Here is a 288,358-nt window from a genome sequence, read left to right on the forward strand (position 1 = left end):
AAAGGTCACTTAATGACTTATAATCACCAAATCCAATGATCTGTTTTAACATTTAGATCTATGTCCAAGAAGGAAGCAAAATACATAAGTGCTCGCACACACACGCACTTCTCTTTGCCCACACTCTAGCCAGGCTCCTCTGAACCCTTTTTCCACTAGGCCTTACCTTGGACAATAAAGAGTTGAATAAATGCAATATGTAATTCCTAATACATCCATCCCTAGGATGACCCCGGCCCCCTTAAAGTATCTGCCTGGGGAGCTCAAGGCTGCCGGAAGAAATGACCCCTTGTTCCACTCGGAGATGGACAGCATCCATGGCTCCCAGCCTCTGTGGAAGGATAGGAGCCTAACTGCAGTTCGCACCACTTAACAGGCCTGGATGGCTTTCACATGGACCAAGCCCTCCCGTTCTTTGTAATTTTTCACTTCCCTGACTCTACTCTGAGGCCCCATTCTACCCCCTTTCTATCCTCCCTTGTTTCTCTTAAATGCCAGCCATCTCTATACACATTCAAGTGGGATTTAGTTCACATTGGATTCTTTTCTTTACTGCCATACATGGTATATTACCCACTGAAAGCTGTCCTTACCACTTTAGTGTCCAGCTTTGTCTTTCAACAAACTTACATACTTATGTATACACACATACACATGCACATACATATGACAATTTAGACTGGGCTCGCGTGGCTCTTTGCTCCATTAGGGATCATCGGGGACAGCTCCAAGGCTGGGGACTTGAATTGTCAGAAGGCTCTCTCACCCCAAGTCTGGCATCTGAAGCTGGTTCTCAGCTAAGACCTCAGCAGAAGCTGGCAGCTTGAACATCTCCAAATGGCTTCTCTGTGTGGCCTAGGCTTCCCTACAGGTTCAAGCTGAAGTTGCAGCTATAGCAATGCCAGATCCTTAACCCACTGTGCTAGACTGGGGATCGAACCTGCATCCCAATGCTCTGGAGATGCCACGGCTGCTCCTGTGGTGCCACAGCAGTAATTCCAAGGTCTTGATTCTTAACCTGTGACTTCCTTCTTAATTTCTTTAAATAATAATAATTAAGAAATTCTTTTATTTCTTTAAACCGTATTTCTTCAATTTTGTAAAAGCAATACTTTATCTATTGTCAGTCAAGGAATTTTTTTAAATAATAAACTATCTAAGGTAATGTAATCAGAACCAAAAAAGGCTATGCTTTAGAATATTTTTGCTTATGGTATGTACATGGAAAACCTAGTAAAATGGAACAAAATTGTTCTTATAAAAAAGAAAATTTTATTTTACTAAGAATAATGTGTCATTTTAGGAGTCCCCATCATGGCTCAGAGCTTAACGAATCCGACTAGGAACGATGAGGTTGTGAGTTCGATCCCTAGCCTCCATCAGTGGGTTAATGATCTGGTGTTGCCGTGAGCTGTGGTGTAGGTTGCAGACGCAGCTCGGATCCCGCGTTGCTGTGGCTCTGGTGTAGGCTGGTGGCTACAGCTCCAATTAGACCCCTCGCCTGGAACCTCCATATGCCGCAGGTGCGGCCCTAGAAAAGACAAAAAAAAAGAATAATATGTCATTTTAAACAAAAGATTTTAAATGTTAATATATCTATTAACATGTATTTCTCTTCACTGACTACCCAATTTGAGCTCTAGTCTTCATTGAATATGAAATTTAGCATAAATTGATGTTAATATCACATCATCAATTTTTAAAATATTTTACTTTATTATAATATTTTTATCCCATACTTTATCATGGGAGTATCTGATGTGGAATTCTTCAAATGGTCCCTTTCTGCAAGGTAATTCAACATGCTGATCCACATTGCGGTGCTGATTGAGAGTAAGAAGGTTAAGATACCGAAGACACATCTGGAGATGTAAGAAGAAACCACAAACAGACTGCTGAGGTGTCCAGTTAGAAATTGGAGCGATCTAAACTAAGCTTAAAAAAAAAAAATCTGGGAATTCCCATCATGGCGCGGTGGAGATGAATCTGACTAGGAACCATGAGGTTGCGGGTTCAATCCCTGGCCTTGCTCAGTGGGTTAAAGATCCACCATTGCATGAGCTGTGGTGTAGGTTACAGACACAGCTTGGATCTGGCGTTGCTGTGGCTGTGCCAGCTGCTGTAGTTCCGATTAGACCCCTAGCCTGGGAACCTCTATATGCTATGGGTGCGGCCCTAAAAAGCAAAAAAAAAAGAAAAAGAAAATCTGGTTTTCCATCTCATTTTGTGCTTAGACTTGAAATTTTTTTAATTCAAGAAACCAAGAATTCTGAAAAACAATGACACTGTATTTTTATTTTTTTCCTAGTTCAACATACAATGTTGTTAACCATTCTTATTAAATTGACCTTTGTAATTAATCAGTACACTAATGTACACAATTAAGGTGTGAATCATGAATCTTCAGTAAACCTGGAGAGGGTGTTCCAGGATCCTGGCATCTTGCTCATTTCTGAGAAAAATAATGTCCTGGCACAAAAATTGTACATGGTAGTCTCTGCAGCACCAAGCAACGTAAAGCTACACCTGGTTGATGTTTAGTTATACCTCCAGTACTCAGCTTAATTTCAGAATAAGAGGGCGGGGGTGATCTCTAGAAATCCCCAAAGCACCTGATGTTGGGAAGTTCCCACTATCAAAGTTAAAGTGATTCTTAAGTACCACAAGTGAACATCACATGACAGCAGGGACTTTAAGGCAAGATGGGTGAACCAGAGGCTGACATCCTCATATCAGACCCCCAGAGACTTGATATTAAAAATATTAAGAACAATTTAGGGGAAAAAAAGATACCATGGCAAAGTAGGCCACAAATTGATTCCACTCCTAGACTTAATACTGTGCTAGGAGTTCCCTGGTGGCCTAGATGTTAAAGATCCAGCATCGTCTTTGGCTCAGGTCACTGCTGTGGCACAGGTTCGATCCTTGACTGCAGAACTGCTGCATGTTGCATCCCAGGCCAAAAAATAATAATACTGTGCTAAAGGATCAAACACCCAGAGATCTGTATTTAACAGGACCTATATTTCAGGATAATGGGTAAAACAGTGATCTTGAAGAATTCAAATCAGGAATAATGCAGTTTTACTACAGTGTTTGTCCAAAATTCCTCACAGTGGCTGGAAAGCAGCATCAATGATGACATAAAATGAAAATGTAGGTAGTCAAGGACTTTGACTAAAGAAGGAAAAAATTAGTGAAACGACGTGCATCGAGAAAATTGAGAGGAGGCACAGTGGGTTAATGATCCTGCACTGCGTCTGTGGCGGTGAAGAGTCAATCCCTGCCCAGTGAGGTGGGCTGGGGATCCAGCATTGCTGTAGCTGTGGCTCAGATTTTGATTCCACGGGTGGGTCGAAAAAAGAAAAAAACAAGAACATTGGGAGGGGGAAAAAAGATTAAGAAAATTTTAAAAGAAAAAAAAAATTTTTTGTCTTTTTTTTGCCATTTCTTGGGCTGCTCCCGTGGCATATGGGAGTTTCCCAGGCTAGGGGTCTAATTGGAGCTGTAGCTGCCAGCCTACGTCAGAGCCACAGCAACGCGGGATCCGAGCCGCATTTGCGACCTACACCACAGCTCACAGCAACGCCAGATCCTTAACCCTCTGAGCAAAGCCAGGGATTGAACCCGCAACCTCATGGTTCCTAGTCGGATTCATTAACCACTGCGACACGATGGGAACTCCCAAGAAAAAAAATTTTTTTAATGGTACTTCTGGTATATGGAAATTTCTAGGCCAGGGGTCAATCGGAGCTGCAGCTGAGGCCGACACCATAGCCATGGCAACAGAGATCCAAGCTGAATCTGCGACCTACACTTCAGCTTGCGGCAAAGACAGATCCTTAACCCACTGAGTGAGGCCAGGGATCGAACCCGCATCCTCATGGATATTCGTCAGGTTCTTAACCTACTGAACCACAATGGGAACTCCCCTAAAAATGTGAAAAAAAAAAAAAAGATCGAGAGGTAACATTGAAGTAATCCATAGGCAGCTATGAATTCAGGCTCAAGAACTTTTCCTGGGTACATTCAGTTAATGAGAAAGAGGAGCATCTGAAACAATCTGGCAAAGGACCCTGCTCCACAACTGGCTCAGATCTTAGGAAAGGAAAACACTCCTGTATGTTGGAGGATGAAAGTTACTTGTGGGATTCGTGTCTTGATGAAGAGTTCATTTAGCTGTTGTGTGTATTCTGGATTAAAGCTTTTGCTCATCAATCCCAGCATCTTAGAAAGATGGCATCTTTCCGTGGTACTCAACGGATGGAGGAGAGATTGGGGGGAGCAGCCTCCCTTTTTATGCCAGTTTTCTTCCAAGGAAGTGGCATCTCTTCAAAGCACACGGTCAGGTGAAGGTCTTGGCGAGGACTTCTTCTTGCTGCTGGAGGTGCACGGTGCCGATCCCCACCGCGGAGACCGGCAACGCAGGTCGGCTCACAAGTCGAAGCTGAAAAGGAATAAAATGTTTTGACTAGATCAGCACTCTGCTCGGCTCAGCAAAGGAGGTGCGTGAATTTCCCCGAAGTTGTTTAACCTTAAGTTACCTTTTGGGGAAATAATGAATCACACAAAATAGATTGCAGGGAGATACGCGTCACAATTAAAAACTAAATTGCAGGAGTTCCCGTCATGGCTCAGCGGTAACGAATCCGACTAGGAACCATGAGGGTTCAGGTTTGATCCCTGGCCTCGCTCAGTGGGTTAAGGATCTCTGGCGTTGCTGTGAGCTGTGGTGTAGATTTCAGATGAAGCTCGGATCTGGCATTGCTGTGGCTCTGGCGTAGGCCAGCAGCTACAGCTCCGATAGGACCCCTAGCCTGGGAACCTCCATATGCCGCAGGTGTGGCCCTAAAAAGACAAAAAAGACAAAAAAAAAAAAAACGCAGGAATTCCTGTTGTGGCTCAGCTGTAATGACCTGACTAGTATCCAAGAGGGTTGCAGGTTCAGTCCCTAGCCCCACTCAGTGGGTTAAGGATCCAGCACTGCCATGAGCTGTGGTGTAGGTTGCTGATCTGGCTTGTATCCCAAGTTGCTGTGGCTGTGGTGTAGGCCGGCAGCTGCAGCTGCAATTCAACCTCTAGCCTGGAAACTTCCAGCTTCCATATGCTGCAGATGTGTCCCTAAAAAGCAAACAAACAAACAGGACTTCCCATCGTGGCTCAGCAGTTAAAAAACCCAACTAGCATCCATGAGGACGTGGATTCTATCCCTGGAATCCGCTGGTTTAAGGATCCTGTGTTGCCCTGAGCTGTGGTGTAGGTCACAAACAGCTCAGATCCTGCGTTGCTGTGGCTGTGGTGTAGGCTGGTAGCTGTAGCTCCGACTGGACCCCTAGGCTGGGAACCTCCATATGCCGTGGGGTGGTCCTAAAAAAAAGACAAAAAAAAACACAACTAAATTCCAGGCATGATAAGGTGAGACATATTCTCCAATTTGTCCTTAAGTTAATGGAAATTGGTTTGACTACAGGGTTTCTTAAATTAGATCAATTTACAGGTGAAAATGACTGGTAGCACATGAGTTGAGTTCTAATCGAAGCAGAATTGAAAGATAACAGAAGCACAATTATTGTTCTCACTGCTGTTTTTTTGTTTTTGTTTTTGTCTTTTTGCCTTTTCTAGGTCCGCTCCCGAGACACATGGAGATTCCCAGGCTAGGGGTCTAACAAGAGCTGTAGCCATCAGCCTACACCACAGCCACAGCAACACGAGATCCAAGCTGCCTCTGCGACCTACACCACAGCTCACGGCAATGCCGGATCCTCAACCCACTGAGCGAGGCCAGGGATCAAACCTCCAACCTCATGGTTCCTAGTCAGATTTGTTAAACACTGCACCACGACAGGAACTCCAGTTCTGTTTTTCTCTTCTTAAAGCATAACCAAGAACTTGGCCTTTGATGTCTACCGGCTTTGTAGGTGGGCCTGGCATAGGTGTTTCTGTAAGACAAGCCTGCTCAGTGCTTTCCTCCCAGGGGACTGGACGCTGACCTTTGGCCAAGAATGTTCAGTAGGCTCCCGGGAAAGGGAGCCCACGGGTAGGGCTTCATGACGGTCAGTGTTCTTTCACATGATGCTAGTAGGGACACATATACAGCCTGCTAAACACGCAGCATGTTTTTTTTTGTTTGGTTGGTTGGTTTTTGTCTTTTTAGGGTGTATGGAAACAGGGGTCTAATAAGAGCTGTAGCCACTGGGCTACATCACAGCCACAACAATGCCAGATCCAGATCCGAGCTGCCTCTGTGACCTACACTACAGCTCACGGCAAGGCTAGATCCTTAACCCACTGAGCGAGGCCAGAGATTGAACCCACATCCTCATGAATACTAGTTGAGTTTGTTACCTCTGAGCCACAATGGGAACTCCAGCACTCAACCTGTTATTCTGAAAGAGGAACCTAAAACCAGGTTTTATATTTTAGGTTTTTTTAAAGAAGATTTGGATTGGTAACAGGAGATAAACCTATTTTTTGGCGCTGCAGGAGAAACGAGACACAGACACAAAACACTGCAAGAGAGAAAGAGCTATCACCTTGCAGGCCAGCTGCTTTTCAAATCTTGGAGAAACAAAAAACCAAGGACCCATGTTCTGAGGCTCCTCCTGACTCCAAGTAAAATCTGCGAAAGAAAAAAGTTCATCTCAGTACCTATGTACAATATACTACACATACACACTACACATGTGTGTACATACATACACATATGCTATATACATTTTACATATACACGTGTGTATACATATACACATAAACACACACACATACCTATACATATATATATATATACTCAAGTAAATATCTCTCTTTCCAATATGGCATAGGGTTGTCTTTTTTTTTTTAAGAAATGCAAAACAAAAAGGTCCTATGCTATAGCACAGAGAACTATATTCAATGCCCAATGAAAAACTATAATGGAAAATAATTTTTTAAAAAAGTATTATGTGTGTATAACTGAATCAGTTTGCTGTACAGCATAAACTGAACACAACACTGTCATTCAACTACAACTTCAATTAAAAAAAAAAGTTCTAGAGCCAAAAAAAAAGGGAAATGTGTTGTCATCTACCCATCAGCACAATCATGATACAGAACAATTGTCTCACCTTGTCCCTTCTGCACTCAACTCTTCCTCTCACCCCCACCCTCTGGCAACCTCTGATCCCTTCCTCTATCCCCACGGTTTCCTGTTTTCCAGAACATTGGATAAACGGAATCTCACAGCATGTAGGCTTTTGGGTCTGACTTCCGGGAATCAGCAAAATCCATCAGTGACTGTGCGAGGGCAATGGTGCACACTCTTTTATTGTTGAGAAGTGTGATGCTGTAGCACACACAATTAGAACGTGTCTTCATTCTCCAGCTGAAGGATGTTCTGGTTGTTTCCAATTTGGAGCAATTATGAACAGAGCGGCTATCAACATTCGCACTTGGATTTTTCTTTTCTCTTGAGTAAATACCTAGGAGTTAGACGGCTGAGTGGTAACCTGTGTGTGACTGCATGAGAAACTGACAAACTAGGCGTTCCTGTTGTGGCTCAGCAAGTTAAGGACCCAGTGTTGTCTCTGTGAGGATGCAGGTTTGATCCCTAGCCTCACTCAGTGGGTTAAGAATCCAGCGTTGCCTTAAACTGCAGCACAGGTGGCAGATGCAGCTCGGATCCGGTGTTGCTGTGGTGTAGGCCAGCAGCTACAGCTCGGATTCCACCTCTAGGCTGGGAACTTTCATATGCTGCTGGTGCGGCTGTAAAAAGAAAACAAAAAACAAAAAACTGACACTGTTTTCTAGAGTAGCTGTACCAGCTTGCATTCTCACCAGCAGTGAATAAGGGTCCAGCTGCTCAGCATCCTTATCAGTCCTTGATATTGTTTTGTTTTCCTTTTAGCCATTCTAGTAGGTATGTTTCCATATCTCAATCTGGTTTAGTTTGCATTTCTCTATCTCTAGTTATATTGAGGGGCTTTTCATATGGTTATTTGCCTCTGGGTGTTTGGTAAATCCCTGTTCAATTCTTTTGTACCTTTTGAAAAACTGGACTATATGTTTTCTCACTGTTCAAGTTTTCAGCGCTCTTTAAATATTCTGTATCGTCCTTTGTGAGATGTGTATTTGCAGGGATCCAAAAAACTGCAGGGACTCGAGGAAGGGACCTTGCCTGAAGAAAAACCCAAAGGCAGGTTCCTAACCAAGGAAGGAAGCTCACCTGAACAATGCAAGCCGAAGGTGGGCTTCTGGTCAGGATAGAAGCCTGTCTGTACAGTAAAAAACCAAGGGAAGGCTGAAGCCTGCCTGTATGGTGCAATCCAAGGGCAGGCCTCAGGCTACACGGCTCTCGATGTTGATGGCGAAGAACTGGGGCTTTCCTGGGAAAACAATTTCCATGTGTACGCCAGAGAACATGGATTGTTTCTCAGGGGACCTAGTCTTTCCTGTTGTTTTATTTGTTATTCAGTTTTCCTGTCTTTCCTGATTATTTACTTATTATTCTTATTTCCCATTCTTATTTTCCTGTGGTGATTTGTGATTTAACAAAATTACAACAATAATATAATAAGAATTTCATTCTAAAGGACTTTCCCCTATTTGAATCCAACTCAATTAAAACATAGTGTTTACGTGCACCCGCATGTTCATTGCAGCACTATTCACAATAGCCAAGACATGGAAACCACCCAAATGTCCATCAACGGATGATTGGATTCGGAAGATGTGGTATATATACACAATGGAATACTACTCAGCCATAAAAAAGAATGACATAATGCCATTTGCAGCAACATGGATGGAGTTAGAGAATCTCATACTGAGTGAAATGAGCCAGAAAGACAAAGACAAATACCATATGATATCACTTATAACTGGAATCTAATATCCAGCACAAATGAACATCTCCTCAGAAAAGAAAATCATGGACTTGGAGAAGAGACTTGTGGCTGCCTGATGGGAGGGGGAGGGAGTGGGAGGGATCGGGAGCTTGGGCTTATCAGACACAACTTAGAATAGATTTACAAGGAGATCCTGCTGAATAGCATTGAGAACTTTGTCTAGATACTCATGTTGCAACAGAACAAAGGGTGGGGGAAAAATGTAATTGTAATGTATACATGTAAGGATGACTTGATCCCCTTGCTGTACAGTGGGAAAATAAAAATTAAAAAAAAAAAAGAGAAGCCATCTATCTTAGGAACCGATTTTAAGACTTCTTATGTACAAACAAGATTTTCTGGTCAGGATAGCTTTATTTCGGAAAGCAATTGTTCTGGACACTTTCTCCCAGCAAGCATGACAAAAGTCTTGAAAGGTCCATTTGTAATTTTACCATGAACAAAATTAACTTTACAAAATTAAAAAAAACAAAAAAACCCAAAAACATAGTGTTTATCTACTAACTAGTTATACAGTAAACTTTAGAGTTAGGATTTTATTGAGGTCTATAGACGTTAGACATATATTATTCATGACTAAAAGAAACCCAGCTGTGAGTTTTGTCCTTGATTTTAGAAACTTTTAGTGGAAGCTAGCTAAGTTGATTTGTATTTTCTCACACTGTCTCTCTGCCAAGGATACTTTGAAGATAGACACTAGTCTGAAGACAAAATTTTTTGTGTGTATAACTTCTTCAGCTTGTGGGAACTGGCTGGCCAAGAGATGGTTTGTGCTGGGTCTCCTCTTTCCCACATGATATGCTGTGCCTGTCTGTCCTTGAATTGTACTCACTAAACTTAGTTAAACTGAAGATTTCAGACCATGACGTAGTGCTACTGCACCATGTGATCAAAAAACAAAGCCTAACAGTTAACCAACGTACTTTCAACACTATGATGTAATCTGTAGTGAAAAACTGTCTATATGATCAACCACTGATGCCAATAAAATTTGAGCAGTCCAGCGCCCTGAAAGAAGGGACCAAGAGGCGTCTCCATTTCTTTCGCCGACGCTGCCCATCTCCTATCGGGATGTATACACCCTGGCTGCCGGACCTGGTTGTTGGAGCTGGACTCTGACATGTATTTAAACCACCTTCTCCCAGTTTGTGGCTTGTCTTTCTTTTATTCTTTGCAGTGCCTTTCAGAGAAAGTTTTTCACTTTGTAAAATCTCTTCTGGAATGTGCTTTAGGTGTGATGTCTAAGGACTTTTTGCCTAAGCCAAGGTCACAAAGATTTTCATCCATTTCCTTCTAGAAACTTTATAGTTTTATACTTAGGTCTGTGATCCACTTTGAGTAAATTTCTGCATAAGGTGCATACAAACACCCAATTATTCTAGCCCCACTTGTTGAAAAGGCCTATCTTTTAAGATTTATTATGCCAAATTATACCAGATTTATCATAAGTGATAGGATAGCATTGATTCCCTCCAAATTCAAGAAATCAGATGTCGTATATGAGAGCAGGAGAGACTGAATGGGATACCAAAAGAGGCCCAGAAACATTGACTCTCACCATAGTCTTTTCTCTCTCTCTCTTTTTTTTTTTTTTTTTTAAATTTTTTGGCCGCCCCCACAGCATATGGAGTTCCTGGGCCAGGAATAAGATCCGGGCCATAATTGCAACTTACACTGCAGCTGCGGCAACACTGGATCCTGAACCCACTTTGCCAGGCCAGGGATCGAACCTGTGTCCCAGGGCTTCCGAGACACCACTGATCCCACTGCACCACAGCGAGAACTCCTAGTTGTATTACTTTCGTATCTCCAGATTCGATGAGATTCAGCTGTCTAGTCACTCGCACTGCTCCATACCGGCGTTTCATTTGAGATCATGCAAACAGGTCTCAGGAAATCTAAAGCCAAAGAGCCTAACGAGAAGGACCCTTTACCTCTAACGTGTTTGTATCTGCTCATCTCTTGCTGCAGCGAATCTAATGGGAAAGGACAGAGTTCTTCTATTCGGATGATGGCAAAGTCATGCTTCTTGGCCTCCAGAGAGTCTCTTTGCTTTAGCAGAGCATAGAAATGTTTGCCAGAGCAGAACACTAGACTCTTCACCCTGTTAGACAGAAAAGGGACAGTGGGGTGGGGGACAAATATCTTAAAGTTAAGACTTGTACCAGAAGAAAGAGGGGACCACGGAAATTTGAATGCCTCACTGCTAAAGCAGTGGGGGCGCTGTAGCTGGGTTGAGCCCCAGCCAACCTTCTTTAGCAACATATGTCTCAAAATCCACTCTTCCATTGGGTATTCTAACTCCTGCCCCATAGACTAAAGGACTTGTATCAAGACAGAGAAGATTTGGTCACTTGGGTTCCTTAACATGAACTGGTTTTCCCATGAATTACAAATCTTCTGCCCAGTATGAAAACGGAGTTCCACATCAGATTACTTTTGGGGATCCACAGATGAATCACCAATGACTGGTTTGAATGTTGTTCCTGGGGCCATTTCTTGAAGAGTTGACACAGCTGCCTAAGGAGGGGGAGAAAAAGCCACACGTCTGTCAACCAAGGGAAAGGAGCAGCTGAAGATACTTTTCTTACCAGGATCTTTACCAAGAGCTAGCATCAAAATTCTCGCCTGGGACTATAAATAAACATGTATTTTATTTTATCTTAGTTTTTATTTTTATTTTTTGCTCTTTAGGGCCACACCCACAGCATATGGAAGTTCCCAGCCTAGGGGTCAAATCGGAGCTGTAGCCACCAGCCTACACCACAGCCACAGCAACACGGGATCTGAGCCACATCTGCGACCTACACCACAGCTCACAGCAATGCCAGATCCTTAACCCACTGAGCAAGGCCAGGGATTGAACCTGCATCCTTATGGATCCCAGTCGGGTTCATTAACTGCTGAGCCACAAAGGAAACTCCCAAACATGTATTTATTAAACACAATATCTTTCCTCCCAAATTTTTGTTCTGTATACCTTAGAATAAATTTATTTTTCCAAGATTACATAAGATCGCCTTTCATCTGGTACCATGATAAAATTTTAACAATCAAAATTTCACTTTGATGACTCAACTTCATTATCAATAAAAAAACATGCCTTAATATTTTGGACTTCGAATGTGGCTCAGCAGGTTAGGTTTCTAGTGTTGTCACTGCAGTGGTGTGGGTTTGATCTCTGCCCTGGGAACTTCCACATGTCATGGGTATTGGAAAAAAAAAATGTTTAAAAAAAAACCCCCAACATTTTATAGCATTTATATTGTGAGCCAGAATAGCTAAGATAAGCTAGGGCAATTATTTCTTTCGATTGAAATAAATTACAGTTTATAATCTACAATTTATAAACCAAACATAATTAATCAAAACAAATAGGAACAATACAATATTTGAATATTTCCATGATGAACAGAAATTTTATCCCTGAGCTCTATTTAAATAAATACTTGGGAAAAATTAATATTGTGAAAATGGCCATACTACCCAAAGCAATCTACAGATTCAATGCAATCCCTATCAAATTACCCATAACATTTTTCATAGAACTAGAACAAACAATCCAAAAATGTATATGGAACCACGAAAGACCCAGAATTGCCAAAGCAATTCTGAGGAACAAAAACCAAGCAGAAGGCATGGTAATACTCCCAGACTTCAGGCAGTATTACAAAGCCACAGTCATCAAGACAGTGGTACTGGTACCAAAACAGACAGAGAGATCAATGGAACAGAATAGAGAACCCAGAAATAAACCCAGACACCTATGGTCAATTAATCTTTGACAAAGGAGGCAAGAACATAAAATGGGAAAAAGACAGACTTTTCAGTAAGTATTGCTGGGAAACCTGGACAGCTGCATGCAAATCAATGAAACTAGAACACACCCTCACACCATGCACAAAAATAAACTCAAAATGGCTTAAAGACTTAAATGTGGAGTTCCCGTCGTGGCGCAGTGGTTAACGAATCCGACTGGGAACCATGAGGTTGTGGGTTCGATCCCTGCCCTTGCTCAGTGGGTTAAGGATCTGGCATTGCCGTGAGCTGTGGTGTAGGTTGCAGATATGGCTCGGATCCCAAGTTGCTGTGGCTCTGGCATAGGCCGGTGGCTACAGCTCCGATTGGACCCCTAGCCTGGGAATCTCCACATGCCACAGGAGTGGCCCAAGAAATAGCAAAAAAAAAAAAAAAAAAAAAAAAAGACTTAAATGTAAGACAAGACACTGTCAAACTCCTGGAAGAGAACATAGGCAAAACATTCTCTGACATCCACCTTACAAATGTTTTCTCAGGTTAGTCTCCCAAAGCAACAGAAATAAAAGCAAAAATAAACTAATGGGACTGAATCAAGCTTTTGTACAGCAAAGGAAACCATAAAAAACAAAAAAACAAAAAGAGAAAATAGTTTCAAATGATGCAACTGACAAGGGCTTAATCTCTAAAATACACTAACAACTTATACAACTCAACAGCAAAAAAGCCAACAAGCCGATGGAAAAAATGGGCAAAAAGAAGGAGAAGTTCCTGTCATGGCTCAGTGGGTTAAGAACCCGACCAGCATCCATAAGGATGCAGTGGGTCAAGGATCCAGTGTTGCTGTGACCTGTGGTGTAGGTCGCAGACACGACTCAGATCTGGTGTTGCTGTGGCTGTGATGTAGGCGGGTGGCTACAGCTCCGATTCAACCCCTAGCCTGTGGGAACGTCCACATGCTGTGGGTGCAGCCCTAGAAAAAGAAAAAAAAAGAGAGAGAGAGAAAGCAGCATGGCCAACTAAGACTAAAGCGATGTTTCCATCATTTAGACAGAAGGTAGATACAGGCAGATACAGAAAACAGATGAAAATGCAGGCAAAAAAAAAAAAAAAAAAGACAGGAAGAGAAAGACCGACTAACCAGCTTTTTCTACTTACAGGGAGTCTGAGCAATGTCTTCGGAGAGGCGACGATGAGGGGTTTCCTGAAATTTCGGACCATCTGTCTCCTGAGCAGGTGGAAGTACTGGGCGGGCGTGGTGGGGTGGACCACGGACATGTTCACGGTGTCCCCGTCCACGCCCTCTTCCACGCTGTCACACATCTGGGAGGGAAGGGAAAGGAGGGGGCACACGTTCAGGTCCCAGGGCATAGGCTGTCCTCAGGGGGCCCGGGGCCCTTGGTGAACCCGAGCAATGATGTGTCTCTTCACTGCAGAAAAATGCCAGAAGGCAAACGGATGACTTGTGAGGAATTCACCTCGAGAAGCCGGATGGCTCTCTCCATCTGCTGGGTCTCTGTATTTTAATGTCCTTGTTTCCCAACACAGCTGAGGGAAGAGGCATCTGGAGGGGACTTTTTGAAAAATACAGATGCTAATGACTGTGGGATGCAGATGGTGGAAGGATGCTCTATCAGAACCTCACTTTCCTGATGAAATAAAGGCAATTAGAGTTTGTTTTAGAGACAAGAAGTAGAGTGGCCAACAGGGTTGAAAAGTTGAGGGCAAGCAATGAAATCTCAGAAGATTCGGCTGGAACAAAAAGCTGAGGCATGGCTCCTAATCCTGTTCAAAAAGCATGGAGGGGTTTCCATCCTGGCTCAGTGGTTAACGAATCCGACTAGGAACTTCGAGGTTTCAGGTTCGATCCCTGGCCTTGCTCAGTGGGTTAAGGATCCAGCGTTGCCGTGAGCTGTGGTATAGATCACAGACGTGGCTTGGATCCTGAGCTGCTATGACTCTGGCGTAGGCTAGGCTACAGCTCCAATTAGACCCCTAGCCTGGGAACCTCCATATGCTGAGGGGGCGGCCCTAGAAAAAGACAAAAAAAAAAAAAAGCCATGGAGTAGTTCCCACTGTGGCTCGGCGGGAACAAACCCGACTAGCACCATGAGGATGCAGGGTCGATTCCTGGCCTCACTCAGTGGGTTAAGGATTCAGTGTTGCCCTGAGCTGTGGTGTAGGTCACAGACACAGCTCAGATCCTGTGTTCCTATGGCTGTGGTGTAGGCTGGCGGCTGCAGCTCCAATTCAGTCCCTAGCTTTGGAACTTCCATATGCCTCCAGTGTAGCCCTAAAAAGACAGGAAAAAAAAAAAAAAAAGGCATGGAACAGGTGTTCCTGTTATGGCTCAGTAGGTTAAGAACCTGACTACTATTCGTAAGGATGTGGGTTTGATCCCTGGCCTTGCCCAGTGGGTTAAGGATCCGGCATTACTGCAGCATAGGTTGCAGAGGCAGCTCAGATCTGGCGTTGCCATGGCTGTGGCGCAGGCAGGCAGCCACAGCTCTGATTCAACACCTAGCTTTGGAATTTCCATATGCCGCAGGTGTGGCCCTAAAAAAAAAAGAAAAAAGAAAAAGCAGTGGAACAACAAGGTCCTACTGCAGAGCACAGGGAACTATACCCAATATCCTGTGATAAACCATGATGGGAAAAATATGAAAAAGAGTACGTATGTATAACGGAATCACCTTGACAAATAGCAGAAATTAACATAACATTGTAAATAAACTATACTTCAAAAAATTTTTTTAAATGAAAAACAATTTTTCAAAAGAAGCAGTGGAAAGAAAGGAGAGTGAGTTGACAAAATCCTGGGGTCCCTTCCCACTGGCTGAGTGTGTGTGAATGGCAACCCTGAAGGCAACATCTGGGGCTGAAGCCTCTACAGAATTCAGTGCAGGTGGATGGAGCTGCCAGGCTTGCTGCTTCCAGGGCCAGGACATGCCAGGGAGAGACAGAAGCTCAGGGCGGTGATACACATCTCTGAGCACAGAGCAGGGCCCTGGGACCAGGGCAGTTACTTACTGCATCTCAGAAGGGACAAGAATTTAGCAGGAAAAACCCTCCATCGCAGGGCTCTCTCCTCCCACAGCACGTCCCCAGGCCCACATACTAGAGACTATTCACAACTCTTGTTCCAAGAAGGTGAGTTGGTACCAAATGGGAAGGAAAATGAAGGGGACTTCACCCACATCCTATCAGGGAAACTCCACGGTCTACCAATCACAGACGAGATGAAATAAAATAACCTAGCAACAACGTAAATATTATACAGCCAAAATACTTTTTATAAGAAGAAGAAAAAAGGACAAGAACATAGCAGGCAAAAGACAGCCAGCTTTAAGTAAGTGTTGGCAAGGATGTGGTGAAAAAGGAACCCCGTACACTGTTCGTGGGAAAGTCAAGGGGTGCAGTCAGTGTGGAAAGAAGTATAGAAGTTGGTCAAAAAATTAAGCAGAATTAATTATGCCAGTAATTAACTAGAATTACTATCTGGGAGTTTCTGTTGTGGCTCAGTGGTTAACAAACCCGACTGTATCCACGAGGATATCCATGGGGTATCCATGGAGGTATCCATGAGGATGCAGGTTTGATCCCTGGCCTTTCTCAGTGGGTTAAAGATCCGGTGTTGCCGAGAGCTGTGGTGTAGGTCGCAGATGCAGCTAAGATCCCGTGTTGCTGTGGCTGTGGCGTAGGCTGGCGGCTACAGTTCCAATTCGACCTCCTAGGCTGGGAACTTCCATATGCTGCGGGTGTGGCCCTAAAAAGACAAAAGACAGGGAAAAAAAAAAAAAGAAAGAATCACCATCTGATCCAGGAATCCAACTTCTGGATATTTATACAAAAGAACTGAAATTAGGAATCTCAAAGAAATATTATATTAGCCCTGCCATGTCCATGACCACTCCTCATAATAGTGAAATATCCTATATGTTCATCTGTGGATGAATGGATAGAGGAAATGTGGTATACTTACAGGTGTACTTATCTATATATGCAAACACACACACAATGGAGTATTATTCAGCCCATCAAAAGAAGGAAACTCTGCAATTTGCAGTAACGGATGAACTTTGAGGATGTTGTGCTAAGTGAATACAAACAATGCATGATGCCACACTTACATGAGAATTCTAAAATAGTCAAACTCGGAGGTCCTGTTGTGGTGCAGCGGAAATGAATCCAACTAGGAACCATGAGGTCGCAGGTTTGACCCCTGGCCTCGATCAGGGTGTTAAGGATCTGGTGATGGCATGAGCTGTAGTGCGGGTCGCAGACCAGCTCAGATCCTGTGTTGCTTTGGCTGTGACCAGCAGCTGTAGCTCCAATTCGACCCCTAGCCTGGGAACCTCTATATGCTGTGGGTGTGCCCCTAAAAAGCAAAAAAAAAAAAAATATATATATATATATAAAATAAGTAAATAAATAATAAAATAGTCAAACTCATAGAAGCAGAAAGTGAACAGTGGCGGCCAAAGGCGGGGAAGAGGAGATGGGGTTGCTAGTCCAGAGGTACAGTTTCAGTTACACAAGATGCATAAAGTCTAAAGAGCTGCTACAGTTTCAGTTACACAAGATGCATAAAGTCTAAAGAGCTGGAGTCAGCAGTGCTGTATTGCACACTTACAAATCTGTTAAGAGGGTAGATCTCATGTTAAGTGTTCTTACCGCACACACACACAACAAATTCTTAAAGGGCAGAAAGTTCTAAAGACAGCATAACGGAACATGAAAAAGTCAAGTTGGAGTTCCCGTGGTGGCGCAGCGGAAACGAATCCGACTAGGAACCATGAGGTTGTAGGTTCAATCCCTGGCCTCGCTCAGTGGGTTAAGGATGGTCACAGATGTGGCTCGGATCTGGTGTGGCTGTGGCTGTGGCTGTGGTGTAGGCTGGTGACAACAGCTCCGATTAGACCCCAAGCCTGGGAACCTCCATACGCTGCGAGTGCAGCCCTCAAAAGACCAAAAAAAAAGAAGGAAAGAAAAAGTCAAGTGCAACACCATGAAAACCAAATGAGATCCAAAATCTACTGCTAAAAATCTAACAAATAAATACGAAACATCAAGAAACAGAACAGACAGGACCAAAAAAAAAAAAATGGCATAAACAAACATAATCACAATGAAAGAAGCAAGTACTTTTTTTTTTTTTTGGCCGTGTCTATGGCAGCAGAAATTCCCAGGCCAGGGATCAACCCACGCCACAGCAGTAACCAGAGCCATAGCAGTGACAAGGCCAGAGCCTTAACCCGCTGAGCCACAAGAGAACTCCAAGCAAGCACTCATATAAACAGCAAATACTCTTCACTTTGCATATGGTAATTCTTTTGCAGGACTAAAAATAAAATTAGTGGTGTAAGCAAAGGGCTTGAGATAATCACAGAGCAAGCACATGAAATGATAATAAAAATAATGAACAGCAAATAATATAAATGTCAATTATTAGTCTAAGCATTTATATACATAGGCTCTTTCTGCCTCAGAGCAATCTGATGAAGTAGGTTTGATAAAATTTTTTTTTTTGTCTTTTTGCTATTTCTTTGGGCTGCTCCCGTGGCATATGGAGGTTCCCAGGCTAGGGGTCGAATCGGCCTACGCCAGAGCCACAGCAACGCAGGATCTGAGCCTCGTCTGCAATCTACACCACAGCTCATGGCAACGCCACTGAGCAAGGGCAGGGACCGAACCTGCAACCTCATGGTTCCTAGTCGGATTCGTCAACCACTGCGCCACGATGGGAACTCCAGGTTTGATAAAATTATTAACATGAACTTGGTAATTTTAATGCATATATAGATGATTTTTTCAAAACCCTGGCATCTTGTCTGCTTGAACCTCATGTCCTCCAACCACTCTGCCCCAACAACCCATTCCCACGGCAATATCCTGGTGCCCATGACAGGTGTCTCTCCATAAGTCCTGCTTTATGCATTCCCCACTGACCACCACCCTGACTCCATCAGTCCTTCAGCCTTGTCCATCCCTCTCCGCCATGGACCTTATGGCCTTTTCACTGGCCTTTACTTGTGTTGTCTCTCCTCTCCTCCTTACTCAACCAAAAGATAGCAGTGGTCATTTCTGGGTTATTATTTAAAATTAGGAGCTCCTCAGAGTTCCCGTTGTGGCTCAGCAGTTAACGAAACCAACTAGGATCCATGAGGACACAGGTTCCATCCCTGGCCTCGCTCAGTGGGTTAAGGATCTGGCGTTGCTGTGAGCTGTGGTGTAGGTTGCAGACGTGGCTCGGATCTCAAGTTGCTGTGGCTGTGGTGCAGGCCAGCAGCTGTAGCTCTGATTCGACCCCTAGCCTGGGAACCTCCATATGCTATGGATGCGGCCCTAAAAAGACAAAAAGTAATAAAAATTAAAAAAAATAAGGAGTTCCTGTTGTGGCTCAGTGGTTAACGAATCCAACTAGGAACCATGAGATTGTGGGTTGGATCCCTGGCCTCGCTCAGTGGGTTAAGGACCCGGTGTTGCCACGAGCTGTGGTGTAGGTCACAGACATGGCTCAGATCTGGTGTTGCTGTGGCTGTGGTGTAGGTTGGCTCCGACAGGACCCCTAGCCTGGGAACCTCCATATGCCGTGGGTGCGACCCTAAAAAAAACCAACAAAAGACAATAAATAAATAAACAAATAAATAAAATTAGGAGTTCTTGTTGTGCCACAGTGGAAAGGAATATGACTAGTATCCATGAGGATGTGGGTTCAATCCCTGGCCTCGCTTAGTGGGTCGGGGATCCGGTGTTGCCGTGAACTGTGGTGTACGTCGCAGAGGTGGCTCGGATGTGGCATTGCTGTGGCTGCGGTGTAGGCCGGCAGCTACAGCTTCGATTTGACCCCTGGACCCCTGGAGCCCTGGCCTGGGAACTTGCATATGCTGCAGGTGTGGGGAAAAAAAAAAAATGAAGTTCATGGTCATGCATCCTTTTATTAAAAATACTATCACTACTTGGACCTGGGGTTGGTCCCTGTATCTCTGCTTATAAAAAGGCCCCGAGATGATTCTGATGATCAGCTGAGTTCCGCAACCACTGATCTTCGCCACATAAGCAGCGCTTTCATTGCCATAAAATTGTAATACTAACATGCTCGAGGTATCGTGTTCCCAAAGGATACTGATCTTGACATTGCATTAAATCTGTTTCATTCAAACACTATAACATTTTAGAGCTCAAGCTTTATATTAAGTATCTGCAGGAGGCAGTTCTATTTCAAAACACCTAGGAAGCAGGAAAACATGTCTTGGAATCCGGAAGGCGGTGGACATACCTGCAAGAAACGCTCTATCCGACAAGACGAGTGGTCCGGCCCAGCCCCGTCGTAGCCATGCGGGAGGAGGACGACGAGGCCACTCTGCAGGAGCCACTTGGCCTCTCCTGTGAAGCAGCAAAGTGGCGCAGGCGTGAGGATGCTACCGCGTAGGGCAGCCTTTGCGGCTGCGCAGTGAGACCCGTTCGTTTGCTGCCGGATCTCCTAAAACTGTATTCGTTGCCCCCCCGCCTTTCTCCTTGGGAGGAAACTACAAACCAACCTCTCAGACCTTGCAGGTTCCATTCCGGGCCCCCACAATAAAGTGAGTCACAAGAATTGCCTGGCTTCCCAGGGCATATACAATTTCTGTTTACGCTCTAGTTTCTTAAGTGTGCAAAAAGCATTATGTCTGAAAAAACGACCTATCCTAATTAAAAGATAAGCATTATCTGAGCTAAGCATTATCTGAGCCTTCAGCAAGTCAATCTTTTTGCAATAGTGCCATCAAAGGTCACTAATTGCCTATCACCAAAACAGATATAATAATTATGAAGAAGCTTCAAATACCGTGAAAATTACCAACATGTAACAGAGACAAGAAGAGCAAATGATGTTGGAAAAATGACTCCGACAGATGTGTTCAATGCAGGGTTGCCAGAAACCATCAATTTGTTTAAAATAAAAAAAAGAAAGAAAGAAAAAAGAAAAAAGGCAGTATCTGCGGAGTGCAGTAAAAATGAGGTCTGCCGGTATCCATTATACCGGCTGAAGCCCCATTAGGATGCGCACACTGGGCTTTAGCAAGAGGGAGACAAACACAAACGGGAATGTCCTGGCTTGTGTGACAGCAGTGTCCCTGGAACTCCACCGTGCGCACAGTTCTGGGCAGCTCCTCCCTTTCCTTGCAGCACCACCCAAAACATAGGCTGCCATCCTCAGGCTGGGGGCGGTGACCAGAACAGCCTCTGGCCCTGTCAAAATCCAGTCTCTTCAAGGCTCTTTTCTTTCTCACCACCACAAAGTCATAGAGAAGCAACCATGGGGAGGGTGTGAGGTGCACCCTCAAAATTCAAGAATGCTAACCCCCAGAAAACCAGGAGAGGGTCCTGGGAAGACTCAGACATGTGCTTTATATACCTAGAATTTTTTAGAGCAAGCAGGTACTGCTTTTGTAAGTGATGATTAAACATAATAAAGATGAGAGTTCCCTGTTGGCTCAGTGGGTTAAGGACCTGGCATTGCCACTGCTGTGACCCTGGTTACTGCAGTGGTGGGGGTTCAGTCCCTGGCCTGGGAACTTCCACATACTGTGCCTACAGCCAAAACAAAAACCAAAAAAGTAACATCACTGGAGTCCCCATTGTGGTTCAGTGGAAACGAACCCGATTAGTCTCCATGAGGATGAGGGTTCGATCCCAGGCCTCACTCTGGGTTGGTGTAGGTCACAGTCGTGGCTCAGATCTGGCGTTGCTGTGGCTGTGGCATAAGCCAGCAGTTGCAGCTCTGATTCGACCCCTAGCCTGGGAACCTCTGTAAGCCTCACCTACAGCCCTAAAACAAACAAATAAAATAAACAACAACACTATAATAAAGATGCCTAACTGTCAGGCACTTGCAGGAAGTGGATTTTCAAGGCTGCCATTCACACTAGTCACAAATGCTCACTATGTCACCACTGCCTACGTGGCACTCGTGCCGTAGTCACTCACTGCGGCCCGAGAGCACACCCTAACGTCAAAGCTCTTAGGAGCTGGCAAAGACATGGACTGACTGATTCCCACGGCCCAGCGCATTCCCCGGAGACGTGGCCTCCTGCTGACAGAGGACTGACGCGCTCTTGCCAGCAGCTTGTTTAACGGTCTGCTGGCAGCTGTGCCCCAGTGGATGAGAGGACCACCCCCCCAGCTCTCCGGGGGTGGGAGTGCTGTGGCTCATAGGAGTCTCATAGGCAGAGATGGCCCCCGTGAGGCTGGTGCCAGGCGTCTACCACACACCCACAGGCCAACACCAACCTCCGGAGATGAACGTGTCAAAGATGATCTGGGCGCCGTTGAAGAAATCGCCAAACTGAGCCTCCCAGAGGGGCAGCAGCTTCGGGCTTTCGATGCTCATCCCATACTCGAATCCCAGGACAGCCTCTTCCGACAGCGGGCTGTTGCTAACCTGGAGCAAAGGGAGAGGACAGGGAGGCTGGGACCCGAGTCGGGAACAGGAAAGCATCGCATTGGTGCCAACCTCTCCAAGGGCGAAGGGCACGAGGGCTGCTCTGCTTTCATCCATCCCCGCGCCCCTGGGAGAGGGGAGATCAGCTTCTCTCCGAGGGTGTGGGGAAAGCGAGAGCAAAGAGCGGAAGGCATTAAAAAGGCTGCAATGTGGGCATTAACGATTTTCTTGAAAAATTAATTTCTCAGATGAACCACCTTTGAAACAGAGTAAAATGGTGTCATTAAAGCCTTTTTAAAAAAATGTCACAGAACAGGAGTTCCCATTGCGGCTCAGCAGGTTCCGAAGCCGACTAGTATCATGGCTGTGGGTTCGATCCCTGGCCTTGCTCCGTGGGTTAAGGACCCCGCATTGCCATGAGCTGTGGTGTAGGTCGAAGATGGAGTTCAGATGTAGCATTGCTGTGGCTGTGGTGCAGGCTGGGAGCTCCAGCTCCCATTGGACCCCTAGCCTAGAACTTCCATATGCCATGGGCGCGGCCCTGAAAAAACAAAAAAAGAAAAGAAAAGATGAGAGGCATGTCCTCTAAGAAACTGTCCTGGAATCTTGCTTTTGACAAGTGCATTTTTTTAAAATATTGAGTACCAGTGAACCCGATACTCTCAAATGACTAGAATAGGAAAAAAGATACACTGCCCCTAATTGCAGCTTAATTAATTCAATAAATAATTGAACAGACTTCATGTGCCAGGCACTATGCTAGTTGTTGCGGAGACCCAGCCCCTGCCCTTGACTCTAAGGACAGTGACTCAGGGACAGGCACACAGAAATACGTGGTAATGGGCACATTCATCAAGCCACTCAACCCTCAGGAGGAAGGGAACCCTTGAGCAGGTGTTCTTTTTTCTTTTTTTTTTTTAAGTAGGCAGGAAATGTTGGCTTATTATCCACATGGTCAGCTTGCTTTAATGGATTCAGTAGCACACTGGCTACGATGTCTATTTGACATTTACATGATTGCAGATAAGGAGCCAGAGTCAAACAGCTCCAGTTCCCTCGCTGGTAGGTTTCTTCCAATCCAAGTGGATAGACCTACACCGTCTGCCCATCCAGCGGCCCCTTACTTCAAAAAGTACTGAACCCGGACTTCCCATCGTGGTGCAGCGGAAACGAATCCGACTAGGAACCATGAGGTTGCGGGTTTGATTCCTGACCTCGCTCAGTGAGTTAAGGATCCAGCGTTACTGTGAGCTGTAGTGTAGGCCATGGACGTGGCTTGGATCCTGCGTTGCCGTGGCCGCAGGTATCCATGAGGCCGCAGGTTCGATCCCTGGCTTCCCTCAGTGGGTTAAGGATCCGGCGTTGCTATGACCTGTGGTGTGGGTTGCACACACGACTCAGATCTGGCATTGCTGTGGCTGTGGTGTAGGCTGCAGCAGCTCTGACTTCACCCCTAGCCTGGGAACTTCCATGTGCAGCGGCCCTAAAAAGCCAAAAAAAAAGAAGCAGTCTGTAGCTATAAAACCCATCAGCACCTAGGTTTTATACGTGATAATAAAGGCTCCTACCTCTAGAAACCCCTTCTGATTAGGGTCCATATGGTTCAGGGGGATATAGGTGTCATCAGTCTTCTGGCAGACAACCATTGCATGCCTCTGGCTGAAGGTTCCACGGCCAACATCCTGGCCACTCAGTCGGACATTAAAACCTTAAGAAAGCAAGAGGGGAAAAACATCCAGATACCTATGAATAACCTAAGTAAGAATAATACGGCATGGTAGTTCAGAATTTTTTTTATTATTTTGTTTTATTTTATTTTTTCTTTTTACATCTGCAGCTACAGTCTATGGGCGTTCCCAGGCCAGGGGTGAAATCAGAGCTGCAGCTGCCAGTCATAGCAACAATACCAGATCTGAGCCGCATCTGTGACATACACCGCAGCTTGCAGGAATGCCGCATCCTTAATCCACTGAGCAGGGTCAGGAATTGAACCCACATCCTTATGGATACTAGTTAAGTTCTTAACCTGCTGAGCCACAACAGGGACTCCCTGAATTCTTATACACCAGCTCATCCTGAGAATTTTCCTTAGGAAAATAGATTCTCCTTTTTAAAATATACCTGCCCCATGTTCCAAAATCCACAGTCAAGCTGAGATGTATAAGGAGAGAGGGTCAGCATTTGCCCTACAATTTTTAGAGAAAACTCTCTTTCCAATACACCCAGCACTGAGTCCTTTGTTTCCAGAGTCTATTCACTGACGAAGGTTGTCAGCATAATTTATACTAAGATTAAATCCTGTGTTCAGATAAGAAAATTTAGCACGTTTCAGAACCTCTCTAGTTCATGAAAATGATAAGAGGTGGTTGTAACTCAAAGCTGCAAGGGTCACATATTAAAAAATGTCAGAGAAAGCATCCCCTACCCGCTGTGCAGCCACGCAGAGGTGTCTTACCTTCAGCAAGCAATGAACCCAAGGCAAGAGCTTCAGCTGTGGCCCAGTCTAACTTTGTTCCATCCATCACTTTCTCCAATCGGGACTGTGAAATTGAAGGCGAGGGAAACGGAAACTGAAGCATTCACATCCTGGGGAGTTCCTGTCGTGGCTCAGAGGTTAACGAACCTGACTGAGGATGCGGGTTTGATCCTGGGCCTTGCTCAGTGGGTTAAGCATCTGCTGTAGGTTGCAGATGGGGCTTGGATCTGGCATTGCTGTGGCTGTGGAGTAGGGCAGCAGGTGCAGCTCCAATTTGACCCCTAGCCTGGGAACCTCCATATGCTGTGGGTGGGGCCCTAAAAAGACAAAAAAAAAAAAAAGGAATTCACATCATCCTTTTTCACACTCAATTCAAAAAAGGTAATGCAATAATGGTTAATGATCAAGAACAGAAGATTAAATGCAAGAGAAAGGAGGTAACGTGGAAGTCTGACGGCAGCTACATGACATCTGAAAACAGGCAGGACAAACAGCATCTCGGCGAGTGGTTAACCCAGCGGATGGATGAGAGGAGGTGGCACAAAAGAGGGAGAGAAGGGGGAACGGTAGTGGCAATATTGCATTTCTCCAGCCAGATGGGGGCACACAGACGGTGTTAATAGTCTCCATACTTAGAAACTTACAAATTAAGTTAGTGTTTTAAGAATAACCCATGCGAGTTCCCTGGTGGTACATCAGGCTAAGGATCCAGTATTGTCACTGCAGTGGAGAGGGCTCAACCCCTGGCCCAGGAACTCGCACATGCTGTGGCCAAAAAAAATAAATAAAAGTAACCCAGAATTCATACTGACTTCATCCAAGTTCAAGAAAGATGGGGGCAGGGGTGAGATAAATTAGGAGTTTGGGATTAACATACACACATTACTATGTATAAAATAATAGCTAACCAACAAGGGCCTACTGGATAGCAGAGGGAACTCTAATCAGTATTTCATACTAACCTACAAAGGAAAAGAATCTGAAAAAAAAAAAGATTATAAATACGTATAATTGAATCACTTTCTTGTATACCTGAAACGAATGCAACATTGTAAATGAACTATACTTCAATTTAAAAAACTGGAATTCCTGTCATGGTACAGTGGTTAACAAATCCAACTAGGAACCATGAGATTGCGGGTTCAATCCGTGGCCTTGCTCAGTGGGTTAAGTATCTGGCGTTGCCATGAGCTGTGGTGTAGGTTGCAGACACGGCTCAGATCTGGCGTTGCTGTGGCTGTGGTGTAGGCTGGCAGCTACAGCTCCAATTAGACCCCTAGCTGGGAATCTCCATATGCCATGGGTGCAACCCTAAAAAGACAAAAAATAAAAAAATTAAAAATTAAAACAGGAGCTCCTACTGTTGCACAATGGGTTAAGAATCTGACTCTAGGAGTTCCTGTTGTGGCGCAGTGGTTAACGAATCCGACTAGGAACCATGAGGTTGCGGGTTCGGTCCCTGCCTTTGCTCAGTGGGTTAAGGATCCGGCGTTGCCGTGAGCTGTGGTGTAGGTTGCAGACACGGCTCGGATCCTGCGTTGCTGTGGCTCTGGTGTAGGCTGGCAGCTACAGCTCCGATTCAACCCCTAGCCTGGGAACCTCCATATGCCGAGGGAGCGGCCCAAAGAAATAGCGAAAAGACAAAAAAAAAAAAATCTCTAAGTAAATAAATAAAGTGTATTAAAAAAAAAAAAAAGAATCTGACTCTAGTGGCTCAGATCCCTGCAGAAGTGCAAATTTAATCCCTGGCCCTGCTGAGGGGGTTAAAGGATCCAGTGGTGCCACAGCTGCAGCTCAGATTTAATCCCTGGCCCAGGACATTTCCTTTGTTGTGGGTATGGCCATAAAAGATTAAAAACTTAAAAATTAAAATAATGAGTTCCTGTCGTGGCTCAGGGGCTAACAAACCCGACTAGGTTCCATGAGGATGCGGGTTTGATCCCTGGCCTTGCTCAGTGGGTTAAGGATCTGGCATTGCTGTGAGCTATGGTGTAGGTTGCAGATGCAGCTCAGATCCTGCCTTGCTGTGGCTGTGGTGTAGGCTGGCTGCTACAGCTCCAATTTGACCCCTAGCCTGGGAACCTTCATATGCCTTGGGTGCGGCCCTTTAAGACAAAAACAAAATAAAATAAAATAAGGTTCGTGTAGCATAGGTACATAGCATGCATTAATAAAAGAATGAGTGAACAGATAAGTAGACGAAAAACAGAAGTAGATAAAATCTGAGTTATCGACTATTAGTATCAAAACACCAATAGAATCTGTTCCTAGAGCCTAATGATGCACAGTAAATAGCTGCCAAACGCATTCGCCAACCAACGACACCAGACCAGCACCAATTCCTTTGCTACACATGACAGAACAAACAATACCTGGAGAATTCCAGGCTCCCCACCTGAACAAACATCTTCAGAAGGTGACTGTGCACCTGGAGCTCCTCTGGCACCTCCACAGACTTCCTGCCGATAAACCGCAGGAGGTCAGGGGGCACCCCTGTGTTCCAGGTGGTGATGGACGCTTCCGGCTGAACCAGGCCCCGCCAGTGGGCCTGCAGGTGCGTGGCAGGTGGGCTGTAGTGGGCCATGTTAGCTAAATGGCCGTTCAACTTCGCGTAGTAGGAGGCTTTGATTTCTGACACCTCCTCCTGGGTCATGAGTCCACTGGCCACAAGGTTCTCGGCATATGTGTCGGGGATGCTCTTCCGGGCTCTGTCCAAGAAAGAGGGAAACAAAAACCGATCTGATCTGGAGTTCCTGTTGTAGCTCAGTGGTCAGGGAACCCGACTAGGAACCACGAGGTTGCAGGTTTGATCCCAGCGTTGCTGTGAGCTGTGCTGTAGGCCAGTGGCTACACCTCCGATTCCACCCCTAGCCTGGGAACCTCCATATGCCGTGAGTGTGGCCCGAAAAACCAAAAAAAAAAAAAATCAATCTGATCTATAAAAGCTGAAGAGAGACAGAGTCATTGTCAAAGGTATTATGGAGTGTCATCGCTATAAAAATGCCCACAAGAAATGTTTTAGAACTAGGCCGAGGGGGGATTGTACAATACTGTGAATGTACTAAATGCCACGGAATTGTTCACCTTAAAATGGTCCCCTTTATGTCATGTCACTTTCAATCCAAGAACTGATTTTTTTTAAAGGGCAGTGGTGGGAGTTCCTGTTGTGGCGCAGTGGAAACGAATCCGACTAGTATTCATGAGGATGTGGGTTCAATCCCTGGCCTCACTCAGTGGGTTGCAGATTCACCACTGCCATGAGCTGTGGTGTTGGTTGCAGATGCTGCTCGGATCCTGCATGGCTGTGGCTGTGGTGAAGGCTAGCGGCTACAGCTCCGATTGGACCCCTGGCCTGGAAATTTCCATATGCCAAGGATATGGCCCTAAAAAGCAAAAAACTAAAATTAAAAAAAATAAAGGGGGGCAGTGGTAAGTAACCACTTCTTCCAGGCAAGCAAGAAAAAACAATTTTATCTTTATAGGAGGTCCTGCTATGGCACAATAGGGTCGGTGGCATCTCTGGAACACTGGGATGCAAGCTTAATCCTGGGCCTGGCACAGTAGATTAAGGATGTGGTGTTGCCACATCTGTGGCATAGGGCACAACTGTGGCTCAGATCTGATCCCTGGCTTAGGAACTCCATATGCCTCAGGGAAGCTAAAAAACAAAAACAAAAAACAAACCCCTAAATTCATCTTTACGAGTTTCTGTCTACAGTCAGGCAGAAATGATGAGTAGTAGTTTTTCTATGAATTGATAATTCTGAACAGTGATTTACAAGGCTGACTGATAGTGTCTACCATTCTTGCATTCCTTTATTTCAAAAAATTCTGAACCCAAAGTTGCCATCATCTGTTTTTGCTTTCTTTAAGAAGCCCATAACTGGAGTTCCCGTGGTGGCTCAATGGAAACAAATCTGACTGGCATCCATGAGGATGCAGGTTCAATCCCTGGCCTTGCTCACCATGTTAAGGATCTGGCATTGCCATGAGCTGTGGTGTAGGTCACAGATTCGGCTCAGATCTGGTGTTGCTGTGGCTGTGGTGTAGGCCGTTGGCAAAAGCTCCGATTAGACCCCTAGCCTGGGAACCTCCATATACCCGCAGGTGCAGCCTTCAAAGGACAAAAGACAAAAATAAACAAACAAAAACAGGGTCTGAGTGACAGCAGGTCATTAAGCTTCTAAGCTCAGGGCTAATGGAAAACTCAAATTTGTACTTCCAGGGGACAATCTGCTCCTGAGAAAGACCCATAAAATGTCACCAAGTTTATTCCTCGGCTGTAATTTAAGTCCATGAGGAAATAAAGCAGGGAAGAGGGATCTATTTTGTTTTCTAGCCTCTAAAAAGGAAATCCCAGGAGTTCCCTGGTGGCCTAGCAGTTGAGTATCTGGTGTTGTTACTGTTGTGGCTTGGGTTTGATCTCTGGCCTGGGAACTTCCACATGCTGGGGGTGAGCCAACAGATTAGGCAGATAGACAAACAGACAGATGGACAGATAGAAAATCCCAAAGTAACGCCGTCCTCTCCATCACTTGAAACTGCCTACTCAATGCTGCCCACAGAACCGTAACGCAAGCCAAGGCTGCAACTCAACATTCCCTGGGGTCACAGTAGAAATGGTGTAACAGGTGGAATTAATTGCAATCATATATTGATTTAACTCCACATATCTGAAATAGTGTCACTTCAACATCTAATCAATACAAAAGTTATTACTGCGATTGTCTACACTCTTTTTTCCCACGAAGTCTGTGAAATCTGGTGGACGCATTACACCACAGCACCTCCACCGGGACTTGGCAGCTTCAAGTGTCCAACAGCCGCTTAGGGCTCATGGCTTCCCTTTGGACAGCACAGTTCTGAATGTCACTGAAATCCAGCAAGGAACCTCTTGCCAAGGCATAGAGCAGGTCCACTTGTATAGTCTGCAGAAGCGACTCATGGAGGTCCCCTCCCTCCCTCCCTTCGTTCCCTTCCCACCTCCTTCCTTTCTTACTGTCTTTCTTTCTGTCTTTCTTTCCTTGCAAAGGCATGTGAAAGTCTCCATGCCAGGGATTAAACCTATATCACGGCAGTGACAATGCCTTTCTTTCCATTTTCTTTCTTTCTTTCTTTTTTTTTGTCTTTTGCCCTTATTTTTAGGGCCGCACCCATGGCATATGGAGGGTCCCAGGCTAGGGGTCTAATCAGAACTTTTGCTGACGGCCTACACCACAGCCACAGCAACTTGGGATCTGAGCCGCATCTGCGACCTACACCACAGCTCACGGCAACGGAGGATCCTTAACCCACTGAGTGAGGCCAGGGATCGAACCCACAAGCTCATGGTTCTTAGTCGGATTAGTTTCCATTGTGCCACGACGGGAATTCCTTTTCTCTCTTCCTTCCTTCCTTCCTTTCCTTCTCTTTCTTTCTTTCTTTCTTTCTTTCTTTCTTTCTTTCTTTCTTTCTTTCTTTCTTTCTTTCTTTCTTTCTTCCTTCCTTCCTTCTCTCTCTCTCTCTTTCCTTTCTCTTTTCTCTTTCTCTTTCTTCCTTTCTCTATTTCTTTCTTTCTTTTCTTCCTTGCCAAAGGCATGTGAAAGTTCCCAGGCCAGGGATTACACCTGTGCCACAGCAGTGACATTGCCAGATCTCTAACTTGCTAGGCCATCAGAGAACTTCCAGAGGTCCTGCCAGGGTCGCACTGAGCAGCTTGGGTGGCGCGGCCCTGCCTCAGTCTCCTGTTCAGTCCTCCCATCTGCTAAGTGAGGCTGTCCCATTGCCCATGTCTATTCATCGAGGACACATGGGGAGTTTGAAGAGCATGGGGAGCTTTCCTGAGACCCAGAGGGTGACCATTCCAGTTTGCCCAGGACTGTCCCAGCTCTGGCACTGAAAGTTTCATGTCCCAGGCACACATTAGTACCAATAATAACGTGAGCACAACGGATAACTCCTTGTTAAATGAAGGTTCGTCGCGGTACCTGATGATCTGGTACATGACCGGGTTGGTGAACAAGGGCTCATCCAGCTCATTGTGGCCCCACTGCCTGTAGCACAGCAAGTCAACAATCACGTCCTTCCGGAACTGGCGCTGATACTCCAAGGCCAGTCGTGCCGCGTGGACCACCTCCTCCGGGCTGTCTCCATTGACGTGGATGATGGCACAGCCCACAAGCTTCCCTGGGGCAGAGAAGACGGAGATGAGGCTGGCCAGTCAACATCTTAACCTACCTCCACGTCCTCTTGTCTGCATGGACAGAGGGCCTGAGGCCTCAGGGGTAGCGTGGTGTGGTTGTTAAGAGCCCAGCCTTTGGAGGCCGGCTGACAAGAATGAGTTCAAGTCCCAGCTCTGTGACTTACTGTGCGATCTGGTAAAGGGAGGAATCCTGGTCTCCGTATCTGCAACACTGGCCTAAGAGGTCCGAGCGCTTGGCGATGTTGTAAAGAGCCCATGAGTTAATGCACGTAAAGTCCCTCACAGAGCCTGGGACATGATCACTGATACTTACTTGGCTGTGATCATCATTACTGTCATCCTTCCTCCTGAGATAAAAATGTCGTTAAAAGATGCACCCTAGGAATTCCCATTTCGCAGCGGAAACGAACCCGGCTAGGAACCATCGGGTTTCGGGTTCGACCCCTGACCTTGCTCCATGGGTTATAGATTCTGCATTGCTGTGAGCTAGGGTGTAGGTTGCAGACTCCGCCTGGATCCCGTGTGGCTGTGGCTGTGGCCAGCAGCTGTAGCTCCGATTAGACCCCTAGCCTGAGAACCTCCACATGCCTCAGATATGGCCCTAAAAAGCAAAAAAAAAAAAAAAAAAGATGCATCCTAGAAAAAAGTGGATTTTCTCCAATGAGAAGTTTGAGATCAAATCTTCAGAGTCTCAAACAAAAAAATTCACTTACATAGCCCTAACAGGCATCCAGGCCAGGCTCCAGGTGTGAAAACAAAACAGTTCCAGAGTTCCCATTGTGACTCAATGGATTAAGAATCTGACATAGTGCCCATGAGGATGCAGGTTAAACCCCTGGCCTCTCTTGGTGGGTTAAGGATCCAGCGTTGCCACAGCTGTGGTGTAGGCTGGCAGCTGTAGGTCTGATTTGATCCCAGCTCTAGAACTGCCATATGCCACAGGTGCAGCCATACAAAGAAAAAAAAAAAACAGAACAGTTCATACCATCTAACAGTTCTTGCAATTCTGTGAAACAGAGAATAATAAAAAGCCCCACCTTTCTTTTAATACTGCCAATTTCCACAGGTTAAAACAGTTGATTCTGCTTCTTCACATCTGATTTCCAACCAGACCCTTTGGCCGAATTTACATGTTGAACGTATCCTTTTGGACTGAGGTCTGGGGTAGTCCAAATCTGAATATCCTAAAAACAATTATTCTAGCTGTACCAACTGGGTTGATTTCTGGATTCTTCCGATCATTCAACTGGATTCTTAAGCAGTTTGAGACTGTACCCTCTGAGTTCCACTCTTATTTCCTTAGATGTAAGACTGTTACAGGATGTAAGACTATTACAGAAATATTAACACCGTTGGTGACCACTGACCATATCTAATCCAAATTTGTCTTTTTTGTTTATCTTTTTTTTTTTTTTTGGTCTTTTCAGGGCCACACATGCACAGCATATGGAAGTTCCCAGGCCAGGGGTCAAATTGGCTTATGCCACAGCAATGCAGGATCCAAGCCTCAACTGCGACCTACACCACAGCTCACGGCAATGCTGGATCTTGAACCCACTGAGCGAGGCCAGGGTCCGAAGCCATGTCCTCATGGATACAAGTCAGGTTTGTTACCACTGAGCCACAACAGAAACTCCCTGATCCAAAAGTTGAAATGGGACAACCAGGGAGGCTCACTGCTCTGAGTGAACTGGAAATGTCTCCAGGCACTCCTGGTCTGCCTCAGCCACATGAGGTCCTCCCTGTGCTACGCACCGATGTCACTGCAGTACAAGGAAGACCTTCCTCTCTCTGCAGGAGTGGTGTAGCCCAGCTGGTTATTGACAATCAGATGGATGCTCCCACCAATTCTGAAATGTGGGAGATTCGAGAGCGTAAATGTTTCAGGAACGATCCCTTGGCCACAGAAAGAAGCATCACCGTGAACCTAGATCATGGGGGAGAAAAGAAAGACAATGAACATAAGGACTGGAAAAAGTGAGGTTTCCAAAGAGCAACAGGAATAAAAAGAACCATGCTCTCCCCGCTCCCCCTGCGCTCCTAAAAATCTGCTGGCTACAGGATTTTCTAGAATGATGAGGCTGATCACAAGCAGCTTTCAAAGATGCTAAATCAGCCCTTTCCTTTCTGGAGCCACCAGTGGTGACCAATTCCTTCCACTCCACATCCCCTAGAGCCCACAGCCATCACCTGGCGCATCCCCATCAAACTGCTAGCAGATACAGCAGCGCCAGAGAAGAAAGGGCACCTGGAGGTGGAGCAGAAAAAGCAGCTCCAGAAAAACAGGCTGCAAGACAGCAGGAACGATGCACAGCTTTCAACTCTCCCTCTGCCCCAATTATCCTGCCCCCGAAAGAGACCGAGGTGTAGTCTACACCGCCTAACCCCCACTGGCTGGGCTGGCCCCCACTTTGAACATAAGAGAGTGATGTGACAGCAAAGGCAGGAGGTGTCAGGGGAGAATATATTAGACACAAGTGAAAGGGGGCGTTAAGGAAAAAGCAAAATACTATGCTAAGAGTATCTCTGAAATGCACTGTTCTTCCAGAACTTTTGAAATCTGCTAGATCATGATATCATAAAAACTGTAGACAGAAAGTGGTAGAGAAGGGGGTAAGTTTTTTTGAGAAAAGCTGAAGGCAAATAATGAGGGGAGTGTAGGCCTTAGGAGGAAACATGAGCTCTGCCGACTTCACCCTAAATAAAAGTCTATTATCCAGCAAATCGGTATGTCATACACCTTAAATTTACACGATGTTATATGGCAAATATATTTTAATTAAAAACTTAATTGGAGTTCCTGTCGTGGCGCAGTGGTTAACGAATCCGACTAGGAACCATGAGGTGGTGGGTTCGGTCCCTGCCCTTGCTCAGTGGGTTAACGATCCGGCGTTGCCGTGAGCTGTGGTGTAGGTTGCAGACGCGGCTCGGATCCCACGTTGCTGTGGCTCTGGCGTAGGCCGGTGGCTACAGCTCCGATTCGACCCCTAGCCTGGGAACCTCCATATGCTGCAGGAGCGGCCCAAGAAATAGCAAAAAAAGACAAAAAAAATTAATTAAGGGACAAGTTCCTGTGGTGGGCTCAGTGGTAACAAACTCAACTAGTATCCATGAGGATGCGGGTTCGATCCCTGGCCTTGCTCAGTGGGTTAAAGGATCCGGCTTTTCCGTGAGCTATAGTGTAGGCTGCAGACTCAGCTTGGATCCCAAGTTGCTGTGGCTGTGGTGTAGGCCGGCAGGTGTAGCTCTGATCAGACTCCTAGCCTGGGAACCTCCCTAATGCCACGAGTGCTGCCCTAAAAAGCAAAAATAAAATAAAATAAAATAAAATAAAATAAAATAAAATAAATAAATAAAAGCAAAAAAAGGAGTTCTTATTGGGGCTCAGTGGAAATGAATCTTGCTAGCATCCATGAGGACACAGGTTCTAGCTTGTCCTCACTCAGTGGGTTAAAGGATTCCACTTTGCCATGAGCTGTGGTGTAGGTCACAGATGCAGCTGGGATCCGACACTGCTGTGGCTATGGCATAAGCCGGCAACTGTAGGTCCAGTTCAGCCCCTAGCCTGGGAACCTCCATATGCTGCCAGTGTGGCCCTAAAAAGCAAAATAAATAAATAAATAAATAAATAAATAAAATTAGTAAATAAATACATTTTTAAAAGCCAAAAAAAAAAAAAAAGGAGTTCCCGTTGTGGCTCAGTGGAAACGAATCTGACTAGCATCCACGAGGACACAGGTTCCATCTCTTGCCTCACTCAGTGGGTTAAAGGATCCGGCTTTGCCATGAGCTGTGGTGTAGGTCGTAGACGCAACTCAGATATGGCATTACTGAGGCTGTGGTGTAGGCCTGTGTCTACAACTCTGATTCTACCCCTAGCCTGGGAACCTCCATATGCCGTGCGTGTGGCCCCAGAAAAAGACAAAAAAAAAGGGGGGGGGGGATCAATTAAGGGAATTCTGGTGTGGTGCAGTGAGTTGAAGATCCAGCACTGTCACTGCAGAGGCTTAGGTCACTGCTGTGGCCAGGGTTCTACCCCTAGTCTGGAAATTTCTGCATGCTGTGGGTGCAGCCAAAAAAAAAAAAAATTATTTAAATAAAAGGCTATTATCACAAATAGCCAAAATGCTGATTTAAAGAATAAAATGATCTGGAAAAAAAAAATTAAACGACCTGATATGGTAACTTTTGGGGTCCTAATAATAGCAGAAATAAAAGACTTAAATATGAATGAAGAAAGAATCCTTGGGAGTTCCCATTGTGACTCAGTGGGTTAAGGACCCACTGTTGCGGTGAGTGTAGCAAAGGTCAGAGATGTGGCTCGGAGCTGGTGTTGCTCAGCTGCAGCTCCAATTTGACCCCTGGCCCAGGAACTTCCATAAGCCACATGTGGGCAGTAAAAAACAAAACAAAACAAAACAACAAAGGGAAGCATATTTTTTTTCCCCTAGTAACACTGAAAATGTCCTTAAAAGGGTAATTTTTATATAAGTGGAACATTTTGGCTAAGAAGGGAAGCACTCCTTTGCTTGGTGCAATCTCCAGCCCACACCTTCCCGTCGATAGGGTCCAGAGGGATGAGTGACACTTTGAAGCATCCACACACAGCCAAAGCCTACCCTTACATCATGTCCGAAACACTACACGTTATCGCCATCAATCACTTCAACAACCAGGTGTGGGAGGCCAGGTAAGGGAATCACTACTGTCCTTTCTACAGGTAAGAAAACCAAGGTTCAGAAAGAGTATGTATCTCCCATGGCTTGAATTACGTTCGACTCTCTCTGATGCCTCCGTTGTTTTTTTTTTACTTATTTCCTCGTCTCGCTAAACCTTTCTCATGGATTAAGGAACTTATAATATTCTCACTTAATCCTCAGAACACTATGAGGAGTTAATACACTCCCATTTACCTCTAAGATTCAGAAAACCTGGAGTTCCCATTGTGGCGCAGTGGTTAACGAATCCAACTAGGAACCATGAGGTGGTGGGTTCGGTCCCTGCCCTTGCTCAGTGGGTTAACGATCCGGCGTTGCCGTGAGCTGTGGTGTAGGTTGCAGACGCGGCTCGGATCCCGCGTTGCTGTGGCTCTGGTGTAGGCTGGTGGCTACAGCTCCGATTGGACCCCTAGCCTGGGAACCTCCATATGCCGCGGGATCGGCTCTAGAAATGTCAAAAAGACAAAAAAAAAGAAAAATAAATAAAAAGAATTAAGCAACTAGTAATCATTGTAAGATAGCTCAGAATTAAATAAACTTCATTGAACTACTCCATGGTTTGCTAAATAAGATATATTGTAATTAGCATGATAGAGCCTGCTTCCATTTCTATCTATATACAGCAGGCTGAGATTGCCTGGAGTTAGCTGACAGGATTTTTCTCTTTTTTTAGGCTTGTTGAAAATCCACAGTGATGTTCTGAATCTGTACAATAATTGATAATTAATTTTATGTTCTTGTATTATATGCCTGGAAGACACACACACACACACACACACACACACACACACACACACACAAAGATCTACTTACTGTGAATATTTTAGAGTATCATGAATTAACTCAAGGTAAAGAGAAAGTCTAGCTAATGACTTGAAGATTTCTACTGATTGATTGACTGGCTGCGATCACAGCACGTGGAAATTCCCGGACTAGGGATCTAAACCATGCCATAGTGGTGACTTGGGCCGCCGCAGTGACAACACTGGATCCTTAACCCACTGAGCCACACAGAAACTCCAAGGATTTCTACTTAGAAATACTACAACATAATCAAATCTTTTTCTTTTTTTTTTCTTTTAGGGCTGCATACGGAAGTTCCCAAGCTAGGGGTCGAATCGGAGCTACATCTGCTGGCCTACACCACAGCCACAGCAACGTAGGATCTGAGCAGAGTCTGTGACCTACACCATAGCTCACGGCAACACCAGATCCTTAACCCACTGAGCAAGGCCAGGGATCGAACCCACAACCTCGTGTTTCCTAGTCGGATTCATTTCTGCTGTGCCATGACAGGAACTCCATCAAATCCAATTTTGCTTACAATCGATTTACTACCAGTGTCTGGCCCATAGAAAATTAACACGAATAAGATAATGTGGTTATTTATATACACAGTCAAATAGTCTACTGCGTTGTAGATTTATTGATTTCTGTTGGGTTTTGATAACTCAGTTACTAAGTTAATTATTTTCCAGTACTTGAAGTTTCATTTTTTTTTTTTCCTTTTTGGTCTTTTTAGGGCTGCACCCACAGCATATGGAAGTGCCCAGGCTAGGGGCCAAATCAGAACTGTAGCTGCCGGCCTACACCACAGCCACAGCAACAGGATCCAAGCTACATACTCAACCTACACCACAGCTCACAGCAACTCCAGATCCTTAACCCACGCAGCGAGGCCAGGGATCGAACCTGAATCCTCACGGATACTAATTGGGTTTGTTAGCACTGAGCCATAATAGGAGTTCCTTTTTCTTTTTTATGGCTACACCTGCAGCATATGGAAGTTCCCAGGCTAGGGGTCAAATAGGAGATGCAGCTGCCACCCTACGCCACAGCCACAGCCACACAGGATCCTAGCCGTGTCTGCGACCTACACCACAGCTTGCGGCAACACCAGATCCTTTAACCCACTGAGGGAGGCCAAGGATCAAACCCTCATTCTCATGAACACTATGTCACGTTCTTAAATGACTGAGTCACAGTGGGACCTCCCAAAGGTTCATATATTTTTAAAATTTTTATTGAGATATAGTGGATTTACAATATTATCTAAGTTTCATGTGTACTACGTAGTGCTTTGTAATTATCAAAGGTTATACGCCATTTATAGTTTTCATAAAATATTGGCTCTATTCCCTATACTGTACAGTATATCCTTGTAGTTTATTTTATACGTGGTCGTTTGTATAAACTACTTAATCTCCTACCCCTATCTTGCCCCTTCCCTTTCCCCACTGGTAACCACTAATTTGTTCTCTTTATCTGTGAGTCTGTTTCTTTTTTATTATATTCACTAGTTTGTTGTATTATTTAGATTCCATAAAGGTTCCTATGGAAGTGAATACTTGCAGAAGAAAAATATGACCCACGCTCCAAACTTCTAAAATACACCTGTTAGGTTACCAAAAACTGGGGGGAGCAGAGGAAGTAATACGCTAACAATGTGTACTGTTTGCCTTAATGCCAAAGACATTCACTGTAAAATGAAGAAGCAAGGAATTCCCTGGGGGCCTAGTGGGTTAAGGATCTGGCATTGCAAGCACTGTGGCTTGGGTCACGGCTGTAGCATGGGTTTGATCCCTGGCCCAGGAACTTTCATGAGCCACAGGTGCAGCCTAAATAAATAAATAAATAAAAATAAAATGAACAAACAAGCAAACAAAATAAACCCAGACTCCTGCAGCCTTGTTAGACAGAAGGATACCATGTTGTCTCCAAGAGGGTTATACTTTCAGAGAAATAATGACACCTGTCGTCTTAGCAGAGGCAGGGTTGCTGGTCTGGACCCCCCTTAACGAATTCATTACTCAAGAAAGGAAACCACAGTAAAGACCTCAAAGCCAGCTGCCTTGAGATTAGATCTCACATTTGCTATGAATGTTTAAAACAACCCTAGAATCTTCTTTTCCCAAAAGTTCATCTCAGGAGTTCCCACTGTGGTTCAGTGGGTTAAGAATCCGCCTAGGGGGATCCCAACGTGGCTCAGTGGTTAACGAATCCGACAAGCATCCATGAGGATGCGGGTTTGATCCCTGGCCTCGCTCAGTGGGTTAAGGATCCAGGCGTTGCTGTGAGCTGTGGCACAGCCCAGTAGCTGCAGCTCCAAATCCACCCCTAGCTCGGGAACTTCCACAGGCCATGGATGTGGCCCTAAGAAAAAGACACACACACACAAATCCATCTCATCTTGAGACATGTCTGCTGTCTCCTGTCCTAAGCGCCCACCCGGACCCTTTCTTCCTGATCTTCCCAACCTCTGGCCTCACTTCCCGAAGATACGGTACCTGCAGGCAAATGACTTTGTCCCCAGGCTGAGCCGAACTGTCTGGAGAGTAGTCCCCATCCTGCCTCGACTGCTGCCTCCCACGGGTCTTCCCGACAGCCACGGGGTTCACGGCTTCCAGGTGGGAGGGGTTAGGGAGCATGGTCACGTGGAGGGGATGGTGTGCCCCGAAGTCCAGGTCAACCGAGGAGGTCAGGTGAGACAGGACATCGCCAACGGCGGAGACGTTTTCCGGAAATTCACTTAAGCCTCGCATTTTACGGAACATCAACTATGTCAAGTGAACATACGAGAAAAAATGTCTTTCATCAAATAGACAAGTAGGGAAGAAGGAGGTGGTTCATTTCAATCATACAATAAAAAAACCTTATGCAAATGCTTTTACAGCTATTATGGACGATGCATTATTTAAAGTTAGGCACAAACTTATAACTGCTCAAAGAGAACAAATTTGGAGATGTTCACAGGCAAATAAAGTTCTGATACTTTAAGAAGAGTCTAGCATTATACAGATGGAAAGTTACCCCTGCCTTTTATTTTATTTTTTATTTTATTTTTATTTATTTATTGTCTTTTTGCCATTTCTTGGGCTGCTCCTGCGGCAGACATATGGAGGTTCCCAGGCTAGAGGTCCAATCGGAGCTATAGCTGCCAAGCCTACGCCAGAGCCACAGCAACGCGGGATCCGAGCCGCGTCTGCAACCTACACCACAGCTCACGGCAACGCTGGATCCTTAACCCACTGAGTGAGGCCAGGGATCAAACCTGCAACCTCATGGTTCCTAGTCGGATTCGTTTCCACTGCGCCACGATGGGAACTCCACCTCTGCCTTTTAATAAGCAAAAATTTTTTTTGATTGCGCCTGTGGCAGTCGGAAGTTCCTGGGCCAGGAATCGAACCTCTGTCACAGCAGTAACCTGACCACTGCAGTGACAATGCCAGATCCTTAACCCACTAGGTCATCAGGGAAATCCTCTTTCTTTTTTTTTTTGGCCATACCTGCAGTATGTGGAAGTTCCTGGGCCAGGGATCGAGCACTTGCCACAGCAGTCATCAGAGCCACAGCAGTGACAGTGCTGGATCCTTAACCCACTAGGCCACCAGGAAACTCCTCTTTTCCTTTCTTTTTTTTTCTTTTTTCTTTTTTTTTTTTTTGGTTGATTGCACCTGAGGCTTGCGGAAGTTCCTGAGCTAGGGATCAAACCTGTGCCACGGAAATAACCAGAGCCACAGCAGTGACAACACCAAATCCTTAACCGGCTGAGCCAAAAGGGAACTCCCGGAATTCCTCTTTTCTGTTCTCAGGATACATTGTTCATTGATTATTTCCACGATACTCCTGGACCAATGACTCATATGCTTAGCTGGTTTTCAAAAAAAGAATTATTACCTTTGGTTTTATTCTGTTATAATCCACTACACATCACTGGTGGGAAACACACCAAGTCACTTACCTCTGGAGGGAACTGCAGAAGGCCTGTCAGTAGGTTCAGCCTCCCTCTATGGGGCATCCCAATAATGACATCGGTGACCCCGCTGTAGGCAGCCATTCTCAGCAGCTCGTAGAAAAAGCCCATCATGCTTTCAGCCCCTTCGCCTCCGTATCGCTTCACCGTGGCAAACTTGGTGGCCAAAAAGTGGTCAAACGCCTGTGGAACACCATGTCAATGCATTCATTACAGGAGGGCTGACGGCTCGGGTCAAAGTCAAACACGTGTAAGAATTCTGGCCCCCGAGCCGCTTCAAGCAGCTGCACCAGAGCCCCGACACTTCAGACCCCAGAGACAGACAGGAAGTCACCCAGAGCCTGGCAGTAATGCCCCGCCGGGGACACCAGACAGCATCAGGGACACGGAGAAAATAACCTGCATGATAGAATAACCCATCCCAGCCAGAATCCTCTCAGAATCCACTTCCTTCTATACTAGGGGCCAGGGCCTCTTCCAGGACTTGGGTTTAATATGGGGCTCTCCAGCAGTATTTCATCTGGGCTGCAGACTAGCCAATGACCCAAATAATTAGGAACAGGTTTTTTGTCATCGCTTTTTATTTTGTTTTCCTTTTAGGGCCGTACCTTCAGCATGTGGAAGTTCCCAGGCTAGGAGTAGAATTGGAGCTACAGCTGCCAGCCTACACCACAGCTCAGGGCAACACCAGATCCTCAACCCATTGAGTGAGACCAGGGATTGAACCCACATCCTCATGGATACCAGTCAGGTTCTTAACCTACTGAGCCACAACGGGAACTCTGGTTTTTTTGGTTTTTTTTTTTTTTTTTTTTTTGTCATCTTGATGTGCCTGAGTCCAGCTCACAGCCCTGACACACACTCAGTGGATTACTCTGTATAGAGAGCTTCTTCCTTATCGAGTTCTCCTTTTTCTTTGTTTCTTTTTTGTTGTTGCTGTTGTTTTGTTTTTTGCTCTTTAGGGCCACACCTGTGGCATATGGAAGTTCCCAGGCTAAGAGGCAAATCAGAGCTGCAGCTACCAGCCTACACCACAGCCAGGGCAACACTGGATCTGAGCTGCATCTGTGACCTACACTGCAGCTTGCAGCAAGGCCAGATCCTTAACCCACTGAGCAAGGCCAGGGATCAAACCTGCATCCTCCTAGATACTAGTCAGGTTCTTAACCTGCTGAGCCACAACAGCAACTCCTCTTTTACTTTTTTATCACTTCAGATCATAAAAGGAGAAATCAGATCTTAAGGATTTTTCGGTCTCGTATACAGGGGATAGACAAATACATAAAAAGCATCGACGCTGAGGAGAATCAACAGATCCACTGTTTGGCGATCTACTTTTTTCTGCTTGGAATAAAGTGGTGTGTATTATAGTCTGTTGTGTTGAGGCCATGGGGTAAGCTCAGGAGCTCCTGTCTTAACTCCCTCTCTTCCACATGTATAGATCTTTGTGGAAAATGAGCCAACCAATTCCTTTGCTATTAGCTGCTACACTTTTTTTTTTCATCTTTTTGTCTTTTCTAGGGCTGCTCCCACAGCATATGGAGGTTCCCAGGCTAGGGGTCTAATTGGAGCTGTAGCTGCCAGCCTACGCCACAGCCACAGCCACACCAGATCCAAGCCGCATCTGCGACCTACGCCACAGCTCACGGCAATGCCGGATCCTGAACCCGCTGAGCAAGGCCAGGGATCGAACCCGCAACCTCATGGTTCCCAGTCAGATTCGTTAACCACTGCGCCACAATGGGAACTCCTTAGCTGCTACTCTTATACCTGAGATTCTAGCATGAGTTTCAACAAATGTTTTCGCTCTTCTGTGGTAAATGCCTCCTTTTTCAGTTCCTCAAACCTCTTGGCAAACCAGTCTTTCTCCTCCTGGCTCTGAAGCTGGGACGTTTCAATAGAAATCTGCCCACAGTAGATCTGGTTGAGATAGGCCACGACTTCCTTGAGAGAGGCCTCCTCCTTCCCCATGTTCAATAAGCCTACGAAATGGAAACAAAGAGATTGTTTTAGAGAACAAGCAACCATGTAACTCATGATCGAACACACTAAACGCCTTACTGCAATTCCGAGTGCTTCATTCCATATAGCTTGGGTCATCCTCAGTGGTTATCTAGATTTTTCTAAAACTGAAAGTGGGAGTTCCCGTCGTGGCTCAGCAGAAATAAATCTACTGTCCATGAGGACGCAGGTTCGATCCCTGGCCTCACTCGGTGGGTTAAGGATCTGCCGTTGCTGTGGCTGTGGTGTAGGCCGGCAGCTGCAGCTCTGATTTGACCCCTAGCCTGGGAACCCCCATATGCCGAGGGTGCAACCCTTAAAAAAATTTTTTTAAAGTGAAAGTAAAAACATGGTGGAAGGCCATAAGGTAGTGAAGCTAAGAAAGGGAATAAAACTCTTTCTTCCCCCAAATAGAGCCATGATGCTTCACGCCAAATTATGACTCTATAGTCAGTTCAAACTTAATTTCGAAACCTACCTTTCAACTGCTTTATAGCTGCAGATCAAATATACTACCCTTATTTAAAATATCTATCTACCAAAATGTTCGTCTTATATTAATATCTACAAAGCAATGCCTATTATTAAACAATTGGTCTTAATGGAATTAATATTGATAGCAATGCAACAGTCTAAGGTAAAAGGAAATCTCCCTGAACCTTAGCCACAGAACAGGAAGGCTTGTAATATGGCATTAGCCCAGCACTAAATCACTTATCCATCATTTGCCTAAACCTGCAATGTAAGTTTAACAAACCAACATTTGCTACGTCACTGCGCTTTCTTAAACGTTAGCTCTTTGACACTGATTGACCATTCTGCAGTGAAAATGAGACCGTGTATGTCTCTTGATTTCAGGAGTTCCCCTTGTGGCTCAGCAGTAACAAACCTGACAACTATCCATGAGGATGTGGGTGTGATCCCTGGCCTTGGTCCGTGGGTTAAGGATCGTGTTGCTGTGAGCTATGGTGTAGGTTGCAGATATGGCTCACATCCAGGTATCCAGCTTTGCCGTGGCGTAGGCCAGCAGCTGCAGCTCCAATTTGACCCTTAGCCTGGGAATTGCCCTATGCTATGGGTGTGGCCCTAAAAAGACAAAAACAAAAACAAACAAAACTGATTTCAATTCCTCTTTACCCAGACATGTAATTACCGGATCATAGGATAGTTCTATTTTTAATTTTCTCAAGACCCTTGATACTGTTTCCATAGCGGCTGCACCAACTTGCATTTCAACCTGATGGTGCACAGGGCTCCCTTTTCTGCACATCCTCACTGACACTTGTTACGGCTTGTTTTTCTGAGGATGGCCAATGGCCATTCTAACAGGTGGGAGGTGACAGCTCATTGCGGTTTTGATTTGCATTTCCCTGAAGATTCCTGATGCGGTATACCTTTTCACGTACCTGTTGGCCATTTGTCTATATGACCTGAACACAGCGGAAACGCACCCTATGGGGAGACCATTCTAGAACCTCAAGACTGCTCCTCCCAGACGGTGTTCAGACGTGCCCCTCACTCTCTCCTCTCACTCTGGGGAAACCTCAGCTCCAGCAGGCATGTGGGTTCTTCAAGAACAAAGAAAGGAGGAGTTCCTGTCGTGGCTCAGTGGTTAACTAACCCAACTAGTATCCAATCCCTGGCCTTGCTCAGTGGGTTAAGGATCCAGCGTGGCTGTGACCTGTGGTGTAGGTCACAGATGCAGCTGGCGTGGCTGTGGCTGTGGCGCAGGCTGGCCGCTGTATAACTCCTATTTGACCCCTAGCCACAGAACTTCCATATGTCGCACCTGCAGACCTAAAAAGCAAAAAAAAGAAGGGAGCCCCACCTCTGCTGGCAGTTAACTATTAATGAGGACAGTTGATTGTTCATGGGGTTTTACCTGCAGTATTGAAGGGTCCCTGCAAAGTCTGCACGAGGGCTTGGATTTCAGGCACATTCTCCTGCAGCGCTCGGCCAGTGAAGAGGGGGTTGATTTTGGCTGCTTTGTGACCGTGCTCGCAATATACGGTTACCAACCTGGCAAGGCCGTGATCCACTAAATCACAGGGGAAAAAAGAAGAAAACAAACAGTTTAGGAAATGCCCACAAGCCACAAAATCAGTTCTTCAAAGATGCCTTTGAGACCTCAGACATTTCTCACACATTGCTCCTACCCACCCTGTCTGTCAGAGGTTTTCAGGATTAAAGATTACCCGTGTCCAGGAAAACACTTATTTCTTTAAATTTATCTCCTGAGAGCAAAAGTCACTGAAAGATTACAGAAAGAAAACAGAACCAAGAGTGCACATTTGTGAAAATAACTATGCCCATGGATATTCAAAGGAAACACCCCAAATGGAAAACAACAGTTAAAACACTGAGATTATGAATAGTTACAATCCTCATAATTATTATTTGAGATTTTAATATCATACATAAAAAATAGAGACAAGTTGAACGACAAAACCAATGTTGCATTTTGTTCCTTTATTTCTTTAAGACCCCACGGATATATTTATCTATTTCATAGACTCATGAAACCACAGACGAGGAAGAGACTTTAGAAATGATCTTGCTACTCACATAATAAAAAAAAAATCCCATTTGTACCGTTTTAAATGGGTAATTCCTCAGTCTCTACTTAAAGGGGAATTATTCTCTTTCAATGAAGCCAGTTCTATCTTATATGATTGTATATCGATCCAAAAGCTTCTTTTTTTCCCTTTCCCACATGAAAGCCCTCCTAAAATTTGGGGGGGAAATCCTTCAAGCCCGCACTCAATTAGCTTTCAGTTCATCAAGGTGGTCCTGCACAAATGGAGCACAAATCTCTGGATGAGCAGATCCACTGTTAAAGGCACACATTCTCTGAACAGGTTTTTACCTTTCTGTCTTTTTTTAAGGGCTGCACCTGCGGCATATGGAGGTTCCCAGGCTAGGGGTCAAATCGGAGCTGTAGCCGCCGGCCTACACCACAGCCACAGCCATGCCAGATCCGAGCCACGTCTCTGCCTATATCACAGCTCACGGCAACACTGGATCCTTAACCCACTGAGGGAGACCAGGGATCGAATCAGCATCCTCATGGATCCTAGTCGGATTCACTTCTGCTGAGCCACAAAGGGAAATCCAGTACAGTTTTTTAAAATTGTGTTTTTGGAGTTCCCACTGCAGTGCAACAGGATTGGTGGCATCTCTGGAGCGATGAGACACAGGTTTGATCCCTGGCCCTGCACAGTGGGTTGGGGTTCCGGTGTTGCTGCAACTCTCATATCTGATCTGTATCCTGAGAACTCCATGTGCTGTGGGATGGCCAAAAAAAGAAAAAAAAATTATGTTTTTATTTTCAGAAGCCAAAGGAAATTGTTAGCATATTTTGAAACATCTAATGAGCATTTTATAAACATGTATTGCCACGCAATGACTTCAGAGCTAAATGCGTGCGTGCTGGGTCTGCATCCAGGGTACTGCCAGGTGTCCCTCTTGTCACAGGCTTAGAGGAAAGAACAGATATGTACTGAATATGCATTCAATATTCATCTTGAATAAGAAGGATGTGTCTGCATTAATCTAACAGTTAAGAGGAGCCAGACTATATCTAATGAACTAATCAATCCCAGGAAGTGAACCAATTTCAAGCCGGAGGTTAGTCATTTTGCTATAGGTTCTATTCTGACCTTATTCTAGTTCTCAACTGCTGTAGGACAACGTCATATTTCTGGATAAAGTCGAGATAGATTTGTCTAAAGCATTGTCCCTGTTGGCCACGCCTCTTTATTTTATCTCATTTTCCTTTTAGGGCTGCACCTGAGGCATATGGAAGTTCCCAGGCAAGGGGTCAAACTGGAGCTACAGCTGCTGGCCTACACCACAGCCACAGCAATGCTGGATCCGTGCTGTGTCTGCGACCTATACCACGGCTCAGGGCAATGCTGGATCCCTGACCCGCTGAGCAAGGCCAGGGATCCTCATGAATACTAGTCGGGTTCATTACCGCTGAGCCACAATGGGAACTCCAGGCCATGCCTCTTTAAAAACACCAGCTTCCCTGGGCTCTCTGGCATTGCAAGCTCCTGGGTTTCCTCACAACTCACTGGTTGGGGGTGGCCAGAGTTGGGGTTGGGCTTGGTGGGGGGGGCGGGGCGGTCTTCCTCTTTGTCCATCTCTAAAATACTGGTGCTCCCCGGTCTCAATCTCCCTTCCCTCTGGGTGATCTCCTCCATACTTCAACATCACCCACAAAACTACATCCTGAGGGGAGGAAGTCCAACGGTAAACTGTCAGAGCTATCGTCACACGCTCACAGCAATCTACTAGCCCCCTTTTGAAAACATTCTCTGAATGAACTCATGTCAGCTCGTAGAGATCACTGCTCCAATTTCTAACTGAAATTTTTCATTGAAAAGCCAAGCTTGGAGTTCCCGTTATGGCTCAGTGGAAACGAACCCAACCAGTATCCATGAGGATGGGGGTGCGATCCTTGGCCCCACTCAGTGGGTTAAGGATCCGGCATTGCTGCAAGCGGCGGGGTAGGTCGTAGATGCAGCTCAGATCTGGTGTGGCTGTGGCATAGGTCGGCAGCCGCAGCTCCTAGCCTGGGATTCAGCCCCTAGCCTGGGAACATCCATGTGCCGCAGGTGCAGCCTTAAAAAGAAAAAAACAAAGAAAAGCCAAGCTTTTCATGATGCTCTAGAACACTGGCGGGGAGTTGGCACAAAAGGATGTGGTTCGCCCAAAGAACACATGGTAGCTTCTATTCTGGAAGGACCAGAGAGAGGGCTGCTCCCCTCCCACCTCAGGCACATCCTACATCCATTCTGACAAGGCTTTCTCTCAGACCCTTGGTTCATCGCCCTGTTTTCTTCTGCCAGACCCAGTCCTGGACCTCTTCTCTCTCTGCCTCCCAGATCCTTCCACTGTGACCCCTGGAATCCTGTTCGGTGATGAACAAGCCTCCCTACATTCTCTACCTCCTCCCTATACGATCCTTACACTCCTGTCCTTACGGGGATCTGCCTTCCCCAGAGGACATGGGTAGAGGGTGAAGCTCCCCACCACCCACACCCACGGCCCTCAAGCATGGGGGAGGGAGGGTGGAGCCCAGGCGTCCGCGTTGTGCACTGACTTTTTCCTGTGTTAGTCCTCTAACTCTATAAACCCCCAGCCCTCGGCAGGACACGCCAGTGTTGCTAACTAATCCCCACTGGCCAAGAGGCATCACAACATAATGTGGTAGCAGAATGCTTACTGCAAAGGTGTCACTTTGTTTAGATGAGTGAAGGTTCTAAGACAATATCTATAGCATGAGACTGATTTTTGTTAAAATGATTGTATAATATATAATATTAATTTCATTATATGGTATATCTAGCATATTAGCATCTTTCTAAGCTTCCTATACGTATATGCATTTACACATGCATATGCATTTGCATATATATATTTCGTATATAAAGGAAATAGACCAAAAACTTAGTAAGGATCCTATGTCAAAATTCCTAATTTTTTTCTTGCTTATCATATTTCCTAAGTTTTCCACAGTGAACATGTATAGTAGAGCTCTTTAAATTGTATCCATTTAACTGACTCGCAATCTACTCCACGCAGAAAACTTTTTACTTCCTGGATCTCTCCGTTGCCTTCACTAGTTGACTACATGCTTGTAAGAATAAATTATATGTGTTCCTAAGGTCGTTGCTATGGGTAAAAGTAAAACATTAGGAGAGAAATGATAAAAATCCAGGAGGTTCTGCATTCAGATTGCTTTCATAAGTGCTCTTCATTTTAAAGATCTGCATATACAAAACTAAAAATAAATATATGTAAGTTAAAATACATAAAGCATCTCTCATTTCCTTCCGGTATTCCTTAATTTAAAGACTTGTCTTTAACTGACCAAGTTTCATTTTCAAATGTACTGGATAAAATTGCCTCAGCTGGAATACATTGGTAGCAAATACTGAAATTAAAAGATTTATGTATTTATTTATTTGGCCACATCCACAGCACTTAGAAGTTCCCAGGCCAGGGACTGAATCAGAGCCACAGCTGTGACCTATGCCACAGCTGCAGCAATGCGGGATCCTTAACCCCCTCGCCAGGCTGGAGATGGACCCTGTACCTCAGCAGCAACCCAAGCTGCTGCAGAGCTCATGCTAGGTCCTTAACCCACTGTGCCACAGCAGGAACTCCTTAAAAGATTTAAATGAATGAGATGACAGCAATATCTTCTTCAGAAAAACAAACAAAATCCTTGTTGCCTTATATATCAAAAGATTACTATAAGAGAAAAATGAGTTCCTTCACCCTGGGACATAAGACTAGCCTAACAACTTAGTGCTCATGATATTGACAAAAATTCAGAGGAATTTAATTGGATGTTTAATCCCTAAAAAGCCAGAGAGAATAGGGCAAACAACAGCAGTATGGACACACACTTCTTCAAAACAGAAAGTATTGGGAGTTCCCGTCATGGCTCAGTGGTTAACGAATCCAACTAGGAACCATGAGGTTGCGGGTTCGATCCCTGGCCTCGCTCAGTGGGTTAAGGATCCAGCATTGCCGTGAGCTGTGGTGTAGGTCGCAGACACGGCTCGGATCCTGTGTTGCTGTGGCTGTGGTGTAGGCTGGCTGCTACAGCTCCAATTCAACCCCTAGCCTGGGAACCTCCATATGCCTCGAGAGCGGCCCTGGAGATGGCAAAAAGACAAAAAACAAACAAACAAACACCCGGAAAGTATTGGAGGCATGCTTCTGGCTCAAGAGACTGGCTCATAGTAGATGCTAGAGGAAGATTTGTTATTATCTGAATGAGTGAAGTCCTGAGATCCAGCGTATGGTAATGGTGTCACAGAACCTCCTGATCAAAGGTTTCCAGAGCCCTCAAACATGAGGTACTAGAGTTGCAGTGAATCCTTCCTGCCCCCTCAGGGCCTCTCTCTTCTGAGACCTGCACCCTCCCCTCCCAACAGGTGGGTTCCAGTGACCATGTCTATATTGCTCCATTCTGCCTCCCAACAAGTCCGTGGATTCCAAAGATATCCGAGTCAAGGCAGGTCAGATCCAGTCTTCCCAGAACTGGAGACTTGGAATTGAGAGCCATGAGAAGGAAAAGCGTGAGCGTGTGGTCTTTAGAAACACCAGCATGCAAGCAAGGTGTATGCCCTTGGGTGGCATCTGAGAACCTGAATTTCAGGAACGTCCTCACCCCTCCCTTGCTGATACAGGTGATCCACTGTGCCCAGACTGTATGTGCCAACAAGGTGGTTTAGGTCATCACCTGCTTTCCTGCTGGGAGTCTGGATCTGGACACACCCAGAAGGTGCTTATATGAACATCTCCCTGGGGCCAAGTCTTGAATAGGCTTCCCTGGGCAGGAACACTGCATGTATGTTGCTGTGTTTCTGGAAGAGGAGTGTGTTCTGGGTGACCCCTTGTGGGAGAGAGAGCAGAAGGGAGCCTGCATAGTGGTTCCTTGGGCCTGTCCTGTGCCTTTGCCACAACGGTCCTGCTGTGCATTCTTATCGCATCACTACAATCCATCCTAACCACGAGCACAACTATATTCTGAGTGCCACGCGTCCCTTCTGGAGAATCTCTAAGTGTGGGGGTGGTCTTGAGGACCCCCCGACACACATTATGGGTGACACAGGAGCTAAGTGCCTTCACCACTGTGCCTTTTGGAACCACATACAGCTTCTGCCAGTATCCCTAGAGTCAGCTCTTTTCCTGGTTACTGGATGCATCTTTCGGTTCTAGGAGATGTCCTTGCACCCTTCCAATAAATACCCCCCCCCTTTTTTCTTTTTATGGCTGCGACCATGGCATATGGAAGCACCTGGGCCAGGGACTGAATCTGAGCCACAGCTGCAGCAACGTCAGATCCTCTAACCCACTGCTCCAGGCTGGGGGTGAACCCGAGCCTCCCCAGCAACCCAAGCAGCTGTGGTCAGATTCTTAATCCACTGGGAACTCCTCCCCACTTTGCTTAAGATGGCCAGAGAGGCTTTCTATTGCTTGTGACCCAAAGAATCTTATCTAAAACAAGAGTAAAAATAAATAAATAAATAAATAATAAAACAAGAGTAAAAAATATTATGATAGGGATATCTACATCAATTACTTTACTCTCTGCTGTAAGCAAACATGATGGGAACACCGAATAGTGTTGAAGAGTATTTTATTTTCAGGAAGGAATTTGTTCATATTAGCCAGCATGAAATAGACTGATGACTGGAACTCAACTAAACTTAGTACTTGAACTGAAAGTTAATACAGTTCTTTTTCATCATCTGGTCATAAACAGCCTCCCCCAAAATATCTAGGTCCAATCCACAGTCTATTTGCATTCTAGGCAGCATAAATTTTAATACAAGTGGGAATACTGAATATCTATAAACACGTTGAGGATTCCAAGAAAGAGAATTCCATAATTGGAGTCCCTTAAGCCCTGTTAAAATGAGATGGCTGATACCAGTTTTAACGTAGGAACTTCATAGATTACCACATCAAAAGCCAAGACTTTGGCATTCCTCGATGGCACAATAGTATCCGCATCATCTCTGAAGCGCCAGGATGTAGGTTCAATCTCTGGCCAGGCACAGTGGGTTACAGGATCCAACACTGCCAAAGCTGCAGCATAGGTCACAACTGAGGCTCAGATCTGATCCCTGGCCTGGGGACTCCATGTGCCATGAGGCGGCCAAAAATGGGGAAGAAAAGAAATAAAAGAAAAGCAGAGTTCCCTTCATGGCTCAGCTGTTAACGAACCCGACTAGGATCCATGACAATGTGGGTTCAATCCCTGGCCTCACTCAGTGGGTTAAGGATCTGGCGCTGCCATGAGCTTTGGTGTAGGTCACAGACACGGCTCGGATCTGGTGCTGCTGTGGCTGTGGTGTAGGCCGGCAGCTGCAGCTCCGATTTGACCCCTAGCCTGGGAACTTCCAAATGCCGTGGGTGTGGCCCTAAAATGACAAAGAAACAAACAAAAGGCCAAGACTGTGTACCAGAATACTACATTCTACACAACACACTCATACCTAGGCCATGGAGCTGCATTTATTTTAAATCATCTTCCCATCTCAAACACAGTATCTCTGCAAATTTATTTTGCCATATATGTCCTTCTTGGAAAAAAAAGACTTTAGGAGTTCCCGTCGTGGCGCAGTGGTTGACGAATCCGACTGGGAACCATGAGGTTGCGGGTTCAGTCCCTGCCCTTGCTCAGTGGGTTAATGGTCCAGCGTCGCCGTGAGCTGTGGTGTGGGTTGCAGATGCGGCTCGGATCCTGCGTTGCTGTGGCGTGGGTCAGCGGCTGCAGCTCCGATTAGACCCCTGGCCTGGGAACCTCCATGTGCCGCAGGAGCAGCGGCCCAAGAAATAGCTAAAAAAAAAAAAAAAAAAAAAAAGACTTTAAATACAAACCTTGTTCTGGTCCTTCTGTTTTTTTCTTATTCCTTTCTTAAATCACTGATAAGTAAGGGTCACAGATTGATAATAACTGATAGTGACCATTTATTGAGTACTAACTTTTGCGACACATTGTGCTGGAATTTTCACACACATCATCTTACCTAATCCGTGCAACACTGAAATAGGTGCCCTCATCTGCAGAAGAGTCAACTGAGGCCCAAAAAGGTTAAGTGACTTGCAAAAGGTGATAAAGGTAATGAAGAAGCTAGGATTTAACTATTTGTACTCAAGTGTGCTTGATTTTACTACACGGTTTTACCCATATACCATGAACAAAAATTAAAAAGGCAAGTTCAGGATCTAAGCAAAACGGATGAGAGAACTCAAAGTCATTGAAATATTTTTTAAAATTATCTAATTCTTTAAAAAATCTCTAATGTAATAAGATTTTTCCCAACTCTTTTTTTCTATACCTCCAGTAAAGGCTCCAATTTTTTCTCATATGCACCATGCCTGCAACCTCCCTTCAACTACTACAGCTCATTGCCAAGAGCAGTAACCATTAAAGACAGGAATCTCATGGCTCCCATCTGCAGATGATCTCTAAATTTTGCCATTTTTTAACAAGTCAAATCTTCGTAATGAAATTTATACCTATGGGTCACTGGTCCTCAACTGTTGCATTTCTATACACTAACAATGAACTATCAGAAAGAGAAATTAAGGAAACCACATTTACTATTGCATCAGAAAGAACAAAACACCTCGGAATAAATGTACCCAAGAAGGTAAAATACCTACATCTGGAAAACTATAAGAGACTAAAGATGATACAAACAGATGGAAAGATAGACCGTGTTGCTGGATTGGATGAAATAATATTGTTAAAATGATCCTACTACTCAAGCAATCACAGATTCAGTGCAATCTCTATCAAAATACCAACGGTATTTTGCACAGAACTAGAACAAATAATTCTAAAGTTTAGATGGAAACCTACCTTCATTTTAAACTGGGATTGTTGATAAATAAATTCAAGTTTACTTGGAAGTTGAGGTTTACAGAGGTTAAAGAACAAGCTGTTACTAAGAGCCAGATACAAAGGACACTCAACACAGGTCAAATTTTAACTACTGAAACCACTGTCATCCAAAAAGATTACTAGAAACAAATTCAATATCCCTTTGAAGCCTCATTGCAGTGAAAACCTTAGTAAGTGAGGTAGCTGTCTTACGCAGGCATTGATTTTTGACCAAGATAAACATATGAAGATGAGTTCCCACTGTGGCTCAGCTGGTTATGAACCTGGCTAGTATCCATGAGGATGCAGGTTCAATCCCTGGCCTCGCTTAGTGGGTTAAAGACCTGGCGTTGCCGTGAGCTGTGGTGTAGGCCAGCAGCTGCAGCTCCGATTTGATTCCTTGCCTGGGAACTTCCACATGCCGCAGGTGCAGCTCTAAAAAGAGGAGAAGGAGAAGAAGGAGAAAATGAAGAAAGAGAGGAAGAGGAAGAAGAAGAAGAAGGAGAAGGCGAAGGTGAAGGAGAAGAAGGAGCGGAAGAGGAAGAAGAAGAGGAAGACGAAGAAGAAAGAAGAAGAGGAAGAGAAAGAAGAGGAAGAGGAAGAAGAAGAGGAAGAAGAAGAGGAAGAAGAGGAAGAAGAAAGAAGGCTAATGAAGGCAAAGAGGAGGAGGCAGGAGGCACCATAACTTTGAAGATACCTCTTCCCACTTCACATCACCTTGGATGTGGAAGGACGCATGTGTCCCTTCTCAGGAGGGTTTGTTCTTTGATTTATTTTGCCAATACCAAAAGTTAATGAACACAATCTACCCCACTAACTCAGTCATTCCTCTCAACCAAGATGGTACCTTCAGGATAACTGGTGGGTGTCATGAAAAAGACTAAAGCCAATGAGACTGTGTCCTTAGTCTCATCAGCCTCCTGTAATTAATGGAACAGACCATATGCATACAGTTAAACAAAATTTAAGGAAAAAACCCAGCAAATCTTAATTGTCTTCATCAGCAAAAAAGAAGTTATTACTTTTTCTAGAACATGGTAATACAGTATATTACCCTATATATAAAGTGCTTCCTTTAATTCTTGGTGTTATGATTGTACATGCAAAGTTCAAATGTAAAAATGTCACCAAGAAATTGCATGTACAGAACCCTATTTCCATGTCTTAGGAGGAATCAATCAGTTAATAAGTGTTCGGTTAAGTGTAGAGCTAACAGGAATATAAGACAAGGTTTTACCAGGCAGGATCTGACAAATGTAAATGAGAAGAGGGCCCCACACAAAACCATACACAATTAGAAAAGGTTCGATAGAGTCCAAGAGGTGAGTTAAGGGAGTTCATATTAGGAGATCCTGGAGTTGTCTTGAAAGATGTCAGGGAGGAGATGGGGATGGAGCTGGACTGTGGAGAATGGGTAAGATGTGGAAAGGCACAGAATGAAGGAGAGCTTTGGAAAGTAGGAGAATTTATAATGGAGAGACGTAAGAAAGAAGGCAGAAGAGATGAGAAGGGATTAAGATGGTGGAATAGAAGGACTGGGGCTCAACTTCTCTCATAACAACAAAATTGCAATCAAATGCTAAGCAACTTTCAACCAAATGGACTGGAAACTTTGAAAAAGATATCCTATTCCAGAAGACAAAGAGGAGGTCACATCAAGAGATGACATGATACTATACCTAGAGAATCCTAAAGACTCTACCAGAAAACTGTTAGAGTTTATCAATGAATTTGGCAAAGTCGCAGGATACAAAATTAATGCACAAAAATCGACTGCATTTCTATATACTAAAAATGAAAGCTCAGAAAGAGAAATTAGGGAAGCAATCCCGTTTACCATTGCATCCAAAAGAATAAAATACCTAGGAGTAAACCTACCTAAAGAAACAAAAGACCTGTACTCTGAAAACTATAAGATGCTGATGAAAGAAATCAAAGATGACACAGATAGAAAGACATACCATGATCTTGGATTGGAAGAGTCAATATCATCAAAATGACCATACTACCCAAGGCAATCTACAGACTCAATGCAATCCCTATCAAATTAATAGGGACATTTTTCACAGAACTTGAGCAAAATATTTTAAAGTTTGTTTGGAAGCACAAAAGACCCAGAATAGCCTAGACATCCTGAGGAAGAAAAATGGAGCTGAAGGAATCAGGCTCCCGGACCTCAGACTATCGCACAAAGCAACAATCATCAAAACTGTATGGTACTGGCACAAAGACAGTACCAGTGGAACAGGATAGAAAACCCAGAATTAAACCCACGAACCTACAGCCAACTAATCTATGACAAAGGAGGCAAGAATACACAATGGAGAAAAAACAGCCCCTTCAATAGTGGTGCTGGGAAAAACTGATGGCCACAGGTAAAAGAATGAAATCAGAACACTTACCAACACCATACACAAATATAAACTCAAAATGGATTAAAGACCTACATAAATACCATATACTATAAACTCTTAGAGGAAAACATAGGTCAAACACTCTCCGACATAAATGACAGTAACATCTTCTCAGATCTACCTCTTAGAGAAATGACGATAAAAACAAAAATAAACAAATGGGAGTTAATTAAACTTAAAAGTCTCTGCACAGCAAGGGAAATCCTAAACAAAACAAAAAGACAACCCACAGAATGGGAGAAAATCGTTGCAAATGATTCAACTGCAAATGGGTGAATTAACCAAAATTTATAAACATCTCCTACTGCTCAATACCAAAAAACAAACAACCCCATCAAAAAATGGGCAGAAGATCTAAACAGACAATTCTCCAAAGACGACATACAGATGGACAAAAAACACATGAAAAGATGTTCAACATCACTCATTATTAGAGAGATGCAAATCAAAACCGCTCTGAGGTACCACCTTACCCCAGCCAGAATGGCCATCATCAAAAACTATGCAAACAGTAAGTACTGGAGAGGGTGTGGAGAAAAAGGAACCCTATTACATTGCTGGTGGGAATGTAAGTTGGTGCAACCCCTGTGGAAAACAGTATGGAGATGTCTCAGAAAATTAAAAATAGAATTACCATTTGATCCAGGAATCTCACTCCTGGGCATCTATCCAGAGAAAACTATGACTTGAAAAGACACATGGACTCCAATGCTCATTACAGCACTACATACAATAGCCAAGACAGGGAAACAACCTAAATGCCCATCGACAGAGGAGGGGATAAAGAAGATGTGGCACATATACACAATGGAATATTACTCAGCCATTAAAAGGAAAGAAATAAGGGCATCTGCAGCAACATGGGTGGACCTAGAAATTATCATGCTAAGTGAAGTCAGTCAGAGAGTGAGGCACCAACATCAAATGCTATCGCTTACATGTGGAACCTAAAAAAAGGACACAATGAACTTCTCTGCAGAACAGATACTGACTCACAGACTTGAAAAACTTATGGTTTCCAAAGGAGACAGGTTTGGGGGTGGGGGGATGCACTGAGGGTTTGGGATAGAAATGCTACAAAATTTGGTTGTGATGATTGTTGTACACCTATAAATGTAATAAAATTCATTGAGTAATTACAAGAATAAAATAAAAGATACTACTCAGCCATTAAAAAAAAAGAAAAGAAAAGAAACACAGCAGTGACCCGAGCTACTGCAGTGACAATGTCTCAGGTCACAATGCTGGATCCTTAATCTGCTGTGCCATAAGGGAACTCCACATATTAATGTGCGGGTCAAGGGTCCAGCATTTTCACGGCAGCAGCTCAGGTCACTGCTGGACCTTGGGTTCCATCTGGGAGCTTCCACATGCTGTGGGTGCAGCCAAAAAAGAAAGAAAGAAAATGACTCAATTAAACCAGTGTTTTAGAAAGACTGGACTAGGCTGGAAGGGAACTAAGCTATAAAGTATAATAGCAGCTAGGCTAGCAGGTTTAGGTCTTGGAAGTCATAGATCTCTTTGAGGATGTAATGAAAGCTATGGGTCCTTTACCTGCAAAGAGAGACATGGACGCAGAGTTGTGCAAAGTACACAGAACTGTGAAGTTCCCACTGTGGCACAAGGGGATCAGCGGCGTTGCTGCTGCACCAGAACACAGGGTCCATCCCTGGCCAAGCACAATGGGTAAAGGATACAGTGTTGCTACAGGTGCACCATAGGTCAAAAATATGACTCAGATCTGATCCCTGGCCCAGGAACTCCATAGGCCATGGGGCGGCCAAAAAATAAAAAAAGTACACAGATCCCCTGAACCTTTCTCATAGGGATCTATGGACCTAGGTTAAGAACCTTTGAATTAAATTTTTTTTTTTTTGGTAGCAGACCAGAATTAAAGGCCTAGACTCGGATCCTAGTTGGTGACAATATGAAAAAAGCAATGCTTGAGTAATAGAGTGCTCAAGATTTGATAGGAAGTATAGGTGAGAAAGCTGCTGGATTGCTTGCCCCAGATTTTTACAGTACATCTGCAGCAGAGGCTACTCTAACTCCCAACATCCATCTTCCCTTCTCTTTCATGGTAACAGATGGTTGAGTACCTGTCCACCCAGAAAAGCACTTTCCAGCCTTCCCTGTAGCCAGGGTGGTGGTGGGACTATATTCTGGCCAATGAAAAGGCAGTTAGAAGTGATGCTGCAGCTTCTGGGTTTTCCCCTTAAAGAGACAGTGTTCTCTTCCCCTCCACCTCTTTATCCTTCCTGCTGGCCAGGATAGGGCTAGAGTGGTGAGCCGTCCTGGACCAGAGCGGAAAGCAGCACCCACAGAAACAACCTAGAAAGAACTTGAACCCCTATGACTTTGCAGAGCAGAGCTCTCTCTCTAGCTCAGACTTTTACTTACTTTATTCATGCCAATTTCTTTTTTGGCTGCACCCCTGGCATGTAGAAGTTCCCAGGCCAGAGATCAAACCCATGCCTCAGTAATGACAATTCCGGATCCTGAATTTCTAGGCTGCCAGGGACTCCTATTCATGCTGTTTACTCTAGGTCTCTGGCACAGCCCGAAAACTGATCCTACCTGACGTTGCATTTAGTTCCAGAGGTGGGTTGCTGCCATAACAGAACCTAAAAGGTTTATGACACTAGCTTCACAGTCAGGGCGTGGGTACCATGGATCCAAACAGTTCAGACGAGCAGTGTAATGCTATCTGTCAAAACATTTGTTAAACTGTCTCTTGTGATAGCCTGAAAGGCAGGCTACATGCCCTTGGAGCCTGTTGCTCAGTCTGTGGTCCTAGTTTTGCGTCAGTTTCAGGAAAGCCCCAGAAGAAAGGTAAGGTCAAACTGGAGCTAATTAATCAGCAAGAAGAGAAGGAGAGAAATTCACTTGGCTACCAGGAGGTCTGCTCCATCTGTGGCCTCAGTACCACCCTGGCAAGGCTTGAAGAGTAGAAATTAGTAAGGATGGTTCTGAAGAGGCTGTGTCAGCAGATCCGAGAAAAGTCAACCCCCTTTTTCAAGTACTTTGCAGGAAGCATTTTTGGTTAGACAATAAAATCAAGCTAAACCTTCAAGGTCATACCAAAGGTATTGCCTTTCCACACTACCATACTATTTCAGATGGTCTCACAGAAGCACCATTAAATTCAGGGAGCACAATGAGTAGAGCACATAAACAATAAATAAAAGACCAGTTTCCAGGGATAAAAACCAGGTCTAAATGAGCTCTTTGGGAGTTCCTGTTGTGGCTCAGTGGTAATGAACCCGACTAGTATCCATGAGGACACAGGTTTGATCCCTGGCCTCGCTCAGTGGGTTAAGGATCCTGCATTGCCGTGGGCCGTGGTGTAGGTCATAGATGTGGCTTGGATCTCAAGTTGCTGTGGCTGTGGTGTAGGCCGGCAGCTGTAGCTCTGATTAAACCCCTAGCTTGGGAACCTCCAAATGCCACAGGTGCGGTGCTAAAAAGCAAAAAAAATAAAATAAAATAAATGAGCTCTTTGATGGTGGGCAACCTGCGCATGAAATGATTAGCAACAACAAAAAAAATTTTTTTTAATTTTAAAAACAGAACTGCCGGAGAGATCCCAAGTGTGGCTAGAAAAAAAAAATCTGTAATTGATGACTACCTAAAGTAACTCTCAGCATCCTAACTTGGCTGAAATAAAGCAGATCACGGAAGATGTGCAGCCCCCAAGGAGGGCAGGCTCCCCAGGGCCCTCAGAAGACATGGCCATGGGGAGTTGCTGCCAGGGCGCAGGGGGTTAAGAACCCAACTTCAGTGGCTCGGGTCACCACAGAGGTTCTGGTTCCATCCTTGGCCCCACACAATGGGTTAAAGGATCCAGCACTTCGGCAGCTGTGACATAGGTTGAAGATGTGGCTTGGGTTCAGTCCCTAGCCTGGAACTTCCCTATGCTGTGGGTGCAGCCATAAAATTTTTTTAAAAAAAGAAAGAAAAAGAAAGAGAAAGAGAGATGGCCACAGAAGATAATGGTTAAAGAAGAATCCATAAGGCAAAACCAGCGGAATGGACTTGAGGCAGAGTTTCGGGGCTGGATTATTTAATGAATTTACAATTTAGGCTCATGGAGAACCTTTATAATCCCTCTCCAACGGGACTTGATAACTAGTCTGAGCCAGTGGCTGCTATGGGTTCCACGTCCTTTCCTTTTGTGGATGAGAGTTTCTGTTGTACAATGAATGTGTATATTCGGGGTGGATGGCAGTTCAGAAAATTCCAGACGAGGAGCCATGGCCAGATGTGATGGAAAGGACAGTCCATTCTCCAGAGATAATGGACTTTGAGGTGGATTCAGGAATTGAATGATAGAGTTGAATACATTCTATGTGTGGGAAGAAAAGCTTAGGATATCTGAATGGCCAAAGGGGTAGAGAATGGTGATTGTTAGTTATTTTCTGACACCTATTTTCCTCTTCTCTCTCAAAATAATTTTTTTTTTTTTTTTTTGGTTTTTCAGGGCCGCACCCGCAGCATATAGAAGTTGCCAGGCTAGGGGTTGAATTGGAGTTGCAGCAGCTGGCCTAGGCCACAGCCAGAGCAACTGGGAATTCAAGCCACATCTGCCACCTACACCACAGCTCAAGGCAACGCCGTATCCTTAACCCACTGAGTGAGGCCAGGGATTGAACCTGCATCCTCATGGATGCTAGTCAGATTCATTTCTGCTGTGCCATGACAGGAAGTCCTCAAATGACTATTTCTTGACAGTGATTTTACTTTTTGATCCCAGTAGAACACAAGATTGTATCCTTAGCCTGCAGTTCTAACTCAAAGTTGAATTTTCAAATTTCACCAAGCACCTCTCGATAGAGCAAGTTCATTCTTAGGGGAAGGGGCGGGGCTCAGTTTGATGATGAGGGAAGAGAAGAGATTATATACAGGTAAAATCAACTCCAGAGGTATTTTTCAATCACACCAGCCAAAGTTTCCTGGATGATTCAGATGCAGTCTTGACGATCAGAACAACCAGCGTAGGCTCTCACAAGGCAAGGCTTCATTCTCAGCCATCAGGCTCTTAACAGGAATCAAACGGAGACCCAATTGTAAGGGAAAACCTCAAATAAGATCACGATAATTGCACACTAATATGACCTTAACTGAAGAAGAGGTTGTCAAACACATCCTGCACATATATCCCTAAAGACCATAGCAGCGTTTGACCACGGTGACCGTGGATCTCCTGCTAGAGAATCACTTAGAGTAACTGATAAAAATACATATTCCTGAACCTCACCTCAGGTCACTGAATGAGAACAGGGTTAGGGGGAAGGGAAGGGCAGGGAGGAGAGAGGGAGGCCTGGAAAGTAGCATTTTAAACACCATTCAAAGTCACTTGAATGCACATTTCAGTTTGAGCACAACTAATGTGTAAAATTCTAAATACTCAATTTGCAAAGTGAAATAAGATACCTATAGTCTTACTCTCAAGGGAGTACCAGTCTAATTGGCTAAAATGCTTTCCCTAAAGAAACCCTTTGCACTCAAGAAAGAGAAATCGGTTTTATTTTAAATGTCCCCTGAGATCAAGAACAAAGTATTAAGGTTCCAGTGTGTGATGTACTATTCAAATATCAAGTGCTTAGATGATGAAGGGATCTTAATTGTTGGGGTTTTTGTTTTTGTTTTTTGCCTTTTAAGGCTGCACTCGCAGCATATGCAAGTTCCCAGAGTAGGGGCTGAATAGGAGCTGCAGCTTCAAGCCTACACCACAGCCACAGCAATGTGGGATCCAAGCTGCATCTATGACCTACACCACAGCTCACAGCAACACCAGATCCTTAACCCACTGAGCAAGGCCAGGGATTGAACCTGCATTCTAATGGATACTAGTCAGGTTCATTTCCACTGAGCCATGACAGGAACTCGGGATCTTAACTGTTAATCCAACAATTGAATCAAAGATGCAAAACGACCTTCCTCTAATAATTGATCTGTATTCAACTTTTATTCTATAGGATGAATAAAGATAAAATAACTTTGGGAGTTCCCGTGGTGGCGCAGTGGTTAACGAATCCGACTGGGAACCATGAGGTTGCGGGTTCGGTCCCTGGCCTCGCTCAGTGGATTGAGGATCCAGCATTGCCATAAGCTGTGGTGTAGGTTGCAGACGCGGCTTGGATCCCGCGTTGCTGTGGCTCTGGCGTAGGCCGGCAGCCACAGCTCCGATTGGACCTCTAGCCTGGGAACCTCCATATGCCGCGGGAGCGGCCCAAAGAAATAGCAAAAAGACAAAACAAAAAACAAACAAACAAAAAAATAATTTTGGAGCATAACCCAAATACTCAAAATTAGTCTCTTACACATAAGAATCCAACAGAGGTTCCAAAAACTGATATTCATGTCTCCTAATCCATTAAAACCACCAGTAACATGGTTCCAAATTCAGCACACTTTTAAAACTTCCCCTAGCCTGGGAACCTCCATATGCCGCGGGAGCGGCCCAAAGAAATAGCAAAAAGACAAAAAAAAAAAAGAAAAGAAAAGAAAGGAGTTCCCGTCGTGGCGCAGTGGTTAACGAATCCGACTAGGAACCATGAGGTTGTGGGTTCGGTCCCTGCCCTTGCTCAGTGGGTTAACGATCCGGCGTTGCAGTGAGCTGTGGTGTAGGTTGCAGTTGCGGCTCGGATTCCGAGTTGCTGTGGCTCTGGCGTAGGCCAGTGGCTACAGCTCAGATTCGACCCCTAGCCTGGGAACCTCCACGTGCGGCGGGAGCGGCCCAAAGAAATAGCAAAAAGACAAAAAAAAAAAAATTAAAACTTTATTGAAGTGTAGTTGATTTATGATGTCGTGTTAATTTCTGCTATTCCACAAAATGACTCAGTTATACACATATATACATAGTTCTCTGTGCTGTACAGTGGGACCTTGCTGTTCAACTAAAAGTTTTAAACTCTGAAATCAGGGAGTTCCCTTGTGGCACAACAGGTTAAAGATCTGGCCTTGTTACACTCTGGCACTGCCTGATCCCTGCCCAGGAACTTCCAAACTTCTACATGCCAAGGAAGAGGAAAACAAAAACCAAAAAATCAAAAAAACAAACAAAAAACCACACTGAAATTAAAAAGGCCAGATAGAGGAGACAAACGGATAATATATACTATGGTCTTGGTACCAACTAACTGCGCTCTTCACCCCAGCAGTACTGTCGTGATCCCCACCCATCCCAGCTCACACCAGCCCTGGAGATGGCCCTGGAAATGTATCCTTGGGGACATTCCAGGAGCTGGAACATCTTAGAACTTTTCTTTTCCCGAAGCCCCGCCTTGGCAAAGAGCTAAGTTCCCAGACATTTTACGACCAAGAAAAGAAGATTAGAGATCACAAAACCGTTCCGGACGGGGAGGTGACAGTGACAATACGCACGTCTGTCTTCCTCTGCCCTCTCGCCTCCCCTCCCTCCCAATTCGCCGCGCGCACACTGAGGCTCCCCGGAAGCCCCGCCTCCACAGCAGAACCCCACCGCAGGCCCGGCAAAAAAGCCCCCTGCCTCTTCAACCCCCATGCCCACCGCCCGGGCCCCAACCCCGACCTGGGGGACGCGCCAGGCCGCCCTGGGGCTCCCGGCTCTCACGCTTCCTCGGCCGGTAGCCATAGACACCCCTCTCCGTCTGGTAGCCACGCCGGAGGAGCGAAGGAGCCCGGCTAAGGCCCAGTCTTGCTGCTGCCACAGTAGCGAAGGCCATGTTCGGCCAGGCTCTCAGGCCTGGAGACTTCGGCGGGAGATCGAGGGGTTGCAGCCGCCAGGAAGGAAGGTGGCTCCTACGCCGCTGGACTACTGGGTATCCACCTCTAGGGAGAGGCGGGAGGCAAGAGGAATAAGCCCTCCGTTGAAACTCCGCCTCCGAGACAACGCCCCCACTCCTAATTGGCCATCTCGGCCCTTGGAGCCAATCCAGATCAGCGGCCCCCTGGACGTAGCCACGCCCCGAGATCCCGCTGGACTCGAGCGGTCCTAGAGGCTGAGGGCTGCCCTGGATTTGGGAAAGCGGGGAGTGTTGAGCCGAGCATCACCAGCTTTCTGGTACAAACCATGATTTATCTGTATATGCTGCAGTCTCCCGCAGGCGTGATCACCCACGCCCTCCTCCTTGGAAGCCCCGGAGCACAACCCCACACACATGATGCAGTCTCCTATAGAAACGAAGGGGTGCATCAAAAGTGGTTGGGACTGAGACGAAGGGACTCAAGAAGGGAAGGTCGCAGGAAGGAGCCAGAAAATCAACACCCCGTCCATCTGTATTTTTGCAAGAAACACTGAGGGAGAAGGAGTAAATTAGAGGAGAAAGCAGCTATAGGAACGAATAGAAGCGAAGAGAAATTGGAAGCGGATTTCAGCAGTATAGATATATATAGATGCAATTCTTGGTTGGTCTTTCTACGACAGAGTTTCTTTTCGTCTTTTGAGGGCCGCACCTGCAGCACTTGGAGGTTCCCAGGCTAGGGGTCCAATCGGAACTGTATCCATCCGCCTCCGCCACAGCCACAGCCACAGCAACTCGGGATCCGAGCCGCGATTGCGACCTACACCACAGATCACAGCAAAGCCGGATCCTTAACCCACTGAGCGAGGCCAGGGATGGAACCTGCAACCTCATGGTTCCTAGTCGGATTCGTTTCCGCTGCGCAATGAAGGAACTCCTAGAGTTTCTTTTTATTTCAAGGCTCACCTTGGAGTTTCCCTTGTGGTGTACCTTTACCAGTATGATGGGGAAGAGGGGCTCTGAATTCTTCCCAGTCAGTCATTCATCATTCCAAGTCACCAGGGCAGCTGCACCCCATACTTCTAAGAACATTACACACATCACATGAGCCCAAGATATTTTTCCCCTAGACTCTTTCAATCACTATTCACACAGAGCCCTCTGCTGGGTCACAGAGATTGCTAAAATACAGTCTCTGCCCCTAATCCATTCCCAGTCGTTGCCGGCTGAATTCAACACACAGTATGAAAGACGCTGTAATCCAGACATGTACAGTTGCCCTGCAAGCATAGACAGGTGTGTCAGGGGAACCTCCAAGTGGAAGGCACCCTAGAACTTCAGGGTTTTCACGCAAACAATTCCCTCCACCAGGACAGCTCTTCTTCCTCCCGACCCCACCCCCAACAATACATACACCTGGATGATTCCAACCCTCCTTCTCCACTGGGCTTGGAGTTACTTCCTGAAGAAAGGTATTCCTGGCCCCCATGGCTAATTTCATTCTCCCTATTAGACACGTTCATGGTACTCCATACATTTCGTTATTACATTAGTACAATTTTGATGTTTCCTGAGTACTAGATATGTCATAGTTGGAGTTAACTAAATTGTTGCCTACTTAAGCGTATTTCAATGATTCTTTTTTAAAATGTTATTTTATTTTAAAATTTATTTTGGGAGTTCCCGTTGTGGCTCAGCCGGTTACCAACGCAACTAGTACCCATGAAGATGTGGGTTCGATCCCTGGCCTCGCACTAAGTTGTGTTTTTTTTTTTTTCTTCTTTTTCAGATGCTTTTCCCATCTAGACTATCACAGAATATTAGGTAAAGTTCCCTGTGCTACACATCAGGTCCCCATTGGTCAGTCATTCCATATATCACAGTGTAAATATGCCAATCCCTAACCCCCAGTCCATCCTATTTAGTAACCATAAGTGTGATTTCAAAGTCTGTGATTCTGTTTCTGCTCTGAAGATAAGTTCATTTGCATCCTTGTGTTAGATTCTGCATGTAAGTGGTAGCATATGATGTTTGTCTTTCACTGTCTAACTTCACTTAGTATGGTAATCTCTAGGTTCTAACTTCACTTAGTACCGTAATCTCTAGGTCCACCCATCTTGCTGCAAATGGCATTATCTCATTCTTCTTTATGGCTGAATAATATTCCATTGTAGATATGCCTCTGACTAAATTGTAAACAGCAAGAGCATGGGATTATGTCTACTGCATTGCTCTAACGCCAGTGCCCAAAATATTGTCTACCATCAAGTAGATGCTGAGTGAAGGATATTGAGTATGTGATCCAGTGAAATAAGTAGAATACGGGATGCAGGGACTGGATACGAACACTAAGTGAGGAGGTGGGGAGACAAAGACCTCCTGGCTTCTGAAGCGAACCACTGTATGGTTGGTGATGTCAATAACAGATAAAGAGCACTGGAGGAGCAGAAAACTGTGAGGTGGCATTAATTCCATTTAGGACACAATGATTTTGAACGTTTGTGAGACTTCCAAGTGCAGGCATCTGCCACAGAAATGGACATATGGGTCTGGAGCTCAGAAAACTCATTCAGGTGGATAGTACCTTCTTGATTTTTTTTTTTTTTTTTGCCATCCCCTCAGCACAGGGAAGGTCCTGGGCCCAGACTGACTCCAAGCCACAGCTGTAGCAACAGCAGATCATTTAAACCACTGCCTCAGGGCAGGGATTCCACCCAGATCCACTAAGCTACTTAGTTGGATTCTTAATCCATTAATCCACTGTGCCAGAGCGAGAACTCCTAAAAATATAAAGCCTTTACAAAAAAAGAGGTGTATCTGGAGAGGACTGGTATCCAAAACATGCAAAGAAGGCTTAAAGTCAACAATAGGGAAATGAGAAACTTGATTTTTTTTTTTTTTTTGGCTGTGCCTACAGCATGTGGAAGTTCCTGGGCCAGGAACTGAACCCGTACCACAGTCATGGTCTGAGCAGTGACAGTGCTGGATTCTTAACATGCTGTGCCACAAGGGAACTCCTTTTTTGTTGTTATTGCTGCAAACAAGTTGATTTTTAAAATGGGCTAATATGCTGTGTCTGCAGCCAAAAGAAAAGGGGGGGGGGCAAGACTCTACCAGACACCTCATCAAAAAAGATGTGGAGATGGCAAATAAGCATATGAAAAGATGTCTCATATGTCATTCAGGAAGCTCAAATTAAAACAACAATGGTGTGGAGTTCCTGTCATGGTGCAGTGGTTAACGAATCCAACTAGGAACCATGAGGTTGCAGGTTTGATCCCTGGCCTTGCTCAGTGGGTTAAGGATCCAATGTTGCTGTGAGCTGTGGTGTAGGTTGCAGACCTGGCTCGGATCCCGCGTTGCTGTAGCTCTGGCGTAGGCCAGTGGCTACAGCTCCGATTAGACCCCTAGCCTGGGAAGCTCCATATGCTGCTGGAGCAGCCCTAGAAAAGACAAAAAAAAAAAAAAAGAACTCTCATAGATTGCTGGGGCCCAACATGGGTCCAGCTACGTTGAAAGACAGTTTGGCAGTTTCCCACATAATTAAAGATACTCTTACATATTGTCCAGCAATCACACTTCTTGGTATTTACCCAAATGAGTTGAAAACTTAGGCTGCTCAAACACCAGCTTCTAGATGTTTATAACAGCTTGGTTCACAAATGCTAAACTTGCACACAATCAAGATGTCCTTCAAGTAAACGAATGGAAAAAGAAACTGTGGGGAGTTCCCATCATGGCTCAGTGGAAAGGAATCTGACTAGCATCCATAAGGATGCAGGTTCCATCCCTGGCCTCTATCAGTGGGTCAAGAAGCTGCCGTTGCTGTGAGCTGTGGTGTAGATGGCAGGTGCAGCAGGTGTGGCCCTAAAAAAAAAGACAAAAAAAAGAAAGAAAGAAAGAACGAACGAACGAAAGAAAGAAACTGTGGTACATCCAGACCATGGAATATTTTTCAGCACTAAAATAATGAGCTATCAAGGCAAGAAAAGACATGGGGGAAATATAAATGCATACTGCTAAGTGGAAGAAGCCAGTCTGCAAATGTTACAGAGTAGGATCCCAGCTTTATGACACTCTGGAAAAGGCAAACTGTGGAAACAACAAATAGATCAGTGGTTGCCAGGAGTTGAGGAGGGAGGAATGGACAGGCGGAGAACAGAGGATTTTGAAGGCAGTGAAAATATTCTGTACACTACAAAGATGGATACGTGTCATTACACAGCTATTCATACCCACAGAGGGCACAGCATCAAGAAAGAACCTTAATGCAAACTGTGGACTTCGGGTGATGCTGACGTGTTCATGCGGGATCATCAGTTGTAACAGATGCACCACGCTGGTGGGGATGGTGAAAATGAGGGAGGCTGCACAGATATTGGGGAAGGCAGTTTATGAGGAATGTCTGTACCTCCGTCTCAATTTGCCGTGAAGTTAAAACTGCTCTAAAAAATGAAGTCTCAGAGTTCCCTGGTGGTACATGAGATTAAGGATCTGGAGTTGTCACTGCATCGGCCTGGGTTGCTGCTGTGGCTTGTGTCCCATCTGGGAGCTCCCACGTCTTGGGCAAGGCTAAAGAAAACCACAAAGTGTTTATGAGGAATATTTAGTCTGAAAATGTCATACTTTAAAAATGTATTTATGGAGTTCCTGTTGTGGCGCAGTAGTTAACAAATCCAACTAGGAACCATGAGGTTTCGGGTTGGATCCCTGGCCTTGCTCAGTGGGTTAAGGATCTGGCGTTGCCATGGGATGTGCTGTAGGTCGCAGATGCGGCTCGGATCTCGAGGTGCTGTGGCTCTGGCGTAGGCCTGCAGCTACAGCTCCGATTCGACCCCTAGCCTGGGAACCTCCATATGCTGCGGGAGCGGCCCAAGAAATGGCAAAAAGACAAAAAAAAAAAAAAGTATTTATTTGGGGAGTTCCTGTTGTGGCCCTCTGGGAACGAATCTGACTAGCATCCATGAGGATGTAGGTTCGATCCGTGGCCTCGCTCAGTGGGTTAAGGATATGGTGTTGCTGTGAGCTGTGATGTAGGCTGCAGACAGGCTAAAATCCCGCATTGCTATAGCTGTGGTGTAGGCCAGCAGCTATAGCTCCAATTAGACGCCTAGCCTGGGACTCTCTATGTGCTGCGGGTGTGGCCCTAAAAAAAACAAAAAATATATATACAGATTTATTTGGAGTTCTTGTTGTGGCTCAGCAGGTTAAGAACCTGATACAGTGTCCATGAGGACTGAGGTTTGATCCCTGGCCTTGCTCAGTGGGTTAAGGATCTGGCATTGCCACAGGTGCAGTTTAGGTAGTGACTGTTGCTTAGATCTGATCCTTGGCCAGGGAACTCCATATGCTATGGGGTGGCCAAAAAAGGAAAAAAAAGTTGAACCACAGTCTTTCTATAAACTAATATTGCTACCAACACCCCATCACCTCTGCTGCATTATATTCACTAGAAGTTAATCACTAAACCCGTCTACACTCAAGGGGAGAGCCTTACACAAGGATGTGAATGCCAGGGGGCAGGTTTTTGAGGACCATTTTAGAGGCCGCCTGCCACAGCGCCATGACCACTTTTAGAAATGTTTGTTTGAAGTATATGCAGTGCGCATCCTCGGCCTAGCAATCACGTACTCTCTTCATGCAACTCTTCCTTGGGCCACCAGGACACTCTGCCCAAAAGATGATACTATGCTTATTAGCTTCCTATTACTAAACTGATATTAAATGTTAGGTATAGAATATTGACACAAAGTAAAATCCCTGTTTAAACGAGTCTTTCATTCAATTGGAAGAAGGTAAAACACAATGATATGGCTATGTCTACAGCTTCTTTTGGCAAAACAGGGCGGCATATAATGTACATAGTATTATGACTGCAGGGTGGAAACTTCCAGAAGAAAAGCTAGAAATGACGCTCCTTCCTTTACCTTCCCCTTAGCAACTGACAGAAGAAGTGAGAGAATGCCAGAAGACTCTCTGAGTAATAACTTTTTTCTTTCCAGCTGTATTTCTCAATGCGACAGAAATGCCCTGGGTTAGGAAGACAACCACTGTTTTCTTGAATACTTAAACACTTGGAAGCCATGACAAGGTGCGATGCCAAAATTAAATTAAAATAATGAAGTTAGGGGTCATAAAGTCTTATGCACTCATTTTTAAAATGAAGCATCTGAATCACAAACAGGTTGCAAATGACTTGCCCTAGTTTCACTGAGTTCCCTATGTTTTATTCTCATACCAGACCAAGTCCTTTTCCCTTTATGCTTTCAGAAGTAGGAATTTAGAGATGCACTGGTCTGACCCAGGCAGAGGCTGTTTTACTCTTTGTATTGGATGATCTTGTTAGGACTAGATTATGAAATTATGTCTTGTGTTCTGTATTCCGATTGTGTAAAAGGGAAAATCTATGTTAACCTGTGAATGGTATTCAGTTGTATAAGGTGGAGAAAATGCCCTCTAGGAGGAAATATTACATATGACTGTGAACTTTGGAATCAGTCCAGAGTGGAGGTTTTACTTAGCAGCTGTGTCATTCCGGGCACATTATTAAGCTATATTAAGCCTTAGTTTCCCCATTTATAAAAACAAGAGGAGTTCCTACTGTGGTGCAGTGGGTTAAGAATCTGACTGCAGTGGCTCGGGTTGCTGAGGATGTGTGAGTTCCGTCCTCAAACTCGAACAGTGGGTGAAAGGACTGGTGTTGGTCACAGGTGCAGATCGGATTCTATCCCCGGCCTGGGAACTTCCATATGCTGTGAGTGTGGCAAATAAATAAATAAATAAATAAATAAATAAATAAAAAGCAATATCTACCAAATAGAATCATTGGGTGGATTAATGCCTCATACACATTAAGAGGTGTCTATTTATTTCGCTCCATTTGTTCATTCAACCACCCAGTGTTAAAATCTTGAATTACCTTTCATAAAAATCACAAAGAGGGACATAGAATCCTACATCTGGACGGCTAAGAGTTAGTATTTTGCTTGGTAAATAACAGTGAAATCCCAGTTTTTATTTTTTATTATTTATTTATTATTATTATTTTTTATTATTTTTTTAATTTACTTTTTTTCCCACTGTACAGCAAGGGGATCAAGTTATCCTTACATGTATACATTTTTCCCCCCACCCTTTATTCTGTTGCAATATGGGTATCTAGACATAGTTCTCAATGCTGCTCAGCAGGATCTCCTTGTAAATCTGTTCTAAGTTGTGTCTGATAAGCCCAAGCTCCCGATCCCTCCCACTCCCTCCTTCTCCCATCAGGCAGCCACAAGTCTATTTTCCAAGTCCATGATTTTCTTTTCTGTGGAGATGTTCATTTGTGCTGGATATTAGATTCCAGTTATAAGTGATATCATGGTATTTGTCTTTGTCTTTCTTTCTTTCTTTCTTTTATTTTTTTGTCTTTTTGACATTTCTAGAGCCGATCCCGCGGCATATGGAGGTTCCTAGACTAGGGGTCGAATCTGAGCTGTAGCCACTGGCCTACGCCAGAGCCACAGCAACTCGGAATCCGAGCCGCGTCTGCAACCTACACCACAGCTCACGGCAACGCCGGATCGTTAACCCACTGAGCAAGGGCAGGGACCGAACCCGCAACCTCATGGTTCCTAGTCGGATTCATTAACCACTGCGCCACGACGGGAACTCCTGTCTTTGTCTTTCTGACTCATTTCACTCAGTATGAGAGTCTCTAGTTCCATCCATGTTGCTGCAAATGGCATTATGTCATTCTTTTTTTATGGCTGAGTAGTATTCCATTGTGTATATATACCACATCTTCCGAATCCAATCATCCGTTGATGGACATTTGGGTGGTTTCCATGTCCTGGCTGTTGTGAATAGTACTGCAATGAACATGCGGTTGCATGTGTCTCTTTTAAGTAGAGTTTTGTCCGGATATATGCCCAAGAGTAGGATTGCGGGGTCACGTGGAAGTTCTATGTATAGATTTCTAAGGTATCTCCAAACGGTTCTCCATAGTGGCTGTACCAGTTTATATTTCCACCAACAGTGCAGGAATAGTCTGTTCTTTCCACTCCAGCTTAATCCCGCGTACTCCTGCAGAAGTTCATAGGTTTCACTCTTTCTTCCAAGAAAGTGTTTGTCAGAAAGAGAAAACTTTTCCCAGACTCTTTTACATTCAATACCCGGTGTGTGTGAATTAAACGGACAACAGATAGATTAGCAAGATGAAAAGGTATACAAATTTAATTGATGTTTCTATATTGTATGCCTAGGGCTACACAGAAAAGAAGTGAAAACGCTATGAAACAGTAAGACTCAGAAGCTTAAATTCCGTTTTAACAAAGTTTAAATCTCCATTTTAAATTATGGAGAAGCAACCAGAGGAAAGGGGAGTTGGGCTCCTAGGGGCAGAAAACCGTAGCAAGGCAAATATACGGGCTAACCAATGGGACTCACATAAGGTATATCACCTACGTAAATAACACCTATATAAGGGTTACTTTACTAAGGTTTTTGGGTGCAGACTCATATTGGCTGGTTTTCTGTTTCCTTCATGGCCATAAATCTCATAGGGAGGGTATTTATGGTAATCCTCCCTTCTCAGGAGTTTCTGCTCTAAAAAAACAAAACAAAAAACCAAAAATACATTAAAAAAAGGGGGGGGGGAGTTCCCATCGTGGCTCAGTGATTAACGAATCTGACTGGGAACCATGAGGTTGCGGGTTCCATCCCTGGCCTTGCTCAGTGGGTTAAGGATCTGGTGTTGCCATGAGCTGTGGTATAGGTCGCAGATGGGGCTTGGATCCCATATGCCATGGGTGCGACCCTAGAAAAGGCAAAAAGACACACACACACACAAAAGGGTTAATTAAAAAAAAAGGAAGTTTCTGCTCTTAGTCAGATAAAGGGAGCTCCAAGAGTCTTTTTTTTTTTTTTTTTTTCAGGACTGTAGGAGCAGCATATGGAAGTTTCCAGGCTAGGGGTTGAATCAGAGCTACAGCTGCCAGCCTACATCACAGCCACAGCAACACCAGATCTGAGCCTTGTCTGTGACCTACAGAGCAGCTCACAGCAAGCCAGATCCTTAACTGAGTGAGGCCAGGGATCAAATCTGAATCCTCATGGATGCTAGTCAGGTTCATTCCAACTGAGCCACAATGGGAACTCCAAGAAGTCTTCTTTTTGCATCTGTTGGTTCTCAATTGCCTTTGTCTCAAAATAATCCATATGCCAGTTGGCATATATTTGAGGTGGTATATTCCTCTTTTTAAAAAAAAATTTTTGTGGGAGTTCCCGTCGTGGCGCAGTGGTTAACGAATCTGACTAGGAACCATGAGGTTGAGGGTTCGGTCCCTGCCCTTGCTCAGTGGGTTAAGGATCCGGCATTGCCATGAGCTGTGGTATAGGTTGCAGACTTGGCTTAGGTCTGGCGTTGCTGTGGCTGTGGTATAGGCTGTCAGCTTGTAGCTCTGATTTGACCCCTAGACTGTAAACTTCCATATGCCAAATGTGTGGCCCTGAAAAGCAAAAAAAACCAAATTTTTTTTGGCCGAAGTGTGCAGCAGCTGTGGAATCTCAGTTCCCAGACCAGGGACTGAACCTGGGCCACAGTGGCAAAAGCACCAAGTCCTAACCATTAGACCACCAGAGAACTCTCTGGCCTGGTATATTCTAATCCCCTTCATATTCATTCACTTTCTTCTTTTGTTAAATTTATTTTTCTTTCTTTCTTTTTTTTGTCTTTTTAAGGCCGCACTCTCGACATAGGGATGTTGCCAGGCTAGGAGTCTAACTGGAGCTACAGAGGCTGGTCTACACCACAGCCACAGCAACTCAGAATCTGAGCTGCGTCTTCGACCTACACCACAGCTCATGGCAACGCTGGACCCTTAACCCACTGATCGAGGCCAGGGATCGAACCGCAAATTCATGGTTCCTAGTCAGATTCATTCCTGCTGTGGCACAATGGGAACTCCTGTTAAATTCATTTGTAAAAAACTTTTTTTGGAATGTGGTTGACTTACAATGCTGTATTAGGTTCCATTTCTTTCTTTTTATTTGGCCACACCCTAGGCATGTGGAAGTTCCCAGGCTAGGTATCAAAGGCTTGCCACACAAGGACCCAAGCTGCTGCAGTGACAACACTGGATCCTTAACTTGCTGAACCACAGAGAACTCCACTTTTATTTCTTCTATCAAAATGTTATTATGGTCCTAGGACACAAAGATTAATAAGCTACAAATCACAGCCTCAAGGAGCTCATAGTCTTAATGGGAAAACAAACATAAACAAATTACTTCAATATAATATGGTGAATGTGGTAACTGAGTTGTTCAGAGGCTGCTTTGGGGACCCAGGTAGGGACAGAGACCTAATCCGATATATGCAGGTTGGAGGTGACAGAGAAAGGCTTCCCCCAGGAAATAACGCTTGAGGGACTGGTCTGAAAACATTCATGGGAGAAAGGGCATTCTAGGCAAAGCCGTAACAGGTACACTAAAGGAAGAGGAGGTCCAGCAGATGCAGGATGTTGACCACCGCTAGAACTCAGACCTGTGGGGAATCGACAGGAAATGAGACACAGGCAAGAGCGGAGCTCCTGTGGTGGCTCAGCAGGTTAAGAACCCAACATAGTGTCCATGAGGATGCGGGTTCTATCTCTGGCCTTGCTCAGGGGTTAAGGATCCGGGGTTGCAGCAAGCTTCATGTAGGTTGCAGATGCAGCTTGGATTCAGCATTGCCATGGCTGTGGCATAGACCTCAGTTGCAGTTCCAATTCGACCCCCTAGCCTGGGAACTTCCATATGCCGAAGGTGCGGCCATAAAAAAAAAAAAGAAAAAGAAAGAAAAGAAAAACAAACAAACAGGCAAGAGCCTGTTAATAGGATCTTAAGGGCTCCTGCTAAAGGCTATGATTTTGACCCTGTAGGTCATTGACTTCTTTTTTATTTTTTATTATTTATTTATTTTTTGTCTTTTCTAGGGCCACTTTCTGTGGCATATGGAGGTTCTCAGGCTAGGGGTCTAATCAGAGCTGTAGCTGCTGGCCTGCACCAGAGCCACAGCAACGCAGGATCCAAGCCGCGTCTGCAACCTACACCACAGCTCACAGCAACGCCAGATCCTTAACCCACTGAGCAAGGCCAGGGATCGAACCTGCAACCTCATGGTTCCTAGTCGGATTCGTTAAACAGCACGCCACGATGGGAACTCCAGGTTGCTGACTTCTAAAGTGGCTTAGGGAGGTCCTTTTGTGGCTCAGCTGAGACTAGTATCCATGAGGATGAGGGTTCGATCCCTGGCCCCACTCAGTGGGTTAAAGATCCAGCGTTGCCATGAGCTGTGATGTACGTCGCAGACGAGTCTCTGATTCTGAGTTGCCATGACCGTGGCATGGACTCCTGACCTGGGAACTTCCATACGCAGCAGGTGTGGCCCCAAAAAAGACAAAAAAGAAAAAAATAAAGTGGCTTAGCACGAGATGGTATGCAAGGTGATACATTTAGGAAAAATATTATAACTTCCGTTTAGATTTAAAAAAAAATTCAGGATATAGACTTTTAAAAATTTTTATAATTTTTTAAAAGCTTTGCTTTTTAGGGCCGTACTCATGGCACATGGAGACCTCCAGGGCAGGGATGAATTGGAGCTACAGCTGCTACCCTACACCATAGCCACAGCAACGCAGGACCTGAGGTACATCTGCGACCCACACCACAGCCCATGGCAACGCCGGATCCTCAACCCCCCAACTGAAGCCAGGGATTGAACCTGCAACCCCATGGTCACCAGTCAGATTTGTTTCAGCCTTGCCACAATGGGAATTCCCCAGGGCATATGCTTTAATGTACATATTTGTGTAGTGTTACATATAGACGCTGTTTATATCTAGGTAAACCTAAAGGAGTCAGGCATGGATGCCCTTCTCCCCTCCCCACTGGACTGTATGATCAAAGAAATGTGGAGACATTGGCCATTAATGGGTGTTTGCATGGTGGGAGTTAAATGATTAGACCTGTGTTTGAAACAATGCTAAGGTCAAGAGGGGGCAAGATTAGAAGCAGTTGGGGAGAACTAAGAGTTGGTTGCCAGCGGTGTGGGTTTGGGTTGGTGTGGGCCTGAACTAAGGCTGTGGCAGTGGGGATTTGGAAGAGAACCCAGGCACAATCTTTTCCAGACATATCAATTCCATTTGGATAAGAGATGGAGTGTAGGAACTAAGAAATTATTGGGAAGAAGTAACTTCTCTATCCTCTTATATTCTTTAATATTCTTTAATTACAAATTAAACAAAAGACAGATTAACTGGAGAGAAGGCATACGATTTGCACTTATATCTATGTGCATAAGCTTCCACAGAAAAGTTGAGCACAAAAAAGCAGTTAGACTTCCAGCTTAGGTTCCATTTTAACAAAGGAAAGAGGGCTTGGGTTTCGAGGGATCACAAACGGTGGGAAATCGGTAGGAAATATACAGGGCACTAATGGAAGACAAGGGCTATTTTAGGAAGATCTGTTCATGTAAACCCATCTGGGTGTCGACCCCCACTTCCGGTGGTAAGAGTCTCTTTCTTCTTCTAGATACTGGGATTGGGGGTGGGAGTTGATACTTCCACAACGGGAAATTCATGCCCTGCTTTTAGGCAGATAAGGAGAGATTGAGAGAACTCTTCCTGCACCTGTTGATTCTCAATTGCCTTCAGCTCAGAATAATCTTTAGGACGAAGTGGCACATTTTGAGGTGGCCTATCTGATTCCCTGTAGCACCACTAACAGGAAAAAGAAAAATAGAAAAAAAGGTAGACGGGAATGGAGGCCAAAATTAAGTTCAGGGAGTTCCTGTTGTGGGTCAGTAGTAACAAACCCGAGTAGTATCCATGAGGACTTGGGTTTGATCCCTGGCCTCACTCAGTGGGTTAAGGATCTGGCGTTGCCATGAGCTGTGGTGTAGGCCCAAGATGTGGCTCAGATCCTGCACTGCTGTGGCTGTGATGCTGGCAGCTACAGCTCTGGTTTGATCCCGAGCCCAGGAAGTTCCATATGCCTCAGGTGCAGTCCTAAAAAAGAAAAAAAGATCAATTAGATGATATCAAGTTAGCTTTCTCACCACTTACCCATTAGCTTTCCCGAAGAACTTTGAGAATGGTCATTCTGCTGGACAAATTGAAGTGAAACCAGAATTAGAAATGACTTTTACTAATCTCTATTATTGGTTACAGTAGCTGAGAATACTGTTCCTCTTTTCTCCTTTTTTTTTTTTCAATTTTATTGAGGTATAATTGATAGACAAAATTGTAAGGAATTTAAAGTGTATATTGTGGTAATTTGACTTTTTTCTTTTTAATGTTCTTTCTTTTTTTGTCTTTTTTGCCTTTTCTAGGGCCACACCTGCGGCATACATAGGTTCCCAGGCTAGGGGTCTAATTGGAGCTGTAGCTGTCGGCCTACACCACAGCCACAGCACCGCGGGATCCGAGCTGCGTCTGTGACCTACACCGAAGCTCACAGCAACGCTGGATCCTTAACCCACTGAGTGAGGCCAGGGATCGAACCCTCAACCTCATGGTTCCTAGTTGGATCTGTTAACCACTGAGCCACGGCGGGAACTCCTTTAATGTTCATTTTAAAGTTCATATCCTTAGCAGGATACGTAATGCTGGAGTAAAATGTCAGTAGCAGGTGCTCTGGTTTCACACCAGCAGCGGGGCAAAGAAAGGGGCATTGAAGCACTATTTTTTCAAATTGCAAAGTCATTTAGATGATGGTGTCTACTGTTTCCAAAATGATTTAGCAATAGCTAACACAGAGTAATACTACGAAGACTGTGTTAAGTGCTTTTATTTAAATTGCCTCAATTACTATTCACAAAACCCTATTAAAAAAAAAGCACGGTTATTATCACAATTTTCAAGGATAAAAAGCTGTGAGGTTTAAATAGCTAGTAAATGTTGGAACTAAAATCTTTTTTTTTTTTTTGCCTTTTTTAGGGCCACATCAGCAGCATATGGAGGTTCCGAGGCTAGGAGTCTAATCAGAGCTACAGCTGCCGGAGCTACATACAGCCACAACAACGCAGGATCCAAGCCTTGTCAGTGACCTACACCACAGCTCATGGCAACTCCAGATCCTTAACCCACTAAGTGAGGCCAGGGATCGAACCTGAAACCTCATGGTTCCTAACCGGATTCTTTTCTTCTGCGCCACGACAGGAACTCCCAGACTAAAATCTGATCTCATGTAGTCTGACTTCAGTGGTGTGTTTCTTGCTTCCCATGGTGGCTCCCAAACCAGTTCTCTTCCATCCTCTTTCAAGAGCCTTGGCCACTTTGGGCTCGCTTCTTCTGTCTAAGCCTCCTGCTACTGCAGCTCTTCAGAACTGCCTTAAGACTTCCTGGCCTGTCCCTGTTATTCATGGATGTTTTGGCTCTTCCATCACTGTTTTCTTTGCAACCCCTGCTCCTGTCAATTCATTAACCCCATCCACACTCATGCGCACACCTCATTTCCCTTACCCTACCCTGTGCCCAGTGTGGATCCCATGATCCTTCACTACAAGCGTTCTTCTGCAAACACCCACAATTCCTGTAGTTGTCTCTTTCTCTGTCATTACTTTCATGGGGGCGGTGGCGAGCCAAAGTTAAATTTAACTGTCCGTCTCTTCCGGAGAAATTGGCCTATGTGGGCTGGATGGTTTTACTTTAAATTCACGACCACAAACTTTAAGTAGCTTCGCAGCAGGTGATCTCTATTGCTTTCATGCTCTTCGTGTTTCTTTCTCACTGAACCTGAGCAGCAGTTTTTCTTTTCTCATTGAAAACTCCCAGGTCCAAAAGCCTTTGTGTGTATCCTGTTTCTTTCTCCCCTCCTTCTTCCCTCCCTGCCCTTTTTTTTTTTTTTTTTTAGGGGCGCATCTGCAGCACTGGACCCCTCCCAGGCTAGGAGTCCAATCAGAGCTGCAGCTGCTGGCCTATGCCACAGCCACAGCCACTCCAGATCCAAGTAGCATCTACGACCTATACTGCAGCTTGATCCATAGCCCACTCAGCGAGGTCAGGGGTCGAACCCAATTCTCATGGACACCAGTTGGGTTCATAACCCGCTGAAACACAATGGGACCTCCCTCCACGGGTACTTGAGATGCCATTCCTTCTCACTGCAAGGATTTTGCTCTTTTGTTATCTTTTTTCCTCTCTCCTGCATCCTCAATATTTCCCTCCCGATTGGATCATTTCCATTCCTATACATTCTCTATTTCTATTTCTTTCTTCCTTCCTTCTTTTTTTTTTTTGCTTTTTAGGGCTGCACCCACAGCATATGGAAGCACCCAGGCTAAGGGGGCTGAATCAGAGCTGTAGCTGCTGGCCTACGCCACAGCCATAGCAACGCAAGACATGAGCCATGTCTTCGACCTACACCACAGCTCATGGCAATGCCAGATCCTTAACCTACTGAGTGAGGCGGGGGTTCAAACCCTTGCCCTCATGGATCCTAGTCAGGTTTGTTACCCCTAAGCCATGACAGGAACTCCACACTCTCTATATCGTTCATTAAAAAATGCAATATAGGAGTTCCTGTCGTGGCGCAGTGGTTAACGAATCCGACTAGGAACCATGAGGTTGCGGGTTTGATCCCTGCCTTTGCTCAGTGGGTCAAGGTTCTGGCGTTGCCGTGAGCTGTGGTGTAGGTCGCAGATGCGGCTCGGATCCTGCGTTGCTATGGCTCTGGCGTAGGCCGGTGGCTACAGCTCCGATTCGACCCCTAGCCCGGGAACCTCCATATGCCGCAGGAGTCGCCCAAGAAAAGACAAAAAAAAAATGCAATATAAAAGACACACAAAATCCTCCCTGACCTCACATTCTCCTAGGGTTATATTTTTCTGCTGCTTTTCACAATAAAATGCCTCAAATAACAGTCTTTACTCACTTTCTTTTTTTCTCTTTGTTTTGGGCTGTGCCTGCATGTGGAAATTCCCAGGTCAGGCATCGAACCTGTGCCACAGCACTGGAATGATAATGCCAGATCCTTAACCCACTGAGGGAACCTAGTGGGAACTCCACATGCTTTCTTCTTTAACACCTGAGGAAAGGCCAAGATTGATTTGATTGAGGAGAAGGATTTATCAACAGCATAGGCCAATCTTCTAAAGACAATCAGATAAAATGAGAAAAAGAACTTTGATGAGAATGTGATGGCCATTGCCATGGTGTTTTGGGATAGTCCTCTCATAACTATTCATCAGTTGTACAGAACAGCAGTATTTGTCTTTCTTTCTCTTTCACTGCCCTTTAAATGACAAATCTAGTGATAGCGTTTTTTTTGTTTTTGTTTTTCGGCCACACCTGTGGCATATGGAAGTTCCTGAGTCAGGGATGGAATCTGAGCCAGAGATGCAACATATGTCACAGGTGCAGCAGAGCCAGATCTTTAACCCACTACTCCCGGCTGGGGATTGAACAGGTGCTGCCACAGAGTCACCCCAGATCATTAACCCACTGCACTACAGCATGAACGCCTTTTTTTGTTTTTAATTTAAGTATAGGAAGTATCAACACTCAGTTTGGAAGGGCAATGTGTATGCTAAGAATAAACGGTAAGTGGAAGCAACCTAAGTGTCCATCGACAGACGAACGGATAAAGAAGATGTAATATATAAAATATACATATACACACGTGTACATACATACACATAAATACACACACACACACAAACACACACAGTGCAATACTACTCAGCCGTAAAAACCTGAAATTGTGCCATTTGCAACAACGTTATGGACTTTGAGGGTTTTATGCTTAGTGAAATCAACCAGACAGAAAGACAAATACTTGAGGTAATCACTTATATGTGGAATCTAAAAAATAAAAAAAGCTAGTGAATATAACAAAAAAAGAAACAGACTCACAGATATAGAGAACAAACTAGTGGTTACAACTGGGGAGAGGGCAGGGGGAGGGGCAAGATAGAGGTGGGGGCTAAGAGGTACAAACTACTATGCATAATAAAGTGAGTTACTGAAATGGAGTTTTAACCCAAGAACAACCCCCCCTTGGCTAAGAAGGCAGCTGCAAGCCTTTCCAGCTGTGCTCATCACTACACCACCCTTCTTGTAACAATGTAACAACTGTGTACCCTATATCCAAGCCAGCAGCCCTGCTAATCAGGTACCCAGCATTGCTTACCAGTTCTGCTTCTGTAACCTTGCCCGCTCAGTTTCTTAGGGAGGAAGACTGTCTGCTTGGGGATAGGGGAGGTCCGGGATGCTTACATGGGAAAATCAAGACCTTGTAGTGTATAAAAGTTACTGAGAACAAAGACCTGGTGCTCAGACTCTGGAGGTGACTCCTCTGAGCCCGCACCGGTGCTGAATAAACCTTGCTTTTCCATATCTCCGAGTGCTGTTTGTCTCCTTCCATTGCCACGGTTTTTGCGGTTTCTGCAACATTACAAGGATATATTGCACAGCACAAAGAATATAGCCAATATTTTATAATAATTATTAAATTCGTGAATCACCACGCTCTATACCTGAAACATACAATATTGAAAATCAATTATATCCCAGTTGGGAAAAAAATAATAAATGGTAAGTAAAAACAGTAAACAGAAAGAAGCAAATGGGCAAAAGCTGAATAGGAGGGACCTGCCTCAAGTGTTTCTAGTTGCTCCTAGCTCACTTTGGGGGCGGGGCGCCGCAGGTGGAGCAAGAATCAAGACCAGTTCTGCACCTTTGCTCCTTTGGCTCCTGACCAGCCAAAGCCGGCCAGTACTGAACACCCAGCCAGATTCTGCTGGCAAACCTTACCAATGTTTGGATAAAAATTGGAGGCCAGATGCACGAATTCAGACATTTAAGAGAAAATAAGCTGGTACCACTTTTAAAAGTTGATTTGGTTCCGCATTCAGTGGAAATGGCAAGCGTAGCAAATCTTTTTTAACCTGGTCATTTCATTTAAATTACAATAATTCATTGTAATTTAAAAAATCTGCTTGCTAGAACGGTACTTTCTAAGACCTGTGTAGGAAAAACCTTAATTGTCTTCACCCTGGGGTACTTTTAGGTGGAACACCTAAAACTGCTTCTGGAAATTCCCCAACCGGACTTTCGTAGTCTTTCTAGGGCACTCTTAAATCGAAACCTGTTCCTAACCAACTTGTACCTTCCTCACCAGCCATATTCTTTAACCTCTCCAATTTTCAACTTCCTAAATCTTCAACCTCACCCCATGCATTAATCCAATCAAACTTTCCCTTCTTAGACCTCTTCCTTACATTCGCTCCAGGAAACTCCCATGAGAGTCACGTGGCTAAGTTTGTCCTTAATGGCGCCCCGTAATTCGCCTACCGTTCCACCGCCCTTCCTCACCTCCTGTTAGCTCCGCCCCTCCCCATTCTCGCTTTACCCCCCCGGCCCCCCCACCTCAGTGCCTGCGCCTGCGTACCTCCAATTCAGGAGCTTTCCCTTTCCTGGCGACCAATCCACTTCCTGCCTCCGGTCCTCGGGACACTCCTCCCCCTCCACTGAGGCCCTGGATTGAGGGGCTGGCTGTGGTTGCCCTACGCATTGCCTGTCTGAAAAAATTAGCTCCTCTTAAAGGAGTGGGTAATTTGAAGCAGCCGCTATGTGTGCGGCCCCTATCTGAGACTTTTCTCGTGACCCGCCACGCCGAAGCTAAGCCAAGGACGTGGAGATGCCAGAGGAAGGGCGCCTCGGACTGCTTTCGGTCCGGCAATAGCTCGGACGGCTGCTTCCTTTCCACCTCCCTCCGCCCCGCCCCCACTCGCAGCCGGGCCGCGCTGGTGAGTGGCGGGCGGGAGGGCCGGCGGGCGGAGGGAGGAGGGGGAGCTGAGGGAAGGCGGGCCCTCGGCTGCGAGCTAGGTGGGGGGAGGGGAGGGGAGAGCCCGAGCGCTGGAGTTGGTGCTGGGAAACCCGGGGCTAATGTTGACAACAGGCTCGAGGTGAGTCCCGGGGAACCTCCTTCTCCTCCGCTCCAACGACCGGGAGGGAGCGGGGCTGAGGGGCACCGGCCTGGACTCCTACTCCCTGGGGGACCCGAGAGGCGACTCCGCACCTCAGCGCTCTGGGGGCGGCGAGCGGGAGCCGGACCGCGGGTCCGGCGTCCTCCTCCTCAGACCCCTCTCTCTCGGGAGTTCCCGTCAACGCGGGAGCCGCCGGCCCCGGGTCGGCCAGAGGGGCGGTCTAGAGGGGTGCCTGCCCCACATGCCGGGGCTGGGCCTCGGGGCCGGAGGCCGGGAGCCCGCCGCGGCGGGGTGAAGGGGCTTGGGGGTGTGGAGGAGGCGAGGAGGTTGGGGAGAGCTCTTCGGGAGCCGGGAGCGAAGCGAGGGCGAGGAAGTGGGGCGGGTGCGTGTGTGGGATGATGCGGAGCCGGGGACCGGCCGGAGCGTGTCGGACTCCGGTGGTGAGGGAGTGTGGGCTGCGAAGTTAGGGCTGGGGTGGGGGTGGTCGGCGCAGGTGACCGTGGACCCCGGGGGGAAGGGGAGTTGTGGCCGGGAAGCGAGGGGGGTCGAGGCGTGTGGAGCAGGAGCAGGGGGTTGTGGGAGCGCTGTGTTTAGGGGCAGGGGTTTGGGTGTACTTGGGAGTGGTGGGCGAGGATTATTTGGTGTGCTTCTTTTCAGTCCCATGGGCCGGTGATTCTTCACTTTGCCTTCATCCCGGGGCTCCAGGTCTTCTCTTGTTAGCACAGTTGAACTAAGGAGATGATCTCGGGGTATTTGGTCTCCAGGTTGGCCAAGCAGAGCCAGCTTACAGGCTTGGGGGGGGGGGTACCCTCAGGACCGGACCATCAGCTCTCTTGTTCTTGTAGGACTTGTACTTAGTGAGGCATCGGATCTAAGCAAAACTACCACTCGCTCTTCTCATTTAGCACAGTTTTTAGGTGTTGATGAGAATTGTACAGCTCTTCAAGAATACCGTTTTTGAACTCTGGCGAAATTTGGGAAAACTTTGAATGAGTCCCTTTTACTGCGGACGTTTCTTTAAAGTCAAAGACTGGGAGGTAATGCCCCTGGTGCGGTTCTGCCCTTAAGAACATTTTGAATGAATAACCCAGAATTAAAAGGTAAAACGGCATTCTTTTACTCTGGAGCATTTTCGGAGCAGTCTCATTGTGATTTCATACATAGTTCATATGGTACTTTGTGCAGGAATATGATTAAAAGGGAAACCCCCCTTTCTCTGCACTCCAGGTACACACTATTGGTAGTACCTCTTTTCCTAGTAAAGTAGTTTTACTTTCTTTTGCAAGTTCAGAGTATACTTAGAAAACCAAATAAAATACACAGCCCAGGGCCAGGACACTATTTTGGGAGCTAGGAAGGTGGTTTTAAAGCATGGCTTCCTTTTAAGGACTGTGTGAATGTAATTGTACTTGGTAAAATAACTTGTAAGAGCTGATCGTATCCCAATTCAAAGGTCACTGATTTTTATCTTATTTTGAGATAGAACCTGTTTAAAAGTTTTGGGTTTTATTTGAAAGACTTTGAATACTTTAGGTAAAATATTTGTTTAAGGCATGTGTTTGGTAAGATAATTTAAAGACATTTTTGTATTTCATTCAATATAATTTAATGCTGTTTTATTTTTTAAAATTGATACAGAAATGCATACTTATCTGAGTTATGTTTATATCTTTTATTTGGTTTTTAAAATTTTAGAGTCAGAGTATGTAGTTGAAAAGAGCACTAGACACACAGTCTCAGTGCAGCCACTACAACTAGTTGTGTAATCTTGGGCAGGTCACTCTGTAAAACTTGAGGATTGGAGTAGCTAAAATCTAGTACTTCTAACTTGAAAAATCTCATTTTAGGGTGAACTTTTCGGTGTTGTCTGTGAAAGAATAAACATTTGTTGAATGCTGTCTTACTCTTGTGCTAAAAGTGTAAGAACTCTGTCGGAGAGGTAGCAGTATCTCCTTTTTATTGATAAATAGACTCAGAGAAGTTACATTGCCCAGTTTCGATAACTAGCAGGTTTCAGAGTTGGGATGCAAACTTAAAGTCTGAGTGACTTTAAAGCTTATAGAAAGCTTATAGTATTTTCACATGTTGCATTGTTGCTTTTACATGAACCTTTAGATTTTCATCGTATTTTTTGTTCACTGAAATTTAGTTCTATGTGTACTTTCAGTATATGTTTGTAATGCAAGGAGGAAATGACTCAAAGAAGGCACCAGCACCAAGACTTAAGGGTCTTATTGAGAATCTGTTTTGTCATGGTCCAGAGCAGAATCTAAGTCATTAATGCCTACTCCAGTTTGATACAGAAAACACAAATCTATTGAATAGGAGTTCCTGTCATGGTTCAGCAATTAATGAGCCAGACTAGTATCCACGAGGATGAGGGTTGGATCCCTGCCTTACTCAGTGGGTTAAGGATCTGGCGTTGCTGTGAGCTGTGGTGTAGGTCACAGACAAGGCTTGAACCTGGCATGGCTGTGGTGTAGGCCAGCAGCTACAGCTCCAATATGACCCCTAGCCTGAGAACCTCCATATGCCGCGGGTGAGGCCCTAAAAAGACAAAAAAAAGACCAAAGAAAGAAAAAAAGTCCATTGAGTAAATACTGTAGAGAGTCACAAAAGTTGAGTCACCAAAGTTTGAGAGACTGTTACGCTAATAAATGTTGATCTTTTTTCAATTTGTCAGATTCCAAACGAATTTCTTTTTTCTTTCTTTTTTTTGGCTGGTCCTGCAGCATATGGAAGTTCTCAGTCCAGGGATCAAATCTACGCCATAGCAGCGACCCAGACCACTGCAGTGACAAGACCAGATCCTTAACCTGCTGTACCTTAAGAGAACTCCCCAAGTGAATGTCTTAATATTTTAACAGAATTTAATGTCTAATTTCATCTTCATAAATGAGATATTAATTACAAATAGAAATTTTAATGCTGTTCTTTTTTTTTTTTTCTTCCCTTTTTTGGCTGCCCCTCAGCATATGGCATTCCCGGGCCAGGGATCAGGTCTGAGCTACAGTTGTGACCTCAGCTGCAGCTCCGGTAACATCGAATCCTTTTCCCACAGTGTGGAGCCAGGGATTGAAGCTGTGTCCCAGTGCTCCCAAGATGCTGCTGATCCTATTGTGCTACGGCCGGAACCCCTGGTGCTATTCTTTCTGTATTCTGAGAACTGTACTTTCTTGTATCAGCTGAAATGTTGTGTGTTGCTGCTAGACATCAGAAAATACAAATTTTTTACAAACATTATTATTATTATTTGCACATAATTACAAATATCCCTAAGTGAAGATTGTCTTGTTACCTTAGGAATTACCTCGTCCCCAATATTTTAGCTGGACTGTGACTAAAGTTAAAACAGTGTAAAAACTGCTTTGCCATTATCAGAGACTCTTTCTATTCTGAGATACATAATTCTGTGATTTGTTGTAGTCAGTATCTATGAGCAGGTTTTCCAACTGACAGTTTCATACGCTCGAGGTTTTTAATAATGTTAGTTAGAAGGATGAGTTCAGTTTCTAGCTCTGTCACCAGCTGTGGAGGTGTTGGTCAAGTTACTTGGTTGTGTCTCAGTTTACTCATTTATAAAATAGGGAAAATAATACCCACCTCATAAAGATTTTAGTATTAAATGAGATAATGTGAGATGTTTACTGTGGTACCAGTGAGTAGTAGCTATTTGTGTTGCCTCTAGACAGTTGGCTTGCTTTAAGGCAAAGGCGGGTATTTTTTTTGTCTTTTTTTTGTTGTTGTTGTTATTGTTGTTGCTATTTCTTGGGCCGCTCCCGCGGCATATGGAGATTCCCAGGCTAGGGGTTGAATCGGAGCTGTAAACACTGGCCTACGCCAGAGCCACAGCAACGCGGGATCCGAGCCGCGTCTGCAACCTACACCACAGCTCACGGCAACGCCGGATCGTTAACCCACTGAGCAAGGGCAGGGACCGAACCCGCAACCTCATGGTTCCTAGTCGGATTCGTTAACCACTGTGCCACGACAGGAACTCCAGGGTATTTAATTGAAGCTGCATGAGAAACTGATAACTACACTTCCCAGATAATGCAAGTATTAACATCATCTTGCCACATAAGCAAGTAGTTATGCCCTTACATATTTTAATGATTGTTTAAACAGGATTAACAGCTTTTTTTGTTCAAGTTCCATCAGTGCTGTTAACTAAAGCCTTTGGGTGTCATTGTCAAAATGAATGCATAGGTCACAGAAGTGGAGGGGGATGAGGTGGTCAGGAGAAGGTACTATGACGTGTGCCTTGGGAAATGCTGAAAGTGCTTCTCTGGACCTAGATTGTCTTTCTGTGATAATACTTTATTAAATACTGAAATAAATGCTTTGTGTTTATAAAATATTTATTGTTGCAGATGTTTTGTTTGCTGACCTAGTTTTTATTGGGGTAATTTAATGCCTGTATTTGAAAATACTGTGCTTGCTTTTAGCTTTTACTAAAAAAACTAGGTAGTTTAAGTAATCCTATATTTCTTAAATGGAAAGTATTTTGATTTTCTTGTGTACAGTTTTCAGTGATTTAGGAGTTAAAACATGAAATGCTGTCCATAGAAGAAATTAGAACATTAAGTTCTAAATAGAGATATATTTTTAGAAAAGAAAATCATGAATTTTGCTGGAGAGTACATTTTTTTGTTCTAGAATTTATTTCCAGTTAACTATATGGAGCCTGTAGACCAGTGCTATCCAACAGAACTTTCTGTGATGATGAAAATGTTCTATACCTGCACTGTCTGATGTTACACTAGCCACATGTGGAATTGAGCACTTGAAACATGAGTAGTGACTAGATTGCTGAATTTCACATTCTGTTTAGTTAATTCACAGTGTAAGTTGCCACATGTGGCTATTGCAGTGGTTTTCAGGGAACATTTGGCCGTGTGTGGAGTAATTTTTGGTTTTTAAAATTTGGGAGGTTCTACTGGCATTTATTGTATAGAAGGCAGGGATGCAGCATTTCAACTTTGTACAGTGCTCAGAAGCACGCCCCCCTCCTCCCCACTCAAAGGATTGTCTTGCCCCAAATATCAGTAGTTCCAAAGCTCAGAAACCCTGGGCTGGTGGCTCTTGTATTGGCAGATATAGAACACAATATGCAGATTTTTATAGTCATCGTTATGTTTGTTTATAAATTAATTTTGACTAATACTAATAAAGAGATGGAAAATGTAGTCTAATTTGGGATAATAACAGTTTTTGTATTTGAAAGTCCTATAAGGTTAGAGCAGTGAGGTGAAATTTCTATCCTGTCCATTTTGTTAGATGCTTTATAGGAGGCAATAGCTTGTTTATGCTCCCCCTTAAATGCTTGTATTTAATATTGTAAAAAATAGTGTCACTAGCTTTTCTTTCTTTTTCTTTTTTTTTTCTTTTCTTTTCACTCCCCCGCCCCTTTTGGTGGCTCCTCAGCATGTGGAGTTTCTGGCACCAGGGATCAGATCCCAGCTCCAGTTGCAATCTGGCTGTGGCAGCACTGGATCCTTTAACCCACTGAGTGGGGGGATTGAACCTACATTCTGGTTCTGGTGCTGCAGAGATGCCACTGATCCCTTGTGCCACAGTGGGAATTCCTAGCATTTCTTAATGGTTGTGAAATGTGGGAGTTAAAACTGATTCAGAATGTTCTCAGATACATCTGAAGTATTTATGATTAAATGTTATGTTGGTTTGAAGTTGATAGTGATTGAATCTAGGTAATGGGCACATGGAAGTTGCTTATATTGTGCTCTCTACTTCTGTGTTTGAATTTTTCCTAAATAAAAGTAAAAAGAAAAAAAGTACTTAGACACAGGCATAACTAATAATGATAGAATATGGACTATGACCAGTGAATTATTTTATCCCAGAAGTAGTATTCATTTTGCATATATTTTATTTAATCTCTTACAGTTGCTAAGTTGCATTAATATGCTTTACTTAACAAAATAGTGTCACATCACTAAAAAAAGTCACTGCATCTACAATGCTAACATTCTTTTACTCTTACAGATTGTCCTGGGTAACATAATGCCAGCTGAGCGCAAAAAGCCAGCAAGTATGGAAGAAAAAGAATCTTTACTAAACAACAAAGAAAAAGACTGCAGTGAAAGGCGGCCAGTGAGCAGCAGGGAGAAGCCAAAAGACGAGATCAAGCTTACTGTCAAGAAGGAGGTTATTAAGGTCCCTGAAGATAAGAAGAAGAAACTAGAAGAAGATAAGAGGAAAAAAGAAGACAAGGAACGCAAGAAAAAAGAAGAAGAAAAGGTGAAGGCAGAGGAGGAATTAAAGAAAAAAGAGGAAGAAGAAAAAAAGAAACATGAAGAAGAAGAGAAAAAGAAGCAAGAAGAGCAGGTGAAACGTCAGCAGGAAGAAGAGGCTGCCCAGTTGAAGTAAGAACGTTTATTTTAGTTATTGATATGCAGGAATGGGAAGGTTGGAATGTTTTAGAAAAACAGTGATTATTTGAAATAAAACTTCCAGGGTGCAGTTTCTTGAGAGTTGGGAGTGTCTTAATTTACTTGTTCTGTTAGTTTCACTTGATTAGGGGCACGCTTACAGTGCTTTCATTCTTTGAATAATTGTAATCTTTTTATTTTTTCATTTTTATGGCTGCACCCATCACATATGGAAGTTCCCAGACCAGGGGTTGAATCTGAGCCACAGCTGTGGCAACACTGGATCCTTTAACTCCCTGTGCCTGGCTGGGGATTGAACCCGCACTTGCATAGCAACCTGAGCCACTGCAGTCAGATTCTTAACCCATTGTGCCGCATGGGAACTCCAAATAATTATAATCTAATTTTCAATGAATATTTTTTGAGGTGTAGGGCAATCTGAGTTGTTTTTGTTTTTGTTTTTTAAAGCTTTTTATTATGGTATAATATGCTATCTTTCCAGGTTGAAAATCTTTAGTTCTTAATGGCTGCCATTTGTTGTCTTATTCTGTGCCAAGCACTTTGATTTTATCAGTACATGTCTCTAAGGCAATCCTAATGAGGTAAGCTTTATGATCCTTATTTTACAGATTAAGAAAATGAAGCTTCAAAAGGTTAAATGACTTGCCTAAGGTCATAGTAAATAGTAGAGCAGCTGGGATTTGAACATAAATTGGGCTGAATTTAAAACCTTTGTCCTTGAGCATAATTCCAAAATGCCTCCCATGGAGTTCCTATTGTGGCTCAGCGGTTAACCCTAAAAAACCAGCTTCCCAGTCTTATCTTTATTTAAATCTACTTTCACCTTGTAAATTTGTGCAAGTGATATAATACACTATGAAAAATGAAGTATAGTCATCAAGGGAAGACTACCAGGATATAGCAGAAATGACAGTTGTTGAATAGTTTTTGAGCTCTTCTCTTCATATTTCAGCTACCTATTTTCTTAACCAAAGTTCTTTAGTACTTCCGTTTTAATGAGGAACTAGAGCCTTAGGTCTGAAAGACACTAGTAGTGGGATATTCAGTTTTGGAACATTCAGAACCATGATTCTTGAACATTTTTTATTTTCTATTTTAGTTTTTAGATATTTACAATGGGAGTTCCCATCATGGCTCAGTGAGAACAAAATCTGACTAGCATCCATGAGGACGAGGGTTCATTCCCTGGCCTCGCTCAGTGTGTTAAAGATCTGGTGTTGGGCTGTGAGCTATGGTGTAGGTCGCAGATGAGGCTCGGATCTGGCATTGCTATTGCTGTGTGTAGGCCAGCAGCTACAGCTCCATTTGAACCCCTAGCCTGGGAACCTTCATATGCCGTGGGTGTGGCCCTAAAAAGACAGGAAAAAATATTCACAAGGATATTTAATTTCACTGTAATGTTGGTTCTTTCATCCCCCTATACAAAGAGCTTAAAAACAAAAAAAGCAGCCAATACCCCAAGTTGTTTTTTTTTGGTTTTTTTTTTTTTTGCCTCCCTGAGGCATATAGAGTTTCTAGGCCAGGGATCAGATCTGAGCTGAAGTTGTGACCTACACCGAAGCTACTGCATCAGTGTGGGATCCTGTAACCCACTGTGCCCAGCCAAGGATCAAACCTACATCCTGGCATTGCAGAGATGCCGCTGATCCCATTGTGCCATAGTGAAAATGCTCCCAGTTCCTTTTTTTGTTGTTATTTGAGGCATAGGGAAGATCCTGGGTCAGGGATGTAACCTGTGCCACAGCAGTGAAACCCCAACTTTTTACTGATAAAAATTCAAACATGCAAAATAGAATGGAATAATCTACCACCCCTCCCCATCTACTCTACATCAACAATTACCCCCCCCCCCCCCCCCCGGAGTATTTTAAAGCATCACATTGTTTCACCTGTAAATATATATGTATATATATCTATCTTAGATTAATATTCATTCTATATCAGTTTTAAATAAAGATGATAATTGAGTTATTTAATACATATATGTAATGAGATATGCTTTCTTAACATATATGCTCACTGCTACCTTGTGTTTTGTGGCTGGAAGACTTCCAGGAGAGATTCACATGTCCATATTCCCAGTTATAGATGCAGCTCTGTTAACACATTGCGACTTTTAGTGGAAAAAATCGTAGAATTATTGGGTAGCTCAGAGACGGTTGTCTCAGAAAGATGAAAATCTACTTTTTTAGAAATTTATCTTATTTTTTATTTTTTTAAATTAAAAAATTTTCCCCTTTTTTGGCAACATCCTTGTCATATTCCTGGGTCAGGGATTGAATCCAAGACCCAGCTGTGGCAACACCATATCCTTAACCCACCGTGCCATAACACAAGCTCCAGCAATGTATATTTTAAAGTTAGATATTTTGGTATCTCAGAAACCTCAAAGTCAGATTGTTCCACTCTCTCACTCCTGCCCAAATTATTTTACTACTTCTACAATTTAAACATGTTTCATCTTTTCAATGGTAGATTAAAAAGGTAGACTCATTTTTAATTTTTTTTTTTTTGGTCTTTTTGCTATTTCTTGGGCCGCTCCCGCGGCATATGGAGGTTCCCAGGCTAGGGGTTGAATCGGAGCTGTAGCCACCGGCCTACGCCAGAGCCACGTCTGCAACCTACACCACAGCTCACGGCAACGCCCGATCGTTAACCCACTGAGCAAGGGCAGGGACCGAACGCGCAACCTCATGTTTCCCAGTCGGATTCGTTAACCACCGCGCCACGACGGGAACTCCTATTTTTTTTTTCCAGGATGAACCTAGTCTGTTAACCTCTTATTAAAGGGCTTTTATTATATAGTTCTGACTCCTTTACAAGTTTTCTTAATTACTCTTGACTTTTAAGACCTACACCTAGCAAGGTAAAAGGTTTGTTTAGGGGTTCCTGTTGTGGCTCAGAGGGTTAAGAACCTGACCAGTATCCGTGAGGATGTGGATTCAGTCCATTTTTGTTTTTTTGGTTTTTTTTTTTCTTTCTTTTTAGGGCTGACTGTAGCAAATGGAAGTTCCCAGGCTAGGGGTTGAATTAGAGCTGCAGCTGTTGGCCTATACTACAGCCATAGCAATACCAGATCTGAACCTCATCTGTTATCTACACCATAGCTCGTGGCAGTGCTGTATCCTTAGTGTACTGCAAGGCCAGGGATTGAACCTGCATCCTCATGCATACTAATACTAGTTGGATTCTTAACCCGCTGAGCACAATGGGAGCTCCCAGAATGGGTTTTAATCTAGTTTTTCAGAGCCCTCCACTTTTTGTGTTATTAGTAGACTGTGTTGTCATCATCTGAGGTCATTTATCAAATGCCTTTAAAGTAATGAAGGGACCTCTTGCATCTTTTGTTCCTCTTGGATTCTTGTTGCTTATCTGATCACTTTTTCATTGACGTTTACTCTTATGGGATTCATCAGTGATGCTTCAGAATAGACAGAGTATTTTATTTACTTGTTTGTTTTTTTATAGAGAGAAAGAAGAATCCCTCCAGCTTCATCAAGAAGCTTGGGAACGCCATCAGTTAAGGAAGGAACTTCGTAGCAAAAACCAAAATGCTCCAGACAACCGACCAGAGGAAAATTTCTTCAGCCGACTAGACTCAAGTTTGAAGAAAAATACTGCTTTTGTCAAGAAACTAAAAACTATTACGGAACAACAGAGAGACTCCTTGTCCCATGATTTTAATGGCCTGAATTTAAGCAAATACATTGCAGAGGCTGTAGCTTCCATTGTGGAAGCAAAGCTAAAAATATCTGATGTGAATTGTGCTGTGCACTTATGCTCTCTCTTTCACCAGCGCTACGCTGACTTTGCCCCATCACTTCTTCAGGTTTGGAAAAAACATTTTGAAGCAAGGAAAGAAGAGAAAACACCTAACATTACCAAGCTAAGAACTGATTTGCGTTTCATTGCAGAATTGACAATAGTTGGGATTTTCACCGACAAGGAAGGTCTCTCCTTAATCTATGAACAGCTAAAAAATATTATTAATGCTGATCGGGAATCCCATACCCATGTTTCTGTGGTGATTAGTTTTTGTCGACATTGTGGAGATGATATTGCTGGACTTGTACCAAGGAAAGTAAAGAGTGCTGCAGAGAAGTTTAATTTGAGTTTTCCTCCTAGTGAGATAATTAGTCCAGAGAAACAGCAACCTTTCCAGAATCTTTTAAAAGAGTACTTTACGTCTTTGACCAAACACCTGAAAAGGGACCACAGGGAGCTACAGAATACTGAGAGACAAAACAGGTGATTTTCAATTGTTTCTCAGAATTGAGAATTTATTTTGGAGCTCATACTTAAAAAATTTTAAAGTCTTCATGCCACTGAAAGAACTTGTGGAAAAGGGCTCATTGCAGGTGATTTCTTAACATTTCAGGAAAATTTCACAGTGTAACAGTCTAAGTACTCATGTTTAAATGTGAGTCTTCAATAGATTTTATCTCTGATTTTAAAAGAAATCCGGCAAGTATATGGTGATTTTTACTTTGTGGATCTGTTACCTGCCTGTGATTTAAAAAACTTTTAATGATGAGGGATAAATTTTCTTTTTCTGTCACTTATCTGCTATTATTTTTCTCTCTGTTTCACTGTTCCCTCTCTTTAACAGTCCTGCTTTCATTGTTTTGTATTTTAGTTTATTGATGTTACTCTTGATACTTGCTCATTCTAAGAAAACAAGTCTTTCATTAGTGATCTTTTAGATAAGAAATTTGGAAAATAGTTTACCAAAGTAGCTGTGAGAAATTCTTTATGTACAGCTGTGTAAAGTGCATTTACAGGAGGCTTCTCTGGGGACATCCATTCCAGATTCTAAAGGAGCAATGTGTGTGCCTGTGGTGAAGATGCCTTGATTGTGATAAGATACCATAGACTACATCTGTACCTGTAGCATCTGTACCTAGACAGTGGCAACGAGCTGGAAGTTGATGCACTTGGTGGTATTAGATCACCTTCTATGGAGGGTTGGATTTGGAGGAGGGCTGTACAGAAAGGAGCAGCCTTTGGCTGAGTGCTTTACAGCTATTTAAAGTGTGAATGTGCGAGAGACACTTAACGCCTATAAGCTTGTAGTTAGAGGACTGACTCCTTTAAGTAATTACCACTAGAGGGTGATTGACTTAACCAGGTAAGACTGTAGCAGTGTATGCCATGAGTTCATTTTGGTCGATAGGTAGGTAGGTAGGTGCAGAGGCAATCTGGCTCAGCCCTGGTAGCTGAAGATCACTCAGGTGAGGATTTAAAGAGCAGTGGTGCTCTTTAATGTTTTTTAAAAGAAATGATCCTTGTTACGTGTTTCTTAACAGCGATGACTCTCAAACATTGAAGAGACAACTTTGAAATGTGTTTCTAGAGTCAGTAATGGATTAAAAAGGAAAGCAGTAGTCCTCTATTGATAGTTCTCACATATTTAAGGTTTCTTAATTATGATTTACATAGTATTTTGTCATTTTTCTACTCTTTTCCCTTTCCCATATATTCTACCTAATATATCATAGCTGATTTTGAAAGTATGCTTTGATTACTTTTTAATTGGTATTTTAAAGGGTTGTGTGTGTGTGTGTTTGGCCTCATAGAAGTTAAGAAGGTAGAGAGATTCTGTAATGATTTAATCCGGTCATCCTTCCAATGCAAAATGGAATCCATTTTACAGATTACCTGGTGTAAGCTATTCTGCAAACGTCTCAAGTTAGTGCTCTGAGCCATTCCACTGTTGAACACATCTGTTTGTTAGGAATTCAAGCTGAAATTTAACTCCCCATAAAGTAGTTCCTTTTGTTTTACTTCTTTTTTCTGGTTTAGTTGGAATAAAGCTACTCAAAGTGGGGGTCCATGAACTGTTTACCTGTTCACGGTGAGTTAAGTAGAGAGACTAAGTATTTAGACATTTTGATAGTAATTTTCCATTGCCATGCTATTACTGTATTTTATAGATGTACATTGATTGGGAAAGAAATTATTCCTTTATGGCAGATAGTTTGAAAAGCGTTGGCATGGGACATGTCTCTTCTTTTATACCATGATGTCTCAAATATATGCAGACTGCCAGGATGCTTCCCTTTCATCTTCTCCAGGCTGAATACCTTTGATTCCCTCAGTTTGCTCCATGATTCCAGACACTTCACTAACCTTAGGTCATTTGTTTGGATGCCTACTTATCTTCCTGTGACCTACAGTTCCATTAGTTGTTTCTTTTTTGTCTTTGTAGGGCTGTACCCAAGGCATATGGAAGTTCCCAGGCTAGGGGTAAAATCAGAGCTGTAGCTGTGGGCCTACACCACAGCCACAGTGACACCAGATCTGAGCTGTGTCTTCCACTACACTGCACCTTGAGGTAATGCCAAATCCTTGAACAGGATAGTGTTGAGAACACAGCTTTGTGGCTTTTTCCTAGAAACTCTTATTCATTAAATACAGAACTGTTAGCCTGTAGTTATTAAAGGAGGTTATTTACTCTGTAAATTAACCTTAGCATGGTGGCAGTCATTTTATCACAGGAGACTGTCCAGTTAGGTGTAGTAATTTGGGGGATGTGAGAATCTTTGGCATACAGCTAAATAAGTCAGTCGTGCCTTAGGATAGCTTCAATTTGAGCAGCCTTTGTAGTGAAGATTTAAAGGACTGACTGAGCAAAGAAGACACAAGGAATTGGATTAGTGCAGAGTTCTACGTGGCCTGTTAGTCACCTTACTTCTAAGAGGGTACATTCCCGTTAAAATGACCAGTTTCCAAAAGTGTGTCCTTCCCAGTCATTATGTGGTAGGTGTCTTTGAGGTTTTTCTACATCAGAGGAATAAATCATAGGCAGTTAGTTGTTTTTCCCAGTTAGGTTTCTCTTAGGCAAGATAATGCTAGAAATCAAAGTGCCAAGTTAGTGAATATTTAAGATTCATACATGGTTAAATTACTCTAAGCCTTTATTCAGTATTTTAATGATGGTTTAAAAAAAGTGAAATACTCTGTATTTTCAGTCCAAGGATTATAAATGCTCTTGGTTATTGTAATTAACTTAGGAGATGGCACTGTGCTTAGAGGTTGTGAAGTGTTAGTGGGTACTCATCAAAGTCTCTACTTAGGAAATCCACTTGTGGCACAGTGGGATAAGAATCTGGATGCTGCTGAGGCTGTGGAGCGGGTTCGATCCCTGGCCCTGAAACTTCCACATGCCTCGGGTTCGGCTGAAAAAAAGTCTATGCTTAAACATTCATTTAACTAATTGGAAAAAAATAGAGTCATGGTTTTTTAAACAAGTAAAAAAAAAATTTTTATTCTAGTTGATCTGTAGTGTGCCAATTTCTAGCAAACTGACCTAGTCATACACACACACACACACACACACACACGTGTGCGCACACACACATTCCCTTAATTATGTCATCTTCCATCATGGTTTATTCCTCTGGTATTTTCTTAAAAATATTGTAATGTATGAATAAAAACCATAACTGAATGAGACCTGTTGAGTCTCAGCTGTTCTTTTACGGTTACTTGGGTGGATAGATATCAGATAGCTGAAGGATTTCCACTTGTCAGCCAGCAATACAATTGACCCTAGGGTTGGATGCATTTTAATAAATTGAATTTATAAGCTTTTTTATTTTAAGTACAGAATCTTATTTTTAAAGTGCATTTTGGTTAAGTGATCTGGGAAATTAATATTTATACATTTAAAAATATTGCCGGATATTTTTAAATGTGTAAATATTAATTTTACCAATTTAAAGTAGTAGCTTTACTCCTTGCTAAGTTTTGCTTTTTATTACGTTCATTGCTCTTTATACTTGAAATGCCTTGTACTTTGAGATATTCTCATTGAGGTAATATTACTTAGTATTTTGGGGGCATTTAATAAAAATTGGCTTAAGGAGTTCCCGACGTGGTGCAGCGGAAATGAATCCGACTAGGGGCCATGAGGTTGCAGGTTCAATCCCTGGCCTCGATCAGTGAGTTAAGGATCTCACTTGCTATGAGCTGTGGTGTAGGTCGCAGATGAGGCTTGGATCTGGCGTTGCTGTGGCTGTGGTGTAGGCCAGCAGCTGTGGTTCCAATTAGACCTTTAGCCTGGGAACCTCCATATGCCTCTGGTGCAGCCCTAAAAAGCAAAAAAAAAAAAAAAATTGGCTTAAGAAATGATTTAACTTTATTAGATATAACTTAATGTTAATTATGTCACAATTCATTTCTTCCGCCATAGTGAAATTATGAATTTAGATATTAGGTCAGAATTCTTGCTTGAATAATTCTCAAGTGTCTTAATTTTTTTTTTTTTCTTCTTAGTTGGTGGGAAGGATGGCAAGTTTGTCTTTTCAATACTGGTGAATTATGATCTTCATGATTGTCTGCTCAGTCCAGAAGCAGTACATGATTTGATGTAAAGTTTAGTAAGGGAAAAGAATATAGGTAGAATGTAGGCTTTTCCCTTGTTATAAAACCAGAGAGTTTTCTTTTATTAATGCAAACTCATGAGGCATTACTTGAACAATGTTGAAACCTAAAAAGACATTAACCTGAAATTAAATAGTGTTGCTTTTACTTTTCATGTTCCTTCCAGGTAAGTTGTACCTTACCTTTACAGGTAGATTGTTTTGTGTTGTAAATATTTAGACACTGTTAAAATACTATATCGTTATACTTTAGACAACAATTTTATAAGCGCCCTAAAACTGTCTCCTAGATGTTCTCTAATTTCGAGATAATGACTGACATAGCTGGTTAGTAAATCTGTGGTCACAGTTATGCTTGACTATGCTCTAGTCGCTTTTCATACAAGATTATATGACATTGATAACCAAGTTCTAAAATGAAACCACGGAAAATACAAGTTCTCATGAGACTATAACGGTGTTAAAGGAAATGAGAAATGAAACCTAGTAGGTTTTCATGGTTGTTTTCAGGATTTGGCTATATGTTCTGTTATTTTCTATGTCTTCATAAGGACAAGGCTAAAATGGATTTTCTGGGTTCTTTCCAAGATTTTTTTTCTTTTTTAATTTGGCTAGTAGAAGATTAATACATGGTATTGAAGTTTTTGCCTTTTCTACAGTAGGCTCTGACATTTTTTTTCTCATGAAAATACTCTTTTACATTGATACAGTGAATCAGATGTATGATCTTAATTGATCCTTGTAGTACTCTTGAAAGAAACATGCATTTTGAAGGTGCTAGGTCAGATTTAGGGATTAAAGAGCTTGCCCATTGTGATTTGGACAGCAAATGACAGAATCAGGTTCTCTCTTACCTCTTCAAAGTATGCTTTTCATATCTTCCATAGTACTTGTCTTCATCTGCATTTAGTACTTGTTTTTGCTTTTTAGGGCTGCACCTGCAGAATATTGAAGTTCCCAGGCTAGGGATTGAATCAGCTATTGCTGCCGGCCTACGCCACAGCAACACCAGATCTGAGCTGCACCGGCGACCTGCACCATACCTCATGGCAATGCCGGATCCTTAACCCATTGAGCGAGGCCAGGGGTCGAACCGACAACCTCATGGCTACTATTTGTGTTCGTTATTGCTGAGCCACAATGGGAACTCCCTTTAGTACTTGTTTTTAAAAGTGTCTAATAAACACATTAGTTACTCAGGACTTACAAAGTCAAACCCAAATGAAAGAAGGACCCATAAGAGGATAGAGAACAAGCACCTCTATGTGGGAAGTCTTGCATTTGATGTTTGCATTTGAGAAACATTCTAATTCAGTATAGGGTACCAAGTGAATCATTTTACTTTAATTTCAGAATCAGTATGCAGTCCAGTAGTTATGAGAATGGACTCTGGAGCCAGACTACCTGGGTTTAAGTTTTGTGTGTGTGTGTGTTGTTAGTGCTGCACTCATGGCATATGGAGGTTCCCAGGCTAGGGGTCGAATCAGCTACAGCTGCTAGCCTATGCCACAGCCACAGCAACATGGGATCTGAGCCGCGTCTTTGTTTTATACCACAGCTCACAGCAGCTGAGCAAGGTCAGGGATTGAACCTTTGTCCTCATGGATGCTAGTCAGGTTCATTAACCACTGAGCCATGATGAGAACTCTGGGGTTTAAGTTTTAGATGTCATTTACTCATTCTGTAACAAGTTACCTCACATTTCTGTGCTTTGATTTTCTCTTCTGTAGAATGGAATAACAGTACTTTACCTCTGGGGTAAATGTGAACAATGCAGTGAATTCATATGTTTAAAAGCATTTAATAACAGTATTTGACACATTGTAAGTATTCAGTAAATGTTAGTTTGCTGTTAGTAGTATATTGCCTGCTCAATCCTTCAGAAAGTTGTTTTTTTTCCAGTGGCTGCACCTGTGGCATATGGAAATTCCTGGCCAGGGATTGAATTGAGCCACAGCTGTGGCAGCACCCACTCTGCTGGGCTGGGGATTGAATCCATGCCTCTGCAGTGACCTGAGACATGGTCAGGTTCTTAACTCACTGTGCCATAGTAGAAACTCCCAGAAAGATTTTTGAATAAGAACTTCTCTTTGTGCTTTTTTCATGATTTTGAAAGTTTGTAAGACTTTTTAAACTTTCATAGCTTTATTTTAAAGAAATCATTTTAGAAACAATACAGAACAGTAAACACTGTACAAAATAAAAGAAATAGCAAGAAAGGCAATAACAGTAAAAATGAAAAAATAGAAAAAAGAAAAATATCTCAATACTCGAATTTTTGCGGCATTTATGGCTGTTCTTATTTATAAGATGTAATGCTTGATTCCACAATGAACTGTTGGGGATTTTGTCAGTTTGACAATATTAAATCAATATGAAATACAATATTTAAAACACTTCAGAAATCAAACATGGATGTACTTGATACCTTAGAGGTGCTTCCAGGTAGTGATGTCTCATGTATTGAATGAAGGAGGTCTAACCCCCCACCCCTTGGGCTGCCCTGTTGCACATGGAGTTCCTAGGCCAGGGATCAGATCCAAGCCACAGTGTGGCAGCACCAGCTCCTTAACCCACTGTGCTGGGCCAGGGATGGAATTGTCATCCCAGTGCTCCAGAGACACCGGTGATCCTGTTGTGCAGGAACTCCTCTTATGTTTTATTTCAGTGAATAAGACTTGGAATTAGTTTTGTTTTTATTTTTTACTGTTTATGTCTTTAAAATGATACCAGTACCTCCCTAGTGCAGTGATAGCACGAGAGGGAGTGAACTTGTTTATAAAATTATATATTTAACGTGATACTCAGTTATCTCAGTTATGAGAGGGATGGCAAACTATGGCCTGTGGGTCAGATTAGGCCCACCACTTATTTTTGTATAGCTGGTGAGCTAAGAATGGTCTTTACCTTTTTAAATGGTTGAGGAGAATCAAAAGAGGGATATTTTGTGAAATATTAAAATTATGCAAAGTTCAAATTTTGGTGTCCATAAATAAAGTTTTATTGGAACATAGTCACACTCATTTGTTTACATACTGTCTGGCTGCTTTTTTGCTATATGGACAAAGTTGAGTAATTGCAGCAAAGACCATATGGTCTGCAAAGCTTAAAATATTTATTATCTGGCCCTTTGCAGAAGAAGTTTGCAGACCTCTAATTATGACAATCTCAAAAGAATGTCTTCAACTTTCTGTAATAGAGGTGCTTCTGAAGAGATTGTAATTAAAATAATATGTGGTGAATCTTATCTTCAGCTTGGTTTTGCTTAGTGATATATTCCTATGGAATTCACATAAGAAATTTTGGTGAGATTTACACTGATGTGCAGAAAAGGTACTCTGGGTCAAATGTGCTGTGTATGTTTCATCTGCTCTTACAGGTCTTTTAAAAATTTAACCAAACTGGAAATTTTTCCTGTGGACCTCATAAATTTATATAAAAAACCCTGACATTATAGTACACTCATTAAAAATTGTTTTCATTTAAATTTCTTTAGAACCTCTGAATGATTCTAAGGATTTTGAATGTTCAGGCACCTATGATGGGTTTTTTCTCTGCTTGAAGTCTGTAGTCTTAACTGTATTCTGTGGGTTTAGTCAGATGTTTAGGAAATGTGTATTTAAAAATGGTCAAGGAAACTGTATGACTGTATAAATTTTGTGTATAACAGAACTCTTCGAATGCTATTTCATTGGTATCCTGTATTGTTTTCTGTGTAGTATAAGATTTGTGTAGTATAAGATTTGATTAGAAAACCAACCAAAAGCTAAGCTTTTTTCCCCCCACTTTTTTAACATGATTTGCTTCTGAATAAACTCTTAAGTTTTTTTGATAGCAATTTCTAATTACAGAATATTTTAGAGTAGCCTGCTTTTGAGTATTAATTATTAAAATCATTTAATTTTAATGTTTTTTTTTTTTAACTTCAAAAGTGACATAACTTTTTTTTTTTTTTTCTTTTTAGGTCTGCACCCTCGGCATATGGAAGTTCCTAGGCTAGGGGTCGCATTGGAGCTACAGCTGCCACACACACCACGGCCACAGCAATGCTGGATCTGAGCCTCGTCTGCGACCTACAGCATAGCTTATGGCAACACCAGATCCATAACCCACTGAGCAAGGCCAGGGATTGAACCTGCAACCTCATGGTTCCTAGTTGGATTTGTTTCCGCTGCGCCACTGTCCAAAAATGACATAACTTCTTTTTTTTTTTTTTTTGTCTTTTTGCTATCTCTTTGGGCCGCTCCCACGGCATATGGAGGTTCCCAGGCTAGGGGTCGAATCGGAGCTGTAGCCACCGGCCTACGCCAGAGCCACAGCAACACAGGATCCGAGCCGCAACCTACACCACAGCTCACGGCAACGCCGGATCGTTAACCCACTGAGCAAGGGCAGGGACCGAACTCGCAACCTCATGGTTCCTAGTCGGATTTGTTAACCACTGCGCCACGACGGGAACTCCCAAAAATGACATAACTTCTAATTAAAAGTTCTAACAAGCTCACAGTAATGGCAGTCATTCCTTTCATGACTTAAATGTTTTTAAATGCTTAAATTTTTGTTTTAATTTTAAAAATTTATTCATAAAACTTATTGAAATTTCGTTTTTGCCTGTAAATTTAGTCTGAAATATTTGGAGAGAAAAAGAAACTGCTCTTTAATGACAGTGCTTTTTGAGGAATACGTTTTAGCTTGGATAATGGTTAATCTATCTTGGCATTTTACTAATATGTTTGTAGAATGATATTGTGTAATGTATAATTAAATTACAAGAAAATGAGTGAAATTTTCTTACTTTAGACCCTAATAGGCCAGATTTGGGGAAAAAAGATTTGGATTTAATGAATAGTAATGTGTTGATTTATCTTGTGCTTGTAAATGGGAACTGATATTTATAAAATAGAACATGATGAAATTTAAAATGGTGTAGCATTTAAATGAAGGTTTATGTGAATAGGAGTGGGCTAAGATTGGAAAGCTTGGAAATTGTTCCAGATAAGCAGGGATAAATAAGTTTAGTCATGGATTTTCTGCTTCTTTTTTATAACTTTTAAGAAGATAACACCAAAAAAACCTTGAACTAATTTTCTTCATTGTTCACAAAAAAACCCAAAACAAGGAACAAAAATACTTAATGGCTGGAGTTCCCATTTTGGCGCAGTGGTTAATGAATCCGACTAGGAACCATGAGGTTGTGGGTTCAATCCCTAGCCTTGCTCAGAGAGTTAAGGATCTGGCATTGCTGTGAGCTGTGGTGTATGTTGCAGACTCTGCTTAGATCCCAAGTTGCTGTGGCTCTGGTGTAGGCCGGAGTCTATAGCTCCAGTTAGACCCTAGCCTGGGAACCTCCATATGCTGAGGGAGGTGGCCCTACAAAAGGCAAAAAGACCAAAAAAAAAAAAAAACAAACAAACTTAATGGCTGAATTTATAATTTATGATTGACTTTTTGAAATCCATATTGAATTTGCATTAATAATGGTTTAAAAATTCCAGATGTTTACTACATAAATATTTAGTTATAGAAAAATTGGGTCCACCTGTAGACATTTTAGTCATCTATACTAATATAGTAAAATTTTTACTTGATTCTGTACAGTTTGAAAATTAAAAAAAACATTTTATTAGTTTTACATTTCTAATTATGGATGGCTTATTAGTGAACTGTTTGCAGAATAGAAGAAAACCTGTGTCCTCTGCTCCTCCGGTGGCCTGGCTTTGTTTGAGTGGATTGCTCAGTTAATATTTGTTAAATAGATAAATAACAAGTACTTGCACAGTAGAGTGAGAATTGACTGCAGGGAAGATGTAGGCTTTTTCATGATCTCAAATCATATTCATAAGTTTAAAGGTATTGATTTTGTAACCTGTTGCTTTTGAAAATTAATTTGTATGTCTGAGGGGAATATGGCTGTGACAAAATACTAAAAATTATTTAGTGGCATATTATTGAATTTTGTATTTCTGCAGACATAATTGTTCTTTTTAAAATTTATTTCTTTTTCATTTATCTGCAGGCATAATTGTTAATCGCTCTTCATATTTTCTAAAGAACCAATGTTAAAATTTAATTGTATAAAAATTTTTAGTTGTTTAGGTGAATCTGATAACATAAGTTTTAATTTGCAGATATATCTTGGAAATGTTAAGTATTAATAAGTTGTTGAAGGTTGTTAATAAGATTGTGTGATAAAATCAAATTTCATGGAACATTCCCAGTGTAATAATACATTATCTCATCTGCTTTGGTAAGATTATCAGATTATTTCATTTGTTTATAGGCGTATTCTCCATTCTAAAGGGGAGCTAAGTGAAGATAGACATAAACAATATGAGGAATTTGCTATGTCTTATCAGAAGCTGCTGGCAAATTCTCAATCCTTAGCAGACCTTTTGGATGAAAATATGCCAGATCTTCCTCAAGACAAACCAACACCGGAAGGTAAGATATCCTTAAAAAAAAATATATCATGATTATTTTAGTAAGCACTAATTACTTGTATCTTGTCAGATGTGTATTATTGAATATGGATGGCGTTTTTGTTTGTTTTGCTTTTTAGGGCCACACCTGTGGCATATGAAGGTTCCCAGGCTAGGGGCCCAATCAGAGTTGCAGCTGCCTGCATACACCACAGCCATAGCAACTCGTGATCCAAGCCGCATCTACAACCTGCACCACAGCTCACAGCAATGCTGGGTCACCAACCCACTGAGCGAGGTCAGCGATTGAACCTGGATCCTCATGGATACTAGTTGGATTTGTTTCCATTGTGCCACAATGGGAATTCCAGAAGTTAATTAAACTTTTAGTGTTCTGAATTTAAGAATCTATAATTGTATGTAAAGGTAGACTCAGTGTGTATGTGTGTGTGTTTGTAAATATATCTGGCTTTCCACCCTCTACTGAAATATCTGTATTTCTTCATGGTTCTTTACCCTCTTTCCAGTTATTTATCAATTGACCATTTGAGGCAGTCTGCATTATACCAAGTTTTATTTCAAAAGGAGGATGGTTCTTAAGGGCTTATGGTCTACTTTTGAAGATAACTGTGATATAAGTAGTACAGAGGGTTGGGAGTCTTAAAAAAATTCTTTGTGAGGGAGGTGGGAGCTTTTAGGACTTTTAAGTTTTAGGAATGGCCAGGCTTACATATTTCTTATTTTGGTTTTAAGATTCATGAAGGAAGGCCTAATATATTAAATGGCTACTTAATCTCATATCCATTGCTTAAAACATTTAAGAGAAGAGCTTCTTTATCCTAGGTTTTACTCCAGTCTGTTTGGTTTAGAGCTTTACTTAAAACAGAGTTTGTGATCTGATGGTAAAGATGGTTACATAAATAGTCCAGAGTGCTTGTTGATTGAAGAAGCTTCTTTCAATTGAAACACTCAAGATTCATTTATTTTAATTCCATGTGATTGGTTTTATTGTAGAGCATGGGCCTGGAATTGACATATTTACACCTGGTAAACCTGGAGAATATGACCTGGAAGGTGGTATATGGGAAGACGAAGATGCTCGGAATTTTTATGAGAACCTCATTGATTTGAAAGCTTTTGTTCCAGCCATCTTATTTAAAGATAATGAAAAAAGTTGTCTGAATAAAGAGTCCAACAAGGATGATTCCAAAGGTAATTCTGGAGGACAGATTTTTTATTAAGTGCAATAAAAATTAGTTCAAAATAATATTTGTAAAAAAATTTTTTTTAGGAGTTCCCATTGTGGCGCAGTGGTTAACGAATCCGACTAGGCACCATGAGGTTGCAGGTTTGATCCCTGGCCTCGCTCAGTGGGTTGAGGATCCAGCATTGCCGTGAGCTGTGGTGTAGGTCGCAGACGCGGCTCGGATCCCGTGTTGCTGTGGCTCTGGCGTAGGCTGGCAGCTACAGCTCCGATTGGACCCCTAGCCTGGGAACCTCCATGTGCCGTGGGAGCGGCTCAAGAAAAAGACAAAAAAAAAAAAGTTTTTTTTTAGCTACTAGTTATGTAATACTAACTTTGAGTCATTTGGTTTATAAAATGAATGACAGAATAATATGGAATGGAGCATGAAAGATTGATAAACATTTAAATTAATGTGAAACAATTTGAAAATGTTTATTTATAATGTGATTAATTCATGTGAAATCTTGGTAAGATCTGCATTTCCCCCAGTTGGATTGTTAGGGAAGGAAGCTCTTTCTAGGCTAGATAATCCTTAACTCTTTGTGAGGAAGTTACTTTAGAGAAGTCAGAAGCTTTGTGATCATTAATAGAGTGGGGGTCCTGAACACCAGTTACATATTTTCTAAAGGGAATTCTGCCAAATTGTAGAAGTGAACAAGAGGATATCCATCCATTTTCCTTTTGCTATGTCTTAATAACAATCAGTCTTTCCCTCTCCTCTTTACTGGATCCTTTAAAAAACAAATCAAAGCAAATCGTGAGTACTCAGAAACCCCCTGGGCCTCCTGTCCTTTTCCAGCTACTGTCCTATCTCTTTGTTAAGCATTCCTCCTGAGGAAATTGGCTGTATCTGGATTCTTTACTTTCTTGTCTCCTCATTCTTGAGTGTACTGTAATCTCGCTTCAGCCCTACCTTTACCTGAAACCGCTTTTGCCTAAATTTCCAGTCACCTTCGTGTCACTATGTCATGTGGGCAGCTTCCAGTCTTTGTCTTGTTGGATCTCTAAAACCATTCAACTCAACTTGCTGCTTTCCTCTTGGAGCATTTCTTTTCCCCATGGCTTTTGTGGTACCAAACCTTCCTGGATTTTCTTGTTCTTATCTTGGGCTTCCACTTTCATTTGCTCTTTTGGCTGTCAGTGTTTCTCAGAGTTAGATGGAAGAGAAGGGCGTAGTCTGTTTAGTAACCAAGTCTGCTTATGGTTAATCCAACCTCTTAGATATATCTCAGATTTGATTTATCTTTATTGCTACTTTTCTAATCTAAACCATCTCACCTCTTAGCCTGGGCTACTGTATATAGATCTCCCTCTGCTTATGATGGGGTTATATCCCAAAATACCCATTGTAAGTTTGAAATACCCCAACCCTCCAAACACCATAGCATGGCCTAGCCTCCCTTACAGGGCTCAGAACACATTACCCTTACTTTGTCTCTCCATTTTAGCCTCTGCAGTAGGCCAGTCTTCTTGCCTCTTGGCCTTCGTACGTTGCTGTTTTCTCTCCTCACCATATCCTACTTGACTCCTTCATGCATTCTAGTTTGATTCCCTCAGTAGAGTGTACATGTCTTCGGCGCAGGGTCACATCTTAAGTTCTTCTAGGAACGTTCAACAGCTAATCAGTAAATGCTGGATTTTTGATAGACATCAGGGAATGCTGGGGAGTGAATGTTTGCTCCATATACACAGAAGTTTTGTCTGTTACAAAGTTATATCCTTAGTGCCTAGCATGTAGTAGGAATTTAAATATTGACTGGGGAGTTCCTGCTGTGGTACAATGGAATTGGCAGGCTTCCTGGAGTGCCTGGACACGGATTTAATCCCGGCCTGGCACTGGGGGTGAAGGAATCTGGCATTGCTACATCTGTGGCATAGGTTGTAACTGCAGCTTGGATCTGATCACTGGTCTGGAACTCCATATGCCATGAGGCAGCCAAAAAAGGAAAAAAAAATGTTGTTTGAATGAAAGGATGAATAAATGAGAAAATGGTCTGTCTCCATTTAGAGGTAGCAAAGCCAAACCATACTAGAGCTTTGATTCTTCCAAATACGTTATGGCATCCTGTATCAGTAAAACATTTCCACTTTCAGTGCAGAGATTATGAGATCAGGAACTGTCAGAGAAGATGGGGCTGAGAAATGTAATGCATTTGACCCTTGAACAAGGTGGGGGTTGGGGCGCCACCCTCTGTGCAGTGGAAAATCTGAGCACAATTTACAGTCAGTCCTGTAGTTGGCTGTGCACATTCATAATTCTGCATGCCAGTGAATTCACCCAGACTGTGGATCATGTGGTACCGTGGTGTTTGCTGTTGAGAAAAATCTGTGTGTAGGTGGCCATGGGCAGTTCAAACCTGTGTTATTCCAAGGGTCAACTGGAATTTTAGTCATTTATGCTGTAATTCTACCACTCTTTTAAGCATAAATTCTTGAACTTGGGTTTTCTAGCTTTTTACTTAGGAAGATTTTCAAACACAAATGTAAGGCTAGTAGAGTAAACTGGCAGTTACCTATCACCCAGCAACAGTTATCAACACTGCCAATCTTGCTGAAATCCAGTTCAGTTCTTTCTTTTTTATCTACAATTTCTGGCAACTCGAAGTTTTTGGTTGCCTCTAACTCCTGGTATCTAATTATAAGGATGTTTCCTTAATTGGTCTTTCTCCATCTAGTCTTTCTATGTCTACATCTAGTCTGCATATTTTTAGTAGATTAATTTTCAAATCATATCACATTACAGTTTTATCTCTTGCCCTAGACCACCCACCAAAGACATACTCTGTCAAAGACAAAGTCTGAATTCCTCAACTTGAGAGTTTTAGATCCTTCTTAATTTGAGTCCACTTGATCTAGTCAGCTTTATTTTCTCCCATCTTTATCACAAATCCTCATGCTATGTATGTCTTTATTCATCAGTCTCTCCATCCATTCATTTCTTCAGTGAACAGACGGCATACCGAAAAGACGTCATGGTCTTTGCTCTTAGTGAGCATAATGTATTTTTAAAACTCTGAATGTATTAAATCTCTTGCCAGGTGTAAGTGTAGATTCTAGTGTAGACAAATGATGCAGATTTTGTGAATCCTTCTGTACTTTTTGCAGCAGGATTTCAGTATGAGTTTTAATTTAGAGATATTTTTTGATTTTTAAACAGAGGCAAAAGAACCTAAGGATAATAAGGAGATACCAAATCCTGATGATTTGGAGCTTGAGTTGGAGAACCTAGAAATTAATGATGATCCGTTGGAGTTAGAGGGTGGAGATGAAGCTGAAGATCTTACGAAGAAACTTCTTGATGAACAAGGTAAAAAACTTCTGCCAAAATTTTCGATTTTTGATTATTTTTTATACACAAAGCTCTTGCCTGTGTATATCATCTGTGATAATCTTATCTGTCTTTATAATTGAGTAATGTATTTAGTGCTGAAAATAGCACATTGTTAATTTTTTCCTGAGTACTTCCTATCAGGTTTCTTTATTAGTTAGGAGTCTATTAGAAGTCTACCTTCTGTCAGTATTGCTTTTCTCTCTGTGGACTTAATTGTTTACTACTGCCGAGGCTCTCTCCACATCATGAAGAAGGGAGGGGCATGGCAGGAGGCTGCGCCTGGCTCGGACCAGCTAGTGACATCCGAGGAAAATGGGGGTTCTCTCCCACTGTCTGTGTATAAACAGCAAGGAGGGACTTGGCTAGTTCTGTGTCGTGTTGACTGTGGCTGAGAGCAAGAGTGGTGTCTGGGCTGCCCCATCAGAGTGCCAAGGATCACCTTCCAGGTGATCGCACTGTTGTTTGAAGACATGGGAGAAGGGGTGCTTGACAGATGAAAATAACAGATGTACTCTAGAACCACGTGCAACTTAGGATTTAGATTTTGTACTTCATGTAAAATGTTGCCTTTTTTTTTTTTGGTCTTTTGGTTTTTTTAGGGCTGCACTCATGGCGTATGGAGGTTCCCAGGCTAGGAGTCTGATCAAAGCTACGTCTTCTGGCCTACACCACAGCCACAGCTACTCGGGATCCAAGCCACATCTGCCACCTACACCACAGCTCACAGCAATGCTAGATCCTTAACCCACTGAGCGAGGCCAGGGATTGAATCCGCATCATCATTGATGGTAGTTGGTTTCGCTAACCACTGAGCCACGATGGGAACTCCAAGTTTGCCTTTTTATAGCTGATCACTGAAAGACGGTAGTGATATAGGGTTCTGATTCTAGAGATACTCAAACATTCCAGGGTAATATCTCAAAAAAAATGCTTTATTTTTTCATAAGTGAGAAAAGTGCTCTAGATTATCTATGTCATAAATAACTTATTATTGGATGTTTGCATTCTTATATTGTCTGTGTATTTTTAAAACCTATTTAAAAACTAATTTTATGTTAGAACAAGAGGATGAAGAAGCCAGCACTGGATCTCATCTCAAGCTCATAGTTGATGCTTTCCTCCAGCAATTGCCCAACTGTGTCAACCGTGATCTCATAGACAAGGTATGCTTTTCGGTAACTTTGACAAGTGCATAGACCTTGTAGGATTGCTCTAATTACAAATGACTGTGGTTTTTGAACTGCTTTGGCCATAGATGAACCATTTCTTCAAATGGGATCTTATATGGGAATCCAAAATTAAACACATACAATTGGAGCCAATTTGTAGATGTTTGGGGGTGGAACTTATTTTGCCGGCCATATGCCATGGGTGTGGCCTTAAAGAAAGACACAAGACCAAAAAAATAAAATAAAATAAAAAGAATCTCTTTGCTGAATCCATAAAAATTAGTGATTTTTATTTCATTTCAACCTTTTTTTTTTGTCTTTTTGCCTTTCCTAGGGCCGCTCCCGTGGCATGTGGAGGTTCCCAGGCTAGGAGTCTAATCGGAGCTGTAGCTGCCGGCCTACGCCACAGCCACAGCAACATAGGATCTGAGCCGCGTCTGCGACCTACACCACAGCCCACGGCAATGCCGGATCCTTAACCCACTGAGCGAGGCCAGGGATCGAACCCTCAACCTCATGGTTCCTAGTCGGATTCGTTAACCACTGAGCCACGACGGGAACTCCTTCATTTCAACCTTTGAGTACACTTTTTAATCTGATGAAATGTGAAGCATGTGTACTGTCTCAGGTGGTCTAAAAAAGCCATGTGTGTGATTGACTTGCAAGCTAAACTAGTTGCTTTTTACATAGAATACCATTTTTGAAAGAACTGATGAATGGTGTAGTTACTCAAACTTGGGTATGGAGTTCCCGTAGTACCCATGAAAACTTGGGTTCAATCCCTGGCTTGGGTTCAATCCCTGGCTTCGTTCAGATCCCACGTTGCTGTGGTTGTGGCTGTGGCTGGCAGCTATAGTGTCAGTTCGACCCCTAGCCTTGGAACTTACATATACTGCACATGCAGCCCTAAAAAGCGAAAAAAAAGAAGAAAAGAAAAAAGAAACCTTGGGTATTTAGCAGCCATTTTTCTAACATAAAATGAGCCTCTCATTTCAAGGGAAACAGAAGTATTTACTGCCAGTTTATGATTTGAGTTTCCAACAAAAATTAGAATTTTGGCATACTTACTTAGGTCCACCACCTGTAAGTTTGACAGCTTTCCAGTTCTTTTCTGAAGAGACTTCAGTGATGAGACTTTTCTAGTAAGATTGGTGGTGATATTAAATAATATAATTAAAAATATTATGTAAGTGTTTGAAAGATCTGCAAAGCTCAGTGAACCATTGTTCTCAGTGAGCAATACACAAGTCAACAAAATTTTGCTTGGGTATTAAAAATCCACTCTGAGTTCAAGATGAAACATTGGATTTTAATCTAATAGAGCATGAAAAGTTCATTGACATGGCTTCAGATTTCACTTTGTGGACTAATGGTTAAGAAGCCCACTTGTCAAGTTTTGGTAAAATATCAAAGAATATCTACTTAAGATTACTGAAAAGGATATTAAAATACACCTCCCTTTTCAACTCCATATATGTGTGAAACTGGGGGTTCTTCATATGCTTCATCCTAAACAACACATCACACTAAGTTGAATGCATAATTGGTATGAGAATCCAGCCATCTTCTGAGTGCCATTCTTGTCATTTTTTTTAATTAAAAAAAATTTCTACAAAATGTTAACAACTAATAAGTTTATTGTTTTGTTTTTTCTTTCTTTCTTTCTTTCTTTTTTTTTTTTTTTGGCTATTTCTTGGGCCGCTCCTGCAGCATATGGAGGTTCCCAGGCTAGGGGTCGAATAGGAGCTGTACTGCTGGCCTACACCAGAGCCACAGCAACATGGGATCTGAGCTGCGTCTGCGACCCACACCACAGCTCACGGCAACGCCAGATCCTTAACCCACTGAGCAAGGCCAGAGATCGAACCCGCAGCCTCTTGGTTCTTAGTTGGATTCGTTAACCACTGTGCCACGACAGGAACTCCAGTTTTTTCTTTTTCAACTGAACCCAATGCATGTAGAAATTCCCAGCATATGGAAGTTTCTGGGCCAGGGATTGAGTCTGAGCTGCAGCTGCAACCTGTGCCACAGCTGTGGCAATGCTGGATCCTTAATCCACTGTGCTACAGCGGAATTCCCTATTGGTATTTACTCCCCCACTCTTTTTAAAATTTATTTTTATTTTTATGGCCGCACCCATGGCATGTAGAACTTCCCAGGCCAGGGACTGCATCCGAGACTCAGCTGTGACCTACTCTGTAGCTGCAGCAGCCTCCAGATCCCTTAACCTACCTACTGTGTTGGGCTGGGGATTGAAACGCCTCTGCAGTGACTCAAGCTGCTGCAGGTGGATTCTTAACCCATTGTGGCACAGAGGGGACTCCGATATTGTTTTTTTTTTTTTTTCCCTTCCCTGGAAGTTCCCTGACTCAGGGTTGAATCAGAGTTTGAGCTGGCATACACCATAGCCAAAGCAATGCCAGATCTGAGATGCATCTGTGACCTATGCAACAACTTGCAGCAATGCTAGATCCTTAACCCACTGAGCGAGGCCAGGGATTGAACCTGCATTCTCATGGATACTATTTGGGTTCTTAACCCACTGAGCCACAATGGGGACTCCCCTGCTTACTGGTATTTTAAGTGAATTAATATTTTAAAAATTTCTCAGTTTTAACTTCTAAAACAGTAAATGCTGATAAACATATTAGCCCACATAAAGTTAGTTCTTAAGAGTTGTAAAGGACTCTTGAAAGTCAAAGTTTGAAAATCATTGCATTAGGCCAGTTTTTAGTTAAGATGTAATATAATCTTTTATCTCCCCACACCCCATAATGTTTTGATGGTTCCCTATAAAGAACTATAGATATTAGATTGTTTTTTGACCTTCAGCTTGTTAGCTTTTTTACAAATAATTTAATTTGTATTTCAGTACCTATTCATGTAATTAGATAGGCTTGGATCCACATTGGGTAATCACTAGAAGTGATTAGGTCGTTGTATAGTTTTCAAAAACTTAGTAATTATAGCATTTCTTTCTGGTTTTTGTTTTTGTTTTAAATGGCTGCACCCATGGCATATGGAAGTTCCTGGGCCAGGGACTGAATGTCAGTCATAGCTACGGCGGTGCTGGATCCTGTAACCCAACTGGATCCTTTAGTCCACTGCACGGTGCCAGGCGTTACCTCTGGAGTGACCTGAGCTGCCTCAGTCGAATTCCTAAGCCATTGCACCACAGTGGAAACTCCTATTTCTGTTTTCTTTAGAGTCTCTTTTTTTCTTTCTTCTGTAGAATAGAGCAGAAACTACCTCTTAAACAGTTGCTTATTTTTTTAATGTTGGGATATGACAGTCTTTCCCCTGCTCAATTTTCATATGTTCATTGGCTGGAAACAGGATGAGAGAGATACCTTGACATGCCTGTGGGCACCCCTTCAACCTCCTTTGAGTGCCGTACTGAAAGTTGAATGGGAAGATCAGGTGTGAATCTGTATTGGAAAATATCCTGCAGCACCCAGTTCAGTATTAAGAGCTCTTACCAGTAATGACCACATAATAAATTCTGGATGAGCTCTTGGAGGTTCAGATGGAAAACAGGATGCTATACTTACCCTTCCCTATTGGACCCCAGTGAGTTCCTCTGGGAGTCAGCTTCCTCATGAAAGAAATTATTCCATGTATATTGGCAACGCTTCACATGGCTTAAGAGGGAAAAGTAGTTGAGAAGTAGAAAAATCTAAGAATTATTTTGAATTCAATAATTATGTAATAATATATAATGCACAGTGAAGATTTATTTTAGGTGATTTTCTGCAAGTAATGTCATTGGTGGTGATGCTTATTTCTATGTGCATTTGATGATCAGAAGAATTTATTTTTACTTAATAAAATAAAAAACGATTGTTGAATAGTCTTTGATTTACTGAAAACGTTTTGAAACAAGTTTTCAAAAAACTGCTTGTTGAGTTTTAAGCAGGCAGCAATTGTAACCTGGCAGACAGACACCACCACAGTGATTCCTTTGTTTTTGTTTCTCTCTAAAGGGCAGGACTGGTTAAATCTGAGAATTAATGTACATGTGAAACATTTTTTCTTTTTGATTTTCTCAAACTTATGAATTCTGGTAGTTTTTCTCACTCAGGTAGTCTTTTATTCATTTATTCTACACATTTATCGAGCTATTACTGTGTCTACCAGGCATTGACATGTTTTACGAACTCCTAGTTTTTGCAGAATTTTGAGCATTATGTTTTTTTCCCATCTAACTGACCTTTGATTACTGTGGTAGGAAAAGTGTTTATTGCCTTCTCTGTTTTTATAAAATTTATTTCATGGGTCATGTAAAGTATGTTTGTATTTTAAAGGATAATGTTCTAAAATATCTATTGAAGTACATTTTGTTTTTGGTTTCCTAATTTATGATGAAATAGGCCATTACTAACCATTATAATTTTTTAAAATGTTGATTTGAGTGGTTTGTGTGTGAAGTTTTCCAGTGTTAACCAGTTTTCTGAGTATATGACCTTTGGGATTTTTATTATACGAGTCTAGAATTTTTCTTTTTTTCTTTTTTTTTGGCCATAACTGGGGCATGTGGAAGTTTCTGGGTCAGGAATTGAAGCTGTGCCATAGCACTGACCCAAGCTGCTGCAGTGACAATGTTGTACCACAAGAGAACTCCTGGAATTTTTCAATGTTTGATATGGGTGAATTGCTTGAAGGAACTTTAGTGTACTTTCAGATTTTCTTTGTTATTCTGATTAGTTATAATAAGCTTTAATGTTATAAACGTTAATGTTATTATACTCCTTTACAAGCAGAAGAAAAAATTTAAATTGGTTTTAGTCTTTTGACTAATACTCATATAAAGTTTCAGTCTTGGGGAGTATTTTCAATGTGAGTTAGCTTCGTAGGTTTGAATCTAATCAACACTAGTTGTGCCATTTATTTCATCAAAAGTTTTAACCAAATGGGAAGTGTTTCAGTGAGCGCGTTACTCAGCAGTTGAAATCCTTTGTAGTTCAGGAAAGTCTGAGGATCTTTTTATTTGCATCTGATCCTTAAATCTACCTAAAGATGTGATTAATGATAAAATAATCATGTGAACCTATAGAAGGAAAATTTTTCTTTTTCTTTTTAGGGCCGCACATGCAGCATGTGGAAGTGCACAGGCTAGGGGTCACATTGGAGCTACAGCTACCGGCCTGCACCACAGCCACAGCACCATGGGATTCGAGCTGCATCTGCGACCTACACCACAGCTCATGGCAACTCTGGATCCTTAACCCACCTAGTGAGGCCAGGAAATTGAACCTGCATCCTCATGGATACTAGTCAGATTCGTTTGCGCTGAGCCACAATGGGAACTCATAGAAGGAAATATGTAAGATACTCCAAAGGATATTTGATAATAGTTTATTCCTTTTTAAAGTGTAATTTAAACTTATTTTCTTAAACCATGTATATTGAAAATCTTTTTAATGGTCAAAAAATACATATACCTGTATTTTAAAAAGCAGTTACTATATAATTGTAATGTATACATGTAAGGATAACCTGACCCCCTTGCTGTACAGTGGGAAAATAAAAAAAAAAAGAAAAAAAAAAAAAGCAGTTACTCGGAGTTCCCATCATGGCTCAGCGGAAACAAATCTGCCTAGTATCCATGAGGATGTGGGTTCAATCCCTGGCCTTGCTCAGTGGGTTAAGGATCCAGTGTTGCTGTGAGGTGTGGTATAGGTTATAGATGCAGTCTGGATTCTTTGTTGCTGTGGCTCTGGTGTAGGCTGGCAGTTATAGCTCTGATTTGACCCTCAGCCTGGAAACTTCCTTGTGCCAAGGGTGCGGTCCTAAAAAAAAAAAAAAAATGGGGGGGGGGCAAAAAAAGCAAACCAAAAAACCCCCTATTATTCATAGTTTTGTTTTTAGTGGCTTCCCAGAACATATACTTCTCCTAGCTTTTCTTCTACACCTGTATTAGATTGTTAGACATATTTGTGAGATATCGAACCCATTTTTTTTTTTTTTGGTCTTTTTGCTATTTCTTGGGCCGCTCCCTCGGCATATGGAGGTTCCCAGGCTAGGGGTCCAATCGGAGCTATAGCCACTGGCCTACGCCAGAGCCACAGCAATGCGGGATCCGAGCCTCGTCTGCAACCTACACCACAGCTCACGGCAACGCCGGATCGTTAACCCACTGAGCAAGGGCAGGGACTGAACCCGCAACCTCATGGTTCTTAGTCGGATTCGTTAACCACTGCACCACGACGGGAACTCCTGAACCCATTTTTATAGTTAAAATATAGAATAGTGGATTGCTCTATTAAATAACAATTGTGAGTATTTACTGTAGTCCTTTGAGGTGGCTTCTGTAATTTTTCAGAACTGACTGTTGGCAATAAACCTTTTTAGTCAGTGTTTAGGCACTTTTACATGATTCTGGGGATAATCTGTGTCTAGTTTCTCGTAACTAGTTCATTTTTATTCCTTTTTGGTTATCCTTATTAGCATTAGTAGATTCCTGGCTCCTGGCTTCTTTCTACTTTGTAACAGTCTGTCAAAATTTTCCTGATTTCCCATCGTGGCCCAGCATAATGAACCTGACTTGTATCCATGAGGATGTGGGTTTGATCCCTGACCTTGCTCAGTGGGTTCTCAGTGGGTTCGGCACTGCTATGAACTGTGCTGTAGATCACAGACGCAGCTTGGATCCTGAGTTGCTGTGGCCGTGGCATAGGCCTGCTGCTGTACCTCTGATTCAACCCCTGGCCTGGAAACTTCCATATGCTGTGGGTGTGGCCCTAAAAATACAAGAAAAACAAAACACCCAAAAAATTTTCCTGATGCTAATGTTGATTTATTTGACTTTGATGAGATCAAAGGCATTGATTACATATATTCGTTTGCCAAACATGTCATGATAGGTCTTCAGTCTACCCACTTAAGTTCTATTTCTAACACTAGGTTGCAATTAAAAGGTTTATGAAATGTATTTTGAGCTATATAAGGAAGAGGAGTTTACGCTTTGTGATCTTTAAAGTTTGGGATATGCTTATAATACTAATGTCTTAGAACCATTGTGAAGTGTTTGGGAACTGTTAGAAATCCATTGTCGCATTCAAGGTTCTACTTTCAGTAGCCAAATTGAGAATTTTTTTCTTTTTTTTTTTTTTAAGAAAAAAGTTTGCTTTTTCTCCTATAGGCAGCAATGGATTTTTGCATGAACATGAACACGAAAGCAAATAGGAAGAAATTGGTGCGGGCACTCTTTATAGTTCCCAGACAAAGGTAGGTTAAAAAAAAGAGTAATTTCTTAGTGTTTTAACTTTGCAGTGATGATTGTAAGACCTATGTTCTTATTTAATTATCTCTTTAAAAATATCCCTTGTCAACAGAGGTTATTATCATTGTTAGCATATTTTCTAGAGCTTGTTTCTCATTGATTTTTATCCACTTATTTCATTAGCTTTAGTGGAAATATTTCTTTTGATGCTTTCTTACTATTTTAAGAGAAAAAGTTTAAGAATAATACAAACAAATTAGAAGTAGTTGGAATCTGCTAGAAACATAGTAGTAGGAAGTGACAGTTTATGGTTTGAGAGGAGAGGAAAAAAGATAAAAGTACTTAAAATGCAAAGCATTTTGGAGCCTTGAAGAAGAGTCTACATAGTCTTATGTACCTGAAATATATAAATATAATAATTTAGGTTTCTTATAGTCAGGTGGAGTGATCGGGAAGGGTTTTATTCATTTACTAAGGTTCTACCATGTACTAGGATTAGTTCTGGAGATAGAGACAGTGGTGAACAAGACAGATTCAGTTCTTCCATATTCACACAGCTTATGGTTTGGAGAAGAAGAAAGGCAGAATTCTAAGGGCAGTTACTAAGAAGAATCACAGCATGCTTTGGAGTATACAACAAGTGGAACTTAATGATTTAGTCTCAGGAGTCAGAGAAGGCTGCCTTGAGCAGGATCATTGAATCTGAGTCCTGAAAAAGGAAGGAGCTAGGTGAGGGATGGGTGAGGAAAGAGAATGGAGAGAGCCTTTTGATGGAGGCAGTAGTACTTGCAAAGAACTAGAGACAGGAAAGGTCATGCGTCGTACTGTTGCAAAAAACCTCTTTCTTGGCTTCCCTGGACGTTGTTGTCTAGACTAAGCTGCAGGAACGAGACCATGTTTACTTTTTTATCCTTAGCACTTACCACAGTGTTTAACAGAAGGTGATAAAATTATGTAACATGATATATAATACCCTTTCTTATCTAGCCCCTTTTCAACTTCTTTGGTCTTCATTCTAGCCACTCTTCTTGCAGAATCTTGATTCGTAATGATTTCTTGAATACCCTTTGCTCTCTACTTCTAAGCCTCTGGTTTCTGCTCTGTATGGGATATCCTGTATTTTTCCACTGAAATTCTCTGGCTTAGTCTTGAATGCAGTCTGAGTTAGCCTTTCTGAACAGCAATCCTTATTTCCCTCATGTGTATATAGGTGTTCTTTATAGCTTTCACATAGTATTTTCATACATACAAAGAATTAGGCACATTACATTAGGCATATGAGGTATAGCCCAGTGTTGCTTTGCTGCCTGTATTCCTGTGGAGCTGTAAGAACTATCAGCCCTTTGAAAGAGGACTAGCTGTTTTTATTTTGGGCATCTCCAACATCAGGTGTAGTGTTTGGTACACAGTGAGTGCTTGAAAATACTTGATGAATTAATATTGGTCATAAGCAAATACAAAATTTTATTAAAAAATAAGTACTGCATTCACAGGATTCAAATCCCTAAAATGTAAAAAAAGCATTCTGCTGAAAAGTATTCTTCCTGATCCTGTCTCCTCACCCTCCCAGTTCCTGTGTTTCCCAATAGGAGACAACTGGAGTTCCCATCGTGGCTCAGTGGTTAACGAATCCGACTAGGAACCAAGAGGTTTCGGGTTCGATCCCTGGCCTCGCTCAGTGGGTTAAGGATCCGCTGTTGCATGAGCTGTAGTGTAGGTTGCAGACTCGCCTCAGATCCCGCGTTCCTGTGGCTCTGGCATAGATCAGCGGCCACAGTTCTGGTTAGACCCCTAGCCTGGGAACTTCCATATGCCTCGGGTGCGGCCCTAGAAAAGACAAAAAAACAAAAACAAAAACAAAACCCAATAGGAGACGACTGTCCTGATGTTTGCCTGTCCTTCCAGAGTTTCTTTTGCATGTTCAAGAACATACAGTTATAGATTCTTATATTTCCTGTTTTTTTGCATAAGGGTAACTTATTGTACTCATTGTTCTGACTGTACTGTTTTCACTTAACAGTATATCTTGGAAATCTTTTTATTATCAGTACATAAAGATTTCCCTTGCCCCCTTTTTTTTTCTCTTTTTTTTCTTTTTAGGGCCCCACCTGCGGCATATGGAAGTTCCTAGGCTGGGGGTTGAGTCAGAGCTATAGCTGCCGGCCTACACCACAGCCACAGCAACCCCAGGTCCTTAAACCATTGAGCAAGGCCAGGGCTTGAACCCACGTCCTCATGGATATTAGTCGGGTTTGTTACCGTGGCACCACCATGGGAACTCCCTGTTGTTCTTTTTTTTTTTAAGCTGCGGTATGTCTTTTCATGAATATACTATATTCATATATATGCTTTTAATGCATGTACTTTATATATACTATGTGTATATATCCACACACACACATACCTCTTTGGACATTTCAAACAGTCTTGTATTTGTACTTTTCCTTTCTTTCTCCTCTTTATTATGTTAGCTAGTGGTTTATTTGTTTTAGTTTTTTTCACACTCAATGCACACAAAAACCCACCTTCTAGATTATTTATGTATTCTACTCTTTTACTGTTTTCTTACTCATTTTTTAGCTTTTATATTTATTTTCATCTTTTTTGGTTTCTTTCTTTCATTTTGTTCCTTTTTGGCATTTAATATATTGCTGTCTTCTGACTCTGGTTTTAGCTGAATCTCTTAGTTCTGACATGTGGTGATTCCTTTTTTTAAGTTTTCTAGAGATTCTCCACTTCATTTGTATTTCCTTTGTTATACCTAAGGAGATATTTGAGAGAAGTTTGAAATTTCCAGGTAGTAGGACTGCTTTTTCTTCTGGTTTAGTTAATAATTCATATTTTTATTGCACTGTGGTTAGAGAATCTTGTGTTATTTTTACTTTTTGGAATTTTTTGAAATTTTCTTTGCAAGCTATTATATGGTCACTTTTCATGAACATTCTACAGATGTTTTTTGGGAAAAGCGAAGCCTTCCTCTTTGTGTAGCATCTTCCGCACAACCCCACCCCTCACTGCCTTCAAAGGACATGAATCTTCGTGAACATCTTTATTCTCCTCTACGGCCAGGATTCCCTCCTTTATCCGTTTGACCCATTTATCCAGAGCCAGCCGAGAAAACCAGTATGAATTATCTAATAGTGCCTATGATTGTGAGGACCTGAAGGTTTTATGTGTATTTGTATGTGGTAGAAAACTTAGCTCTCTTGCCTAGTCTGTATGGTTTGGTTTAGGAAGCACTGAACTAGGTTACTGTTAGGATTCGTTACAGCTCTTCTTGAAAAACAAATATCAGCTTTATTGAGATATAATTCCATAATCATAGAGTTCACCCATTTGAAGTACACAGTTGAGTGTTTTAAATACATTCAACTATCACAGTAATAAAATTTTAAAACATTTTCCCCCCCAAAGAATCTTATATTCTATTCTCTCCCTACCCACTCTCTCTCTTGTTCTAAGAAACTACTTCTCTATTTTCAGTTTTATGAATTTTCCCTATTCTGGGTATTTCTTGTAAATGAAATCTTAAAATATGTGGCCTTTGTGCCTGGTTTCTGTCATTCCTTTAGTATACTGTGTTTTAAAGATCATCCACGTTGTAATTCATATTAAAAATTTCCTTCCTTTTTAATGCTGAATAATATTTCATTGTAGTTATACTACATTTTGCTTACCATTTGTCAGTTGATGGGCATTTAGGTTGTTTCCACTTTTTAGTTATTATGAATAATGCTGTTGTGACTCTTTGTGTACAAGTTTTTGGATGGACATAGTTCAGTTCTCTTGGGTTTATGCTTTTGAGTGGAATTGCTGTGTTGCAGGGTAACTCTACATTTAACATTTTAGTTTGTCACAGTGGCTGCACCATTTTACATTCCCAGCAGCAATGTGTGGTTTCAGTTTCTCCATATCTTCACCAGCAGTTGCTGCTGTCCCTCTTGATTACAGCCATCGTAGGGTGAAGTGGAGTCTGTCTTTCTGTGGTTTTGATTTGCGTTTCCCTAAGGGCTAATGATTTTGAGCATCTTTGTGCAGTTTTTGACCACTTGTTTGTCTTCTTTGGAAAGTTATTCAAATCCCATGTTCTCTTTTAAATTATGTTATTTATCTTTTTATTATTGAGTTGTACATATTTTTTATATATTCTTTGTATACGTCCTTTATCACGTAAAATTTGAAGATGTTTTCTTTCCTTCTTTGTGTTGTCTTTCACTTTATTGGTATCATTTGCAGCACAAAGGTTTTAAAAATTGGTTTATTTCATCAAGGTCTGATCTGAAGCAGTGTTTTCACTTTCAGTTACGTTCTTCCTTCTTTAAATAAAAGTAGTGGTTAAAAAATCTCAAAGGGCTGGCTTTATATCTATTAGCCTGTTAATTTGAAGGACTCCACAGAAATGAAATCTACCAGAAATACTCAATTATATATTTACACATGATTCTGTAGTTGATTCATAGTATAACTGTCCACACATATAATTGAAATTGCACATAAAGTGCTTATATCTTACATGTATTTATATATCTACAACCTGGATCAGGATAGAGAATACTCCTAGCACCTCAGAAGGTTCCTCACCTAAGCAAACTTTCAGGTGAAAAGTCAGCCAGAATCAGGGCAAGTACGTAAGAATCTCTTAATTCCTTGTTTTAAAGGTAGATAGACCAGGTATTGGTTTTAGTGACTTTGAAACCGTATGGATTTTGCCACATTTTAGCAGATGGATAGATGTTCAGAATCTTTTTACATGAATGTAGACAGATGAATACTCTTCATTTTAAAAAATGTTATCGAAATATAGTTGATTAACAGTGTTGTGTTAATTTCCACTATATACTTCAGTTATACATAGATATATTCTTTTCCATTATGGTGTATTTACCACAGAATATTGAATATAGTTTGCTAGGCTATACAGTAAGACCTTGTTTATTCATCCTATGCACAGTAGTTTGCCTTAAACAGAGTACTCTTCAGAGGTGACATGTTTCACCTGAAGCTTGAACAGCTTTTCATGATGCTTTTAGGAACATTTGCTAGAGTTTTTGTGAGAAACATTCTAATTGGGCTCTTTCCCCTTGCTAAAAAATGAAAAAATGAGTTTCCTAGAAATCCTTTAATATGTTATACCGCTTGATGGCACTGTTGTACTGGGAACGTGAATGTTGTGGAGAAAGTCGTTGGAGCATTCGGTTGTCTCTTTCAGAGTAAATGATCCCAGTCTTGTTTATTATATTTCATCCTATTTGAATCATCATCTGTTTGAGTGTTTCCCATGAAGAAAAAACCTTTGTATTCTTTAGTTGAACAATAACAGTATTCTTTCAAATTTTTTTTTTCCTAGGCATTTTTTGAGCACAGAGATATAATAGCTTTCAACAGTCGAATTTTTTAAAGAGAGAGAAAAAAGCTGGACATTTCTTTTAAAAAGCTGATTGATTATGGGATAAAAGCCTTTAAAATTCCTTTTTTACCCCTCAGGAACACAAGCGTTTAATTCTGCCTTGTTGTTCTTACTTGTAGTTAGCGACTAGATGTTTATTACTTGATGATCATTAATTGCTTATAGGATACTTAAATGTGTGATTTAGGAGACCTTGAAAGTATAAGCAAGGTTTTATTATTGCTTAAGAAAAAAAGTTCTTTTTCAGTGGTTCACTCATTAACTGTTGGTAAAAGTAATTATTATTCTCTCAGAAGAGTATAAAATTCAGTTTTTAAAGGAAGGACCTATGTTTATGTTCTAGTTCACTTTCAGAAAAGTCAAGTAAAATATATATATATTTTTTCATTTTGTCTTTTTGCCTTTTCTAGGGCCGCTCCTGTGGCATATGGAGGTTCCCAGGCTAGGGGTCTAATCAAAGCTGTAGCCTCTGGCCTACACCAGAGCCACAGCAACGCGGGATCCAAGCCGCGTCTGCAACCTACACCACAGCTCACGGCAACGCCGGATCGTTAACCCACTGAGCAAGGGCAGGGACCGAACCCACAACCTCATGGTTCCTAGTCAGATTCGTTAACCACTGAGCCACGACGGGAACTCCAAAACTCACTTTACTTTTTCAGTGACTAACATTGAAAAAAATACGTAATTTCACACATTTACAACCTAGAGGATCTTATTTTGTGAAGTAATGAACAGTTACACAACTTGAAGATTTAAATAGGGCAGGATGACAGTATCAACTATCCATTTAATTGTAAAAAGTATAGTGGAAAAAAGAATTTTAGGAACTTAGTAGTTTAAGAAGGATTTGGTGAGTTTATTAGTAGAGGATTCTGAGAACATGGAATATCTGACTTTACTTTCATATGACAATTCCAAAAGAAACAGAAACTTGGATTATTAACTACCTGGAAAGATTTAATGAAAAGAGTTAAGATGTTTTAGGGGATCCTTAAACTAATTTTTAAACTCAAACTGTTATATTTGTAATGGATGGGCGGTGGGGGCCCTACTGTGCAGCACAGGGAAATGTGTGTAATTGGGTCACTTTGCTGTACAGCAGAACTTGAAGAAACATTGTAAATCAGCCATACTTGAGGGAGTTCTTGTTGTGGCTCAGTGTTAACGAACTCAACTAGTATCCATGATGACCCATGTTTGATCACTTGCCCCTTCCAGTGGGTTAAGGATCCAGCATTTCTGTGAGATGTGGTGTAGATCACAGGTGCAGCTCAGACCCCGAGTTGTTATGGCTGTGGTGTAGGTCGGCAGCTGCAGCTCCAATTCAACTCCTAGCTTGAGAACTCTTCGATATGCTGTGGTGTGGCCCTAAAAAAAAAAAAAAATCAACTCTACTTTAATAATAATAATAGAGAAAAAAGAATGTTTAAAATAAAATATTTTTAAAACCCCATTTCTTTCTATTATACCAAAAAAAAAAAAATTCCTATGATGAAATTCCCATTGTGGCTCAGCAGCTTAAAAACTTGACTAGTGGAGCTTCTGTCATGGCTCAGCGGTTAACAAACTCCACTAGTATCCATGAGGACCTGGGTTTGATCCCTGGCCTCACTCAGTGGGTTAAGGATCTGATGTTGCTATGAGCTGTGGTGTAGGTCTCAGATGTGGCTTGGATCTGGTGGTTGCTGTGGCTGTGGCTTAGGCTTGAATCTGTAGCTCCAATTCAACCCCTAGCCTGGAAACCATATGCTGTAGGTACGGCCAAGAAAAAACAAAACAAAACAAAAAAAGGGATGAAGAAGATCCAGGTAGAGAACCATGTATAAAATATAAAAAAAAAAAGATTAAAAAGTTTAAGAATGAGGAGTTCCTGCTGTGGTGCAGCGGGATAGTTGGCATATCTCTAGCTCTAGGATGCAGGTTTTATCTGGCCAAGAACAATGGGTTGAAAAATCCAGCATTGCCACAGCTGTGATGTAGATCGCAACTGCCGCTCAGATCCGATTCCTGGCTGGGGAACTCCATGTGCTGCAGGGGGACCAAAGAAGAAAAAAAAAAGTGAAATAAAATTTACGAAAAGTTTAAGAACGAGCAAGATGATGTGCTAGAAATACTTGAAAAACCACTTTAAAACCTCAGTGAAACAGGGAGCTCTTGCTGTGGCTCAGAGGAAGTGAATCTGACTAGCATTCATGGGGGTGTGGGTTTAACCCCAGGTTCGCTCAGTGGGTTAAGGATCTGATGTTGCTGTGAGCTGTTGTGTAGGTTGCAGATGTGATTTATCAGATCCAGTGTTGCTGGGGCTATGGCTTAGGCTGGCAGCTGCAGCTCTGATTTGACCCACCTAGCCTGGGAACTTTCATATGCCATAGGTGCAGTCCTGAAAAAAAAAAGGCAAGTATAGTGGTCAAAGAGGAATACAAAGTTTTTGAGGCTCTTAGGCATGAATTTGAGTACTTTCCTCCTCTTGACTACACCTTTCAACTTTTTTTTCCATTCTACCCTCCTTCACTCCGACCCTTCTCCCAGCCGAGATTTTGTCTGTCCATACTGGGAGTTTTCCAGATCTAATTCTAAGCCTTTCACAGTTGGCAGAGTTTTCTCTGATGATCAGACCATTTTCTGGTACTGTTCTGTAGTATAGTGTTATATACAGGGATATGTAAGACTCGCAGAATTATTTATATCTACTCTTAATGGCTTCCGGTTGTCAGTTTTTGAGCTCTTGTTTTGAACTTTCCTAGTTTTTCACTTCTTTCCTCAACTGTCAGCTCCCATTACTTGCTGCTGTCAGTGGAGCTGCTTTTATTAGTTCCTCACGGCTTCTCATCTTGAGTCTGATCTGCTGAGTGTTGAATCATTGGATAATCAGGTTTTGTAAAATGAAGTCTGTGGCAGGAATGGAAAATATGATTTCAGCTTGTGTGTTGATTCAGATGAGTAATGGTTGCCTCAAGCGCTGGGTTCCAGAGCTGCCTCCAACTTTGATGAGAAAGTGGTCTGATGATGAAAGGGGGGTGACAGCATGAATAATTGCATATTTGCACATATTGTGTTTTGAGGAGTAAGAGTCTCTAGGCCCCTTGGAAGAATCTGGGTGGGTTCTCTAATGGGTAAAATAAGTTAGTGTGTGGGTTTTGTGAATTTTTTTGACTTCTAAGATAGCCTTTTGGTTATTGGCTACCCTTTTACTTTACCTCGAGGTTTCCAAATAGCTTTTTCATGGATAAATGAAGGAAATTGAAAGAATTGTTTTGTACTATTTAAGTTGACTTTAGGTTTGTTTACTCAGTAATTATGCAATTAGAAATTTAAGCCATATTTTCTTCAGTGGTATTTCATATTTAATGAAAATTGCGTACTTGATGAAAATTGCAGGTGTGCAATAAATGCACTGAATGGAAAATACCAGATTATGAATCAACTTTCACAAGGCAAATTGAGTTTCCAAATACTTCATTATGATGGCAACAAGTAGGCATGTCTGTATGATTTTTAGTTTTTATAACCATTTAATGTGTGAATATATCTGAGAAAGTTTTGATTTTAAAATGAGTTTTTTCTGGTTTGCCTTTCCTTTTACACGTATCACATGTAACTTTTGCAGGTTGGATTTGCTACCATTTTATGCAAGATTGGTTGCTACATTACATCCCTGCATGTCTGATGTAGCAGAGGATCTTTGTTCCATGCTGAGGGGGGATTTCAGATTTCATGTATGTATTTAAGCATTTATTTTGTAATATATGTATACTTATAAGTTGAGTGAGGATTCTTTAGTTTAAGAATATGATTATTTTATTGAAGTAAGATAGTTTATTTGAAACTTGATAGTGGTACCACAGTTGAGAATGTATGGATTTCTAAATTTTTAAAGTGTACATTTATTCAATAAAGCTTGAAACTGATAAATTACATTACAGTTTGGAGGTGAGCTGTCACTACTCCTTTGTCGGTACTGTGCTTTTTGCTTGCATTCTCCAAGGTCAAGCAAGCCAGCAGGCCTCACTGGTGTTCCCAGAAGCATAAGCATGGGTGTGACGAATCAGGGCACAGTGCCTGTAGGATGCCCTTTAGGTGTTGGAGGTCCAGTCTTGGGGGCACACAAAGCTGCATAAATGCTCTCTGATCTCAGCAAATGCTGTCATAGCTCATGTTTTTATTGATTCTTGCCTTAAGAATCTTTTTCTTGGGTAGCAGTGAGTTCTTTAAAGGTACCTGGTAAGTTCCAGGATCTGTTGGCAAATAGCTTCCCTCTCTGTCCAGTTTGAGAAATCTTAACAGACTGCCTGTTAGTGGTTCTCCCAAACTCACGTTACCCCATCATCTTGTGGGTACAGACTTGAAAGGAGAAAGATACCTGGAGGTGACTGAAAGTGAACATCAGTGGACTTGGAAAAGACATGAAATGCAAATGTTCATATATGCCAGTGGAAAAATTAAATAACATTGAACTTTATAAAAGCAAGTTGCTTGGAATGCTGATAAATATTTGCTATGCACAATATACACTTTAGTGCACTCACTGTACACTACAAATCAGTAGTATTGCTGAGCACCAGGACAGACACAATTCCTGAGGTCAGGAACCTCACGGTACAACTGGGAAGATAAAGCATAAACACTCACAAAGCAGGAGTGAAATAAAAAGTTAAACCCTAAATGTATTCGATACAAGGAAATGCGTGCTCACTTGTCAGTTGAATTGTTGGAGAGTGAGTGCCCTGAGTCCTGGGGAAGCAGAAGTCTCTGTGGGGGAGGGGATGATCACGAGAGGCTTCTTGGCTTCTTGCTGTAGGTGTTAACTTGTTAGTGTGAGATTTGCGCATTAGACTTTTCTGGACTGGCTCTTTTTTTGCCGAAGTGTGTTTCAGATTTTCGTAGATAATATTAAGCAAGGACAGATTTCTATGCCTAGAGGAGTTTGGAAAACACTGAGATCAAACAACTTGAACTGTTTTGCTTTTGTTTTAAGTATTTCAAAGCTTTAATATGGTAATGAGTACTGTGAACCTCCTGGAAGGGGCTGAATATATAGTCAGTCACTCAAAGGACGCATTTTAATTGCTAGCTCAGAGACATGTCCTGTTTTGATGTTTTAATGCCATCATGCAGATATAGAGAAGGAGCTGTTAATAGCAGGCAGTGTGGCTGCATTGTGTGGGTTACATGCATACGCCCCTCAACCAAAGCCACAGTCAAACAAAACATAAGTTGCTGGACTAAGCATAATTAGCGCTTTTGGTGAGAAACTTAAAATTAAAAATACATTCTATTCATGTGTACGTCCCCTCCTATCTTTGAAAATTGGGGTCAGAGTTGAGGGAATTGGCATTTTTGCTGTTGTTGCAGGGTTTCAGAATTCCAGGGTATACTTTGGGAACCGCTGCTGCTGCTCTCAGGAGAGAAGAAAGGGCACTTGATGTCATTTATCACTTCTGCTTCTTCCAGGATCTAGCCTTTCCTACCTGCAAATCTGCAGACTTGGTCATTGGCTTTCTATCAGGCAATAAATGTGCTCAACACTCTACCATCCTTAAATGAAAATAAAATAAAAACGAGAAAACTTTCCTCAACTGCACCCCTCCCCCATCCTCTTTCATTTCCTTCTTGTTGTAGAATCTCTTGTCTTGACATTTACCCTTTGTTTTGCCATGATGGCACCCTGGCAGAAACCACCAGTGTCCTCTGAAAAGCCTCATCTTAGTTGATGTCCCCACAGATTCCAAACTGCTAGACTCTCCTGCATTTTAGGAAACTGTCATTCTGGCTCCACCACAGGCTAGCATTTGAAGTTTGGCCAAGTTACTTCAGTGCTCCAAACCTCAGTCTCCTTGCCTGTTAATTAAATGGGATAGTTGGTATCTTTTTAAATAGGCTTGTTCTTACCCATTCAAGGAGATAATGCATATAAAGTTCTTCACGCATTCCCTGAGCATAGATGTCATTGTAACAGCTATCCCTCCTTTGCCACCTCTCTCTCTGGCTTCTTCCTCGTGACTGCTGTCCTCAACATCCTTCCCCTTTGTTCTCCAGCTGGGCCTATGTGTCGGTGTTCCTTCCCCAGACTTTCTTCCTTTACCCTCTTTTTTGATGGAACGTATATTACCTGGGGTTCATCTGTGCCAGCAGCCTCACGTACATAGCTCTTGCCAGAACCTCTCTCCTGGTGCTTAGTAAGTTCCCATGTACTTCTAGCTAAAGACGCCCGTAAAACAAACTCATTACTTTCTTTTCAAAAATGTCTTTATCCTTCACTTTCTCATACCAGCGTCTATATTTTCCCTGTAAATTTTCAGCATATTTTACCTCATCACTAAGGGAAATACCTTTACTCTTGCCCCCCTGACATTCAGGAGCCTGTGTTCTTCAGATTGTACTAATAAATCTTCTGAAATGTCTCCTCAAGGCTGGCATCTCTTCTTCACACTCGGAGCCTCCGACGTTCACTCTCGGGTAGCTTCAGTTAGGAGAAAAGCTTTTTGATGAGGTTTCCCCGTCGCTGCCTTCTATCTAGTTCCAATGTTTTTGTCACAATCTCATCCTGTTTGTCCCTTAATAACCTCACCTGAGAAATATGCTGGTTAACAACATTGTCTGAAATCTCATCTAGTAGTCAGAGGAATTCTAGTTAAAACAGCGGTTGGTAAAGGTGGTAGAAATGAGAAACCATTCACATATACTTGAGGTCAGAATTTGGAGAAGGAGTTGGGTGGTGTGTTTCACTGCCAAATTATGTGTTGGACACGTCTGAGAATCTGTCCCAAGTGCAGTCCTAAGTACCCCCAAAACTTTATTCCCGTCATGAATTGTAATAGGGAAGAAAAGGAAAATAATCTAGAAGCCCAACAGTGGATTAAGAAAATGGTCATATTGTCACAATGCAGAAATAATATAGAGCCATTGAAAGTCTTATTTACCAAAAAGTTTTCATGTCATAGAGAATGGGGTGGAAAAAAAGCAAACTCTAAAATCTTACACATAGGAGATCCCATCGTGGCTCAGCAGTAACAAACCCGACTAGGATCCATGAGGATGCGGGTTCCATCCCTGGCGTTGCTCAGTGGGTTAAGGATCTGGCGTTGCCGTGAGCTGTGGTGTGGGTTGCAGACTCGGCTTGGATCTTGCATTGCTGTGGCTGTGGAGTAGGCCAGCATTTGTAGCTCCTATTCTGATCCCTAGCCTGGGAACTTCTGTATGCCGCAGGTGCAGCCTTAAAAAAGAAAAAAGAAATTTTACACATAATAAATTTCTAGTTATGTTAAAATACTTGGAAAGTAAAGAATTAAAAAAAAATGCATTAGTGTGTTAGCAGTGGCTGTCTTTGGAGAGTGGAGTTTTGCGAAATATTTTTCCCTTTCTAGTTTTCTGTGTTCTCCAAATTTTCAGCAGGGCTTTACTTCTTTAATAATGGAGGGGACAACTTTTATTTTTAATATAGCCATATTCATTGATGGACATTTTTGCAATCAATAGTCTTTTAGCTTTTTTGATCAAGCCTTTCTGTTGGTTTAATAAGTTGACAACATATCCCAGTATAGGTATATTTATTTGTAGTTATATTTGTGTGCATTTATAATTATACCAGATATTTTATGTATATCTAAAACATACAACATTAAAGTTTTAAGATAAAAAACAAAAACATAAACAGAAGTTTCAAGATTTTTCCTGAACCTCAGTAGATGGGGAGTCTTCCCTATCTACTTTGGAAATCAGTGATCCATAGGACAAAATAAAAAAGTTTCTTTGAAGGCAAATTTACTTATTTTTAGACCCTGTGACCACTTTATGTTTAGCATATTGTAGACTTTCCAAAAAATTAGTTAAATAATTGAATGTTTATATAAAACAAATGAGCAAATCATGGAAGACAGTAAATAAGTACCATTTTTGCCAGATTTGATTATGTGAACAAAATCTTATGAGACATTATTGAACTGAAGCATATATAGAAAATTTTACACTGCTAATTCATCTGTATTAACTTCGCAGAAGTGTTTGACATACCATTTGATCGTAAAGAGTCAAAAGTGAAATTGGAAAATATTAAATGAGGAGTCAGAATAAGTTAGTCTTTTTTATGTCATAGTCTTTTGAAAAGATGTCAGTGTTTTTCATCTGGAAATGAGGGAGTGAGATAATTGATTTCTTGTATTTATTTATTTTTTAATAGTTATTTCCCCAGTACAATTTTTTTTTTCTACTCTACAGCGTGGTGACCCAGCTACACATACATATTCTATTTTCGCACATTATCATGCTCCATCATAAGTGACTAGACATAGTTCTCAGTGCTACACAGCAGGATCTCATTGCTAATCCATTCCAAAGGCAGTAGTCTGCATCTGTTAACCCCAAGCTCCCCAACCACCCCACTCCCTCCCCCTCCCCCTTGGCAACCACAAGTCTATTCTGCAAGTCCATGATTTTTTTTTTCTGTGGAAAGAGATAATTGATTTCTAACACTTAATTTAAAAGTTCTATAATTTCATCATGTTAGTTAGATTGTACCTCTTTAACCTCAATTACATTTAAAAATAATTGTGAATGATATACCCTGTTACTTGTTTTAAAAGCTGTGAAGCTCAGTAATACTTAAAATTTTATAATCCTCCACAGCAGTTGTTAAGAACTTGTACATCAAGAATTACCCTAGGAGATTTTTAAAAACATGTATGTTTTCCCAGCCCCACTCCCTCTAAAGATTCAGCTTCAGTGTATCATTTTTAAAGTGCTACTTTATCCTTTTTTTTATTTCCACATTTCTTTAACTATGAAAAAAATGCATACTCAGTGTGGGTGATTTAAAAAATACAAATTATGTAAAGTAGAAAGAAGGGAGTTCTTCATAATTTCATTACTTAAAGCAAACCTGGTTAATATTTTGGTATGTTTTCTTTACCTTTTTTCTTTTATAATTTTTCATGGATGAATTTATATTTTAATTTTTTATTTCTCACTCAGAAGCATTTTGTAGTATCATTTAAAACACTTCTCCAACATCCTTTTGAAGTTTATATAATCTTTTGTCCTGGACATTAATTATTCAGTATCAAGTGAAGGTTAGTTAACATCATTGCCACCAGCACTGTCATCATCCTTATTTTATCCAAGCGAGCTGTTTAGGTTCAGGGAATTTTCCTGAATTGTCCAAGATTATATACTCCCTCACCCCAAATGGCACAAAATGACTACAAGAGCTCAGATGTTGTGACTGTGGCTATTTTACTTTTTCACATCACTGCAATATATAAATAAACCTTAAACATTGTCATTAATTTGTTGATTCAGTGCACATTGATTTCATGTCTATGTATTAATGACACAGTATACTAATATGGATAAAATGCATAATGGCTAATAGTTGTTGAACTCTTCCTGGTCCCAGGCATTATTGACTGTACTTTAAGACACACAACCCTATAATATAGGTTACTTTTATTAGTTCCATTTTACAGATGAGGAAATTAAGGCACAGGGTTTAAGTAACAGTAAGTGGTAGAGCTGGGAATTAAACCTAACAAATCTGTTCCAGTGTCTACAGTCTTAATCTAGAATGTAGAGTAAATTTACCTCATAGTTCACAGAAAAAGGTAAATTGATATGAGGAGGCTTTGTATGTAGTCCATATCAAACATCTATTTGTGAAAAGATCTTTATGAAGGCTGTACCCTTTTCTAAATTGCAAGGTTAAGTTTATTCAGTATTAGTTTATTATTATAAACTAGAATCTAGTTAGCTCTATTTTTTCCTATTTGTCTCTTATCTCAAAGCTATTTTGTAAATAGCTTAAATGATCTATAAGTTGAGTTTTTGTGATTTTTAGTTGCTCCAGTTTTATTGATGCTTTAGATTAAATAGTCATAGTGAGTTTCTAGTTTGCTCTGATCTTTTAAATGAATAAAAATGGTTTTGTTTAAAAATTATTCCTAAAGCTCTAGAAAGTCCAGACACCTTCCTCTGCTTGTTGTAGGACATAGGTCCTTAAAAATGAAAATGAAAAACTCCATTTAAGTGTAAGCTGAATATGTAAAAGTTTAATACTTATGTAAAAGACTGTCACTAATTGTCCAGGAGTGGGTGAAGTCAGGACTTATTTTGAATCCCAGCATCTGTTAGAACAGTGTAATCCTTAGGTATGAGTTAGGAGACTGTGGTTTTGGTACTGATCCTTGGTGAAATCATTTGATAGCTTTGTATTCTTGTGTTGTTGTCTTAACTATTAAATCAGAATTATAAGAGCTTTTGCTCCTCTCTCAGAATGTTGTAAGGTGGAATAAATAAAATAGGGTAGTATTCTGAAAAAAATAAGGAACATTAAACTAGTTCAGAGCACTACCGTATTATTGTTATTGTTGTTCACATGAAAGGTTTCTAGACTCTAGGTTTGGTTTTCTGATGAAAATGTTATTCTGAGGTTAAATCCAGTTACATTTATCTCGATGTGTCTGTTCACATTGTATGTTGAACTGGGATTTTGTTATGGTCAGTATTTCCTGAAATGTGTGCCTAAGTAGAGGGCTTATGTTTGCAAAAGATGTGATAAATGACTTTATAAACTTGGATATATGACTATAATTGTTGATAAAACAGAATAGTGATTATATTGGGGATTTCATTGTACTAATGAATTTACAATAAAAATGCAGTATATAGTTCATAACTATAATATACTGAGCCTTAATAATATTTTTGCTTAAGTGAGCTCTTGGCATTTATTATTTTTAAAGCAGTGTTTCCTGAAGACTGTATTCCTTATAATATTAATTAACAAACTAGTAGTTATTAACATTTCAAAAGAGGGTCTGATATTGCCAATTAAATTTGAGAAACCTTGAATTAAATTAAGTTAAACAGGTTTCTTTATTTGAGAGCATCTTTAAAACTGATAAAATGCTTTGTTTCCCCAGTTTATTTGACTGTGGATCTTTTGCAAAGCACATCCTGGCACCGGTGTTCTGTAGAACTTATTTTGTCTAAACTTAATTTGAAAATAGCAAGAAAGTATATCCAGATTTATTAAAAATATCTAGAGTGCATTCAGTCTTATTAAAATAGCAGTTCTTTATCACAGATTTCAAAGTGTTAATTGTCTAAGCAATGTTTCTTTGCTCTAATTTGTAGGTACGAAAAAAGGACCAGATCAATATTGAAACAAAGAACAAAACTGTTCGATTTATTGGAGAACTCACTAAGTTTAAGATGTTCACAAAAAATGATACACTGCATTGTTTAAAGGTTTGTGCTGAATTATTTGAAATATTTTTAATAGAAAAATTTGTTTTACTTATTAATGCTGAAAAAATGATAAAATTAAATATTTGATTAATCTAAAGGAAGACAAAAAAGGAATAAAAAGGAACATTAAACAGATGAGTAAAATAGAGAACAAATAATAAGATGGTGTATACAAATACAGCTACTAAGTAATTACATGACATGTAAAATGACAAAATACATTAAGTAAAATCCTTAAGAATATAGGATTTAATTAAAACAACATTATATGCTGCCTGCAAGGGAGAGGACATTATATATTAACAACAGAAAGCCTAAAGTAAAAAGATGGGGGAAATATACCATGGAAGCACTTAAAGAAAAAAACAAAATGAAACAAAACTCCAACAACATCTGGTTTCATTATTATCAGACAGAGTGGATTTTAAGGCACAAAGCATTATTAGAAATAAAAAGTAGTTCATAACGTTGATTAGGTCATTTTAATAGGAAAGTGTGTTACCTTCCTGAACCAGTATTCCTTCAGTAATGTAACGTCAAAACACATAAATCAAAAATGGAAAAGGGGAGTTCCTGCCGTGGCGCAGTGGTTAACAAATCTGACTGGGAACCATGAGGTTGCGGGTTCGATCCCTGGCCTTGCTCAGAGGGTTAACGATCGGCCATTGCCGTGAGTTGTGGTGTAGGTTGCAGACATGGCTCGGATCCCGCGTTGCTGTGGCTCTGGTGTAGGCTGGCAGCTACAGCTCCGATTAGACCCCTAGCCTGGGAACCTCCATATGCTGTGGGAGCGGCCTATGGCAAAAAGACCAAAAAAAAAAAGGAAAAGGAAAGAGAAATTCACAATTATAGTGAGAGATTTGAAAACACCTTTCAGTAGCTGAATGAAAAGGCAAACAACATCAGTAAGAAAGTACAAGACTGAACAACACACTTAATAACCTTAATGTAATTGACACCGTACCCACCAGGATCAGAATTTATAATCTCTTCAAAAGCATTGGATCATTTACCAAAGTCAAATATAAGAAGATTGAAATTATTTATATTGTGTTTTTTTGTCCATAATAGAATTAAGCTGGAAATTTGTTAGTAACTAATTATATGTGGTAAAGCTGATGAAGCATAGATGAAAGAGTTCTTCTATATTTAGAATTGGTCATTACTAACAACACATTTTTTTATTGATTTCCTTGGAATATTGCTAGGTATATCACTCAAAATGAGTCTCATGGATTCAAATACATTTGGAAAACCCTGAGTTAAACAGATTTCTTTACTGCATTATTTCTTAAGAGTGTTTAAAATATTAATAATCATTGTAAATATTCAAGGAGTTAAGTTTCCTAAACTTATTTGGTGCATCTCAGGAGACTACAAAGTACATTAGGGAAACTTTGGACAGCATTTTAAGAGGAGTTGTGAAAGTTTTTTCAAAGCTATAATTGAAAGGAATCATGCCTTGAACAACTTAAACACTTTAGTGTATTTCTTTGTATTATTTACTAACTCCTGTTAGCCAAAAAAACAAGTTATTAAATAATATATCTAAATCAGTTTTGGTTTAGAAAATGTGCACAGAAAAAGATTAGTACTAAAGATAAGTACTAAAATGTGGTAATGTGTTGTCCTTTTGAATTTTGTACACCAAGCCTTTCGTTGTCAGAATTTCAAAGGTAAATGTCATATAAACCAAAGCCAAAAAGCTATTTAGAAAATGTTAGCTGTATATATGACATTTGTTTAAATACATAGCATCTCCTAAAAAATATGGAAAGGGCTTTGATATGTTAGTTTTCATATATCTATCTAAAAGGAAAGACATTAAATTCAGTGAAGTTTTCAGATAAAATTTTATGACTGAACTCAAAAGATAACAGAGATGAAGCTTGGCATCTAAAGTAGACTAGGGTTTTTTTAATGACATTTTTTAAGTTGTTGCACATTTGATGTATAATGTTTTCTTTAATCCATTGAAATGTTGTTTCATGGTTTTTTCATCATCATTATTATTACAGATGCTTCTATCAGACTTCTCCCATCACCATATTGAAATGGCATGTACCCTGCTGGAAACATGTGGAAGGTTTCTTTTCAGATCTCCGGAATCTCACCTGAGGACCAGTGTACTTTTGGTAAGGGCTTGACGAGCCTGTCGAGAGCTTGAGGTTCTTGATTTACTCCAGGGATTAAAAATTTTGACCAATGCCTGTTATCTTACTTTGCCATCGAAACCTTTCTACCTAAACTAGAATAGCCCTTACATTACCTAAACTAGAACTCCAGCCATTTCTGGAGCGCTGTAGGAATTTTTCTCATTTGACTGCCAGTGAGTTCATGTTATTGTAAAGGGGGATTTAATTCAGCCCCAGATAACTTTTGACCAATGAGGCAAAGGAGCAGGCACTTTAAATACTGTTGTATTAGAGCCATCTTTATGGATATTCTTGGTATATCGTTACTGTGCCATAAGCACCTACATTATAAAGCTTAAAAATTCTTCATGAAAAACATTTAAAAAATTAGCTTGAAAAATTAACTTGGGGGAGAAGATATTTCTTAAAGTAATTAGGATACCAAAATGGCCATGAAGTTGATTAGGCAATTGAATTATCATGCTTATTGATAATATCCATTTGTTTGCTTGCAGCCTTTGCAGGGAGACAGTGGTGGGGGAGGACATCGTTAACAGTGTAGCGAGCACTGGGCATAGCCAGTTGTTACATCATCGTTGCTTGTATAGAAGTGTTGATTGTGTCATCCTCTCTAGTTATATTATTTTTTTAGAATCTAGTTGTAAGCTTGAATATTTCTCTGCCAATGATATTTAAAATGAAAAAAAAAAGGGAATTTATTTCTGATGAACAAAAATGTTAATTTGAAGGCCATCAAGTAGAATTGATTTCTACACTCTGTCTAGACTTATTCATATAATAGTCATTTCAAGTTCAAATTTTTATTGTAACAGGGAAAAAAACCTTCTTCTTTTGGCTCAAGATGATACCTTTTAACCTTAGAGATGAAAATGTAGTAGAGAGGCCAGAAAGGTTTAGCTTTTGAAAGTGTCTATTTTTTATTTACAGTGTTGAACTCGCTATAATTTCTTATTAGGGAAAGTGTTTACTAGTCACGATAGTATGGATGCACAGGCCATTGCAGAAAACCAAAGGTCTTTATGCCCGATTGGTTTCCTTGGCTCAGTGGATCTTTCCACCTCCTGTAGCAAAAGCAGCTAGCCTTTATCATTGATTGTCCTGCTCTCTGGATAGGAGCCTTGTTTATTTATGATAGAATGGCTTGGGGGGCTCTTCCTGTGTGTCAGGCAGTGAACTCAGCTCTGCAGAGAGGTTAAGGCTGGTTGGGAGGGGTAGTACAAAGAAGTGAAACAGAGTTGCCATCCTCAGAGTGGTCTGTATCCAGTGCCAATTCCAATACAGTGTTGTGGGTGCTTGAACAGGTATGCTGAGGATATTACGGGCTTGTGAAGGCACATGTAAACCAGACTGAGTGAGTCGGGAAAGATCATCCCTAACAGCTTCACAGTGTTCATGGGGCGGTGACTCTTCTGTCAGACCCTTTCAGTATGAAAGTGAAAAAATAGCCCCTGCCGTCATGGAGTTTACAATCTGATGACTCAGAAAGATGAGTAAATGAACCCTCCATGGGAGTAAATGGAGAGGGGAATGCAGCGTAATAAAGTGGGTCAGCATAGGGTGTTATGTGTATAGATAGAAGAGGCGCTCAGCCTTGTCTGGGTATGTCAGGAAAGGCTCCTGGGGGAAATGGTGTTTCGTTTAGAGACTAATCTGAGTCTTGAAGGCAGAGAAGAGGGAGACACTGAGTCAGGTGGCTGCAGGTAAGACTGGACAGGTAGGCACAAACTAGATTATAAAGAGCCTCCAGTGCTGTAGTGGGGAACCAGGGTTTCCCCCAATGGCAGTGGGCAGCTATGGTAGGATAGAAGACATCAGATTATTGTTTTTAATTAATTCATTTTTGTCTTTTTAGGGCTGCACTTACAGCATATGGAGGTTCCCAGGCTAGGGGTTGAAATGGAGCCGTAGCTGCTGGCCTGCACCACAGCCACAGCAACGCCAGACCCCAACTGCGTCTGTGACCTACACAACAGCTCACGGCAACACTGGGTCCTTGACCCACTAAGCAAGGCCAGGGATGGAATCCACATCCTCATGGATACCAGTTGGGTTTGTTAACCGCTGGGCCATGACGGGAACTCCAGTTCGTTGTTTTTAAAAAGATCAGTGTGGAGGAGATAATTGAAGTGGCTGAGACCAGAGGTAGACAGAACAGTGAAAAGACTTCTCAAAAATCTCTTGGGAAAATGGTGACGAAATTGTGAGGATGGTGGCATAAGGAATGATGACTGGCTATCTGAAGAATTTTAGGAAGTGTGACTGGTGAGACTTGTGAGATATTTGGAGTGAGGAAGAGGAATGCCCCCCAAGATAAGACCCTAGATTCTGACCTGAGATGAGGCAGTTGGAGGAGGGAAGAGATACTGAGTCTGATTTGAAGCTGAGTCTGATGTGAATGCTTATGGATAATCTGAAAACTATCCATATTTGTTTGGAAACACGTGGAGTTCCCATTGTGGCTCAGCAGTAACAAACCTGACTGGTATCCACGAGGATGCCGGTTCCATCCCTGGCCCTGCTCAGTGGGTTAAGGATCTGGTTTGCCGTGGGCTGTGGTATAAGTCGCAGACATGGCTCAGATCCATTGTTTCTGTGGCTGAGGCATAGGTCGGCAGTTGCAGCTCCAGTTCGACCCCTAGACTGGAAACTTCCATATGCCATAGGTGCAGCCCTAAAAAGCAAATAAAATAAAATATAGTAAAATAAAATTAAAAAATAAAATAAATTGTTTGTGGCTAGTGTTGAAGTTAGTTTGGCGTCTGTGTTGGGGGAAATGGTTCTAAATTAGTCTAATAAGTTTGAACTGAAGTGTTCAATTTTGTTTTTTACTGAATTTTGTTTTTTACTGAAGTGTAGGTGCTTTATAATACTGTGTTTATTTCAGGTATATAGCGAAGTGGTTCAGTTATGCATATACACATATCTATTCTTTTTCAGATTCTTTTCCCATGTAGCTTATTACAGAATACTGAGTAGAATTCCCTGTGCTATACAGTAGGTCCTTCTTGATTGTCTCTGTTATATATAGGTTGCAACTAAGTTTAAAACTGTATTATGTATGTACAAATGATCAGTGATGCATTATGTTTTGTCCAAAGAACTTACAGGACGTGGTCATCATCTCTAACCCTATTAAATATGGAACTGTTCTCTGTTTGAAAGAGTTGACATTTAATAAGCATTCACAGATTATAAAATAGGTTATAGCCTAGCTCCTATAATAACATCTATAGCTAGGCTATAACCTATGCACCTTAGCAGTATTCATAGACAAGAGAAACAATTATGAAACTTGGTATACCCATCATTGAACTTAGAAAGAGCAAAATTTCTGCCCAGTTTGTGTTGGTTTTATGTGTATAGAAAAGCAAACCAGGAGTTCCCACTGTGACACAATGGGATTGGCGGCATCTTGGGAGCACTGGGGATGCAGGTTTGATCCCCGGCCTGGCGTGGCAGGTTAAGGATCTAGCATTGCCGCAGCTGTGGCTTAGGCCACAACTGTGGGTTGGATCTGATCCCTGGCGTGGGAACTCCATAGGCTGAGGTGGGGGGCCAAAAAAGAAAGAAAAGAAAAGCAGACCTTGGGAGGAGTTCCCACTGTGGCACCATGGGTGCAGAATCCGACCACAGCAGCTCGAGTTGCTCTGGAGGTGTGGGTTCAATCCCAGGCCCAGTGCAGTGAGTTAAAGTATTTGGCTTTGCTGCAGCTATGGCATAGGTTGCAGCTATGGCTGGGATTCAGTCCCTGGCCCAAGAACTTCCATATGCTGTGGGTGTGGCCATAAAAGTGGAAAAAAAAGCAGACCATGGAAAAGATTGAATGTGTTTTTAAAAATTCAATCCTTAATTCATGTATTAATAACAATTAATTAATTGCAAGCCTCCCATGTGCTGGGCTGGGCCCTGATTTAGTCAGTGGGTTTACAACAGTGAAAACGCTGAAGCCCCAGTCTTCCCTGAGCTTGTATATACACAGCCATCTTTTCAAAACCTGAAGTCTTGCCTCCATCTGCCACCCCAGTTTAGACACCTGTGTGAAGCTCACCAGTGCTTTCTGTCTACGCGTTTAGAACCCAGCGTGCTGCAGTCTGGTCTCAGCTGATCCCCACCTCATTGCCTAGAGCGGATCTCTTGCCATTCCATGTTGGTGCCATGCTGGCCTTCATTTCGTTCTTGTAATGGATCCTTCTCTCCTCACTGCCTCTGTTCTTGCTGTTGCTTCTGCCACTCTCTGTGGTTCTTCTCAGCCTTTTGTCCTCCTTCAGAGCACAGCCTATATGTCTCATTCTCAGGAGTCCCTAAGCCACCCTGACCAACGTGGGCTCTCGGTGCTCTCCATCTTAGTGCCTTGTCATTTTCCTTTGTACCACTCATCACCATTAGTATTTGAAAGATATTTTGTTGTTGGCTTGTTTATTCTGTCTTCCTACATCAGATTCTGGGGCTTTAGGAAAGTAGGAACCATCTCTGTCTCACTCACTGGTGACTTCCAGCACCTAGCATAGTGCCTGGCACATAGGAAGGGCCAAGTAGAGTGTGGATTGGCAGGATGAATTCAGTAATCTTAAAATTCTTAGTATAGTGCTGTGTGAAGATCTTCAACTAGTTAGTCTGTGGTTCTCAACCGGCATCCGGTGGCTAGGGCATTTAACAGCACACAGAACCACTCCCCCACCTTCTCCCGCCCGTCCTGACAGAGTGTTCTGGTCTCAGGTATCAGTAGTGCTGAGGTTGAGAAACCTTAAGCAGATGATGATTGATCAGGTCTGTGTTGTTACTCACTTCCTCTCAGTCCATGCTGAGGGCTCCAGGCAAGCAGTAAGAGGCTGGAGGCTTTTTTCCCCCATTTTGTGTCTGTAGAGATGTATCAGATTTATCTGGTACAGCACTGAAGGGCACAAGCTCTGAAAATAAACTTGGTCTCAGCTGTTTTATGTGGAACAGCCAGAGGCCTTCGCCCCTTTGTTTATTTTCTTGGTCCTTAGTTTCAGTCACACATGCATAAGCCCTGTTTTGGGTAGAGTTCATATATTTTGGCAGAGTTAAAAATAAAGTTGTGTTTGTAGCCAAGTTCTCTGAGTATTTTATTGTACAAGTTTGAAGACCAAGTAGTCAAGTACTAATTTGTTCTAAAAATGGTTCGTGGTATAACAGTTAGTGCACTTGCCACTCTTAGAAATACCTAGTGATTGTTTTTTCCCTTTTCTGGCCCCATTATCCTGAAATCTTATCACTGAGAATATTACTTTAGTTAGGAACAGAGAAACCTTAGAATCAAAGTATTTTGACTAATACAGAGTTTTTATCTCAGGAACAAATGATGAGAAAGAAACAGGCGATGCATCTCGATGCAAGATATGTCACAATGGTGGAGAATGCCTATTACTACTGCAACCCGCCTCCAGCTGAAAAAACAGTGAAAAAGAAACGTCCTCCTCTCCAGGAATATGTCCGGAAACTTTTGTACAAGGATCTCTCCAAGGTTACCACAGAGAAGGTAAATCTTGATGGAACTATGGAACAATAGTCACCTTGAGTTTGTGGTAGTGCTAAGCTTATATAATATTCAACCAAATTAATTCTTTTTCATCCCAGTGATAATAGTACTAAGAACAGTGCACTTGGCTTCTAGCTCTGCACCAAATTCTTTTAGGTCAGGGACTTATATTTCAGTTTTCCTATATCAGCTTGTTTATAAATTGATTCAGTGCCTCACAGAGTAGCAATAAGAAATGTAAGGAGTTTGCATTATTCACATTTTGTAAATGGAGAAATTGAAGCAGAGCTGTTAAAGTCGCAGCAGTGGAGTTTAGGAGAGCTTGGATTAGATCCCCAGTGCCCTTAGGATTGACCCTATGCAAGTCATTGCAAGGAATTCATATGATGATACATAACTTATATGGGGTGTAGATTCTGTTTCCTTTTATGATAGTAACTTCTTATTTTAATTAAACAGTGATTCTTCTAAATTTAATCTTGATCCTGTGTATGTATTTGAAACTCTGACTTTGTCTCTGACATTCTATAATGAATTTGCCTTCAGGACAGGGGTTCTTAACCTTAAGTTGGCTTTAGGATGCTCATGCCCTTCTTAGTTTCTGGGCCTGTCTGTATTTTTCTGGAAGAGGATCTGTAGCTTTCTTTAGATTTTCTGCAGAGGTCAATTTCCAGAAAAGGTTAAGAACTATTGACCTATTGCCTTAATTATTATAATTACCTTGTTAGAACCTTTACTTTTAAGTAAGACATGTTGAACAAAACATTTCTGGGTTAACTCTATAAGTTGAAACACTATGGAACTTTTTTCTTTTCAGGAAAAAAAGCAAATTCTGGACAGGGGAAACTTCATGGGGAGGATAAGAGGCATGGAATAATAAATGTATTATAGTGGGCAGGGTGGGAGGTGACGAGGAATGATAGGATAGCACAACTTTGAAAACTAAAGCCACCTTCTGGGAGCCAGAGGCTGTAGCTGTTTAAAACAGGATTTGAAAGCTGTTTGAGAATCAGCGAGGAGTTGGAAAGGCATGGAATGCTTATGTATTGGAGATGATATTAACATTTCTATTGAAGTAGATATTTAGTGCTTGAAGGATGGTTGTAGATATGGAGATGAAAAGACGGCAATCTGCCAATTGTTTCCATTTTCTTTCAGAATAAAAATGGAAAGAATTTGAGGCTAAGTTGAGCTCTGCTGATTATCTCATTACCAGCAGTTTTAGAAAGAAATAGCTAACTTTTACGGGGTGCTAGTACTGCGCCAGACACTTTGCTGTGTACTCGCACACTTCACCTTGTCTCACCCGTACAGCGGACTTAGGAAGTGCCTCTTTCCCTCTTTTACGTACGAGGAAACCTTAGTGTCAGCCTTGCTCTTGTGTCCTCCACCTTAAGTGATCTTTTAACCAGTTGACCTTGGGTTTTTTTCCTTATTTGAATTTTTCATTTATAAAAAGAAGTGTCTGAGGTTATTTACTTGAAATGAAGTACAAAAGAAAACATTATTTTTGTTAAATCTTGGGCATTTCTTTCAGTGACCTGAGTATGAATATATACTGTTAGCTTGATTGAAGTCCTAGAAACTCTTGGAAATTTGAGAGTATTGCAGAAAGACAGAGGGAAAATGTAAACTTTTGCGAATAATTAGAAAAAATCTCATTTTTCTTATTTGTGAAGTGAAGAGGCTCATAGAGAATCTCTAAAGTGTTTTCCATTTCAAAAGTTCTGTGACTGCATGGTCATAATAAAATATCTGTATTATTGGGTACGATGGGTACGAAATGTTTATCTTAATAATTTCAACAAAAATTTCTTCATTTAGGTTTTGAGACAGATGCGAAAGTTGCCCTGGCAGGACCAAGAAGTGAAAGACTATGTTATTTGTTGTATGATAAACATCTGGAATGTGAAGTACAACAGCATTCATTGTGTAGCCAATCTCTTGGCAGGACTAGTGCTCTATCAGGAGGATGTTGGAATCCATGTTGTGGATGGAGTTTTAGAAGATATCCGATTAGGAATGGAGGTAACCAAGACTTGCTGTAAAGGCACCAAATTGGACTCTGTGGACAGTTTAGACAGCTTTTAAGTCTTACTCTTGAAAAGTAAGGATTTGGAAACCTTGCTTTCCCCACGTGGTGTCATTTACTATGAGTTCTTTGGAGAGAGTGGTTTCTTAAGAAACCCTGTGGTGTCAGATTTCCTAGTCTTCTCTCAGGCTAATGCTGAAGGTTCTTTTTTTGCCTCTTTTTCTCAAGTCCAGTTAAACTTAACTTTAGAAGAATATGGCAAATTTGTATTCCTTCTGGGTTACTGCTGGAACTCACAAGAATTCATAAATTTATTAATTAGAAGAATTATCATTTGATAGTAATTTCTGTAAGCAGCTCCCTCTTTGTAGGCTTGTTGTTTCCTTAATTCATGGATTACAGAGAAGATAAGTTACGGAGGGCTGCTAAGGAGAATTCCATTTTAACTGTTTTAAAAACTGTTAATTCATTTAACAATAGCTTAGCACTTAATATTTAGCATGTTCTTTTTATGAAAACATTTTCGATAGCCATTTTCTAGAGAGAGGAAAAAGGACACCCAGAAGTGACCACCTATTTGAAAAGCAGGAAAGAACCCATTATTTTTTCTCTGTTCATTGAATGATATTGTCAAGTGACAGGACTTTTATCTCTTCTCAAGCACATTGCTGTTCTTTAATGGGAATCTGCTTTTGTTTCCCCTTCCTACTTTAGGTTAATCAACCTAAATTTAATCAGAGACGTATCAGCAGTGCCAAGTTCTTAGGAGAACTTTATAATTACCGAATGGTGGAATCGGCTGTAATTTTTAGAACTCTTTATTCTTTTACTTCATTTGGGGTCAACCCTGATGGCTCTCCAAGTTCGCTGGACCCGCCTGAGCACCTTTTCAGGATTAGACTAGTGTGCACTATTTTGGACACCTGTGGCCAGTACTTTGATAGAGGATCCAGTAAACGGAAACTTGATTGCTTCCTTGTGTATTTTCAGGTATATAAATTAAAATAAGCAGTTGGACATCATATAATACATTGCTTGTGTTGCAGAAATATTAGAGGAGAAACACTGTAGCATTCGTATGTATAGGATATATTCCTGTTAGATTTATTCTTCTTACAAGGATACTTAGCTTTAGAGATTTAAAAATATATGATGAATTCTATCATAAACATTCTGACTGCATTTAAGTTTTATGATTGATGATGATCATTGATTTGGGACATTATTTTGGTGCAGTTTATAAATTTGGTATGGTATGGATACAGTAATTTATGAATTAAGTTACTTGTAATATTTATACATTTGATAATCTTCTCACATTTATACGTCTGTGTTCTGGAGTTTTTGTCATTTTAGGGCCACACCCATGGCATATGGAAGTTCCCAGGCTAGGGATCGAATTGGAACTGCAGCTGCTGGACTGTGCCACAGCCATGGCACCGCAGGATCCAAACTGCCTCTGTAGCCTACACCACATCTTGTGACAGTGCCAGATCCTTAACCCACTGAGCGAGGCCAGGGCTTGAACCTGAATCCTCACGGATACTAGCCGGGTTCATCACTGCTGAGCTGTAATGGGAACTCCTGTGTTCTGGTTCTATATCTAGAATTCTTACTTCTAAATGATGCAAAAAATTTTTTAAGAAAAAAATACTCATCATTAACACTGAAAGACATATATGTTCATTCATTGCTAAGCTTTTGGGTTGTGCTTCCCATATCTTAATTTAAGTTACTTATGTAAACTTGTGATTTAGAGCAAGCAAGTACAGTATAAACCAAATTCAGATATAAATACAGAGACAATTCTATAACTGCTATACAGTTTGTTCCAAAAGTTAGCTTGTAGGTTGGTTGTTTGGAACCTAATCACCATTTCCCCTAAAAGGCAGTGTTAAAAGTACTGATTAGAGGGAATAGCTCACTATCTACTTCTCCGGATGTTACTGAAATAAAGTACCAGTGGTACCATTCAGTTCTACTTGATCATTCCTATCTATGTAACCTATTGTTAGTTTTGTTTTCGTTTATCCATTGATGAGGAAGAAGAATTTCAAAATACAACCTAAGGTGTCAAAAGTACATCCACATAGTTGCTGATGTTAAGTGGGGGTAACTACTCTTGGGGAAGACCCATTTGTTAACTTTCTCCTACTGCTGTACCTTTGCATTAGAGGATATCTCGTTACTCCCTTATTTTCTGAATTGATGAGCCAAAAACGGGGAGGAGGCGTTTGCACTTTTGAGAGTCAGATTCTCTGTTGCATGTAAGAACTGCCTTAAGGTGGAGAGTGCCTGTATTGAAAACCAAAGTTTTGCTACAGAATGTCAGCTGTAACTATCAGTATCCAAAGTAGGATCTCTTTCAGAAGAATATCCTTATTTGCATTCACTCAGACATTGCAGGCAAAGAGGAAAGAGCCACTCAGAATTCAGGAGTAGAAAGGGACAAAAGAATTTTCCACATTGCTCAATAGCAGTAATGTATAGCAGGGGTATGCTTAGGGCAGGAGGGTAAGAAGTGAGTGAGCCCTGGGACACGTGACCACTGCGTGCCTCCTGTAACATAGAAAGTGCGGGTAAGTGTAGGAAGGCAGAGAGAAAAGGTCACTGGCAGCAGTGCTTCTACACGTCAGTGCGTATGCACGTTTCATTGGTTGGGGAGCTGGGGGCTTAAGATTCTGTGTGTCTAACAAGTTCCTAGTTCTCACATTTAGAGGAGCAAGGATCTGAAACACACTGGAGAGGAAGATTCAGAGGAACACCTGTTTATGTTTGAATAAACTTAAGAATTACAAGTACAAAATAGAATCAAGGAACCAGGCTGGGAGAAGACAGGGAAAATATGTTAACAATGCCATATACACAGTAGATGTTCAATAAATGCTTGTTGATTACTGTTTTTTTTATATATTCAGAAACTCTATCTTCAGATGCTTTAATTGACCTTTAAAAAATCAAAGTGGGTGGGAGTTCCTGTCGTGGCACAGTGGTTAACGAATCCGACTGGGAACCATGAGGTTGCGGGTTCGTTCCTTGCCCTTGCTCAGTGGGTTAACGATCCGGCATTGCCATGAGCTGTGGTGTAGGTTGCAGACCTGGCTCGGATCCCGCGTTGCTGTGGCTCTGGCGTAGGCTGGTGGCTGCAGCTCCGATTGGACCCCTAGCCTGGGAACCTCCATATGCCGCAGGAGCGGCCCAAGAAATGGCAAAACGACAAAAAAAAAAAAAATCAAAGTGGGTAGTATAGAGAAAACAATTAAATTTTATCAAAACTATGGCCTTGTATTTGGTTTTTTAAATAAAATTAAATATTTAAGCCTCATTTGGGGTTTGGGAGTGGAGTTTCTGTCTGGTTTCAGTACCTGAAAATTTATTTGGTATTATAATTTTCTTTGCCTTTGAAAAAAGATAATGACAGTTATAGTAAAGAATATATTTAAACTCATCAAATGGCTTAGAAACTGAACAGATAGGGGGAAATAAATGGGCTAGGATCATTGCTCTTGACCATTTGTAAAAATAGTAGGTGTCTTGTACAACTCTTTAGCTTAGTTATTATAACTAGGTGATGTCACAATACAGATTATTATTTTAAAATATTTTGTTATTCATTATAGCTAAATTTATTTTTCATTTGTTATCAGCGTTATGTTTGGTGGAAGAAAAGTTTGGAGGTTTGGACAAAAGACCATCCATTTCCTATTGACATAGATTACATGATCAGTGACACACTAGAACTGCTAAGACCAAAGATCAAACTCTGTAATTCTCTGGAAGAATCCATCAGGCAGGTACAAGACTTGGAACGAGAATTCTTAATAAAACTAGGTAAGCAATTAATTACAGAGAGAAAATAAAGATGATATTTGGCAGATTGTGTCTAGAATTTGCTTTATATTGTTTTCAGTTAGTGTTTACTTTTGTATACTGTTTTTCAGTGTTGAGTTGTTATACGTAGTAGTGGTAGGTAAGACCTGGTGGCTCACTTCTTGCTTTCATTAAATAATCCCAAATTGGAGGAAAACAGTCATGTAAAACTTGAAGCAAAAGATAGTGATGAAAAAAAAACAGAATCCTGTCAGCCTCTCTCAATTTTACAATTTTTGGTTGCTAATGTAAAATCTGCTTTTGATGAAAGCATCTCGTATACAGAATATATTTTCAACAGGCATTATTTCCTAGGACAGTGCAGGTTATGACTATAGAAGGAAGTTTGAAACTATCCTGCAGAATCCCTGGGGGAGTTGTCTCTCTCTCTCTAAAAACTAGAGAAAATGTGAGAAACGTGCTACAGGGGAATTGGTCTGTGTACTTTCTCAGTGTCCTTCTGAGGTTCTAGAGAAGAGTTAGCATTTGAATGGCTCCCTAGAGGGGTTGTAGGAGCCAGCCAGCCTTGCCAGTGGAAATAACTGGAATATGGTGGGGCTTTGCCAGTCTGGTTTGCTTGCTGACAGTTCTTAGCATGTTGTGTTTTAGACATTTCAGAGTGACATAAGGTTGCAGCCTCTGAAGCTAATATTTTGTTAGGAGACCCTTACCTTGACCATTTAGACTAATTGTATAAATTTACTATGTATATCTGAAAAACCATTTTTCAGATGGCAAAGACGTTGGTGATTCTTTTCCTCTAAAACTATTTTTTACATTACATCCAGCATATTAGTGGGGTTTCTTTTTCCAAAGTAAATCTTCTTTTGAGAATATGATTGTGGTTTTCTATTTGAGCATTATTATTTATTTATTTATTTATTGCTTTTTAGGGCTGCTCCCGCAGCATATGGAAGTTCCCAGACTAGGGATTGAATCAGAGCTGTAGCCGCTAGCCCACCCCACAGCCATAGCAACATGGGATCTGAACCACGTCTGCAACCTACACCACAGCTCACAGCAATGCTGGATCCTTTAACCCACTGAGCGAGGCCAGAGATTGAACCCACGTCCTCATGGATTCTGGACGGGTTTGTTACCGCTGAGCCACAACAGGAACTCCTGAGCATCATTTTTAAAGGTGCTGATTGTGCACATTATTCACCTTTCCTACTTCTCAGCCCATGAAGGCATAAGTGATGCTTTTTGTTCTGTCATCTTTGTCCCAAGTTTACTTTCTTTTTCTTTTCAGACTTCTAATTGTATAAAATGATCATATCAAGCAGAGTATTTACTTAATTTACTTTGCTTTATATGCTTTGAAATAGTTGTCTTAGCCTTTTTTTTCTCAAAAGCTTTATGAATGGTACTCTCTGTCTAGTGGGCATGAGGAAATACTAGTTTGACACCCAATTTGGTATCAGTAAAGAGAGCAGTATACTTGATTCCTGATAGAGCAAAGAGTTAAATCAAAGGACTTCAAAGGCTTCTTTTGAGGAGTCTGTCCTTGTTTAGAATATGAAAAGGGAAAAAATAGGTCACCATGTGTGAATGCAGCTTTAAAGATGGTGGTAGTTAGAATCAGTATGCTCTCAAGTTGTCCCGTTTTCCTTTTGTTGTAGAGTCTAAGAGTACGTCCATGAATGTGTCTGTATTAAATCTATTTCTTGTTGATAAACCATAAGATAATAAAGCATTTTGTTTTTTGTTCGCAAGCACTTGCAAATTCATTGTCATTTTAATTTTATATACAGCAACTCAGAGCTAACATATTAGCACTTTTTTATATTTAAAAAATCATTTTAGTATTTTAAAAGTAACAAAATATTCGTTGCAGAAAATTTGAAAAATGACAAGAAAATGAAAATCATTGACGTGAAAATCTATGTGTAAGGATAATCATGTGTTAACCTTTTGATAAATACTCTTTTTTTTTTTTGTCTTTTTGCCTTTTCTGAGGCCGCTCCTGCAGCATGTGGAGGTTCCCAGGCTAGGGGTCCAATCGGAGCTGTAGCCACCAGCCTACGCCAGGGCCACAGCAACTCGGGATCCGAGCCAGGTCTGCAACCTACACCACAGCTCACAGCAACATTGGATCCTTAACCCACTGAGCAAGGCCAGGGATCAAACCTGCAACCTCATGGTTCCTAGTTGGATTCGTTAACCACTGCACCATGACAGGAACTCTGATAAATACTCTTTTTATTTAAACATTTTTGTTCATGTTTGCAGTTTTATAACTGGATTTTTTCCTACCTAATCTATTATGAAATTTCTTCCTGATATAAAATATTTTTCTAAATCTTTAATTTAAAAAAAGCTGTATTTCATTGTATGAATGTGTTAATTCTTTTGTTTGACACTTAGTTTTTTTTTCCAGTTTTGTACCACTATAAATAGTATTAGTTATTTTTGTGTGTATCTTGGTTTTCTCAGGATAGAATTGCTGGATCTAAGACATTCTCTTTAAGAACCAAACTAAAATAGTAATAGGCATTTTAATTTAATTCTGGTTTGGAAGTTCTAGATTATATTATAAGGAACAGAAATGGGAAATAAAAGTTAAAAAAAGTCATGCATAAATTATAAAGCAGAAGAGTATATTTCACAAATTTGGCATAAAATCAGTAGAATAAAATAAAAGGCCCAGAAGTTGTCCCAATTAAATACAAAACAATTTAGTATATGATGAAATGGGAATCTTAAAAATAGGATAAAGGCAACACATGAACATCTGGGAGGAAAGTTTCTTGAGCCACATCATATATAATCAAACTCCTGATGGGTTAAAGAGTTAAACACATTTTTTAAAAGTTAAAAATAGGGCTTCCTACTGTGATGCAGTGGGTTAAGAATCCAACTGCAGCAACTCAGGATTCAATCCCCAGCCTGGCACAATGGATTAAAGGATCCAGCTTTGCTGTAGCCATGGTGTAGGTCACAGCTGTGGCTCGGATTCATCCCTGGCCCAGGAACCACCACATGCCATGAGTACAACCGTTTTAAAAAAGTTAAAAATAGATCTGATCATCAGATATTTGGAAAGGTATTACTTTTCCTAAATTTTAAAGTGATACAAGAAAGCACACATGTGTAGGCAGAATGGGGTGTTTAAAACTTTTATACAATGGAAAAAAAAATCACTGAGATTGAAGTGAAAGTAGTTTCTGTGCCAGGTTATTATTAGCACTTATGTAAGAGCAGGCAAATTGATCATAAAATAGAACACCCAATAGATAATTGGATGTAGCCTAATCAAGTGAGGGGAGGTAGGGATGAGTTGATATTTTTATACTGAGTACTGCCTGTTTGCCAGAATTAAAGTGAAAGGTAGTGTTATTCATATTTGACTAATGAATTAAGTAAAGCCCAAGTCAGAACACTAGGTTAACTGATCAAGCCAGAATTTGAAGACTCTGCTCTTTCTGACATATTAACTTTGTGGAGAAAATGCTGAACATATCTAGTGAGAAGAGAAATATAAATGAAAACTGGAGTTCCCCTCATGGCTCATCAGTTAACCAACCCGAGTAGTATCCATGAGGATGCGGGTTCCATCCCTTGCCTCACTTAGTGGGTTAAGGATCTGGCGTTGTTGTGAGCTGTGGTGTAGTTCAAAGATGCAGCTCGGATCCCACGGTGCTGTGGCTGTGGTGTAGGCCGACAGCTACAGCTCCAGTTCGACCCCTAGCCTGGGAACCTCTGTATGCCGCAGGTCTGGCCCTAAAAAGAGAAAAAAAGAAAAAAAAAAGAAATATAAATGAAAACCATTTGAAAGGAAGTATTACAATTATTACTATCTCTGTTAGGAGTAGGAAAACTCAGGTACCAAGCAGCTCACATTGAAGAGAATAGTGTTTGATTTTGGTCCCCATGCAGACTTTATTCTTTTTTTAGGGCTGCATCCGTGGCATATGGAGGTTCCAAGCCTAGAGGTCAAATTGGAGCTGCAGCTGCCAGCCTACGCCACAACCACAGCAACACCAGATACGAGCCACATGTGTGATCTACACCACAGCTCACGGCAACGCCAGATCCTTAACCCACTGAGCAGGGCCAGGGATCAAACCCACATCCTCACGGATACTAGTTGGGTTCATTACCACTGAGGCACAACAAGAACTCCCAAGCACACTTAATTCTGATGTCTAAATTTTTCGTGGTTATTAACCCCATGTCCTTTTCATGTGCATTTTTAACCTGCATTGTTGATTTTAGATGTACAGTGTCCTAGAAGTCCCATGTATACAGTTTAGCAAATGCAAAGTATATTTACAGACTGTTTTGAAACTAACTTGCAATGCAAACGAGAATGTGTTAGAAATGGTGTTTTCCTTACAAATTAGAAGTCTAGCTGTCACACAAAATCTCCTTATCCATTAGAGTTCTTCCCATGCCACGTATTTTAAAGTGGCTATAAAAAATGTATAATGTGAGTTTATCAGCACTGTGATATTTTTATTGAGAGTGCTTAGATTTATATAGTCCTGACTTTTAATTTTTTGCCTTTGATAACATAAATAACAGCTCAGTATTTTGCTTCTGAATGTCCAAATAAATAAAATAGAAAGTTAATGGAATCTAAATCTGAGACAGCAACTTTTCCCCTCAGTATTACTTTCCTTTTAAAATAGATCTCTCTGACTTCATCTATTCTCAATTTTTTAAAATTTTTAAACTTTAATGTACCTACTTTAATCACTGTACATCTTTGTTTTTGTCAGTTCTTAATTGCTTAGACTTAAGACACTAGACTAATTTTTGGCTTTTGTTGGTTGTGTTAATTATTCCAAGTTTCTGGGCCTCAGAATACCTCATAAGATGAAAGGGCTAAATCACTTCATCACTGATGTTTCTGTCTGCCCTAATTGTCTAAGATTCTGTGAATAAACAGGTATTTACTAAACACCTACTGTGTATTTATCAATCTATGGCCTCTAAGAAGTTTTGAATATATAAAAGAAGTTTTTTGTAGTCAGGGGTCTTATACTCTTGTGTTGTGTAAGATTTATTGAAATTGTTAGAAAAACAATTACATGGTATATCCTTAAATCTAAAGTGCTGTGATAAATTCTCCAAGTACTTTAGGAGTAAGTAGGAGGAAAAACTCAGTGGGTTTAGGCAGGAAGTAAAGCTTAGACTGAATTAGAAGAATGTATAGGATTTGAAAGTGCACATTGAAGGATAATGTATGTTGAGAAGCATACCTGATGAGGAGGTTCCCAGACAGTGCTTTGTGATAGAGAAAGTGACCCAACTGTAGGAGAAGGCACGACTGGGGCTAGAGAGAATGAGGAAGGGTCAGATCACGTGCAGCCATGTTGGCCGTGTTATGTGCATCTGGAAAGTAGAGTAGTTTGGAATTCAAATGATAATAAAGAAGAATTGACTAGGCAGTGAGATGCGGGTGTACATGGGAGGTGGAAAGCGGATTCTAGCCAGGGAGTTCCCTTTGGAGGAAAATGCTGTTCCTGAAGGAAAAAAGCAGCTCTGTGGTGACACAGCTGTGATCTTGCAGCTGTGTCACCATTTGGCTTTGCCTCCTTCCCTGTCTTAATTTGCAGACATTCAAATGATAGCCAAATGTGATTTCTCTATGAAAGCAACATAATTTTATTATATCTTTGAGTTTTTAGAGGTTCTTGAAATGCCATTTGCTAAAACGTGTGACCAAGGCTGCATCTTAGGTGGCTTAAGCAGCACCTTGTGTGCTGCCCCTGTTTGCCTTGTTCATCTGAAACTGAGATAAACAGTTTGAAGCTCTGAGACAGGATGTGTTTTTGCTAGTGGTTAAGAACTATATCAGTACTTCTTCATTGAAATCAAAGTCTAACTATTTGGTTTTTTAAATGTTTCTCAAAATAGTTTTAAATTCTATTCTTATTTTGTTGTTCTGACAATACAGCTGTTGGATTATCTTAATACATACTTCAAATCATGTGGTATAATATCCACTGTGGAAAACTTGCATTTTTCTGCTTTCTCCTCATTTCAAGGTCTAGTAAATGACAAAGACTCAAAAGATTCTCTGACAGAAGGAGAAAATCTTGAAGAGGACGAAGAAGAAGAAGAAGGAGGAGCTGAAACAGAGGAACAATCTGGAAATGAAAGTGAAGTGAATGAGCCAGAGGAAGAGGTGATGACTTTTGTTTATAGCAAATAGGTACATTTGTATAAGAGTATTTTGATTTTATGAGCCAGGGTTTTTAATGTGTAAAATAAGGTCTCCCTCTTAGGTTTTTTTTTTTTTTTTTTGTCTTTTTGCTATTTCTTTGGGCCACTCCCGCGGCATATGGAGGTTCCCAGGCTAGGGGTTGAATCGGAGCTGTAGCCGCCGGCCTACGCCAGAGCCACAGCAATGCGGGATCCGAACCACGTCTGCAACCTACACCACAGCTCACGGCAACGCCAGATCGTTAACCCACTGAGCAAGGGCAGGGACCGAACCCGCAACCTCATGGTTCCTAGTCGGATTCGTTAACCACTGCGCCATGACGGGAACTCCCCTCTTAGTTTTATTACGGTAAATTTTATTAGTAGGATATGTCTATTTTAAAATCCTTGGATTAATTAAGAGGGATTTTTTTATATGTAAGAAAATAGTGTTCATAGGATTTTTTTTTTTTTTTGTGGTCTTTTTACGGCCGCACCCACAGCATATGGAGGTTCCCAGGCTAGGGGTCAAATTGGATCTGCAGTTGCTGGCCTACACCACAGCCACAGCAACACCAGATCCATGCCACATTTGTGACATACACCACAGCTCCTGGCAACGCTGGATCCCCAACCCACTGAGCGAGGCCAGGGATCGAACCTGTGTCCTCATGGATGCTAGGTCAGTTTCATTTCCGATGAGCCACAGCAGGAACTCCGAATTTTAAAAAATTAGCCTTTTTTTTCTTTTTAATGGCCACACCCATGGCATATGGAAATTCCCAGGCCAAGGATTGAATCCAAACCACAACTGTGCCCTGTGCTGCAGTTGCGGCACTGCCAGATCCTTTAACCTCCCCTCGCCGGGTAGAGGTTCAAACACGTCTCTGCAGCAACCCTAGCTGATCCATTCGGATTCTTAACCCACTGTACCACAGCAGGAACTCCTAAAAATTACTGTTATTAAAACCATTTTTTTTGTTGTCTATTTAGGGCCACACCTGTAGCATATGGAGGTTCCCAGGCTAGAGGTCCAATTGGAGCTGTAGCCACCGGCATACACCATAGCCACAGCAATGTGGGATCTGAGCTGCATCTGCAATCTGCACCACAGCTCACGGCAACGCTGGATCCTTAACCCACAGAGCGAGGCCAGGGATCAAACCTGGCATCCTCATGGATGCTAGTCGGGTTTGTTAACTGCTGAGCCATGATGGGAACTCCAAAGACCATTTTTTAAGAGCAGTTTTAGCTTCACAGCACAACTAAGGAGGCGATAAAGATATTTCCCATATACCCTCTGCCCCTGCCTTCTCACACAGCCTTCCCCAGTTATCAGCATGTCCCCCACCAAAGTGTTACATACAGTTGATGAACCTAGAGCAAGACAGCATAATCACCCCAAGTCCATTGTTTGCATTATTGGTGACTCTTGGTGGTGTACTTTCAGTGGGTTCAGGTAAATGTATAATGACATGTATCCATCATTAGGCCTAGAATTTTTACTTAATAAGCAATTCGAAGAAAATTCATTTGATTTGCTCTGTGTCTTAATCTACTTTTGAATACGGAGTTTTTAACCTGAAAAATTTTCTGACTAGATATTAATGACTAGTTTATTTCCCCCAGATCTAATAGTGTATGAAATCTGGAAGTCATGTACCGTAATCATTGACTTGCCCGTTTACTTCATAACTATTAGCCCAAACCACATGAAATGACTCTTCTACCATTTTGGACCTACCAAAATGTCATTTTCATATGATTCAACCTAACAGTTTTAATTCTTTCCTTTTTTCTTCTAAACCTGCTTTTTTGTTGTTGTTGTTTTTGTTTTTCTTTTTAGGGCTGTATGAAGGGCATATGGAAGTTCCCAGGCTAGGGGTCAAATTGGAGCCGCAGCTGCCAGCCTACACCACAGCCATAGCAACACAGGATCTGTGCCATGTCTGCAACCCACACCACAGCTCACAGCAACACCAGATCCTTAGCCTACTGAGCAGGGCCAGGTATCAAACGCACATCCTCGTGAATACTAGTTGGGTTCATTACTGCTGAGCCACAGTGGAAATTCTTAAACCTGCTTGAATTTTGAAAATTTCTATCTAAAGTAATAGAGTATCTGGGGTTTGCTCCATAATCTTTAAGTAGACTGTGCAGTGAGTTGGGGATGTAGAAGAAGCTGTGAACTGACCATTTAGTTGTTCAGTTGTGTAATGGGTAAGTAAGGCGTCATCATGCTATATATACGTTGAAATTAGTTAAAATAAGAAGGATGAATAACAAATACTAGTGAATATAAAATTTCAACCATGGAATTAGCATTTTTTCCACTTATTTTAGTGTAAATGTAAGCTTATAATTAGTTTCATTTGTGGGGTTTTTTTTGTGCTTAAAGCATTTAGGAGAGTGTGATAATTTACCAGTATGGTTTTAATTAAATATTGAAAAAGTTTAAATTTTTAATCAATATTTAAATGTTTTGGGGAAGTTGAATTTATTAAATTATTAAGTTTTGATTTGAGAAAATAGAATATAAATATTTAGAGGATACGAGTTGTTTAATGAATAAAGGAATGTAAATTAAGTCATTCGTAAAATAGATTCATAAACTAGGTTTTTAAAAATCTTCATTTAGAATGAAAGAAAAATGACCCATAATTTAAGGTAATTGTAATTTTCTACAGTTAGAAATAAAAATCTCTTAATCTTTGTTTCTTTTAGCCCTTAAGTTCTGTAGCTGTTAAACAACATTTCATATGATTTGGCTGCATAGCAGATAGCTTTGCTGTTAGTTAAAAACGTATGTGTAAAAGGCAGTGTAAACTATAATGTGTGGCTTTTATAATCAGCTAATATTAATGGGCAGTAGAAATGCATTTTTTTGTTATTTGGCTACCACTTTTTCCCCCCAGTTTTGACACATAAGATATAACATCATATCAGTTTAAGGTGTACATATAATGCTTTTATATCTTTCTGTATTTTTTAATATATATATTTTAGTGTGTGTGTGTGTATCCTAAAAAAGACACAAGACTGAAATAAATGATTACCGTAATAATTTTGTTTTGTTTTGTCTTTTTAGTGCCACACCTGTGGCATATGGGGGTTCCCAGGCTAAGGGTCCAACCTGAGCTGAAGCCGCTGACCTACGCCACAGCCACAGCAACACAGGATCTGAGCCACATCTGTGACCTACACCACAGCTCATGGCAATGCCAGATCCTTCACCTACTGAACAAGTCCAGGGACTGAACCCGCGTCGTCATGGATACTAGTTGAGTTCCTCAACCGCTGAGCCACAACTGATTACCATAATAAGTTAACATTCATCACCTCACATACTTACAAATGTTTTTTCTTGTGATGAGAACTTTTAAGACCTCTTTTAGCAAATTTTAAATATGTAATACTATATTGCCAGCATTTTCTCTAACCTGATAACTCCCCTAAAGTAGATAGAAATAAATTGATAAAAACTTAGAACTGGAATATGTTCCTGTAATTGATTTCTGTGTAATAGATGGACATTACTATATTGCTTTTTTAAAAAAGGAAGTTGTCATAGAAACATTCAATTAGACAATTTAAATTGGCTCATTAAGTATTTTATAAGAACAGAAGGAAATGAGTTTTTCCATTTTGTATTTTTAGACTACTCTCACGACTGTCTTTGGGTTTTGCTACTGTGCTAATTAGATAAACAGGATCTCGTAAATTAAACATCCTCAGTAAATGTGACGTTAAAGAGTGACTCATTTTCCTATAAACTTTCATTTCAGTAGTTGTGATGTATTATATTTTCTCCTTTAAATGCATTCTCTCCTCAAAAGTGAGCTTTGTAATTTTAAGAATTGTGTCATTTTTAACTATTTCTTTTCTGGTTGCAAAGTGAATATCATACATAATATTTGTGTGTTTGCTAAGTGGAAAAACAATGTTCTATAGGACGACCTGTGTGCCTTGTCTGGGAGAAGTGGAAGGAGTAATTTGCTTTAGGGAAATGGAGTTGGACTCATTTACTGTCCCACCCGAGGCCACTTTTTCCCATGACTTCTCTCTAAACATAGGGAGGAGAACATTTTTAAAGAGAGAAGGTACATTGATTATAAAGTGGTAAGAAACAGGAGTTCGCATTATGGCTCAGCAGAAACAAAACCTAGCTAGTATCCATGAGGATGTGGGTTCAATCCCTGGCCTTCCTCAGTGGGTTAAGGATCAGGTGTTGCCGTGAGCTGTGGTGTAGGTCGCAGATGTGGCTCAGATCCCTCATGGCTGTGGCTGTGGTGTAGGCTAGCAGCTAATAGCTCTAATTTGACCTCTAGCCTGGGAACTTCCATATGCTGCAGGTGTGGCCATAAAAAAAGCCATAAATAAATAATAAATAAATAAATGAATAAAGTAATAAGAACAATGTAGGATATTTGATAAATATTTGCCTTGACCGAGAAGGAACAAGACTGGAGAGGAACTCTTCAGGAGAGTTGTGCTCTTCGTTAAAGATGAAATAAATGTTCTGCTGAATTCTGATTTTCTGCAGAATTTATAGAGTTTGCAAGAAATACAAGATTTATTATTGTAATAGCAATAATAGTTATTTATTGAACATGGTCACTATATTCCTGTTAGCATATCTCTGGGCAGCCTGTGAGTTAGGTGAGCAGTGAGGCACAGACACGTTAATCTACCCCAAGTCCTAGCAAGCCAGCACTTGCGTTTGGATAGCTGACTTCTGCAGTGCTGCCCATCATGTTTCCCCACCAGCTCAGGTTGTGTGTTCCATTGACTTCCTCACCCCACAGGTTATTTTGACCTTGCGTAGTAGGATTAGGACAGTGAGATTCTTGTTCAACGTTTTAATTTCAAAAGTTAATCTTTTATTTTGCCTGAGCAATATAAAAAGCAGTGAAGGAAAAAAGCTAACCCATTAGTTTTTGAATAGGAAGAGTCTTTCAAGTGTTAAGAAATGATTAATTTTTTCAAGGGCCGATTTAAGAGCATTCCTATTGCATTTTAATTTTGAATTATAAAGTTAGGTTTAAAAAGTTAATGCATTTGAGAAAAAAGCATTAATGCATTTCTGTACTTTGCCCAAATATTTCCACTTTAGAAACTCTAAAAGTTTTCAAATGTCTTTGTAGTTGCTGATAATACACTGTTTGGATTCTTGGAATTGATTACTATGTATACTACAGATGTAACAAATTTAAATCATTTGTTTTCTCTTAGTAATTATTTCTCATTCACTTTATTTCTCTTGGCCCAGTGAGAAGCAGCTGGGTTTAGTTTAGTCTTTTGAAAAAAAAAAACAGCTTTCATGGAACAAAATGGGAATGAATTGTGTTGGAAGGATACTCAGATGGAATTCTGCCACTGTGGTTGTGGTTTTTGGTTTAGGTTATAGTCATGGTTTTGGTTTTTTTGGTGCCTCTTTGAAAATCTGTTGGGGTTCTGCCCAGTCTTCTGTTTGAAAAGGAATTTTGGCTGATAGACTCACAGGAGAGGATGGGGAGTAAGGGGAGTCAGAATGTTTAATTCTTCTGCTTAATGAAGCATGTGTCCTTGGGCAGGTCACTTCAGTTTTCTGAGCCTTAGTTTTTTTCACATATAAAAATGAGGACAATAAATTCCCCCTCTGGCTCAGCGGAAATGAACCTGACTAGGTCTGTGAGGATGCGGGTTCCATCCCTGGCCTCATTCAGTGGGTTAAGGATCCCACATTGCTGTGGGTATGGTGTAGGCCAGCAGCTGCAGTTCCAGTTCGACCCCCGGCTCAGGAAGTTCCATACACAAGTTCAGCCCTAAAAAGCAAAAAAAAAAAAAAAAAAAAAGACAATAAAGCTTCCCTATCTTTCTTTACATTTGGGTAGAGCAGACAAAATGATCTGAGAGCACTTTCCAGACCCAGATGCTCTGTATACCAAGGAGTTTATAAAATGTAGTGTCTTTGCTTTCAGATGGTAGTGATGTTAATTGAACAATTAATTTTCACTTTCAGAGTTAGATGGGTATTAAAGAACTACTCTGAGAAAAATCAGTCTCAGGTTAGGGAGTAGAAGAATACAAAAGGTTCAGGAAACTTGGTCCTTGTGGAATTAAGGGAAGAGTTACTACAAAGGATCTTTGTGTTATTAGATCAATGGAAGATGTGACGTGGGTGTTCAGCTACTGTGTTATGTAGTGTTGCTGGCTGACTTTGTCCTACCATTCTAGGCAGACTGCATAAAAGACTGAAACTGGAGAATAATAATTATACAGAAGTTTTAAGATCTTTTTAAGGCATGTGAAATGTAATTTTTTCAAAATTTTAATCTTCTACAAATGTTATATTTCAGGAGGGTTCCGATAATGATGATGATGAAGGAGAGGAAGAAGAGGAAGAGAATACAGATTACCTCACAGATTCCAATAAGGAGAATGAAACTGATGAAGAAAATACTGTATGTATGGCTGAAAATTTGCTTTTTGAAGTTGTGCATCATTTTCATGGTATTTTAATTTTAGCCACTGAAGTTTTGGCCTTCGTGATTATTGAAACAGTATTTCTTTGGCAATTAATTTCCAATATGTTTTCCTAAGTCCTTTCCTTTATTAATAGGTTCTTTGAATATTTAGTAAGGTTATATATTTTGCTCATTCCTTGAGTTATGTTGAACAAGTTATCAATACAAAAGGCTCTGCCATACGAAACATTACAGTTAAAATTTCTGGTCTGAATGCTCGTTTCTTTTTGTTTCAATAAGGAGGTAATGATTAAAGGAGGGGGACTGAAACACGTACCTTGTGTAGAAGATGAGGACTTCATTCAAGCTCTGGATAAAATGATGCTGGAAAATCTTCAGGTAATAAATGTTGCTCGCTTCCAAAGTACTCAGCACAAAACATGGCAGCACATTTGATTGTGGTTGAAGGATTCTACTATCTAAACATTTACCTCTGCAGTAACTTTTTCCTAATTTCAACAGTTTGAAGCCTCCAGTACTCCTTGCCTCCCAATCCTGATTTGCCACGGTCCTTTAAAATAGATTGGGAAAATAAAAAATAAAATAAAATAAAATAGATTGGGAAAAATGTAATGAATGTAAGACTTGGAGCAGAGTAATTTATCAAACTCTGCCTTTTCTCTTTGAAGTCATATCTCTACTTCTAAGGACCTTTATTTGCAGTTTGTTTAGGAGTCAATGCAGAAGGTAGCAATTTGGGGAAATTTAATCTAATAAATGTTTAAGTTTTATTTATAAGTTTTTTTCTTTTAAAGGCCGCACCTGTGGCATATGGAAGTTCCCAGGCTAGGGGTTGGATCGGGGCTATAGCTGCTGACCTGCACCACAGCCACAGCCACTCGGGATCTGAGCCATGTCTGTGACCTATACCAAAGCTCATGGCAATCCTTAACCCACAGAGCAAGGCCACAGATTGAACCTGCATCCTCAAGGATATCAGTTGGGTTCTTAACACATGATCCACAATGGGAACTCCTTATTTACAATTTGAATAACTTGTATATAAATATCTAGAGGAATATTGTTTATTTGATGTTTAAAGAAATATTAATTATTTAATATATTTGTGATATTAAGATACTGAATTTTATAAAAAAGTTCCATCTTCCCACTGATTTAGATAATTATATTTTTCTGTAATCAGAAGTAAAATCCTATGGACTGTTTACTTCAGCCCTATTCACAGCTGTTGTTAAAACCTTTGGTGATTTGAGAAGACTGCTTTTGTTGGAATGTGGGTAAAAGCCCCATGGGGTGGGCTCCGTGAAAAATGGAAAAGGAGGAAGTGAAAATACTGGATACAGTTGGAGCTGACTCTCAAGAAGTTTTATTAGAAAGGGGAGAGAAATGGGGATGTAGCCAGAGAAGGTCAGAGTTAAAAGAGGAGGGTTATTCTCAAGATAGAGGACATGATGGGGTGTGTGCTGATGGAGTAATCCTTTAGGGACAAAATACTGGATTTTACATTCATTGGTGCAACCAACGCCAAAAACTGTGATAATGTACAAATTAGCATTATAAGCATATTAGGCCAATTTGCTTCATCCTACATATATTAAAATTTCTGCATACATCTAAAAAGCTCTTAATTGTGAAATCTTATATTCATGTCATTTAGGAGCACAAGTCATCAAAACATAACCATTATAATCCCTTTGAAGAGGTGATAAACAGTTTACTCCTTAAAATTTTCCTATCTTACCTGAGTTGGTAGCAGTTTACTCAGTCATTCATTTGTCTGAGCACCTACTGTGTGCCTAGCAGTCTTTAGGCTTAGTGTAGAGTAGTAAATAAAAACAGATCTGTTTTCTACTCTCGGAGAATGTAGTTTTAGGGGTAAAGATAGGTATTTAACAACAAATACATAATTTCAGGTTGTGGTAAGTGCTTAGGAACTAAATGAACAGAATGGTTTGGTAGTGAGAATTAAAAAGAAAAACATGTATGTTTAGTATAGAATAATATATATCATGGTTGCTCTTGTTTATATGTGTGTATGGGTATATATATATATATATATATATATATATATATATACACACATATATATGTGTGTATGTGTAGATATGCAAGAAGAAGGTGTGGAATCACATGACCCATTGTTAGTAGTTGTTGCACTTGGAGTTGGTCAGAGGGAAGTAGCTGGAGGGACTGGTTTGGACACACTGGGTAATATATTTTTGTATTGAAATAGTTTACGAAGAGAATATGTTCATTTTATAATCAAGAAAGAAAGATAATTTATAAATCAAGATTCGTCTAATATGATTCAGTTTTAAGTAAAAAACTTTATAAATATTATGAACCTGGGAGAACTTCAAGTAAATTCTAACAAATTAGAACTTAGAAATAAAAAACAGGGCAACCTTATACTTTTATTAGCATTTTGTGTATTTGCAAGTCTTTTGCAAAAATGGTGTTGATATCAAGACTGTTTAAATAGCAGTAAAGCAGGTTAACGTCTTCGTGTCCTCTCTGTGGTGCCTGTTTAGTTTTAAAGAGTCATGTTCATCTCTTTTCTCATTAGTGCACCTGCTGTCACATTCTTGCTTTGGCACCTGTTCTTCTCCTGCCTAAATTCCCTCCATAGCCCCAAAAATGCTCTTTTACCATCTGCTTGGAAAAAGTCATATGAAGTCTTTAATGTTCTCGAAATCCCATTTTCATTCAGCCTTTTGTGAAATCAGAGCACCTATGCACTCTCAGCCAGGCCGGTATGGTCACTCCCTCCCCAGCACAAATTATACATAACTAAGATGAATTGTAATTAATTTCTCTCTCTTAACAACTTTATGAGCTCTTTGAGTGTAGAGACTCTCTTTTTAGTATTAATATCCCCAAGCCTAATACACAGTAAGTCACTGGTGAAGGTTTTTTTTAAGCATTTGGTTGAGAGGTTCCCGTCGTGGCTCAGTGGTAATGAACCCGACTAGTATCCATGAGGATGCAGGTTCAATCCCCTGGCCTTGCTCAGTGTGTTAAGGGTCTGGCATTGCCATGAGCTGTGATGTAGGTTACAGATGCGGCTCAGATCTGCATTGCTGTGGTTGTGGTGTAGGCTGGCAGCTGCAGCTCCGATTCGACCCCTAGCCTGCGAACCTCCACATGCTGTCGGTGTGGCCCTAAAAAGACAAATAATAATGATGATGATAATAATTTTTTGATAAATGCAGTATGGTTATTGAAAATAATTGATATTAACAAGCAGGAAGTTAATCTGAACATTAATAGATTCCATTCATTCTTGCATATTAATTGAGCTCCTGCTGTGTATAAAGCACTGCCAGAGGCACCGAAAGGGTTCAGTGTTGAACTCCCCCACTGCAGTCAGGATAAGCAGTCAGTTATGGCCCATGCTAATTATGAAGAGGGGGTGTGCTATGACGGGAAGAGCACAGTGCATCGAAGAACAGAGAAACAGTAGAACCCACAGCATTGAGCTTGGGAGGGGCTGGAGCGGTCAGCAGGAGCCCAGTCATGTCATGCTTCCAGGGAACGTGCAAGGGTTGGTGGCAGGAGATGCCACTGTGGTTTCAGAGAGATTACTCTGGTCCTAATGATAGTCGTAAGGAATAAAGCACTGAAGGAGTTGTTTGCCATTTATGTTTACACATGCTCATGTATACTTGGAATATTCACAGTTTTTTCATTTCGGTCTTTAAGCAACGAAGTGGCGAATCTGTTAAGGTGCACCAACTTGATGTGGCCATTCCCTTGCATCTCAAAAGCCAGCTGAGGAAAGGGCCCCCACTCGGGGGTGGGGAAGGAGAGGCAGAGTCTGCAGATACGATGCCGTTCGTTATGTTAACCAGAAAAGGCAATAAACAGCAGGTAAGAATCTGTCCACTGTGTATTCACAATGGGTTGTTAGTTATCGAGTGTAAGTAGTAACTATTTTATAGGTTCTAAATTATCTTTTGTTTACAAGGGGGAAAAGACCTGGAGACACTGAGGATGTTCAGTGGTAGAAATTTATCTCTTGTGTGTTTAGAAGATACATCTGACTTCTATCAAATGGAAAGGACCTTTAAAGTTTAAACCATGAATGTTTGTGTGACTGTATAAATATCTTGACTCTGAAGAGGAAGGTTTCACAAGTGAGCTCAGGGTGGAAAAGGAAAGGAGGTGGTAGCAGGTAATCTCATTACAGTGCTCACTTGCCAAGACTTCTTTTGAAAAATCATTGTTTCCTGACCCCGATCCTTCTCTGTTCTCCTTAAACCTCCTTCTCCTCCTTCCCCTCAGAATTGTTTCCCCACTACTGAGCTGTCACTGTGATTCATGTGTCACTCATCCAGTGCTGTCTTCCTAAGTATGGGGCGTCAGTGATGAACAAGATGAAGCTTCTGGCCTCGTGAGCACACACCCTGCCCAGGGAGAGAGACAAACATGATATATTTGAAGACTGAAAAATGCTCTGAAGGAAATAGAGCCCAGCTCTCAGACACAACTCGGGGATGCATCATATATTACCAATTATGAAAAAACTCACACTAATTTTTCTAAAATCGAGCGGCCTCTTAGAGTTAATGGAATCTAGGGATAATCGACAGCATTTTTTTCCTATTTCAGTGATAGGTAAAATAATGGTGCATCTTATAATTAATGGGTGTTAGAGTCTAGGAAATGTGGTGGCCACCACAGCTTATCATAGACAGGTCCAATCGCTGGCTCCCACATTCATTTAACAAATACTTACTGTTCACTTGCTACATGCCAGGCACTGTTCCATGTGCAGAACATAGAGCAGTCAACCAAGTCCCTCCTCTCTCAGAGCTTTTGTTCTGATGTTGGGAGGCAGACAGTAAAGAAACAATGCCAGTAGCCAACAGGGACCTACCGTAGAGGACAGGGAACTCAGCTCAGTATTCTGTAGTGACCTGTGTGGGGAAAGAGTCTGAGAAAGAATGGGTTATGTGTGTACCTCAGTCACTTGGCTGTACACCTGGAGTTAACCCAACATCGTAAATCAACTATATTCCAATACAATTTTTTTAAAAAAACGTCAAAAAGAAATAATGCTGGGTTGTGGACAATGCTATGAAGGAAAATAAAGCAAGAAAAGAGGATAGAAAGAGACGTGGGGTGGGGAGGAGGCCATGAGAGGAGACTGCTGTTGTGGTCCGGGAGGTCGGGAAGACCCGAAGCGAGGGCCTCTGGCAGGAGAGGGGTCCTCTGCTCGCTCTCCACTAGCACCCTCCGGGAGGTGAGGCCTGCTGCTTTTGTCGGATAACTTCGTGTTATTTAAAAGGTCAGAGTTACACAGTATACCGTTATTTTGCTGTAGTGTAAGTAAATCCCGAGATGTTAAAACTATATACCAGTTAGAATCCTGGAATGGAAGGGTGGACAAAGGCTTTTTCAGAACATCATGATTGATGTTTACATAGTTAACCTTGACTTAGATTCGGAGCACTGCTCTGTTTTAGGAAATGTCTTTCTAAGTCCTTTCTAGGCCTCCATTCCAGGCTCTGGGGTTATCAGATTTTTAGGAAAGTTGCGCCCTCTCTCACCCTCAGGCCAGCATTGAGCCCGAGCACTTTCCATCTCCCTCATCCCTCACCCAGTCCCTAGAGAAATACTGGTTTGTTTTTGATCAAGACCCCAAGCTTGACGGTGGAGTGGGATCTTGGTAAACCACTCTCCTCAGAGCACTGGGAGCTGCTAGTTCACCATGGTTAGCAGGGTTCTCAAAGCCCAGAGTTTTTGCTTTGCTTTTCTAGGGATGACTTAGTTCTCTGGGTAGACTTTTTTATTTCAGTCATCACATTTTTTTTTTGTCTTTTGTTTTTGTTGTTGTTGTTGTTGTTGTTGTTGCTATTTCTTGGGCCGCTCCCGTGGCATATGGAGGTTCCCAGGCTAGGGGTTGAATCGGAGCTGTAGCCACCAGCCTACGCCAGAGCCACAGCAACGCGGGATCCGAGCCTCATCTGCAACCTACACCACAGCTCACGGCAACGCTGGATCGTTAACCCACTGAGCAAGGGCAGGGACCAAACCCACAACCTCATGGTTCCTAGTCGGATTCGTTAACCACTGCGCCACGACGGGAACTCCAGTCATCACATTTTGAGACTGCTTCATTTTCTTTTTCTTTAAAATCTCTTGGCTCCCTCCTTCCTCTTTCTCACTGTCCCCTCATCACCAGATTTTTTTGCATAAAAAGAAAGTTTTGTGTTTTTTTAATTGCAAAAGGCAGGGCAATTGCATGGCAACTTCGAGTAAGTAGGCCTTGGTTCCCATTCCTGCACAGCTCCCGAACATTCTTACTGCATTGTCACACTTCCTGAGCCTTGACTTTTCTTATTTAGAAGGGGCCTTAGGAGTATCTTTCTGTGAAGGTCAGATTTCACAACAGCAAATAGTTAAGTTTTTTGTGTGTGTCCCTCCCTTTTCTGAGGCGTACGTGAAAATTCACTATACTTTCTCCATTGGTGTACCCCATTTGCTCTTTCACAATGTACAGCCAGAAAATTAAAACCGACCTTGAGAAACTTGGCTTTGAAAATTCAGCAGTTCTAAATTCTTAATTGTATGGGTCGAAATAAGACTATGTCTCTGCATTTTATTGTATTTACTTCTTTCTTTATTTTGCTTTTTAGGGTCGCACCCGTGGTATATGGAGGTCCCTGGGCTAGGGCTCTAGTTGAAGCGATGGCTGCCAGCCTACGCCAGAGCCACAGCAACACCAGATCCGAGCCTTATCTGCGACCTACACCACAGCTCACAGCAACACCGGATCCTTAACCCACTGAACAAGGCCAGGGATGGAACCTGAAACCTCATGGTTCCTAGTCGGATTCGTTTCCGCTGAGCCACGATGGGAACTCCAATGCATCTGTATTTTAGAGGAAATGTTTTTGATTCAAAGCGGGTAGATTATGTACTGTGTAACCCAAATAACTTCAGAATGAGGAGTGAAATCCTTGTTTCTTAAAATGTGAAGTTTTGTTTAAGGAAATGTTTTTATTGAGCTTTATTTTTAAAATATTGACAAACGTGAAACAAGAGCTCAAAAGTACTTGGTTAGTAAGTAAATTTTCAACTCAGAAACATTATTTGGAATTTTGGAAAATGCTCAATTTTAGGAACATTATTTGAAGAAACGTCACTGGTATTTTGTGGCCTGAAAAAGAAAGTGTATTTTGTTCTGACTTTTATTTCTTTATTTGAGTTTTGGGTGTTGGCCCTTCTGGTGCAACAGTTTTTCTAGAAACATGAAATGCATAGCCTTATAGGAATCTTTAGTTCTTAAGTGAAAGATTTCTTTGTGCACCAAATTTTGTGTCCAGAAATAACTTTCTTCTGTAGTCAGTAGGAAAGTAGAAATATGTACCAGTGAAGTGTGTAGTTGAAAAGGAAGGATAATACTGTGGACAGTTTCCTTCCAGATTTAAATTCCTATGAATTAGAATCATTAATTGAAATAAAATATTTTGATTATTATAGCAAAAGTTTTAATGTAGTAGAACCATTATGTAATAGAACCTTTTAAAGAACCTTTTTGTTTTTTCTTTTTTGGCTGCTTTGCGGCATATGGAGTTCTCAAGGCCAGGGATCAAATCCACGCCAAAGTTGCAGCCTGTGGCAACATCAGATACTTAACCCACTGCACTGGGTCAGGGATTGAACCTGCGTCCCTGCCTCTGCAGAGAAACTGTTGACCCACTTGCACCACAGCAGGAACTCCTAAAGAACTTGTCAATTGTTTTAAACAAATGCACGATATATTTATTATAGTTTAATACTTAACAACCCATTTTTTTAGAGTTAGTATTTAAGTTATGATTTGTTTTGCTTGTCTTTTGACTGGAGTAGTTGATACTTACCTGTCATAGTAATTTGGGAGTGTGTGTGTGTGTGTGTGTAATTTCAATTTCAGTTACAAAGTCACTTTTTTTTTTTTTTTAAATGACCATGAAAGTTCCCAGGCCAGGGGTTGATTCTGAGCTGCAGCTGCCAACCTACAATACAACCTGAGCACTGCTGGATTGTTTGACCCACAGCGCTTGCCAGGGATGGAACCTGTGCCTTCTCAGTGACCCGAGCTGCTGCATTTGGGTTCTTAGCCCATTGTGCCACAGTAGGCACTCCACAAAGTAACTTGAAAGCCTTTATTTTGGAGTTATTTTGTGGTGCAGCAGAAACAAATCCGACTAGTATCCCTGAGGATGTGGGTTTGACCCCTGGCCTCCGTCAGTGGGTCTGGGATCCAATGTTGCTATGGCTGTGGTCAAGGCCAGCAGCTGTAGCTCCGATTCAGCCCCTAGCCTGGGAACTTCCATATGCTGTGGGTATGGCACTAAAAAGCAAAAAAAACCAAACAAACAAACAAAAAAAAACCCTTTGTTTAAAATCATCTTTAATGCCATTGTCATGCTCCAGCAAATCTAGTTTGAGTGACTTCTATCTTCTTGTCATCTAATTTGCCCTAAGTTGGTGCCTCTCTTTCAAAAGTATCTTAGCAGCTTTACAGTAAACACACCTGGTGAAGGCAACACCAGGAAATTCATCTCTTGTGCTCTCTGTATTTCTTGCTGTCTCTTCTGTTGTTTTTAAGTCTGTAATGCTTGAGAACTTTTCCTTTTGTAAAACTTGTCTTGGGCCATAATATGTGGGTGGCTTTTTTTATTATTATTATTTCCCCTTAGAAGATCTGGAGCTTTCTAGAAAAAATTTTTAGTCTTATAAATGAAGGAAAGCCTGTATTTTTAACATTTCGATCAAATCATTATGAGTTTTCTTTATAATTTTTAATACTATTTTATTAGTATGATTAGAATAGTCGTCATTAGACTTATCATTACTTAATTATGAGTGACATTGCAAGTGTTTTCAGAACTAATCAGGGGAAGCTAAGTGACCATCCTGTTATTATTGCCAAGTGTGTTTATGTGATGACAGATAGAAGCATCTTAAACTCGCAGTTTGTGGAGTTCCCGTTGTGGCTCAGTGGGTTAAGACCCTAACTAGTATCCATGAGGATGTGAGTTTGACCGCTGGTCTCGCTCAGTGGGTTAAAGGCTCCAGGATTGCCGTGAGCTGTGGTATAGGTCACAGACGAGGCTTGAATCTCACCTTGCTGTGGCTGTGGTGTAGGTCTGTGGCTACAGCTTTGATTTGACCCCTAGCCTGGGAACTTCCATATGGCGTGGGCGCAGCCCTAAAAAGCAAACAACAACAAAAAAAGAAACTCAGACTTTCACCTCTTTTTAACCCTTACCATCTCAAAAGACATCTTAATTGAATAGAGAATGACTTAAAATTTAGCCGTCACTCTCAAAAAAAACATAGCTATGTTTTACTGAGACAGTACTCAGTATTGCCCAGAATGCCTACCTATAATAAAAATAGTAAAGTAACTGTGATAACAATAACACTAAAATTTATGGAATTCATTGTTCATTTACATGTAATCATATCTTTTAAAATTAATGTATTGATTTATGTTAGCTGTGTCTTTAATTTGTACTAACAGGTTAACTGTTAACTTAGAGTGTCTGTGTGGATATACCTGCTAACCAGATTTCATTGTTCCATTAGGGACGGATTGGAAACTTGCTTAAAGTTCTCATTCTGAAATTCTCATAGTTGTGGTCTTTGTAGAATTTGCCGTCTCTCTCTCTCTGGTGTCATGTAATTTGGCCCGACTCTGTTTCCAGTGCCTGTTTAGTAGAGCTTTTCTCTGCTAATAGTTGGTTTGGGGCCCAGGGATCAAACCCACACCACAGCAGTGACAACACTGCGCCACAAGGGAACTCCTGCTAATAGTTTCACAGCATCTAGATTTGGAAGTACAGGTACAATCAAATGAAATAAAGAATTTCATTGTGAGGTATTATGACATCTCACAATAACTACTGCTTAGGAAGAGTGAATTTATGATGAAGTTTTTGCCTCACATATTAGGTATGTGTGTTTGAGTTAATTAAGCTTTTTCATTTACTTATTTTTTGTGTGTCTTCCTGAATTTTGAAAAATGAATGAAAAAGTTTAGTACAGGGAATGTGGCCATTTTATTTAACTTTATTTCATTTGTTTTTATTAGTAGAAATAAGAAACAGTTGGGACAAGTCTCATTTCTGATTCAGAATACTTACTACATGGGCCTTTGGTGTACAAAGTAGTTAAGGATTTCAGTTTCTTCCTGTTGGTTATTAATCTTGTTCTGCTAAGATGATTTTTTTTAATTGTGATTTTATTTTGCTAATAGTTTTTTTATCGTGGTGTATAGGAAGTAATGAGAGAGACTAGGAGTCCAGATGTCAATAAATTAAGTACATTATTAATAGGTAATATGTAGGGAAGTACCTAATATGCACTAGGCATCTCATTTAATTCTCACAGCAGCCCTAAAGACAGTATTGATGTCCTCATTTTATAGATGAGAAAAATAGTGTTCTTAAGTGATTTGCTAGGTCATACTAGTAAATGAGAGGGCTGAGGTATGAACCTAATCTATCCATGTTCTTAACTTCTCTGCAGCACTTCCTGGCAAATATGTATTATCTTACGAAGGAATTGATTGTGGAAATGAAAGGAAACTTGGGGACGGGACCAAAAAAAAAAAAAAAAAAGAGCATAGCATACGTAATTGTGGAAGGAGAAAAAATTGACCATCATCAGACCACATGCCCTAGGATTTAGAAATAAACAGCTCACACAGTTTTTTAAAAAACATATTTTATTGGAGTGTGGTTGACTTGGAAAGTTGCGTTAGTTTCAGGTGTACAGCAAAGTCAATCAGTTAGACATATACATATATCTGTTCCTTTTCAGATTCTTTTCCCACGTAGGTTATTATACAATATTGAGTAGATTGCCCTGTTCTGTACAGTAGGCCCTTATTACCTATCTATTTTATATATGGTAGCGTGTGTGTTTCAATCCCATCCTCCTAATTTATCCCTTCTGCCCCTCCTTTCCCCTTTGGTAACCTTAAATTTGGTTTCAAAATCTTTGAGTCTGTTTCTGTTGTATTAGTTCTTTTGTCTCGTTTTTGTTAGATTCCACATATTAATGACTTCACATGATATTTGTCTCTCTTTGACCTCATTTTGGATAATTTCTAGGTCCATTTGTGTATCTGCAAATGGCATTATTTCATTCTTTTTTATGCCTGAGTAATATTCCATTGTGTATGCATGTATGCATGCACGCACACACACACACACACACACACACACGTGCACACATCTTTATCCAGTCCTCCTTTATCCATTTAGGTTGCTTCCATGTCTTGGCTATGTAAATAGTACTGCAGTGAACATTGGGAACATTGGGGTGCATGTATCTTTTTGAATTATGGTTTTCTCTGGATATATGCCCAGGAGTGGGAATTCCGGATCATATGGTAGTTCTATAGTTTTTTAAGGAACCTCCATACTATTTCCATAGTGGTTGCATCAGCTTACATTCCCACCAACAGTGTAGGAGGGTTTCCTTTTCTCTACACCCTCTCCAACATTTGTTATTTGTAGACTTTTTTTTTTTTTGTCTGTGCCTATGGCATGTGAAAGTTCCCAGGCCAACTTACATGTACAATTTATAAAATTATTTGTAGATTTTTTTGATGGCCATTCTGACCGGTGTGAGGTATGTATGATACCTCGTAGTTTCAATTTGCATTTCTCAAATAATTAGCGATGCTGACCATTTTTTCATGTGTTTTTTGGCCATCTTTATGTCTTCTTTAGAAAAATGTCTATTTAGATCTTTTGCCCTTTTTGATTGGGTTGTTTTTGTTTTTATATTTAACTGCATGAGTTTGGGGTATATTTTGGAGATTAATCCCTTGTCAGTTGCCTCATTTGCAAATATTTTTTCCCATTCAATGGACAACCAGCAGTTTTTAAAGGAGGTGTGCTTTGGGAGCATGAGAAAGTGCTTTTTTAGGAGTTCCCAATGTGGCGAAGTGGTTAACAAATCTGACTAGGAACCATGAGGTTGCAGGTTCGATTCCTGGCCTTGCTCAGTGGGTTAAGGATCTGGCCTTACCGTGAGCTGTGGTGTAGTTCAAAGACACAGCTTGGATCCCACATTGCTGTGGCTGTGGTGTAGGCCGGTGGCTACAGCTCTGATTAGACCCCTGGCCTGGGAACCTCCATATGCCACGGGTGCAGCCCTAAAAAGAAAAAAGACAAAAAAAAAAAAAAGAAGAAAGTGCTTTTTTAGAAGACTGTGCTCAGAGCTATAGGAATAAGGAAAGGAACGATTTGTGGAGAGATTATAGAAAAAACTATTTACTTTACTTTTGAGAAGAAAGATTTCACGGAGTTCCCATCATGGCTCAGCAGAAACTAATCTGACTAGCACCCATGCGGATGCAGGTTCAATCCCTGGCCTCGGTCAGTGGGTTAAGGATCTGGCGTTGCCATGAGCTGTGGTGTAGGTTCCAGACGCAGCTCAGATCCAGCATTGTTGTGGCTGTGGTGTAGGCCTGTGGCTACAACTCTGATTTAACCCCTGGCCCAGGAATCTCTATGTGCCGAGGGTGCAGCCCTAAAAAGACAAAAAAAAAAAAAAAGAAATAAAGAAAGAAAAAAGCAAGAAAGATTTCAGCCTGAAAGGGTAAATTAAAATTTGGGTAAAGTTAGATAGTATTAAAGAGATGATTCATCATCTTTAAATGAGTCTGAGTCTTCAGGTCATAAGCATATTATATCCTCAGGGGCTGAAAGGAGTATTATCTGTAATTGTAGAGCAGTTGTCATTAAGCTCAGAAAAGTCCTACAGAACAGGACAGTAGTCAAAACATTCATAGGGGGCAAATCTTTCCTTTTTCAAGATCAAGGAAAAAGTACATTCTGAAAACTCTACATTCCAGTAAACTCGGTATCAGTTTTTAGCATAATTCTAGATTGAGCTTTAAGACAGATGATTTTAGTTATTAGGAAAATGAAAATTAAAACCAAAATGAAAATACAGCTATATACTCACTAAACTGGCTAAAATTAAAAAGACTTGACCAAATCAGGTGTTGGCAAGGTTGTAAGGGAACTGGAATTCTCATACACTGCTAGAGGAATGCAGAAAGGTGCAACCACTTTGGAAAATGGAAGTTTCTTAATCAGTAAAACATGCCAGATATTCCCAGCTTTTCCATGCTTAACATGGTTCATTTAAGGGGAATGAAAACATACATCCACATAAGCCTTTGTACACGAATGTATGACTGTATTTATAGTAACTCCAAACTGGAAACACCCTAAATGCTGTCAACAGGTGAATGGGTAAACAAACTGGTGTGTTCATCCAAGGGAAAAATACTGTGCAGTAAAAAGAAACTGTTGGTTCCTATGACATGGATGCATCTCAATCACTATGCTAAGGAAAAGAATTTAGACAAATAGAATATATTTTATATGTGACGCATTTTATATAAGATTGTAGTTAAGTGCCAACTAGGCAGTAGAGGCAGAAAGCATGTCAGTGGTTGCCTGGGCATGGGGAGAGGAAGAGCTGGGTTGGAAGGGTGGTTGTGGTGGATATACTTATTATCTCGTTGGAGGTGAGGTTTTCTTGAGTGTATGTCTGTATCATAACTCATCAAATTGTGTGTGTAAATATGTGCAGTCTCTATATCAGATATACCTGACTAATGTTATAGTTTTTAAATGGTGGGTTTGCGCTCATAAAATAAAAGGTGATAGTTGTAAGGAGCACGGGTATATAAGACATGAAGAGCAGGTCCTGTCAAACTAAATTCACTGCGGAGAGGAGGGAGGTCTGCTAGACTGGGAGCTAAACGGGCTGCCTTAAATATATTTTTATTTTTATTTTTTATTTATTTACGTATTTTTGTCTTTTTAGGGCTGCACCCACGACATATGGAGGTTCCCAGGCTAGGGGGCAAATCAGAGCTGTAGCCGCTGGCCTACACCACAGCCAACGCCTGATCCAAGCCTCTTCTGTGACCTACACCAGAGCTCACAGCAACGCTGGATCCTTAACCCTTGGAGCAAGGCCAGGGATCAAACCTGTGTCCTCATGGATGCTTGTCAGATTCGTTTCCGCTAAGCCACGATGGGAACTTGTATATTTTTATTTTTCTATGCACCATATTTAATGATCCTCTGTGATAAATATGAAATGAGTTAATTGGTTTTGGAAGTAGTTTAGCACCCACACTTAATATTTATCACCATAGTGTATCTGGCCTGGTCATTTAGTATTCTGAGTATTATACTTTGAGGAATATTGACTAATAACTAAAGTACATTGTAAAAAGAATGCGCGAGAGGACACCTAAGACAATACAGAGAATCAGATTATTCAAAATTAGGCATATCAGAGATCTTTTGCAGTGTTAAGCTTTACTAGTAATTTCAAAGATACAGCATTCAAGCTCCCTAGATCCTGAGCACTGCTCCTCAAGGCCTTCTGTTCCACAATTGATGTGCCTTTTGGTCCAGGGTATTGGAGGAGGTCTCCTAAGTGAGATGTGCAGGTTATACATAGCAGGGACAATTTAGGTCATGCAATGTCTCCCTTTTATACCCAGGTGGTTCTGTGGCTTACCTCACAGTTTCCAGGGAGCCACGGCCCATAAGTTCATAGATCCCATCTAGGTTTATTGACCTTGCACATCCTGCTCACAACAACATTCCGTAGGTAAGAACACTTCCCTGTAGCAGAAATAGATCTCTTTCTCTTTGCCAGCATTACAGCTGTCTTCAGAAATATGCAGGTCTGTTCATTGGGAAGGTGAGCTAGACTTGTTCCATATAGTTTAGGAGGGCAGAACTGGTTCCAGAGGGTAGAAGTGATAAGGCTGCAGATTACAGCTTGCTGTAGAAAACCCTTTCTGACAACAGCCACATGTATGTGCTGTGTCTGCACAAAGGACAACGATCCCCTGTTGCTTAGATGTGTACTTCTCATCAGGGTGCAGGAAGGAAGAGCATCTGCTGTTCGTGGAGGTTGAATTTGGTGGCTTTCCCCTTCCCAGCCATCCCTCATGGTTTGTTTCTAGCAGAGTAGCACTGTTGTCCATTTGTGGTCTTCAATGATACGATCTTTACCGACTCACTAGGAAAGGAAAGATTGTTATTTTTCAGAACTCTTTAATTCTGCATACTGACTTATTTGAAATCTTTTTTTCTCTTGATTTTCTCAAGCCATTTGTGATTTCTTTATTTTTTTCTCAGTTTAAAATCCTTAATGTACCCATGTCTTCCCAACTTGCTGCAAATCATTGGAACCAACAACAGGCAGAACAAGAAGAGAGGATGAGAATGAAAAAACTCACACTAGATATCAATGAACGGCAAGAACAAGAAGATTATCAAGGTATCAAATCGTTTCCAGGACAGAAGTGGAAAATTGTGATGCTGTTTGGTTTTTGTTATTCTCTGCCTTTTCATGTCATGTTTGTGTATATTTAGCTTGAGAAATTGTTTTTTATATTCCATTCTGTCTTCATTTTTCTCTCACTTATTTGTAAAATAACACTAATTAATTTTTGTTGTATTTTATTTCCTCCATGGTTCCATTAGATTCTATACTGTTAGAGCTATGTTTGCAGGTGAGGTAGTATCGAGTTTGAATTGCCTCATGTTGCCAGTCAATTGTGAGCAAATTGTTATTCAACAAGAATAATCTCATTTTGTGTGCTTGAGAATCCTGATGGCATAGACCCCCTGTTGCTTCAGTTTTGAGGGCATCAAGTTAAGATTCCAGTTTTATGTAGACATACCCAGCCCACTTGGATTAACCGGAACTTGAAGTGTAGAGTCCCTGGACACCTTTTAAGCCAGCCTTTTGTTATTCCTCCGGAATCCAGATTTTAGAGCCGTAGTGTGATTATTTTTACAGTGCTATATAGTCAGACTACTGTTTGTGCAAGAGCTTGTTGTGTAAATAAATATTTGTTTTTTTAATCTTTAAATCCCACTTCTGGAATCTTCCCTTCCAGTTGATAAACCACTGTTCTTAATAATAAATAACAGTAGCTGCTTCTCACTGTAAGTGCTTCCTATGGCTGGATGTTTCTGTACTTAGTCACAGCATCTAATCCTCAGCAATTCCATGAGATAAGTGCTTATTATTACTCCCTTTTTGCATTTGGGGAAACTGAACCGAACCTCCCATAGCTAATCAGTGGCAGAGCTGGGATTTGAGCCAACATTGTCTTACTCCAAATAGCATGCTCATAGCTGTTGTGCTGGACTGCTTCTTACACTGTTTCACTGCCTCCCTCGATGGACTCTTAGGTAGTGGCCACGGTAACTGGAGGGGCAACATTGGACATTAAATGACATTCAAGAGCATATCTTACTCTTCGGGTACTTCTTAAGCATTTTAGTCTGTGTAATACTTACTTTTCTTCGGTCACCTACTAGACAGAACTACTAAACCTCATCTCCCTAGGGTTTTGTGTGCTTCTTGTCGGGGGCGGGAGTACACGTACCAACACTAAACGCCTTTTCTGTTTTGCTCCTAATCCAGAGATGCTGCAGTCTCTTGCACAGCGCCCGGCTCCAGCAAACACCAATCGGGAGCGGCGGCCTCGTTACCAACATCCAAAGGGAGCGCCTAACGCGGATCTAATCTTTAAGACTGGTGGGAGGTAGGATGGTCTCTCTTATCTCTGCCTCAGCTCTTCGTTTTTCATGGTGTCCACGTGAACAAGTTAGATAGTTCGGATTATTTTAAGGATAAAGGCCTAATTATTAGCAGAAGAGAAAAATCTTTGAGTTGTAGATATTTGAGGAAAGAAAGCCTATTTATAGAATTGTTAAAATTTTGTGGAGTTTTGGGGGGTTTTTTTGGTTTTTAAATCTTGATTTCAGCCACACCACTCTCAGCTTTTGCTTTCTCCGATTGGACTACTACAGCTTTAAAATTTTCTCTTTTGCATTTATAGAGAAGACCAGTCATAGATTGGTGTGAGAGAAGTCATAGACTTTTCGTTAGAATCTCTCAAGCCACTGTTAAATAAGCCTGATGTTTACGAAAACTTAAAACCTGTTTGCTAGACTTTGAAGCCTACAGGTTGAGTTTGTTTTGTTTGCTTTGAAATTATAAAATGTTTGCTGGGATCCATGGCTATTCTTCTTAAACCTGAGTTGCTTAATGTGAGATAATTAAAAATGTAAGGAATTTCATATAGAAGGTATCCTCTAATAAGACCTCACTCATCTTTTTTTAAGGAATAAAATTGTTCAAAGTTTTACTGGGATCTGGTCTAAAGACTCGTACCCATCAACTCTGTTTTCTGTCTCGTGTTTGGGTTATTATCAAAAGTGACATAGGCTTTGCTGCTCTTATGGGCCTCCCTGGGGGCATTAGTGTTGAGACTGAAGCTGCTCACCGCCTCAGATGTCCTCTTGTTGTTGGAGACAGGCAAGCAGGTGTAGAAGACAGGTGCCAGGGCAGCAGAAGTGGTCCCTGTTGAGAGTAGTAGCTTTGGGGGAAATGCAGAGGGTAGAGCCTTTGTGTCTCTCACTCAGTAAATATGTTTGTGTGCTTCCCGATAAGGTTTTTTTTTTTTTTTTTTTTAACTATGTGCTAAGACAGCTCTAATCGAATTGCAGTTTAGGAAATTGATTTGCCACTGACAGTTTAGGGATCTGTTTTTTAATGTCTCTTTTGAGTGTGATTTTTTTAGAAATCTAAGAAATGATGTACAAACCTTTTTATTTAAACATAAGATATTAGGTTATTTTAAATTACTCTACCTTCATTAAAGTCCATTAACAATATCTTTTATTTGCACTTAAGATATAGAAGCCAGCCAGGTTAAGAAAGAGGCCTTTTTGGAAATTTTAGTTTCCTCCTTTTACCTTTTCTTAGAGTGGCTTTAAATTTGTACCGTTGTGCTGTTGGTAATGTCTGTTTGCTCTTCTTGTCTCATGGTTGGAATATTTTTATCCTGACTTTTTCCATCAGCTTCACCTGCCATATTGCAGTCTAACCCTCTCTGGACAGCACTGTGTCCATTCGTCCCTAGTCCCTTCTCTGTTCAGATATTGCAACTATATAGCATCTTTTCCTGATTTTTTTAATGCTTGGGTGACTTTACAGAATTTGTAAATATGACATTTGATCCTTAATTACTTTTTGCACAAAGCAGGCTTTGCTCCCCTCAGCTTACATTGTCTAGCACCTTCCATGGGTTCAGTCCTGCACCATGGAAAAATTCAGACTTAGAGGACAGAGTCTTTACTGTCAAGCTTATGGTCCAGCGGGGAAACCTGTCTAGGTACTTGAAAGAGCTGATTCTGCCCTAGTCATGCATTTGTTTAAAAAATTGTTGATTGAGAGTCTGAGTACCAAGCCTTCCTTAGACCATAGGCAGTAGAAACAGGGAAACAGATGTGTCCGCTGACAGGCACACGGCTGCAGTTGTGTGTATGAACTTTTCTTAGCTTGCTACCAATTACTCCACCACTTTTCAAAGCTCTGTTACCTCTCTGTTTTCCTTCTCTCCCTCCAGTGGGAATGGGCCACGTTTGCCCTCTGCCGCTTCGTGCCGTGTCTGCCTCCCCCCGACACTGCTGCCTCGTGTTGCCCTCAGTGGTCCCGGAGCACCTTGCACGAGGACCCTCCTTTCTTCTGGACCAGTCTCTTCCCTTCACCTTTGTGGCTCTGCCGTCTCTTCTGGTCCTTTTCTTGCCTCTGCCTGGAGACGTTCGTGTCCCTCAGGCTGGTCCTGGGTCCTCCCTGACCCATGTGCTCTCCGAAGAGGTGCCCCTCCCCCCCACAGCGCAGTCGTCGTCTGTGTCTCCAGCCCAAGCCTCCATTTTCCTTTCTGAGTGTGCCCCTAGCTTTCCCCTGCACACCCGCCTCGGGAGCTCAGGGGAACACCAGCCTCTCTGCTCCTCTGCTCTGCGGCTCAGAGAATGGAAACTGCCCACCCAGTGTCCACACTAGAAAAGGAGGCTGCGGGTTGACTCTTCCCTTTCCCTCCATCAGCAAATGCCCTGATGCTGCCAGAAAGCGGCTCTCTCGCACTTGCCCTGTTCACTCCACCTCCCCCCCACCCCCCGAGGTCCTGGATCGGGCGCCCATCCCTCTCGTCTGGGTTACTGCCCGCCCTGTCCGAGCGGCTTCTTGGTCTCTCAATTCAGCCCCTCCAGTTCATCCTCTCTGCTCTACCAGTGTTTTCTGAATGCAGGTCCACTGTTGGACTGGGAGTGAGCTTTCTGCTTAAACCCCGTGGCGGCTCCTCATGGCGTGTAGGATCGAGTCCCAGCTCCTCAGCTTAGTTCATGTGCCCTGCGTGGTGGGAGCGCACTCCCCTCATGGCTGGATCTCTTGCTCTTCTTTCCCCTACTCGTGACCCAGCTGGCCTTTTGGTTCTTCTAGTTAGACTCTTTTTCACCTCCCTCTCTTTGAACTGAACCCTCTCAGGCTCTTCCCCTGGATAACTCCTGCTCCTCTGTTGGGTCTCACCCTGATAACTCCAGTGTGACCTTCCAGCCCCGGGTCACTGTGTTTCCCCAGACCTTGTGCTCTGTCACAGGCTGGCCTGTCTCCACCCCCAGGAGAGTGAAGCCCAGGGCAGGCATGAAGCCTTGTCTTGTTGGCCGTTTTCTCTCTCACAGCTCTTGGTGCCTGGTGCCTAGCAGATGCACGGTAAATATTTGCTGAATGGACAGAGGGACTTCTAAAAACCTATGTTTCATCCCTTAATAAACGTTGTTCCTATCTTATGCTCCTGAACTCTCGCCTTCCCTTTGGTTTTCCTGATTTTGTGTGACTCCCCACTCTTGAGCTATGCGCTCTACCTGTTTAAAATCTTTTCCAAAAATCATGACTTGGGGAAATAAAAAACAAATACCCCTAGCTTGTCCAGCATGCTTTAAAATGACTCTGTAAAGTCTTTTGGTTTGATGGTATTTTCAAAGCCAGTGCTCTTAAAATGCAGGTACAGATGAATGTTGCAGAGGAACAAGCAGACGTGTAAAGCGTGAGTTTTTGGGCCATTTGAGTGCCAGGGACTCTTGCTGTTTTTTAAAACCTATGTGAGGAGTGCAGCCTGTGGAAGAACATAACCCTGGGGTGGAGTCTTTCGGTGGTTTGGCTCCTTTTTATTCTCTTCTATTTTTAATGCTGGGCCAGACTCGGTAGGAAGATGTGTGTCTAGAGCTGCGGCTCCGCAGCCGTCTGCCTGGTGCGTTCCTGTACAGAGGAGGCAGGAGGAAATCTGTGAGTGAGGTCTGAGAAACTGTTTTCAATTTGACTCTTAACTTAGCTAGTACTTGTATTAAAAGTTGTTAATATTGTTGACATTAAATGGCAGATAAAGGGAAATTTACTTGGAAACTGGCTATCGAAGCAGTTTTAAGTTTTTCTTAGCTGTGGGTTTTGATAGGGCTCCCAGACATTAATTTATAATGATTTTCATATTTTCTAATCCGAATCGAAATAAGGCTGTCAGTTAAAATTTCAGCCCCTCTGGGCAGTAATGCCCTGAAAAGTATAAGCGTTTGCTTGTTAGGAGTTAAAGTGCCAGCGTCACTCTCGGCAGCACAGTGACCCAGGCATTCTGTAGTGCGGGGGACTGCTTTCCACTGTTGAAAAAACTGAGACTCAGTCTCTCTGACAAGTGTCAGGACTAACATAGTATATATGCTATAAATTCATGTGGATTATGCCAGTACTCCTCAAACTTTAAAACACATATTTTAGCCATCTTGACTCTTACTAAAGGCTGGTTCTGGTTTATTTCTGACACGCTCCTGGGTGATGTCAGAGCTGCTGGAGTGTGGGCCACACTCTGAGCGGCCAGGGCCTGGGAGAAACGTGCCGTACTTAGCAGACTGGACGCTGCTTCTTTCAGTCACCGCCTTTCCCTCAAGTAGTCTCTTACAGAACATTGATTTGTCTTGACATCTGGAGAGAGGTTTTTTCTTCCTCTCAGAGAATTCTGAACTGTCTTACCTTTTTCCATGTAGTTCAGTTCTGCACAACTGCGCGACTTACAGACTTACAGGTGTATCCAGCCAAAAAAATACTTCTCCATGTTTGCATTTCATTCTTTGAAATAAAACCAGTGCAGCTTGCCTTGTGAGAGACAAACTATATTCGTTTGCTAGAGTTGTCAAAAGAAAGCATGATAGACTATGACTTAAAGACTGCAGAACTGTTTGTCTCACAGTTCTGGAGGCCGAAATCTAAGGTCAGGGTTGGTTCCTTCTGAGAGGGCGCATCTGCTCCAGGTTCCCTCCTGGCCTCTGATGGGTTGCCAGCAGTCTTTGGCATCCTCTGGCTTCCACAGAACTATCTGATCGCTGCCTTCATCTTCAGGTGGTGTTTTCCCAGGCTGTGTATCTGTGTCCAGATGTCCCCCTCTGACAAGGACACAGTCACACTGGATCAGGGGCCTCATCCTACTCCCGTCTGGCCTTGTCCTAATTCCGTCTGCAGTGACGCTGTCTCCAAAGAGGGTGACATGCTGAGGTATTAGGGTTAGATTTCAGCATACAAATCTGAGGGTACACAATTCAGCCGTCAACACAAAGCATGAATTTTCAGCATCTTAGAAAGTAGTTGAGGGGAGCTCTGGGACCACCCATCTGGTCACCGTCAGAGTTGCTCTTTTTGGTGTCTCCCGTCCAGTCTTGTGTCACTCTGTAGGAGTTTGTGCACTCTTACCAAAGCCCTGGCTTGTCCACAGACGTCAGTAAACAGTGGCTGGTGGTGTTTGGGGGACCTGTTCTTGCCTGAGATGTGTCCTCGGTACTGGTTCTTTAACATTGCCCTGTTTGTGCCTCTAGGAGACGTTGATCCAGCAGCACGTGTCATTTCATTAGGTCCTGTATCTGATGTTGTGGATAGTGGAGTCCTCCAGCAATTGAATGAGAGCAGTGGACACATCTCAGCATGTCGGTCTAGAGAGTTGAGAATCTAAACCTGGACAGGCTGGGGCCATGAGGCGGAAACAGCAGCCTCTGCCAACACCGGGAACAAGCCAACGCTTCCAGATAAGGCATAAAAGGCCTTTTGTAATGGAAATCACGTGAGGGTTAAATCTTCTTTTGAGAATGGCAGTCAAGATATGAGATGGTTGACTTGACTCCTGAGCTGTTACACCAAGAAGAGCGTCAGTGAGATGATTGAGCCGGAGAAGAAACAGTTGTAATGGTAATGGTATGGGGGAAATGAACTTGAGTTTAAATTTGATTGAGTTACAGTGTCTCTGAATTGAACATCCCATGTTGGAAGAAGAAACATTTGGGGGCTCCAGGACTACAGTAGTAAAGTATAGAGCAAGCAGTAAAATCTTCTAGTAAAAACTGACATGCAGGACAACAAAATGATGAAAGATATTCAAATACCAGGTAATCCACCAGGAAGGGTTTCGTTTAGGAATTCGTTGCAAGAGGAACACGGGATGAGGGCGACCAATCAGTTTTATCCAGCAGAGTCAGTAACAAAGCATTGCCTGTTAGGGTCAGAGGAAATGGGAAGACGATTAGTATACAAGCACCAACCCAGGGGCTGAGGGGAGTCTGACACCAGCTAAGAACAGGGAGAGTCGAGCCCATTGTAAGTATCATTGAAAACAAACAGCGTGCCAGGCAGATGTCACAGAAGATGGACGAAGGACAGCGAGAAGGGGGCCTGGAGATTTTGTTGACCTTCATGGGTTTACAGCCTCTGTCTCTAAACAAAGTCTGGAAACAGTAGAGCTTTTATTTTGCTTTTGTTTTTATTTTGTTTTGTTTTGTTCCCCCCCCCCCAAAAAAATAGAAATGAGAGTTCTTAGTCTGTTTCTGGCAGTCTGTTAATTTCTTAGGATAGTTGTCTTTCGTTTGCTTTCCAGTAGGCATAGTAAATTTAGTTGAAGAGCACTTCTGTATGCTACAACTTGAGTACATCTTCTTTTCGAGCTATTTTGCATTTTTTTCTTTTACCATGTTTCAGTTTCTGCATGTAGAACTAAATAAGAAACAAAACTTGTAAAGTTGTAACATTTCACATGGAAATGCTGCCCGATCTTCACCAGCTTCAGGAATCTGACCTTTGCCGATGCTGCAATAAAGTGTTGTCATTTAGATTTGGTGTGGTTGTGTCTTATTTGGCTTGCGTTTCGGAAACCTATTAAATGGGTAGGTGGGCATCTTCCAGTCGTCTCGTCCTTTATAAAATACTCCCAGAGGCCATTCCTTAGCATTTCCCCAGTGCTCTTGCTCTCACGTTAGTGTCTGTGGCTTGCGTTACTTTCCTGAGTCAGAATGTGAAGTGATTCTGTCTGTAAAGTGCTTAGTGTGGCATGTGGCTCATGGGAGGGTTTGTGCTGTCACCTTTGCGTATGCCCTTTCCTCTGCCAGACGCGTCCTCCGACTGCCCGGCCTCTGCTGGCCTTTCAAGATGTAGTTAAGCTTCGCCTCCTCTAGGAAACTTTGCTGTCTCTTCACTCCCTGATTTGATTTAGATGTTTTCCTTGAGCTTCATCTGAGGGGGGCTCTACCTGCCTGCCTGCCCCTTGGGGGATGAGGTTAGTCGGACGGTGGTGCTTAGTGGCTGTTTTACAAAATGGATCATCAGAGCCCCAATATAGGCGCACCGGGCCAGGCATGGGGGACCCTGTGAAGTGCTCAACAGGAGCCTCCCGCCCCCCAACTACGGGAATTCTGAGGAAATCTCTCAACCCCAGGAAGCACGTGTGGCCACTCTGAACTGCTTGTTCTGCCAGGTTCAGAGCAGGACTTCTGCCCTTGACCCAAACACCATAAACCTCAGACCCGCCACGGGCTCTCTCCTGTCTGCTTGACCAGGTGAGCCCAGGAAATTAGCAAGTGGTCACAGGCCCTGCTAGTCTGCCCCTTCCCCATTCACCCTGACTCTGGGTGGTGGCCTGGTGACTTTGGGATCAGTACTGGCAGGACATTTGTCTGGACTGATGGGCAGAGTGTCAGTCTAATTCCTTGTGCTGTTTGCTCTGTGAGGCCAGAGGTGAGCAGGTGGGCTCATGCGTTCCCCTGGGGGCTGTGTGCACCTGTGCACACACCACACTAGGGAACCCTCGGGCCTGGGAACGTGTTCCCAATGGAGCCCAGAGGCAGTGCAGATGCCAGATTGACCCCCTCACTCACTCAGGTGTATATTGAGCACCAGCTCCAACACTCCTACTTGTATGACTTTGGGTGGTCATTGACTCGAAACCTCAGTTTTCTCATCTGTAAAATGGGCAGTACTCACCAGGGTTGTATGAGGAATTAAGGAGATAATGCACATGAGGGTCCAAATGTAGTGGCTGTTGTGTGGTAAGTGCTCAAGAAAGGTTGACTAGAAGCAGTAAGATTACCACCGCAGCTTCTGTGTGCCAGACACAGTGCTGGATACGGAGTTGAGCAAGCCGGCTTGCCCTGGAAGCATAAACCCTTCGAGTGTACAGAGAGTGAGTACCAGGTTTAGACCTGGGTGGCTAAAATCACACATAACTTCCAACAAACTCTGTTATCCACAGAAAAATGCACCTGAGCGGCAGTGGGAATGCTACCCTTCAGGTGAGTCAGGCCTGGACCACATCTTATTTCTTTGTGAAAGTGAGAAATAAAGCCCCTATCTCCCCGGAGATCACTGGCCACTTAATTCAGGCAGAAATCTTTTATTTTCTCAATTTTTCCCCCCTGTATCTCTCTTCCTTCTCCAGTAGCAGGAGGTTGGTGGGCCACTTGACTATTTAGGCAAACTACATGGGGTCCTCAGTATGTCTCCAAAGTAGCATGGCAGTTTCGGAGTCCTGCAGCGTCCCCGACAAGCACGGGCTCCTGGCTCAAACCAGCCTGATACCCTGGTTAGAAGGCAGACCGACAAAATCCCAGGATTCTCTTAGGAAGAGACAGGCATTCTTGAAACCCCCTGCATGATGCCTTCTTTCAGCCAACAGAATGGGGCCAGAGGACTCCAAAGTCCTCTTGAGACTGGTGGGATCTCCGCCAGGCTCCCTTGAGAAGACATTGGCAAAGGAGGGAAATGGGCACAGCAGAGCAGCCAGCAGTGTTGAAAAGAGAAAGCAGAGTTGTCTGCCCCCTTAATCACGTTGACCACCCGTTGTGCGTGGAGCACGAGGGCCAGTTGGGCTGGTTCACACAGACTTCTGTGTCGTGTTGCCATTGATTAAACACTGAGCCTGGGGGGTGTAATTTATAATCTTGTTCAGAGCCACACACGGAATGTGCACCACGTCAGCCCAGGACCAGCCACGGCGCCGCCCCTCCCGAGATCCCGGTGAGGCGGTGGGGCGCTGGCGGGGAGCTGCACTCTGCCCCGGCCACTTGGGTAAGTTTCTAAGCCTAAGCTTCATGGAAGTCACTTGTGCATGAGCATCAAACGATGGCTTTTCCAGGGTGATCTCGAATGTAAGCATTGACTCAGCACCTACCTCACGCTGGGCTGAGGTCCTGGTGGCACACAGGCGAGCCTTGCTTCTGTGGAGCTTCCGTTCTTGGGGAGAGACACACCGAATGAAAAATTAAGGAAAATATTTGAGGTGTTCCTCTTGTGGCTCAGCAGTAACAAACCTGACATTGTGTCTGTGAGGACGCAGGTTCGATCCCTGGCCTCGCTCAGTGGGTTAAGGATCCGGTGTTGGAGTTCCCGTTGTGTCTCAGTGGAAACGAGTCTGTCTAGGAATCATGAGGTTACGGGTTTGATCCCTGGCCTTGCTCAGTGGGTTAAGGATCCAGTGTTGCCATGAGCTGTGGTGTAGGTCACAGATGCGGCTCAGATCTGGCATTGCTGTGGCTGTGGTGTAGGCTGGTCGCTACAGCTCCGATTCAACCCCTAGCCTGGGAACCTACATATGCCGCAGGTGCAGCCCTAAAAAGCAAAAAAAAAAAAAAAAAAAAAAAGCCGGAATGAGAGAAGCTGAAGTGGGCACGTGATGCTGAAGACCCTTTTTCCGGGAGTGCTGTTGGCAGGAGGCCCTCAGCTGTCAGCTCCTCTGGGAAGGGCACCGGTGCAAATGCTCTGGGGACGGGGCCCAGCGAGGCCCCCATACAAGGGCTGATGGAAGCAGGAGTCTGAAGGCCTGGCTCGTCATGGGCCCAAGTCAGGATGATTCCAACTGTTGTTAAGCCGGTGTCACAGCCGACGTGGCCCTCTCCCCGTCCTGCCTGCCCCTCCACAGCAGATGATCCCAAGAGCTCCCCAACGGACAGCACATGCTCTAAACTCCTTCCCAGGCTCTGCTTTCCTGAGACCATGGCTGGCAGCCCCTCGATGGATCCCCTGAATGACGGATGCTCCCCTGGCAGATGTGGGAGCACATTCCGGATGAGAGGCCAGAGAGAAACCTCTCACCGGTTTCTGTCTTGAGGAGCAAAGGCAGAAACAGGAGAGGAGGCTGCAGAGGCAGGGCCTGTGTTGGAGAGCACTTGTGAGCCAGAGGGGAACTGGGGTCTTCTGGGTGCAATGCGATTGATTTCATCTGGTTTTCAAGGATCCTCTGGCTGCTGAGAGGAGGTCAGATTGGAGGGGTGAAAGTAGAACTGGGGAGACTTGAGAGGGGGGTCTGGCAAGATCCTGGATGAGAGATGATGGGGGTGACGGTGGACAGAAGGGACAGCCTCCCCAAAAAGGGCTGGATGGTGGGTGGATGTTGGGGTGGGGTGGGATGAAAGCACTGGGGCCCTGGCTGCGCACCTGGGGTGATGGAGAGTGGGGAGATAGTGGGTGCGGCTGGTCCCCAGGGGCTCTCCTTCATGGAGCGTTTGCATGGCCTGGCTCCACATCGCATGTTTTCACGGGCTGCCAGGGAAAATGGCCCCTGCCACACGGACCTGGTTTCTGGAGACTTCCTAGCCTGCAGATGGGCAGCCAAAGGTCTCACCAGAGAGCTGAGGAGATTACGTTGCTCTGGGCAAGGGGAAGGAGGCCTCTTCTCCAGGATGCTGTTCAGCTGCAGAGCCTTTAGGGCGAGAGGAGTCGGGGGTGCTCCTTGGGGCCCTGCTCAGGCTGGGGAGAAAGGGGCCGACTGTAAGCTGATCTCCCTCTCTGTTCTGCCCAACCTGGATTTTCCTTTTTAATTTGACTTTGTTTGCTTTGCATTGTTTATGAGAGACTCAGGAGGCAGAGCAAGCAGCCCCAGGCTGGTGGCTGTGCACCTGGATCAGGCCGGGGCCTCCCAGGGCCACAGCTGCCCTGTCCCTCCTGGAGGCCCGGCCTCACTCTGCAAACCCCCGCTGGCTTCCTGAAGCCTCAGCACAAGCACCTGTACCCACCTTGAGCCGTTGGCCGACCTCTTCCTCTCCTGGGAGGTGCCATTGGCACGGAGTCCCTTCAGGAGAATGTTATCCCTTGGGAGTGGTGGAGGGTGGGAGGGAAGATCTCTGTACTTAGGTCCCTAGAGCCAGCTCTGGGTGACCTTGGTGTCCCGCCCCATCCATGGTGCACTAGTGCTTCATCCTAGCTCCTGGGGCTCTCAGTTCCTGCTGCTCCAATCTGCACACAAGCATGGGGGTCCAGTGCATGAGAGCTGGGCCACCCCATGTGTAACGGAGACAGGAAATCTAAATAAGTATAAAATCCCTAATTGCTTTTTACTTTTAAAAAATGTTTTATGTAGGAATAATTGCAGACTCACCAGAGGTTGCAAAATAGTAGAGTCCTACAAATCCTTCGTCCAGCTTCCCCCAGTGGTGACATTTATTAAATAGTACAATATCAGAAGCAGGAAACTGACCTTGGTTCAATACTGGTAACTAAACTGTATACCTCAGAGTTCCCACTGTGGCTCAGAGGGTTAAGAACCTGACATAGTGTCTGTGAGAATGCAGGTTCGATCCCTGGCCTCACTCAGTAGGTTAAGGATCTGGTATTGTTGCAAGCTGTAGTGTTGGTGAAAGATGTGGCTCAGATCTGGCATTGCTGTGGCTGTAGGTGTAGGCCGGCAGCTGAAGCTCTGACCGAACCCCTAACCTGGGAACTTCTATATGCCACAGGTTCAGCCATAAAAATAAAAATAAATAGGAGTTCCTGTTGTGGTTCAGCAGTAACGAATCTGACTCTCCATGAGGATGTGGGTTTGATCCCTGGCCTCACTCAGTGGGTTAAGGATCTGGTGTTGGTGTGGCTGTGGCCTAGGCTGACAGCTGCAGCTCTGATTCAGCCCCTAGTCTGGGAACCCATATGCTATGGGTATGGCCCTAAAAAGCAAAATAAGTAAGTAAATAATAAAAAATAAACTGTAGACCTCATTCAGTTTCCACAAGTTTTTACACATGTGTGTGTATGTGTGTATGCGTGTGTGTATTTCTACAGAATGTGATTCCATGTGTAGTAACCACCACAATCAAGGTACAGAAATGCTCCTTCACCACAAAGGCACTTCTGTGTGCTCCTCCTTGTCCCCTGGTGCATTAGAATTCTTCAGAGAAACAAAACCAAAAGGACACGTGGAGACATTTGTGGGGATGCTGCTTATTATAGGAATAGGCTCATGGAACTGTGGAGGCCAAAAAGTCTCCCAATCTGCTGTCTGTAAACTAGAGAAGCAGGAACATCAGTTCTGCAATAAATCCCAACTCTGAAGGCCTGAGAACTGGAAATGGTGATGGTGTTAAGTCCAAGTTCAAGGGCCTGAGAACTGGGGGCTAATGGTGTCCGTCCTCTCTGACCCTGAAGATGAGAACCACCCATGTCTGAGGGCAGCAGAAGGTGGGTGCCCAGCTCAGCAGAGAGAGGAGAACCCCTTCTTCTACCTTCATCTGTTCCCACCCTCAGTGGACTGGCTGATGCTCACCCACGTGTGGGAGGAGGATCTTCTTTACTCAGTCCACTGGCACAGATGCTCATCTCTTCTGGACACCCTCACAGACACCCCCAGTAACGTCTCCGCAACGCTCTGGGCATCACTTAGCCCTGTCAAGTTGATGGGTGAAATTAATCATCACACCTGGAGGCAACTAGCCTGGTTTCCTGGTTTCACCTGTATAGTTTTGTCATTTTGAGAATGTGATATAAGTAGAACTGTACAGTATGGGCCTGCGATGCCCTTGAGGTCCACCCAAGCTGGTGTGTGTGTGAGGGGTACTCCATTGTGGGCAAGTCCCAGAGTTTAACCTGCTTACCGCCAAAGGACGTTGGGTGGTTTCCAGTTTGAGGCTATTCTGAATAAAACTTCTATGAATATTTCTGGACAAGGTGTTTTTTTTTTTTTTTTTTAACTTGGTGATAAAATATACATAAAATTTACCATTGTAACCATTTTTAAGTGTACAGTTTAGTATGTGTACAGGTTTTTGTATGAATGTAGGTTTTCGTTTATTTGGGACAAATGCCTAAGAGTACAATTGCTGGATTATATTGGTAAGTGTGTGTTTAGTTTCTTAAACAACTGCCAAACTCTTTGCCGGAGTTACTGCAGTATTGTACATTCCCACCAACAATGTAGGAAAGACCAGTTTCTCCACATTGTTGCCAGCACTTGGTCTTAATCACTTTTTTTTTTTAAATTTTAGCTGCTACAATCAGTGTTTTCTGGTATCTCTTTGTCATTATGATTTCTGTTCCCCTACTGGCTATTGATGTTAAACATCTTTTCATGTATTTATTTGCCATTTGTGTCTCCTCTTTGATGAATTGTTGGTTCATATCTTCTGCCTATCTAATATGATTAGAAGCAGGGCCTGCATTTGTGTATTTATTGCATTTGTAGTTTTCAATTATGAGAATTCTTTAAATTCCCTCAAAGATTTAGATATAAGTCAGATATATGGTTTTCAAATACTTTTTCCCCCAATCTGTAGCATGCCTTTGATCAGGGTCTTTTGTTCGCTGGAAGTTCCCACTTGTGATGAAATCCAACCTATCTTTGTTTTCCACAAATTATTTTTGGGGGATCATGTCTGAGAACTCTACTTTTTGACAAGTTCTAGATCTCAAAGGTTCTCCGCTGTCCTTAAAGTTTAATAGTTGTACGTTTTACATTTAGGTCCATGATCCATTTTGAGTTAATTTTGATGTAAGCTATGAGGTTTAGATCATTTTTTTAAGCCTGTGGGTGATCAATTGCTCCAGCGCTGTTTGTTGAAGAGGCTGTCATCTCTCCTTTGGACAGCTCTTGCACTTTTGCCAAACAAAACAAACGAAAAAACCCCACAGAGCCTACCATGAGGGTTGCTTTGTTTTTTTGTTTTGTATTTTTAGGGCTGCACCCATGGCATTTGGAGCTTCCCATGCTAGGGGTCAAATAGGAGCTATAGCTGCTGACCTGTGCCACAGCCACAGCAATGCCAGATCCGAGCCTCATTTGTGCCCTCAACTGTACCACAGCTCACGGCAACACCGGGTCCTTAAGCCACTGAACAAGACCAGGGATCGAACCTGCATCCTCATTTCTGCTGAGCCACGATGGGGACTCCTACTCTGTGCTTCTATTTCTGGGTTCTCTGTTCTGTTCCACTGAGCTTTTGGTCTGTCACTCCACTAAAACCACACTGTCGTGATTATTATAGCTCTATGGTAAACCTTGATATCAGGTAGAGTGATTCCTCCCACTTTATCCTTCTTTGTCAAGACTGCTAGCTAATCTAGTCCCTTTGCTTCTGCATATAACTTTTAGAATAAACTTTATCTATGTCTACAAAATATCTTTTTGGGATTTCAGTATTAATTGCAATATTGTTTTTGAGCTATCATGAATGGAATTGTTTTTGTAATCTCATTTTCAGATCATTCATTGCTAACATCTAGAAATGCAGTCGATTTTTTTTTTACACTGGTCTTGTATCCTGTGATGTTGCTTGGTCCAATTAGTTGTAGTAGTTGTTTAGTGATTCCTTAGGATTTTCATTGTACAGGATCACGTCCTCTGCAAGTACAGATGACTTTGACTTCTTGCTTCCCAGTCTGGATGTCTTTTCTTTTTCTTAACTGATTGCACTGGCTAGAATCTCTGATACAGTAATCAGAAGAAGTGTGGGAGCGGACATTCTTGCTTTGCTCCTGATCTTAGGAAAAAGCATTCTGTTTTTAACCAAGCAGTATAGGGAGTTCCCATTGTGGCTCAGTGGTAATGAACCTGGCTAGCATCCAGGTTCGATCCCTGGCCTTGTTCAGTGGGTTAAGGATCCAGCATTGCCATGAGCTGTGGTGTAGGTTGCAGACACAGCTTGGATCCCACGTTTCTGTGGCTGTAGTATAGGGCGGCAGCTATAGCTCCAATTCGACCCCTACCCTGGGAAGTTCCATATCCTGCAGGTGTGGCCTTAAAAAGCAAAAAACAAAAAACCATGCAGTATAATACAGAGAGCACCATATACTGACCAAGTACCTAGGTCCTGAGGAAGTCGGGGTGGGGGGGCACTGGGGAAGAGCATCTTGAAAAGCCTCCTGAGAAGATGGGTTGGGAGGAAGTAGAGCTCACTGAAGGCAGGAAGTCTGTGAGTTTGTCCTGATGTTGGAGTGTGGGAACTGACAGCTAAAGAGGACAGGTTCTGCACTGCTGATGCTGGTGCAGGCTTAGCTGTGCTTCCCTGACAAGGTCAAGCTCCTCACCACACCCATGGATGAGACAGCCAAGTGGCCTCCACGGTACTGTGCCACCACAGGCTGCAGCTCACTCCCCATCACTCCAGGGGGGCAGGCCAATGGAGATGTCCCCAAATGTTCCAGGGAAGAAAGGCAGGGCCGAGGACGCGAAACTCTGGTCTAGGATGCCTTGGGCAGCTGCCACTGATGCAGATACGATGGACCTTCTTCCCATATTAGGAACCTGATCTTCATTTGTTCCTCCTCCATTAATCTGTTCATTTATTTAATGCATCCATCTGGCACTTGCTAGATGCAAGGCATCTTTTGAGACATGATATAGGATGAAATAGACTAACAAGGTCCTTATTCACCAGATTCTTGTAATTTACAGCAGAGGGATGAGTCTCAGATGTTTATACCTCAGCGACAATGTGAGCCCTGGGAAGAGAGACATGAACAAAGTGCTACAGTCATTCTGAGAAAGGCAATGGCGTGTGTGTGTGTGCGTGTAGGGGGTGTGGCTAGGGCATATGGGATGGGGGCTATAACCAGCAGCAGGGCATAGGCAATTCTAAATGGCATACAGGATTTTGACACATGACTTTCAGGAGTTTTGGGGACACTATAGAGCAATGACTCAAACTTTTATGTGGGCATGACTCACCTAAAGTCTTGTTAAAATGTGGATTTCAATTCCATGAGTCTGGTATAAGACTTGAGAGTTCTGATAAGCTCTCAAGGTAAAGCCGATGCTGTAGGTCAGAGGGTCACCTTAGTAGCAAGGGTGTGGAGAACATCTGATATGATTTGGCTAGAGAGCAGTGGGAGGGAAGGAGAGCAGAACTGGAAAGGTAGGTGGGGGCCAGATTCCAAGCTGAGGAGTTCGAACTGTATTTGGCAGGCATTACACAAACTCCGAAGGTATTTGGGTCATGAAGTGAGCCAAGCTGGACATTAGGAAGATTAGTCTGGAAATTACTCAATGGAGAGACATAGCAGGGGCAACTAGAGGGACAGTGATTTGTCATCCATCCATGTATCCACCCGCCCATTTCTGCATCTACCCAACATATCTGCTAATTGCCACCCGCTAATGTTTGTCAGGTACAGATTATGGTCTAGGCCCTGGGGAAGAATGAAGACCCAATGTCCCCCCACCAGGGATCCCAGAGCCTGGCAGGGTTGATGCACTTGTGTTATATGTGCAGGTTCTACAGGAGCACAGAATAAGGGGGTGAGCTAGGGGCTTCCTGAAGGGAGGAACCCTTGAGAGCTCTCAAAGAGCAAAGGGAATTACTCAGATAAAGAAGACTCCATTTTAGAGGAAACCACCCCCCCCCCCCAAGCAGAAGCCAGAGGTGTGCAGTGGTGCCATGTGTGTGGGTAACAGCCAGGATCCTAAAGGGGTATGGTGTTTAGCCAGCAGGGGCTCCAGAGATGCAGTTGGGTCCCTGCTCACCAACCACAGGGACTAGCTCTGCTTACATCAGTGTACTTGTGGCTCTCAGAATTGACCAGAATATTGGAGAACCAGCTGAAGCAGGTACCCAAGGGCAAGCTGTGTCTCCCCACTCTGAGGATTGTATCCGTACAGGTAGGGTGTGATCAGCCAAGGCACAGTGCCTATTCTTGGAGCCCATAAAGGTAGCTGGAGTCCATGTTTGTGTGTCCAGGCATCAAGCTCAGAGCTTTTCCCAGGGTTGGTAGCTTGCCTGAGGTCACCCAGCTACTGGGGTCTGGATGAAGCTAAGTTGGCTGTGCTCCAGAGCCCAGAGATGTAGCCCACTAAGCAGGGGAGGGAGATGGAAGGGCCGGCCTGGTGGGGACCACTCTGGTGATGTGGATGTGATGGCTAAAACCTCCAGCAGGAGGCAGAGGAGAAGGTGTTAGAGGTGGCACTGTGCCAGGCACAGAGCCCCATGTAGCCAGGCTGGAGGAGAACCTTCAGATGAGGAGAGGATGATAAATGGGGCCTGCAGGAGTCAGGAAAATGCTGTGACGTCTGCTCAGGCTCCGGGGATGCATGGGGTCCTCCAGATGGTCCTAATTGAACTGAGGTCTACTCACCCACAGCAAAGCCAGTTTACTGACACTGGTTGTGGCAAAGGAATGTACAGCCTTTATTACAAGGCCCCAAGCATGGAGAATGGGCCGATCATGCTCAGAAGACCTGAGCTCCCTGATGGCTTTCATGGGAAGGGCTTTAAAGGCAACATTTGAGGTGAGCATTGAAAGCTCATGGACTTTCTTCTCATTGGTTGGTGGTGAGGTAATAGCATGATATTTCAGGAATTTTAACCATCAACCTCCTGGTTCCAGCCAGTCTGGGGTCTACGTGTGTGTGTGTATGTGTGTGTTGGTGGGGAGGAGGAGTGTCATAGTTTCTGCAGAACAGCTTGAAGATGTGCATCAGACTGCAGTGTGGATCCCTTGAGGAGGAATGAGGATTCTGTTTTATAGCTGAACTCTTTTCATTTCTTTGCCTGCTTATTTGCTTTTCCTTTGTTTCTGCATTCTTTCACTTCCCTAATTAGTAACTGCTTGAGTCTGCTCTTTGGAGCTCAGGGAAGACTGAGGAGACTAAAGTCTTTTTCTCAAATAAGAAACGGGGGACATGGAAGGGTTTTTGTACCCAGGAGGGCCCCCCCTGCTTGGTTTCACAGAGGTCTCAGGGCTGCGGGAGCCAGAGGCCTGGCTTTAGAGCACTGTTGCCAGCTGTGGACCAAGAGAGTGTTGCTTACAGCCATAACTGGAGGATGGTATTGGTCAGCCAAAGGCCTCAGTCACCTCTTTGGGCTGAAAGATATCACCAGTGAGGTTGTGTAGGAGGTCCCCGAACAGTCATGGCAGAAGTGCTCCTCAGGGAGGTGACCTGGAGGTGGAGATGGGGAACAGGAAAGACCCCAGGAAGAGGACACTGCCAGAGTCAGCATTCACACACACACACACTCTGTCTCCCCCTACCCACCCTGTGCTCCACACACACACGCACACACTCTATCTCCCCCTACTCACCCGTACTACACACACACACACACACAAAATCTCCCCCTACTCACCCATACTCTACACACACAATCTCCCCCTACCCATCCCATACTCCAAGCACACACACACACAGACACTCTCGCTATCACCCCCCCCACCCACCCCGTGCTCCACACACACATGCACAGAGACACTCTCACTATCTCCCCCACCCACCCTGTGCTACACACACACACACACACACACACACACACACGCTCACACACCCTCACTGTCTCCCCCTACTCACCTGTACTCCACACACACACACATACAATCTCCCCCTACTCACCCATACTCTACACACACACACACACACACACACACACACACACACACACACAGTCTCCCCCTACCCATCCCATACTCCATGCATGCACACACGCATGCACACACACACACACTCACTGTCTCCCCCTACACACACACACACACAATCTCCCCCTACTCACCCCATACTCCACATGCGCGTGCACACACACACACACACACACACTCACACTCTCCCTGTCTCACCTCCCCACCCTGTACTCCATCCCTTCACCTTGTCACGGGGCGGGGGGGTGTGAAGAGACTGGGGTGGTGCATGGGGGCTGGTGAAAGACGGCAAAGATCTAGACCTGAAAGAACTCTGTGGAAGCAGCAACTCGCTGCCAGAGGTGACATCAGGGACAGAGCCCCTGTAAAAACCCGAGGGGGGACTGTGGGTGCTGAGTTTCCCACCTGACTCCAGGATGGCAGAGGGAGAAGGGCCTGTCTGCCTGGGCTGCCGTAACCCAGTCCCACAGACACTTGACTCTCACAGTTCTGGAGGCTAGAAGTCCAAGATCAAGGTGCTGGCGAGGCCTCTCTCCTTGACTTGCAGTCGGCTGCCCTCCAGCTGTTTCTCACGTGGCCTTTCCTCTGTGCATTTGTGGGAGTGAGAAAGGGTACCTTGGTGTCTCTTCCATTCTTATAAGGGCTGCAGCCCTATTGAATTAGGGCCCCGCCCTAACAACCCCATTTAACCTTTATCTCCTTGTAGGCTTTTTTTTTTTTTTTCTTTTTTCTTTTTAGGGCTTCACCTGTGGCACGTGGAGTTTCCCAGGCTAGGGGTTCAATCGGAGCTACAGCTGCTGGCCTACACCATAGCCATAGCAATGTGGGATCTGAGCCACATCTGTGACCTACACTGCAGCTCATGGCAACACCATATCCTTAACCCACTGAGGGAGGCCAGGGGTCAAACCTGCATCCTCACAGATACTAGTCAGGTTCATGACCCGCTGAGCCACAACAGTATTGCCACTGAAGGCCTCATCTTCCAGTACAGTCACATTAAGGTGAATTCAGGGTGACATGACTTATTCATAAGAGAGCCTCAGAAACCCTCTAGTCCAGCCCCCTCATTTTACAAGCGTGGACATTGAGGCTAAGAGAGGTTAAGTGGTTTGCTCAGGGTCGCACAGCTGACTAGCAGCACAGCCAGCATCAGAAGTCAGGCCTGTCAGCTCCCAAATGCTTGGGATAAAGGCCAGTGTTTTCCAGCCGCTGAGGCTGCGTGTGTGGTGAGGCTGCTGGAGGTGTGTCCTCAGGTACCAGCCTCGGTTTACGGGACAGACAAGAGCCGAAGGGCATAGGCCCACCCCGAAACAGGAAGGATTTAGCTTAGACTGTGGAAAGGTTTCCTGGTTAAAAAGTGGGGGATCACTGCCAAGTTGGCCAGAGGCAGTTATGGGGCTTCTTCCTCAGACAGCTGGGGGAGGGGCAAGGGACTGGACTTGCTAACAGCTTGAAGCTCCTCCTTACTCAGGACTCTGTGATGACAGTCAGGGAACTACTCAGCCGAAACCACTCGAATCCAGAAGTCTGGCCAGGAGGAAATAGCCACCAAAAAAATCTCCCCATGCACATACCTTTGGCCCAGCGGCCCAACCTTGGGGGTAAGGGCAGGACCTGGGCCCTTGCAGGGCTGTTTACCTTGGTTAGGCAACGCAGATAAGTGGCCTTGTTTGTGTTTGCAGACAGGGCCAGCTTTGGGTGAGCAAGGTCAGGCCAGAGTGGCCGAGGAGCTGTGTGAGGCCTGCCCGAGGTTCAGGGTCTGCTGCTGGGACGGGGGGAGGGGAGAAGCGGCCAGAGCCCAGCTAAGAGGCCCCTCCGCTGCACGCATCTTCTCTAATGTCCTTCCCTCTCTCTCCCTCCCTGGCCCTTGTGTCTCTCTTCATCTCTCTACAGCACACCCCTGATCACACAGTTCTGTACTGATCCAGGCCCAAAAGTTAAAGCTTTTTTCTTTTCTTTTCTCCCCCCACCCTCCGCCCTTTTTTTTACATTTTTAGGGCCACACCTGCAGCATATGGAGGTTCCCAGGCTGGGGAGTTGAATCTGACCTGTAGCCCTGGCCTACACCACAGCCATAGCAATGCGAGATCTGAGCCACGTCTGTGACCTACACCACAGCTCATGGCAACGCCGATCCTTAACCAACTGATCAAGGCCAGGGATTGAACCCTCATCCTCATGGATGCTAGTCAGATTCGTTACCACTGAGTCACAATGGGAACTCTCCAAAAGCTCTTATTTTTTTTTTTTTTTGGAAAAAATGATGTTTTCATTGAAAAATGAATTTGGGCAATTCCTTTCTAACCCCAGAATGCCCTTTTTAGGAGAATAGGAAATTCTGAGGTGTGCCCTGTTGTCAGATAATAAAGAGTGTTTGCGGTTCTGAGCGCTCTCACTCCTGAGTTGCGGTGGGAGAACGAGGTCTCAAGGGAGGCCCGCCCTCAGTCCAGCCTTATCATGGCCTGTGCCCTGCATTTCTGGCTCCGTGTGACAAAGGCACGGCCCCTCGAGAATTGTCAGGAAGGGCATCTGTGGTGGGTGGGGTGGAGCAGGGGTGGCAGGGCTGCTCTCTGGCCGAGATCCCCACTCCCTCCCAAGCCTGTGTACCACAGCTGACATAAACCACATCCAGCCTAAATCACATCCCCTCTTTAGAAAGGGATTCCAGAAAAGTTGAAAGAACGTACATCTCTTGGAACCTGCCTGTTGGGTTGGGAGAAAGCCTTGCTCTGTGGGGCCCCACACTCCACCCCACCCCATCCATGGCCCTGGGGGCTGGCAGGGGTTTGCTCCCGTTTACTTTGGCCAGTTCCACCTTGGTGGGTGGGAGGAGGGGAGTGGGGCAGGGCAGAAAGCGGCAGGATCCAGGTTTTGGTTCAGCCCCGGCTTCAAACACTTGGCCCCCTGTCCCCGGAGGCGGCCCTGGGTGGAGACTGTTGATTTGGGAAGTGTGGTCAGTGGGCACGAAGCCCTCATTCCCTGGCGCCCGGTTTACTAAAGAAATGAGTGCATTTAAGAACAGAGAGGCCTTAGCGGACAGAGGAAGGCCCTGCTTCCTGCTGATGTGGCAGAAGCTCTTCCCATCCTACAGCGTTCCTTTAACCCAGGGTCAGAGTCCCCTATGAGCAGGGTGTGACCTCGCCTCGCCCTCAGGTACCCCCTGTGTGCGACTTAGATCTTGGGGCTGCTGGGATGGAGGCTGGAAGCCCTTCTAATGAGCTTGTGTAAGCCTGGATCAACCTCTGCCAAGCTGGGGACAGGACGTTTGGGTGGTGCCCTTGACCTGCCTGTTTGACCTTGGACATGGGCATTCAGCCTGGCCAGCCCTGTTCCTGGGGCACCTCATCCCACCCACAGGCACTGGGTATCAGGGCAGTGGGCGTTGGAAGGTGGGTTTTGTGCCAGTGGCACTGTCACTTGCAGGCTCTTTGCCCCTGGACTTGGCCTCTCTAACCATCCGCTTCCCCATTCTTCAGCGGAGATAATGAAGGAACTGCTTCACGGGTTTGTCATGAGCAGGAATCAAGGTGACCCAGGCCAAGCTCTTAGCATCATCCCTGGCCCAGAAATACTCAAAGCCTGGGAGCTCCTGCTGGTTTTCCGTCACCAGTGACGTCCACCCGAGGCAGAATCACGGCCAAGTCCGAGATGCCTGCTGCTCAGTAAGCGGTGAAGACGGCAGATCTCCACTTGGATGTGGTGGGGGGTGTCCAGACTCAAACCATAAGGCATGGTCTTACCTCCGAGGGAGCTTCTTGGGCCCTAAAGGGTGAACTCGGCTCGACTAAGTGGACCCTGTGCCCCCACCCTTTGTGGACACAAGCCAAGAGGCCTCAGGGAGACCCCGTCCCCTCCAACGGGCCCAAATTTCCTCTGCTAAAAGGGCTCCGGTGCCGCATGGGACAGGCTGCTCTAACCTCGGACGGGCCAGCTCGGGCCCCTTCCCAGACCCCTGAGAGCTGAGTGTGCAGCTGGCAGCTGGTACAGCAGCTGGAAGTGAAGACGGTGCAGGAGGGAGATCTTCTGGCAGCCCATCCCTGGCCCTGTGGGGAAATTCTCAGGGCCGGGAGCATGATGTCATTCCTGCCTGGCCCAGAAATCACCTCCTGGGTGGGCCTGGAAGCTCCCTATCAGGCCTTCCTGCTCTCCAGGGGTGGGGCCCATGCAGCTCAGGAGCTGAGACTGAAGGTGGAGCCAGAGGTGCCTGGAGAGGGAAAGGGTCTCCCAGGTGGATCATTAGTGTGGCCTGAACTCACTGGTTTTGTGCCAGTGACTCCATCACTTGCCGGTTCAGGTCCCAGCCAGGGCTTGGTCTCCCTGACACGGGGCCTCAGAATGGAATGTTCTGGGACCAGCAGGTGTGTAACAAATGCTATGAATATCTGCTTGCTGATGTCAGAGGATCAGGGCTGGTACGGGGCCAGGCACAGGGATAAAGGCTGACTTTGCTAATCCAAGCTTCCCTCCCTCCTCTTTGTACCTTCTGCTGCCCTTTACCTGTCCTGGGCCTCTTGCTCCTCTCTTCTGACCTTAAAACTTCTCCTCAGGAGAGGGGAGTACATTTAGACTAAAGTGTAAATGACTGACAGCCCTTCAATGCTCTGCCTTCCCCTCTTCTCTCTGGCTTTTTAACAAGCTTTCTATGGCTCAGTACTGGGCTTCTGAGACTGGGGTTGGGAATCCCTGTGGATACCTGGCAACATGCTGTGGGGGACGGACAAAGCCCACTGACAACCCGGCTACCTCCCCAGAATGTCCATTGGATTCAGTGATGAGAAAACAATCATCCATGAAAATAAACCTAGCTGTGTTATAGAGTAGAAAAAAGTTTCCTGGACTTTAAAGACAAAACAGTCTACTCTCCATACCAGGAGTTAAATTTACTTGCTCAAGGCTTAGAGGGACAGCGTTCCCACCTGGTCACTCCAGCCATGGGCCGCGTGAACCTCCAGTGATGACAAGACAGCCTCTCCGGTCGTTTATAATTTTGTCGACAGGCTGGTAGTGACCTGGTATACAGGGCTTACATGCATTTCTGAACATTTAAATAATATTTTTTTCATTTTTAAAGTTTTATTTAAATATAGTTGATTTAAAAGGTTGTGATAGGAGTTCCTGTTATGGTGCAGTGGAAATGAATCTGACTAGGAACCATGAGGTTGTGGGTTTGATCCCTGGCCTTGCTCAGTGGGTTAAGGATCTGGCATTGCCTTGAGCTGTGGTGTAGGTCGCAGACGCGGCTCGGATCTGGAGTTGCTGTGGCTGTGGTGTAGGCCGGCCGCTATAGTTCCTATTCGATCCCTAGCCTGGGAACCTCCGTATGCCATGGGCGCGGCCCTAAAAAGCAAAAAACAAAACAAACAAACAAAAAAATCTGTTCATGACACCTTGGTAGAAAGAACTGCAAGGACAGAGTAAAACTACAAGGAACAGAAAGGTGGACTTCAGATTGTGGAAGGAAAGAAGAAAGCTTGGAAACCGGGAGAGAGGGCCACCTCCAGGCGGTCACACAGAAGGGCTGGACCAGGACGGTCAGGAAGCTCTTGAAGGCTCTTGGCCCTGCAGTCACCGCCATCTGTCCCACATGCCCTCTAAAAGGGGAGGGATCCCTGGAGTCCAGCCCGTCTCTAAGTCAAAGCCACAGCAACTGACTTGGGACAGAATCTGCCTCTATTTTCCAAAGCTTGTATTTGTTCTCTGATGACTTTTGTTGCGGCGAAATTGCTCTCAAATTGCCTAACATCATGATTACTCAGTGGATGTTGGCGGAGTGAGATGAGGGGCATTGCAGGTGAGATGGGTGACTAAGGGGACAGACGGGTTTTGTCAAGGACAGCCTCCTAGAGCCCGCCCTCAGGGGCACTGGTGCCACCCTTCTGAAGCCCTCCTCTTCCGTCTTGAAATCTGGTCCGGAGCCCTCAGCCCCCGTGGGCTGCGGCTGATAACAATGACATCCTTTTGACTGAAGGATGGGCTGAAGGGCTTCCTGGGTCACTGGCCCCCAAAGCCTTTGGTTCTAGTGTGTACTGGGCACCCCGCATGCCTTCCTCTGTCCTGTGTCCTCAGGCTGTGGCGTGTCACTCATGTGGGTCATGGTTGACCAGAACATAGCATCAAGGGCAGGAAAGCCAAGCAGACAAGCTAGGCACTCTCGGACCCCATCTCTGGATTGAGAGCTGTGTGAATTCTCCGGGGCTCAGGTGGGGATAATCATTTGTCTCCCTTCTATTTGTAGAGAAGCCAGACCCAGGAAAGCAGAGAAGGAAGAAGAACGTGCACACACAGACAACCTTCTAGAATTGCCAGACATTTACCCTCAGTGTCCCATGCTGGGTGTAGAAGTTTTCCTGGCTCACACGCATGAGGAAGCTGAGGCTCCAAGAGGTTAAGGAGCAGGGGTGGCTGATGACAAGGGCCAGCTCACTTGTGACTCACCCCCCCGCCCCAGGGACAGTGATCTCCGTTTTATAGATGGGAAACCCAGATGTAGAGTCACCAGGTAGCTCATCCTGTCCCAAGCTAATAAATGCTGGAGCCCAGACTGGAGTCTAGGAGTTTTTAGAGTCCTTGTATTTCACCACCAGGCTGCACTGCCCTCCAGGTCTCTGAGCTTTTAAACATAAGACTGCGAGATTCCATGTCTCTGACCTTCTGCCGAAGGGCCCTCGTATCAGACCATGTGGTGCTTCCTTCACCATGGGGCAGAAGGCTCAGCCAAGAAGGAAAGTCAGGAAAGCGGCTGCCAGGCACGAGTGCAACCGGCCCCTCAGCCCGGCCCGAGGGCAGGTATGCCTGCTGTTTTCGGGCATCTGCTGCCCACACTAGACCCACACATGGGTGAGCATGATTTTCACCTTTCCCCACATGCCAGTGGGGCAGGTGGGCTCAGGATCCACCCTTGGCCAAGAGAGGCTTGCTTCGCATGGGGCCACCCCTCTATCGTCACCCTCACTGTCCAAAAGGAGGTGCCCTAGTGACTTCCCCAGCCCACTGGATGACAGAGCAGGGGCTCAGGGTCAAGCCCAAAGCAGAAAGAATGCAGAAGAGACAACAGGGAGAGTGTGCGATGTTGGGACAGATTCCCGAGAGAGGCTGAGGGGCGGACAGCAGCCTAGTGGCCCAGGCCCAGCGTGCACTTCTGAGCAGAGAAAACTGGGTCTGGTTTATACCTGAAAGTCTAGCGCTGGAGAAAAAGACTTTCCTCTTAGTTCTGAGCAGCTCAAATGCATTACTCCTGTGGCAGAATTGCTAGTCAGTGCCCCAGTGTGCGTTTGCTACATGGTACCGTCCTCATCACACAGCATGTAGTGCTTACGTTGCTAGGTTCGTAGCCTTGCTCTTAGCTGGCTGTGACTATGTGACAAAGTTCTGGCTAATGGAATGTGTACGAAAGCGAGGTGTGTGCATATTCTGTGTCCTGTCCTTCAGAGGAGGTGGTGTGTCCTTGCCTTTCATCACGCCACCCTTCTCATGGCTGGAATGTAAACATGATGGCAGGTACTGGAGTAGCCATTCTGGGCCACGAGATGGAAGGACATGTTGAGGATGGCAGAGCGGATGGTTTACAGGGGCCTGGATCCCAGATGGTGGTGCAGCCGCCATGCTATTTCTGCCTGTGCATTTGAACTTTTACATGAGCGAGGTGCAGATTTCCATCTTGTTTAAAACAATATTATGTGAATCTCTTTGGTCATCAGGCAGGTTGATATCCCATGAATGCAGCTCAAAGATGGACTCCCCAAGTACCCTTGGGATGTAGAGTTTATAATTCCTCATGTGGATGAAACACCATGCTGTAGGGTCTACATGTGCCAGACCTCATGGGAATAAACTGATGGGGTGAGTTTGTAGGGACACAGAAGACAAGACTGTTCCAGGCAACCTCCTCGCCTGCTAGCCTATTACCTGTTTCAGGTAGGCTGACCGGTCACTGTTCTAGCACAATGGGCCAGCCCTGGCTCTGTGTCATTCACACCGAGGTTCTCTTGGTAAAAACAGCCAAGTGGGGGAGGAAAAGTCGTGTTCTGGTTCTGACTCTGATGACCAGGTGGTGGAGTGGCCCTGGCCCAGTTTCTCCAGATGAGAAAACGGAAATGCCCGTGGCTGCTGTCCACAGGGCTTTGTCCCCACGAGCCTGGGAAAATGCCCTCTCTTCCACCTTAAGGCAGATCATCCTTTCTAGAGATGACCGCTCTCTTTGATTTGATGCAGCAAGTGGTGTGACTTCAGGGGAACAAGATGTAAGATTCTCCGGCCTGGTGTCACGTCCGTGTTTCTGGAGCCAGCCCGCCTGGGCTGTCGCATCCCAGCCACGGGACCTTGGCAGCTGTGGTTATTTCTCCTTTTAGAGGACAAGCCCCGCATTCCATTGTCCAGCTCCGTCCGGGCCGTGTGCAGTGAGAGGGAGTGGGGCCTGACCCCTCCAGGCGCAGACAGGGCAGCCGCTCACGGTCAAGGGCCAGGGCGGGGTGGGCAGCCTTCCTCCCATGGCACCCGTGTCTCCTCCTCTCTCTCCATGTTTGCTTCCTCCTGAGACGCCTGCCCTGAAACAAACATCTCTGACTTGTTCTCTCTTCCTGCCAATCCCGTTTCTTTGGCAGTGTCTACCTGACTCCCAGAGAAGGCTTTTCCCGAGGGATTCCTCCTCTCCTGACCCCCTCCCCCATGGGCATCAGGGGCCTGAATGGGCGGCAGTGGAAGCTTTTTTTTTTGTCTTTTCAGGGCCGCACCCGTGGCGAATGGAAGTTGCCAGGCTAGGGGTTGAATCGGAGCTGCAGCCGCCAGCACACCCCACAGCCACAGCGACGTGGAGTCTGAGCCTCGCCCTTGAACTACACGGCAGCTCAAGGCAACGCTGCATCCTTAACCTGCTGAGCAAGGCCAGGGATTGAACCTGTGTGCTCAGGGATACCAGCTGGGTTTGTTAACCACTGAGCCACTGAGGGAACTCTCCCCAGGTGAAAGCTTTTTTAAGAGGACCTTGAAGACGGGCAGAAGGTCCTCAACCCTGACCATCCATCCGAAACGTCCATACCCAATTCCTATTACTTTTTCATTTCTGCTTTCTTGCCTTTTTTTTTTTTTTTTTTTTTTTTGCCTCACTGCGGCATACGGAGTTCCCTGTCCAGGGATCAGATCTAAGCCACAGCTGTGGCAATGCTCTATCCTTAATCCACTCTGCTAGCCTGGGCCTCGAACCTGTGTCCCGGGACTCCCAAGGTGCCGCCAATCCCGTTTCATCACAGCAGGAACTCTTCTTTTCTGCTTTCAATGTGGCTTTTTCTTGGTCAGGAAAGGACTGCATGGGGCAGGGCAGGGAGCCAGGGGGCTCCATGGAAAGGGGGAGGGGCCAGCGCTGTTCTGTGATTGGTCTCTGGCCACCTCTTCCCTCCTCCAGCTCCATTTACAAGCCGCCAAAGGCCCGCCACACAACCTGCTCTGTCTCAACCATCTCTTCAGTGAAATGGGGGCAAGAAAACCCTTCCAGGACCCCAGGGGAGGGACAGACTGTCTGATCTCTTGAGTTCCCTGCCATCTCTGAGACCTGCAATCTGCGGAAGACTGATTCTTTAGAAACGTCCTCAGACTTTTGCAGAAAGTGGCAAGTACGGTATAAATGTTTTCCCAGAACCACTAGAGAATATAGTGCCAACGTGATGGCCATACCCCTGGATACTTTGGTGTGTATTTTCTACACACAAGTATGTTCTATTCCAACACGACCATCAAATGCAGTCAGTCTGTCCTGTTCCAACCCAGCCCTGGTGTCCCCAGCTTCCCCAGTAATGTCCGTTGTAGCAAAAGGGGGCATTCTCACTGTGGCGCAGGGGGTTCATGATCTGACTTGTCTCTGTGGAGGCACCGGTTTGATCCCTGGCCTAGTGCAGTGGGTTAAGATCCAGCACTGCTGTAGTTGTGGCGTATGTTCCAGCTCTGGCTTGGATCGATCTCTGGCCCGGGAATTCCAAGTGCCACAGGTGCGGCCAAAAAAGAAAGAAAGAAAGAAAGGGCCCGGTACAGGATCATGCGTCCCATTTAACTGTCACATCTCTTCAGTCCCCCTGCCTGGGAAGCATTTCTCAGTCTTTTATTGGCGTACATTACCTGGGTGCTTTTCAGCAGCACAGACTCAGTTGTTTATAGAATGTCCCTCAATTTGAGGTTTTTGGTGTTGCCTCATGCTTAGCTTCAGGATCTGAATCTTGGTAGGAATGGAAGTGGTGCCATGTTCTCATTGCTGCACAGTTTTCTGTTTGTTCCATCACTGATGGAACCTATCCTTTGATTAAAGTCTGTCCGCCAAGCATCTCCACCTGAGGTGAGTCTTTGTTTCTAATTATTCCGTGTTTCACGGGAGGTCCTTTGAAACTATGTAACTAACCAGTTACTCACCAAATAATTATGGTTAATAATTAATTCTAAATATACAAGTAAATATAACTAATTAATGTAATTAATCAATTAACATATGTGTGGACTTGTGGTTTCCTAGGTTATGACTCATTATTATCATTATTTTTCCTGATGCTCAAATCAGCACAGATCTGGTCCTCAGGAGCCCGTTCAGTCCTGCCTCTGCATCTTTTTGACACGTCCCTATTGTTCTTTGGGCACTTCCTGATCTGCTCACACAAGAACATGTTCTTGGAGTTCCCGTTGTGGTGCTGCAGAAACGAATCCGCCTAGGAATCATGAGGTTGCGGGTTCGATCCCTGGCCTCACTCAGTGCATTGAGGATCTGGCATTGCCGTGAGCCATGGTGTAGGTCGCAGATGTGGCTCGGATCTGGTGTTGCTGTGGCTGTGGTGTAAGCGGGCAGCTGTAGCTCTGATTTGACCCCCAACCTGGGAACCTCCATGTGCCGCAGGTGTAGCCCTAAAAAGCAAAAGAAAAAAAAAAGAGAGAGAGGTCTGTTGAGGTGAGGCAGCCATGTGGCTGGAATGGCCTCGATGCTCCCCCGCTGCCACCTCTGACCCTCCCACCCCCACTCCTGGGACATACACCCCGGCGAGTCTTTGGAGCTGGAGTTGAGTGTGATCACCCCCGACTGTCACAGCAAACAGCCCACCTCCCATCTTCCACAAGTGTCATGAGTCACGCCTTCTTTCACAGTGGGTTTCAGGAGCCCACTCATGGGCACCCCATGGACTCCCAGATGCTTCGCTCTCCGGGGACTGAGCTCCGGAACGTGTGTAAACACACGTGCATCTGCACACGGTTACATCTGTGTTTATTTCCACTTGGTTGACATAGACCAAACACTTTCAGGGCACACACACACTTTCATCTTGCACCCCTGATTCCATGCTGACACCGAGAGCTTCGTTTTAGGGTTCTCAGCCCCTTCTCAGACACTGTCCTTAACATAGCAACTTCCTTGGTCACTTGTGTTGGGTGACTAAGCTCTCGTCACACTTCCCCTCCCTCCTGAAGATGCCACCCTCCCCCCACCCTCCCCTGGGCTCTGAGACCCTGTGCTGGGCCATTCCCCACCCCCCCACACACACACAGCAGCCCTCCTCATCCCCGACCCGCACGGATGTACAGTCTTGCTCAGCCTCACCTCGTGGCTCCTAGATGACATGGTGAGGGAAATGAGAGCCTGCGAGAGCCTCTGGTAGCACAGAACATTCTAGCCGGGATGACAGTTCCTGAGACTTAGAAACCCAGGACGACCTGTGTGACCCTCACTCGGACTGTTCCCTGGGGACCGAGGCTCTCTGGCTTGGTTCATCTGTGGCTCTTACAAGAGGAGCCGCACAAGAGAAGCTGGTCCCCTCCTCCTGTGCTGCAGCCACGTGCGTGCCTGGGGGTGGTTACATTTCAATGATCCCACCAGCTTCAGGTCTGGGCAGGAAATTTCCCATATCTTCCCCCTCGTTATTCATGCCTTTTTGAAAGCAGGCTGGGTGCCAGCAGCTTCCGGCCTGTGTGGCTGTGAGCAGCTGGCACACAGGCCCCGCCCAGGGTTCCCACATTCCAGCACCCATCGCCGCAGTGGGCTGAGGGGTGCTGGGCGATTTGGGGGCTTCCCTCAGACCCCCATATGGTTTCCCCTCCTGGGATATTTCTCTTTCCCAAGCTGCCAGTGGACAGACGAAGGCTTCCCAGAAGCCCTTACATGGATAGATTGACAGCCTCAGAGGTCCCCGGGGCAGGGGCCTGTTTGCATGAGACCAGCGGAGCTGAAAACCAGGGCCTGACACTGGCACGGCTGCTTCCAAAACCTGTGCAATTTGTCATCACTGCTTTGTAGGCTTTGCCTTAAAGAAGGGCCCCCAGATTGAGCTGCAGGCCCACCACCTGGCCCGTGCTGGGTCCAAGACCGTGTGTGCACCTGAGTCCCAGGGGGTGAGGAAGGACCAGCTCAGGACCTGGTGCAGGAGAGCGGTCAGTGTGGTGAGGAGCAAGGCTGCATGAGCTCGAATCTCAGCTCTGACACTTACCAGCTGAGGGACCGGAGGTTCCCTCGCTGTGCTGTGCCCACCCATATGTATGAATTCTGTCTTGCTGTCTGTCTGTCTGTCTGCCTGCCTGCCTGCCTGCCTCTCTCTCTCTCTCTCTCTATCTATCTATCTATCCATCTATCCATCTATCTATCCATCCATCCATCCATCCATCATCCATCTATCTATCTATCCATCTATCCATCTATCTATCTATCCATCTATCCATCTATCCATCTATCTATCTATCTATCTATCTATCTATCTATCTATCTATCTACCTGCTATCAACTCTATCATCTATCTACTTGGGGGAGACACAGTCTCCAAATGGCCCTCAGCTGTACTATCCATCTGTTTAAACTCTCTTCATAAAAACCTGCCATGTAATTAAAAAAAAAAAGAGTTCACACTGCAGTTCAATAGGATCGGTGGCATCTCTGCAACGCTAGGATGCAGGTTTGATCCCTAGCCCAGTGCAATGGGTTAAAGGATCTGGCATTGCAGTGTGGGTGTGGTTCACAGCTGGGGCACAGATCTGATCCCTGGCATGAGAACTCCGTGGGCCGCAGGGTAGCCAGAATAAAAAAAGAAAAAAAAAAAGCTACCATGAAAGTCACAAGTCGCGTGTCCCACAGCCTGAAGAGCCTTTGATTCTCCCCGCTTGCTTCAAGGTCAAAGATTGTTTCCTCACTTCTTTGACTTCTTTAGAAAAGCTTTGAAAGCGGTCACATTTCGGAGCTTTTTTATTCCAGGACTGTCTGTCCTGGGCTGCTCACCCAGAGCGTGGTGGGTGCAGCTGGCTGTGGGGGAGTGGGTGCCTGCAGCCTCGGCCCTGTGCTCTTCCTTGGGGGCTCAGATGCCTGATTTCACCTGTGTTGCTTTCTTCTTCCCTGGCATCGTGGTGAGACTGAGTGTGCATAGCTGGCTCGCTGGCACAGTTCTCCTGGGGGAGGCCTCAGCTCAGCTGCCCCTGTGCACTCACCCTCTCCAGGCAGCGGCCCAGAGCCTTCCCTTTGCAGCCCAGCAGCCCAGAAGCTGCCACCCGCCTTCCCCACCACTGAATCCTTCCCCGCTGCTCCCTCCTCCAGCCTGGCTTCTCTGCCCATCAGTCGGCCTTTCCTTTCTGACCCCTGCTCCAAGCTGAGGTTCTGGGTGTCACTGAACCAAACCTGGGTCCCCTTACCCGGCGCACAGCAAAGCCAATCTACTGACGCCAGGTTGTGGTGAAGGAAAGTGCAGCATTTATTGCAGGTACCAAGCAAGGGGTCCAGCTGCTAGTGCTCAAAAGGCCCGAACTTCACCAAGCCTTTCAGGGAAAAGTTTTGAAAGGGTGAGGGGAATGCTCTTATGTCACAGCAGGTTAAGGATCTGGCGTTGTCACTGCTGCATTGCTGCTGTGGTGCGGGTTCGATCTCTGGCTGGGAAACTCCCACACGCTCTTGGCGAGGCCAAAAAAAAAAAAAAAAGACGGGGCGGCGGGGGGCGGGGGGGTTATGGGACATGTGATCAGCTCTGGGACATTCTTCTGATTGGTGGGTGGTGTAATCGGGAGTTGGCCCTTGGTACCTTTAAGTGAGTGAGGGCAGCCATTATGTTTTCGAATAACACAAAAAAACAGAGGGATTATTTCCCAGTGTCTGAAAATGGTTATCTGACTCAGCCAAGAAGTTATTCAGGTCAAAGAAGGTTTGTTTAGGAGTTCCCATCGTGGCGCAGTGGTTAACGAATCTGACTAGGAACCATGAGGTTGCGGGTTCGGTCCCTGCCCTTGCTCAGTGGGTTAAGGATCCGGCGTTGCCGTGAGCTGTGGTGTAGGTTGCAGACGTGGCTCGGATCCTGTGTTGCTGTGGCTCTGGTGTAGGCTGGCAGCTACAACTCCGATTCGACCCCTAGCCTGGGAACCTCCATATGCCGTGGGAGCGGCCCAAAGAAATAGCAAAAAAAAAAAAAAAAAAAAGGTTTGTTTAATACACCTAATTGATATGAAAGTGAGAAATCGTTTACCGGCTCACATATCAGATTTGAGGACAATAGGTTTGTTGGGGTAAGAGTGAGCTGATGGGGAGGCAACTCCACTTGTTGGTCAGGGTCGACTGCCAGGGCTTGGCCAAAGTCAGTGAGACTTTGTGCATTCTGTGAGAATCAGGTGGCTGTGCCGAATGTACAGCGTAGCATACAGATCGAGCTCCTTTTGTTGTGCTTTGCAGATATTGCATTTTTTAAAAAAAGTTGAAGGTTTGGGGCAACCCTGTATTGAGCAAATCTATCAGCACCATTTTTCCAATAGCATCTGCTCCCTCCGTGTCTCTGTGTCGCATTTTGGTAATTCTCACAACGTTTCAAGCTTTTAAAGTTATTATTATATTTGTTATGATCAGTGATCTTTGATGTCACTATTGCAGAAAGATGACAGCTTGCTGGAGTTCCCATCGTGGCTTGGCAGAAACGAATCCAACTAGTATCCATGAGGACGCAGGTTCGATCCATGGACTTGCTCAGTGGGTTAAGGATCTGGCGTTGCTGTGGCTGTGGTATAGGCCGGAAGCTGCAGCTCCGATTTGAACTCTAGCCTGGGAACCTCCATATGCCACGGGTGGAGAAAAAAAAAGATCGCAGCTCGCTGAAGTCTTGGATGATGATGGTTAGGAATTTTTAGCAATACTGTATTTCTTAAGATGTGCACTTTTTTTTTAGACATAAAGCTATTGCACAGCTAATAGACTATGGTGTAGTGTAAACTTATATATGCACTGGGAAACCAAAAAAATCATGTGACTCATTTTATTGTGATATGCCCTTTTATTTCCTGAGTCTGGAACTGAGCCTGGGGTAGCTCTGAGGTGGGCCTGTGTTGTGTGTCTTCAGGATTCTGTGTAAATCGTGAGCCACACATCCCTCATGTCACTTAAATCTAGAACAACCACAGGTACGCGTGCGCCGGCAGACACGGGGAACGCTTGCCCGCAGCTGGCTGCCCGCCCCTTGCCCAGGCTGGCGAGGTGCCACTTTGGTGTCCCCCGTCAGTCTTCACCTCCTGAACGCCTACTGAGTTCTGGGAAGACTTGTAGCACCTGCCTTTGGGCCCCTCCCAAAGTGACAAATGAGTCGGTGGCTTTAACGGTTGAGCGGTGGAGGCGCTCTCAGGGCCTCATTCGCGTCCTGGGCAGGGGCTGCCTTTCGGCCTCCAGCCGTGGGCACGCCCGGGATGAGTCCAGGCTGTGAGGTGTGGGAGAGACAGCAGCCACTCTCAGACAGGACCCTCCAGACGCCTCTTCCTCCCCTGCCAGGGCCCCTGGAGATCAAGGCTTCCTGGCCTTGCAGCCACGTGACCAGGAGGAGGGGTGCTTGCCCCACAGGAGAGTTTGCATAGAGAACCTTTTATTTTGTTAAGCTGCTAGGACCATGGGGTTTATTTGTTACCAAGCAGAGCCTCATGCATCCTGACTAATGCATTGAGGAAATGAGATGTGGGAGGTGACTCAGGCCAGGCTGGAGAGCTTGTCAGTGGTGGCCAAGTGCCATCTTTATTCTCACTATACCTCCTGCCCCCTCCCCCAAGACATTTCTTCCCTCCCAAACCCAAATGTGGATCTGGGGTGCATTTTGTTCAGAGGCTGACTGGTTGGGACCCACTCTTGGTGAGGCCTCCAGAGGCAGCCAGTGTGGTGGGCACACCCACCAAACACACCCTCTCAGGCGAGGCTTGGCAGGTGTGGCTGGTGGCTGGGATTCAGCTTCCATTAGCTGTCATTAGTCTGGGTGACGTTTCACACGGAATGTCCCTCCCTGCCTGTGACAGACGCTTCCCTCTGAATTATGAGGACAGGTCTGGTACTGGGATGGAGCGAGAACCAGCTTTAAAAACCATTCTCTCGGCGTTCCCATTGTGGTTCAGAGGGTTAAGAACCCGACTAGTATCCATGAGGCCGTGGGTTCAGTTCCTGGCCTTGCTCAGTGGGTTAAGCATCCGGTGTTCCGATAGGGCTCTCTATTCTCAGCTGGAGAAGCGTTACCTTCCATAAGATGGATTGTATGTCAGGCACTAGGCTGTTTAGATAGTAGAGTATGTGTAATTTACTATGTAGAATAGAGTAGAATGTTTAGTACTAGGATAGCCAGCATGGCATCTTGTGTGTGGTATAAAGTATGTACAGTGTCCCAGGCCATGGTCAGTATCTAGCACCGTGTTAGTACTAGTGTGGCACCGCGTGGCATCCTGTGTGTGGTATAAAGTATGTACAGTGTCCCAGGCCATGGTCAGTATTAGTACTAGTGTGGCACCGCGTGGCATCCTGTGTGTGGTGCGGTGTGTACAGCACAGGCGCATATGAGCACTGTTATGTTAGTTTCGTAGAGCAGAGCCTCGTGCGTGTGATGGAGTGTGGATTATGTGCCCTGGAGGAGAGTATTAGCATAGCCTAGTACTCCTTTCGTCTTGTTCCTCTTGTGAGAGCTTGGTGGTTTTTCTCTCTTTGATTGTCCACCAGGATTCTGGAAGCATCCAGTTAAAGCCAGAGCCCTGAGTGGCAGGGTGACATGAGGGCTGAGTGGCACATTCCCACGTGGTGATGAAGCACCTCCCTCTGCCTTGGCCCCACCCGCTCTCCCTGGCAGGCCTTCAGCCGTGCCTTGCGCTTCCCTCTCTCCCAGGCACCGTCTTTGGTTTTGCAAGTTTTCTGTTTTCACCACTAGGATGCGGGCTCCTCAAGAGTTGGGTCTGTGTTGTGCTTTATTTCTTCCTTTTTTTTGGCCGCATATGATGCATGTGACAGTTATCAGGCTAGGGATCGTACCTGTGCCACCACCACAGCTAGAGCCACAGCAGTGACAATGCTAGGTTCATAACCTGCTGAGCCACTGCTCCTGTGACTTGTTTCCGTTCTGCTGTGTCCCTGTGTCTGGAAAGTTGCCCACGTGTTTGTTGAATGACTGCTAGATGGAGAGCCACGTGGGCAGGGACTGCACCCCTCACTCTGCAGCCCCTCCTCACCTGAGGTTTCATAACAGTGACTGGAGACGGACAGCCCATCTCGGTGCCTCCCCTCCAAACTGCTTTAGTTCCGACTTGCCTCTGGGTCTTTGCACAGGCCGTGCCCTCTGCCTGGAACACTGTTCACACACCTCATAGTCCCACGAGCCCCCGTGAACCCTTCAAGTCTCAGCATGGCCGCCTTCTGTGATGGCCGCCCCTTGCTCTGTCCCTGGCTCCTGTGTTTCCTCTTTGCAGTGCTGCCTTCTTGCAATTACCTTGCTTCCTTGTCTCCCTGGACTGCCAGCCTGGGAAGATGGGACCACGTGTGCCTGGTCACAGCCGTCTCCTCAACCTCTGGGACAGCACAAGTAGGCGGAATCAGTGGATGGTGGCCACGGCCAACAGGTGACCCCTGGATCCACTCCAGGGAGGCCCAGAAGCCACATGGTGTGGCCTGGCCCCTTGTCAAGGTGAGCATTCCCGCTCATCTCCTCCGCGGCCACCACGGGCAAGACCAAAACCGTGGCCCAAATCTCCTGTCCTTCCCTCCTTGTCTCTGTCTCTCCCTCAAACTGGATTATCTGCTTTCTGAAATTTAGAAGTAGCGTGTGTTCACTGGCAGACTTGAGAGCGACTCTTGTCCTTTTATGTTTACACACCTATTCAATGTCAGAGCTATTCCCCAAACACCTGCTTTGTGCCAGATGTCACACTAGGCACTGGGGCAGTCCCTAGCCTCCAGGGTATCACAGTGTGGCATCTCTTCTGCATCTTTGCTCACTTCCCCATCTGTGCTGCTCAGAAGACAGGGCCTGTTTTTTGTTGCATCCATCACACAAGGGCTTGTTCAAACCGGACTGGGTCCCCTTTCAGTAGATCTCATTCAGTAGATCTGGGGTGACTCTGCTAATTTACGTTTCTTTTTTTATTATTTTTAACTTTTTTTTTTGTCTTTTGTCTTTTGTTGTTGTTGCTATTTCTTGGGCCGCTCCCGTGGCATATGGAGTTTCCCAGGCTAGGGGTTGAATCGGAGCTGTAGCCGCCGGCCTACACCAGAGCCACAGCAATGCGGGATCCGAGCCACGTCTGCAACCTACACCACAGCTCACGGCAACGCCGGATCGTTAACCCACTGAGCAAGGGCAGGGACCGAACCCGCAACCTCATGGTTCCTAGTCGGATTCGTTAACCACTGCACCACGACGGGAACTCCTATTTTTAACATTTTTTAAAGGAGAGTAGATTTACAATGTTGTGCCAGTTCCTGCTGTACAGAAATTGGCCTTTCTAACACATTTCCTGGCGACGTTGATTCTGCCCTAGACTCTACTGCTCTAACAGTTTTCAGAAGTTTTGCACTCCCATTCTCTCATTTAGTCTTTCAAAATCTCCCACCTGAGTACCTGCAGTGCCTACAGCTGGTGAGAGATGGAGTCAGCTCTTACACCCAGATCTTTCTATGGAATGATGCCCCTGCTCAGAGGGACCAGGTGGCCTCTGAAAGTCCCCACTGCCTTAGGCGTGCTGAGAAAGCAGCGATGGGTCCTCTTGGGGGCCGTGGGGTTGACTTCCAGAGGAAAGTTCCAGGAGGACATTTTACGGGGAGGGAGGGTCCACCATCCCCTCTGGAAGGAGGCTGGCCTGGGCATCACGAGCTGAGAATCACTGCTTGGAGAAGGCGCTCTGGGCATCCAGCCAGAATGTGGAGGAGGCCGGGGGAGGGGCCATGCCGGGGGGAGGGGGTCCTGACCCAAGGCAGCTTTAGGCAGGCCTGGAGCTTCCCACCTGCTTTGTGGCAGCTGCTCTGGAAGCTCTGGCTGGTGAGGCTGCTGTGATCCCTGGGGACTGGCTGGGAGTGTGCTGGGCAACATGGAAAGTCTGAGGGCCCAGCCCCACCAGCCCAGCAACTAAGAATAAGCACTTCCTCCTCCGCAGCCTTGTGGTGGCCAAGGGGCTCTGGTTGCACAATCCCCCAGTGTTCCCTGTAGCCTTTTGAGCACTGGGCTGGGCCGGGCGGGCACTTCCTCATCTGGGAGGAGACCCTGGGAGACGGCGGGGGAGCCCAGCTCTGCGGGGGGAGGGAAGAAGACGTGGAAAAGTGGGAACTTGGATGGGGAGTCCTCCCATGTGTATCTAAGCAGGAAGCCAGGCCTGCCCAGCCCTGGAGAAGGAAAATAAACTCCGGAGACCTATTTTTAGAAAGTGGCAAAACCCTGTTTCTCCGTAGGCAGTGGAATTTAAATCTAAGGCTCGCTTCTTTGCCGAAGTAACCTCTGGACTGCATGTCTAGGACCATGGTGAGCAATGGAGTCTGAACCAAGCTGTGAGGCTGGCACCTGCTCACCCGTCACACTGCTGGGCTTGATCAGAGCCATTCTGGAAGGCTCTATAGGAATTCTGGTTCAGCCTTTGTGGTGGTGTTTTTGAAAGTGATGGGGATGATGGTGATAATGGTGATAATGGTGATGGGGATGATGACGGGGATAATGGTGGGATGACGATGGGGATGGTGCCGATCGTGCTGATGGGGATGATGATGGGGATGATGGGGATGGGGATGGTGGGGATGATGGTGGTGATGGGAATGATGATGGGGATGATGGTGGTGGTGATGGGGATGATGACGGGGATAATGGTGGTGATGACGATGGGGATGATGGTGATGATGGGGATGATGGGGATGGGGATGATGACGGGGATAATGGTGGGATGACGATGGGGATGGTGCCGATCGTGCTGATGGGGATGATGATGGGGATGATGGGGATGGGGATGGTGGGGATGATGGTGGTGATGGGGATGATGATGGGGATGATGGTGGTGGTGATGGGGATGATGACGGGGATAATGGTGGGGATGACGATGGGGATGATGGTGATGATGGGGATGATGGGGATGGGGATGATGACGGGGATAATGGTGGGATGATGATGGGGATGGTGCCGATCGTGCTGATGGGGATGATGATGGGGATGATGGGGGATGGGGATGGTGGGGATGATGGTGGTGATGGGAGTGATGATGGGGATGATGGTGGTGGTGATGGGAATGATGATGGGGATGATGGTGGTGGTGATAGGGATGATGACGGGGATAATGGTGGTGATGACGATGGGGATGATGGTGATGATGGGGATGATGGGAGATGGGATGATGACGGGATAATGGTGGGATGATGATGGGGATGGTGCCGATCATGCTGATGGGGATGATGATGGGGATGATGGGGATGGTGATGATGGGGATGATGGTGGTGATGGGGATGATGATGGGGATGATGGGGATGGTGATGATGGGGATGATGGTGGTGATGGGAATGATGATGGGGATGATGGGGATGGTGATGATGGGGATGATGGTGGTGATGGGAATGATGATGGGATGATGGTGGTGGTGATGGGGATGGTAATGGGGATAATGGTGGTGATGACGATGGGGATGATGACGGGGATAATGGTGGGGATGACGATGGGGATGGTGGGGGATGGTGATGATGGGGATGATGATGGGGATGATGGTGGGTGGTGATGGGGATGGTGGTGATGGGATGATGAGGGGATAATGGTGGGGATGATGATGGGGATGGTGGAGATGGTGATGATGGGGATGATGACAGGGATAATGGTGGTGATGACGATGGGGATGGTGGTGCTGATGGTGGTGATGGGGATGATGACGGGGATAATGGGGGGATGAGAGGGGGATGGGGATGGTGATGATGGGGATGATGATGGGGATGATGGTGGTGGTGATGGGGATGGTGGTGATGGGGATGATGATGGGGATGGTGGGGATGGTGATGATGGGGATGATGACGGGGATAATGGTGGTGATGACGATGGGGATGGTGGTGCTGATGGTGGTGATGGGGATGATGACGGGGATAATGGTGGGGATGATGATGGGGATGGTGGGGATGGTGATGATGGGGATGAGATGGGGATGATGATGGTGGTGATGGGGGATGAGGACGGGGATAATGGTGGGGATGATGATGGGGGATGATGGATGGGGATGATGGTGGTGGTGATGGGGATGGTGGTGATGGGAATGATGAGGGGATAATGGGTGGGGATGATGATGGGGATGGTGGGGATGGTGATGATGGGGATGATGACGGGGATAATGGTGGTGATGACGATGGGGTGTGGTGGATGGTGGTGATGGGGGATGATGACGGGGATAATGGTGGGGATGATGATGGGGGGATGGTGGGGATGGTGATGAGGGGATGATGAGATGGGGATGATGGTGGTGGTGATGGGGATGATGACGGGGATAATGGTGGGGATGATGATGGGGTGGTGGGGATGGTGATGATGGGGATGATGATGGGGTGATGGTGGTGGTGGTGATGGGGATGATGATGGGGATAATGGTGGGGATGATGATGGGGATGGTGGGGATGGTGATGATGGGGATGATGATGGGGATGATGGTGGTGGTGATGGGGATGGTGGTGATGGGGATGATGACGGGGATAATGGTGGGGATGATGATGGGGATGGTGGGGATGGTGATGATGGGGATGATGATGGGGATAATGGTGGGGATGATGATGGGGATGGTGGGGATGGTGATGATGGGGATGATGATGGGGATGATGGTGGTGGTGATGGGGATGATGATGGGGATAATGGTGGGGATGATGATGGGGATGGTGGGGATGGGGATGATGACGGGGATAATGGTGGGGATGATGATGGGGATGGTGGGGATGGGGATGATGACGGGGATAATGGTGGGGATGATGATGGTGATGATGGGGATGATGATGGGGATGATGGTGGTGGTGATGGGGATGGTGGTGGTGGGGATGATGACGGGAATAATGGTGGGGATGATGATGGGGATGGTGGTGCTGATGGTGCTGGTGAGGATAGTGGTGCGTACCAGGCATACAGGCATACACTTGACGTAAGCAGTACTTAACATATGTGGTCTCGTTCAGGCCTTATAACCACTCTATGAGGTGATTTTAGTTCACTCCCGTTTTCTTGGAAGAATAAAGTGAGGCTCAGAGATGTTAAGTCCCACAGCAATTGTAGGGCTGGCTCAGGTCAGGATGGTAACAAAGCCTGCTCTCTATGGGCCCATCCTCTGCAGAGCCTTTGTCCTGTGTCTGCGCACCTCCACCGAAGTGGGTGCTCACGCTCCTATCCACCAGAGTTTTCCCTTAGCTCTCAAGGCTACACCTTCCTGGGGTTGAGCTGAAATTTCCTGTCGTGTGATGCTGTGACAGCCCTCAGCCTCCAGAGTCATGCGCAGAGGCTCTCGAGTCTCTCCTGTTTGCAGTTTGACACGCTCTGTCCTCTTGGCCGTCTCTGCCCCTTATCAAGTGTGGCTGGAGTCCGTGTGTGGTCTGAATGGTACACTCAGAGCAAAATACATCTTTCAAAGTGGATCTGATATCTGGAAACAGCAAATAGTCGTTTGGAATCAAGTCTGTGTGAGGCGGATGGCTGAGATGAGAACACATGTTGGTTTAAAAGATCAAATTGATGGGAGTTCCCTTGTGGTGCAGTGGGTTAAGGATCCAGTGTTGTAACTGCAGTGGTCCAGGTCACTGCCCTGGTGCAGGTTCGATCCCTGGCCCAGGAACTTCCACGTGCCAAGGGTGCAGCCAAAAAAAGAAAAAAAAAATTAAGCGATTTGAAAATTGGCTCAAACTGTCACTGAAATTATTTATTCCTAGAAGAAATTTACAAAATAAACAAACAAACAACATTGACATTTCTAGGCTAAATGTTAACCCTCCCAAGGCAAGGAGACACTCAGTTTTCTGAGAGGGGCTTCCCAGTAAAGTGTAGACAAAAACTTAAACAATGCCACTTACAATATTGGCAGAAGTATAATAATTTATGACACTACAGGAGAGGGACCACCACCTGGTGCTGCAGCTGTGTCCCCACAGAAATGTGGCTTGGGGATTTGCGGTGGGGAGACAGGCTGACCCTGCAGACCCAGGCTACCCCACTCTGTGCAGGTGGCCCCTGGTGAGGACAACGTGGAGGCCGGGTGTGGGCAGCTGCCGGCCTCGCCCTGCCCAGAGCTGCCAGCTCCTGGAGCCAGGTCCCCGACCTTCCACTGAAGCCAAGTTGCCTTTCCAATGACAGCCTCGACTTCAAAGCATGCAGGGAGCAGATCTGGGAGTCTCCCTGGGGAACTCACCCAGCTGTGTGCGTGGGAGGCTCGTGCCCCCACCCTTGTCCCCGCCCCTACCCCTGGCAATTCTGGGCTCCAGAACCCAGTCCCGAGGGAGGAGGGCAAGGGATGGGGCCAAAGGACCTCCTTCGAACCGGATCCCCTAAGGCAGAGGTCACATGCCGGGATTCCAGGCACCCCAGCCCGCTGGCAGAGAGGCCCGGGCTGCCACCTGCCTGCCTTTCCTCTTTCAGGTCCTGGGCTGCCCCTGTTATGCCCTTTCCGCTTTTACCCTCTCCTCTCATCCCTAAAGACGAGCCCCATCTCCATCCACGGAAACTGAAGCGGGATGATAGGCGGGACTGGCGAGGGCAGCACAGGGCCTGACGGGCGCAGCTCTGCAGGAGAGAAGCAGAGGCATCTGGGAGAAGGGAAGGTGGGAGGCACCGGACATCATAGCGGGTGGCTTCCCTGAAGGAGCGGGAAGCAGGGAGTCTGCATCCCACCCAAGTGGGGCATGCCCCAGGTGCTCCCACAAGGCCTGGTGAGGAGGAAGGGGCTGCATCTTCTCCTCTGTAAGAGGCCCCGGGGTCACCAGGACTAAGTGATGGGGTTTAGCCTCACCCACAGTGCCAGTCACATTCAGGGCCACTGAAGTCACTTCCTCAGCCTCGCAGGTGAAGAAGACAAGTTTCGGAGAACCCTTTCACAGAGAAACGCTTTGATTCCATTCTTTTGGCCTCTAAGCTGGAACTGGCAAAACATAGCGCTTTCCAGACTTTCGCAAACACAGGGACTGTGGACGCAGGGGAGCGCAATCACGTGTGCCCCGAGCCCTGAGTTTGCAAACCAAGCCCCTAAAGATGAGGCCCTTCCGCCTCTACAGTTCGCCCTGCGTGGACAGGCCCCACCTGTACCTCCTGCTCTTTGAAGCTGTCTTCACAAGGCAGAGGCTGTTCCCCCCAAACTCAAAATGCTGAGACACTGAACAAAAGGTTCGGGAAGAAGATACATTCTCTCCTCTCGTGCAGTCCCGGAGCCGGAGCCGGTTGTCCAACAGAACTAGTTAGAGGCCCTTCGCAGCGCCCTTCAGCCATGTGGCTCCATGAGGAATTAGGTAACGTCTCCAAAGCCCACAGAGGCCCAGGTGCACCTTTGGTAGCAAGGCCAGGCCTCTCAGGCAGGCTCCCAAACTCAGAGGGAGTGTAATCACACAGCAGCGTCGGAGAAGGCCAGGGGCGAAGCTGGCCAGCCACCTCCAAGCCTGCGGGCACAGGTGCACAGGGCACCCGGCTCCCTGGGGCCTTCTATGCCCAACACGCAGAGTCCCTGTTGACTCAGCCCCACCCCATGGAGCTGTTTCATGTCTTAGCTTACTCCTACCCTTGGCAGCTCTGCTTCTCACACGGATACTCAGAGGCTGAAGTTTATGACGTGTGACCTGTTTATCAGTGACTAAATTCCATTAACCTCGGCTTCCAAATGTGAATTCTTACCTCTGGCCCAGTCAGACCATCACAGCTGCCGCCTTTACCGGGGGGCAGGTGGGCTGGGGGATGTGGGGTGGGGCAATTACAGAGTCCTGAACCTAAGCCACCAAGCTAGGGGCCTCCACACCCAGAAGGTAAACCTGGGGCCTCCTCAAAACAAGGATAGGGTCTCAAGATGCTCCCTGAACCTCAGAAGTCCCACTCAGCCGGAGAAATAGCTGGCCTCAGGGATCCCAAAGAAGCAGTGACAATCAGGAAACCTTGAACTCAACTGGGAGGCGCAGGTGGCGGGGCACACAGATGCCTCTAGACTCTAGACCCTGTGGTGCCCCCCAAGGCAGGAGGGCTCGAGGGGCCAGGACAGACAGATCTAGGGGTTGCCAAGGAATCAGGAGGCAAAGCACAACTTTGCAGAGGGCACCCCAGGAGCACACAGTTCTCTGGGCACCTTCAGCTCCTGAGGGCCATCTATGGTTCTCCCCACTTAGATCAGAGGATATGGGATTATTTGTGGTTTAGGTTTTTTCGGGTCATTTCTGGAAACCACCACGTCCCCCCCCACCTTTTAGCTCGTCATTGCATAGACAGTTCATGCCGTTTAGATGATAAAAGCAAGGCTGAAGTACATCATTAAGAGCCAGGTTTGGGAGTTCCCGTTGTGGCACAGCAGAAATGAATCCAACTAGGAACCATGAGGTTGCTGCTTCGATTCCTGGCCTCAGTCAGTGGGTTAAGGATCCGGTGTTGCTGTGAGCTGTGGTTGAAGACGCGGCTCAGATCCCATGTTGCTGTGGCTGTGGCGTAGGCTGCCAGCTGCAGCTCTGATTCAACCCCTAGCCTGGGAATCTCCGAATGCTGCGGGTGCGGCCCTAAAAAGAAAAAAAAATAAAGCCAAGTTTGTACGTGGTGGGGCAGCCTCACCTGGCTCTGGGGGTCATCGGTGTTCCCACTAGAAGGCCAGTAACCAGGAGGGAGGGAGTCTGCTGGTGACAGCAGTGATTGGCATTTCTGAACTCTTATGAATTTGGAATGTGTCAGAAAGAGATTTATTATACTTTTTTGAGTCCAGAGCCACTTGAGAAGGATGGCAACCATCCCAGACAAAGGCTGATGGTTTTTATACTGAAAAGAACGGGATGGGAAATGCGCTTCGGTCCTGGTCCTGTTGTCCAGGCTTTTCTCCTGCAGACGCATGGACCTCTTCCCCAACACCGCTTTTTCTCCTGGAGAAGGGTTGCTTCTGGCAGGGGAGGGCCAGGAGGGGCAGAGGAGGCCTGGGCTCAGCGCAGCGCGGGAGGCGGCGGGTGGTGCTCCCAGGCAGGGCCCGATCAGGGCTCCGACTTTCCCAGGGCACGGCAGCTGACGGCCCTGCCTTCTCCTTTCTCAGATACCTGAAAGTGGGGCTTGTCCAGCGGGTAGATTAGGAAAAGATATGGGAACTTGTTCATACCTTGAAGCAGGGGAAAAGAACCTTGTTGTGAAGCGAAGAAACAAAACCTGTTTGGTGACTTGTCGTTTCAATGAAAACACAAACCTTGTGCCTCCCCTTCCTCCTGCCCCCGCCCTGGATCACAGGTGGGGAAGAAAACACTAGCTCTGCTCCTTCCCAGAACCTGGTGACTGGCTGACAAATATCTCAGAAAAAAGTTGCTTGATAAGAGTAAACTTTTCCGTAGCTCTCTTCTTTCTGTCTTTGTTCCTCTTGACATAAACTGATTTCTTAAATCAACTGCATAAAAAACATCACTGTCAAATCCTCTGGAAGGTCAAATTCTTCACAGCCAAGGCTATGGGAATTCAGTAAAGAAAATATAGTTCTTTTTTGGAGTTCCCATCATGGCGCAGTGGTTAACGAGTCCGACTAGGAACCATGAGGTTGCCTGGCCTCGCTCAGCGAGTTAAGGATCCGGCGTTGCTGTGAGCTGTGGTGTAGGTCGCACACTCGGCTTGGATCCTGAGTTGCTGTGCCTCTGGCAGAGGCCAGCGGCTACATCTCCCATTAGACCCCTAGTCTGGGAACCTCCATATGCCGAGGGAGCGGCCCTAGAAAAGGCAAAAAACAAAACAAACAAAAAAAAGACAAAAAAGAATATAGTTCTTTTTTGTTCTTTTCCATTATGTTTATTACAGGATACTGAATACAGTTCCCCGTGCTCTCCAGGAGGACCTTGTTGCTTTTCCCAGTCTATATACAATAGTTTGCACCTGCTAATCCCAAACTCCCAGTCCATGCCTCCCCCCAACCCCCAACCCTTAGCAACCACAAGTGTGTCCTCTATGTCTGTGAGCCTGTTTCTGTAGATAGATTCATTTGTGTCTTATTCTAGATTCCACATATGAGATAATATCGTGGTATTTATTTTTCTGTCTGAATTACTTCACTTCATATGATAATCTCTAGGTCCATCCACGTTGCTGCAAATGGCATTATTTCAAGAATATAAGTCAGTTTTGTTTTTTTTTTTTTTTGTCTTTTTGCCATTTCTTGGGCCACTCCCGCAGCATATGGAGTTTCCCAGGCTAGGGGTCTAATCGGAGCTGTAGCTGCCAGCCTACTCCAGAGCCACAGCAACTCGGGATCCAAGCCGCGTCTGCGACCTACACCACAGCTCACAGCAACGCCAGATCGTTAACCCACTGAGCAAGGGCAGGGATCGAACCTGCAACCTCATGGTTCCTAGTCGGATTCGTTAACCACTGTGCCATGACGGGAACTCCAGATTTTTTTTTTTTTTTAACAAAAAGGTCCACCCTCAGGGTTCTATAAGGTTTGACTTATCAACTCCGCAAAGCTCTTCATGAAAGCTTGTTGCAGGTGGTGCAGGGCTGTGTTGGGAACTGCCCATCGGGGAGGCAGCTTTCGAGGTAGAAGTGGGAAGAGAGCAAGCACGCGGCTCAGGCGGAGCCATCTGTGTCAGAGCAGACTCACGCATAGAAGAGACACCCCCACCGCTGCCGGTTCTCCCCCACAAGACTTAGGAGGAGATTGTCCCTGGGGAGAGAAAAGCAAAGATCAACATTCCCACCAATTCTGTGAAGCTAAGAAGGCACACGATCAGAGCAGGAGGAGGAGGGCTGGACTAGCCACTGGTCCCTCTCACCTTTGCAGGTGAGACTCTGGTTTGGCCATTTGCACATATATGCCTAAAAGTTGGGGGGAATTTATTCCCTCTGATTTTAGGTATCATGATAAAGAGTTTCATAACAATGGGGACTGATTTACAAGCATCGCTTGGAAAAAAGCTCAGCACTTAAGATCCATCTTTCCTTTTGGAACAAGTTTGCTTTGAAACATGGTTTTTAAAATTCCCTTGATGGAGTTCCTTTGTGGCATATTGGGTTAAGAACCTGATGTAGTCACTGCAGTGACTCTGATTGTCGCTGTGGCTCAGGTTTGATCCCTGGCCTGGGAAATTCCACATGCCACAGGCGTGATCAAGAAAAAAAAAAAAAAAAAGATATTCAAAATTCCCTTAAATGGGAGTTCCCGTCGTGGTGCAGTGGTTAACAAATCCGACTAGGAACCATGAGGTTGCGGGTTCGGTCCCTGCCCTTGCTCAGTGGGTTAACGATCTGGCGTTGCCGTGAGCTGTGGTGTAGGTTGCAGACGAGGCTCGGATCCCGCATTGCTGTGGCTCTGGCGTAGGCCTGTGGCAATGGCTCTGATTCGACCCCTAGCCTGGGAACCTCCATATGCCACAGGGGCGGCCCAAGAAATAGCAAAAAGACAAAAAAAAAAAAAAAAATTCCCTTAAATGGAAAGTTCCCTGGTGGTCTAGTTATTAGGACTCATGCTTTCACTGATGTGGCCTGGGTTTGATCCCTGGTCTAGGAACTAAGATCTCACATCAAGCAAGCTGCAACCCCTCAAAAAAAAATCCCTCAATGATGACCCTTTAGGTATATACTGGGAGTTCCCTTCATGGCTCAGTGGGTTATGAACCGCACTAGTATCCATGAGGGTGTAGGTTCTATCCCTGGTCTTGCTCAGTTGGTTAAGGATCCAGCGTTGCCGTGAACTGTGGTGTAGGTTGAAGATGGGGCTCAGGTTCTGTATTGCTATGGCTGTGGTGTAGGCCAGCAGCTGCAGCTCTAATTTGACCCCTAGCCTGGGAACTTCCATATGCTGCAAGTGCAGCCCTAAAAAAACAAACAAACAAAATATATATATAAAATTAAAAAATCCTATCATATAGTTCTGGCAAGGAAACAAATGCCCCTCAGAAAACTAGTTGTTTTGGTTAAGGTGATGCATACACAGATTGGGTCATTAGCAGCTATAATTTGAATCTTGTACAAAACATATGACTTTAATTACTAGGGTTTTGAGCACAAGAAATGGCCAGTGTAATAGTCGGAATAATTACGTGTAAATAGGTTAAAGAAATTATGAAGAAACAGAAGGAAAGGATATAGTCATTTAAAAGAAAATAACTGAGATTAAGCATAAAAGGCAAAAACAAAGCTGTTTTTACTTAAGATAGATCTCTAAATTTATTTTTCCAAAATGCCATTATAAGAACAAATATACTAAGATATAGTCAAGTTCACCTTAATTACAATGAATTCAGAGGATATGATAAGAAGAAAGAATCCTCAAATATAGGGGATATTTAAAATGTTAGCCATAGCAAGACCCTCTATCTTTTTTAGTTGAAGTATAGCTGATTTACAATGTTGTGTTAACTTCTGCTTTACAGCAAAGTGGTTCAGTTATATGTATATACATTTCTTAAAAAATATTCTTTTCCATCATGGTTTATCATAAGACATTGACTAGAGTTCTCTGTGCTATACATACAGCAGGACCTTATTGTTTAGCCTGTCCATGTATAAGAGCTGACATCTGCTAACCCCAGCCTCCCACTCCAGCCCCCCCCAACCCCCTCCCCTTGACAACCACAAGTCTGTTCCATTATCAAGATCTTCTATTTTTCAACACCATGTAATATGGCATCTTGCTTTATTAAAACGAAATAAGGAGCCCCTAAGAATCCTTTAAACACATCCAACATAAACAGGAGTAAAATAGAAACTATTTTTCAAGACCTGTAAATTCAAAACACTTATTTAAATTAAGACCATCAGGAATCTGTGAGACTATTTCAGGAGGACACGGGCTGGGCGAGACACTAAATACTGTCATTCTAAGGAAAACATTACAATCATTTTATGTAAGTTACAAGGCAAACTGAACACTATGAAAAACATCCTTCACAGCACATTTAGAAGTCTGAGTTTAAATAATGCTCAACAGGAAAGAAACAGAATCTGTGACAGTGGCTGAGATGTACAACAAAAGGGCTAGCTTTCAAGTGTGGTACTTCCCGGTCTATTTTTAGAGGTTTAAGACTCCACCCTGAAATAGTTTTGATAATAATCCTTGTGGTTACGACTCAGCATGTAAGACATCGTCTGGGAGAAAACCAGTTCTTTTCAGGCTGTGGAACCCAGTTCAGTTTTTTTCCCTTTTAAATTAATCCTGAGATCTTGCCCACAGAACAAGGGGAATGTTAAGAATCTTTTTGTTTCCTTCTGTTTACCAGCCACCTTAGAACATGCAAAACTAAAATGAGGTGATAAATTAAAATTAGGTGATAAAGGACATCTTTAAAAGTCTACTTCACTAAAAAAGGAACTCCTGCTGAGTGGGAAGCTTATTTGGACTATTCCTTTAATTGGGAACAGAATGCATTGTTGAGGTAAAAGCACTTTGGATCACCGAAATGTTATGGAGATGTGTCCTTAAAAGACTTCCTCATTAGGAAGTGACCATTTCTGTGTCATCATCTCAACACTGAGATGGCTTGTCTATCAAAACAATAGGAAGTGCTTGCATCCTGTAGTTCTGTAATAGGGTAAGAAGTTTATATATACACACACACCCCTCTATCTGTATATAATAACATATGTATCTATAAACACATATTATGCACATGTATATATACACAGTACACACTCATACACATATCTCCCAGTCACACAAACTCTGTGGTCTGAGACTGGCTTTCTTAAAACTACCACCTTGTCCAAACTCAATCTTCCTATTCTGCTCCCATAACACAAAATTACAGTAAGTCATACTCTAAAGGCTTCAATTTCCAATTAAAAAACAAAACAAAACTGGGCAAACCAAAGTATATCAAGAAACAAAGGCATAGCTCAGGCTAACATACTTTCACCCTTGAAAAACAAACAAAAAGCCAAAAAAATATTTTAAGATACTGTGAAAGTTGAACACGCATTTCTTCTTTATTTTCTTGGAATAAAGAAAATTTCTTTATTAGGAAGCGGTCCGGCTCGCTCCCCAGGGCGAGAAAATAAAGAATTTCTTCTTTATTTTCTTGGAGGACCCCTTTTTTAGAGAAACAAGTATGAGATCTAAACTGGTAAACTGGCTTTCGTGTTCATGCCACTTGGGATAAAAGGTTAGAGACTCAACAAAAAATCAGCCTCAACCCCCCTCTTCCTAGGCCCCAAAACATGTGGCATTTACAAACCATAGAAATCTGTAGGTTTTCAAGGTTATTTTCCGAGCTCTTGGAAAAGGGCAGACAGGATGTGGTGCGGGACCCTCTTGAACGGAAGGATGCCCCAGCTCATTTGCGGACCGGAGCAGGGTATCCCGTCTACTGAGGGCTGGGCCCGCATCTCTGGTCCTCAACCAGGCACCGCAGTCCTGACTTTGCCGCTGCGCCGTACGCATGCGCACATCCATTTTCTGGCAAAAGGACCTGACCACCCTGCCTCCCCCAGCGCCCGCTCGCTCTCCATCACAAGTTCTCCTTCAGCAGGCCGAGTTTCCGCAGGGCCTCCCGACGGGCCTCCTCCGTGGAGCCCCGGCCCGAGAACTGGACAGTGATGCCCTGGGGCCTGAATCCCATGGCCCTGGGGAGCGAGCCGGACCGCTTCCTAACATCCTGGCTGCAGTCTGGAGGCCGGGACGCAAGTTTGCTGGGGAGCGTCCCCGGGTCTGGACGGAAGGTGACCGTCTTCCCCGTAGAGATGAAGGGACCAGCCTGGCTCTTGAGGACATCGTGGATGTTCTGGAAGCCGTTGGCCAGCGGCAGAGGCTGTTCCGTCTGCACGGCCCTGGACTGCTGGGCGCCATGCGCCCCTGCCCGCACGGGGACGGCTTCCTGGGCTGGGCCCGGCTGGCTCTGCTCCAGGGAGACGCTTCTCCTCTGCTCGGCGAGGTCGCCCCTCAGGGCCCGGTCTTCCGTCTCCCCCGCGGAGAGGAAGGAGACCCCGTTGATGTTGGCCAGAACCTGGGCCTTGCGCTCCTGCACGTTGACCGCGGCCTTGGAGATGGTCTTATTGAAGTCCTTCCCCGTGCTGTTGCTCAGGCTGATGTTGCTCGGGAAGCGGTGGATCTTGGGCGGCGCCGCGTGTCTGCGCCACGGCGAGTGGTCTCTGTGTCGAGGGGCCCCGGAAGTCAGCACCCTCCATTCTCCGGGCCTGACCTCTTTGGAGGGGGATGTGGGCGAAAGTGCTTCATTTCCTGCCAACTTCTCCGACATCTTTTGGGCGATGACGAGCGGAGTGGGGACTGAGCGGGGCAGTTTTGGGTGCTCCGCTGGAGGAGCAGGGGGCGGTTCTCTCCTGGGGTGGACCGGGGCTGCTGCGGGGACAGGCGGGGAAGGCAGCTGGAGCAGGGCCTCAGGACCTGGGGGGTCTGGCGGGGGAGACTTCTCAGCATCCTGTTTCCTGCATCCAAGGACAGGGATGTCTTCCTCTCCAACAGCGCCAGACCCTGGAAAGTAGTGAGCATCTTTATAAGCTACCACCGTATGGAGAAGTAAATGCATCACCTTTCCTTTTCACTGAATTTACAGAGGTCTCAAAGGGATGTGATGCCAAATGCAGTTGTACCTCCTGGAAGCTAAGCTCCCTCCTTCCTGTTCCCTGGACCAGCAAAAGAGAACTTAGCATGTGATTCTCATAACCATGGGCGAGAAGGAATGAATTAGCGGTGGTGAAAGATTTGCAAGCCCCTAGCAGTCAGTACCTGGGAAGCATATTGTGTAAAAGCACGTTTCTAAGGAGCCATGATCCTGAGACTTGTAACAGGCAGGAACAACAACTTCCCTTATGGGGGATTTTACAGAGGAGAAATAGAGGCTGGGAAGTTTGTGGTACCCACCAACCCCTCCCTCTAGTCTTTCTAGATGAAGGATAGTTAGATGGGTCACTTTCCTCTACAAACAGAAATGTTTCCTGGCAGCATCTGGTAGAATTTAATAGGTCAGCCTCTGAACCTTTACAGGATCCTAACATACGTTGATCCCAGATCACTGGCACTTTTCTGCACTTATATTTATACACGTGTGTCTGCTGCAAAACTGGGAGTCACGTATTTATCTCTGTATCCTCAGAATCTCACACGATGCCTGCCACAGAGAGTGGGCTCTTAAAATTGTTATGGAAACATCAGGTTGGAGAATTTATGGGCAAGTGGCTTACTTTCAACAAGTGTTTTCCTCAGCACAATTATATGCTCTGATTTTCTAAAGGATCAGCTGGCTGGAGTTAATTTTAGGAACTATACCTCAGAGAAGTATGATAAAAATGGAAGATTTATATTAAGTCTCTTCGTTGAAGAGAGGGCTACAAACTCAGCCCCATATCTGGAACCACAGCAGATGAAATTCTGTGTAATACACAGTCTTGCTGGGAGGGGGGGCAGGAAACGGAGGGATAGATTTCTAGATGCTCATGACAAACGGCAGTATTTTGTTGTCAGCAGAGCAAGGCTATTTTCCCCTCATCTTTTCCAATCCATATCCCCTTGTTCACATTTCCAGGATCTTTTCCAACTAGGAAAAAAAATTGGAAGAAAGTTTTCTCCTTGTCCATCTCCCTCTGATTCTATCACAGGACTCAAGGGACAAAAAGCACACCACTCCTCTGATGCCACCCTGAGTCAAGCAAAATTTACAGAGTAGATGCCGAGCTGAATTTTCGTTCTGATTTTTTTTTTTTCCCCTGAACCAAGGAGTCTTTTCCAGTTCAAATACTCCCAGCTTTGAAACAGGAGTATCATCTTGCCCAAGAATTGAAATTAAACCTCAAGGGCTCAAGCACAAGTTCCTTGTATGGTCTTTTTTGGTAGAATGGAATTCTTCCCTGAAGCCATTCCCAGTTTTCTTTCTTTCTTCTCTATATGTGTACAATCTGTTTGTTTGCAGAATTAGTCCTATTTGTTATTCTAGCCCTTTTGGAACGTCCCTTCGTGTGTTTTCATCCTAATGAAAGCAGCACCTCGGCTGGACAATCTAACTACCAAGAGGATGTTTCTCGCTATAAAAATCTGATCAGCCCCACAAGCTTCCATACTGGAAACGCAGAGAACACAACACAAAAGGAGAGCCTTTGGCCAAGCCAGAGGTCGGGGACTTGTGCTCCGGTCCTCACCTGCTGCCTCTGTTACATCCTGCAGGCTCTCAGGCTCCCCGGCTGCAGGGCCCGGCTTAACCAAGTCCACAGCATCCTCTGGCCCAGAGGGACCGGATGCGCTCTCGTCCACAGATGGCAGAGAGAGGCATTGGGCATCACCGGCACACGGCACCTGCTCCCCAAAGTCGTCCTCCAGGGAATCAATTGTCTCTTCAAAAAACAGAAGGACGTCCTTTTCTTCATGTGTGAGGTACTTCAGGCTCTCATCATCCTGTACCAAAGGTTTGGGGAAGAGGCACGAAGAGATAAAAGCAACAGTGGTTACACTGAAGAGAAAAACCCCACGACAACGCAGGGATCTATACAGAGCCTGAGAGAGAACTCACTGCCCTCCAGTTTCCCACCTGGGGAGAGGGTAACAGCCAGGTAACCCCCCAGTGCACCCCTGCTGGTGTGTCCCTCTCCATTCTACCTGCAGAGGAGGGAAGGCTGCCCAGAAGGTGTAGCCCATTACAGCTCAGAGACACTTGGTTCTAGTAGGTCAGTGATAAGAAAGCAACCTCCTTGCAAAAGGTCTTTTTCCACAGATACACCTGGTTTCCCCATAACAGCACTAGGGGGCTCTTGGCTGAGAGACAGTGGAGAGAACTCACATATTTATCTGCTCTCCCTCCAGAACCCTCACTAAAACAAACTTGGGCTTTATAATTTTAAAAAGGCACAAATCTCAAGGAGGAAAATAAGAGGAAAAGAGATGACAGCCACAACATTAGGAAAGGCAGACAGCAGGACAGGTGGTAACTGACTCAGAAGACCCAAAGGGGTGAATTCTGGTCAGCAGCTGAGGGTCTAGGAATCAACCTGCCGTGGCCAGGAGAGCCCACACGAAGCTCAGCACAGGCTGGAGGGAAGGCCCTGGAAGTCTGGCTAAGATGACATTGAAAAGAGCAGAACTGGATGAGAGTCTCTTTCAGAAACGATCAGATCACCCAGGCAGAAAACTGGATGTTTACTCTCATTCTCTTTTCTCTGTTTTGGCCACACCCAGGTCATATGGACGTTCCCAGGCCAGGGATCAAATCCGAGCTGCAGCTATGACCTATACCACAACTGCAGCAATGCCAGATCCTTGGCCCACTGTGCCACAGCGGGAACTCTTAGATGCTTATTCTTTTTTTTTTTTTTGTCTTTTTGCCATTTCTTGGGCCGCTCTCGTGGCATATGGAGGTTCCCAGGCTAGGGGTCTAATCGGAGCTGTAGCCGCCAGCCTATGCCAGAGCCACAGCAACGCGGGATCCGAGCCGCGTCTGCAACCTACACCACAGCTCACAGCAATGCCGGATCGTTAACCCACTGAGCAAGGGCAGGGACCGAACCCACAACCTCATGGTTCCTAGTCGGATTCGTTAACCACTGCACCACGACGGGAACTCCAGATGCTTATTCTTAAAGAAAGTAGAAGGCATATGAAGAGGAGAGGGTTTGCATCAAGCTGAGTTCGCGGTGAAGAACTGTACTGAAAGTAGGGACTCAGGGAATCGAATTGACCCTCTGGGCAGCAGAAGGGTCTTCTCTGGGAGCCTGAATGGACCAAGAGCCAAGAAGCGGACACCATGGGCTCCCCAGTGAAACAGCCCGGCAAGATTGGAAAAAAGGAGTTCCCGTCGTGGCGCAGTGGTTAACGAATCCGACTAGGAACCATGAGGTTGCAGGTTCGATCCCTGCCCTTGCTCAGTGGGTTAATGATCCGGTGTTGCCATGAGCTGTGGTGTAGGTTGCAGACGCGGCTCGGATCCCGCGTTGCTGTGGCTCTGGCGTAGGCTGGCAGCTACAGCTCTGATTCGCCCCCTAGCCTGGGAACCTCCCTATGCCTCGGGAGCGGCCCAAGAAATGGCAAAAAGACAAAAAAAAAAAAAGATTGGAAAAAAAAAATCACAGTCCACAACCCCAGCACAGAAGTTCTAATCAGTTTCTCAACATCCTACTTTTAAGGTGTTCATATAGCTACTGATCACCAAGTAGCTGAGAAAAACCTTAAACAAGAAGGACACACAAAGCAAGACAAGAAGGGAAACAACTTGCAGGAAACAAACTACGCAAACAAGAGTGAAAATGCCAAAAAGAGGATCATGAGTATCTCTGCAGGGGATCAGAGGAGAGACTGATTCCATAAGCAGGAATACAATGCTATTTAAAACAAACAGAAGACAGAAAAGAACTCTCAGAAACTAAAACTATGAGAGAGAGAGAAAAAAGAAAAATGAAATAGAATCCCAGAGATAAAGTAGAGAAATTACAAAAGTACAACAAAAAGCCAAAAAAAATTTAAGCAGAGAATTAGAGATTAAGTGTGCGAAGGCTAACATGTGACTAATAAGAGTTCCAGAAAGAGAAATTAGGAAAAACAGAGGGGAATAAATGATCAGAGTAAACAAGTAAAATAGTTGAGAGACATGTCCTTAAACAGAAGAACGCAAGTTTCCAGTTCAAAGGAGCCATGAGAATAACCGGATGAAGAAGACTCAAACAGACCTACGCCAAGGCCCATCCCTGTGAAATTTCAGCCACTGGAGACCAGGAGAGATCCTGAAAGTTTCCCAGGCTGGAAAACAGGTCACAAAACAAAACATCAGGAGTCAGAACAGCAGCAGCCTTCTTAGCAGCAGCACTGAAAGCCGGGAGATCATGCTGTGATTCCTCCAAAATTCCAGACGAATTCGTGACTAGAATTCCATACCTGGAATCAAGCCAATGCTAGAGGAGAATAAGGGTCTGAGCAGCGGACCTCCCACGCCTGCCTTTCTCAGGAAGCTACCGCAGGGGAGTCAGGGTGGGGCTGTTCCCCAGACAAGGGAGGAACCAAGAAGAAAACTTGGGAGCCAGGAAACAGGAGAGAACGAGGGAAAGCTGAGGGAACCCCAGGATAACAGTGACATGCCCAGGATGTGCACTGTGCATCGGACAAGCAGCCTCGTTCTGCGCAAGCCAGAGGCCACTCAGAACATGAACAATGCCGGCAGCTGAAACCAAAGCCGTTATTCACCCCAGAAAAAACTAAAGTTATGAGAGAAAGCATGTATCTGTGAGACACAGACACACAGGTATAGTATATCAGTATATACAGCAGGAAAACAAGAAACAGGCATGGCACCCTCACATGGACCCTCCTACAGCCATTTTAAGTGGTGTTTTCAAAAGAATACAGTGTTAAGCAGAAAAATGCAGATAAGAGAAATAAGAGTTGTGTCAATTTGACTTAAACACATGCATACTTTCTATGTCACACATACCAAAACTACGGAGACGATACAGAGGAACCTGTCAATAGTGGGGGTGGGGGATGAGGATAAAGACAGAAACAGGAATGAGTTACAAGTCACCGCTTCTGGTGAGTCGGAGAGTGAGCACTTGATGGGTACAAGTAAAACGAATGCTTTTCGTAAACCTTGTAAAACGATTTGAGGCATTCCCTAGTGGCTCAATGGATTAAGGATTCAGCATTGTCTCTGCTCTGGCTTGGGTTCAATCCCTGGCCTGGGAACTTTGGCATGCTGCAGGTGTGCCAAAAACAAAAACAAAAACAAAAACAAAAACCAAAAAAACAAAAACCAAAAAAACAAAAACCATTTTGACTCTCTACAATGGGCATAAACTTTGATAAAACAATAGGAAAAATTGTAGGGGAAGCAAAGGTCACTAAGAGTTAGCCGTATGGTGCAGAATAATGCATTTCATACCGTGATCTGAGAAGTATCCAAATGTCCACCAACCCAGGCCTCTCAGAGAGCCTGCAGTGTCCAGAGCTTTAGTGTCAGAGTCTCTGGGTCACAGATAGGTGTCTGCTTTGATAGACAGGGCCACACAGTTCTCCCAAGTGGCCGGACCAGCCCAGGGGTAGGTGCACAGCCCTGCACGGTAGGTGTGTGCTAGTGTCTTGTTCTGATATTCAATCCACGCCCCAGAAGAGAAGTGGTGTTGAGATTTTTTTTTTCCCCCGTAATACTTAACTGGCCATTTGGAGATCCTCTTAGGAAGTGCCTGTTCAAGTCGTTTGCCTATTTTTCTATCAAGCTGTCTTTAAGAAATAATTTGTGGGTATTCGTTTATGCATACTAGATACAAACCCTTTGTGGGTATATTTATTGCAAATAATTTTTCCTATCCTATGGCTTGCCTCTTCTCTCTGTTTTAATGGGGGTCTCTGATGACTAGTCTTTAATTTTATTTTATTTAAAAATTTTTAAAAATTAGAGTTGATTTACAATGTTCTCTTAATTTCTGCTGTACAGCAAAGTGACCCAGTTATACATTTACATATGTTCTTTTCCTCATGTTATCTTCTGTATCTATACAGCAGGACCTCATTGCCTATGCATTCTAAGTGTAATAGTTTGCATCTACTAACCCCAAACTCCCAGTCCACCCCACTCCCTTGGCAACTGCAAGTCTGTTTTCCATGTCTATGGGTTTGTTTCTTTTCTGTAGATAGGTTCATTTTGTGTCATATATTAGATTCCAGATACAAGTGATATCATATGGTATTTGTCTTTCTCTTTCTGAATTGTTTCACTTAGTCTGAGAATCTCTAGTTCCACCCATGTTGCTGCAAATGGCATTATTTTGTTCTTTTTTATGGCTGAGTAGTATTCCATTCCATGTATGTACACATCTTCTTAATCCATTCATCTCTTGATGGGCATTCAGGTTGTTTCTATGTCTTGGCTATTGTGAATAGTGCTGCAATGAACATAGGAGTGCATCATATATTTCAATGAAAATTTTGTCCAGATATATGCTCAGGGGTGGGATTACTGAATCACATGGTAGTTCTCTATTTAGTTTTCTGAGGTACCTCCATACTGTTTTCTATAGTGGATGTATCAATTGACATTCCCACCAACAGTGTAGGAGGGTTCCCTTTTCTCCACACCCTCTCCAGCATTTGCTATTTGTAGACATTAATTATGGCCATCCTGACTGGGGTGAGGTAGTACCTCATTGTAGTTTTGATAGGCACTTCTCTAATAATAAGTGATGTTGAGCATATTTTCATGTGCCTGTTGGCCATCCATATGTCTTCTTTAGAGAAATGTCTATTTAGGTCTTCTGCTCACTTTTTTTTTTATATATAATTTTTTTTATTTTCCCACTGTACAGCAAGAGGGTCAGGTTATCCTTACATGTATACATTACAATTACATTTTTCCCCACCCTTTCTGCTGTTGCAACATGAGTATCTAGACATAGTTCTCAATGCTATTCAGCAGGATCTCCTTGTAAATCTATTCTAAGTTGTGTCTGATAAGCCCAAGCTCCTGATCCCTCCCACTCCCTCCCCCTCCCATCAGGTAGCCACAAGTCTCTTCTCCAAGTCCATGATTTTCTTTTCTGAGGAGATGTTCATTTGTGCTGGATATTAGATTCCAGTTATAAGTGATATCATATGGTATTTGTCTTTGTCTCTCTGGCTCATTTCATTCAGTATGAGATTCTCTAGTTCCATCCATGTTGCTGCAAATGGCATTATGTCATTCTTTTTATGGCTGAGTAGTATTCCATTGTGTATATATACCACATCTTCTGAATCCAATCATCTGTCGATGGACATTTGGGTTGTTTCCATGTCCTGGCTATCGTGAATAGTGCTGCAATGAACATGTGGGTGCACGTGTCTCTTTTAAGTAGAGTTTTGTCCGGATAGATGCCCAAGAGTGGGATTGCGGGGTCATATAGAAGTTCTATGTATAGATTTCTAAGGTATCTCCAAACTGTTCTCCATAGTGGCTGTACCACTATGCAACAGTGCAGGAGGGTTCCCTTTTCTCCACAGCCCCTCCAGCACTTGCTATTTGTGGATTTATTAATGATGGCCATTCTGACTGGTGTGAGGTGGTATCTCATGGTTGTTTTGATTTGCATTCCTCTTATAATCAGCGATGTTGAGCATTTTTTCATGTGTTTGTTGGCCATCTGTATATCTTCTTTGGAGAAATGTCTATTCAGGTCTTTTGCCCATTTTTCCATTGATTGATTGGTTTTTTTGCTGTTGGGTTGTATAAGTTGTTTATATATTCTAGAGATTAAGCCCTTGTCGGTTGCATCATTTGAAACTGTTTTCTCCCATTCTGTAAGTTGTCTTTTTGTTTTCTTTTGGGTTTCCTTTGCTGTGCAAAAGCTTTTCAGTTTGATGAGGTCCCATGGGTTTATTTTTGCTCTAATTTCTATTGCTTTGGGAGACTGACCTGAGAAAATATTCATGATGTTGATGTCAGAGAGTGTTTTGCCTATGTTTTCTTCTAGGAGTTTGATGGTGTCCTGTCTTATATTTAAGTCTTTTAGCCATTTTGAGTTTATTTTTGTGCATGGTGTGAGGGTGTGTTCTAATTTCATTGCTTTGCATGCAGCTGTCCAGGTTTCCCAGCAATGCTTGCTGAATAGACTTTCTTTTTCCCATTTTATGTTCTTGCCTCCCTTGTGAAAGCTTAATTGACCATAGGCGTCAGGGTTTATTTCTGGGTTCTCTATTCTGTTCCATTGGTCTGTCTGTCTGTTTTGATCCCAGTACCACACTGTTTTGATGACTGTGGCTTTGTAGTATTTCTTGAAGTCTGGGAGAGTTATGCCTCCTGCTTGGTTTTTGTTTCTCAGGATTGCTTTGGCGATTCTGGGTCTTTTGTGGTTCCATAGAAATGTTTGGATTGTTTGTTCTAGTTCTGTGAAAAATGTCCTGGGTAATTTGATAGGGATTGCATTGAATCTGTAGATTGCTTTGGGTAGTATGGCCATTTTTACAATATTGATTTTCCCAATCCAGGAACATAGAATATCTTCCATTTCTTTACATCTTCTTTGATTTGTTTGGTTAAAGTTTTATAGTTCTCGGCATATAGGTCCTTTACCTCCTTGGTCAGGTGTATTCTGAGGTATTTGATTTTGTGAGGTGCAATTTTAAAAGGTATCGTATTTTTGTATTCCTTTTCTAATATTTCATTGCTGGTGTACAGAAATGCAACTGACTTCTGAATGTTAATCTTATATCCTGCTACTTTGCTGAATTTATTAATCAGTTCAAGGAGTTTTGGGGTTGAGTCCTTAGGGTTTTCTATGTATAGTATCATGTCATCTGCATACAGTGACAGTTTTCTCTCTTCTCTTCCTATATGGATGCCTTTTATTTCTTTTGTTTGTCTAATTGCTGTGGCTAGGACTTCCAAAATTATGTTGAAGTTCTGCTCACTTTTCAATTGGGTTGTTTGTTTCTTTGCTGTTGAGTTGTATAAGTTGTTTGTACGTTTTAGAGATTAGGCCCTTGTCAGTTGCATTGTTTGAAACTATTTTCTCCCATTCCATAGGTTGTCTTTTTATTTTAAATAGGTCCCATTGGTTTATTTTTATTTCCATTATACTAGGGGGTGGATCCAAAAAGATGTTGCTGCAATTTATGTCAGTGTTCTGCCTATGTTTTGCTCTAGGAGGTTTATAGTATCTGGCCTTATGTTTAGGTATTTAATCCCTTTTGATTTTATTTTTGTGTTTAGTGTTAGAGAATGTTCTAATTTCATTCTTCTACATGTAGCTGTCCACTTTTCCCAGCATCTCTTATTGAAAAGACTTTCTTTTTTTCCACTGCATGTTCTTGCCTCCTTTGTTGTAGATTAGTTGACCAAAGGTGTGTGAGTTTATCTCTGGGCTTTCTATATTATTTCACTGATCTATATTTCTGTTTTTGTGCCAGTACCATACTATTTTGATGACTGTAGCTTTGTAGTATAGTCTGAAGTCAGGGAGACTGATATTTGATGTTTTATGATGCAATTATAAATGATATCACTTAAAATTTTCTAATTGTTGCTGCTCTATAGAAATACAAAGTATATGGACCTTGAGATATGTATGTCTGACAAATCTGCAGCACAATACTAACAGTTCATCTGTAGGTTCTTTTCAGTCTTCTACATATACAGTTGTATTTGTAAATGAGAGATTTTTAATACCTCCTTCGCATTCCTCATGCCTTTTGTTCATTTTTTTCATTCTTCCTTATCATACCACCAAGTTCTCCAGTTAGTTGAACAAAAGTAGCCTCATCTTTCGTCTTGTTCCCAATGTCATGGATAAAACTTTTACTATTTCACCATTGAGTACAGTGTTTGCTTTTTTTAAAAAATGATATTCATCAGATTAAGAAAGCTCTCTTTTATTCCTAGTTTGCCAAGTATGTTTGTCTTTAAAATAATGAATGAGTTTTGAACTTTGTCAAAGGCTTTTTTATTCATTTACTGCAGTGGTTCTCAGCTGGAGGTGATTTTACCCTCCATGGGGCATTTGGCAATGTATGGGGAGAATTCTGGCTGGCACAATTTTCTCCTTTATTCTGTTAATGTACTGACATATAATGATTGATTTTTCAACTATTAAACCAACCTTGCATTCATGGAATAAATCCAACTTGGTTGTGATATTAGTATGCTTTTTAAAATGATTTTTATTTTTTCCATTATAGTTGATTTACAGTGTTCTGTCAATTTCTCCTGTGCAGCAAAATGACCCAGTCATATATATAAATAAATATATTTATTTATATATATAAATATATATTTATATATATAAATATTCTTTTTTTTTCACATTATCCTCCATCATGTTCCATCACAAGTAATTGAATATAGTTCCCTGTGCTAAACAGCAGGTCCTCATTACTTATCCACTCCAAATGCAACAGTTTGCATCTATTAATCCCAGACTCCCGGTCCATCCCCCTCCCTCCCCCTCCCCCTTGGCAACCACAAGTCTGTTCTCCAAGTCCATGAGTTTCTTTTCTGTGGAAAGGTTACTTTGTGCCATGCTTTTTATACATCACTGAATCTGACTTGCTCATATTTTATTTAGAACTTTTGCATATATATTCACAAGACAGATTATAATTTTCCTTTCACTGTAATCAAGTTTTGTACGTATTTCCTTTTTTGCTTTTGAGTTTGAATTTAGGAAACAATGAGCCCTAAGATTTTAGTTCATGGCATATCTTTTTGCTCTACTTCTTCTGAGATTGGATGGTGCTGGGGGAGGAACAGGCTGATTTTAAGAGCAGTTTTTCTCCACTGAATTTTTTTTTTTTTTGCCTTTCGTCTTTTTTAGGGCCTCCCCCACAGCATATGGAGGTTCCCAGGCTAGGGGTCTAATCGGAGCAACAGCCACCGGCCTACGCCAGAGCCAAAGCAACACCAGATCGGAGCCATGTCTGTAAACTACAACACAGCTCACAGCAACACCGGATCCTGAACCCATTGAGCGAGGCCAGGGATCGAACCCGCAACCTCATGGTTCCTAGTCAGATTCATTTCTGCTGTGCCACGATGGGAACTCCCTCCAGTTAAAATTGTAACAGTTTGGTATCAACGAGGTCTCTGTAATTTTATCAGTTTACATCTCTAGCGGTTGTGTGGCCCGTAAGAACTTCAATTTTCCCTCTTTAAGAGCATCAGTGTGAGGGGACATCAGAAGAGCAGCAAGATACTAGAAGGGAAAATGAGCACAAAGCATTCCTTGTGTAATACTTTTTATTAAGCACTGAACCAAAGAAGAGAGGACTAGGTTTTAATAAAAGAAATTGCGTCGTAATTTTAGCCATCCTCTGTGCCTACAGAATACATGACCAAGGGATTTACCCTTTGTTCTGAGAATCCAGGATCTGGCCCTACCCGCTTGTCCAGTGTCTCCTTCTCTCCCCTCCCTTTTATACTCTGTGACTAGAGAACAGAAAACTGGAAAACCTTTTCTCTAAAGGGCCAGAGAGGAAGCATTTGGGGCTTTGCAGTCTTTATGGGGGCAACTGTTCAAGTCTGTCAGCATATATGAACGTTACAGGTGATATGTAAATGAAGCTTAGCTTTGTTACAATAAAACTTTATTTACAAAAACAGGCAAGGGGCCAGATGTAGTCCACAGGCTGGTGTTTGCTCACTCTTGCCCTGTAATCAAATCAAATCACTTGCTATTTCCCGTACCTGTTTCTCTGTCAGCAGGGCTCACAGCCACACAGTCCCATCTTACCTGTCCTTCCTGGTCCAATTTCAATGTCGCCACACCTCCAGCCAACTTCCACAACATTCCCTGACTTATGCATTCAAATATTTGAGCAGCGAGCAAGCATCAGGCAATGTAAATACAGGGTATACATTACATTCTTGCTGTCTGGGAGAGCTCATCTAATGAGGGCTTCAGATAAGAAAAGAGGCAGTTACTTTAGGGGGTGGAAATGGCTGTGACGAGGTGACTCTGGGGTGGTGGGGAAACAGTAGGGCTATCACCTCACACTCCTGGGGAAGGGGCATGATGTGGAAAAACTCTGAAGAGGAAATGGTCATCAAGACCCTGAAAGAAGTAGGTGGGAGATCACCAAAGAGAGACCAGGGGTAATTCAGTGCCTATTTTGGAGAGATCATGCGGGCTATAGTATGGAAAACAGGAAACAGTATGGACAACTGAATACGGAAACAAAGTAGACAAATGACTTCAAAGGAAACCACGCACGAAGCTTACACGGGGTCTCGTGTCCAGGAAGCAGTTACAGTGACCACAGTGACAGCTGCCTCCTCCCTTGCAGGTCTGTCTTGACCCTCCAGCCACCAGAACATGACGCTTTCATTAGAGGTCCGGTGGTGCCACTTATTTCGGGATTCTTCCAGACGTACGGCGGGTCAGCAGGGTCATTTGGAGGGCCACGACACGTCGGGGACAGCATTCCTGCTGCTTCTCTGTCTGCCTGAGACTCGCTAGATTATCCTCCCCACCCTTCAGCTCACAGCACCCAGCCCTGCTTCCCCAGATTCACCTTAAGCCATGTCACATTCTTCTCTCCATGCACAGTAGGTCAGCTCGGAGACGCCACAACAACAATCAAAACCCCTGCAAGTCTGAAAGGATTAGGGCTCTCGGCATGACCAAGACCCCTGCAGTTACTAACTGCAACCACCACGGATGTTGTTAGGGCGACATGATGATAATGACCAGAGCCCAAAAATGTCTTCACCACAACTATTTGTTAAATTAAAAGTCTTGGGAAATAAACAAATGCCATTTACCCCCTTCCTCCTACTCTGACCTCCCCAATTCAGTGTCTCAATAGAGTTATTCCCAAGATTTCTGATAATCCATTTTGGCTGGATATAATAATTTCTCTCTGGTTGGAAAGCCAATAGAATTAAAAAGGCAACTGGCCTGTAACAGACCATCAGCTTAAGACACAGGCCAGTTTCCCATATTAAGTGAGGCGCAATAAGAATGGGGTAGGGAGTTCCCATTGTGGCGTAGTGGAAACAAATCCGACTAGGAACCATGAGGTTGTGGGTTCAATCCCTGGCCTCGCCAGTGGGTTCAGGATCCGGTGTTGCTGTGAGCTGTGGTGTAGGTTGCAGACTTGGCTCGGATATGGTATTGCTGTGGCTGTGGTGTAGGCCAGTGGCTGTTGCTCCGATTAGACCCCTAGCCTGGGAACCTCCATATGCTCAGGTGTGGGCTCCCCCCCGCGAAAAAAAAAAAAGCAACCTTGCATGCCTAATCCAATCTCAGAGCACAGATCCCCAGCACAAAATTTTGTTTGGAGAAGCTTTGAGAGGGAAGCGTCTAGTCAGCCATTTATGTTGTGCAACAAACCACAGGACCCACAGGCTAAGAGATGCGACCAGAGGTCAGTGAGTCCAGCTCCCACATCTGAGGGCAGGAAAACGGGTTCAGAGGCACTGCAGTGACTTTCTGAGGGTTGTACAAGGATTTCGCAGTGCGGCCAAGCCCGGAACCAGTCTACACCGGCTTTCTATTTTGTTTGACTTATCTCCCTTTCCAGTCACGTGCTGATCTAAGATCCAAGCTTCGACACCTGCCTCTCACACATCTTTGCCTGAGGCTCCTCATGCAGGCACTGCTCCCTCAGCGCTCTGGTAAAACGTGAGACACAAATCAGATGTCACCAGGTCGGGCAGCGATCAAAGCCCCTGGTCCCCGGAGACTTGGATTCTTGCATCCTCACCTGTCCGGGGTTTCTGTCTTTCGGGTTAGAAGCTGGAGGATGGGCTGGGTGACTTGTTTGCTATCAGCCTGCCCTTGAGCCTTGACCTAAGGGGGTGGGCCCCAAATGCTGGGGACTCAGTTGCCTAATTCCCCCAATAAGAAGTGCCCTCCAAATGACCCTGGACTTGGCATGTGCCAGAGACGAAAGATGGCAGACACAGAGAAAGCCCCGTGCCAGGGGCCGGGGACTGTGGGGTTCAGGGCCAGAAAAGGGGCGCATAGGCCTTGTCCGAGAGAAGTCCTGTCCACGCCTCTGTCCCCAAGAGATGCTGACACTGCCCCTCAGGCCGGAGCTTAAAGAGGAAGACGTGGGGAAGGGGCAGAGCGGGGAAGGCAGGGCGGCGAGCATGGGCCGCTATGGAGCCAGGAAGCAGATGAGTGGTTGCCCAGGGCCCGGGGCAACTGGAAGGAAGTTGGGGGGGTGACTGCCCACGGGCACGGGGTTTCTTTTGGGGTGACGAAGATGTTCTAAGTTTGCTTATGATGATGGCTGTCTGCCTCTGTCCATCTCCTAGAAACCACTGAACGGCATGCTGTAATAATGGGTGAACCGCATGGTTTGTGAATTATATCCCAGCAGAGCTGTTATATTTAAGAAAAGAAAGCAAGGCAGTGGCCTGGTGGCCCATGTGAGGCAGGAAGAAAGCCGGCCCTCTGGCCGTGGTGGCCCCTGCTTGACCTCTGGTGGTATTGGACAGGAGATCTTCCAGCTCAGTTCCCAAAGAACCAGGCAGGTAGGAAACGGAGATAAAAAACACAGCAGCTTTCTTGGGAAGAGGTGAACGGGAGAACTTAAGTTTGTCCCTATTATTTAGAAGGGAACAGGCGACAGCAGAAATTAAAAAAAAAAAAAATCCCTTTCTTTCAGTTGAGGGTTTTTTGTTTTTGTTTTTGTTTTTGTTTTTGCCTTTCTAGGGCCGCACCTGCGGCATATAGAGGTTCCCAGGCTAGGGGTCCAATCGGGGCTGTAGCCGCCGGCCTACACCACCGCCCCAGCTCCACTGAGCGAGGCCAGGGATCGAACCCGAAACCTCGTGGTTGCTAGTCAGATTCGTTAACCACTGAACCATGATGGGAACTCCTCAGTGGAGTTTTTAATGCGCCAATTTGGGCTGTGGAGTCAAAGGCTCCTCTTTCAGGCTATGGATCTCGAGATGTGGAAAGAACTGTCCAGAAAATCGTTCCCCACCTGGGCCACCCCACCCAGCATGCTGACTTCAGGTGATGTCTGCAAGCCTCCCAGGGAAACACGGTTTTGCTTCCAGAATGTGGAAGTTCATATGCTTCTACCCTAATCTGTACATTACGGCTGTGAAGAAATAATTGCTAATGTATTCAGGAAATTCAAAAGGCCGGGTCTGCTGCTGTAATTGTATGGCACCTTGTACCAGTCTCCCACAAGGACAGCCCCTGTCTCGGTTTGGCCGAACCTTTCCCGCACAAAGATGACAGCCACAGCGTGGCACTCCGAGAGGAACACGCTCCTGTGCTGGAGGACAAACTTTTTTTTGGGGGGGGGGTGTCTTTTTTGCATTTTCTAGGGCCACACCCGTGGCATATGGAGGTTCCCAGGCTAGGAGTCTAATCAGAGCTGTAGCCACCAAGCCTATACCACAGCCACAGGCACAGCAACACCAGATCTGAGCCGCATCTGAGACCTACACCATAGCTCATGGCAACGTCAGATCCTGAACCCATTGAACGAGGCCAGGGATTGAACCCGCAACCTCACAGTTCCTAGTCAGGTTCGTTAACCACTGAGCCACGATGGGAACTCCAAGATTTCATTACTTTAAAACCCCAGTTGAGGAGTTCCCGCTGTGGTTAAGAACCTGAGGGTGCGTGTTCAATCCCTGGCCTCACTCAGGAGGTTAAGGATCTGGTGTTGCTACAAGCTGCAGTGTAGGTCACAGATGCATCTCAGATCTGGAGCGGCTGTGGCTGTGGTGTAGGCTGGCAGCTGCAGTTCCGATTCCACCCCTAGCCTGGGAACTTCCATATGCCACAGGGAGGCCAAACTAATCAACCAACCAACCAACCAACCAAGTTGATGAGAGACCCCTCCCCCTCCCCCTCCCCGGAGTTGAAACACAACGCAGCAGTAAGAAGAAAACAGGGCTGGCTGCTCCTGCACTTCCCACCTGGCTCTGAACACCACTGAATGCCACGCTTCCTTTGGTGACCCCGGACGAGGGACCATAAGTGCCAGTGGGGTTTCCCACGGTTTTGGAATAAGGGTTTAATTATGGTCATTTCTAACTAGTCCCTGTTGTAATTTTCCACTGTGGTTTACTTAAACCCATACTTCTGGCCGGAAGGAGACACAAGGAAGCCAGTGCGGAATGAGGTAGGCACAGAGTTTTGATTACAGATGGAGAGACTCGGGGCTTTGAAGGGTTATGCCTGGGCTCCCTAGCGGCCCTCAGCTTCTCGGAACTGGCCCTTCGATAAAGTGATTCCCACTGGGGTGGAAATGCCTTAAGTACGTGGCATCATGTGTGAGACCCCTCGTAAACTGGGGTCCCCCCATCCTGGGGCTCCACGTGGCTGTCATGTCCCTGGGCTGTGAGGCCGCGAAAAGATTTACACGGCTTTTTATTCCGTCGTTGCTGCGATTGTGTGTGTAGCGGGCATTTACTGAAATGAACTTTCATCAAGGCTATTCAGCTTTGCCTTAAAAGAGCTGCTCTGACCGGGAAGTGCTGGGTTCCATCTGGGGAAGGAGCCAGAGCTGAAAGGACGATGGGGTTTCTACTGATGGTTCAGCTTCTCCTTTCCACGCCTCTGCCTTGCATCCTTTCCTTGAAACCTTCAGATTCACACTGTACCACTTAGAGGTCGCGCTGCGCCCGCCACATGGATGGCTTCGCACCCCCACCCCAACCCACCCCTGCGCTTTACCCTCCTATGATCTTCCTATTCCATGACCGACGGGGCGGGGGCAAACGACCGCAGAAGGAAGCGAGATCGGGCGCCGCTCTCCGGTCATAGACTCACTCACCGCATGGCTTTGGGGCCGCAACATTGTCCGCGGAGGGAGACGGGAGGGTTTCAAGACGGCTCACTGAAGAGCAAACCTCCAAAAACTCATCAGTGGATCTGGATCACTGTTTTTGCCTGAGTTAGAAGTCAGAGGGACTAGGAAGCAGGCCTGGGGACTGGAGATGTTTCCAGAATGCCCTTAAAAAAGTGTATGCAATCATGACGTTCCATAGGACTTGGCTGCAGGAAGATCCAGGGTGCCCGCGGGCAGAGCAGATGCAAGACCACACTCGGAATAAAAACCTAGAATCCTGGCACGAGGCAGCCCTGGCACCGGCGGTGTGCCCCTAGTATCAATACTATTAAGGGGTTAATACTATTAAGGGGTTTAAGGGGTTAAGAATATGTCACCCTAGGCCCAAAGCTTCCTTTGTCGCCCTGAAGAGCTATCATTTATGACTGTCTCTGAATCCTTCCTGAACCATGGATTTTGAATCCCCACCACCTCTCGAGAGTTCTAGAACTGCACTGCCAACTTTGTACTGCACGGAAGCTGTCCTTCTTACATTTCAAATTTTGTATACTTAGTCAATACTTAGTCAAGTATACAAGGATTTGGCCAATTTGTTTTAGTCCTAGCTACTATCACTTTCGCTAGAAAATGTTCAGAGGAGGAATTCCTTGCAAGATAGATGATGTACATACGCAAACCGAGGCAGCCTCCTGAGTGATAAGGCGCTCACACACCCCGCCCGCCCTCTGCAAGAGCCGGGGCATGAAGGCGGCCACGTGGATAGCCACAGCAATCCTACTTCAGCAGCTATTTTAATTTTTAACTTGTACTGGCTCAGAAGTTCCTAAAGAGCAAAGATCTGTTATCCCGGGCAGCACTTCAACTGGTGTTTAGAAACTTTACAATTCTCTCTTTTAACATCAGGCATTAATGTTTTATCTTCTTTTAAAAATAGCCTTTGCTTAAAAGAAATACACAGTGCACTGTCTTTTATTTAGAGAGCCCCCCAAGGGGTGCAATTAACCCCATACAATCTGGGGACCTAAAAACACTGTTACTGACGAATTGTTTATGAGGTCAGGGACTGAAAAACAGGGAGTGGAGAAATTACTTTGGTTGATTCTGATTCTAAAGAGACAAGTCATAAAAAGACTGAGGGTTTAGGCGTTCCCTTCGTGGTTCCCTCAGTGGTTAACAAACCTGACTAGGAACCACAAGGATGCGGGTTGGATCCCTGACCTCGATCAGTGGGTTAAGGATCCAGCGTTGCCATGAGCTGTGGTGTAGGTCGCAGACGTGGCTCGGATCCCACATTGCTGTGGCTGTGGTGTAGGCTGGTGGCTGTGGCTCCAACCGGACCCCTAGCCTGGGAACGAAAACAAACAAACAAAAAACACTGAGGGTTTAGAATAAAAACCTATAGACACTCTTCAAGTTGAGACTTCCAGAAAGGAGAGTCTGAGGGCATCGGACTTGTAAAAAGTTTACAGATTCTGTAATGGTGTATAGACAGGTCACTCACTCCAAGGGCCCAGCTGTTAACACGGTGTTTTGTAACAGTCAAGTGAGGAGTTCCCACCGTGGCGCAGTGAGTTAAAAACCCAACTGCAGCGGCTTGGGTCACCGTGGAGATGTGGGTGTGATCCCCAGCCCAGTGCAGTGGCTTAAAGGATCTGGTGTTGCCACAGCTGCAGTGTAGGTTGCAAGTGCAGCTTAGATTCAGCCCCTGGCCTGGGGAATTTTCAAATGCCCTGGGTGCAGCCATAACAAAGAAAACAAAACAACAACAACAAACAGAAGAAAAAAAAAAAAAGGTCAAGCATCTTGCAGTTGTTTAGAAAACGTTAGTTGCCACTTAAAACCAAATGCCACGTTTTCCATGTGTCAGGTCTAAGCACGGTACACGACTGTGAAATGAAAACAGACGACAACTAAAGTTGGCTCAATGATTTTTCCATAAAGGAGAACACTTGAAAAGAGTCCACAGGTCTAGGTAGAAGGTACTGGAACAGGACTAGGACACGTCCTCCATCAGACGTGTGAGATGGACAAGTGAGTGGGACGAACCAACCCCCTCACAGGAGTAGAGCTGAATGATACACTTCATGAACGTAGAATTTCTAATGCCCTTTGCGTTACTATGCTGTATTACAGACAGCCATGAACATACAGATGAAATCGAACCCATCATAGTGCTACCGTAAGATTTTTACTGGATAGGAAAGAACTAGAGAGGGCAGAGAGTCTTTCATTTAAATTCAAAGTGATGCCCCACAGTAAGATGGGCAGAACACTGCGGGGAGGAAGAGGTACCTTCTTCTCATCTTTACTGGTCAAAGAAAGCAATTCAGAAGGCTGCTGCTAAGAGCTGAATCTAAACGGCATGGACCTGGAATTCCCGTCGTAGCTCAGCGGTTCACAAACCCGACTAACATCCATGAAGACTTGGGTTCGATCCTTGGCCTTGCTCAGTGGGTTAAGGATCCAGCGTTGCCGTGAGCTGTGGTGAAGGTTGCTGATGTGGCCTCCATCCCGCGTTGCTGTGGCTGTGGTGTAGGCTGGCAGCTACAGCTCCGATTAGACCCCTAGCCTGGGAACCTCCATATGCTGCAGGTGCAGCCCTAAAAAGACAAAAGGGCAAAATAAGTAAAGAAAAGGCATGGACCTAAATGAGAGGATGGGGGCAGGATGAAGTGGCATTATGCTCAGCCTGAGGCCGACGGGGCGCTGAAAAAGGGAAGCTGGTGCCAGCAATGAGTAAGCGCTGATTAGATGCTGGGCGTTCCTCTTTACAGTAACCCTTGAGGGAGAACCATTATCCCACTCACCCCCCTTGTATAACTAAGGAAGACGGCGATTAAGTAACTTTTCCCAGGTCACTGAGGGAGGTGCATTTGAATTTGAACCCAGACATGTCTCTCATATCCTTGTGTTTATTACTATTCTGAGCTAATTTTCGGGATACTGATTGGTTGGTAAAGGAGAAAGCAACTTCAAAAATCCAAAGATTGGTGAGGACTTAAAAGAAATTATATGTATCTTGGGGGATGTCCTTCTGATCCTTACTCACCTCCCCTGGAGACCCTTCTTGGCCCAACACCATCCGGGCAGCTCAGAGGCATGAGGCTGTTCTCACCTGGCCCACCTTGATCTCCTCCCATTTACAAATGTGAGATGTAATCTTTCCTGTCTTTGAACCTAATGACACTTCTGATATCTTACCAAAAACTATGTCCAGACTATGTGAGTCTGGAGCTGAAACTTAATAGACCTCTTTCGAAGAAGAGCTTTGGTCTCTGGAGATGCCCCTCTGGGAATGACCTTCTGACCGTCAGCGTGACGCATATTCTGCAAATGTGCCGCATGATGGAATTACTAGCCCACCTGCTTAGACAGACCCTCTGTGAAGAGCTGTATTTATAGGGCATCTCTTGTCAACTTCCCGAATCCATTTCACAACCTTGCTTCTTCCAGTTCAGACGTCTTGCAGCTGCTCTGGTAGCTTTGGTCCCATGGTGAGGCTTCTGTTCCTTTTCTCCCACCCACACCTTCCTGCCCTCTAGATCACCCTGGGGATGAAGGACCTGTCGTGTCAAGGTCGTGCCTCCCCGTAGGGGTGTCCTGCATCCATGGGCTGATGGCTGGATGGGTATCTAGGCTCCACCCTTGGTGCCCGAGGAACCGCTAAGGCCTCTGTTAGGTGTGCATCACAGCCCGGCTTCTCTCTCTGCCCAGATCCTGCTGCTTCTTCCTTCCAAACGTTGAGCCCAGGAACACCCTTCATGAGCCTCTGGCACTGTAACCTCCGTCTCAGGATCTGCTGCCCCCGAAAGCAAATCCACAACCTATTCTGTTGTGGTGGCAGCTAAGCGCCACCTCTGGGTCCTCACTCTGAGAACAACGTGTCAGCATTTGAGAAGACGGATAAATCACGGACACAGAAGAGACGGAAGGCAGCACGGAAGAGCCGTTAATGCCAGCCCGCCAAGGACAAGTCTGTAGAGATGGGTCAAGTCCTATCTGCCCTGGAAGACATGGCTTTGAGGCGCCACAGAGGGTGAGAGCAGAGGAGGCATCCGCGGGTTAATATGAAGAATGGACCCTAAATGACTGCAACGCAGACAGAAAAGTAGCAACTTGCCTGAGGAACACACAATTTTGGGGGCATTAGCAATTAAGCTATTCTTTTCTACTTCACCCTCCCCCCCAAAAAAAAACAAAAGAGAAAAGAAAAGTAGCAACTTTCCTGCCCCAGATTCAAAGCACTTGACTTATCTGGGATTCTGGTCTCCCCCAGGAGGAGACAGAGAGCAGGTGTTATTTCAACTTTCTATCAAAAGAGGCCATATTCAAAGGATGTTCAGAGCTTTGCCTCAAGTTCAACAAGAAAATGAATGTGAAAGGCAAGGAAAGAATTCAAACACTGACTCACAATGCTCCACACCCCTTTCCTCCAAGCTCAAGGCCATCTGATGACCATTCTCAATTTTATTACCCACCCCCCACCTCCACGGCGCAGTTCTTTGACTCTGGTTCTTTTTTTTTTTTTTAATTTTTTTATTTTCTCACTGTACAGCAAGGGGGTCAGGTTATCCTTACATGTATACATTACAATTACATTTTTCCCCCCACCCTTTGTTCTGTTGCAACATGAGTATCTAGACAAAGTTCTCAATGCTATTCAGCAGTATAACTCTGGTTCTTAAGGAAGCCATGCCACGTTTTAGGAATGCCCTCTGCATCAGAGGGGGCTGCCTCCTGACCAGCTTTGGAGGGCAGACTCCACGAATGACCGGAGTATTCACCTCCATGTCTTCTCTACGTATCTTTCAATATGTCTTTTAATATAGTCTTTAAATTTCTGCACTTGCAGCATATGGAGTGTACCAGGCTAAGGGGTCAAATCGGAGCTGTAGCTGCCGGCCTACACCACAGCCACAGCAATGCCAGATCTGAACCACATCTGCGACCTACACCACAGCTCACGGCAACGCCTGATCGTTAACCCACTGAGCAAGGCCAGGGATCGAACCTGCAACCTCATGGCTCCTAGTTGGATTTGTTTCTGCTGCGCCACGACGGGAACTCCTAAATGTATTTTTTAAATTAAAAAAATTCATCCAAACTCCCCATTCTTAAGAATTTATAAGTTCTCAAATATTCAGAGAGTAATTTGCAATATATTTTTCCTTCAGTGAATCAATCCAACAATACTTATTACACATTTACCTTGGGAGTTGAGAAAAAGAAAATATGCAAGTCGGAGTCTATAAAATTCTATCATTACAACCAATCACCTTCCACACATTTCTTTCTGATGTTCAGCAGAGCCAGGGTTAATTTTAGGGCTCGGGGTCGCGGAAGGAAATTTGTGCTCCCATCAGAAGATGGACTGAGATGAACAGCAGACTGTTACTACTGAGCTCCGACGCTGCCTCTGTCCTGTCCTTCCCTCTATGAATATGAAGGTCTCGATCTTAAAAGATGACTATCCTGAGGGGCAGGAAGGGCCAAAAGTCATCTCTGAACTGTAAGGACTTTTTGTGAACGTGCTGAAGCTTGTCGACGCTTATGTAAAGCTCTGGATTCCAAGAGAAAAGGATGCAGAAGCATTTATATTTGCAAAAGAGTTAAACATCTGTTTGAAAGCGGATTTGATTTTACCCTGGGAGGTGTGTTCCTTCTCCCAGTCACCGGCCCTGAGAGGCAGTGGTCCCCTGGCCGGGGCGGGCAGCCACCTTCAGGCACGGTGCTCTCCAGGCTATCACCGCCTTTGCTAACGCTCTCAACTGTGCACGTCGGCAGACGATAAACACCGAAAAGCCGCCTCACAAAGCAAGTGTTCCAAAACGTCACGCTAGTCACCCCCGAAAGGATGCCGTCTGAGAGTCCCGAAGGGGGGGATGGAGTCAGCCCGTATTCGGGCACACGGAGCACTACAGAAACGGTTACTCACCAGAGTGAGACTTCTGGAGCGAGCGCTGCTGGTCCGGCTGTCCGAACTGCTTCCCCGGCTCAGGTCCCCAAGCTTGCAGCTCGGCGACAAGTCAGGGTCCATCTCCCAAGAGTCTGACTTCTGGTGATGGACAGGCATCCCCACGGCAACCCGGGCCGCTGCTCGATCACAGGAGGCGGGGGAGGGGCCGGGGTCCCATGCCCCCTAGGGGGTCACCTCTGGAGGAAGAAACAGAAGAGGACAAGGGTTAGTGAGCCCAGACAGCAAAGGCCTGATCTCACGGCGCAAGGGCACCAGTGGCAGGTGTCGGCTGGTCCACAGCCTCGCCCACTAAGACCTAGATAATTAGGACCCTACGTCAGCTTGTTTGCTGATGCTCATTTTCTCCTTTATCTCCTTCTCCATCAAGAAGACGTAGGAAGTGTTTTTAAGGGAAGCTGGTGGACTGAAAATGGCTTTGGTGCTGAAAATTTGATGAAATCACGTTCTGGTCCCGTCCTTTGTTCTCCGGGGCTGTACGGTCAGGCCCCGTCACACGCGCACCCAGGCTTTCCCTGGGCTGCACGTAAATTTGTCTTTTCTGCTTCACACCACAACATTCTGGTACCTTTTCCAGCCTCATTTCAGCTCATAGTTTGAAGTGACAACAGCTAATAAATGACGAACGGAAGGCTAGCTGGCACCCCAGAGATGCTAGACTCCCCAGAGGCCACGATCCTACTGCAATGTCTGCATGAAACACTGAGGTCCCATCCATTAATCCCATCAGGAAGTTCATGTCCTCACTTCCAGGAACAAAGACACTGAAACTGTCCCCTCAGCCGAGCTCCTTAGTCTCATACAGTCCTCTGACTGTTTCAGCAGGAAATTCAGCTCGGCCCCTGAACAATAGACAATGGAGTTCAACAGAACCTTCTGAAAGACCAGACTAGTTGGGAATCAGGGAATAAGCCTCCCGTCCATTACACAGGACTTGGTATCATGGCCAGGAGAGTCACGGATGCTCACCCCCCCTCCCGGGACGGAAAACACTGCCAGGTTGGCTTACAAGCACCTGGAAGAATACGTGAGCTTTAACCACCACTGTACGATCTGGGGCGTGTGAGTGTGTGTGGTGTGTGTGTGCACACTTGTGTGTATTAATTTTTAATAGAAACATAACTATTCCCGCAGAAGCTCAATCAGTACTGGACACCTTTGGGGGAACTTGTCATTTAAGACCCCAAATTACCGAGAGATCTCAGGGCAACCCTGAAGACATTAGAACAGGTTAAAAAAGAAACTATTCCAGGGAGCTCCCTGGCAGTCTAGTGATTAGGATTAGTGCTTTCACTGCTGTAGTTGGGGTTCAATCTCTGGTCTGGGACCTGAGATCCCATGTCCAGCTGTTAAAGGCAGTGGTCAAAAATAATAATAAATAAATATAATAAAAAAGAAACTATTCCTCCCCCCATTTCTCTTTATTTCGCAGGTAGGCTGGCACAAGTCAAATGGCAATTTAGAAGCCAGGCTAGAGAACAGAGATTCTGAGCGTATATCCCTTTTGTAAGTTGCCATTATTCTAAATGGTATTAAAAAAAAGACTTAAGGAAATGCTAAAGGTTTTATGACTTGTTTAATAATAAGAAAGCCCAAACAATACACGGACTTGATATAAACCGTCCACATAGCCAATAAAATGCAACTCAGACATTCAGATATCTGTGGCGAAACTCTGCAAAGTATCACTCTCATAAATTAAGTGGGGAGTTCCTGTTGTGGCTCAGCAGGTTACGAACCCGATTAGTATCCATGAGGATGCAGGTTCAATCTCTGGCCTTGCTCAGTGGGTTAAGGATCCAGAGTTGCCGTGAGCCGTGGCATAGGTTGAAGATGAGGTTCGGATATGGCATTGGTGTGGCTGTGGTGTAGGCCGGCAGTTCCAGCTCTGATTCGACTCCTAGCCTGGGAACCTCCATATGCCGCAGGTGCAGCCCCCAAAAACAAAAAAATTAAAATAAAAAAAATTAAGTGCCTAAGATGAGTCTAGTACACACTCACGCACATGCACACACATAGTGGGCACACTACGTGTGCTCATGACAGTGGCTGGTGACAAAGCCGGATGAAGGCAGCCGGAGGTATCACAGCTATACCCTGGGGCCCCATACGTGGCCGGGGCCCGTGGGAAGGGGGGACAGGAGGTGCAGAGAAGACAGGCGGTTCTGGGATCTCTTCTGCCCTAAGGATTCCCACCCACTGACTCAGCGCTGCCGCCTCATCCCTGAGCTAAGTTGGCCACTGCTCCGAGGAAAGGAGGGGAGGGGGCAGCCGGTCTTCCCCACACAACAGGGAGGGCAGCACCGGTCCCGCTCAGGGAGGGACCCAGGGAGCTGCGTGGTCGGTGGGGCAGGGTCTGCAGGGGGAAGACAGCACGTGGGCCCCGCACCACCCAAGACCCAGGCTCTCTCTGGTGCTGCCGTCATTGCAGAAGTCATTCTGCACGTTGCTGTCCACCTGGAACGAGCCCAACCTTGTCAATCCGTCCAACATCAGTACCAATAAACATTTGTTTAAAAGGCTATTCTGACGCCGTAGAACTGTCGTCTAGACGTCTATAAATTATCTGCCTGAATGAAGAGTCAGAATTCTCCAGAAGGTAGAGGCTGTCGGGGAGAACGTGGAAACCTTGGTTCGACATCCTGCACAGGCTGAGCCGTCCATCTTTCCCTGGTCCCAGCTCCCCAGGAACCCTAGCTACAGAATTCCATGGGAGGACCCCCGTGGGGTGTGGATTTCTGGGCAGGAGGACAAGGTCTGCCCTGGAACGGGGACACCCTGGGGTAAAGAGACAGGAGCAGACACATTTGACAGAGTGGCCGCAGCTGTGAGTCAGGTCGTGCCCCTCTCCCATTCAGCCTCCTTGTCCAATCAAGGGCTCGAGTTTTGTGTTTGCAAACACTGCACTTTGCAAAAACGGAGGTTAGACGCAGACTAAGACAGCCCCACAGATGGGGAAACGGACTTCTCCCCAGGGCGAGGAGCGAGCTCATGAAGGGGTCGCCAAAAGCTAACAGCGCAGGACAGAAACATGAGCCGCCGCGTGTGTGCATTCTGTTTATTCTCATAGGTTTCCTGTGTTCCTTTCTCAGTATTCACTAGTAACACCCTCTTCTGGTAAGGTCGAGGTTTTCAGGAGATGCTCACAAGGAATCTATAGTCTTGGTCAATCTCCACCTGCTGAGCACGGGACCGTAGCCGACGATGCCAGGGGAGCTGGTGGGGCTGTGGCTGGTGAGGCAAGTCAGCCCCCGACGTGAATGCCCTGGAGCCAGAGAGCATGGCAGCTCCTCCTCGTCATCCTTCCTGTCCATTCTAGGAAGACCTAGAATGACCTTGAGGGAATGCATCCAGCCCTCCTTCCTCTATCACCCACTCTCCATCAATGTTCCAAGGCCACAGTCAGGTCCACAGAGCAGCACAAGGAACTAGGTCTTTCCATTCATTATTCGCCAGAGCTGAGTCATCTTGTCACAGACCCATCCTGAGGCACAAGCAGCTTTGGGGACATCACTGACACCTCTCTCCTCCTGCCACTCACAACCATCCAGCTGCCCAGCCCTGCTGATTCTTCCTTCACAATGTTCGTCGGGCTCACTCCTGAGTTTAGGACCATTTTACCCCATCTGACTCGCTTTTTCCACTCTGGATCATATTTCTGCCGTATTCTCCTGCTGGATGAATCTTGAAACACTACTGCGAGGTCACTACTCTCCTAAAAGCTAGCAATCACCTTTAACCCACTCCCCACGGATCACGGCATCAAAGTTCATCCTATCAATCAATACTTGCTTCAGGCTGAAATCCATCCTCCTTTCTAGTCTTAGACGTTTTTCTGATGTTGACTGTTCTGCTAGTTCACACAGAGCAGATTCGGGGTACCAGAGAAAGAGACATAGGTACCAGATATCTCTTCCCCACAGGAACTTGATTGAGGCACTTGTCTTTAATCCAGCAACGGATCAGACCCAGACCTACTGAGTATGTCTGTGGGATAATGCATTTTTATTAAGTTCCACATTTAATTCTTCCACATGGTGTCAACTCTGATGGCAGATGGATGTATCCTTTTTTTTTAAATTACTCAATAAATTTTATTACATTTATAGTTGTACAACAATCATCACAACCAAATTTTATAGTATTTCCATCCCAAACCCTCAGTGTATCCCCTGACCCCCCAACCTGTCTCCTTTGGAAACCATACGTTTTTCAAAGTCTGTGAGTCAGCATCTGTTCTGCAAAGAAGTTCCGTCTGTCCTTTTTTAAGGTTCCACATGAAGTGATAGCATATAATGTTGGTATCTCATTGGCTGACTGACTTCACCTAGCATGATAATTTCTAGGTCCATCCATGTTGCTGCAAATGCCCTTCTTTCCTTTTAATGGCTGAGTAATATTCCATTGTGTATATGTACCACATCTTCTTGATCCACTCCTCTGTCGATGGACATTTAGGTTGTTTCCATGTCTTGGCTATTGTATATCATACTGCAATGAGCATTGGAGTCCAAGTGTCTTTTCGAGTCGTGGTTTTCTCTGGATAGATGCTGGATCAAATGGTAATTCTATTTTTAGTTTTCTGAGGAATCTCCATGCTGTTTTCCACAGTGGTTGCACCAGTTTACATTCCCACCAACAGTGTAAGAGGGTTCCCTTTTCTCCATACCCTCTCCAGCATTTATTGTTTGTACACTTTTGGATGATGGCCATTCTGGCTGGTGTAAGGTGGTACTTCATAGTGGTTTTGATTTGCATCTCTCTAATAATGAGTGATGCTGAACATCTTTTCATGTGTTTTTTGGCCATCTGTATGTCTTCTTTGGAGAACTGTCTCTTTAGATCTTCTGGATGCATCCCTGGGTTCAGCTCTGTGATAGGGGAAGCTGTTCATCAGCCATCCCTGTGTTTAGCTCTGTGACAGAGGACACCGTTCATCAGTCAGAAGCAACTGACTGGACAAGGCATGGACAGATCTTGAAATGCACGGAGTGAAAAACTTGCAACTAGATCCTTAGCACCATCCATGGATATACACCGAAAGTACACCCAACACTGTATCTTACATCCATAACTGCAGACACATCCCAATGGTGGTGACAGGTGGGTGAATGGGGGCCACGCTCTGCTGTCCATCCTATAGAGACAATGGTCTACTTCATACCACTGTTTTCTTCACACACCTCTTTTTTTTAAAAAAAAAATGTATTGAGGTACAGTTGATTTACAATACGGTATTAGCTTCAGGTGCACAGCAAAGTCAATCAGTTATACATTTACATATAATCCAGTCTTTTTTCCCATATAGGTTGTTACAGGACATTGAGTAGACACCCTGGGCTATACACTAGGTCCTTGTTAGTTATCTCTTTTATATTTATATATAGTAGGGTGTATGTGTTAATCCCATCCTCCCAGGTCATCCCTCTCCGCCACTGTTTCCCCTTGGGTAACCCTAAGTTGGATTTCGAAATCTGTGAGTTTGTTTCTATTTTATAACTAAGTTCCTCTGTGTTATTTTTATTAGATCCCACATATGAGTGATATCATATAATATTTGTCTTTGACTGACTTCACTTAGTATGACAATCTCTAGGTCCATCCATGTCACTGCAAATGCATTATGTCATTCTTTTTTATGGATGAGTAATATTCCATCATATAGATGTACCACATCTTTATCCAATCCTCTGTTGATGGGCATTTAGGTGCTTCCATGTCTTGGCTATTGTGAATAGTGATGAAATCAAGATCGGGATATAGAATTCCCATTGTGACTCAGTGGTTAACAAACCCAACTAGCATCCATGAGGATGTGGGTTAGATCCCTGGCCTCGCTCAGCGGGTTAAGGATCTGGCATTGCTGTGAATTGTGGTGCAGGCCGCAGATGTGTCTCAGATCCCGAGTTGCTGTGGCTGTGGTGTAGGCCAGTGGCTACAGATCCGATTGGACCCCTAGCCTGGGAACCTCCATATGCTGCAGGTTCGGCCCTAAAAAGACACACACACACAAAAAGACTGGAGTGTATGCATTCTTTTTTATGGATGAGTAATATTCCATTGTATAGATGTACCGCATCTTTATCTAATCCTCTGTCACTGGGCATTTAGATGTTTCCATGTCTTGGCTATTGTGAATAGTGCTGCAATGAAGACTGGGGTGTAGGTATCTTTTTGTACCAGGGTTTTCTCTGGATAGATGCCCCTGGAGTGGGACTGCTGCACACACCTAACTCTTTAAGTGCTGGAAAAACAAAAGAAAACAAAACAAAAAGAAAGATTTCCTGGAGGTGTGAAGAAATAATTTACCAGATCATTGTATCATTCGGGAAACGCTGAAAGGTCTGGTATCTGAGGAGTTGACACAGGACAGATGAGATGTGATGAAGGAATCAGGGGAGACACACACAATCTCCAAATCCTGGGGCAATTTAGGAGGAAAACACTAAAGGTGGCTTTACCAGGAAGGAGAAACCCTAAGTTTAAACTTTTCCTGGATCACAATTTAGCTTGAAATTAGCCAGGGAAAGGTTGACCTGATCCAATTTACTGAAGAATCTAAACTGTAAATTCCCTTACATTCAACTACTAGGCCTTGCCCCACTTGGTGGGGGAAGGAAATCACGTCTTCTAAGGCTTAGATGCCCCGCAGACGAGCTGAACAAAATCACAAGGGTGCTTATTGTCTCTGCAATTCTCAATGTGAGTTGGAAATTGATCCTCCTTAACCAAGTGATGTGGAGCTAATTTTGCTCATTAGCATGTCTGGTTACACTTTAAAAAGAGCTGCTCAGGAGTTCTCATTGGCGCGCATCAGAAACAAATCCAACTAGGAACCATGAGGTTGCAGGTTCGATCCCTGGCCTTGCTCAGTGGGTTAAGAATCTGGCATTGCCGTGAGCTGTGGTGTAGGTCGCAGACATGGCTGGGATTCTGTGTTGCTGTGGCTGTGGCACAGGCCAGCAGCTGTAGCGCTGATTAGACCCCTAGTCTGGGAACCCCCATATGCTGAGGGTGTGGCCTAAAAAGCAAAAAAAAAAAAAAAAAAAAAAGAACTGCTCTGAGTTCCCTTGTGGTACAGCAGGTTAGGGATCCAGTGTTGTTCTGCATGGGTCACTGTTGTGGCACAGGTTCAGTCCCTGGCTGGGGAACTGCGCATACCATGGATGTGGCCAAACAAACAAACAAACAAAAACAAAAAACTTCCCACTCACTGCTGAGGCAAACGCCTCATAAAAGAAAAGATCCAGATTGCGTCTTAGGGTTCTGAACCGCAGAGACTGTGATCCAGGCTTAGGACAGGAGACCCAGAGCCCCATCCAGACACCACCATGAACCACCAGCAGTCAGGAGAAGCACAGCTCAGCTGGGCAAGGGCGAGAAATGAGCTTCTAAAAAACTTCCCCCGCCCCATGTGGGCCATCCCCCAGGGCTGGATCCTTGTACAAACCCACATCCCACCCTTCCATCATCTCATTCTCTCTGACTTGCATTCACAGGAATTTTGTTCTCAAACCTACAAAAACAATCTTAGGACAGAAATCACCTTTAAGGCTATATCCTGAGAAATCCCAATATGACGATTTAACAGCCGAGGTGCTTTCAAAAAGATTATTAAAAATTTTTTTAATCGAAGTATAGTTGATTTACAATGTGCTAATTTCTGCTGTACAATAAAGTGATTCAGTTATACACACACACATATATATGTACATTCTTCTTCATATTCTTCTCTATTATGGGTTATCTCAGGATAGTGAGTATAGTTCCCTGTGCTCTACAGTAGACCCTTTATATATAATAGTTTGCATCTGCTGGTCCCCAGACTCCCAATCCATCCTTCCCTCCACCACTGGCAGCCACAAGTCTGCTCTCCAGATGGGTTCATTTGTGCCATATTCTAGGTCCCACTTATAAGGGATACCATATGGTATTTGCCTTCTCTTTCTCACCTCACTTGGTATGAGAATCTCTAGTTCCACGTTGCTGCAGATGTCATTACTTCATCTTTTTTTTCCCCCTTGACCTTCAAGGACATTAAAAATGAAGGAGCTTCATGGTGGGAATCGTTTCTGAGTCATCACAGCTCCTTACAACGCATGGGTTTTTCCTACAGTTAAGCAGTGGGTGAAAGTAAAGAGGAGAGCTGGTTTTTTTTGCCTTTTCTCTTTTTTTAGGGCCACACCCATGGCATACGGAGGTTCCCAGGCTAGGGGTTGAATCGGAACTACAGCTGGTGGCCTACACCACAGTCACAGCAACTTGCGATCCGAGCCATATCTGTGACCTACACCACAGCTCACGGCAATGCTGGATCCTTAACCCACTGAGCGAGGCCAGGGATCGAACTTGCATCCTCACGGATGCTAGTCAGGTTTCTTTCCGCTGAGCCATAATGGGAGCTCCAGGAGGAGCTGTATTTAATGGAAGGTATACTCTTAGATGAAATGATCAGAAAACACAAAACAGACATTGTTGGCCTTAATGCCTGCAGCTCTTGCCAACTGTCATTTGTCTGATCACATACTGATGTGACGGGTACTTTAGTCCCATTTCCTCAAAGACAAAGGTGGGTCCTACTTTTACAGGTTTCTCTCTGGTTCTGTGCTAATTTCTATCTTTATGGGAGTGAAGGGCATGAAAAAAAGTGAGGTTTTTTTTTTTTGTAAATCAACCGTACTTTAATTTAAAAAATAACAAATAAAATATTCCTTCCAAACTTCAGTCCTTTTTAAAAATTTTTTTCTCAAATGACTGTATCACATCTGTATTATGATAAGTCACCTCGAAGATGAAGCTGTGATTGATGTCAAGACGCTTTTATTTTTTGTATTTTTATATATCACATATTTTAATTTTTATTAACCCAACCCCCAAGTTAAAAGGAAACGGAGTCCCGATATTCTTTCTTTTCTACCATCCAACTTATTAGGGCCTTAGTACAATTCTTAGGCTGATCTTAATCATGTCATTTCTTTTCCTACGAATAATGTCTAGACAAACTCCATAAAAATGAGCTCTAGTGATCACACACATCTGATAGCACAACGTCCAGTCCCGGCTCCCATTTCACACCTAAAGGACAGTCTCTGTCCCTCCCAGCCCTCGAGGAACCAAAGATGCACCTGTAGACACAGACGTACAGCGCTGACCCGGAAGGCAGGGAAAAGTAGCTCTGGCTCCTGTAGTTTATTCTCTCCCAAGTTTTCTGCCCTTCTGGGACGGCAGGCCCGTCCACGTTGGCACGATTTTTGTTTTCCTAACCAACCTGCCACGGAGCCTACCTGTAAGCACACAGGGCTTTAAGGTGTCTCGTGAACCCAGCCCAACCTTCTCTCTTCCACCTGATTTTCCACAACACAAACCCTCCCATCCAGCTTGGTCTCCCTAACGTTCTGCTTGGATTCGAGACACCGCTGCACGGCCTCCCCACCCTTCTCCTCCTCGCCTTCAAAGCCTGGCTCGGAAACCGTGGCAGACTTCCAAGCTTCCTTCAGGATGCGCTCGCGACTCTCCCCTCGCCTGCCTGCCTCCCTCAGTGCCAGCCACTGACTTTCCACCACTCGTCAACCACGTGATGCCACCTTTGTCACTCTGATACCACTCACCACGGCAGATTTCATTAGGCACGTAATTCCTTTTCCTCAGACTACAGGCTCCTTGTGGGCAAAGCTCTCTCTCTTTTAAGCTATGGCCACAGGATTTTGGAAAATATTTGCCTCCAAATATTGACTTAGTATTCATTACTTAACAACAACAACAACAAAAAAATATATATATATATTATGTGAGTATAGTTGATTTACAATACTGTGTTATTAGCCTCAGGTGTACAGCATAGTGATTCAGTAGTTTTGCAGATTATATTCCATTATAGGTTATTACAAGACAGTGACTATAATTTCCTGTGCTTTACAGTATATCCTAGTTGCTTGAACATTTTACATGTAGTAGCGTGTATATGTTTATCCCCTACTCCTAATTTACCCCTTCCTCCCTCCCTTCTCCCCTTTGGTAACCATAAATTTGTTTTCTCTGTCTGTAAGTCTGTTTCTGTTTTGTATGTACATGCATTTGTATTATTTTTTAGATTCTGCACATAAGTGGTATGGTGTTTGTCTCTCTCTGACTCATTTCACTAAGCATAATATTCACTAGGTCCACCCACATTGCTGCGAATTGGCAGCATTTCATTCTTTTAATGGCTAAGTAGTATTCCATTGACATATACCACATCCTCTTAATCCAATCATTCACTGATGAGCGCTTGGCTTGCTTCCACTTGGCTACTGTAAATACTGTGGCTATGAACACCAAACTTATATTTTAAAACTCTAAAACCTTAGATTATCCTTAAAACAGACCTTTGATCTACAAGAAAAGCTTAAACATGTAGGAGTCATTTCATACATGTAAACCTTGTTGCAACAACCATCCTTTATCCCTCTGTCATATTCAGAGACCAAAGCCTTGAAATTGAGGAGAAATTATTCCCAGTCAACCTATAGATTCCAATCAAGGGCAAATGTGGAGCAGGAGGGGAATAAGTTTAAACAGGAATAGCGATTTGGGACTTCCTGTCGTGGCACAGCAGAAACGAATCCGACTGGAAACCATGAGGTTGCCGGTTCCATCCCTGGCCTCGCTCAGTGGGTTAAGGATCCTGCGTGGCTGTGGCTGTGGTGTAGGCCGGCAGCTGTAGCTCCGATTTGACCCCTAGCCTGGAACCTCCATATGCCGCAGGTGTGGCCCTAAAAAGCAAAACAAAACAAAACAAAAACCAAAAAAAACCAAAAAAAACAAAACAGGAATAATGATCTGTTAAAAAGGGCACCAATACCGTGGGACATGCTAAGCCAGTAACGCTTCCTAGCATTAACGTGGTACGTGTCAGGATCTATGCACACACACGTACACCTGCAGGTGTGACCAGGAGCAACACTGACTTCCAAATCAGGCGTCCACACGAATAAACAGCTGAAGGAAAACAAACACGTAGTAACTACTCTTTAGTTTGGGCTCCTTCTCAATCAAGAAAACAAAAACCTTGGAAAGAAAAGAATGCTTCCAAAAAGATGCATTAAGCAAACTAGCAGACTAGGCCTGGATCCCAGCACAGACCATCAAAGGAAAGCCTTTTTCAGGTACAGGCGGGTTGTTGCTGGGAGGCCTGGGGCGTGGAGACTAAGATTGTCCTGAAGTTTTCTGTGGTTGACTTGGGCAACAGTTTAGCATCCTTTTCCTCTGCTTGTTCTTTTTCTCAGAATTGGGTTTTTCCCTTACTTTCAGAAATGTTTTCTGTAAGCACTTAGGACCTTAAACTCTTCACTGGCACTCAAGGGTATTGAATACAATTAAACACTTAAAAGCCTAGTAATTTGACTTCTCCAGAAGAATTACCATGCTTTCATTTCGATTTTTTCCTGGGGGTGGGACCTCTTACTGAGCAAGGTAGAAAAACAAGGTTGGTTTCAGACCATCTCAATTGTGCATAGTTTCAACTATTAATAGGAGGCAGTAATTAATTTACTTAAGGCCAGACGCCACAGGAAAGTAACTGATTCGTCTACACACAAGCAAAGACCTTCACACCCAGGTAGGCTGGTCAACAGGCCCCAAGGGAAGTCTTCTCCCATCTCCAGTTTCCTGCCTCTGAACAGAAGATGCAGAAATCAGATTTTCCCAGCCTAAAACTTCACCTGAAAACAACCTAGGAACAAAAAGTAACAACCCAGCAAGATGTGAAGAGGAGCACATCAACGAAAGGAAAATCGAGTTCCACCTGGTGAAACGTCTCCAAAGGCAGACACATCAAATTTTTACTTGTAGCGCATTAAAAAAAAAAAAATGACAATCTGTCTACGGCATTTCTGGATTGTTTAGCAATGCTTAAAAAAAAAATCAAAGGAAAAAAAAAAATCCCAGTTTAAGTTGTTCTCTTGTCACACAAGCTTGTGTGCTTTCTCATCATTTCTTCAGCACATATGACCAGAGCAGCCACCATGCACTGCTCCGGGAGCTAAAATGTAGAACATCTTACTTGAATGTAAGAATTATAACTGATTGTTTTATAATCCTGTTTTTTCTCTCCTTCTGAGAGGCTCAAAATTCTTAGCTGAATTTTTCATTCCTCTTCACAGCAAAAATAAAGCTGACTTAGAGTGTGTTCATTCAGTGCTGGTATTTACAACACCTGGTTAGACCGGAAGTCGAGATCTGGTTTACATTTCTTATCTCAGGTTGAACAGATTTAAGGAGCAAAGCTCCAGCAGGACCTCCTGCTGGGTCAGTCCACCGCCTCGAACTTTTAACCCCATCTTCCATTCTCTTTGCTGGGGCCCTGGAGATGCCTCTACAGAGGCCCCCTCCTCCCCAGGCTTTTCCTGGACCCCTCCTGAGCCCAGTAACAAAGCTCTCAGACCTCTCCCTGCAAATCCAGGCCTTTGGGCATAAACACTGATCCCAGTTTTAACAGAGAGGAAGAGGTAAGGGGTTTTCAGAACTTTTCCAAGAAATGAGAACAACCAACATAAAATATAATCAGCAGGGAGCAACTGTACAGCACAGGGAACTATACTCAATATTTTGTAGTAACCTACAAAGGAAAAGAATCTGGAAAAAAATGTGCATAAATAAAAACTAAATCAATCTGCCATACACCTGAAACTAACACAGTATTGTTAATCAACTACAATTAAAAAAAAAAAAAAGCCTGAAAAAAAATGGGGACAACTAAATATTTGTTGAAAAAGCTGGATGACTCCAACCAACAATTAAGATGATACTGATGTCAGAATTTCAAGGACTGCCTATCAACCTCTCTGGGAGAAAACTCAGCACTATTAAGGAGCTCAACGGTGGAATTTGATAATGACTCAAATTTACGAAGAATTTGACAAAGGCGTCTTGGCTATTGAAGCTGTTGGCTCGTCAACCTCACCCACTTTGGAAAACAAAAACAAGACTAAGATGAGAATTAGCCAGCAAATATAAAAAGTATAAATACAAAAAATGCGCTCACACACACACACAAAAACCCACATTATATTTTTATGTGAATTTTCAAGTTCTCTGATGACATTCTTCCGGTGGTTGAGAGGGGAAGGGTCTCACGTCTGGCCCACAATAGGTAGATTGAATCATATAAGGTCGTCATTTGCGTTGGTAAAAAAATAGTGGAATACCAGTAATTTTGTAAAGGTTTTGGAATCAAATTGATAATTAACATCGTAAAAAAAGTGAAGTGTTCCTTAAAGTTTTGGTTGCAGTATGGCTTTATTACCCGTTGATACCAAACTGTGTTTCTTCAGAAGATACCTCTGAAATCACATTAGGAATCAACAGGGGAAGGAAATAGTAACAGATTCATCTGGCATGCAATGGACAGACACTCTGACTCATGAAGTGCAGCTGCCTATATGAGCAAGAACTCAGTCAACAAACTCATGGGTTCTCTGGTGTGTGCAGAGGACAAGTTAGCACATGAGAAACTGAGGTCAGAAAGAGTTGGGTTTAGGCCTTAGCTTTCCACTCTAGAAGAGTGAATGCGTTTACAAACTTTCTCTGCCCCAGCACTTCTTTTCAACACTGGACATGTTCAGTGCCATACCCTTGTCTGTCCCAAAGCATCTCCACCTTCATCTTTCCATCCTCCTTTCCTCAACGCTAAGCACCCCACTCAACTCAGGTTGTTGCCTCAATGTACAAATATCTCCTGCACAGCATACCCAGAACATGGGCCACGCATGACCTGTCAGTGGGTAATGCCCCCAAACTCAAGGCTAAATTCTTTGGCATGATAAGTGAAGCCATGGTTCTACCATTTTGATTTGCCACTGTCCTGCCCTTGTTGGCCTGGCTCCCATGTTGCATCTTCTTCTAAGAAAGGGTATCTTTGTCCTCTTGCTCCTGAAACATTTGTGAGCCGCTCAGGTTGACTCCTATCTGACATCTGTATCTCTGTTACTGCATCACAAGTTTCTCCAAGGAAGAAACCACACTTACCGACCTCTCTATTCCCGGCTGCACCCAGCATGGTTTAACAAACTTAAATGTTCACAAAAGCTCTTTAGACTCTGAATCTTCACAGAAAATGCCAAATGTGCCACTTTGGAAAACAGCCACTGACCAAATTCACCTGTTTAGTGTAGTATAAAAGAGCAGAGGCATCTTTTTTTTTTTTTTCCACACAAGACACTTCCCTCAAGTAAATGGTACAAAATAAACTATTATACATACACTCACAGAATTACGTTGGTAAGAAGAACTGTGGTGAATCATTAATTTATAATCTCCAGTTTCAAAGTCTGAAAGGGCCTGAGAAGTCATTTAGTCCCGCCCCCAATTTTATAGACATCAGGAATCCGAGGTCCACAAAGGTAGTAGAGAACCAGACGGTGATACAGCTATTTGGTGTTGAAACCTTGGTGGAGAGAGTTAAGTACTGCTCTTTTCCCCTATGCCAGGCTCTGTTAATCAGTTGATGAAAAAAATAAAAGGAAATCTGCAAGCACACAAAAGAGAAGTATATGAGGATGGATGGGTTTGTATCTCCAATGACTACAGCTCAGGACTTCAGATCAATAACTAAAATAGGTAGAATATTAAATATTTCAAAGTACTAGTCAGATAACTAGTCTTCTGGGAGGAGCAGAAGCTGGAAGAGAAAGCTCAAAAAGAGACAAAAGCCAAAAACTAGGATAAAGATTTGAGAAAGAATACACTACACCAACCAAGCCCTATAAAAATAACTGCACTTACTCACATGAAAGATGCTAGTGCTATAAAAGCTAATGCAGAAGAGAATCGAGCCCTTGAATAGACTTTTCTTCAAAGAACGTTAAATTGTGTAGCTACCATGGAAAACAGTTTGGTGGTTCCTCATAAGCTCACTGCTCACAATAACCAAAAGGTGGAAATGACCCAAATGTCCATGAGCTAATGAATGGATATGCAAACTGCGATAATACCCAAACAATGGAGTATTACTCAGTCATGAAAAGGAATGAAGCCTGATTCATGCTACAACATGGATGAATCCTGAGAGCACTGTAAGTGAAAGAAGGCAGACATATATTGCATGATTCCATTGATATGAAATTTCCAGAAAGGCAAATCCATACAGACAGAAAACAGATTAGTGGTTGCCAGTGGCTGGAGTAGGGGGAAATAGGGAGGGACTGCTTAATGGGTAGGGAGTTTCCTTTTGGGGTGATAAAAAAGTTCTGCAACAAGATACTGGTAATGGTTGAAAAGCATTATGAATGTACTTAAAAAAATTTATACATGTGCAGTTTATTGAATGTCAATTATACTGCCATAAAGATATTTGAAAGAAAATTTTAAAAATGAGAAAAGATACATCAAGCATATATTAACAACAGCAACAATGATAATAACACTTCTGGTTATACTGCATTAGGCAAAAGAGACTTTAAGGCAAAAGTTCTCATTAGGGATAAAAGTAACTATGTAATGATAAAAGTTCAATTCCTATTAGATACTGCATGCCTAACGATATAAATTTACGAATGTGTATTGTTAGATATTATAGTAGGAAGTTGTGGAGTTCCCTTGTGGTGCAACAGGTCAAGGATCTGGTGTTGTCATTACAGGAGCTCGGGTCTCCGCTGTGGCTCAGGCTTGATCCCAGGCCTGGGAACATCCATATGCTGTGGGTGCAAGCCGTTAATTAATTAATAGAAAGCTGTATATACAAATAATCTCAGAATGTTTTTTTAGCTCAAATACAAGGAGATATTGACAAAGACCCCATTATAATGGGATCTTTCAATATACCTTTCTCAATTATTGAATAAGTGGAGGACACAAAGTTCGTACGGAATAATGCAATTAATAAGGTTCATTTAATGGATATCTAAGCCTCAACAAAAAAAATGAAAGAAGATACATTCTTCTCAAACACATATGATGTGAATGTACTCCATGCCACTGATTTTCACCTTTTAAAATGATAAATTCAAGTTATATGTATTTTACCACAATTAAGCGAAATGAAAGAGAACCAAGTCTTCACAGTGGCAGGGTCTCTGGAAATACTACCTGAAGTTACAGTTCATAAGGAGCCATCACATCCCTATTTGAGAAGGCAGAGTTTCCTTCCTGACACATTCCTTAGCCACTGATGCCAACTGCATGGATTATAAACCCATGCACTATTACCACTTTCTTAAAACAGGATTTCGGATGCATGCGGTGGGTCTGGGAGGGGGACAAGGCGCTGCTGAGATGCGCAGCCTCACAGCTGCTCCCTACAGAGGCTGGACCACCGTGTCCATATGAACAAAGGCTGGACTCACACCCATCCAAGACAGGAAGGCTGCAGCCCCCAGGGGTAGATCTGCCCAGCCCATCCTCCTGAGAACAGGCAGGTAGCTGTAAAGCCACCAGCCCTGCCACAAGAGAGGGCAGTGGGAATGGAAAAGAAAAGCTGCCCTTTACCAGTGAAGTAAACGGCTCAGGTTGGGGGATGCTCCTAGGATTCCGCAGCCCGCCCAAGTGGATAAGATGCACTTGAACTCTTGTTCCAGAGGATGCCGCGTTCCCAGCTCTGCTCCACCCAGGCCTTTCCCGTCTCTCCCCTCAGGCATCAAGGCTCCCCTCTATCTCCTGTCGTTATTTGAGATGATCCTGACAATCAACAGAGTGCCAACCGCAGGCTCCTTAGGTGTCTGAGAACTTAGGAACCATGGCCAGGTGTATCTTTAGCTCCTGAGGAAGGCTTATTTGATCTGCTTTTAATCAGTTTGGGCTGTAATCAAGACGTGTTTGTATGTCCCATGCTGAGTTCAGCACTCAGCACATTGTAGGTGGTCAAACAAGCCTGTAAATATTGCTGAGTGAATTAACTGAAACAGGCAAATCCCGCTCCCCCACAAAGGGAGCCATGGGGCATCAAACATATGCACGTTTTCTTAAAAGCATCTCTCCTCTTTTCAGCCTTCTCTTAATTATCTGATTTTGGCTTTCTGATTTCTAGTAGTGGAGAAAAAATGCATTACTTTGAAATTATCAGCATCCAAAATTTTTCCATAAGGGGGGGTTCTTAAGCGCTGCTACTAGGGCATACATCCAGTCCTTTAAAAATGGCTATTACTGGTCTGAGCAAGAAACTCACACAAGATTCCATACATACAGTGTAAGGTCTGGCAAGAGAGATTTTAGACAACTTCCACCCTTCCCACCCAAATCCCGAGTAAATAGGGCATTTGTTTGTATTTCCACATTGGCCTCTTGAACCAAAATACCTCCTCCACCTAGAAACACAATCTGTAACATTCAGACACGGTGCTAGGAGGCAAAGTTTTCAGTGCATGCTACAGCACTAAGAATGTAGTGCTTTTAAAAAAAAAGTGGAAAAGCATCTTTATAAATTAGGTCCTTCTTGGGAATATTTCCTCATGTTTACCCTTAGACCTGGGTTGGTGTTTCTATATCTTTCGGAATATGTATATATATATATTTTTTCCCAGAATATCTATCTATCTATCTATCTATCTATCCATCTACCTCAAAGCTGTTCTTCATTAAAACTGGGGCCAGAGGAACCTTCCTCCTGCAGTCTCCACCAACAGACCTGAATGGTCTACTCTGTGTGTGGGGGGGAAAGACACAAAATTCATTTTCTTCTATTCTTAGTTTTTGCTCTACACAAGCTAGGTCCTGGCAAAGAGTTAAAAAGTTTTCTGAGGTTAGTTCCTGCGGTTTGGTTGGGTTTTGTTTTTTTAAAGGCTAGATGCTTAAATTTAGACTCCGTAAAACAATACTGGGAAACTTTCAAAGTCGGGAGAAATACTGGAGTTTATTTTATTGCCTTTTGTTAAACTGCATCACATCGGCCACATTGTCTTTTTAAAAAAACCCCTCTCGACCTGGCTCCCTGGCAGATCCTACGTTCCCGCATGACGCAGCTCCCTGGTGGGGGTCGGGGGTTGGGGAGGGGGGCGGGGACGAAAACCTACTGGTCACTTTTCGCAGGACCCAACTTTAGCAGGTGGCTCCGGCCATCTCCTGCCAATGTGAGGCTCCCGCCGTCCTCTCGGAGGCGTAAGGGACACAGCGCCCCGGGAGTTCCAAAGACTGAGGAGGCAAATGGAACTCCGCGGAGGGCGCTGGGGACACGACACGAGTGTTGGGACAATCTGGACGGTTCTGCGCGCAAAACTAAAATCTTGCCCACGGGCCACCGTGGGCCCCCCGCCAGGAGAGCCTAGAAATCGGAAAGCGGTGCCTCCTTCTTACCAACCCCGATCCAGGCGGCAAGCGAACCCCCGGGATCCCGAAAGAGCCACCAGGTTTCCCGGGTGGGAGGCCCCTCGGACGGCGCCACAGTCCTTCCTAACTTTCCTGGGACGGTGGCGATGCGCAAGAGAGGGAGAGCGCGCAAAAAAGATCCCTGTCGGGTGGGCACCGGCAGGGACGCGTGGGAAGTGCAGGCAGCAGGCTCCTGAGAAAAGGGGGTCCCTCTTCCTCACCTGGACCCCACCCGCGCCCAAACCTCTCCCGACCAGCTCCAAACGCCGCCCCGCTGAGCGACGTGCGTGCGGGGCAAGGGGATCAGCTGCCAGGACGCCCTCCCCACCCTCCAACCCTGTCGGGGATCAAGAAGTCCGCACTCACCTGGAAGGCGCCCCCTCCCCGGGGGCCGCAGGCGCCCACCCGGACCGTGACCCCGAGCAGAGCCCTCGCGCCGCGCGCTCGCCTGGGTCTTGCCCGACTGTCCCGGACCGCCCCGCGGCGCGCTGGCTCCTGCGCGCCCCCGCCGCGCGCTCCCGTTGGCGCTCGCTCATGCGCACTCCCCGCCGCGCGCTCTGCACCACCCTCCGTGCGCGCGCTCCCGGCTGGGGCTCTGCCCCTCAAACTCTCACGGCGCGCGCCCGGGGCATTTAAAGGGACAGGCCCCTCGCGTCAGCTCTGTTTCGCCGGGGAAGTCGGTGTCTCTGCGAGGTTAGAATTAGGGAGGGTCTGAGCGAATCCCCATCCCCATAAGGAGAAAAAGAGATTTGCCTTTGAAGATCTGAATAAGACGGGCCTTCCCCTCTTATACACCCCCATAGTCCGTTCCGAGAGGTTATTTTTATATGTAATGGCAATAATAATACCTATCACGTGTCGAATTCTTACTACCCCTAGACAAGGCATTTAACACACACACACACACACACTTCATTTACTCCTTAGAACAACCCCTTGATTTCTTACCCTCATTTTACAGAGGAGGAAAACAGGTTCAGAGAGGCAAAGAAACTGGTCCCAGAGGTTTTGACCCCGGTGGCTTGATGCCATAGCTTTATCACCGTGGAAATATCCGCTGAGGTTAATAGTTGGTTATGGAAGGCTTTTGTAAGTTGGTGGAAGTTAAGCTACTGGTGTTTCCAGGGGGTGGAAGGACTCTGTAGGTAGGGAGAAAGCAAGAGTTACGCGGTTTAATTAATTATAGGGTTTGATATATACTCCAATGGCAGACGTTATAAAACCCATATTTCAAAGTGCCGGTTGTCCTTATCCCCATTTCACAGAAAACTAAGGAAGGAAGTGTCTGGTTGCACAGGATGACTGAGTCACTGGCAGTGCTCAGGGCTGAGCCCCAATTCCTTAGTCCTTATATCATTTCTTTGCCCTCCCCAGGAAGAGATACCTGATTAAAGGGAAGAAAACTTTTTTACTAATAACACACTGGCCTCATCTAACTCCCCGAATCTTTAATTAATGTTTACAAAACACTTTAATCTACCCCACTTGCTAGTTAATTAGGCAAGTATTATTATCCCCCTCTTTCTGAACCAAATCCAGGAGAGATTCAATTCTGCCAGTCCTTAATCCTTGTTGAATAATGGGCGTAAGCTTTCTGTTCATGTTCTTTTTTTCCCCCCCTCTTATATTTTGTTCCATATTGTTAAACACTAATGCATTTATCATGAATTGGCTTAGTAAAAATTAAATAATATTAAATACCCACAGGGGAGATGTAATATGGACAGCTCCTGTCTTTCAGGAACTCAGATAAAGAAAAAAGACATTACGGCAAGTGCTTCCCAGACTTGGTTTTTTGTTGTTTGTTTTCCTTTGCAGTAGTGTTCTATTTGCTTGATTAAGCTTTTAGGCTATGTTTAGCTTGCTTTTTTAAGCTTACTTAAAAATTTTTCATGTACACATTATCTTTTGTGTAAAAATTAAATTTTACACAGTATCTTTTCTTTCAGGTGAAGAGGAGATGAGGAGGAAGTAATTGAAGGATGGTGGGATTAAGAAGGAAGAAAGGGGAAATAAAAGGCAAAAAAAAAAAAAGGTGGGGAGTGAAGGAGGCAGGAAATGAACAGGGCAGAAAATGGGACAGGTTTCAACCAAGGCACCAGGCGGACGAGGCCAGTCCTGCTAGCTCATACCTGATCTTTGTGGGAATCGTGAACAGATGGCCCTTCCTCAGGGCTTGTGTAGACCTGGCCGGTGCCCAGGGTGAGTACCTGAGCTCAGGCTGCCTTCCAGTGCCCCCTGCACCCCTGCGCAGGCACCTCTGTGCCAACTGAGCATTATTACCCAAAGGCACTAGACAGCGAGAAAGGGCATAAAGTGAGCTAAGAAATGAGAAACAGCTTAGAGGGGGAATTTAAAGATTGTTATTCCTAAAAGTATTTAGGTAACATCAAGGGAGAAAGAACAAAGAAACATCTGGAGGGTCTTTGGACGTGTTATCGTTACTGCTTTAAAAGCCTTGAAATTGGAAGTTCCCAAGTGGCACAGTGGGTTAAGGATCCAGCGTTGCTGCAGCTGTGGCGAAGGTTGCAACTGCAGCAAGGTGGCCATCCCTGGCCCGGGACCTTCCACATGCTGGATACAGGACCAAAAAAAAAAAAAAAAAAAAATCATGAGATTGACAAAATTTTACTTTCTATTCACTCAACTTTGTACTAAATGTCTTCTGAGGCTGGTTTCTGCTAAGAAAATGCTGGTGAGGAGTTTCCATTGTGGCTCAACCATTAACCAATCTGACTAGCATCCTTGAGGACGCAGGTTCAATCCCTGGCCTTGCTCAGTGGGTTAAGGATCTGGGGTTGCTGTGAGCTGTGGTGTAGGTCGAAATCTCTGCTTGGATCTGGTGTTGCTGTGAGCTGTGGTGTAGGTTGCCGACGCAGCTGGCATCTTGCATGACTGTGGCTATGGCGTAGGCCAGTGGCTACAGCTCTGATTTGACCCCTAGCCTGGGAATTGCCCTAAAAAGCAAAAAACAGAAAAGAAAAGAAAACGCTGGTGATAGATCGACCCAAATATTAGACAATTATTCTTATTTACTTTATGTAAATTAAGAATTTTTAAAGTAAACTTTAAAAATTTAAGCTAAATTTTTTTGTGTATAAAAATAATTACTATGTAAAATTGACTTGACAAACGGCTATGTCTATAATGGCCACTAGAGGGAGGTAGACAGGAAAGGAAGAAAGAAAGAATGGTTAGTTTACTGAAAAAATTAAAGCATTTTAGAGCTGAAAGAGATGTCAAAAAACCATGATTTTGCTTTATCCCTCTTCCATTTAGAAAATGCATACCCTTGAGTTATTTGCCCTTTTTGAGACTCAGTTCCTCAACTGGGCAATGCAGCTATTAACACCTACCTTGGGAGCTAAAACAAAATTACGTTTGGAGTTCCCGTGGTGGCTCAGCAGAAACGAATCTGATTAGGCGCCATGAGGATGCATGTGTGGTCCCTGGCCTCGCTCAGTGGGTTAAAGATCCGGTGTTGCTGTAGCTGTGGTGTAGGCCAGCAGCTGTAGCTCCTATTGACCCCTAGACTGGGAACTTCCATATGCCACGGGTGGGGCCCTTAAAAAAAAAAAAGCAAAACAAAAAGCAAAAAAATTGTATTTACCTGAACAAGTAGCAGACGAGGAGAGTTAAGAAAATCACGAAAATGAAGAAAAATATGGGACATGCCCTGTTTATTATTTAAACATAGTATAATGTAATTTAAAGTATCAAAATAGAGCATTAGCAGATATTAAATGATACAGATAATAAAATGGAATAGATAACCCAGAAAAAGATAGTGTTGCTATAGTGTAGATTTTAATACGTGATCCAGGAGTCATCTAAAAATAAGTGAGAAGTTCCCATCCAGGAGCAGTGGAAATGAATCTGACTAGGAACCATGCATGAGGTTGCGGGTTTGATCCCTGGCCTTGCTCAGTGGGTTGAGGATCCAGCGTTGCTGTGAGCTGTGGTGTGGGTCGAAGACACGGCTTGGATCTGGCGTTGCTGTGGCTCTGGTGTAGACCGGCGGCTATAGCCCCGATTTGACCCCTAGCCTGGGAATCTCCATATGCTGAGAGTGTGGCCCTAGAAGTGGCAAAGAGACAAAAAAAAAAAAAAAAAGAAAAAAAAAGAGGTGAAAAGGGGACGAATTCTCAATAAATGAACTTCAGGAAGCTACTAATTTGAAAACAATCAAGTTAAGCTCTTGCTTTTCGTTCTGTGCTAAAAGAAATTTCAGCTACATAAAAGAATATGAAAAGTAGGAGAAAATTTAGGCAAATCTTAATGTAACCTCAAGATGGGAGGAGAAAAGAAATGGAAAAATCATGAAGGAAATGACCAGTAGACTAGATTACATTAAAGTTTTAAAATTCTGGGAAAAAATGCCACTTGCAGCAACATGGATGGACCTAAAGATGAACATAGTAAGTGAAATAAGCCCGACAGAAAGACAAATCTCATATGATATCGCTTATATGTGGAATCTAAAAAAAGAAAAAGAACTTATTTCTGAAACAGAGAGAGACTCACAGGCATAGAAACAAACTTATGGTTATGGGGGGGGGGTCATAAATTGGGAAGCTAGAATTAACATACACACATGACTATATATGAAATAGATAACCAACAGGGCCCTACTGTATGGCACAAGGAACTGTACTCAGGAGTTTGTAATAACCTATAAAGGAAAAGAATCTGAAAAAGAATATCTATTTATCTGTAAAACTAATCACTGTGCTGTACCCCCAGAAGCTAACACAATATAGTAAATCAACTCTCCTTCAATTTAAGAAGTTTTAAAATTCTGAGCCATTGTGGCTCAGTGGTAACGAGCCTGACTCACAGCCCTGAAGATTCTGGCTTGATGCCTGGCCCCGCTCAGTGGGTTAAGGACCCGGCGTTGTTGTGAGCTGGAGGTTTTAAAGGATGACAACAAAGTGGTTCCAAACTTCCTGAAAGCATGTAGCCGACACGCTGCCGCGTCTGTATCCCAGGTGTGTGTTCTGAAGGAGAAAAACGGGGGGAAGGGACAAAGTTGGAAGAAAACGGTAAGTAAGGTTTATCTAAATTCCACACTAAGATTCTGAGAGGGAAGCAAGGCTTTCAAAAGCTCCCGGGGGAACCAAGTGCCGTTCACTCAAGCTTCAGGACCTGCCAAGTGACCGAGGTCCCAGCAGGAGGAGAGAAGGTAGGGGGCCCATTCGTGCTTCGTCCGGAAATCATCAGTCACCTCTTCTTCCTAGGGGTAAAGTCTAGGAGATGGAACAGTGAGCATCATGGCGAAGCTCCCTGTCCACAGGAATTTATGGTCTAGGAGGGCTTCGGGGGATGCAGACAAGATGCAGAAGATAAACCGGTGAATCACCTCCCATCTATTCACCTCCAGGTGCAAAGAAGTGTTTCTGTAAATAAAATGATGGGAAGGTGAACGGCATCCGCCCCCCGAGATAAGCCGGAGGACTCATGGGTTGGCGGAATTTGGCTTGCGGACAAGTGGTTTTGCTTCTGCTGCTCTCTGGCCAGCTTTCAGTTTATAGATGGAGCACGCAAAGCTGATGGGCTTTTGGAAAAGAATGCATGGAACCAGGGGATAGGAGAGCCTTGGGAAGATTCCTGTGCAAGTGGCTTTTAACCCCCTCCATCTTCCCACAGACTAACACCTCCTCTCCTCAGGAGTGCTTTGGGGGTGAACCTTATTCTCAGGAGATTTGAATATGGGCTGAAATTGGCATCAAGTGGATCTCAGGTAAGAGCTGGGACCCAATGAAGCCCAGTTCTATTTGTGTTACAGACACAAGAGGTGGCAGATTTGCAAGCAGAAATGAGTCCTGTGCGGTGGATACTTAGCATTCCTAGCTTGTGTTACTTCCTGCGAAGCTGAATTCTTTGAAACCCATTTCAGTTAAAAGTTTTCATTCTGAGTTCCCGTTGTGGATCAGAGGTAATGAACCCGACTAGCATCCATGAGGACACAGGTTTGATCCCCGGCCTTTCTCAGTGGGTTTAGGATCCAGCATTGCTGTGAGCTGTGGTGTAGGTCACAGACACAGCTTGGATCTGGCATTGTTGTGGCTGTGGTGTAGACTGGCAGCTCCAGGTCCATTTCGACCCCTAGCCTGGGAATCTCCATATGCTGCAGGTGCAGCCCTAAAAAGACAAAAAGAAAGAAAGATTTCATTCTACTAAATTTCTGAGTTTGAGGGCCAATGTGTTTCTATACAATTCCGTTATGACTCAAGACAGAACTTCCTGGGAGTTCCCGTGGTGGCTCAGTGGTTAACAAATCCAACTAGGAACCATGAGGTTGCAGGTTCGATCCCTGCCCTTGCTCAGTGGGTTAAGGATCCGGCATTGCCATGAGCTGTGGTGTAGATCGCAGACGTGGCTCAGATCCTGCGTTGCTGTGGCTGTGATGTAGGCCGGTGGCTACAGCTCTGATTAGACCCCTAGCCTGGGAACCTCCATATGCCGCGGGAGCAGCCCCAGAAAAGGCAAAAAGATAAAAAAAAAAAAAAGACAGAACTTCCTCTTTGATGTGACCTTGAAGAGGAAGGTCCAGAGGAAGGTCCAGGATGTTAATTCCCTGATTTTGAGGGGGCCCTGTACCTGGAGTTGCAATCAGAGAGTCACACCGGGGAAGCACCAAGCAGGGCGATTGACCGCTTAGCAGGACAGTGGAGTCTGGTCTGTCCCCTAGCTTTACAAACTTTGCAAACTTAATAACTCAGTTCCTGTCAGTGCTACTTGGACTTGGCAAAAGGCTCTCAGCCACTGGGTTGCAGTGGTTTCTCCAAGCTGCAATATTGGTGGAAGAAAAGATAGGAAAAATCAAACTGAGAGATCCCATTGTGGCTCAGCGGGTTGAGAATTGGACTAGTATCCGTGAGGGTGCGGGTTCGATCCCTGGCCTCCATCAGTGGGTTAAGGATCTGGTGTTGCCATGAGTTGCAGTGAAGGTCGTGGATGTGGCTTGGATCCTATGTTGCTGTGGCTGTGGTGTAGGCCGGCAGCTGCATGTCCGATTTGACCCCTAGCCCGGAAACTTCCAAATACCATGGATATGGCCCTAAAAAGACCCCCCCCAAAAAATTTTTTTTTTAGAAAGAAAAGAAAAATCAAACTGTCAATTCTTTGATAAGCTTAAAAATATTTTATTTCCACTTCTAGAGTGTTAAATAGGATTTAAAAAAAAAAAAAGAAAAGAAAACCTCTCCCTATAGAGAACCACCATAGGAAAACATGAGGGAACTCACCCCCATGCCACCCTTCACTATGAGAAATCAAATGCCGTGGGATGTCTTCCCTCTTGTCCGAAAACTGCGCTTCCGTTCCCAAGTCAGGAAGCCGCCAGGAACTAAGCACCTTCTCAGGACTCAGGGACAGTCCTGAATGGACCCTACAACCAACCACACCCAACCCCATATCCAAACTGAGGAGAGGCTTGAGGGGCCTGAGCTCCACGGAGGGGTAGTTGTTATCCAAGGCAGGCAGCTCCCTGCCGTGGGGCACCAGGTCATATTCCCAGGTTCCACTCCACTCGGCTAGAATCTTGGCCAGATTCTGCCTGCCACAGAGGGGGAGGACTTTAATCCCCACAGCTAAGTCAGGGGGCGAGGCCAAAGACAATCACACATAAAGACTGGGGTTCAGCCTGCCTACAGAACAGACACAGACTCATGGACAAAGAGAATAGGCTCGCGGTTGCCGAGGGGGAGGGCCTGGGAGTTTGGGATTGAAAGATGCAAACTATCACATTTAGAATGGAGAAGCAATGAGGTCCTGCTCTATATACAGCACAGGGAACTGTATCCAGTCTCTTGGGATAGACTGTGATGGAAGATACTAGAAGAATGGGTCTGTATATAGAAATATATGTCTGACTGGGCCACTTTGCTGTACAGCAGAAAGTGGCACAACATTGTAAATCAACTATGCTTTTAAAAAAATTAAAAAAAAATGCCACTGGCAATCTGGTAGTAGCTGTAACCAGTAACAACAGCAAAGATTGGGGTTCAACAAGACTGGGAAATTGGACTCTTGCTAGGGTGACCTCGTAGTTGCGCCCAGGCCACGAGGAGCTGAGACAGGGTAGGAGTGGTCCAGGAGCCAAGGAGCCTGGTACAAGATGTCCAGCCCACTGAGGTTTGGGGACACATTTGAAAGGCTTGTGACCACTGCCAGGCTGGAGATTTCAGAGAGGTCTGTCCTCAGAGCTGGAAGGGCAGCACGCACAGTGAGCCTGGAAGGAAGGTGGGGCCCCTATGCTCCATGCCCACCCAAGTGTGTGGGAGGGGACCCTTCAACTCTTGGGGCTCTACCTGAGGAAACACACAGGTTACCCGAAGGGCAGAACCAGCAGATTGGTTGGGGGCCAATGGGCTGGGCAATTGAGTTTGAGATGGATGCTTAGGACGGAATCTTTTTAAAAAGTTTTTTTTTTTTTAATTGTGGTAAAACATACATAATAGAAAATTTACCACTTTAACTATATTTATTTATTTATTTATTTATTTATTTATTTATTTATTTATTGTCTTTTTCGGGCTGCACCTGCAGCACATGAAAGTTCCCAGGCTAGGGGTCAAATCAGAGCCACAGCTGCTGGCCAACACCACAGCTCACGGTAAAGCTGGATCCTTAACCCACTGAGCAAGGCCAGGGATCGAACCTGAATCCTCATGGATACCAGTCGGATTTGTTTCCACCGCATCACAATGGGAACTGTAGGAAGGCAAGAACTTTGTGAGCGTTTTCTGAGCATAAACATTAGAAATGTGGAAATCTCATCTTATTAAACATTCATCTGAGTAGAGTTGGCTGAGGAGATACTAAGCAGGAGGCCCACAGGGATGACAGAAGAAGCAGCTGCATTTCAGCTAAAGATTGAAAACGACATGAAAATCCCTATTTCAGCGGAACGCATAAAAACATTTTCCAGAAGTGTTCCATGAAGAATTACTGAATGCCAAATACAAAGTACTGGTTTTATACTTACAAAAAGAGTCTGTGCTTCCCTGTATCAAAAATATCCAGACCAGTAATCCCATGAGTAAGGCTAACATACCTAGAGCATCTACTCTCGCAGCACAAAGTAAATCCCTCCTTTCAGGCCAAAACACAGAAGCTACAAAGAAGCGAGGCTCCAGGCTCCGCGTTGCACAGACTTCGTCGCTGGGGCGATCTTTGCAGCTTCTCTTGATTTTATTTGGAAGCCCTTAGCCAGACGGACAGGGGTGACAAAAGTCGATTCACAACCTTGCAGATGCGGGGCAGAGCTGGCCAGGGAGGGGACATAGCCTGCTTCACTCTGACCGTCCTGAGCAGAGCAGATGGTCCATGCCTGTGAAACATCTATTACGGTGGGGGAAGAATTCCTCCCACTAGGGCATCCAAGTATGCCCGCATTGCAGCAATTATTTGAGGGCAGTAGGGATCCCTGAAATCCAAACAATTCTGTAATAGGTTCTGAGTTTTATCTTCTATTAGCCTGTTTCTCATATTTACCAAAAAGAGCAAAATGAACTTACTTAATTGTCATTGGATTTCCCCTTCCCCTCCTCCCCTGGGAAGAGCCTGTGAGCTCTGAAAAGGAATAGACCTTCTTAGATCCATACATTGAATAGTTTAAGCAGCTGAGCTCTAATCTAGAGCTAAATGTGATATACTAGCAAAGAGTGGTCTCATTTCATCAGGGGAGGGCATGACAAATAACAAACCATTCTGACTTAAACTGTGTTAGAATATCATGCTAAGAAATTCCAGGAGTTCCCATCGTGGCTCAGTGGAAACGAATCTGACTAGCCTCCATGAGGACACAGGTTCCATCCCTGGCCTCGATCGGTCGGTTAAGGATCTGGCATTGTTGTGAGCTGTGGGGTAGGTCACAGACATGGCTCAGATCTGGTGTTGCTATGGCTGTGGCGTAGGCCAGCGGTTACAGCTCTGATTAGACCCCTAGCCTGGGTTCCTCCATAGGCCACAGGTGTGCACCCCTCCCAAAAAAAGACAAGAAATGCCAAATGTTTGAGACATTTCTAAGAGGGCCAAATAATTCTTCATTTTGTAAATGCATTTACTAAAAGGTGCCTTTAAATCATAAGCTCCTTTTGTGCATTAAGAATATTTAGGTTATGGAGTTCCCTGGTGGGCTGGTGGGTTAAGGATTTGGTATTGTCACTGCTGTGGCTCGAGTTGCTGCTGTGGCTCAGGTTTGATCCCTGGCACGGGAACTTCTGCATGCCAAGGGTATAGCCAAAAGCAAAAAAGCAATATTCAGTTACACACAAGACTACTTCTGTGGCTTGAGATAAGCTACATCTATTGCTCTGGACCGACTGCAGTTTTTACAAATATTTTTCAGATATGAATTCATTAACTAGAGGGCATTATGTACCCCATTTTCAGAAGGAGAAACTGAGGCTCCAAGAGAACCTGCAGGAGAACATCGTTCCTGATTTCCCATCTTCAATAAAATGCCTTTTGCAAATTCAGGACCCTGCCTGACAGGTAGACTGACTGTAAAAGCAGAGTCTTATTACAATGAGGCAGCTATAAAAAAATAACATACTCTGCTTTTTGGCAAAAGAGTTTTCAGGCAAATGAAGAAAGCCAGAAACTTTGGATTGGGGAGGGGGGATATTTAAAAAAATTTTTTTAAATATATATAGCCTTTGTCCTCTGGCCCAGCAAAGAGGTACCCTTAGGGTGGCATTGGCCGGGCATCTTTAAGTTAAGTGAAAAACTATCTAGTAACTGGAACAGGAGGATCTGAGGGTGCCAAGGCTGTGTGGCACTTCTGCGGCAGCCTCCGGGCTGACCACACTCCCGGGGTCTGATCGCAATCTCCTGAGCACTGTCTGCTATCTCCAGGGCCTTCCGTTTCACCAGGGCTTGCCTCCAGGAGCAGCGAATGCTGTCCTCCGGCAGAAAAGCCTCCTTGGCAGCAGTCTCAAGATTGTAAAGTGATGACCCAGTTCTCTTAAGAGACAAACTGGGGGAGTTCCCATTGTGGCTCAGCACGTTAAGGACTCACTCTTGTCTCCCTGAAGATACAGGTTCGATCCCTGGCCTTGCTCAGGGGTCAGGGATCCAGCGTTGCCATGAGCGATGGCATGGGTTGCAGGTGTGGCACGGCTCTGGCATTGCTGTGGCTGTGGCGTAGGCCAGCAGCTGCGGCTCTGATTTGACCCCTAGCCTGGGAATCTCCATATGCCATAGCCACAGCCATAAAGGAACAAAAAGAGAGACAAACTGAAAGGAACCTGTTAATGAGGGGTGGAGGACTAGGCTTGGGCTTCTCCTTGAACTGCTGGAGCAGCCCCTGAACTTCCCTGCCCCCTGTCCCCCACCTCTGCACTTGACACAAGCCCGTGCTCTTTCCGTGCGAGATCAGAGTGGACACTTCCAACACTGCTCATGTGAAGATGCTGATGTCAGCTTCTCATTATGAAGCCATTGAATTACCTCCTTTTTTTTTTTTTTTTTTTCCTTGCGGGTGGGACAGAACCACGAGACTTGGGGTAAAAGAACTTAGGGATCTACTCTCCTAACGACTCAATTCCTTTGTTTCTAATAAGTGGACAAGTTGGAGTGAAGCCCCCGTTTGTGAGATGTGACTGCTGCGTGACCAACTCCTGGCAGCAGAGTCCAGCTCACACAGGCCAAGTTCAGCCCAGCCTCCTCGGTGCTGCATTCCTCTTGCTAGGCCCCCAGTTCCCTCCTCCCTGGATTCTTGCTTCTTTTGTGGCCTGAATACATCCTGAAGCTGCACCCCATTTGCCGGGACTGCTCTTGCCTGGCCCCTGAAAGGTCCTGCTGGTCCTTGAGCTCAGCTTGAGCATCGCCTCCTTCAGGGAGTTTTCCTGTGTCCACCGCCTCCTTTCTCTCTTCCTTTTTTGAAGTTTTTGCCTTAAATATACAATTCCAGAGTTCCCACTGTGGCCCAGTGGTTAACGAATCCGACTGGGAACCATGAGGTTGTGGGTTCAATCCCTGGCCTTGCTCAGTGAGTTCAGGATCCGGTGTTGCTGTGAGCTGTGGCGTAGGTGTAGGTCGCAGACACGGCTCGGATCTGGTGTTGCTGTGGCTGTGGTGCAGGCTGGCAGCTACAGCTCCACTTAGACCCCTAACCTGGGAACTTCCATATGCCGTGGGATTGGCCCTAGAAAAGGCAAAGACAACAACAACAACAAAAATTCCCTTTTTTATTGCAGTGTAGTTGATTTACATTATTGTCTTAGTTTCAGGAGTATAGCAAAATGATTCAGTGATACATATTCGTGTGTATATGTGTATTCTTTTTCAGATTCTTGTCCGTTATAGGTTATTACAAGATATTGAATCTAGCTCCCTGTGCCATACACCAGGTCTTTGTTGTTTATCTGCTTTATGCATAGTAGTGCATATATGTCAATCTCAAGCTCCTAATTCATCTCTCCCTCATCCTCTTCCCCTTTGGTTACCACAAGTTTTTTCTTGTTGTTGTTGTGTTGGGGGGTTGTTTTAGGGCCACATCTGCGGTGTATGGACGTTCCCAGGCCAGGAGTCAAATCAGAGCTACAGCCACAGCCACTCCAGATCTGAGCCTCGTCTTCAACCTACACCACAGTTCACAACATTGCCGGATCCTGAACCCACTGAGCAACACCAGGGATCAAGCCCGGATACGGGTCGGGTTCTTCGTAAACTGCTGAGCCACAGTAGGAACTCCCATAAGTTTGTTTTCAATGTCTGTGAGCCTGTTTCTGTTTTGTCAATAAGTTCATTTGTATCATGTTTTAAATTCCATATACAAGCGATATAATATGGTATTGATGTTTTATTTTACTTAGCATGATAATCTTTAGGTCCATCCATGTTGCGGCAGATGGCATCATTTCATTCTGATGCCGTTGTGTCTATGTACCACATCTTCTTGACCCACTCCTCTGTCGATGGACATTTAGGTTGTTTGCATGTCTTAGCTATGGTGAATAGTGCTGCTATGAACATTGGGGTGCATGTATCTTTTGAAATGGAAGTGTTTGTCTTTTCTGGATATATGCCTAGGAGTGGAATTGCTGGATCATATTTTCAGTTTTTTGTTTTAGTTTTTTTTTTAATTCAGCTGGACCTGAATGAAAAGGTAGCATATGGATGTTCCCAGGCCAGGGATTGAATCTAAGCCACAGCTGTGACTATCGAGCTGCAGCTGCAACTTCTGCCACAGTTGTGGCCACACCAGATCCTCTCACCCACGACACCAGGCCAGGAATCGAAACCTGTACCTCTGCAGTGACCTGAGCTGTTGTAGCCAGATTCTTAACCCACAGTGCCACAGTGCCATATTTTCAGTTTTTTAAGGAACCTGCATCTCTCTTTCTCTTTCTATAACGTGAAACGCTCTGCCTGGTGGCGTGATGGCCTCGACACCTGTCTGCGTGAGCACTTTCCGGTGGATCAGAAAACCTTTGATCTCTTAGAAACCAGGCCCTTGCATTCTGCCCCCTTAGTGCACAGGATACACAGTTTTGAAAATTTTGCTTATTTGGAGTGGATGGAAACTGAATTGGAGGGGGGTTAAGGAAGAGACTGAGGGCTGAGAGTTGGAGGCACAAGGTTGTGGTCAAAGGCAGGGAAGCAATAGGATGACTGCTCATAGGGCAGGAGGGCTGAAATCACACTTTCGCCAAGTGTGACAGAAGCAGCCGGAGGAAAGGACATAGCAGGAAAGGACGCAGCGGGACGTCATCAAGAGTCAGGCTAAGTCCTGCATCACCGATGGGTGTTGCTCCCACGAGATCCCTGGGGGGATGGGGAGAATGGCCAGGGTGCTACCTGTTGGAGCAGCGCCTGTGCTCAGGGGATGCAATAGAACAAATGCGAGGTCCGTGTTCTTGCAATAGCTGAGAAGTGGAGGCGCTGGTGCTGAGGAGAGGATACAGTTCATGGTCCTTTGGGATTCCCTGCGGAGGCGACCTGGCCTGTTTAAACCACGCAGCTGCCTTCTGGAGCAGAGGACCGGCCTGGGCCCCAGGAGACATTCCACTGGGCCCACGCATCCTCATAGCTGAGCCTTTCAGCTACTTCTAAGGATCTCCAGAAGGGACTGCCTTCTCTTCTGACCAGGGAGGGGGAATGGGAATAGCCTGGGGAGGTTTCTCTCCTGGGCTCCCCGAGGCTGTGTCTGTGAACTACCCGAGGCTGGCGTTTTGTGGGGCTCTGACTCCCGGCAGGTGTAGGGTTTCGGTCCAGTCCTGAATCTTCCCGGCGTTGGGCAGTGGAGGGGACAGTGCCGTTTGCTGGAGCCCCTGCGTGGATGTGGTCATGCATGGGACTCACCTCCTGTTTTCCGGACTCTGATTGCAGCCCATCAGCGACAGCGGTGGGGTGAGGCCTGGGGTGGGCATGAGGGAATGTGAGGCTGTTTCCCAGAATCAGATGGGGTCACACAGCCCAGGATGGAAGGGGCTGGAGTAGCTTCTCACAGAGGGGCCCGGAGTGAAGCCATTCTGCGGATACCTACAGGCTGGGGTCGGGGGAGGGAGGGGGGGAGCCGCAAACCCTGACTCTTTGGAAAGATATGCACCCCAGGTGATGAAAGGAGAACTTGAGCCTGAGGGACCGCCCCCATCAAAGAGCTGGGCTTATGCAGCCTGCGCTGGAATTCCGTAATCCCTAGGATTCAGCCAGCAGAAGCAACGAGGACTTTTGGTTTTATTTCTGTGATTTCCTCTTTTCATTCTGAAATGCTTTTAATTTATAGTTTCCATCTGGGTCTACTGCTCTGGTCCCAGGGTGCCATCACCCATCCCAATGAAGTCGTCTTGTGGGTAATTCAAGATAGCCCCATCCAGAACCCACTTCTAATTCAGACAAAACAAAGAAACCCATTCACTGCCTGCCCAGCTGATCTCCTAATTGAAAGGCCCTGTGTCCTGCCTGATGTCTTCCCAAACTTCAGACTAGAAAATCCTGGATCAGAGAAACCTGCCATGATAAATTTGAAGTGGATTTAAGGGCAACGCTTCAGGGAAGGAGTCAAGCGTCTCTAGGGGTCTTTAAAGTCAGGTATTGGTGTGGGCTGAGTTATGCATCCCCACACCCCCACCAAATTCACATGCTGAAAACTTTTTTTTTGGGGGGCGGGGGGGGCCGCATCTATGGAGGTTCCCAGGCTAGGGAGTCAAATTGGATTGGAGCTGCAGCTGCCAGCCTACGCTACAGCTACAGCAACCTGGGATCTGAGCCACGTCTGCAACCCGCACCACAGCTCATGGCAATGCTGGATCCTTAACCCACTGAGCGAGGCCAGGGATCAAATCTGAGTCCTCATGGATATTAGTCGGGTTTGTTACTGCTGAGCCATAAAGGGAACTCCCACATGTTGAAAGCTTAACCCCCAGTTCCTCAGAATGTGACAGTATTTGGAGACAGGGCCCTTAAAGGGGTCAGAACACTGAAATGCGGTCATTAGGGTGGGCCCTAATCCAACAGGACTGTCGTCCTTATAAGAAGAGGAAATTTGCATAGATGCATAGGGAAGCCCATGAGAGGATGGAGGGAGGAGCCATCTACAAGCCGAGGAGAGACCTCAGCAGAAACTAGCCTGCCCACTCCTTGACTTCAGCCTCCAGCCTCCAGGACTGCAAGACCGTCAATGTGGGCCATTGAAGCCCTCCGTTGTGGTACCCTTAGTGCATCTTGAGCAGACTGATACAGGTGTGTTGAGGCTCACCTGTCCAGGGAGCAGGAATGCGCCCGGGAGAGGGAGGCTCGACCTGGAGAGGGAAGGAATGGTCTGCAATGACAAGAGCCAAAGCAGACTGTTCTGGATTAGGGAGGAGACTCTGGAGTGAGACGTACAGCCCGTCGTAGGTCAGGTTGGATTAAAACAATCGTGATCAGCCCATCTAACCTCTGCTCCCACCTTCAACTGCCACACTTAACCTGCCCCGTGCCCAGCTGCCCCCAAGCTGTCTCTCGCTGGTCAAGGTCTTCACTGCCCAGGGTCTTGTTATGTCTCCCAGGCATCTGTGCAATGTATGGGGGTCCCTGAAGAAGGCCAGATGACCCCTCCCCCAGTGAGCTCCATCTGCGCAATTTCATGATTTTATCTGCATTGTGGGGCTGGTTCCAAGATAAGGTGCCTTTGTCAAAACTAATCCAATTGTACTTTATGTTGTGTAAATTATACTTTAATAAAACTTGACTTTTTTGTTTTTCTTTTTCGGCTGCCCCCACAGCATATGGAAGTTCCTGGGTCAGGGATCAAATCTGAGCCCGAGCTGTGACCTACACCACAGCTGCGGCAATGCTGGATTTTTAACTTACTGAGCCACAGCAGAAACTTCAATCTTGACATTTTAAAAAGGAAAAAAAAAAACCAAAAAAAAAAAACCCAGTGAGAGTGGTGGAGAAAACATTTGGAGTAAAGGCTTTTCCTAGGTGGCGCTTAGGTTACATCACTTTGGGGACCTATTGCTACTCTTAAAGCTTCTGTGATTAAAGAAGGGAAGGATCTAGAGGAAGGAAAACGTGGACAGTGCGGCACAAGAGTGAGTTGAGGAATTGAGCAAAGACCCCCCCCATGGTGTCCCCAGATGGAGTCCTGTCTCTTACCCATTCTTAGATCTTGATTCCTCTCGTTTTTATTTTTAAGTACCTTAAAACAATCAACAGCGCAACATAATGGAAAAAGAGTCAACATTGGAAGCTCTACTTTTGAGTGGACTCCATGCTCCCACAGGTTAAGTTATTTCATTCCTTAGGGTCTTGATATTCCATGTGCAACCCTGGGATCGTGGCAGCCATTGCTTCCTTGCTCAAGATGCCTTCAGGGACATTCAAGCTGAAAAAACATTCAGGTGTTCAGTGAGTGCTGGGGAAGAATCTAGCTCCAACAGACTTCTTACTAGAAGCAGGAAATAGAGTGACCTGAGATGTAAGTTCCCTCTTTTAAGTTTTGAGGTTGGAGAGAACTCCTTATTGCTTTTTTGGAAAAAAACAAAAAGACATTCATTTTGCTCATTAAATTGTTATAATTTTCTTTTTAATAATAGGTCTGTAATAGGTAGAAATTCCCCCAAATCATGGCAAGCATGGCCTCTCCTCTCACTATAATTTGGGTAATTATAGCCGACAGCCGTTCATTTGGTTGACATCATTTGGGAGATGTGCAACTTATCTCTTTGCGTGTCATCATTGTAATAGTTCATGTTTTGATAGAATCTCTCCAAAATCCATTAAACATCCTTTTATCTTCCTAAACATGCTCCACTGGATACGGCTTAAACGTTCTGCTCCTCAGGGTTATCGTGCCATTCCACACCGAACAGAGATGTCATCAGCGAGCCACTGTGTTTGTCTTTTTGCCTTTGTGGTAAATGATCGTGTTTCGAGGAATCTGGCGTCTTCTTGGTGCTGTTGCCTATTTTTGGTCAGTCTGTCTCTTTCCAGGGCCATCCACTTGATCTGAGCTGGGAGAACAGGCATGAAGCTTGCTTGAATTTGTCTACCACTGGATAAAATCGGCTCTGAACTACAGGGGTCAGGAGCGCTTTGGGGAAAGAGTACATGTGTGAATGAATGCCATCCCAGCCTGCACTACTGATTTTCCAACAGTATCTGATTTCTTAATTTTTTTGAAGTATAGTTGATTTACATGTTAATTTCTGCTGTACAGCAAAGTGATTCAGTTATATATATAGAACACATATAATTATATGATATATATAATTATATATTCTTTTCCAAAATAATTGAATCCCAGGATATTGAATGCAGTTCTCTGGGCTCTGCAGTAGGACCTTGTTGTTTATCCATTCTATATACGTTAGCATGCATCTACTAATCTGAAACTCCCTATCCATCTTTCCCCTCCCGTCCCCTCTTGGCCACCACAAATCTGTTCTCTGTGTCCAACAGTCCCTGATTTCTATTCTCCCTGGGGATCCAAGGTTGAGCTCAGCTAAGCCAGTCAGCAGATTGCATTCTCCTAGGCATGTGATTGGTCCAGAGGTGATGATGCACCCAAACAGGTCCAATCAGAGTGTTCTCAGCATCTTTAGTTCATGATGCTCTATCCTGGACACACACAAAAGGAAGCATATAGCCTGGAGCTATGGGCAGTCATCTTGCCACCCTTCCTGAGTCAGCCTCAGGATGAGGCTGATACCAAGGAAGGCAGCATGGAAAGAATTCAAACAATACTTTGATGACACACTCTAACCCCTGGATTAACCTTTGCCTTCCGCCTACGGATTTTTTTTAAGAGATTTATGTGACAAATTTCCTTATTGTTTAAACCAGTTTGAATCAGCTTTTCTGCTACTTTCATCAAAGAGACTCCTGAGTGACTCATAATGCGAGAGTTTAGTACTTGGACTTGATAGAAAATCTATCCTAGTACCTCAGACAATATTGTCAGCACACATCATGGTAATACATGGGTGTGCACTAATTCTTTAAATTGTGCACATGCATTATACACACTTTTGTATGTATGTTTCACTATAAAAAAGAAGAGAGTGGGAGTTCCCATTGTGGCACAGCAGAAATGTATCTGACTAGGAACATGAGGTTGCGGGTTTGATCCCTGGCCTCCCTCAGTGGGTTAAGGATCTGGCATCGCCGTGAGCTGGGGTGTAGGTCACAGACATGGCTGGGATCTGGTGTTACTGTGGCTGGGGCATAGGCCGGCAGCTACAGCTCTGATTCGACCCCTAGCCTGAGAACCTCCATATGCTGTGGGTGTGGCCCTAAAAAGACCAAAAGACAATAGATAAATAAATAAATAAAATAAAAATAGTTAACTATGGATATAAATAATCTTTACGGATTTCTCTGCTTTGTCTGAATAGTCATAAATTATCTAAAATATAAATTTCCTTTTTTTTTCCCCCAGAAAAGAGTTAATACCATTATATACCCATCTAGGCAGAATAACCAACAACATTCATTCAAAAAATATTTATTGAATGTTGGAGTTCCCGTTGTGGCTCAGTGGTTAAAGAATCTGACTAGTATCCATGAGGACGCAGGTTCAATCCCTGGCCTCGCTCAGTGGGTTGAGAATCCCACATTGCTGTGAGCTGTGGTGTAGGTCACAGATGCGGCACAGATCCCATGTTGCTGTGGCTGTGGTGGGGGCCAGCAGCTACAGCTCTGATTAGACCCCTAGCCTGGGAACCTCCATATGCCACCGGTGCAGCCCTAAAAGGACAAAAGACAGAAAAAAAAATTATTGAATGTCTATTATTTGTCAGACATTCTAGGTCTTAGGGATATAATGGAGGACAAAAATCCCCACTCAAAAAGATACAATTAACCCCCCCCCCACAACAAAGGATCTATAGTCAGGCCAGGTAATGATGAGTGCTATAAAGAAAAGGAGGGAGAGACAAAGTGCTATTGTTTTAGGCAGCAGGGCTGAGAAGACCTCTCTGATGAGGTAACAAATGAACAGAGACCCAAAAGGAGTGAGAGTGAGCCTTGCAGATATTGAGGGATTCAGAAAGAGCTCTTCAGACCTGGGAGCAGTGTGTGCAAAGGTCCTGAGGCAGAAGTGAGCATGGAGTGCTCTGGACACAGCACAGAGCAGGGCGTCAGGGAGAAGGCACGGGAAAGGCAGCCAGGAGCCCAGCCTCCTTTGCTGGGGCCAGGACTTTGATTACATCCAGAGAGAGGCGGGATCTATTTGGAGGATTTGGGAGGAATATTAGGATGTGACTCAGTGTTGAAACAATCACCGTGGGGCATGGAGAACAGAGGGAGAGTAAGGACATGGTGGAGGGCGGGCTTTGGTGCTGCTTGCTTCAGCTGACTGCTGAGGAGCCAGAAGCACTGACCCGAAAGAGAAGAACACATAGGTCATTGCATTTTAGTTTTTGTCCCCAGAGTCCTTCTGCAAGTCATGCCATCCTCCCTAAGGGACCTGGGAGTCTGTAAACCCAGCAGTAGGAGTGGTGCCTGTGACTTTGCAGAATGTGGGCGTCTCTGCCCTGGGAGCTTGGCCAGCCCTGACCTCTGACCTGGAGGCAGGCAGGGCTGCAGAAGCAGGAGTGAGGGGGACGCCACAGCCCTGCTGGACCCCTGGGCGCAGCTTCTTCGCTCCTGTCAGACACATGGGTACCTCTGCCCTTGGGCCAGCTCTGGAAAATGATCTCAAAATGAACATCTAACGTCATGTGCTAGGAGTTCAGATAAAAATGCTTGCTCAGTCTCGCTGAGTTCTGTCTTCCCTTTCCAACAGGGAAGAGAAGGCAAAGAGAAGGGAGAGGCACAAGAGAGCATTCCGAACTTTCCACATGCTCTCTGAGTACTTCCTATGGAAGGACTGAAGTTTCCTTTGAGGCACCGGCCAAAATAGCCCCCTGCGGTGTTGCATTCAAATGAACTGATAAGTCCCCCCCCCTTGCAGTTTCCTGTCTTGGGTTAGAATTGCTATTGAAGCCTCACTGAGCATTTCCTGCAGTTTTGCTTTCTTTGACTGTGATAAGTATTAATGCCCTTAATTTTTTATTCCTCCCTTGGGCCTGGGATTTTTGTGAAGACTGAGGTTTTCTTGTTCTTTCAGCCGCCTTTCTTGGCCATGAACAATTTTCATCGTCTGTGGCAGATTTTTCTAGGGTTGTTTTTTTTTTTTTTGTCTTTTTAGGGCTGCACCAGTTGCATATGGAGATTCCCAGGCTAAGAGTTAATTGGAGCTGTAGCTGCCGGCCTACACCACAGCCACAGCAACGCAGGATCTGAGCTGCGTCTGCAAACTACACCACAGCTCACGGCAATGCCTGATCCTAAATCCACTGATGGAGCCCAGGGATCAAACCGAGTCCTCATGGATGCTAGTCAGGTTGGTTAACCACTGAGCCATGATGGGAATTCCATTTTCTTTCTTTCTTTTTGTCTTTTTAGGGCCACACCCATGGCATATGGAGGTTCCCAGGCTAGGGGTCTAATCGGAGCTACAGCTGCCAGCCTACACCACAGCCACAGCAACGCCAGATCCGAGCTGTGTCTGCGACCTACACCACAGCTCAAGGCAACACCAGATCCTTAACCCACTGAGTGAGGC

At 44.1% G+C, this 288,358-nt stretch overlaps 3 protein-coding genes and 1 long non-coding RNA gene across 7 annotated transcripts in view; 1 reads left to right on the top strand and 3 right to left on the bottom strand.

Annotated features, from left to right (window-relative positions):
• Positions 1–3,972: 3,972 nt before the first annotated feature.
• On the bottom strand, positions 3,973–62,887 carry DHTKD1 (dehydrogenase E1 and transketolase domain containing 1). Of its 3 annotated transcripts, XM_047754975.1 has the most exons (17): positions 62,575–62,887; positions 44,074–44,229; positions 41,961–42,172; positions 40,179–40,373; positions 38,725–38,994; positions 32,475–32,646; positions 30,505–30,703; positions 26,934–27,246; positions 24,518–24,602; positions 23,631–23,770; positions 21,912–22,062; positions 19,918–20,024; positions 13,797–13,961; positions 11,320–11,402; positions 10,817–10,986; positions 6,534–6,619; positions 3,973–4,447 (listed from the first exon to the last, which is right to left on the bottom strand). In XM_047754975.1, exons 1-17 carry the CDS (start codon positions 62,726–62,728, stop codon positions 4,346–4,348), a joined length of 2,760 nt encoding a protein of 919 aa, XP_047610931.1. In that variant the 5' UTR covers positions 62,729–62,887; the 3' UTR covers positions 3,973–4,345. The 3 variants fall into 3 exon arrangements, with proteins under 3 accessions (XP_047610931.1, XP_047610933.1, XP_047610932.1); XM_047754977.1 differs by lacking the exon at positions 13,797–13,961; XM_047754976.1 differs by lacking the exons at positions 3,973–4,447; positions 6,534–6,619 and adding an exon at positions 7,769–8,360.
• An 18,707-nt stretch (positions 62,888–81,594) lies between these two features.
• Positions 81,595–181,756, top strand: UPF2 (UPF2 regulator of nonsense mediated mRNA decay). 2 transcript variants are annotated; one of them, XM_047754510.1, is made up of 22 exons: positions 81,595–81,677; positions 87,705–88,084; positions 91,580–92,359; positions 102,776–102,936; positions 103,929–104,126; positions 107,318–107,467; positions 108,551–108,654; positions 115,802–115,887; positions 124,900–125,008; positions 132,420–132,533; positions 134,552–134,668; positions 140,004–140,189; positions 142,014–142,217; positions 142,936–143,211; positions 145,869–146,052; positions 152,088–152,227; positions 158,583–158,687; positions 158,991–159,089; positions 162,414–162,581; positions 173,900–174,041; positions 175,200–175,320; positions 180,476–181,756. In XM_047754510.1, the coding sequence occupies exons 2-22, from the start codon at positions 87,723–87,725 to the stop codon at positions 180,483–180,485; spliced, it is 3,816 nt and encodes a 1,271-aa protein (XP_047610466.1). In that variant the 5' UTR covers positions 81,595–81,677; positions 87,705–87,722; the 3' UTR covers positions 180,486–181,756. The 2 variants fall into 2 exon arrangements, with proteins under 2 accessions (XP_047610466.1, XP_047610465.1); XM_047754509.1 differs by lacking the exon at positions 81,595–81,677 and adding an exon at positions 84,671–84,838.
• A 41,595-nt stretch (positions 181,757–223,351) lies between these two features.
• PROSER2 (proline and serine rich 2) lies at positions 223,352–267,806 on the bottom strand. Its single transcript, XM_047755109.1, has 4 exons — positions 267,679–267,806; positions 249,001–249,218; positions 227,999–228,251; positions 223,352–226,337 (listed from the first exon to the last, which is right to left on the bottom strand). Exons 2-4 carry the CDS (start codon positions 249,136–249,138, stop codon positions 225,358–225,360), a joined length of 1,371 nt encoding a protein of 456 aa, XP_047611065.1. The 5' UTR covers positions 249,139–249,218; positions 267,679–267,806; the 3' UTR covers positions 223,352–225,357.
• A 16,512-nt stretch (positions 267,807–284,318) lies between these two features.
• LOC125112410 (uncharacterized) overlaps positions 284,319–288,358 on the bottom strand; it is a 6,232-nt gene continuing 2,192 nt past the window's right edge. Inside the window, exon 3 of the long non-coding RNA XR_007131156.1 lies at positions 284,319–284,842. This is a non-coding gene — a long non-coding RNA (uncharacterized LOC125112410). The remainder of the gene's footprint in view (positions 284,843–288,358) is intronic.

The sequence above is a fragment of the Phacochoerus africanus genome, chromosome 12 (assembly GCF_016906955.1).
Source record: "Phacochoerus africanus isolate WHEZ1 chromosome 12, ROS_Pafr_v1, whole genome shotgun sequence".
Lineage (NCBI taxonomy): Eukaryota > Metazoa > Chordata > Mammalia > Artiodactyla > Suidae > Phacochoerus > Phacochoerus africanus.

Bases quoted from the DNA above. Each gene is read 5' to 3' on its own strand.
- DHTKD1 (XM_047754975.1), bottom strand. From the start codon at position 62,728: ATGGCCTTCGCTACTGTGGCAGCAGCAAGACTGGGCCTTAGCCGGGCT. The intron at 20,025-21,911 runs GTTGGTGTTGGC...GCTGCTTCACAG, and splicing joins TGACACGTTCATCTCCGGAG to GAGAGGCCAAGTGGCTCCTG. The intron at 6,620-10,816 runs GTAAAGGGTCCT...TTTCTTTCGCAG, and splicing joins CAGATACAAACACGTTAGAG to ATTTTACTTGGAGTCAGGAG.
- UPF2 (XM_047754509.1), top strand. From the start codon at position 84,674: ATGGCATTCCCGGGCCAGGGATCAGGTCTGAGCTACAGTTGTGACCTC. The intron at 92,360-102,775 runs GTGATTTTCAAT...ATTTGTTTATAG, and splicing joins AATACTGAGAGACAAAACAG to GCGTATTCTCCATTCTAAAG. The intron at 104,127-107,317 runs GTAATTCTGGAG...ATTTTTAAACAG, and splicing joins CAACAAGGATGATTCCAAAG to AGGCAAAAGAACCTAAGGAT.
- PROSER2 (XM_047755109.1), bottom strand. From the start codon at position 249,138: ATGCCTGTCCATCACCAGAAGTCAGACTCTTGGGAGATGGACCCTGAC. The intron at 228,252-249,000 runs GTGAGTAACCGT...CCTTTGGTACAG, and splicing joins GCTCCAGAAGTCTCACTCTG to GATGATGAGAGCCTGAAGTA. The intron at 226,338-227,998 runs GTGAGGACCGGA...ACTACTTTCCAG, and splicing joins GGATGTAACAGAGGCAGCAG to GGTCTGGCGCTGTTGGAGAG.